The sequence below is a fragment of the Ambystoma mexicanum genome, chromosome 9 (assembly GCF_040938575.1).
Source record: "Ambystoma mexicanum isolate Mex_15411 chromosome 9, UKY_AmexF1_1, whole genome shotgun sequence".
NCBI lineage: Eukaryota > Metazoa > Chordata > Amphibia > Caudata > Ambystomatidae > Ambystoma > Ambystoma mexicanum.
Window position 1 is genome coordinate 465,168,092 of NC_090931.1, and position 288,358 is coordinate 465,456,449.

A 288,358-nucleotide genomic window follows, 5' to 3' on the forward strand; every position below is an offset into this window, starting at 1 on the left:
GTAGGTCAGAGGGCAGATACTAGTTCCCATCCGAGAAACGGACCGTCGGTTGCTAGGGCAATTTCTCAGATGGGAAATAACTGCTTCAGTGTGAGTGGGCTAGTTCCCATTAGAGAAATGGTCCTTTTGTGCCCTAGTGGCCAGGTCCTGCATAATAATGGGAACTAGCCTACTCAAACTGAGAAGGCTCGTTCCCATTAGAGAAATGGCCTTTTTTGCTCCCCTAGTGGCCAAGTCCTGCATAATAATGGGAACTAGCATACTCACACTGAGAAGGCTAGTTCCCATTAGAGAAATGGCCCTGTTTGCCCCTAGTGTACAAGTCCCGCATAATAATGGGAACTAGCCTAATCACACTGAGAAGGCTAGTTCCCATTAGAGAAATTGTCCTTTTTGCCCCTAGTGGCTAAGTCCTGCATAATAATGGGAACTAGCCTACTCACACTGAGAAGGCTAGTTCCCATTAGAGAAATTGTCCTTTTTGCCCCTAGTGGCTAAGTCCTGCATAATAATGGGAACTAGCCTACTCACACTGAAAATGCTAGTTCCATTAGACGAGGGGACCTTCATGCCTCTGCAGGTCAGAGGGCAGTTTTCCTAATGGGAAATAGGTCAGAGGGCAGATATAAGTTCCCATCCGAGAAACGGACCGTCGGTTGCTAGGGCAATTTCTCAGATGGGAAATAGCTGCTTCAGTGTGAGTGGGCTAGTTCCCATTAGAGAAATGGCCCTTTTTCTCCCCTAGTGACCAAGTCTTGCATAATAATGGGAACTAGCATAATCACACTGAGAAGGCTAGTTCCCATTAGAGAAATGGCCCTGTTTGCCCCTAGTGGACAAGTCCTGCATAATAATGGGAACTAGCCTAATCACACTGAGAAGGCTAGTTCCCATTAAAGAAATTGCCCTTTTCGCTCCCCTAGTGGCCAATTCCTGCATAATAATGAGAACTAGCCTACTCACACTGAGAAGGCTAGTTCCCATTAGAGAAATGGCCCTGTTTGCCCCTCGTGGCCAAGTCCTGCATAATAATGGTAACTAGCCTACTCACACTAAGAAGGCTAGTTCCTGTTAGAGAAATTGCCCTTTTTGCTCCCCTAGTGGCCAATTCCTCCATAATAATGGGAAATAGCCTACTCACACTGAGAAGGCAAGTTCCCATTAGAGAAATTGTCCTTTTTGCCCCTAGTGGCCAAGTCCTGCATAATAATGGGAACTAGCCTACTCACACTGAGAAGGCTAGTTCCCATTAGAGAAATGGCCCCTTTTTGCCCCTAGTGGCCAAGTCCTGCATAATAATGGGAACTAGCTTACTCACACTGAAAATGCTAGTTCCATTAGACGAGGGGACCTTTATGCCTCTGCAGGTCAGAGGGCAGTTTCTCTAATGGGAAATAGGTCAGAGGGCAGATACTAGTTCCCATCCGAGAAACGGACCGTCGGTTGCTAGGGCAATTTCTCAGATGGGAAATAGCTGCTTCAGTGTGAGTGGGCTAGTTCCCATTAGAGAAATGGCCCTTTTGTGCCCTAGTGGCCAAGTCCTGCATAATAATGGGAACTAGCCTACTCAAACTGAGAAGGCTAGTTCCCATTAGAGAAATGGCCTTTTTTGCTCCCCTAGTGGCCAAGTCCTGCATAATAATGGGAACTAGCATACTCACACTGAGAAGGCTAGTTCCCATTGGAGAAATGGCCCTCTTTGCCCCTAGTGTACAAGTGCCGCATAATAATGGGAATTAGCCTAATCACACTGAGAAGGCTAGTTCCCATTAGAGAAATTGTCCTTTTTGCCCCTAGTGGCTAAATCCTGCATAATAATGGGAACTAGCCTACTCACACTGAGAAGGCGAGTTCCGATTAGAGAAATGGCCCTTTTTTGCCTCTAGTGACCAAGTCCTGCATAATAATGGGAACTAGCCTACTCACACTGAAAATGCTAGTTCCATTAGACAAGGGGACCTTTATGCCTCTGCAGGTCAGAGGGCAGTTTTCCTAATGGGAAATATGTGAGAGGGCAAATACTAGTTCCCATCCGAGAAACGGACCGTCGGTTGCTAGGGCAATTTCTCAGATGGGAAATAGCTGCTTCAGTGTGAGTGGGCTAATTCCCATTAGAGAAATTGCATTTTTGTGCCCTAGTGGCCAAGTCCTGCATAATAATGGGAACTAGCCTACTCACACTGAGATGGCTAGTTCCCATTAGAGAAATTGTCCTTTTTTCTCCCCTAGTGACCAAGTCTTGCATAATAATGGGAACTAGCATACTCAAACTGAGAAGGCTAGTTCCCATTGGAGAAATGGCCCTGTTTGCCCCTAGCGGAGAAGTCCTGCATAATAATGGGAACTAGCATAATCACACTGAGAAGGCTTGTTCCCATTAGATAAATTGCCCTTTTCGCTCCCCTAGTGGCCAATTCCTGCATAATAATGAGAACTAGCCTACTCACACTGAGAAGGCTAGTTCCCATTAGAGAAATGTCCCTTTTTGCTCCCCTAGTGGCAAAGTCCTGCATAATAATGGGAACTAGCCTACTCACACTGAGAAGGCTAGTTCCCATTAGAGAAATGGCCCCTTTTTGCCCCTAGTGGCCAAGTCCTGCATAACAATGGCAACTAGCTTACTCACACTGAAAATGCTAGTTCCATTAGACGAGGGGACCTTTATGCCTCTGCAGGTCAGAAGGCAGTTTCTCTAATGGGAAATAGGTCAGAGGGCAGATACTCGTTCCCATCCGAGAAACGGACCGTCGGTTGCTAGGGCAATTTCTCAGATGGGAAATAGCTGCTTCAGTGTGAGTGGGCTAGTTCCCATTAGAGAAATGGCCCTTTTGTGCCCTAGTGGCCAAGTCCTGCATAATAATGGGAACTAGCCTACTCAAACTGAGAAGGCTAGTTCCCATTAGAGAAATGGCCTTTTTTGCTCCCCTAGTGGCCAAGTCCTGCATAATAATGGGAACTAGCATACTCACACTGAGAAGGCTAGTTCCCATTGGAGAAATGGCCCTCTTTTCCCCTAGTGTACAAGTGCCGCATAATAATGGGAATTAGCCTAATCACACTGAGAAGGCTAGTTCCCATTAGAGAAATTGTCCTTTTTGCCCCTAGTGGCTAAGTCCTGCATAATAATGGGAACTAGCCTACTCACACTGAGAAGGCGAGTTCCGATTAGAGAAATGGCCCTTTTTTGCCTCTAGTGACCAAGTCCTGCATAATAATGGGAACTAGCCTACTCACACTGAAAATGCTAGTTCCATTAGACAAGGGGACCTTTATGCCTCTGCAGGTCAGAGGGCAGTTTTCCTAATGGGAAATAGGTGAGAGGGCAAATACTAGTTCCCATCCGAGAAACGGACCGTCGGTTGCTAGGGCAATTTCTCAGATGGTAAATAGCTGCTTCAGTGTGAGTGGGCTAATTCCCATTAGAGAAATTGCATTGTTGTGCCCTAGTGGCCAAGTCCTGCATAATAATGGGAACTAGCCTACTCACACTTAGATGGCTAGTTCCCATTAGAGAAATTGTCCTTTTTTCTCCCCTAGTGACCAAGTCTTGCATAATAATGGGAACTAGCATACTCAAACTGAGAAGGCTAGTTCCCATTAGAGAAATGGCCCTGTTTGCCCCTAGTGGAGAAGTCCTGCATAATAATGGGAACTAGCATAATCACACTGAGAAGGCTAGTTCCCATTAGATAAATTGCCCTTTTCGCTCCCCTAGTGGCCAATTCCTGCATAATAATGAGAACTAGCCTACTCACACTGAGAAGGCTAGTTCCCATTAGAGAAATGTCCCTTTTTGCTCCCCTAGTGGCAAAGTCCTGCATAATAATGGGAACTAGCCTACTCACACTGAGAAGGCTAGTTCCCATTAGAGAAATGACAATTTTTTGCCCCTAGTGGCCAAGTCCTGCATAATAATGAGAACTAGCCTACTCACACTAAGAAGGTTAGTTCCCATTAGAGAAATTGCCCTTTTTGCTCGCCTGGTGGCCAAGTCCTCCATTAAAATGGGAAATAGACTACTCACACTGAAAAGGCTAGTTCCATTAGACAAGGGGACCCTTCTGCCTCTGCAGGTCAGAGGGCTGTTTCTCTAATGGGAAAGAGGTTGTAGGGCTGATACTAGTTCCCATCCGAGGAACGGACCGTCAGTTGCTAGGGCAATTTCTCAGATGGGAAATAGTTGCTTCAGTGTGAGTGAGCTAGTTCATATTAGAGAAATGGCCCTGTTTGCTCCCCTAGTGGCCAAGTCCTGCATAATAATGGGAACTAGCCTACTCACATTGAGAATGCTACTTCCCATTAGAGAAATGGCCCTTTTTGCCCCTATTGGCCAAGTCCTGCATAATAATGGGAACTAGCCTACTCACACTGAGAATGCTAGTTACCATTAGAGAAATGGCCCTGTTTGCCCCCCTAGTGGCCAAGTCCTGCACAATAATGGTAACTAACCTACTCACACTGAAAATGCTAGTGCCCATTAGACGAGGGGACCCCTCTGTCTCTGCAGGTCGGGAGATCGTTTCTCTAATGGGAAATAGCTGCTTCAGTGCGAATGGGCTAGTTAACATCAGAAAAGAGGACCTTTCTACCTCTGCAGGTCAGTGGGCCGCTTCTCTAATGGGAAATAGCTGCTCCAGTGTGAGTGGGCTAGTTCCCATTAGATAAATTGCCATTTTTTGCCCCAGTGGCCAAGTCCTGCATAATAATGGGAACTAGCCTACTCACACTGAGAAGGCTAGTTCCCATTAGAGAAATTGCCTTTTTTGCTCCCCTAGTGGCCAAGTCCTGCATAATAATGGGAACTATCCTACTCACACTGAGAAGGCCTGTTCCCATTAGAGAAATGGCCCTTTTGTTCCCTAGTGGCCAAGTCCTGCATAATAATGGGAAAAGCCTACTCAAACTGAGAAGGCTAGTTCCCATTAGAGAAATGGCCCTTTTTTGCCCCTAGTGGACAAGTCCTGCATAATAATGGGAACTAGCCTAATCACAATGAGAAGACTAGTTCCCATTAGATAAATTGCCCTTTTCGCTCCCCTAGTGGCCTATTCCTGCATAATAATGAGAACTAGCCTACTCACACTGAGAAGGCTAGTTCCCATTAGAGAAATGGCCCTTTTTGCTCCCCTAGTGGCCATGTCCTGCATAATAATGTGAACTAGCCTACTCACACTAAGAAGGTTAGTTCCCATTAGAGAAATTGCCCTTTATGCTCGCCTAGTGGCCAAGTCCTCCATTAAAATGGGAAATAGACTACTCACTCTGAAAAGGCTAGTTCCATTAGACGAGGGGACCCTTCTGCCTCTGCAGGTCAGAGGGCTGTTTCTCTAATGGGAAAGAGGTTGTAGGGCTGATACTAGTTCCCATCCGAGGAACGGACCGTCGGTTGCTAGGGCAATTTCTCAGATGGGAAATAGTTGCTTCAGTGTGAGTGGGCTAGTTCATATTAGAGAAATGGCCCTGTTTGCTCCCATAGTGGCCAAGTCCTGCATAATAATGGGAACTAGCCTACTCACACTGAGAAGGGTAGTTCCCATTTGAGAAATGGCCCTTTTTGCTCCCCTAGTGGCCAAGTCCTGCATAATAATGGAAACTAGTCTACTCAAACTGAGAATGCTAGTTACCATTAGAGAAATGGCCCTGTTTGCCCCCCTAGTGGCCAAGTCCTGCACAATAATGGTAACTAACCTACTCACACTGAAAATGCTAGTGCCCATTAGACGAGGGGACCCTTCAGTCTCTGCAGGTCGGGAGATCGTTTCTCTAATGGGAAATAGCTGCTTCAGTGCGAATGGGCTAGTTAACATCAGAAAAGAGGACCTTTCTACCTCTGCAGGTCAGTGGGCCGTTTCTCTAATGGGAAATAGCTGCTCCAGTGTGAGTGGGCTAGTTCCCATTAGATAAATTGCCATTTTTTGCCCCAGTGGCCAAGTCCTGCATAATAATGGGAACTAGCCTACTCACACTGAGAAGGCTAGTTCCCATTAGAGAAATTGCCTTTTTTGCTCCCCTAGTGGCCAAGTCCTGCATAATAATGGGAACTATCCTACTCACACTGAGAAGGCCTGTTCCCATTAGAGAAATGGCCCTTTTGTTCCCTAGTGGCCAAGTCCTGCATAATAATGGGAAAAGCCTACTCAAACTGAGAAGGCTAGTTCCCATTAGAGAAATGGCCCTTTTTTGCCCCTAGTGGACAAGTCCTGCATAATAATGGGAACTAGCCTAATCACAATGAGAAGACTAGTTCCCATTAGAGAAATTGCCCTTTTCGCTCCCCTAGTGGCCTATTCCTGCATAATAATGAGAACTAGCCTACTCACACTGAGAAGGCTAGTTCCCATTAGAGAAATGGCCCTTTTTGCTCCCCTAGTGGCCAAGTCCTGCATAATAATGAGAACTAGCCTACTCACACTAAGAAGGTTAGTTCCCATTAGAGAAATTGCCCTTTATGCTCGCCTAGTGGCCAAGTCCTCCATTAAATGGGAAATAGACTACTCACACTGAAAAGGCTAGTTCCATTAGACGAGGGGACCCTTCTGCCTCTGCAGGTCAGAGGGCTGTTTCTCTAATGGGAAAGAGGTTGTAGGGCTGATACTAGTTCCCATCCGAGGAACGGACCGTCGGTTGCTAGGGCAATTTCTCAGATGGGAAATAGTTGCTTCAGTGTGAGTGGGCTAGTTCATATTAGAGAAATGGCCCTGTTTGCTCCCCTAGTGGCCAAGTCCTGCATAATAATGGGAACTAGCCTACTCACATTGAGAAGGCTAGTTCCCATTAGAGAAATGGCCCTTTTTGCCCCTATTGGCCAAGTCCTGCATAATAATGGGAACTAGCCTACTCACACTGAGAAGGGTAGTTCCCATTTGAGAAATGGCCCTTTTTGCTCCCCTAGTGGCCAAGTCCTGCATAATAATGGAAACGAGTCTACTCACACTGAGAATGCTAGTTACCATTAGAGAAATGGCCCTGTTTGCCCCCCTAGTGGCCAAGTCCTGCACAATAATGGTAACTAACCTACTCACACTGAAAATGCTAGTCCCCATTAGACGAGGGGACCCTTCTGTCTCTGCAGGTCGGGAGATCGTTTCTCTAATGGGAAATAGCTGCTTCAGTGCGAATGGGCTAGTTAACATCAGAAAAGAGGACCTTTCTACCTCTGCAGGTCAGTGGGCCGTTTCTCTAATGGGAAATAGCTGCTCCAGCGTGAGTGGGCTAGTTCCCATTAGATAAATTGCCCTTTTTTGCCCCAGTGGCCAAGTCCTGCATAATAATGGGAACTGGCCTACTCACACTGAGAAGGCTAGTTCCCAATAGAGAAAGTGCCCTTTTTGCTCCCCTAGTGGCCAAGTCCTGCATAATAATGGGAACTATCCTACTCACACTGAGAAGGCTAGTTCCCATTAGAGAAATTGCCCTTTTTGCTCCCCTAGTGGCCAAGTCCTGCATAATAATGGTAACTAGCCAACTCACACTGAGAAGGCTAATTCCCATTAGAGAAATGACCCTTGTTGCCACCCTAGTGGCCAAGTCCTGCATAATAATGGGAACTAGCCTACTCACACTGAGAAGGCTAGTTCCCATTAGAGAAATTGCCCTTTTTTGCCCCTAGTGGCAATGTCCTGCATAATAATGGGAACTAGCCTACTCACACTGAGAAGGCTAGTTGAGAAGGCTAGTTCCCATTAGAGAACTGGCTCTTCTTGCTCCCCTAGTGGCCACATCCTGCATAATAATGGGAACTAGTCTTCTCACACTGAGAAGGTTAGTTTCCATTAGAGAAATTTCCCTGTTGCTCCCCTAGTGGCCAAGTCCTGCAAAATAATGGGACCTAGCCTACTCACACTGAGAAGGCTAGTTCCCATTAGACTAGGGGACCCTTCTGTCCCTGCAGGTTGGAGGGCCGTTTCTCTAATAGGAAATAGCTGCTTCAGTGTGAGTGGGCTGATTCCCATTGGACGAGGGGACCTTTCTGCCTCTGCAGGTCAGAGGGCAGTTTCTCTAATGGGAAATAGGTCAGAGGGCAGATACTAATTCCCATCCGAGAAATGGACCGTCGGTTGCTAGGGCAATTTCTCAGATGGGAAATAGCTGCTTCAGTGTGAGTGGGCTAGTTCCCATTAGAGAAATGGCCCTTTTGTGCCCTAGTGGCCAAGTCCTGCATAATAATGGGAACTAGCCTACTCACACTGAGAAGGCAAGTTCGCATTAGAGAAATTGCCCTTTTTTGCCCCTAGAGGGCAAGCCCTGCATAATAATCGGAACTAGCCTACTCACACTGAGAAGGCTTGTTCCCATTAGAGAAATGGCCCTTTTTTGCCAATAGTGGCCAAGTCCTGCATAATAATGGGAACTAGCCTACACACACTGAAAGGGCTAGTTCCCATTAGAAGAGAGGACCATTCTGCCTCTGCAGGTCGGAGGGCCATTTCTCTTTGTGAAATAGCTGCTTCGTGTGAGTAGGCTTGTTCCCATTAGACGAGAGGACCTTTCTGCCTGTCCAGGTCATAGGGCCGTTTCTCTAATGGGAAATAGCTGCTTCAGTGTGAGTGGGCTAGTTCCCATTAGACGAGAGACCTTTCTGCCTCTGCAGGTCGGAGGGCCGTTTCTCTAATGGGAAATACGTCGGAGGGCTGATACTAGTTCCCATCCGACAAATGGACCTTTGGTTACTAGGGCAATTTCTCAGATGGGAAATAGCTGCTTCAGTGTGAGTGAGCTAGTTCCCATTGGAGAAATGGCCCTTTTTTGCCCTAGTGGCCAAGTCCTGCATAATCATGGGAAGTAGCCTACTCACACTGAGAAGGCTAGTTCCCATTAGAGAAATGGCCCTTTTTGCTCCCCTAGTGGCCAAGTCCTGTATAATAATGGGAACTAGCCTATTCACACTGAGAAGGCAAGTTCCCATTAGAGAAATGGCCCTTTTTTGCCCCTAGTGGGCAAGTCCTGTATAATAATGGGAACTAGCCTACTCACACTGAAAAGGCTAGTTCCATTAGATGAGGAAACCTTTCTGCCTCTGCAGGTCACAGGGCAGTTTCTCTAATGGGAAATAGGTCGGAGGGCTGATACTAGTTCCCATCCGAGAAACGGACCGTCGGTTGCAAGGGCAATTTCTCCGATGGGAAATAGCTGCTTCATTGTGAGTGGGCTAGTTCCCCATTAGAGAAATGGCCCTTTTTTGCACTAGTGGCCAAGTCCTGCATAATCATGGGAACTAGCCTACTCACACTGAGAAGGCTAGTTCCCATTAGAGAAATTACCCTTTTTTCTCCCCTAGTGGCCAAGTCCTGCATAATAATGGGAACTACTATACTCACACTGAGAAGGCTAGTTCCCATTAGAGAAATGGCCCTGTTTGCCCCTAGTGGCCAAGTCCTGCATAGGAATGGGAACTAGCCTACTCACACTGAGAAGTCTAGTTCCCATTACAAATTAACAAGGGGGGTCCTGGGAGTCCCTCTGCCAGACATTAGTCCTGGTTACGAGAGACTTACCCAGAGTCTTTAGCTCACTATCTTTCACAGAGAAGAAATATCCCAAACATATCAGTCTTTGTCCTGCCCTGGGGCAGTCCAGCACCGAAATGCTCGGCAATTCTCCTCTGAACAAGAGTACCAACAGAAACCCCAGACACATGTTTCGTTCTGGTTGAACCTCATCAGTAGGATGGATCTGTGCCTCTCTAAGAATAGTGAGCAAGGGGTCCACGTCTGGATTCCCCTAGTAACTTAGGGTGAGACCCAAAGTTACTTAAATATGCAAATTAACAAGGGGGGTCCTGGGAGTCCCTCTGCCAGACATTAGTCCTGTTACAAGAGACTTACCCAGAGTCTTTAGCTCACTATCTTTCACAGAGAAGAAATATCCCAAACATATCAGTCTTTGTCCTGCCCTGGGGCAGTCCAGCACCGTTGGCAATTCTCATCTGAACAAGAGTACCAACAGAAACCCCAGACACATGTTTCGGTCTGGTTGGACCTCATCAGTAGGGTGGATCTGTGCCTCTCTAAGAATAGTGAGCAAGGGGTCCACGTCTGGATTCCCCTAGTAACTTAGGGTGAGACCCAAAGTTACTTAAATATGCAAATTAACAAGGGGGGTCCTGGGAGTCCCTCTGCGAGACATTAGTCCTGGTTACGAGAGACTTACCCAGAGTCTTTAGCTCAATATCTTTCACAGAGAAGAAATATCACAAACATATCAGTCTTTGTCCTGCCCTGGGGCAGTCCAGCACCGAAATGCTCGGCAATTCTCCTCTGAACAAGAGTACCAACAGAAACCCCAGACACATGTTTCGGTCTGGTTGGACCTCATCAGTAGGGTGGATCTGTGCCTCTCTAAGAATAGTGAGCAAGGGGGTCCACGTCTGGATTCCCCTAGTAACTTAGGGTGAGACCGAAAGTTACTTAAATATGCAAATTAACAAGGGGGGTCCTGGGAGTCACTCTGCCAGACATTAGTCCTGGTTACGAGAGACTTACCCAGAGTCTTTAGCTCACTATCTTGCACAGAGAAGAAATATCCCAAACATATCAGTCTTTGTCCTGCCCTGGGGCAGTCCAGCACCGAAATGCTCGGCAATTCTCCTCTGAACAAGAGTACCAACAGAAACCCCAGACACATGTTTCGGTCTGGTTGGACCTCATCAGTAGGGTGGATCTGTGCCTCTCTAAGAATAGTGAGCAAGGGGGTCCACGTCTGGATTCCCCTAGTAACTTAGGGTGAGACCGAAAGTTACTTAAATATGCAAATTAACAAGGGGGGTCCTGGGAGTCACTCTGCCAGACATTAGTCCTGGTTACGAGAGACTTACCCAGAGTCTTTAGCTCACTATCTTGCACAGAGAAGAAATATCCCAAACATATCAGTCTTTGTCCTGCCCTGGGGCAGTCCAGCACCGAAATGCTCGGCAATTCTCCTCTGAACAAGAGTACCAACAGAAACCCCAGACACATGTTTCGGTCTGGTTGGACCTCATCAGTAGGGTGGATCTGTGCCTCTCTAAGAATAGTGAGCAAGGGGTCCACGTCTGGATTCCCCTACTAATTTAGGGTGAGACCCAAAGTTACTTAAATATGCAAATTAACAAGGGGGGTCCTGGGAGTCCCTCTGCCAGTCATTAGTCCTGGTTACGAGAGACTTACCCAGAGTCTTTAGCTCACTATCTTTCACAGAGAAGAAATATACCAAACATATCAGTCTTTGTCCTGCCCTGGGGCAGTACAGCACCGAAATGCTCGGCAATTCTCCTCTGAACAAGAGTACCAACAGAAACCCCAGACACATGTTTCGGTCTGGTTGGACCTCATCAGTAGGGTGGATCTGTGCCTCTCTAAGAATAGTGAGCAAGGGGTCCACGTCTGGGTTCCCCTAGTAAATTAGGGTGAGACCGAAAGTTACTTAAATATGCAAATTAACAAGGGGGGTCCTGGGAGTCACTCTGCCAGACATTAGTCCTGGTTACGAGAGACTTACCCAGAGTCACTATCTTTCACAGAGAAGAAATATCCCAAACATATCAGTCTTTGTCCTGCCCTGGGGCAGTCCAGCACCGAAATGCTCGGCAATTCTCCTCTGAACAAGAGTACCAACAGAAACCCCAGACACATGTTTCGGTCTGGTTGGACCTCATCAGTAGGGTGGATCTGTGCCTCTCTAAGAATAGTGAGCAAGGGGTCCACGTCTGGAAAATAGCTGCTTCAGTGTTAGTGGGCTAGTTCTCTTAGATGAGAGGACCTTTCTACCTTTGCAGGTCGGAGTGCCGTTTCTGAACGTGCCCACAGAACGTGTGTTCCGAACTGCTGGAGAAACATGCTTGGTGGAGGAGGGGCTGCATTGTGGCTTGCGGAGGAACCCCGTTAACTCTGATCTGACCACTGGGGAGCTGCCGGTCTGCTTGGCATTCGCTCTGCTCGGAGGGGAGGGCCACCCACAAGAGGGGGCCCTTCCCGGGGGGAGCATACCCTTGACACGGTCCCAAGGGGGGTGGAAGCTAATTGCTTGAAACAGCAGCCGTGGCTGGCCAAGCAGTCCAACCCTAGACGGACCAAGTGCGCCAAATGGATCCCATGGGGTGCTCGGAAGAGCGCCCTCAGCAGGCCAGTTTCTGCTGTGGCATCGCATGGGGCACGCCCCCTCACCATGTCTATAGTAATCTGGAGGAAGGTGACTAAGCTTTCTTGTAATCTTTATACCCAGAGTGACAGAGTAGGACCTCCTGGCAAAAGCGTCCAGGCTCCTTATAGACCCAACTGGAGAAAAATGTCAAATTGACACCCATCGGGACTTCCAGAGCAGTCCGGCCATCTGGTCCTTGCAGTCATTACTATGGCCAACGACAATGCTCGGAGAGCGGCTATCTGGTAGGGCAATGAATTCCAATGGGCCTGGACAGGAAGGGCCTTTGGCCCCCTACCTGGCAAAGGACAGAGGACTGGCAGGTGCCCAAGGTCATGGGCCAGCACTAATGATCATCCTCGAGCTCTGGCCAGGCCACCTTAGAGCTCCCCCCCTCCACATAAGAGGTTTGTCGCCCGCTTTCGGGCTTATCAGCACCCCCCCTCTACCACCCTCCCAGCCAGCCTGGAGCTTTAGCAGGGCCCCTTTAGCGGGATGAGGACCCCACTGGGGCTCCCCGCGTCTGCCACTGAGATTGGGGACTCTCGACCCAGAAACACGAGGCTCATGCCCAAGGCAGGGGCCAGCACCCCCCCACCCCAGCCACCCTGGAGCTTCAGCAGGACCCCTTTAGAGCTGTTCCCTGTGGGGAGCGATTGGGATCGACCACCACTTGGCTCGCGGACTTCAAAACCAGGCACGAGACAGGCGCCCGAGGTTGGGGGCAGCAGCCCGGCCATCTCCCTGGAGCTCTGGCCCCCCCTTAGAGCTTCTCCCACCACATCAGAGCCTTTTCCTCTGGGACTACCCCCCACACTCTGAGGTGAGGGCTTAAGCTGCTGCCTCTCTTCCCCGCCCTGCCCTTAAGGCACCAGGTCCACGCACACGAGCAGGGGCCTAGGAGACACTTCCACGCCGACTATTAAGCTCCACAAGGGCAGGGCTTACAGAACCCAACCGGAGACAAATGCAGGAGTCACCCGCAACTCGAGCCATTTGATCTGCCAGCCGCAACTCAAGCCATCTGGTCCGCCAGCCGCAACTCAAGTCATCTGGTTCGTCAGCCGCAATTCAGGCCATCTAGTCCACCAGCTGCAATTCGGCCCAGCGGCTGTGCCTGCCCCAACCCGTCCAGTGGCACAGGCTTAAGGTACCACCCCCTGCACTCTGGGGTGGCTTGCAGCCTCTCTTCCCCAGCCGTGGCCAGGGGCTTAAGGCACCACCTCAAAGGACCAGGCCGAGGCCATCTGTTCCACCAGGCTGATCGGGAAAGGTGAGAAGAGCGCTCCCTGCTCAGCCTGCACACCCCGAGTTTCGCGTGCACCCAGCTGCATTTTACTGTGCACCCCGCAGCACAGCAGGAGGAAGGATGGAGACCCTTGGCTGCGCCTTGCGATGAAAGGTTGGCTCAGAGGACAACTTTGATTAGATCGCAGCGTGGTAGCTGTTCTGCTACCTACGAAACCATGAACCAGAATCAGAATCAGATTGTCTACGAATGATTTAGCACCAGGTTCCCCACAAACATGCGGTACACTTCGATCGAGAGAGGTGGCCCCCTTCTGCCCACACTCGAATCCCGAGGCGAACGGCTCTATGCACTGGCCCAGAGACCAGCTATCCCCGGCCAACTGAAGCTCGACAGCGATGCAGTATCGTTACGGTTTAGGGGGGATTCTGACTTAGAGGCGTTCAGTCATAATCCCACAGATGGTAGCTTTGTCCCATTGACGCCTCAGCCAAGCACATACACCAAATGGCTGAACTTGTGGTTCCTTTTGCACTGAGCAGGATTACTATTGAAACAACACATCATCAGTAGAGTAAAACTAACCTGTCCCACAACGGTCTAAACCCACCTCATGTTCCCTATTAGTGGGTGCCCAATCCAACGCTTGGTGAATTCTGCTACACAATGATAGGAAAAGCTGACATTGATCAAAAAGCTACGTCACTATGAACGCTTGGCCGCCACAAGCCAGCTATCCCTGTGGTAACATTTCTGACACCTCCTGCTTGAAACCCAAAAGGTCAGAAGGATCATGAGACCCCACTTTCAAGGTCTGTATTCATACTGAAAAATTGAGATGAAGTGAGCTTTTGCCCTTCTGCTCCGCGTGCAGTTTCTGTCCTCCCTTAGTTCGCCTTAGGACACCTGCATTATTGTTTGACAGGTGTACCGCCGCAGTCAAACTCCCCAACTGCCACTGTCCCCGGAGAGGGTCACGGAGGGTGGGCGCCAGTCGCCAGAAGTGAGAGCCCCATGGGGCTTGGCCCCCACCTCACTGGGTAAGTGAAAAAATGTTAAGAGTAGTGGTATGTCACCGGCGGCCCAAGGGCCTCCCACTTATCCTACACCTTGCATGTCCCTTCACAGTGCCAGACTAGAGACAAGCTCAACTGGGTCTTATTTCCCTGCAGATTCTGCCAAGCCCGTTCCTTTGGCTGTGGTTTCGCTAGATATTAGGTAGGAACAGTGGGAATCTCGTTCATCCATTCATGCACATCACTAATTAGATGACGAGGCATTTGACTACCTTAAGAGCCATAATTACTCCTGTCGTTTACCCGCACTTCATTGAATTTCTTCACTTTGACATTCAGAGCACTGGGCAGAAATCACATTGCGTCAACACCCACCGCAGGCCTTCGCAATGCTGTTTTAATTAAACAGTCAAATTCCCCTGGTCCGCACCAGTACCAAGTCAGCTGCAAGGCGTCGGCAGAGGCAGAACGCCGGCTCCGAACCCTGTGAGGAAAATGGATAGAGGCGACCACTGCAGCTGGGGCGATCCACAGGCAGGGCCCGGCTCGCATCCAGATTCGGCACCACCCCCGGGGGGAGGCAGGGTGAGACGCCTCGTCCAGCCGCAGCGCACGCCCAGCCCTGCTTTGCACCCCAGCCCTTAGAGCCAATCCTTATCCCGAAGTTACGGATCTGACTTGTCGACTTCCCTTTCCTACATTCCAACATGCCAGAGACTGTTCACCTTGGAGACCTGCTGCGGATATAGGTACTCCCTGGCATGCCAGAGGCTGTTCACCTTGGAGACCTGCTGCGGATATGGATACAGCCCGGCATGCCAGAGGCTGTTCACCTTGGAGACCTGCTGCATATATGGGTACGGCCCGGCGCGAGATTACACCATCTCCCCCGGATTGTCAAGGACCAGCGAGAGCTCACTGCCGTAACCGCAACGCTTTCCAAGTCTTGGGACGCTCTCTCAGGGTGAACCCATTCCAGGGTGCCCTGCCCTTCACAAAGAAAAGAGAACTCTCCCCGGGGCTCCTTAGCATATTATTATTATTATTATTATTCTGACTTCCATGGCCACCGTAGGGTTTCATTTGGCCCTTCGACTCGCGCATGTATTAAGACTCCTTAGCCCGTGTTTCAAGACAGGCCGGGTGGTTAACCAACATCACCTCAGACCTATGGTGCCCTTTGTGGGCCTGCCCACCCAGCCGCACGACGTGGTCGGGGCGTACTGAGGGCAGTCCGCCACAGTCGCATTGGGAGCCCTGTCTCCCGTCGCTGCCCCGGCGAACCCCAAGAGGGGCCAGGACGGTTGCTGGAGAAGGGCACGGCAGCGGTCAATCTCCCTCGGCTCTGCAGACACAGCAAAACTGCTGTCAGGGGGCTGTAACACTCTCTGCTGTAGCAGAGAGCCACCTCCCCCCTGGGGCCTTGCCAGCCAGTCGCAGTGCACTGTCACAGAGGAAATGTGCCTACAGGGTCTGGGTCTGCCCGGGCCGCAGTCCCGCAAGGGCATTCACCGTTCCAGGCGACCCATCTACCTGCCGTGTTGAATCCTGCAGGTGGACTGCATGGACCCCACCAATTTAACTCTCAATGGTTTCACGCCCTCTTGAAAACTCCTCCTTCAAAGTTCTTTTCAACTTTCCTTTATGGTACTTGTTAGCAATCTGTCTTGTGCCCGTATTTAGCCTTAGATCGAGTTTACCACCTGCTTTTTGCTGCATTCCCAAGCAACCTGACTACAAGAAGACCTGATCCCAGCAGGCCAGAGGCCGCTACCGGCCTAACACTGTCAGCGAGGTGTGACTCGATCAGAAGGACTTGAGCCCCATGAGCGATGCCGGGGAATCAGTCTTCTGCACGCCAGTTTTCCCATGCCTGGGCTCTTCCCTATTCACTGGCTGTTACTGAGGGAATCCTGGTTAGTTTCTTTTCCTCCACTTAGTAATATGCTTAAATTCAGCGGGTCGCCACGTCTGATCTGAGGCAGTAGTCAGGGGAGCACAAAGCTCGGGCAGCTGGCCTCATGCTCGTACGGGGGTGGAGGGTTGCCCCAGCCCTGTGCGTCTGGAGCAGCAGAATGTGCGCTGTCCTGATCTGCGGCCGAAGCCCACATGGTAACAAGTCCCATGTTCCATGGTCATCCTGCGGCGGCAGCCACGGGACACCACATACAGCCACACACAGCATGGCCAGGTGCCCCAGGGTAGGGTGAAGGTGTGCCAGGCTTTTTTAAGCCCCGCCTCCACCACCATATCTGGGGCACGCTGGCCACCCAGCCCTCCCGAAACCCGCATGAGGATGGGAATAAGCCTGCGCGACAGATCCAGGGATCCTGCGACGGTGCTGATCGGAGCCTGACCTTAGGGGGACGAAGGGAACGGGGTCCCTGCAACAGTCCCAGCCATGCCCCTGGGAGGGAACCCCGGGGTGATTGATGTACAAGCAACCCTCAGACAGGCATAACCCCGGGAAGAACCCGGGGCTGCATGGTGCGTTCGAAGTGTTGATCAATGTGTCCTGCAATTCACACTAATTCTCGCAGCTAGCTGCGTTTCATCGACACACGTGCCGAGTGATCCACCGCCAAGAGTAACAGGCAACTTTATTTTGTTCCAGACGTCAGCCTGACCCTGCCAGTGCAGGAGAGGACGAGGGGAGGTAGAGCTGTCTGTGGCTAGACAGCCCAGCACCCTGTCTAGCTCGGCCGAGACCATTGTGGTTTATAAAAATAAATAAATATTCCAGGCGCTCAGCCCAGGAAACCTGCCCACCGCTGCAGCAGCACTGCGCTTCCCAGGGGGGTGGAGGAAGGCCGCTCCACCACCAGCTCACCCGGCCCGATCCACTCATGCTTCCCCGACCCCCTCTGCTCCCATTTTGGGGGGGTGCTGGGGGACAGATGGCGTGGAGGACCAGAGACAGTAAAGGCAGGGGGTCGGGTGGGACCGCTAGAGTCTTCAAAGCCCACCCTGGCGGCACAGGGACCTAGTCCAGGTACCTGGGCAAGAGGGGAGGTCACCCGCTGTGCCAGTGGACCTGGCCATCGCTCGCCCACAGATGTGGGCGGCTGGAACCTCGACGCCCGCCTGTTGAGTAAGCCTCCTGCTCCATGGCTCAGGGCTTGCGTCTGTTGTGCCCGGCTCCTGTCTGCCTGGAGAGCAGTCAGGTTTCCCTCAGTTCCTGGCTGCCACCACTCAGGGATTCCCTGCTGACCGGGGTGCGCCCACCAATGCCCACCCACTGGCGGGTCAGAGAGATGAGTGCACGCCCCTGTGCAGTGCACCGGCGGCTCGGTGAGGAGAAGGGGCCGCGCGGGGCTCCCTTTTATCCCCTGCAGGTTAATCCAACACTACCTGGCGTCCCCGTCCATCTGCTTGGTCGTGGAGCCCCTACACTGAACGGGAATTCCCACTACCCAAAGACTGGTTGCCCACACACACCGGACCACTCTGCGAGAGGTGCCCCGGGCTGTGCGTGTGCACACCTGGGATGCAACCGAGGTCGGGTCTGCGGCTCCCCCTCCGGCAACTCCGCTGTTAGTGATCCTTCATGCCCCCACTCACAAGCAGATATCCCAGCTCTACATGTCCCCATTCACACTCAAATGCCCCATTTCTGCTTCCGAACACATGTTCCAGATTCAAATGCCACCATCCCTCCCTCCGAACCCACACAAAGACACCAACATCTGTCCCTCCATACCTACACCAAGAAGCTCCACCTCTCAGAGCCGCACCCATGCTTCACCTCTACCTCCGGACTCACGCTCAGATGGCGTCATCCGCCCTCTCTCTATACCCACACCTGATTACCCCATCCATTTGACAACATGCTCCCACCGCTCCCATAAACCAACATCCTTCTCTAGACATATATACTCCGTCCCTCCATTCACACCCAGATGCCCTCCCTTCCTTCCCAACAAAGTGCTCCAGCCCTCACTCAGACCCACATGCTCCATTCCCTGACATGCCCCATCATATGCCCTGTCCCTCCATTCCAGGTCAACAATGCCCCTCTCTGATCCAGACTCCACCAAGGTGCCCAATCCCTTCCTAAAGACCCATACCATGATGCCCCATCCTCCCCCCACACAGCAAGATGCCCCTATCCCTCCCCCGACCAATGAGTGCTCACCCCTCCCTCCAGACCCACACCAATGTGTCCTATGCTTCCCTTCACACCCACAACAATGTTCCCATCCCTCCCGACCCACACCCATGTGCCCCATCCCTCCCTCTCAAACCCACACCAATATGGCCCATCCCACCCTCCAGATGCACAGATATCCCCATCCCACCCACACCGGGATGCCCCAATTCACCCTCCAGACCAACAGATGCCCCATACCTGTTCCAGACTGACACCAATGTGCCACCATCCATTGCAGACCCCAACAAGATCCCACCATCCCTCTATCCACACAGCAAGATGCCACCATCCGCCCTCAAGATCCACACCAATATGCCCTCATCCCTCCCCTGACCTACACAAATGTGCCCCATACCTCACCCAGACCAATGTGCTTGTCCCTCCCATCAAACCCACACCAATGTGCCCCATCCCCTCCCTCCAGTCCCACACTGATGTCCCCATCCGAACCAAACCAGGATGCCCCATCCCTCCTTGCAGCCCAACACCAATGTGCCCCCATCCACTGCAGACCCCACCAATATGCCACCATCCCTCCATCCACAAAGCAAGATGCCCCCATCCTGCCCTCCAGACCCATACCTGGATGAACCATCCCTCCCCAGACAAGACCAATGTCCCCATCCCTCCCATCAAACCCACACCAATGTGCCCCCATCTCTCCCTCAGACCCACACCACTGTGTCCCCAACCCTCCCTCCAGACGCACACCACTGTGCCCCTAATAACTCCAAACCCACACCACTGTGTCCCTATCCCTCCCTCCAGACCCACACCACTGTGTCCCTATAACTTCCTCCAGACCCACACCAAAATGCTCCAACCCTCCCAACACACCCACAGCAATGTGCCTCAACCCTGCCTCCACACCCACACCAATGTGCCCCAATCCTCCCTCCAGACCCACACCACTGTGTCCCTATCCATCCCTCCAGACCCACAACACTATGTCCCTATCCCTCCCTCCAGGGCCCAGGTCTCCTCCCCACCAGTTGCACACTGCACTGCCCCCCTGGCAACTCCATGCACTCTGGGATTGTTTCTGTATCCTTGTAGCCCCTACTAGCACTTGACCCCTGAGGTCTGCATTTACCCTTGCACTTGCCACCAGCTGTCCGCACTTTTATTTATGGTCTCTATTTATTTCACTGTTATCCTATCTACTGCACTGCCCCCTGCCCTTTCCTGCTGCACTTTCTTCCCCTTCCCCCTCCCCTTCACTTGCGCGATCTCAATGTCACCTGGCCTAGTAGGATCGTTGTGTCTTCCCTGTTTTCCCTCCCTGGCCTCGTCGCGCCTTGAAACACTTGTGTATAGGAGCGTTATAAATGCCATATCAAATCCAGATCCACACCACTGTGTCCATATGCCTCCCTCCAGACCTACACCACTGCACCCTATCCCTCCCTCCAGACCCACGACAGTGTCCCTATCCCTCCCTCCCCCCAGACACACACCACTGTACCCTATCCCTTCCTCCAGACCCACACCACTGTGTACCCATCCCTTCCATCAAACCCACACAAATGTGTCCCCATCCCTCCCGACCCACACCACTAAACCCTATCCCTCCCTCCTGACCAACACCACTGTGTTCCTATTCCTGCCTCCAGACCTACACCACTGCACCCTATCCATCCCTCCTGACCCACACCACTGTGTTCCTATTCCTCCCTCCAGACCTACACCACTGCACCCTAGCCCTCCCTCCAGACCCACACCAGTGTCCCTATTCCTCCGTCCAGACCCACACCACTGTGTACCTATCCCTCCCTCTAGATGCACACCACTGTGTCCCTATCCCTCCCCCCAGACCCACACCACTGTACACTATCCCTCCCTCCAGACCCACACCAGTGTCCCTATCCCTCCCTCCAGACCAACACCACTGTTCCCTATCCCTCCTCCGGACCCACACCACTGTGTCCCCAACCCTCCTTCTGGACCAACAGCACTGTGTCCCTATCCCTCCCTCCAGACCCACACCACTATGTCCCTATCCCTCCCTCCAGACCCACACCACTGTGGCCCTATCCCTTTCTCTAGACGCACACCACTGTCTCCCTATGCCTCGCTCCAGACACACACCACTGTACTCCAACCATCCCTCCAGACCCAAACCTCTTTGTCCCTATCCCTCCCTCTAGACCCACACCAGTGTCCTATCCCTCACTCTAGACCCACACCACTGTGTCCCCATCCCTCCCATCAAACCCACACCAATGTGCCCCATCCCTCCTTCCAGACCCACACCTCTGTACCCCAACCCTCCCTCTAGACGCACACCACTGTGTTCCTATCCCTCCCTCTAGACGCACACCACTGTGTGCCTCTCCCTCCCTCCAGACCCACACCACTGTACGCCAACCCTCCCTCCAGACCACACCAGTGTGTCCCTATCCCTCCCTCCAGACCCACACTACTGTACCCCAACCCTCCCTCCAGACCCACACCAGTGTCCCTATCCCTCCAGACCCACACCACTGTGTCCCTATCCCTCCAGACCCACACCACTGGACCCTATCCCTCCCTCCAGACACAAGCTGAACATGTTTTTTTTAAGTAAATGTAATTTTCAGTTTCCCGACTCAACCAGGTGTCTTGCAGGAACGTTCACGGTATCCCGAAGAAAATGCAAATTGTATTCTCAGCCAGACATGAGTATACAGGTTGCTGCTGCTCTTGCAGCCTTGCAGCCAGTGCCGTGTCGGTTCCCTCTCAGAAAAATGACGAGGGACAAGACGAAGTTGGACGCTCCAGGGTTTATGTAGAAACGTTCCCGGTATCCGAGGAAAATGCCCACTTGCACCAGCAGCCACAGCCTTCCTGCTCAGCGCTCACTGAAAATGCTCCGGAACGCTTCATTGCTCTGGAAAAAGCACATGATAATGTAGAAAGTCACGTGAAGAAGAGTGGGCGGCCGTTGCTATGGTCCATTTCTTGGATGGGAACTAGTTGCTACCCATTACAAAGGGGCAAATGAGCAACCCCCTCCCCGGGAATGCCAAATCGCCCCCCCATGCAGGAGAAAAAACAACTGTTATGCTGGAAATTCGTACCCAAATGTGTCTGCATAAAACACATATCCCATCTGCTACACATATATATCCCAATCTGCTGCACATAACAAATCCTCCAACTCCCCACCCCTCTCCAGCTCAGAGGATAACCAACTACTCGCTGTACTGTTCACTGGTACAGTGGAAGTCCCATTACGAACGGTGGAAGCACTGTGCCCAGCCCCACGCCATAAAACACATCTCCCCCCAGGCAAATTGCCCATCTGCATGAGAAAACCCCCAAAAGAACTGAATCCACCTGTACTTTAAGCATGGCCGTAATTTTAGGGGGGGAAAGGGGTGTTTGTCCTCCTAACTTTCATGGCACACCATTTTGTCCCCATTCATTTGGCTGGGGCACCTTTTCTTCAGCTGTCATGCCCCCTCCCAACATTTTCAGCAAAATGACTCCACTGACTTTAAGGAAGTCTTACCCTGATGCACATTACAAACCCCCAAAATACACAGAAAACCCTCTCCCGAATATTGCCGCTCTGCATTAAATTAACAATTAACATGGAATAATTTATCATAAAGTTTCAAACACCAAATAATCAACTATAAGAAATGTGCTTTGTAAAGGAGGCATCTCTCCCGCTGAGTCCTCTAATGCAATGCCTTGCCTTCCCGCTCGTGCAGAAAAAGATAACGAAGTGAACGTTGCAGAACACGTGACGCAGAGCAGCCCACGTGATAAAGCGGAGGCGGAGGGTTGCTGTGGTCCGTTACACGAATGGAAACTAGACATTACCCTTTACGAAACGATCATTTCCTGATTCCAGGCAGCATCAGGTGAGTGCATGTGATCCAGCTCGTGTAGTGAATTTAAATGCATTTCTTTTAGCATCCATTAACTTGGTCGTTCTCACACCTTTGTTATATTGTTAAGAGAAGCCGTTTTGCAACCTTTGGAATCGCACGTTGAAGCTGTAATTCGTTGTATTGTTTGTATTTGTCACATGTTGAAATTAAAAATTGCAAGTACGTGACTTTCCAAACATATGGTTTTGAAATTACACAAGGCAGCCTGTTATTGTTGGTATAGTAGACACAGCAGCTGCGCCGAAGCTCATTTACGGTACGGTTCAGTCTCTGGAATGCTCGTAGACGCAGTAACTGCTGTGCATCTACTACACAGACCCTGCTCTGGTGTAAGTGACTACATGTATAATAATCAGGCGTGTTTCTTGACCCGGACAAAGTGCGCCGGCTGCCGGGTTGCAATTGCCCCTGGAGGCGCAATTGCATACATGCCAACATTCAGACGCACCTGGGAGCAGCGATTTCATTATAGAAATCGGGAGTTGGAATGATGGGAATGCATTGGGGCTAGAAGTATTTTAGGTGGTAGAACGTGAACAATTGAAATATTTTTAACAGAAAAGTCGGGAGTCTCCCGCCTAAATCGGGAGGGTTGGCATGTATGCAACTGCCCTGGTCCCTTCAGGGGCGACATTTCCCTGAGTGTGGGGCACGTTTGCCGTGGGGAGAGTAGCCGCAGCGCAGTAGCAGCAGCTGCTGACTGGCTGTCGCTTAGTACTTGCTTAACGTGCAGAACTACTCAGAAAGAAGGTAGGTACAGCCTGATGCTTCTGTTGACATTTTAGAAAATGTTCCTTTAAACTGTGTACGTGTACATAGTGTTTGGCTGGTGCTCGAACAGTAGTTCGCCTAGTTCGGAGTGGGTTCTGGACAAGAACGGGTAAATTGGAATATTTTAGCACAGATTTTTTTTTTTTTTTTCCCCAACGTCTAGACACCTGTTTCGGTTGGATCGAGTGCATGAGTTGAATCGCTTTGCTGTGTTCCTGCTTCCCCTTTAGAATGTGTCCCACGTCTGAAAGGGTAAATGGCAGAATGTAGCTTCACTCTGTTCTGTCCCCAAAAAAGTCTAAACGGCAGAAACATTTCTCAGTTAAAGTGGGAGCGTATATTGGAAGTTGCTGCTGTTCTGGGCACTTTCAGCCGCAACCTTTTTTTCTTTGTTGATTTTAATTGGACAGATTTGAAACTTGGTACTGTTTTCTGCTGTACGGAGAACTTCATTTGTTTAGAGTTAGGATTCAGGGGCAGGAACATTTGGAACTCATTACACTTCTTTTCATAGTTCCATTGAAGTTTAATCCTGATGCTAATTGTTCTTCGTCCTGGCAGGAGACCTTTCTCTTACTGAGTTGGCTGCAGTGGTGCAGCTAGGATTTCGCAAAACAGGGTGAACCTGTGCTGTGTACACGTGGGCCAATGGTAAAGTTCCCCATAAACTTACAGGAATATATTTGATGAGACGGTTTGTTTTCTTTTGCTCGGTCCCGCTGACAAGATCCAAGTTTGAGTTTTGCTGGTATATCTTTATTTCATTGTTTAGAACAACAAAATGGTACTCCTTTCATTGGCAGGGCATTGATGGGCAGAAAGGTTCTGGCCAGAATTCGAAAACGTAGGCTGTGCAAAGATGAGAATTTTGCATTTTGTGGCTCTTCAAACTAGTTACTCCAAACAATGGACATTTCTTATGCCTTGTACTACTAGGGAAATGTGTTCTGATAACAATGGTTCATTTGCATCGAGTGACCTCACAAGAGATCCACAGTCACTATTGTGTAAATGTCATTCAGAATGAGCTAGTTAGTTTAACAGGGTCTCAAGTAAAGAATGCAAATTTACAAAGAGTGAAGGCTGCAAAATATTTGTTATTTTGGATTGTACTCCAAATATCAGCCACACTGAGCAACTGTCTTGCACTGTAAGAATTGTGGATCTTACAGCAAAGCCATTTCTATGAACAGGCTTTCTCCCCACCGACGACACATCTGGTGAAGGACTTGCAAACATTCTGTATTTTGAAATGTCAGAATGTGGTCTAAAGGTGGACAACTGCTGTGGTCTGGAGTATAATGGTGCAAACATGATTGGGATAAACAAAGGAGTCCAAGCGCGAGTTCTCGAGGAATACCCCCGTGCATTTTTTAACCCACGTGGCTGCCACAGTGTAAATTTGGTGTTTGGCGATGCTTCCGAATCCGTTGTGAAATCTGTTCCTCTTTTTGGTGTACTTCAGAGACTCTATATAATTTGTTTTGCAGGTTCAACCAAATGCTGGAGCATTTTCAGTGAGCATGTAAAATATCTTTCCTTGAAAAAGGTCTGTGAAACATGATGGGAATATAGAATTGAAAGCTTGAGAGCTGTGCGGTATCAATTTGTTGAGATACACACAGCGCTCGTGAGCATTGAAGAAAAAGTCAATGACCCAACATTGTCCTCGGAGGCTAAGTCCCTTGCTTTACACTTGGAAGATTTCAGTTTTTTTTTTGTACTTTGGTTGTGAGGTATGACCTTCTATTTCAGGTGAAGATTTTAAGCAAATCCATGCAGTCCAAACAAATTGATTTGCCGGCCTGAAATGACGTGCTTAAGAACTGCACTGCCTTTGTCAATAGGAGTGTTGGTTTTGAGTCTGCTGTAACAGCAAAAGAGAGAGCTTTACTTTTAGATGTTGATCCTACCTTTAAAACAACTAAACGGCATAGGAAAAACTTAGCACGAGACCCCTGAGAATGAATAAGAACTTTTTAAAGTAACCGTATTTTATACCCTGATTGACGCCATAACTACTTATCTTGAAAGGCGCTTTTCCCAGTTGTCTGCGCACAATACAAGCTGGGGTTTCATGTACAAGATAAAGCTCTTGCCTGAAAAAAAAAAGAACTGATACAACTGTGCAAGCACCTTCCGCAATTGTTAGCAAAGGGTGGTGATAGTGCACCATAATCTGATATAGATGGTTCACACTTGGCTGAGGAACTGAGACATAGCCAGCCATCACTTCAGAAGAGTGCTATTATTTATTTATTTTAGATTTTTAGAGCGCACTGCAGCCCTTGGGCATCGAGGCGCTAATTATGCCCCTTGAAGTTTTGCAGCACATTCAATCACATTGGTTGTTTCCAAATGTGTGGGTTGCCATGAGGCTCTTACTAATAATACCAATTACAGCGGCAAGTGGTGAGGGGAGCTTTAGTAAATTGAAACTGATAAAGACGTACTTGCGCTCCACGATGGCTGAGGAAAGGCCATCCGCCCTTGCAATACTTTCAATTGAGGGTGAACTTGTTGAAAATATTGATTATGCAGCAGCAATAAATGCTTTCACAGCAGCAAAGTCCAGGAGAGTGCCCTAAACATAGACAACAAATTGACACAAAACTTGAAAAGTATATACTGTTTGTGTACTCTGCTTTGTCTGAGGAATTACTGGAAAGTTCTTGAATCATGATGTAATAAAACAGATTTCATTTGTTTAGCAGTGATCTATTGACCTTGGGTAGGAGTTACTTAACAGTGTAGTTTAGGATTGGTGCACAGTGTGGGGGGGGACTCTTTGTAGTGTTTCGCCCTGGGCACCAAATGGACTAGAAACTGCCCTGATAATACTTGCGTAGGCTAATGATTGCAGATGTGTACTGTCTCCAGCTCCTCTAGTTTCGTTATGTTCCCCCTTCACCTCTTGCAACGATTGGGACAGTCCCGCTCGCATCATGCTCAAGTGCGACTGTATGGTATTTGCTATCTTGTCCCCAAAATCCTGAAAGCATTGGCAAAGGACCTCCTGGGTGACCACTTAATCTTTTGCAGTGCCTGCCTGTGCCCCCAGATCCTCTCCTGCCCCGGGCCCCTGATCTCCCCTAGCCGGTACATCGCTGTCTCTGCGCCAGAGTCTCTGCAGATTGCCCTCCTATGGTTTCTTCAGACTTGGGGGCAGCTTGCATGTCCTTCCCCTTGTTTTTGGAGACAGTGCGTAGGCAGGTCTGATGGAGGGAGCCCTGCCCCCTCCTCTTCTCCCAGATATTGTTTTGCATCCTTCTGACCTCTTCTGGCCATTTTTTCAGGGCGCAGGCACCCCCTCCCTCCACCGCTTTGTGGGTTCGCCATTGACTGTTCAGGGGGGCTGGAACTCCCCTCCAACTGTGCGCAGTTGAACCGCTATATGTCCTCCTCCTGGCCTGGGTGCCAGGATCACTGTACCCTGAGCCCGACCAAATAGTCTCTCCCTTATTCTTCCTTGCCCACCACATATGTAGATCTTTAGCCCTTTATTTGCCTCAGGACTGGCCTGGGAGGCCAGAGCCCCATTGGTCACTGTCTCCTATGCGTGGTGCGCCTCTTGCTCCCTTGTCTCACTTGCTGTGCTTCTGGATGGGGGTGCTCTGGCTGTGGAACTATATGCAGTTCCAAAATCCCAAATTTACCTCAAATGGGCCTCCAGCCGCCCCTGAATAACACTACAGGGCCTCCCCATGTCTACGCTGCAAGGTGCCAGCGTCAAAGCTTGAGCAGGAGCCCCCCGCCATGCTGCCTCACTCCTCAACGTCACTCGGCTCAAAGCTGGTGATCTCTGCCTGCTGAGCACTGGCCAGCCTCTCCCTTTCTTTGGGCCAGTGCACATGCTGACTACTGATGGTTCTCCCCCCAAGGGGGGGGGCAAGGGGAAGTTGAGTTGCTCAGGGTCCGGGTGCTCTTCTCCGCTCCGGAGCTCTCAGCAGTGGGCTACGGGTATGGCCCCGCCGGATCCTCCTGATCTCGCTGAGATGCTGCTTTGCCGGCGCAGGGGCGGCTCGGTCCTGCCTCGGTTTTCCTGCTGGTGCTCGCCAGCAGGGGAGCAACTGCTGCACAAATCCAGCCCCGGTGGGCCTCCAATATCGCAGGCAGCTCCTTCCTGATGGGCCCCTCCGCTGCCCGACAGTGGCTGCTTTCTGCCATCCTGCTTCGCAGCTGCATAGGATCCTCGGCCGCCCTGGGTGTCCCTGAGTGGTTCTTCTTTCTCGCGGTCTGCGAGCGTGTCTCTCAACTTGGCCTGCACTGGCCACGGGTGCAGTGCCCCCACACCTCCGACACCGCGGAGACGAAGGCCCCACACCCGCCTCTGCCGAAGTTCCTCAGCGATCCTGGCTGTTCACCACCACGGCCTGCATTGATGAATCCTCACCTGGGGAAGGCTCCTTTTTTAAAAATTGTATTTATTTATTTTTTACTAAGGCTGCTATGTGCTTGCTGCACTGGCATTTTGGCCAAAACAAAACTGCAAATATCCTCAGATAAGTGCACATCCTCCTAATATTACTTAATACAATTCATGTATAACAATGCCGCATAATTCCTTCCAAAAAACAACCTTGTTTGGAAGATCTATATTGTGGACACAAGACAGCATGTCAAAAATCATTTGATTTGTTTATTTAATCATATTCTAGAAAAATATTTACAAAAATAGCATATCAATAATATAAATGACACATCTATTAAAAACCAATTGTCAACATACTCATTTTGTCACACCAACAACAAAAAAGCTCACATCACAACTCAATCCTCATATACTCATTCATCCCCATACATTTAGAAAAACATCACTCGTACTTGTGCAAGAAACGCAATCCTGATATTTTTGTTCTATCACTCAGAACGTCCCATCTATTGGGTAAATGTCTTGGTTACTCAAAAAGTACCAAGTTCACAATGTTTTTAAAGGTAAAATACTGAGTAAGTGTTCCAATGTGGTTGCTCATAAACACATATCAATTCCCGCATTTTGTATATCTAAACCCAAGTTAGAGCCAACTCTGGGGGCAGTAGGCACTAAGGTGTTGTCGACTCGAGTTTCGGTTATCCAGCGCAGTCTATACAATATCCGTCTGGTGCACCTCATCAGGACATATACATTACAGATAGAAAAGAACAATTCTTAAAAGGGAATTCAAATTGGTGTGCGTTAGCTATTATCCTATTTTCAAAGACTGGTTTCTTTCACTTGATATAGTTGCCTTGTTATACCCATTTATCACATAGCCCATGCTCCAAGAGCAACTGATCATGATTTACCTTACGGTTATTTCCCATTTTCCAACAAGATGTTGTTTTCTCCTCGCCGTATAAACTACAAGTCAGGTGGTTCAGGGATAGAGACCATAAATGCATGCTCCCTGTATTCTCCGACAGGGGGCTACATTTATGTAGTCAGTGTCTCCCGCTCGAGGTTTCTGTAACCACTAAAGATTGTGGAGAAAGGGATAGAGGGGAAGCCAATTAACACTAGAAACTGGCAACGCAGAACAATTCAAAGAGGTGGGACGTTACTAAAGGGTACTAAGGACACATCGGGAAAGCAAAAAAGAGAAGGGCAAAAGCGCAGAGAAAACCCCAGTTCAAAACCCACCAACTATCAGTCTGTCCAAATTGTTGGGCTGTATGGGAGGGGAGGGGGAAAAAAACCAACCGCTCCGGTTGTCACAGCATCAAACGGGGCTGTGACTCATCTGGCATTTTGGTGCACCCAGTGTAGCCATCATTTGCTGTGGCATGACTTTTACTGGGATTCTATGACAAAGCAAGCATGGTGAGTGTTATTATGTGTCTAGACTGGCATTTAGGACAGTCCAGCCCAGCCATTTCTTACTGTGGCGTGGCTTTTCTCACTGGGCATCGAGGGTAAAGCAAACATGATCAGCATTATTACGCATCTAGACTGGACATGTTTTCTTGTTGTGACAAGACATTTTTAAAGGCAAAGCCAACAGGAGTCTGAGGCAGAGCCATTATAGGCATGTTTTCTTATAGTATCATTACTGGCATTATGTTATTTGCAGTTATGATATGATAGTTAATTTATATAGTGCCTATACACAATGTGTTTCAAAGCGCTTCAAGGCAAGGGAGGGAACAAGGGAAAAAAACAAAACAATGACATTCTTACAAAGAATGTGAAATTAACTATCGTACTCGGCCTGGCGAAATTTCAGATCGCTCAAGAGCTAAAACACAGATGGGAAGGAAATGGGAAACAGACAGGCGACTACCGTACTAGGCCTGACGAGATTTCTGGTAGAGTGGGAATTTACAGGAGGTGAGGGAGAGGGGAGGAGAAAGGAGGGCGTGGAACAAAACAAGCGACTATCGTACTAGGCCTGACGATATTTCAGATAGTGCTGGAGGGGGGGGGGCGGCAAGTATGAGATGGGGGAGGAGACAAACAATTGTTGCTATCATACTAGGTCCAGGGACAATTCTGATAGAATAAGTGCATAGAAAAAAAAAGTAAGGGAGGGCGTGAGGAGAGAGGGCGAGAACAGAGAAACAATGAAATGAGCAGAGAAACGGGGGAGAGCGAATACAGTTGCAGAGGTCAGTAAAACACGTAATGTTGCAAGGAGCAGAATGTAGGCAAGGAATCCAGAAGATGGGCACAGCATGATTCAGGGCCAACCTGAGTACGAGATCCAGGGGAGGTCCTGAATGAGAGTTGAAGTTAGTGTCCATAAATCAATCCAAACATTGGCAACAGGTCGGTGATGTTGAAACCATAGTGAATCAAGACAACTTGTGCAGTGAATGGTGTAGAGGGGATGGAAGAAGGGATAAGGGGGAATGGTAAGTGGGAAGAAGAAGCTGGCAAAGCTGGGGTTGGAGAGAGGACAAAGAGGGCTCAGAGGGATGAGGGGGAAGTGGGAAGTTGATTTGTTCCGTACCGCTGCCACCCAAGGGCAGTCTCCAGGCGCTCGCGTGGATATGCAAAAAAGTGGGGTAGGGGGATTAGTGGGGAAAAGGGTGAGAGGATGGGTTCAAAACCAGGGGGAACTGGCATCTATGAGTGTTTAGCATGTGGTCACTTGTGAGCGGCCTCGCGCATTGTAACCGTATGGGTAAGATTCCATGCCTCGGGTGTGTGGTAGTGTTTTGCGTTGGTGTTAGTGTTGTGTGGTTATGATGGGTTGGCTGTGTGTGCTGGTTAGTGTCCATAAGGGATTCAGAGTCACAGGTGGTTGTAGCCGTAAGGTAGTCTGGCATCTTGGTGTGTTGTTGAATTTTAGATGGTATTGGGCTATGTGGGTGGTTCACTCTGGATGTCTGCATATTAATGGTTCTCTGTTTTTTTATGAGTGTGGCTAGTCCCAGATCTTGTTTAGCGGCGTCAGTTATGTAGGAGGAGCAGGAAGGGAATAGGGTTAGTAAAGTCGATCAGTTCGTTGTGGTCTCTCTGGAGTGGCCCTTTGGATGCTGCTTGATGGTATATAGCCAGGTTCTTGTTGGCAGTTCTTTGGCCTCTCTTGTCTCATCTCTAGTTGTTTGTCTGCGGTGTTGTTATTGCTGGTGTCCCTTCTAGGTTGTCATTGTCTGCTGAATAGCCAGGTTTTGAGCAGTTTCCTGAAGGTGATGTGGTCTTCTGTGGTTCTAATTACTTTTGGCATGTTGTTCCAGGTGTTAGCAATTAGAATTGAGAACGCTGTTCCGATGAATTTCCTTTTTTTTGTGGGGTTTTGCCTCTATTTGTAGGTCGTTGCTGCATCTAAGTTCCCTTCCTGGGCGATACTGGCTAATCTTGTCTTGTAGGAATTCCACTCGTTGTCTGTGCAATGCTTTGTGGGCGATGCAGAGTGCTTTGAATTTGATTAGCTTTTTTACTGTTAACCAGTGTAGGGCTTTCAGTGCTGGAGTTACGTGGTCTCTTATCTTCAGTCTTATTAGGATCCTGGCTGCTGTATTTTACACCCTTTAGGGTTTCTTGGTGAGTCTTTCTGGCATTCCTTGGTAGAGGCTCTTTGCGTAGCTAATTCTTATGAGTATCAGGGATCTGAGTAGTTGTAGGAGGAAGAAGCATTTTTTTGGCGATTGCGTTGGCTTGTGGTTCCTTTGATAGTCCGTTGTCCATGAGGATTCCTAGGTTGTTTACTACATTGGTAGTCTCTGGTTGCGTTCCCATGCCGATTGGCCAGACCAATTGTGGGTTCCCTCCGCCGAGAGCATTATTTCTGTTTTTGCCGGTTTCAGTTTGGGGTTGTTCGTTGTCATCCAGTTGTATATGACTGTGAGTCAGTTGTTGAGGTTTGTTATTTTGTTTGTGTGTGCTGTTTTGTTTTCACAATTTGTTGTGTCGTCTGCGTAGTTGTAGGCGGTAAGTCCATAGGATCGAATGATTTTCATCAGTGGGCACATGTAGGTGTTGAAAAGTAGAGGGGAGAGGCTGGACCCCTGTGGGACTCTTCAGGATATATTTTTGCTGTTTGAGGTGAACGGTGTTAGGTAGGTAGGTTCTTTTGGTTCGGTTTGTTAGAAATAAGGTAATCTGCTTTAGTGCAGATTCCTGCATGCCACATTCCAATAATCTTTTTATTAGTGTTACGTGGCTGATTGTGTCAAAAGCCACTGAAATGTCCAATAGAAGGAGGGCCGATTTGGTGTCGTCTGTGTTAATTTTCAGGTCGTCCCATATCGATATAAGTGCTGATTCTGTTCCTCTCATCAGTCTGAAGCCATCTTGTGATTGGTAGAGTATTCCATGTGTTTCAAGGTGGATTTTGTAGACTTGGTTCTCCAGGATCTTCGCTGGGTAAGGCAGGTTTGCTATCGGTCTGTAGTTACTTGGGTCTTCTGCACTTTCTGACCTTTTTTATATCGGTGGTTTGATGTATGCTGATTTGGAGGAGGAGACTACTATTCCTCTTTTGAGTGATAAATTCATTAGGTTCCGGAAGCGTGTCACTGTGGTTCTGTGATTGTGGATTCCTTTGAAGATGTCCGGGGGGCAGGGGTCCCTTAGAGATCCTGCAAGGTTAGTGTCTTTGATCAGTGTGGCGATTCCTTTGTGATTGGTTCTAGCAGTGGCGGCTGCTGTCACAGGGCGGCAGGGCACCACCCCCCCACTCACTTTGCCCAGAAAGCAGAAGCAACATAAAGATCATTCAGAAGAAATTCTTTCTTCTTTGCATTTGCCAACAGCACGGGGGCGCTGTGGCAAATTGTGTCCAATTATAAAACTACTAAGGCCCGGCAACCGCAGCGGGGCGCGTCCCATTTTACTCTGAATTTCACTATATTAGAGTGCGTGGTTTAATTAGGAGGCTGACGGGGCGCTTGGGTGGTGGCCCCGCCAGTATAATATGTGCGCAAACAGTGCACCAAAGAAGATTCCCTCCCTGCTGCTTAGATACAGTAATGTCATTGGCTGGCAAAAAGCCAATGACATTACTGTATCTGCAGGTGATGGCGCAGGAACGGTCGGTGCGTGCGCCTGGCTGCGCACAGTTCACCCTTCAGAGTCTTTTGTTTTCGATTCTTTCCGTGAGCTGATGGTGGTCCCATCGACAAGACTGCCGTCAGCCCAGCAGAGACGGACATTGCGGCTTGCTGGTGGTAAGTAGTAGCACCCCCCCTCCCGACCTCCCTGAGTGACTGTTGGGGCCGACCGTGTAACACGGCCCAACAGTCAGCACTGAAAGACGTGTAGGGCCTACATGTCTTTCAGTGCACTGCTGACTGTTGGGCCGTGTACGTGTAGCATTGGTGCAATTTGGGGCCTTGCGGGAGCCTCAAGGCCCGGCCCGCTACCTGGCACGTCATGGTTCCTTAGGCGCAGGCTTCCCCCGCGGCTAAGGCAGGTAACTGGATGCCGTTATTGTTATTTTACGGGGCATTTCCCTTTCTCATTAGATTTATTTAATCGTGCGTCTCTCGCACACATCCGAATTAGTCATATAAACTTTGGTTAAAAAAAAAAGTAAACAAATTGTGTCTGCGTGCTGTCCGTACGGCACCGTTCTTGAATTTGTACGGAAGTGTCTGCTTTGAGTTAAGAAAAGTCAAGAGAATGTTTTCCAATTCGGCGCAACTTATCACAAGGGGTGGAAACGGTGGCGGACGCAGGCATGTCCAATTCGTTAAACTAGGATGGGAGGTGCCCACTTTCATTTTAGCCTTTTTTTGTGCACCTTGTGAGTGAGTGGTGTCCTCCATGTAAGACACGCAATAACTGATTAGGAGTGGCAATGGCTATGGGTGGCGTTCCCTGTATGCCCTTTCAGTGCTTGATCTCTGAGTGACTTCTCAGTTACAACCATGGCAGCTCGGTGGGTTCATGTAAATGCTGCAGGGATCTGCATGCCACAGGTCTTGATAAAGCCTATATGAGCTCTCAACTTTTTCAATGTTGTGCAGACGCTGGGCACCTTTCAGTGCATTTAAAAGTTGTCTGAATAGAATTGTTTTAGAAACGTGTTGCATAGTTCCCCACAAAATGCAATGTGTGAATTTGTTCGCGGTGTTGGGTTTAGCGCTCTCGCTTTCTCACTTCTCTCTCCCTCGCACTGCTTTCCTCCAGTCTCTACTGGCACCATAGTGCCCTGCAGGGTTCTTCCTCCATTTCCACTTCTGGTAGCAGTGATTTACGTAATAGTGGTATTTGTTACTGTCGATCCTTGTCATGTGCAACTGTTTGCACCTACCCCTCGTTTGACCGTGGTACTAAATGAGATTCTTTGCTTTGGAGCTCTCCCGGGTGTCTTTTTATGTTTTAAAAAGCTATCTGGAAAATGGCAGCTAGCTCAGCGTGCTGAGTGCCTGCTATGCAGATCTGCGTTTAACCGGTAGGTTACAGTTTTCAATCAAAAGTGTGCTCAACCTCTCATATTTCGGCTGTCGCTGAAATGAGTACCATCGCAATGTGCACCACGTCCGCTCTACGCAGGGCCTGTGTCATTAAAATCGATGAACATCAATGCCGCACATTTAAGATGCAGAGGAAACGCGTGTGCACATGCATTTGTATGTCACGTGTTGTAAAATCCATACTCTTAAATGGCGCGCACACCCGAATCCGTCGGATTGACACCTATGCCACATAAGGCAATTCACCCAGTGCTCAAATTACTATGAGTACATTGAGGCTGATGGGGGGGGGGGGGTGGGAAAGGGAGAGAAAGAGTGTGTGTGTGTGTGTAAGAGAGAGAGACAGCGAAAGAGTGAGGTTGTGAGTCAGGGAGACACAGAGATAAAGAGCAAGAGAGACCGAGAGAGACAGAGCGAAAGAAAGGTAGAGAAAAAGTGTTTGTGTCAGAAGGACAGAGAGAGAGAGGGACAGAGAGAGAGAGAGAAAGAAAGTGTGTGAGAGTGAGAAAAAGTGAGAGACTCAGATAGTGAGATAGAGAGAGACTGGAGTGTATGTGAGAGAGAAAGAGACACAGGAAGAGAGAGACAGAGTGGGAATGAGACAGAGAGAGGGTCACAGAGAAAGCAAGAGTGATTCAGAGTGAGAGAGAGAGCGCAAGAGACATAGGGAGAGAGAGTGAGATTTCGAAACTGTCTAAAGTCACTCAGCATCCAATGGCAGAGCTGGGATTTGATTTCACAATAGCTAGTCCAAGCAAAAGGCCATTTACCCGTCATTGAACCGGGTAATTTATCTGTTTTGCAGCAAATGCGGATGCAGAAATCCACATTGCAGAACTACACAATTTTCACAAAAACTCTAAAGTTGTGGAGGATGGTGAATCTTTCATGCTAAGACTCGGGGAGATTAGGGAGAGACTGGCTGGGCGCAACCAGTTGTGTATCTGTCAAACTTCAGTCCACGAAGGATGGAGACCTTGTAGTATACAAACTGCACAAAACGCATCCACACAAAAGCAGACCCTGGGGTGCACCGCTTCTGGGGAGCAGTGTTCTGGGGCGTTGTGTCACACACCGATGCAATGACGCTGGACAAAGCTCTGACTGTCCTTGTATCTGTTCTGGACACAGAGGATTCGACAGGATGTGAGGTATACTGCCAGCTTGCCACTTGGTTTTAACTTTCAGAAAATGTCTAAAATACCACCTTGTTAAGGGGATGAACGCATGTGAATGCCAGTAACAGCATGACAAACATATGTTCCATTATTACTGACTATATAATGAATTTCTTTATGCATACACCATAGTTACAGCTATTCTCAATACAAGCTGCTGTAAAATCCACCATCACACTTGTACACGTAAGAATAATGTACCACCATTAGTATGTAAAACCTAATGCTTTTTTCATATTTCGGTGGGTTTTTTGGACAGTAAATTGCACGTTTTTGTAGGCCATTTTTCCTTGGGGGCTGCACACGCTCGTTCAAAAATTCACCCTGGGGAAATGTACGCCCCACCAGCTTTCAAACTCACCAGCCGCCACTGGGTTCTAGGCAGATTAGTTTTGCTTTGATCTGTTTCGTCTGGTGTCTGTGGTCCAGTGGTTGTATTTGCCCCAGCTAGGTTGATGGTCACCTGTATTGTGTCTATTTTTGCTCGCAAGTGGTTGGTGATTTTGTCACAAAGTGTTGGTGCAAGGGTGATGGAATTTTTGCAGTAAATTATTATTTTTTTTATTATTTTTTTTTAAATCTGATTTTAAAGAGTTCTTTCTGTGAATTGTTTGCTAATTCTATTCTTGTGCAGTAGTAGGTTTTTTCTTGTTTCTTTGAGGACTGTTGCTTTGTACAGTTTGAGTTGTCTTTGGTATTTTATTTTGTCATGTCTGGTGTATTGTTCTCTCCATTTTGTTTCCATTGTTTTTTTGGAGTTTTTTTCAGTTCTTCTGTGGACCATTTTGCTGCCTGTTTTTGTTGGTGTTTTCAATGTTTTAGCTGGTGCTAATTGGTCAAGGTCCTTGGTGATCCAATTGTTGAGTGTCTTCTGTTGTATCGGTTTGTATTGGTGGGATCTCTTTCACCTAGGTTGTCGTGGTGGGTTGATCGCATGGCGGCCTTGTCTGCTGGTTTCGTTGCAAAGTTGGGGTTGTAAGAAGGTGCTCTGTAGATCAGGAGGAATCTTATGTTAGATTGGTCGTTGAGTTCTATCTTGATTAGGAGGGATTTATAGTCTTCCACGTTGGTTGTGGTGATTTGAGATGCTAAGGAGTGTTTTTTTGTGTATAGTTGCGATTCCGCCTCCTCTTTGGTTTTCTCTATTGGCGTGTATTAATTCATAATTGTCAGGTGTTGCTTCGTTCGCTGTGGCTTTATACTTGTCTGATAGCCAGGTTTCTATAAGGAAGAGCACATCTGTGCCTCCTTCGCTTAGGCATTCATTTAGTTCTGTTGAGTGTTTTGCCATGGATCTAACGTTGAGGATACTGCAGTGTAGTTTGCTTGATTTCCCTTTCGTGTTGTTGTTAGTATTGTTTGTTCTGACTAGTGTGTTTTTGGTTGGATTTCCGTTCCATGTGGGTTTTTCCCGGTTGAGCCTTTTGGGTGGGGTGGTTCTTTGTTGGTCAGTCTCTTTGTCGAGTAGACTGATGAGGTTTATGGCAGGGTTGGTTTGTTCCGGGTGGTAAATAGGATAGCTACCCCTCTGTTCCAGTCTTTGTGATACAGGGTGTGTAGAGTGTGATGGATTCCAATGTGTTCCTTGTTCTGTTTGGGGTATTGTCCATGGTGGAGACCGGGTTGGGATGGTTTATTAGTAGTTGTGTTCCGTTTGGTGTCCTGGTTGGGTTTGTATTTGTAACGCTTGTTGGCTGCCGGTTCATTGGCCCTCATTATAACTTTGCCAGCCCGGAAACAACTGTGCCAGTAAGATGCTGTATCCGGACCGGCAAAGTACAAGTTTGCGAGGCGGATGCCCTCCTGCCCACCAGGTCTGACTTGGTGGGTGGAATGGCACCTGCCCACAGACTTTTATGGAAACACTGGCACATTGTTAACGGTGCCGGTGTTTCCATGATCCTCATTCCCATTGAGTCCTATGGGAATGGGGATTTACAATTGCTGCCGTCTGACTTACTGGAGCGCCGGGGTTGTGATGCCCTGGTGTTTCTGGGAAATCGGGCAGCAGTCATTCATTACAGGTCCAGCGGCTATCTGCCGGTTTTACCTGCACAGTTACCGCCGGACCCGTAATGAGGGCCTTTGTTGCTCTGCTGCTTTTGTTTACCATGTTGTCGTATGTGGACAGGTAGGGAGCATTTTAGTCTCTTTGCTCTTTTATTTGTATGTCTCCTTGGGCCAACTTGGATGTTTGTGTTTTGGGGTTGTGCCAGTCGAACGGGTTTTGTTGAAAAGAAAATTGCTCTTTATTCAGACTTACAACTGGTTAAATAAAAAAGTATGTAAAGGCAGGTATCTTCACTGAAAGTATTCTTTTCTCTTTTCCCGCTGTGCTTTTTCAGTGTTCTTTTTCTGATTCTTTGCAGGGAATGTAGTAAGGTCCTCTGGCAAGTCTTCTCTTCCTAGTCCTCATACGCCCACAAGCCTTCTGCAGCTCCTGCCGGTCCGTCTGGGTTGTTCTGTAACGAAACCAAGAGTGAACAATACTCCTCCTCCTCAACTGTGGCTTTATATATACAGGGCTTAACAGGCCAATCAGGACTTACTTCCTTTATCACGTTATAAAAACCCTCCCAAGCCCCGCCCCTTTTCCCCTTCAAGCCTGGCGTTCTGCAGCTTTCCCCGGCTCCCACCGCCCTGTTCAGGTCTTCATTGACCAGGTAAGCGCTTTGTTGAATTTGTTTATTGGTTTTTGGTTGGGTTGTTCGTGGGTTTCGGGACGTGTATTTTGTTAACGGAACTTCTGCAATGTGGCATCTTGTTGAATGCGGGTCTGCGGCTTAGGTCCCTAGGACGGCTGCAACAACCATACGCTCGCGTCTCTGCTAACGTGCAGCAACATGGCGTTTCGGCTCTCGCATACCCGTCTCTCAACTCCACATGTCTATTGTGAACTAAGGCCGGCACGGACTTTCCACTCTTGGTTCGGTCGACCTCCCCTTATCCGCCTTCTGTTCCTTTTTACCGGCCCCTCCTTCCCTGTAGGGTAGCACCTTTGATGGGTCTGTGTTTCTCCCTTCATTTCGTTCCGTATCTGCACATGAATACGGTGTACTCTCCAGTCCCCACCACTCCCCAAGCAGGTGTGGTTCGTGCTGCACTGGGACGCGTTTCATTTTCCTGACCGTTACAGACCCCCAGCTCTTTTGCTGGACTGCAGGACTTTTTAAAGTTTTAACCCTGGATTGATTGAGACCTTTTTCCCACTCCCTCATGTGTTTTGACCTGAATTGGATTGTGTTTTCACTGTTTTGGGAATCTGACAATCTCCATAGGCATCTACTTTTTGTATGGTTACCCACAGCACCTTCAGGGCAGTGTCACTGAGAAATCATTTAGATTTCTCATAAGGTTTGAAATACCTTTTCTGGTTGTGAACTACTGTTCCCAAGAATAGTAAAGTGAAATTGACTTTGACTTTACTTACCTTTTTCTCTTTGTGGGTCCAGCACACACTATCTTATATGGATTTCTGAGGGTTACCTAGTAGCGCCTTATCCTACATTCTCATGTAACATTTTTATGTTCCCCTCCCTATTTTGAATGGTTGGTGGCAGTGGTTTACCTTTTTTGTGCCTTTCTACCGCAGGCTGAACCCTCAGCTGTAGTATAGCACCCATGGGTGACCATTTTATCAAAATGGCCCCCATATTTTTTTTGCCATTTTCTGTTTGTGAGGTCTTTCTTGGGTTTTACTCTGTGCATTGAAACAGATTGGAGCCCTTTGTCTTGCCTTTGGCGGGGCTTCAGCCCTGAAGCCTGCCTCTGGCTCCAGTGTGTCTGGAAGGACAGGATGTGAGGGAGGGCCCTGAAACTCCCCTGTCTTTTTTATTTTTATTTTTTTCCTCTAGGAATGCCTGAATGCAACCAGTCCTGATTGGCTGGCTGGCTCGCTATCCTTTCCTTGCTGTGTGATTGACGGGCTAGGCTGTTCATGAATGGGGGAAACCTGTTTAAAAGGCTAGGGTTTTGGGACTAGAGGCAGCGTCGACAACTGGGAGAAACCTCCGACGAAGAAACCGTGAATGAAGCTTGTTGCATCCTCCTGGACCTTTGAGTTGCCAGGTATAGCCCTGCTGCTGTGCTGAAACTCCTTTTTCAATTCAACAGAGAAGCTCCGGAACGGACAATTTCTCCCCTTGGGTTAGGGAGATCAACTAACCCAGAGACGAACTCAAATGGACCATATTCCTTGTCTGGCTGTACTACTTCATTGCTGCAAGAACCGAGTGCCAGAAGTCAAGTAATCCATAGTCAAGTGAAAGTCTGAAATCCGGCTACAAACTCCAGGAGTCTCCTAAGGACCCTCCAGAAGCAGGACGACCAAAGCTCGAGTCCCCTCACCAGAGTGCAGGACCCAAGGAGCGAAGGAAGCCCAACCTTTATCGGAGATCTGCAACGGTGCTGTCTACTAAGTGCTGAAACGTGAAGTGCTGCTGAACCGAAAAGAGCCCATAGCTGCCGACGACCTCCCAAGTACCGCTTCAGGAGCCCTACAGATGTCCTCCCTCTTGTCCCCGCGACTGAGGCTCAGGAACACTGGGTCTGCATTGTTGTAGCAGGACAAAAGCCAGCTGGACAACTCTTCTTCAAACCAGAGGTACTGTTTAGACTTTGGGTATTTACCTCACTTTCTTGTAGCCGTGCTTTTCTCATTTGGGAATTGCAGTGGCCTACTTTTAGATTTGAGTTGATTCCAACTCTGTTTTCACAGGCTTAACAACGTGTGACCCTACAAGTGATTTTCTAACAACCTCTAACTTTGTGCAAGACCTTTGATTCTAAGAAGTGCCTCAGCTCCATAGACTGTTTCAAATTTACTTTGGCTGTCCTGGCTCCCTGCAGACTCTTCTAGCCCATTGCCTTTGATATTGTTTGTCCCTCATAGGTGGTAACTTGTTTGCTGGGAAAGGCGTGTCTAGATTTCATTGGAAGATTTAGTTGTCCTCACATATACTGAGAACCTGTAAACCCTTTTTTTTCCCTTCCATAAACCTTTCCTTTCTGCAACCTCAGAATCTAAGTATAACAAGTGTGGTATATAAAAGCCATTACTGTCCTTGTGATTGAAGTCACCCCAGGGTGTAGGAATTGTGTAGAGGCAAATCCAAAGATTATCCACTAACTTGTTCTGATTCTGAAATGTAATTTTAAATATATTTACATTGTTACATGAGTTGCCTTTCTAAAGAACGCTTATTTAAAGATGTATGTTAAATAAATAACTATTTATAACTGAAACCTTGAGTGTAAGTTTTGTTTGGCTACTTTCTATTTAAGGATTTCATTTGTACAGCTCACATTTATCCCTCTTTAGATAGGCCTGGCTGCTCAGTCACACTAACAACCTGTGTAGTACAGACCTACACCAAAATGTGCGTTACCTAATGCCAAGCAGATAAGTGTTGTGTAGTCTCGCACAGTGGGACTGCACCAATTCTTATCTAACAAGTCGGCATGGAAATGTATTGATAGTGAGGGTGCTGGGTTCCTGCTTTTGACTGGATGGCAAAGGATTCTCACCCAGGGGATGCATGCTATGTTTAGGCCTCTGGCTTCCACTTTGGCCCAACATAGTCTCCAAGATTTACACTTGCCACAGTGGGGTGTCATTCAGCGTATGTGCAACTAAGCAAAAGCGGAATGACAATCTGTATTGGTCCGCATATCCTCCTACAAACTCTGATGTTGGGAAGTAATCGGGGAAGTCATCCCCAAATCATCAAGAACAAACATATTTCATGGCAATGCTCTTGAAGTAATCAGCAGGTCATCCCAGAATCAGCCCCAAATCATCAGGGACAAGTGTGCAATCTCTTGAAGTGATCAGCAAGTCATTCTACACGCATCAGGAACGAAGTTTTTTTTAAAATAGGGATGATGTTGGCATAATCAAGTCATCCTAAGCTCATCCCCCAAATCACCCACCATTCTGAGATATTTGCTGTGGGATGTTTTAACCCACTCTGCTCTGCCCTGCGGCATCACTGCGTGCTGGTGGCACCAGAATCCTCAAAATGGCAGCGAAAACCCCATGCACGCCAAAACCTAGGGAAATTGCGCTCTACCAAGCACAACAAGATGGCTGCCAAATCTACCATGTATGTTGTCAGTGGTGGAATGGAGACCGCATTTCGGAAACATGTAATTGGGCTGTCCAACATGTAAAAATGAAGCACAGATGAAAAGCAGTGCTTGATGAATGAAATCCGAAATCTTGCAGTTAAATCTTTTCTTGGTTGCTGAAAATACAAAATGCAGGTCCTAAAAACCCACAAACATCCAATCTTCTTGCGGGATGTCATATGTTACTGAAGTCAAGAAAGCATTGTGGAATTGCAATATCCTGGAAAGCTGAATTGGTCACAAAAACATCCACAGCCAGTTTGCCTGCCTGTGAAAGCTGTCAAAAATCTGGGCGCAGTAGCAGCGGCTGCCAGAAGGACTATTTCAAAAGCCTGTTTTAAGTAAACTTGTACCATTCCAGATCTAATGTCTAAAATCTAAGTGACCTGTTATCAAGAGTAACCTAGGTTGCAACCATTTAAACGTCATGGTTTAGAGCCTGGAATCGGTGTTCTAGATGTTTGTTTTAAAATTGCAGGTTTATTTTCAACAAAAAAAATGTAACAAAGTGACTTTTAAAGTAAGCCTGATTCAAGCCAAAACTACAAAACAACTCCCCCCCCCCCCTAATGGGCAAGGCACCTCCCTTCTGCTCTCTGGGCCAGGAACTCACATTCAAGTGTTAAGAGGGGAGGGGAGGGGCGCTGGGCCTGCTCTGGGAAGAGCACAATGGGCTTCCTCCCAGGCATGGAGATGCTAATCAGGAAGGATTGTGAAGGGCCTCTGCCAGAAGAAAGTGGGCGGAGATTGCTGCTGAAGCTGCAAGAAGGAAAAGGAGGCAGGTACAGACAATTTTGTTGATTGACAATGGACAAAAAGCAGATTTCTAATAAGACTGATAATTTACTGTGGACAATTGTAAAAAATAAATACATCCCGGACTTCTGAACCTAAATTTTTGCTGCACATTTTAAGAGGAGCCAGAACTCTGTGCTATGTTCTGGGATATAACTGTAGACATTGTGGTTTTATAGCAAATGTATTTATGTCAGAAGCATGAAACTTCACACGCTTATGCCCATATACAATGCGCACATGTGTACCCATTTTGGTAAAGTGTGAAATTCTGTCAAATCCAGACCCACGATCCTACAATTACGGGGCTTGGAAGTATATTTGCTCCACAAAGATGTGATATAGATATGCTATTGTTATCAAGTTTGTAAAATTGTAAATATGCATTATATGAAAAGTAGATTTCATGTTCAAAAACCAAGAGGCCCCATCAAACTACATCATCATGGTGACCCACTGTTTTCTGCTCCACAAGGGAGAGGGCGGATTCTAGCCAATGGACTACCTAGGGGGTGCGCCTAGGATAATTCAGCATACACACCCCTTTATCAAATGCATACATGGAGACAGCTGAGGACTTGGAGACACACATTCACCCACCAACCGATTGCTGGCGGAGCACTTTGCAAGAGAACTATCCATATTCCAGACTCCAGATACTTGGCAAGCAGAAAGGCCCATTTCCATAGCTGAACCAGTCTCAGCTAGGCCTTGAAAATTCCAGAAACCAGAATTTACCCCAGACCTCTAAGGGGAACCAAAGAACAGCCTGGCTGTGCTGTACTGCTATCCTTCTAAGAATTATTGCCAGAATCCAAATACCCAACCCAGTAGAGCCGTGCTGCGACCAGATAGCTGTGAACCAGAGCCATTGCAGATCCAGTCCAGTCCCACCATGCAGTGACCAGACGCCTTGCTGTCCAATCCGGTGTGCCCAGCAGAATTCCTGTCCAGAAACCTTGACTGACCTGAATCCCTGACGGTTCTGTTCAAACCTATGTAGTGAGTATCCTTAGTATAGGACTGTCACTAGTTTATGTACTGTCCATAGTCCTCCCTATCCAAACCCATCCTCTATCATACTCAGAACTGCATTGAACTGCCTGAACTCTCTATCACATACCTATTATCTCCTCCTGTACTGGTAGTGTTAAACCGATCTTTGTGCTGGTATATATTTTTCTGAAGAAGGCGAGCGTCTCGGCAGGCAAAAATCTGATCCAGAGACGTCCTGGGCTGGTGGCTGTGCTGTCGTGTAGTTTGCTTCTTCATAGTCCATCCCTAGTGTAAAGAAATCCTGTTTGTCTTTTAAAAGCGCATCTTTGTTTTACAATTTGCCTCTATCTGGAAAAAAAACGACTTCCACGAGAACGTCCATAACTTCAATTTTCATGCTAGAAACGAAATTTAAGTGTGCTTGTGGCTAACAACCTACGCTTTCCAGAGAACCCAAAACCGCATCGCAAATCCTTAGTTATTTGGCAAAATCTATAACGTGTAAAATAGCTTTTCATTGCACCCGACCTCAAAATTAAGTTTTCTCATTGCTTGTTGCCATCAAATCATTGCTAGTGTTTGTCTACAACCAGATAGAGCGGCTCCCATTAGAATTTCAACAATTTCAGTGATTTAGCCCATTTTTAGTGTTTTACCTATTCCATTCAAAGCCAACTTTAAAACAAATTGTGAGTTTGCCTATTAGTTCTGTTTCTCTCTTGTGAAAGAAACCTGGCCTACCCATAATCTTTATTATTCTCAACTTCTGAATATATGTGCGTTTCTTGGAAACGGGCTAAATCAATTTTACCCCCCCCCAAAATGACACCATACTCTTTGTTTCTAAAGAAAAATGTCAAAGGAAATGTCCGCCAAGGAAGGCCCTTTCCATGGCGGCCTTCGGGAGCGGACGCACTGGGAACAGAAGTGTTCCCAGCGCATTTGTTCCAGAAAAAAAAGGAGAAATAAGAAGGTATGTGGGGTTGGGAGGGCGGGAGTGGAGGGGACGGTTTGCAGGGGATGGGGAGGAGGAAAAAAAAACACTCCTGAATCCCCGGAGGGGAGGATGGCAGCCTCCAGCTGTGTGGTGTCTCGAGCGGGGATGGCCCCGTTTCAAGCCTCCTCATTGGCTGAGGGGCTGCCACACCCACTCCCCGACAGGAACAATGGCAAGGAATCCCAGCCGGTCGGGTAATGCCCTGGCAAGGGCAAATCAGAATGTCTGTTACATTCTGGTTGACCCTCGCCGGGTACTAATATATGATGGCAATAACCACGTTGAGTAAACCATATCAATAATCCTAAACAAAGGCCCCCCCCTTTGATTTGCATATCAATAATGATGGCAATAACCGAGAGCACACTTGTAAACAGAGTAATAATGGATTAAGTGCCCATAGCCAATGATTCAAGGAATTTAATAAGTCTACAAAGATCATCGGGTCAGAATATTCTTTGGTAGAGCCATGTGGTGGAGTAATTAACATTCTAGCAGGGTCTAACTGGCTATATTTAATGCCAAGACTTCTCAATGCTGGTCTCATCGCAATCTGGTTGAAATATAGATTTTATCGCCATGAAGTGATAAAGGAGATTGTTTCTTAGCCGCTGTTGTCATTTGACGAGCCTTAGGTTTTATCCTATCTGCTCTTTGAAATTCAAGGGGTGGTGCAAAAGAAATGTCTAAAGCCTTAGGTAGCCAGTCGGATAACAATTTATTGGCATCATCCTGCTCTGTATTTTCCGGATTTCTTTAAATTCAAATGTTCTCCATTTCGAATGTTCTCTTCTATTTCGATCTTCCAAATTAATAATTTCCATTTCCATCTGAAATACTTTTTGATGCATATGTTCCAAACCTTCGAACCTGTCGTCTGTAAAAGAAATGCGCTCTTCTGCTTCATTCATCCTTCGTTATCACTTTAATTTCATTCTTGAATGAGCGAAGGTCATCTTGAAACCGTTGGAGTACGAGTATCTAACATTGAAATGGGGGGGTTTGAATATTGGATAGTTTGGTCAGAATCTTTTCCATGCCTTTTATTAAATGTAGATATTTCAATTGATGGTATAGGTACACTCTGCTCACCTTTAGCTGTGGCCATGACTTAATGTTAAAGCACTCCTTAAAACATGTGTAGAACAAATGATTAAGAAAAGATCACGTAGAAATATGGTATAAAACAAATGTACATTAGATGTCAATCATGAGTATGCCATAAAGTGCGATATTCAATCCACGTCCTCGCGCAACGCCGCTTAATTACCTCAGAGAGGCAGATATGCACTGAGTGTCCTCCACGTGGTGACCCCCACCCTCCTGAATTCATCCTCTGCACAATCAAACCCAGATAGCGCCTCAGTCTCTATCGAAATCAGCTCAGTGAATGAAATCGCAGCACATAGCGCCCCACCTTTTGTGTCACCAAGGCAGGTGAAAACACTTTTGGTGGGTGAGAGCCCATTGAAGTGAATGGGCGTATGAGGGACTTGTCGGGTGATTCAGCTGCTTGCAAGGCGGGTGAAACCCCCCCCAAAAGCGGGTGATTGGAGAGCTATGGCGGCATCCAATTGCTCCGCAACACTTGCCTCAGACAACCTGACGCGCAGGAAAAAGGGTTCCATGTGTTAAAACCGCGGCAAAAAATGGCCGTGAACACAAAATAGCGCGGCAAAAAGGCTGTGGTTTTGCCACCACAATCCCTGTAAAGGATGCAGCGGACAGCCCTGCAACCCCCGCTCTCCTTAAATGGTGTAATGGGGTAGACCTTTAACGGGTCAAACCGCAGCATTTTTGCCGCAATTATTTTGTTCTGCCGACATTTTTGCTGCCATTTTATCACTGCATACCGGAAAAAGGTGGCCAAACTGTAGCAGAGCACAAACACCACCACCAAAGGACAAACTGGTGAGTAGACATAACGCCTACTTTATTTTAAGGCATACATTTCAAAACAGACAGGTCCAAAAAAAATAAATGTGCTCGTCATGTCGGGGTGGGGGGGGGAACCAAAGAAACTATGCAGCCATCTTGCCGGTAGCTAGCAAGGACCTAACCCGCTTAGAAGCATTATGAACGCATTTCAAAGAGGTGCACATGTACTTTAAACGATGCTGTGAAAAAGAAATGACTCACAACTAGAGGGTAAATGATAGTTTGCAACCTGACCCCTTTTTATAGAAGGCACATTTTAATGTCTTGCACACCACATCCAAAGGCCTTGTTCAAGTGAACGAAGCCTGTGAGAAGCCCATGTTTATTTTAGTTAACTGATAACGTGGCTCATTTGATCATTATTCAAATTTCGTAGGCTAAAATTAGTTGTTGCTTTGTATGTAGGCATACTAGAGGACCTGTGGCTTGGAGAAAATTCAATCAATTCAATTAACACAAAATCCCAATCTGATTCAAAATGCTGATCTCAACATTTTTAAAACCATACGGCCATGTCCACTCTCCTGAGCATAGCACCAACTTTTGTGTCCTTTTTGTGAATTTAGTTTGCTTCATTTAAGGGAGGATGAAACTAATATTTTGATCCATTGACAAATATTAAGTTCTGCAACAGGACCTATATGTTTTGAGCTTTTAAATTACACAGAGTTGGCGTTTAGGTGCACACTGTTTTGCAAGTAAGACAAAACATGGGTATGCATATGGCTCTGCAGGATGGAGGCAGAGAGAATCGAGCTACTCACGAAGGAGCAAGCCAGACTGACACGAGACAGGGCAGACCAGGCAGGATGTGACACTGCTTGAAGGCCAGACAGTTGAAATGTGCATGATCAAAGTGTAGCAGAGTATGGGTATGAGGTGAGAATAAAGCTATTGTATGCGCTTGGGTATATGTATAAAGCTCAACCATTTGCAAAATCTAAAGTTTTATGCAATTTTTGTTATTTGCATTTATAGCGAAAACGGACCAGACAAGTGCCTACCTTTTTAAATAAATTACTTGGGGTGGGGGGGGGGGGGGGAGGAGGGGAAATGTCGCCTGAGCTACAAAAATTAAAAATTCCACAAAGCGAACATAAGGTGCAGACCTTGGCACAAATCCACATGGAGGGGCAGGATGGGCTCTTACCCACTGAACCCGATATATAACATCCCCATCACCGACATTTCACTACTGGGTGTGGCAAATGACGAACATAGCATGCCCACTGTAGATATCTTATTGGTTGCTCCGGTTGTCCTTGCTGAGCTTCACAGTAGAACACGGCTTTCAAATTGGCCGTCAACACCTGCCGCAAGCTCATGGGGCTTCAGGGAGCAAGTACATTTTCACGCAGCGATCGCGGCAAATCTGGATCAACTAAAAGAAACAAAAAAAAATGACATGCGCTACATTCCATCTGATAAAACCTATCCGCATTCACCGGTTTTGGGCTTTGACCCATTTCTACCTAAACAAAGTCTAGAAATACCACGCCAACCCAACTCTTCACCTCCTATTCCCTCTAGAAGAGACCCTGGTAGATCTAAACCAACAAGAACTACAGAATTTCCCGGTCCTGACAAGGATCCTGAACTTGCTGGATAAGGGACACGAATATACACATGGGGCTATTGGCGTCAGAATGTCAGAAATCAACTCTAGACTGAGCAGAATAGAGGGATTTTTGATGGCACAGGAAAAATGCCACACATTCTGGGCTGACCAACATCTAAGTGGCAAACGTACCCAAGAACAAAAGCTGGTAGAGACTGTAGATGCAGTAAAAGATGACCATATGCACAAGGTAAACTCAAGCCACCCAAACTATCAACTTGGAAAAAGTTGACATAATAGATGTAAGCATAACGAGTGGTTCTAAAGATGATCAAATAAATCAGATTCCACCGTATGAGGAGATTGCCAAATTGCAACATGAAAGAATATTTGCCCTAGAAAAGATAGTTCTAGCTGCAAACTTAATATCTGTGGAGAAGATGGCTGAAGTACTCGCCAGATGAGGAGAGAAATTTCATTCTTTCAAAATCTATCCCTGACAGCCCCTCTGCCCTTAACAGATTTGATTGATCTAAATGAAGACTCTGACCAGAAGGGACTTGTTTCTAGTGAATTCTTGGCTGAGGCAAGTAACGGAAAACAGAGTACCTTTTTCATGTCTCGCAAAGCAAAAAAACTACACGCGAGAGCATTGAAAAGGCAGAACAAACAACTCTGTTACACAAAATCCATCCACTCAACTGGGGTTCAATATAACATGTAGCAAGAAGGGAAAAAAATAAAGTCAATGTTGATGGCCCAACAGACAGACAAAAAGCAAAAAAAATAAAATAACAGCATAATAAAGGATGAAATCACCATCTATATAACTCAACACCGAAAGTCAAGCTGTATTGGGAATAACTGACGCTACTGTTAATATTGCCCCATCAAGTGTATCGAAGGATACAAATAAGAACCATGAACATGGGGGTCAGTCAACAAAATGTAGAACTTATAAAAGAGGAGGGCGGTATATCGCCCCCCCTCCTTCTGATACAAACGCAGTTACAGGGTTTCTTTGAAAAAATGGATAAAAAAATAACTTCGTTATCCCAAAATTCAGCGAACATCCTCGCCACCTCAATCGTCCCGACTAATACATTGGATGAAAGTAACCATAAACAAGCACGCCTGGATGATAATGAACACGCAATCTCACAGGCGCCTGAGCTTGTCAATTCGCAGGCCATGCATGGTGGATCAGATGTGCAGCAAAAAGGGCAATCTATGGCGCCCACCTCTACTTTGGATGGACAGGGTGTTGATAGATTGACATATTACAAAGCACTGTTACCTGAAATGAAATTGGTAATGGGATGGATGTTGGATCCAACGAAAGTAGATAAACCCAATTTAAATCGAGCAACGATGCTCGATCAAATACGGGCACTTCGCAATTTGGTCTCTAATGACATTGACTGCATTAGACTACCGTATGTGCCCAATTGTCGGATGCTATGTAAATATCAAAACACAATTATTGCCTCATTAATATGGAAACATGAAAAAGATTTTCAAATGCTTGGTTATGAGTTATCAATGTATAACTCGTTGGAACATGCTACATATTTTGTGGAATATCAGCCCTCAGCATTACAAAGCAATACTACCGCAGAAGACCGTGATCTTCAGTTTGCAACTATGCAGGAAAAAATTAGAGTACAATCCGAATCAGTTGCGCAAATTGTCACAAGCCTTGCATGGCTTGAACCACTCATGAAAACACTAATTGGTGATCTCCCAATTAAAGAATATCCATAAAATAATGTAGTAGTTATAAATTCTTGGAATTACTGTGGATTTAAGAATCTCGAGCAATGGTTTCAGAATATTCCATACATGGAATTACCAGCAATAATTATACAACAGGAAACCATGGCAACCCAAGATATTTACCTGGAAGGTTATGTGGCCTTTTGTGCTCATGCTGTAAGAGGTATACTGGGGCGCCCATCTGGCGTTCTTGCTATTTTTGTGAGACACATATATTGTGTTAAGGCATGTCAAGTTTATACATCCACAGATATATTGGTTGTAGAAGTAACATCAAACACTCGAATGTATTCATATGATATTAATTGCTCTTTATTGGAATCCAGCTGTAACATCTGTAGATACATTATTGAAAAAGTGAATTTTGTAATATTACAGGTTGTAACAGACTTTCCAAATGCACAAATCATCATAGGAGGTGATTTCAATTCGAACCGTAATACAAAACTAGGGGGGACAGCTCCAAATGCACAAATCATCATAGGAGGTGATTTCAATTCAAACCTTAATACAAAACTAGTGGGGACAGATACAGCGAGCAATCTGTATGAAATGCCAGCCTTTGAAAGAGGTCAATTATGGATAAATTATTTCAATGAATGGGATATGCATGTAATACCTTTCGTTCAAAAAGAACATCCATACACTTGGTCTCGTGGGACGAAATTTTCCACGATTGATTATCTTATGATTTCGGGGCCATTAGCTGCATCAACAACAAGTTACAATATCACACAATCACACCTAAGTGATCACTGCATTTTGGAGTGTCGGTTAGACTGTAACTTTCCTATGTATGACACCATTCCGGCCTTATTAATGGTGATAGATCGGAAAGCACTTTCCATCAGGTGTAATACAAGCTTATACAGGCATCTAAATTATATGGTCAATAGGGACACTGAAAAAATAAACGCAGAAATGATGTCTACGGATGAGCTTATGGCTTGGGAAAGGAAGAATGAGATTGTGATCCGTGGCCATATTGATAACTTGGCAAAGCAGAAACTAACGGTTAAGCAGAATAACTATAAGGCCAGATACAATGTGGCAATTGCCTTGAGGAAAAAACAAAAAAATAACGAAATGCACAATCTGCTCAAACTATCCAATGAGACAAGTTGTTATGCGATTCTGAAAAAAAAAATTCTGACAAGCTATAAAAATGATGTTAAACAAATAAAGCTTGCTAAATTTATGGAATCTAATCAAAAAATTATTCTGAATCTAATCGAAAAAAATACCAGAGAAATTTGGGCGATATTGAAAGATCCACTCTTAAAAGGAAAGCCGTCTTTATGCTCTGCAGTAAGCGGCGGAACCTGGAGTGAATTCTATAAGAACAAGTATGCTTTGCCACTGAAATTCAGTGGGTTACAAACCTTAGATATGAAATGTCCCTCGGACTTGAATGATATCATTCACATAATAGTGAAATTGAAATTCTCCAAGGCTGCTGGGCCAGAGGGCATTCCACCTTGGGTTATAAAGGATGATCCAAAGCTATGGTCAAAAATCATGCTAAGGCGTATGGAATGCGTATTTCAATCAAAAAAAGTGCCCCTTTCGTGGGTAACGGCGATTGTAATACCTCTACATAAAAAAGGTCCGTTGAATGATCCCATCAACTTTAGACCTATAGCTTCAATTGATGTCTCTGCAAAGATCTTTGCTGCTCTAATATTAAAAGATTTAAATTATTTCATTCTGAAACAGAAAATCATCTCACAGTACCAAACTGGATTTCGTAAAAGCATGGGTACACAATTTAATGCCACCTTGTTGGCACATCTACTAAAAACAACTAAGAAGAAAGAATATGGCACAATATATATGGCACTAGTAGATATATCTGGGGCGTTGATTCTGTAATCAGACAATTATTATGGCAAAGGATGCAAGATTTATTAATTCCTCCTCACCTCATATCAATGATTATATTGCTACACACCAACACAAATTACAGGATAAAAATTGATGGTAGGTTCTTTAACCTCTCCCATTAACACCTATATAGGAGTAAAACAAGGTTGTAACCTTGCCGCCACTCTTTTTAACCTGTACCTATCTGATATTGATACACTTTGGTCAACTTGTAATTCGTTTGCGATTAAATTGGGTGATAACCGTCTGGATTGGTTAGCGTTTGCGGATGACCTGATATTATTCGACCGTACTCCTTTTGGTCTCCAAAATAAATTGGAACATCTAGTCGAATTTTGTGAGAATCGCAATTTGAAGTTAAACCCAAAGAAATCGCACATCTTGGTGTTTACAAATAAGAGGAAGATAATTAGATATCAATGGAACATTAATGGGTTGCCTATTCCTCGTGCACTAGGCATGATTTATTTGGGGTATAACTTGAAACATTTGGATTCAATTGCCAAATGGCAGGTAGAAATTACTACCAAAGCTATACCTCTGATTGCCCAAATGAAATTAATATACCTAAAAGTCTGCCAATTTTCCCTGATTCCTCTGATCGATTTCTATACTCTTAAAGTTGAAGCAATTATTATCTATGGTTTAGACCTGTGTTCTTTGGCAATTGGACCAATTCTCAATAAAATCCAAGGAAAAGTATGGAAAAAAGTCCTTCATTTACCTACATCGCTACCGAACACCATAATTATACATGAATTGGGACTTACATCTTTGGCCACCAAACACCTATGGCGTAAGCTCTCTTCCCATGCTAAAATGTTGGACCCACTACCAAATTCTCTGTATGAGGACTTTGGAAAAATGTTAAAGAAGGGTGTCCCAATATCGGTTTGAGATAGGGAAAAGCTGCGAAAAAAATCTAGCAATGGACAGCTGTGATTTAACACAACGTTCTCAAATCGTCAAGTTGAAGTTAATGCAATATGACTGGGCAGTGACATCTGACAAAATTGGGTCCCATACTTCATACAAAGAGTATGCAAAATTCCGGCACAAACAGAAACCCTTACTTCCATATCTTAGGCAGTTTCCCGGACATAAAATTCGTACTCTATACATGCGGTTTAAATTAAATCTTTTTCCAACACTAGAGCGTATTAAGAAACTGGTTTAACAGTTCATCATTAGCCCTAGACGGTTGCAGATTCTGTAAAAATTTAGAAAAAAACATTGAAACATCTTGTGGTATACTGTGTTTATTTCGCAAAAGAACGGCAAAGCATTTTGACGAAATATCTGAATGAAACATCAGGTTATAAAAGTGAATTGTTCTGGATACAGTGTATGTGGGGTTTTGGAATACCTTTGATGATTGATCTGTTTCATCTTTTATCTATTATTGAGGAAAACCTAAGTTGTAAGGAAGAATGTTTAGATGGGTTGGTGGCGGAGGTGTTATTGCACCAAGTAAAATAACGAAAGTGTAATCATTGTTTTTTTCACACATGTTGGGGAACTAAAACGACTTCAATTTCCTCATAAAAAACGCATATTGTAATGAAATTATCTGTAATCCGCTGATATGTGGCGACGAGTGCTTCTTATAGTATTTTGTTTGAAAGGAGAGATGTGTAGATCATTGCGTCTAGTATATCATTTATTGGTTAGTATTTGTTTTTGCAGTTTCCTTTTGTGTTTTTGTTTATATTATATATTTTTTTTTTATTTGTTGGTCTGTCTGTTTTTAAAGTAAGCAACATAATTGTATAAAGTGTTTTTAACGAATGTTGTAAATATATTTTGTATCGAAAAACAACAATAAAAAGAGAAGAAAAACATGAAAGGAGGGGAAAGTGAGCATCTGCTTCTACAAGTTGTTTACATTTAAAAATGTTTTGAGGATTAGAAATATGTCCTAGATTTTAGATTGAATGCCTGTTAATTAGCTTGTTTGGAACAGAAAAAGCAGGAAATAAACACATTAAAGTTGTTGTAAAACAGTTCTCTTGAAGCTATGTTTAATATTTGTCTAAAAGCCAATTGTTTTTAGTGTTTGGACAAGGATCAAAACCAGTATAGACGCTTTTTGGCCGCAGAATGGTTTTGCCACATTTTTCTTTCGTTTTTAACACAATGTGAGAATAAGAACAGTTGCCATACTCTGCACGATATTTTATTGAAAATTAATCCAACACTGTATATTGCACAGTAGACCTTTTTTAGATTAACAAGATATGCTTTTAATATATATATTTTAAATGTAAAATCAAGAAGTGGTTTGAGCCTTTGAATGATTGTTGTCAATTTTAATGTATGATTTTGTTTCATGTGAATTTAAATACGATATGCTACAGATCAATGGGAGCAAAAGGAAAGTAGACTTGTGCCCTTTCATTTGATCCAGTTACCAACAGAAGTTTAAATGGACGTCATTTCAAACTAGGCGGAGTATGAATGCATGATTACGTTTATAACAGTTGTTTCCCTTCTTTAATGTTTGGTATGCAGCTGGAATTTGTTATTGCATGGGTTTGTAATGACTTTTTTTTTTTAGAAAAAATAACTTGAAATCCTACTCTGCCACAGATTTGAGTTCTAGTCAACTATGTCCTTTGCTGAATCGGATACATCTTGGTATCTGGTGAAAATCTGCCTTACCCCTATAAAGACTGTAAAGGTTACCAGGTGAATCCATGAATTGGATTATTGCTCAACTCTCTTGTTTTATCCTTGTTATAGGCTCTGCATTTAATATTCTAATCGCTTGTTCAAATCCATGGAAATTGCAGCAGAAATGGTGCTTTATCATAATGCAGGCCACGTGGGAAGAGATTAGGATGTTCTGCTATGAGAAATCACAAGCTTTGTGATAAGAAATACATGGAGTATAATGGTTCTGTAGGTAAAAATTAAACATTACAAGTGGTTGAGGTTAGAAAAATAAAATCCAGAACAATGATGTTGCCTTACTTGATCAGGGTAATATCGTTGGAGGGTTTGGCAATTTCTTTAGGACATTACCACTAAATACATTTGATTGTAACATGCAGTGGATGAAAGACAACAGCAGCACTGCGAAAGACGAAGGAAAACGATGGAACAAGGTTGAATGGCCAAGTGGTGCAATAAAAAGAATCAAAAAGAGATTATAGTAAGCAAAGTTTCTAATATGACTCTTGACTACTGCAGAACAAATGGCAACAGTGGCAAAGCACAGATAACAGAGGTTTGATGAAGGAAGCGTTTTACCTAAGATTTTATACAATTGAGTGTTTTTTCTTTTTGGGAAGATAATTTTTGGCATAATGTTTTCAATATTCAGAAATAAATTCTTAGTATCTTTGTCATGTAGAATGAAGTGGCGACCATTTTCTGAAATGTTATTTGCCCGGTTTGTGGTTTCCTATATTGTGATTTGGAGAATATGGTGAGTCCCCAAAAATAAAAATGCCTGAGAGAATTGGCTAATTATTGTACATGCATATTAAATGAATTGGAAATGACAAATGAGGATCTGATTGTAAATCCACTGAAGGTGCAAAAAGCACTGTACACATGTGATTTGATTGATATTGAAAAATGCATAGGCCACCTATCATGTGAACATAAGTTGAGCTATTTTAGCACCTTATCGATTGATTTATCCTAAACATTTCAGTGGGATTTTTTTTTATACCAAAAATTCTTTTGAGTTGTGGCCTATGCACGTCAGACTCAGTGTCTTGTAGATTTTATGTTGCTGCATATGTAGAACATTTGAAACCTCTAGTTATTGATTGTACTGCATTCTGTCTCTGCAGCCACCAATAACATGGCTGAACTTCTTAAAATCTGCGAGGAACTTGCCAATCCTAGTGCATTCTAGTGCATTCTCTCGGGCCTTCTGCACTGGCCGCCCACTTCTCCTCAAATTCTGAACACCCTGTCCTCCTTGTCATCTGCTCCTCTCTCTTGCCTCCCTTGCACCCCTTCCGCACATTCTCCTCCTTATTTCCCATTGCACCAGACAAGATCTCTATACTCCTACTTTCCCATTGCACCAGACGAGATCTCTAGAGTTGTTCGCTCTATGATGTCTCCTCTAAACACGTGCTGCCCTGCTCTTCCAGAACCATCAAGGAATACATCGCGTTCTCGCCCCAGTCTTGGATGACTCTGCAACCATTCCTTTGCCACCCGCTCCTTCCCACGGCCCCTAAACCACTCTCTTGTGCACCCTCTCCTAAAGAAGCCATCTGCTGACCTTTCTTGCCTCGTCCTATCTCTCGCTCCTTTCTTGGGCAAACCTGTAATGCAAAACCATATGCCAAGGGAAGTTAAAACAGCTTTATTGTCTTTGGTTCAGGTAGCATATTAAGAGGCCCCCAACCCAGGCAACATCCAGGGTCCAACTGACAGAAATCAAGTAACAACATTCTTATGCAATAGCACTCCAGAACATATGACATAGGAAGGTTCTATTATGGAATAGCACAGTAACATTCCTGGCCTGTGTAACACTGACATAAACTGCATTGGTTATTAAATCAGTATTGATAACATCTGAACATACAACCTATATACAACACACCTCTCTCCTCTAAATAAATAAAACTTCTTTATAATCAAAATAACACATTAGCAAGAATAAGTTTAGCTTTTTACCTTTGCAACTCTAGATAAACTCCAAATTTGGCCATTTTCCACACACACAGCATTCTTGTAAATTCGTGCAACCCTTACAGGTTCTGTGTAGAGAGGCTCTCCTTTCCTGGAAACAACCGCTCTCCTTATTCTCACCAAATCTCCAACCTCAACCACGGTTTTCCTTTTGGGATATTTCTTATTGACACTTTCCACCCACTTATCCTTGCGGGCATCCATCTTTTTCCTCACGGCATCCACAATTACATCCTTTGCTCTTGCCCTGCCCAACCAGGCTGGTGCCACACAAGTGTTAGCTTTCCGTCCTCTCATTAATTCAAAAGCACTAATTCCTGTCTCAATCCGTGGAGCCATTTTTAATGCATACAGCCTATCTCTCACAGCCACCCTTCTGTCAAGTCCACTTGCGTTCGCTCCACGAATAGCCTCCATAATACATCTGTTCACCCTTTCAACCATACCGATATAGAGGTGTCTTGTGCTTGACTCCACATCTATCAAGATACTCCAAAAACATTTTCCCCATGAATTGTGGGCCATTATCAGTGAGGATACTTTTGGGTAAACCCTCCCTTTCAAAAACATCTTCCAGGAATTCTATTATGCATCGACAGGTAACTTCCCTCAAGACCTTAAATTCAGTCCATCTTGAAAAATTATCAACCAGTACGAGAATGAACCTTCCTTTACCCACGCCCATATCAAGTGGGCCCAAAACATCCATAGATAAGTCTTGCCATACACCTGCTGGGGTGGTAGTTTTGCCCATTGGTTGGGACATAGCAACTAGGTTTTTTCCAGACTTGATATAGTCAGTGCATGCACCCACAACCTTCTCAATTTCACGATCCATCCCTGGCCACCAGTAATCAACCTTAATTACTTCTTTTGTCTTACACACACCTATATGTCCTTGGTGGGAACGACTTATTAGTTTTCCTCTCAAACACCCCGGAACGACTAACTTGTCCCACCGGTATGACAATTCATTCCTCACCTCCCACATTGACCTTTCCTCACCTGATAATAATCTTTTCTCTGGCCATTCACCTTCTACAAATCTGTGATCCGCCTCCACATTTCACTTAACTTTAAGGCCTGAATACACTCTTGTTTCTGTATAATACCCTCCACAGTTGCAAATACCATATCATTTTCACCACACACACTTTTGTCTCCATCACTCACACTATCCTCAAGTTTCACCCTTGAGGCATGATCAGCCTTAACATTCACTTTCCCAGCAACTACCTCAATCACATATTTATGACATTGTAGTCTGGTTACCCATCCAGCTACTCTCCTCGATACTTTGTTGAGTCCCTTGTTTTCAAAAAATGACTTAAGCGGCCTATGATTGGTTCTTAGAACAAATTCCTGTCCCCAGACAAAATTCTTCATTTTTTCTATGCCCCAATGGCACGCCAAAGCCTCTTTTTCCAAACAGAATAATTTAATTCTGCACCCCTCAACATGCGGGTCGCATGCATCACCACCAATTCATTACCATCAACATCTGGTTGTAGCATGACCACACCTATGCCAGTGTCACTGGCATCCACAGATAAAATTGTTTTCTTCCTAGTATCGAACATTTACAAGGGTCTTGCCATATGAATTTTTCTCTTCATTCCTTCTCACATTCCTTGCTCCATACAAATTCAACACCTTTCCTTAGTAGTGCCCTCAAACTCGTTATGCAATCTGCATAATTCTCAACAAATCGATGATAAAATTCAATGGTTCCCAAAAATGATCTTAACTCAGCCTTTATTCTTTGGTGCCTGCGTTTTCACAATAGACTCCACTAAATTTCTTTTTGGTCTGAGACCATGTTCAGATATCTCATGACCCAAATATTCTACTACCTGAGTCATGAAAACACATTTCTCACCCCTCAGAGTTATTCCTCTCGACTTAAATATTTTCAGAACCACATCAAGCCTACTTCTCAATTCTTACTCATCTTTCCCACAAATCAGGACATCGTCCTGAAAACACCAGACTCCACTGACCTCCTTTAGTAATTTGTCCATCACCTTCTGGAACACCGAGGAAGCGGATACCAATCCAAATTGCATGCGTTTAAATTGATATATGCCTTCATAGGTAATAAAAGCAGTCAATTTGCGGGACTCAGCATCCATACTTATCTGATGATAAGCACTTGCCATGTCGAGCTTTGCAAAATATTTAGCACTCCCAATCCTGCTTAATGGCTCACCCATATTTGGTAGGGGATGGCGATCCGCCACAACACAGCGATTGAGTTCTCTCAAATCAATGCACACCCACAAATCTCCGTTTCCCTTCTTCACTACCACCACAGGAGATATCCATTCTACAGCCTTGGCCGGCTCAATAATTCCTTCCTTCTCCAATTTTTACCAATTCATCACGTACAGCTTTCCGCATTGACAACGTTAACGGCCTAAGTTTTGACGCGATAGGCTTACTACCTTTTATCACAATCTTGTGAACCATTCCCTTAAGACATCCTACTTTTTCACAAAATACTTCAGGGTATTTCGTTACCATTTCACATTTGGCTCTCTTACCACTGGATTCTGGAGAGTGGACCACATTGAAAACTTGTTCTTCACCATTGGGATCCAACTTAATTTTTAAACCTCTCTGTTCCCTCCAACCCAACAATGTTTCTCCTCTCTTAGTAACATAGATTCTCCCATTAGTTAGCCTCCCTTTAAATTTGAATTCTGCATCACATCACCCCAAAATCTCTATTTTGTCTCCGTTATAACCCCCACGGGTTTTAGCAGATGGAAGTAAATGTTCAATAGCACCTCCAACCACATTCTCAAAAACCATTTTGGACATTAAAGTGGTTTTGGAACATGAATCAGCAAGCGTTTTAACAAAATGGCCATTCACTTCTATCCATGCTGAAGGATGCTCACACTCTTCAGATCCTATACATTTCACCATATGCACCGTAACAATTTCATTTTCAGAATTATCAGCTTCTTCAGAGGAGGGACCATCATATTCTTCAATAAGAAGTGTTCCTTTACCACCTGCTCCTATCTGATAATTTTGACAGCAATTTTCAAAATGACCCCATTTCTTACATATATTGCAATTGGCACGCCTCCCAGGACATATGGGGGACGTAGATGGGTGGCGTGCACTCTCACAACGAAAACATAATCTATCTTCCCTTTTTGTATTAAACTGGGAATTATCCTTCTGAGTGTGTTTATTAGCTTGTTCAGATCCCCCACCTTTCGTTTGAGCATTTTCATAACGCCTATTGGGCCTGATTTTCTGTTTCTTCTTTTCTTTGGGATAAGATCCCTTTTTATCGCCCACCCTTAACACCTCAGTTCCTGCCACCGACTTACTTTCCTTCACAGACAGTTTTGCTACACACTGCAGTGTATGTTCAATTCTCTTTGCAATGCTAATAACCTCCTCTAAATTGGGGTCATCTTTTAACCAAATCTCCTCACCTATTTTATCATTCAAACAATGTATCATAAATTGATCCCTTATGTTCTTCCAACCCACCACCAAATTTACAAAGCAAAGACAAATGTCTCAAAGCAGTTATATAATCTTCAACAGATTCTCCTTCATGTTGGCATCTCATGCCAAAATGATATCTTTCCAACACCGCACTGGTTTTAGCTTGAAAATGCTTATCAAGTTTTATCAGAGCAAGGTCAAAATCATTTGCACCCTCTTCAATATCTAATTCCGAAACATCAGGTAGTGTGTCATATATCCTCTGACCTTCATAACCCATAAAATGCATTAACATAGCTACTTTACGCTCAACAGACATGCCATTTCCACATGTAGCTTTAACATAATGTAGAAAACCCTTTTTCCAGGGTGCCCATTTAATTCTTGCTGGACCCGGTGAGGGCATGAACACTTGTGGACCCAGAACTCCAGACGGTGCCATATTCTCTGTTCCCGATATGGTGTCACAATAGTAACCTTCTCTCGAAATGGGTATGCAGTACTGTCAGGTTCTATAAATGACCAGGTATGTTACTTCCAAAATGCTATCAAAAGTTGCCGTGTGGAAGATTAACATGGGCTCACTGTAATATATACCTGCTAGTTTATTATCCAGTTTATTTTACAACCATTCCAAAATCAACAAACCATGACAACCGGAAGATGGAGCGGTTAGAGCACCCTTCCTCACCTGTGCCCTGTGGTGCTCCTAACCTAATTTGCCTTCCCACAAGGGCACTGGGCAAATCTTAGAATCCCTCGCCTTTATTCCGGGTTACAGGAGTGCTGCAATCACGCCGGACAAAAATGTGGCGCCACAGCCGTATTCAAGCTGGCATGGCACCTCCAGTTTCTCGCTGCTCGATACCTGCATTCCACATGATATCCTACGTGATGGGGGGGCGTGGCGCGTCACGCACACAGCCCAATTAGCGGCCTTGACAACTATACGCTTATCCTCACGGCAGGCAGCCCCGCTTCCACGTGATAGGGGGGCGTGGCGAGTCTCTCGCACAGCCCGCTTGGACAGCCTCGGGGTTGTAGGCCCACCAACGAGGGGTTCCGCCGCCTCCCAAAGGCTTTCACGGACCGGCACTGCGCAGTACCGCCTGCGCAGCAGTCCAGCCTGCCGTTGCGCCGAAGATTCTCCCACGGCCTCCAATGTCGCTCGCAGGCGGTCCCGCTCCCGGGAAGCTTGCGACGCTCCGGCCCAAATGCATCCGTGCCCGCTTGCAGCACAGTCCACTCCAGCGCCGCCAAGCGAGACAAAGAGTGTGTCTCGCGGCAACGGCCCTGCAGAGCCAAAGCTGGGTAACCGCCAGCTAGGCCGCCTCCTAGATGTTCGTTCCTTCCCTCGGCTCCGTGGCACCACGAATCCCAGCCTCTTCATGCTCTGTGATGGTCGGGGGTCTCAGCTCAGGGTTGCCTTCAACAGGAATGCCACCAGCATCCCATCCTCGTCGCCATTGTAATGAAAAACCATATGCCAAGGTAAGTTAAGACAGCTTTATTGTCTTTGGTTCAGGTAGCATATTAAGAGACCCCTTATGCAATAGCACTCCAGAACATATGACATAGGAAGGCTCTATTATGGAATAGCACAGTAACATTCCTGGCCTGTGTAACACTGACATAAGCTGCATTGGTTATTAAATCAGTATTTATAACATCTGAACATACAACCTATGTACAACAAAACACTTGGTGAAGCTGGTCGTCCCCCAACTGACCCTCCACTCAGAAATGGATGGCTGCCTCCATGACCACGAGTCCGGTTTCAGGGCATCTAGAAGCACCGAAACTGCTCTCCCTAAATACCTCCCAGCTAGAATCCTTTGGTCCTCCTGCTCCAACTCTTTGCAGCTCAAACGTTTCTCCAAGCAGAATGAGAGGTAGATCCCATTCCCCGGCTGGCTCCATCCTCTGAAACAGCCTCCCTGCTCCCCTCAGATTTTAGCCTGATCTTCATGGGGAAACTCCTGAAGGCTTTCCTCTTCCTTCACTCTTCCCCCTCCCGTGCTACCATTCCCTTTGCCACTGGTCCCTTCAGAGTCTCACAGGGGCCGGACCGCCCCCACTACTCCTTCCAGCACTTGCCCCTTCTCCAGATTAGCCCCAACCTGGTCCACTCTGTCCACCGCACTTATCCTCCCTCCCCCTGGCGCATGCCTTCTTGGCCCCCCCGCCCCCAGCACTTTCTCACCCCTTCCCTTAAGCACCCCACTCGTCCCCCTCCCCCCTACTCCCCCTTGCACTTACCACATTCTCTTGCACTTGCACGGTAGGATTGTCACAAGGCCAATATAACCGTTCTGTTCTACTTCTTTCCTATATTCAATCCACACCCCCTCCATTTGTCTTGTGGCGCCTGGAAACACTTGTGTATAGGCGTCATACAAATGTCCAATTAATAAATGCGAAAGCGTACTAGCTATTATAAACGATTTTAAGAATGCATCACCAACAACAAATGAACAATTTTGGACTGCTAGTCTGGCTGGATGGGCCTCTTCAATGGTTTCAGCTGTGCTTGGCTTCGTTAAAAGCCTGGATTGAACTGAATGTATTGTTGTATAAATTGTATTTTGATTACTTCATTGTGATTTTATTGTTCCTTTGCCAAATATGTAACCACATATGTAACAATTCTTGTATGTTTAATCTTTAGCCTTTAATAAACGCCTCATATAACAAGGAAAAAAAGACTAATTTGATGTATAACAATAACTTTAAAAAAAAGATAACCTACAAAAACTATTGGTGGTAATAAAAGTTAAAAAAGGGTGATCTCCATAATATTTGGTGCAGACAGTGGGTATTGTGAGAGGTCAGAAATGTGAGATGGACAACTTTGTAAAGAGTTTTTAACTTCTGCCATTAAAACGGGTTGAATACAGCCTCACTATCCCTACCCAAATGTGTATTTCCTTGCCTACCATAAACTAAAAAAGGGAACACTCTAACCAAGGGATCTCAAACCTATGCAACAATAAAAACAAAAAGGTGTAATATGGCACCTCACTTCAACTAATCTATACAACATATAACCTGGTTTACAGTATAATTAATGTCTCTTGTCATAGACTGGGCAAACTCCCATTTTCTTCACAATGCAAAGGAAAACCAAGGAAGTCTGACTTTAACACAAAGTTCTGTTGTTTCTCTGAAGTAAATTTTCAGTCAAAAGCTCTCAATCCTCCTGGAATAAGAGTATCTTGAAAGAAAGTCACAAGCTCTCAGACCTCCTAGAATGAGAACTCATTCACACCTTTGGCAGCAACAAATAGTTTGGTCAGAATGGTCTGCTTCAAGAATTACTGCAGGAAGAAGTATCCCTTTTACTTGATCAGCTTTCATAATTCTTCCCTGAATTTCACAACTTTAATATGTTGCTTTCCAATAGTACCACTCCTCAGCACTTGCTCCTTCTACTACCTGGTGTAATCTTTCACCAGGTTACTTCTGCGCAATCACCTCTTTTTCCTAGAGGTCTTCTCACCTGCCAGTCCACTTTGTCAGAACCAAAACGGATAAGTGCTTCAATGGTAACTGTCCTAGTAGAATAACAACTTCAATGGCCTTCTTTAGCATAAACATGTTTACAGCTTTCAGGGAATAGAACATTCACATCTATCCTTCTCAGGACCTCGCCACAAACAAAGCTCATCTCCCGCTGGATAACCACCTCCAGAAGGGCAGCCTGTTTGCCACCTTTCTTTCCCTTCTGCATTAATACAGAAAATAAGGTTCTGGATCAAGTCTCTTCCTGCTTTGATCTTGGCTGTAGCAATGTGAATCTACATCAACAATGATGGGTATCCCCGAACCTAAATGACCATCTTGAGGCTCCTCACCATTTCCCCTCTTGTGATTGGCAACCATTATTGGACTGATATTGCCAGTTTCTCAGGGACTCTTAGCCTGGGGATTGGTGGTATGCCTGGGTGTGGTGCTGGAAATGCATTGGAGGGACAGGGCCTCCATGTCTTTGTCCTGTTCTCCTTTTATCATGTCTGTTCTGTGTTATTTTCTGCACAGGAGTCCATGTGGGACTCCTGGCAATGCCGCTATTTCTCTTTATCGTTCGGTGTACAGACCCTTTGGATAACCTTATGGCACCCATCGGTGGGGGTACAACCCTTTACCCCTATTCTATGTTTTTGGGCACCTGTGTGTGGACCACAGAGCAGGTTATGGGCTGGTGGCAGCTCCATGCAGAATTTGACAGGTGCTCTGAGTATCCTCCCTTTTGGGATACCCAGCACCCTACCATTGGAGTCGGGGTGATTCCTGACAGGAGACAAGATGGCCCCTGTGACCTCTTGCTTTCTGTTGCCTGTTACCTTGTTTTCCCAAAGTCCTGGGAAGCCCTGCCTCTGTCCCTTCCCCCTGACTGGCTGTTTGGTGGAAGTTCCATATATAATATTGTGGGGAAGTCCAGGCCAGACTGGCTGGAGCCTTCCCAGGGACTGTTGTGGGTACACCCTTGGGATGGAACCTGAGTGAATGGACTGTGTGACCAATATGCACTTCATGTTATGGGTGTCTGGTTTCTAGTATGTGGCACAAAGACGGAGGCAGCCCTGCCCAAAACCGGTACGAATGCAGTGTGGAGTGCTGAATGGCAGAGTGCTTGTCCCAATACACATTCCTTGTTGCGAGTGTCTGGAGGGAGAATAATGGCCTGAATGCACTGTGAACCTGATTGGCTGCCTGCCTGCATTAATGCCCTTCTGAGTGATTGGTTGCATGAGTATGACCCAGCAGAGTGAATGAGAGACCAAACAGTATATCTGGGGACCTCTCACTGATGGAAATCGTCGAGAAGCTGAAGTTGAAACTTATTGCTTATACTTGAAGCCCAGCTGGAAGAAGAAGACTTGCTGCTGCATTTGCTTCGACCCGATCCGAAAGCTGTCGAGTTTGTCGAGGACTGATCTGAGAGAGGAACTGGCTAGGAGACCTGTTCCCGAGCTACGAGGGAACATCATGCAGACTGCTAACCTTCGCCAAAGCGCCCTGCAAGCCAGCCTTCGAGAGACCGTCGACCGGAGACTGGGACCGCCGACGAATCTCGAAGTAAAGCACCCGGAGATCGAGGCCTTCTAAGTCCATTGCCATCGACCAGGATTCAGAGGATTTGCCTTAAAGGCTGGAAGCCCATTGAAGCCGGGTTGCCCAGAAGCATGGACTGCTTGACGCCGTGCTGCCGACGACCAGAGCTGCAGTGCTCCATCTTTGCCTAAGAATACTTTGAATCAAGGACTCCCTTGCTCATCACCGTTGACCGCTTTGTCCCGCCGGAGAGTCCAGGTCGCTGAAGAACGGAGGACAATCCGCTGGTGGGTTTCCCGCCACCCGAAGACCACAACGACAACGGTGACCCAACGCCCTTGCTGGGCCAAAGTTCTTCATTGACTATTTGTGGCAACAAACTCATCGTTGAGGTGCACCGCACGCCTCATCTTTGCAGCATGTCCATGACCGATCGTCGACTAGCACCGCCAGGACCGAAGCTGCTCCCTCTACGTCATCGAACCTTTTCATCGAGGACTCTGGACGCCAAGGTTCACCTTCCTCTAGGACGATGGACGATCCGTGGCTCCTGCCTTCAAGGGGGTCACTGTCGATGACCCATCGAAGAAATCTGCTATACCAGGTACATTGGGGTGGTAGAACAATTATAGAAGGAAATAAGACTGCTAAGACAATATATGGACTGGGGTTGTTTTATTGCATTATTTACAGGGTGCCCGGGGGGGGATCCTCACACAGAACTGTCCTAGTTGGTAGGCACCCAGTGTTCTGCCAATTGTTTAACTGCTTGTTTATTGGTAGTTCACTTTATTAATGCCGGTCGGATAGCACAGTGAGTAGAACGCTCGCTTTGACATACGTGCAGAGACTGCTGATGCAGGTTTTGAATCCCGGCTGTGCCAAACTCAGCCTTTCATCCTTTCATGGTCGATAAATGAGCACCACACACAGTGGGTAATAATAAGCAGCGCTCAGATGCCGGAGGGTTTGTAGCACTATATAAATGCATAGTATTATTATTTGAATTGTATGCCATTTGAAACTGTCTGCAGTTGATGTATTTTAATCGAATCTAAAAAGTAATTGTGGCACCACATAGACTATATATATTTATCATTTTCGGATTGCCTGAGCACAAAGTGTGTTGTTCTATGTGTACATAATCAAAGCCTTATTTATATAAAGAACTGTGTTTTCACTAAACTAGTGTGTGGACATTCATTTGTGGCTGCTTGGGGACTACACTGTACTTAAGAACCAGTCTGCATCACCTCCTGAGAGCTTAAGCCTTGAATGCTCGACCTTCGCTACCCTATAGATAATCTTGGCTGGTGTGCTGTCTGCTTCTACTCTGCCATATGGAGGGCAGGAGTATAGATACACCCTCCAGTCTTAACACTGGGTTTTATACAACCACCCCACCAGGTTGTTGGCATTTGTCCAAACTCCCACTTTGCTACTTGGACCTTGCTTGGTTAACTATCAGCCACTTTTGCAAGTCTGCAATGGTTCGGTATTCGTAAGATTTATTAGCTTGCCTTTGTAAGTTTGTGAAAGTTCGGTATTCGTGATGATTCTGCCTTTCGCTCGCGAGTTGTCCTGCGTACTCTGAACAAGCGGCCTGCACCGGAGCGTCCCAGAGTCACTTGCATGGCTTAGACTCACCAGGTAAGTCGCTTCCAGGAGCTGCTCTCTGAGCTAGCAGAACTGCTAAAACGGTGACTTCTCCCGACCAGGCACACCTTCACTCTTTGGTCACTGCTGCCTCCGCCAAGTTGATTTGGAGTTGCCCTGACTCCTGAGTCTCCGGTGCAACCTTGCCAAGTTAGACCTCTCGACTGCTTACACTATGCCTGCTTCCCGCTGCGAAAGCTCAGCATGACGTAGTCTTCCTGGAAAAGCGTTTCTTCCTACTGTGCCACCACTGCAATTTGGGATGATGGGGGGGGGGGGGGCACAGACCCTCTCGGGACTTGCAAAGGTTCCGTGTCTTCCAGCTCCTCTACTCCTGGCTCCTGCAGTATACACGGCCAGCATTACTTCTGCTTCTCTGCTACCTGCACCTGAGGGGGGGGGGGCCCTTTATGCCTCCTAATATCCCTTGGGTGTAGGTCATTCATGTTAATTAGCTAACATCTTTGCTCCTCCGTATCCCATGTCCCAGTACTGGGGGAAATATGGGACTTGAAGTCCCGAATGAAGAGTTTGTTTTCTTTAACTTTTTCTACATTGCGAATTTGATTTCGACTTTCTACAAAATTTAACAGAGGGATATTACAAGAGCCAGCCATAAGGCAGGTTTGAGAAGAGGAACGTGGTTCTTTGCTCTTAAGACTTCCATTATTATACTACTTCCTCTTATTAGGCTTTTGGGAACTAGGGAATGTATAACTGCATGCATTTCCTGGGTTATTACAGGATGATACTTTTACCACCACAATGTTCATGGCTGAATTTGTTCCGTCTCGGATGGTCTCCTAGTGGAACACTAGAATTATGATGGCAACATGCCATTACAAACTGGTGTTGGTGGCATGTCCTTGAAAAGGGTTTACATTGTTTTCCCTTGGGCATCGCAGCGATGTTACTTGTGCAGAACTTAGTTACAAGGGAATGGTATTGCATATTAGTCGTATACATAGCATACATTTATACATTCTTATCTTGCATGCATAGATCCCAGGTTCGCTGGGGAGCGATATGTGGTGTTTATGAGTAGTGCAGCGTTTTCACTGCTTTGCGGAATGCCAGATGAGTTTTCTCCTCGTGTGGGTAGTGGCAGAGCATTCCATTGCAGGGCTGCTAGGTAGGGGAAGCTAGCGTCTCCTGCTCTCTTGATTTTAGGTTCTGTGAGCATGTTTGTGTAGGGTGTTCTGGTCGGTCTTGTGGAAGAACTAAGGTGAATTTCTTTCAGAGAGTTAGAGGGGCAGTTAGTTGGATACACTTATGGGTCAGGGCAAGGGCTTTAAGGATTACTCACTCTTTGACTGGGAGCCAGTGCGTCTGTTTCCTGGCAGCAGTGATGTGCTTCCTTTTGGGGATGCTGATGGCTGCGCGCAGAGCGTTGTTTTGGATGACTTGTAGTTTTACCATGTTTTTTGCAGACATACCCAAGGAGAGGGCATCACAGTAATCCGATCCTGTAATAGTTCTTACAATGGTAATGCAGTTATCCTCAGAGGAAATGTTTGGCGTGGTATGCCGCCGCAGAGGCAATGGCGTTGACTTGCCTCGTCATTGATAAGTTAGAGTCAAGATCAACTCCCAGTGTGTTCGCTGTGTCGGCAACTAGGATTTTAATGCCATCAATGATGAAGTGGCTGAATTCTGAGTCAAGGTTTGTGAACGTTTCCGTAGAACCTACCAGAAGCAGTTCAGTCTTGTCAGAGTTCAAACAGTCCATTCACCACCATCCATTATTGGATGGTGGTGTAGATGTCACTGAGGGTCCTGGAGTCAGTGTCGTAGTCTCCTGTCAATGTGAGAAGTATCTCTGTATTGTCTGCGTAATGTACAAGATACCCAGCGAGTTGAGAATATGGAAGAGGTGGCGTGTAAAGCTATTGTAGAGGGTGGGCGAGATGCATAAGATGATAGTAGGCGAAGGCAATGTTGGAGAAGACTTGCATGGTCCAAAGATGAGATCCAGACAGTGGCTCTTAGTGAGAACTTATCTGTGATGGCATAGGAAATTGTGATCAACAAGATCGAATGCTGGAGAGGGATCAAGGAGAAGGAGAAGAGCAGGTTTACCTGAGTCTCTTGCATCATCCATCTGATTTTTTCAAATCAAGTAGGGCTGTCTCAGTCCCATGCCCTTGGTGGAAACCTGATTGACCTAGCCCAAAAAGTTTGTTTCCTCAATAAATTGTTGCACCTGTAAGTAGGTAGCTTTGTCCAATATTTTCAGCAGGAAGGGGACTAGTAATGGGCCTGTAGTTATTGGGTGAGGTGGGGCCCAGGGTGGGTTTTTTGATAAGAGGGTGGACCCATGCTTACTTGAGTCAGGAGGGAAACTTCCCGGTGGCAAAGGATGCGTTCACAAATGCTGTAAGAAATGGGGTGAGAGTGCTGGCACAGTCCTTGATTGCGGCAGGGCAAGTGTCCCCTTTGCAATTGGATGGCTAAATGGATTTCATGATATTGATCATGTCTTCTTCCTCAATTTCCTTGAAGAAGGAGGTGAAGGTGTCTGTGGGTGATGGTAGGGCAGAGACTGGGAGCAGAGTATTCGTCATGGTCTGTCGGGTTGTCTCGATTTTAGTTTGGAGGGTGTTGAGTTTATCATGGCTACTTGGATTCCGTCGCACCAGGACTCATCTTTGGTGACGTTCTGTGGGGAGGAGGGGGCATGGGACTCTCTAGGTCCCTAGATGGAGAAGATCTCTTTGGAGTTAGATTGTGCTTCACGGATCCTGGTTTAAAAAAAGATGGCTTTAGCACGGATGATTTTTTAAAAAAAAAAAAAAAATTATATACTCTTTGGAGCAGATTTTGAAATCTAGTTTTGCTGCATCCATGTGGGTTGTTTGCCATAAGGATAATGCTGCATGTTTCTTAGACCGGAGGTCAGTGGTGAACCAGGCATTGGTGTGGCTGGTAGGTTTAGCTTTCCAGGGTTTTAGTAGTGCGAGGCTTCAACTGCTGATTTGATGGCCTTGTCATGTGTAAGTGCGAGAATCTCTGGGTCGGCTGAAAAAGGGGGCCCGAAGGCTGGTCCTAATGGGTATGGAAATAGTCTTTCCTTAGTGAGCTGCCGGGAGCTTCTAGAGTACTCGAGGCAGGGATGAGGTAGGGAGTTGTTTGTTCCTAGCAGTAGAGATATTGAAGTGAATAACGTGGTGGTCAGACCATGGGGTGCTTGCGTTACCAGTGATAGTAAGGGGGCAGTTGTGCTGGGCTATCCAGTCAAGGGTGCGGACTTGAATGTGGGTAGGGCCAGAGGTAGAGTTGCTGAACCCTAGGGTCTCAAGCGCAGCGTTAAGTGACTTGGCTGCTGTGTCTTTTGCGTCATTGAGGCCCAGGTTGAGGTCACCCAGTAAGATGGCTTTAGTAGATTTCTTTCAGATTGTCGGAGAGGAGGTGGATGAAGGCTGTCTGGACGTCCCCTACTGGTCCTGGGGGCGGTGAACAAGTTATATGGCGATAGTATGGTAGTGGGAGAGGTTGATTTTAACAAGGTGGTTGGTAGTTGCTATTGTTTGTCTTCGTCAGCCTTTCCGATAGAGAGGGAGTCTTTAGCTATTGGAGCTACGCCTCCACCTTTAGTGGTGCGGTCCTGTATAGTGATTGGTAACCTGGAGGTAGGGCTAGGGATAAAGCAGGACCTGAAGCTTCTTGTAGCCATGATTCTGTTATCATGAGGATGTCAAGGTTATGGGTAATAAGGTCCTGTATATTCAAGGCATGGGCATTGATGGATTGGGCATTGATCAGTGTATATCTCAGGTGTGATTTGACCCCATTGCTGGTGGTAGTTATCCACAGCGGCATTGACCTGTTTACGGAAGTCCTGGCATGAGCAAAGTGTTGCATACATGCAGCATCAGTAGCGGTATTCACATTATTAGTGGTATTCAAGTCATAGGCACTGTGGGGCATAAAGGTAGCATCAATGGCAGGATTCACATTATTAGTGGTATTCAAGTCATAGGCACTGTGAGGCTTATGGGTAGCATCAATAGCAGTATCCACGTTATTAGTGGGAGTGAGTGCATTAGCAGAGGGGGCGGGGGTTTACGGACAGTGTCAACATGGCTGATTACAGTTGTGGCCTTCGCGGGAGGGCGAGTAGTAGTCACTGCATCCATGACACAGGTAAGCGAGGGCAGATCAATGTTAGTGACAATATTTTTATTGGGTGAGGCATTGGTAGAGGCAGTATTGAGGCCGACCTTTGTAGTACAATGGTTGGTGAGTATGGCATTGTGTTTTGGCAGTCTTTTTGCAATTTGATCAGAAGGTCGAGCTTCAGGCAAAGGGTTACTTCCTACATTACATGGGCTGAAGTGTTCAGAGTGGGCACATTGTGATGATTACTCTGTATAAGGTTGGGCTTGGCGGTCGTTTTTTGTGACAGAGTTGAGGTCGGTCTGTCTGTCTCATGCTTTGGATGCGAGCCATGGGTTTTGCGCAAAGCAAGGGCTGACGCACAGTGGGCAGGTGGGGACAGCCTGTAGCCGATATGCATATTCCGGTATGATAGTGGGGTAGGGCAAACTGGGTGTGGAACAGAAATGGCTCGGAAGCGTGCACGCCTGATGCAGAGGGACAGGGGGGTTAGTATAAGAATCATGATGAAGGGCTATGGTTGGTGGGATGAGATTAGTGATATTTAGTGTGGACTGTCGGTCACCTTGTGCTTGCGTGACGGCTGGAGGCCTGGTAGCCGCATAGGGCCGCTGGCGTGGCACCAGCATCGTGGAGCAGGAGAGAGCTCCAGAGAAGGCCTTTTCCTCGGGCCTTCACCGAACGGCTGCGCCTGCTGGCGCTCTCCCAGTCCCTTTAAGGCAGGCAGGAAGGCGCTGGCAGGGTGGGCCAACGAATCCGGACACGGGCCGGCGGCGGCAAAGTCTTCCTGGCAAATTATGCTGCTGTGAGTCTCCATGGCAACCCATGTGTCTCATCCCATAGGTAGCTCTCACCCTCCTGATGCTTTTCTCCTCACGGGTGATCCTCCCGCAGTACACCACCCTAAGGTCAGGGTCCGGAAGAGTCTCCCTTTACCTGGCCACGCGGGAGGATACTGTAAGGTAGGGCTTCAGTGAGGGATCGGTAGGATGCATTACAGCATCAATAAGGATAAGATAAGGAGAGTGATCCCTCCTGAAGAACATGGTGTGCTTGAGACTTGACTTAAAGGAGTCTTTATGGGCAGGAAATTACCTATCGAAGTCAGAGTACAGTCATAATTCAAGATGATCATCAAAGCGAGTCAGCATTCCGGACCCAATGCAATTAAACTCTGAAATGATGTCGGAAGTTAGATTACAGGCTAAAATACAGGAGGCCCCAGTTTGAAGGAGACTAGGGGCACAGCCAATCCCCACTTTAGAAGCAATTATGAAAATGATGATTATTGATGACTGCAGCAAGACTTGTGTAGCATAACGAGTAATCTAAATGCACTCAATTGGGGGAATAAATTCCCTTTACATATGTATGGAAGCACGGAACAAATTCCTGAAAAAATTCCTGAAATAATATCTAGACAATATGTAAAAAAAGAAAATGACGTCACAGTAATTCCTCAGTGATTCCAAACTGAACATTTTTAGTTAAAAATAAAAGTTTTTATATAATTTATTTTTGTACGTTTTATTAGGTGCACGAAAACTCTCGGCATGAAGGCGCCGTTACAACCAGTCACTTATATATATATATATATATATAGTGTCAAAGGTGTAATAGTCCAGTTTAAACATATTTTTTCCACAAAGGAGATTTTGAACAAGGAAATCTCAATACCCAATTGGCTATACACAATGGGCCTCATTACGACCCAGGCGGTAAGTTACCGCCTGGGTCGTACCTTTACCACCATGGCGTAAACTATGTTTACGCCATGGTGGTTGGCGGACTTACCGCCCCATTCCGAGGTCGGCGGGGCGGTAAGTCCCCAATCCCCATTTACCCTTCCCCATTCCCATTTTTGCCCCATAGGGCATAATGGGAGTGGGGAAGGCGTTAATTACGCCATCGTAAATTACGGTGGCGTAATTAACAACATGGTCCCTTAGCGCCATGGATTTTAACACCTGCTAAAAGCAGGTGTTAAATCCGCCATGGCGCTAAGGGACCTCGGAATCAGGCGGTAAGGGTCGGCGCTGTTTACGCTGCCGTAAACCCCTTACCGCCTGAGTCGTAATGAGGCCCAATATATATATTCTTAAGTGTGTAACCTAGGTTTCTCCTACATTCACTTTAGTGATTCACATTCTATGAGATAATGATAGTAATCCAATAATGTGGAATCTCAAACACCCGACACGTTTCGGATAGTGACCTATCCTTTTTCAAGGGAACTCCAACATCCAATCGTAGATTTATTTACATGTAACGCGTCAGGTGTTTGAGATTCTGCATCATTAAATGGATAACTGCCATTATCTCATGCTATGTTTAGTAGAATGTGAATCACTAAAGTGAATGTAGGAGAAACCCGTGTTACATATTCAATTGGGTATTGAGGCCTTGTTCAAAATCTCCTTTGTGAAAAAATTACATTTCTGTATATTATACAAAAACCTTTTTTATTTCTAAATAAAAACTCCGGTTTCAATCACGTTTTTGAGTGCTGAAGAATTATTGAATTACTGTGTATACTTCATATTTGTCTAGATATTATTTCAGGAATTTGTTCTGAGCTTACATGCATATGTAAAAGGTATTTATTCCCCCAATTGAGTACACCCGGATTACTCGTTAAACTGAACGAGTCTTGCTGCTGTGATTTTTGATGCGTTTTCCCATTGGACCAAGGGAAACATCCTTTTGCACCAGCAGTATCATTAAAACAACTTAAACAAAGATTCTTGAGGAATACATTGCTGTGTGCGCCCATTTCGTGGTGATTATTGATGATCATATTGGTCTAAAGTGAAATAAGGTGGAAGGTTGGGGCATAGTTTCACAAAATTGCATTATCTACCTAATATTTGTACTCACAATGTTTAACAAACAGATCTTATTACTGTTTTTTAATGCCTGCGACTTGAGGAGTTTCTTGGAGAATAAAGCAATGCTTAAGAAATTAACAGGATTATTTGTATTGCAGGGGATATGGCTTACTGCACCAGAGATAATGTGTATTAAAAAACCAAGCCATTACAAATAAGGGATCCGCGAGGGGATGCTTACTAATTATTCAAAATAATGTGCATGTGCAGTTAGAGACTTGAAATCATAGTAGTGATTAGTTGCTAGCAACACATCTTATATGGCAACATGACTCTTTTAAAGAAAATAAAACATTGTCTTTTTTCAACTAAATACAAGTGCAGTTAGAAAATGCTCTTGCAAATTGGTCTGATGATTGCAACTTTTTGAATGTTAAAATAATGGGCGATTTCAACACGAGATGTTTGATAGCTGTGCTTGACATGGTTATCTAGAAATGGTGCATTACGAAGAGCTGCTTGAAGTCAATATGCCTGGGCATCACTCTAACAAAATAGGCTGCAAGTGTGCAGAGTTTCTGCATGATTGTAGGATTATTATGCCCACATGGACGAATGGCAGGGTTACTTATTATTTTTGTCTCGGCTACCTTATGCAAAAGAATGGAGTTTACATGTCATGTCTACTATTCTGAGTGATCATTACCTAAGCACCCCTTCCTTCTGCCCCCTTCTCCCCTAATCTTACACCCTTCTACTCTAACACTCCTCTGTACTGCCTGCTTTCCTTATATCCCATTACTACTCTCTCAGCCCCTTTAAACTACTACTTTCACCTCTACACTGTCACTCCTTTCACGTCCACGATTTTACTACTCCATCACCCATGTGGACACTCACTCCACCCACTTTCATGCTGCTACTAATGTAACTCCACACTTCTACTACTCCCACCTTCTCTACCCCTATCCACACTTTCTCCACATTCCCCACCCTTTTACTCCCGCCCGTCCCTTCTTCAGCATCGGATCTTTTATGCTTGCAGATGCTTTGAATATTCCCCGTAGTCGGGCTGGTAATCCTCAGTAACCTGATTACATTTCCTTTACTAAACACTTTCTTCACTTTAGTAGCCCCTATCATTGCTCCCCTCACCCCTCATGCCCCACAATGCTCGTTAGCAACTCCCAGAATATGCATTGCCTAACCTACGGCCTTTAATCAATAACATCCCGCACACAGCCAACTATAAAAACCTAGATCCAAATAATCTAGTTGACCTTTATAACAATACCTTTAGAGTGGGCCCTGAACAACATTGCACTGCTCAAACCAAAAAAAGGCCAAACCAATTGCCCACCAGAACAAAAGGTTCAAGCCGAAACTAAAAACGTCGAGAAACGCAAAACGAATGGCTGTAACTACATGGTGAAAATCACCTACTAGTCATAATAAGGCTCTGCTCACCACAGCGGCGGCCTCGTACAAAGATGCCATTCTTGCCACCAAAAAAAGAAACTTGCAACAATAGAATCCTTAATGCCAAATCGAGGACTAAGGAGCTCTAAAGTATCCTAAGGGAATTGGAATACCCAGCCCCACCAACAGAGGATTGTATAAAGGATGCAGCCTGGTGTGCCAAAATCCAACAAGCCTTAGCTGACAAAATAGCCTCTCTTCAAATCAAAATAGAAGCCAAAAAGAACAACTTCACGAGCAGCTCCTCTACAAAACACTCTCCTAGGCAACAAACAGCTCAGCACCTGCCATTCGCATTCTCCCCAGTCACTCCTAAAGTAGTGGAAGACCTTATCAGAGGCTTAAAACCCTCAAGATGTCAAGAAGATATCTGCCTGGCCCCCATCATTAAAGAAGGTGCCAAAGATTTGTCCCCCTTCATTGCCACGATGATACTCTTCATTCAAGGCTAGCCTAGTCCCTAAAAACCTCAAGGAGGCTTGGGTCATGCCACTCCTTAAATTAAAAAAAAAAAACAATCTAGACCTGACCATACCAGCGAACTATAGGCCCATCGCAACCGTCCCCTTCCTCTTACAAATTCTGGACAGAGTTGCATACCTGCAAATACAGAAACACTTGGAGGATAATAACCTACTTGGCCTCCGACATCTGGCCTTCGGCCCAGGCAGGGAACGGAGACAGCCATCCTAGACCTGAAAATGCAGATGGACGAGGCTAAAGACAAAGGTAATTTGGGCATCCTTCTGTTGTTGGACCTCTCGGCTGATTTTGATTTGGTCGATCATCAGATCCTCACCAAACATCTAACCACAGCAGCCGCCTTTTCCACCAACACAACCAACTGGATCAAATCCTTCTTATCCAACCAAACCACCAGTCCTCTCACCCTCAGCCGACCCGATCCCCATCCATTGTGGAGTGCCCAGGGCGCATGTGTCTCACCAAAGCTGTACAATATATTTACGAAGCTCCTCTTCGATCGTCTTGACAACATGGGTGTCATCTATACGAATTACGCAGATGACATCAGGTTCTCATCACAATTACAGGTTGCCACGAAGAGGACTTCAAGATAATCAACAAAATCTACTTGGAAATACAGGCATGGATGACTGCCCATAGCCTGTGCCTCAATGACCGAAAAATGGAGCTCCTGATTGTCGGCACCCAGGCACGCCTAAACAAGCTCGACCTGCGGTACATGTCCTTCAATATTGATGGGAACTTGATTAAAGTTGCTAAGGAAATTTTAAAAATTAGGAGTTTATATTGACTCTACATTGACCCTAAAGAAACAAGTTTGCATCATCCAGAGGTACACAACAAAAGTAATTGACATGCCTTTCAAAGATGACCAAATCTTCGGGCCTAAGATTGACAAAGCGGTCTTAAAGTGGAGACAGATATGGCAAAATCGCTTGCTTCATTGCAAATTAAATGCCCTTTTTAGCCCTTTTGAGGGGCTTCAGGGCGTTACTCGTCCAGGACCAGAGGAGGGCGAAAATATCAGCGAGAGTTGTTCTATACACAGGTATTGAGGACTGCAAACCATAGTCCAGGATGCGCACAGGCACCCCCTCACAAAGGGGTAGACAACAAAAACAGGCTGGACTCTGAACATCCGCAACAAGTGGGATGCATTCTAAGGCACTACCTGAATCAGTGGAATGCAGTAACCTCAGACAGATGGGTGTTGGACATCTACAAAAGGACATACCATGGACTTTAAGGAGATTCCGCCTCCATCCCCACCAGAGGAGCTTCTGCAGGCATACCCCTGTATCCTCGGACAAGAATGCTCATAAAGCAAGCCGTTCAGAGGGTACCAACAAAAGAAAAGGTGAAGGGGACCTATTCACGTTTCTTCGTGGTAAGAAAACGCGACAACACATGGTGACCCATTTTAGACCATCAAGGTCTCAAATCGATAAACGGAATTTAAAAACAGTAACACTGGCAGACGTCATCAAAGAAGTGCAAAAAGGTAACATCCTGGTTTCTCTTGACCTCAAGGACACCTACTTTGATGTGCCAATCCACCTGATGTCTGCACTTACCCTTGCAATTGCCACCAGCTGGCCGCACTTGTATTGTCTTTATTTATTTTACTGTTATCCTATGTACTGCACTGCTCCCTCCCCTTTCCCATTCACCTCTCCCCTGCACTTGTGCAATCTCAATGTCACCTGATTGTTTGTCTTCCCTCTGTTCCCCCTGCCTTGCCTTGTCGCACCTTAAAACACTTCTGTATAGGCACGCTATAAATATCATATATCAAAGCGCTCAGGCGGTTTCTCAGGTTCAAAGTGGGAAAAGAGCATTACCCCATCCCCACTTTGAACTGAGATTGGCACCAATGACATTCACAAAGTGGCTGGCCCCAGTAGCCATGAAGGAGGAAAGGATTGCATTTTCTTCTTTTTTTAAATGTATGGATTGGTTTATTACAAACCTTTCATAAGATTAAAAATCCATCCATTTCATTACAACAAAAAAATAACTTCCTTTTTACAACATTAAGTCATCCTCCATAAATTTCAAAGCCGCAAACCTGATAGATGGATTTTCCCCTATTAAAATCTTATCCCACCATTCATTTGTGTGCATGTTTTAAACCGGGTACCAAAGTCAGACCAGTATTTCATTTGCAATGGCATCAGCACTGTACATTCTCCCAACAAATGCTTTGATGGTTCAATTGCATCTTTCACCTTACAATACATACACATTGGGCCCATTTCATCACATTGTCTTCTATTGTTAGGCACATCTCTTATCGGCAGAACGTTCAGTCTCAATCTCATGAATGGGTCACGATATTTGGAACTTCGGAATTTAGGGAGGTAGGCTGGAACTTCATTAATGGCTCTTTTCCAATTCCAATTTGAGAGCAGTTTTATGAGAGTCTTTTGGCCTGTGTCCATATCCATTCTAGCCTCATAGTCTGGGTCTTTACCTTTCCTGGGTTTACCAATGAGATGTCACATGTTAGATCCAGTTTACTAAGCCCCTCTATACATTCCTGTTTCCATTTATCAATGAGACCATCTCTACTCCTGGTACCTCTGTCCTTCAAAATCTCAGACGGCGGAAGGATATCCGTCTCTATGCATTTCCAGAAAAGCGACTTCCAATGGATGATCGAGTGGATGGGCTGCAGACCCAGCTCATATCTAATTAATCCAATCGTAAACCATTCGGGAGATTGAGGACCCTTTTCCAGTAGTATCCCTCCACCACCTCCCAAAAGCTGGTGGAAAAATCCATGGCCGCTTCCACTACATATGTAAGGATTGGAACCACCTTCTGTTTATAGAAGATTATACTTGGTATTATTGAAAATGTCCCATACCTTTTTTGAAAAATTACCGCTGGTGTGGTCAGCCTTTTAGACTTCAGTCTTACCACCTCCATCCATTGAAAAACAATTGTACTAGAGTTAATGGACACTGTGTGATACTGGAAATGCATTGGAGGAACAGGGCCTCCATGTCCTTGTCCTCCTTTTATCATGTGTGTTCTGTGTCATTTTCTGCACAGGAGTCCATGTGGGACTCCTGGCAGTGCGGCTCTTCTTTTTTTGGCTTGGTGAACAGACACTTAGGATACCCTTATGGCACCCATGGGTGGGGGTACAACCCTGTACCCCTAGTGTGTGTTTTTGGGTACCTGTGTGTGGCCCAGAGAGCAGGGCATGGGCTGGTGACACCTCCATTCAGAATTTGACAGGTGCTCTTGAGTATCCTCCATTTTGGGATACCCAGGCCCTACCATTGTAATCTATTGATTCCTGATAGAAGACAAGATGGCCCCTGTGGCCTCTTGCTTTCTATTGCCTGTTACCTTGTTTTCCCAAAGTCCCGGGAAGCCCCGACTGTCCCTTCCCCCTGACTGGCTGTTGGGTGGAAGTTCCATATATGGTATTGTGGGGAAGTCCAGGTCAGACTGTCTGGATCCTTCCCAATGACTGTATGTTGCAGGTACGACCTAGGGATGGGACCTGGGTGAATGGGGCATGTGACCAATATGCACTTCATGCTATGGGTTTCTGGTATGTAACACAATGAATGAGACGGCCCTGCCCGAAACTGGTATGAATGCAGTGTGGAGTGCTGCACGGCTGGGTACTTGTCCCAATACACATTCCTTGTGAGTGTCTGGAGGGAGGTGAATGGCCTCAATGCACTGTGAGTGTGATTGGCTGGCTGCCTGCATGAATGCACTTCCGAATGATTGCTTGACTGAGTGTGACCCAGCAGAGTGAATGAGACCAAACCGTATACCTGCGGACCTCTCACTGATGGAAACCCTTCAGAAGCTGAAGTCTAAACTTGATGCTTTCTCTCGAAGCCGGGCCGGAAGAAGGGTAACTGCTGTTTCCCTTCAACGCAACCTGAAAGCTGCTGTGCCTAAAAGAAACTGATCCAAGAGAGGACCTGGCTAGGAGACCTCTTCCCGAGCAATGAGGGACCATCGTGCACCAGCTAACCTACACCGAAGCACCCTGGAAGTCAACCTTCGAAAGACTGTCGACCGGAGATGTGGACCACCGAGGAAACTGAAGGGACGTGCCCGGACTTTCTGTCCGTTGACCAGGGTTTGGAGGATTTGCCGTAACCGCTGGAAGCCCGTCGAAGCCGTGTTGCCCAGAAGTGGGGACAGTTTGATGCTGTGCTGCTGACGACTAGAGCCGCAATGCTCAATTGCCTAAGAACACTTTGAATCAATGTCTCCCTTGCTCATCACTGTCGACCGCTTGTCCTGCCGGAGAAAGTCAAGGTAGTCGACAAACCAAGGAGAATCCGCTGGTGGGTTTCCCGCCACCCGAAGACCACAAAGACACAGGCGACCTGGCGCCCTTGCTGGACCAAAGTTCTTCAGTGACTCTTTGCGGCAACAAACTATTGCTGTCGAGGTGCACCGCACGCCTCGTCCTCGCAGGACGGCCACAACCGATCGTCGACAAGCACCGCCAGGACCGAAGCTGCTGGCTTGCCGCCTTTGTTCACCCTTTTCTTTGTGGGATCTCGCCGATCCATGGCTCCTGCCTTAAAGGGAGTTCACTCAAGGATCAGTCGACGACCAGACGTCGAACTCTGCTAAACCAGGTACCTTGGGGTAGTAGAACCTTTTTAGAGGGAACCAAGAATATATTGAACAATATATGGACTGGGCTTGTTAAATTGCATTTATTTACAGGTTGCCCATGTGGGGGTTCCTCACACAAAACTGTGTCTAGGTAACATGGCTAGTACTCTGCCAAATTGTTTAACCAACTTGTTTTCCTCCTGAAGTCTATTGTTGGTTCACTTTATTAATTGATTGATTGTATGCCATTTGAAACTGTTTGCAGTTGATGCATTTTAATGGAATCTAAGAAGTAATTGTGGTACCACGTAGAGACTGTGTATATATTTATCATTATAGAATTGCCTGAGCACAGTGTGTTATTGCATGTATATAAATAAGGCTTTGATTATGTACAAAGAACTGTATTTTCACTAACAGTGTGTGGACATTCCTTTTGTGGGTGCTTGGGGACTACACTGTACTTAAGAACCAGTCCGCATCACCTCCTGAGCGCTTACGTCTTGATTTGCTTGTCCATGGCTACCGTAATAGAGAATCTTTGCTTGGGTGCTCTGTGCTTCTACTCTGCCATATATAGGGAAGGAGTACAGATAACCCCCCTCCAGTCTTTACACACTCCCGAGTATGTCATTGACTCTACACAGTCCAACCTCTTGTTTCCTTCACACCACCTATAACTGGGCCTCCTTTTTCTGCAGGCATTCGATAGGACCATTATTATAATATTTTTTTTACATGTATCCCAAGGCCATTTCTTTCCAGATAGGTTACAAGTTGGGTTAATCGACCTTGTAGACCAATTGGCGTCTGATCAATCATGACCAGATCATCTGCATACATGATCCATGGAAGTTGTTGTGCATATTTCTTTGGAGAAAATGCTTAGCCCCTACCGTCTAACAAGTAAAGATGAAATAACGCTGGGGCCAGGGAGCAGCATTTTTTAAGTCCCCTGGAAGTGGCCATTTTCTCTGAGAGGGCACCCTCCATAGATAATCGGACCAGTATTGCAGTTGACGTGTACACCGTTTGATCGCTTCCAGGAGGTCCGTAGGACAGTCTCACAATGTTAATTTGTCCCAAAGACACTCTCTGGGACTACTATCAAATACCTGTTCAAGGTCTATGAAGGCAAGATACTTTTTCGTTTTGGTCTTCATGGCCCTCATTTTAGGTATGTTTAACAAAAAAAGTAGTGCCTACTCCCTTAACAAATTCAGATTGTCTATCGTCCATGTGACCAGATAATTTAGTCCAATAATTCAGATGTTGCAACAAAATTGATGCAAAGATATTACCCAATGAGTCCAGGAGGGTGATCGGTCTATAGTTATTAGGGTCGCCTCGATCGCCCTTCTTGAATATTTGGATGATCATTGTAGATGTCCATGAAGCTGGGACCTCTTTTGACAAAAGAATTTGATTAAAGAGCGTGAGACAGATCTGCCCATGCTTCTGGATTTTGTTTCAGAACATTATTAAGACCATTGGGGCTAGCTGCCGTTGATGCATTCAGTTTTTTAATTAAGAGTATGTCATCTCTATCAAAAGCAATGGACAATTTTTCACCCACGCAAGGGGCCTTTGCCTTGACTATTTTCTCTGGACCCGCAAACAGCGTAGAGAAATTGGACACCCACGTATCCTGTCACCGTCTGATACAAGGTCTCGGGAGGATAGCTCAGCGGCAACTCGCTCGCCTTGGAAGCAAGACGACACAGAGCAACATAGGTTTCGCTACCCAGGTCCGTGCCTAGAAACCTCTGGGTATTAAGCGTGTTCTAAATGACCAATCCTATCATTGTTAAGTAGTGCCCAAAGGTCTCACATAATTCTTTTGGCAATCATTTTTAATATTTCTTCAGCATCTAATTGGTGCTTCAGTGCCTTTGTTGAAAGGAGAGTTTTTGTATTGTTTTGTTGTTTTTTTTTTTTTGGTTTTTTTTTCATGGCGATTTGGTCACCCAACTGTTAGCAGTTGATTTTCCTTCAATCCACTCGATAGATTCTCTCCTCAAATCTTTATTATAAAAATGCTATTTTTTTCACCTTTTTCTTTTTTTTTTAGGGACCCCCCCCCCCCACCTCTTTTGTGTATCTGAAATTTCATTAGCAGCCCAAAGTATTCCAGGCCAGGCTCTTCACTTGTCAGGCAATGGCTATAGTCTTCCATTATTTTGGAGACTGCTCTCAGGGGTTGGTGGGGGAAATTCCCAGACAAATTCTCCCTTGGTTTACCTTGACCTGTTCCTTCATTGCCTTCTGTTTCAAGGAGAACCCCACAACCAATTTAAAGTTAAGAGGTGGTGGTCACTGTTTACTATTGGTTTATCATCATAGAGATGCATAAATCCCAGAGTGTTCCATGAACCATTGCTAAAGGGGTGGTCATCTAGATATTTTGGCTGTTAATTAATGCTGGTATGTGCTCCTGCCAGCCACAACCAGTCCTGATTTGAGTTTATTGGTACCATACTTTCTGATTTCCTTCATGGCCTTTCTCGAAACACCTTTGGTCTGCTCAACTGATTTTTTTTTTTGATTTTTTTTTTATTATTATTTTTTTCATAGTGGCAATTGGATATCCACTCGGGATTGCGGCTGATAAATTGCCAGTGATTTTCAGGTACGGAACTTTGCCAACAATAGCGAATGCTTGCTCTTCAGAACCCATATGATGGTTGTGAGGCTGTTTTTCTTGTGGAGTTCCTTGGTATCCTTTTGCTTCATTTTGTGGCGTATCGGGCTTTTCTGTGATTTCAAACCCCAAAGGCAGAAGATCTAACGTTGCATCCAGAAGTGTGTTTTTTCAGTGTGGAAGATGAGTGCAAAGTCGCCCAATCCAAGTAAGTTTCATTCACAAATTGAGCTATCTTTGTCATCCGAGTTGATATTGCACAATTAAGGTGCGCAATGTAAACCTTTCAGGATCTTCTTCCGATTGAGAATGAACCTGTCCCTGGATGGAATTATCCTTTTGATTGTTACTGAAGCTTCATGAGTTAACCATAGTGAGTTCCTAGAGTTTGCAGAGTTATTTGAACCAACCATTTTCCCTTCTAGTAACAGTGTTAATTCTATCACTTGTTGATATTTCTCTGGATATTCAGGTCTCTTCATCCCTCTTTTGAGCGAATGCTGGTACATATTTGTTCTTCCCCCATATCCCGATGTTTTTATTTACAGCAGTTGCTTTTGTGACAAAGGCGCGTCTCTTCTCTTCCATCGCTTGAAACGGAGGCATTGAGCCTCATTACGACTGTGGGGGCCACGGTATGAACGGTGCCGGCCAGACCAGACGTGCAGAGCAGCACCCGCTAGTAGAACAGGATGCTAACAGACCTGTCATTAACGGGTCCGTTGTTAGCATCCTCCCCAGTCCCTTTGAGCCATATGGGGGCTCAATGAGAATGGGGACGTACCAGATCCGTGTCCCGTGAATGGGAATTACTGGGCCTGCAAAGGTCTGAATGGCCCGGTAATTCCCATTTTGCCAGACCCGGACCTGAGTTTGGGGGTATCTATGCCTCTAAAAACAGCATGGTTACCTCCAAAACTCGTAATGAGGCCCATTGTGTCTTCTTTTTTATAATCTATCACAATATTCCGATTCTCCGCCATCGTAATTCCTTGGAGTTCATGTTGAAAGGGGTAGATATCAGCATTGTCGTCCACCCAAGTATGTTTGATTTTGGGGATTCAGAACCCTATCGTCCTGATATTCCGAGTAGGTAAACGGATCCAGTAGGAGTGTCTCCCCATTTTCCTTTTCTTTTTGCTGCAAGGCCTTGTGGTCCATTGGGGATAAACTGATTTGTAAAACAGAATCCGACGGTCCAGTCATCATTCAGTTTCTGTAGGATCATATGACACTTTGAGGCTGAGGGGTTGTCCAATTTAGAAGAAAGCTCTTGATCCATTAGATTTTGCTTTGACCATCAATTGCATATTTGTAGATTTATTATTTTTTTTTCCCTTGTCACCCCCCCCCCCCCCCCCTCTCCCCCTCTATCTTGCGTAATTGGTCTTTCAAATATCGAGAAGGGCTTCCCATTGGTCTTTGGGGAGAGAATATCCGGGTCGGCCATCATGTTTGCGTTGCCAGTTTGTGTCCTTTGTACCCATGTATTGGAGTAAAGCATCCTCTTCATTGGGCCAATGGGCCCCTTGTAGATCTATCACCCTAGCCTTCCAATTGCAGATTATCCAATGGCCTCCAAATGAGTCTCCCCAATTTGGCAGGCCTTAGGAGCATAAGAGCAGGACAACGTCACTGACATTCTGGACAAAGGTCCACAATCTGATCCTATGTTGCATTTTCATATGGCATTGCAAAAAAGGGTGGCTAGGAACTGGGAGACTCTGGAGTCCAATCCGGCAGTTGATAAGAACTAGATTAAAAAATATGGCCCTTCCAGCATTGACCCCAACTACCTGTCAAAACACCCCACTCTGGAGAGTCTGGTGGTGCAGGCAGCTACTGCTACTTCCAAACAAGCAGTGTACCCTACCATCCCTCCTGATGGGGATGACAAACACGTAGATGGATGGGCGAGGAAGATATTGTCTGCAGGGAGCATGGCACTAAAGTCTATGGGATTGTATTTCCATGGCGGCAGAGCACATTCCCGAAGGGGATCAAAGACTGCTTCTTAGCTATTAAGGTCTGGAAAGGGGCCATGTTTGAGTCTCTTCAATCAAGTTTGTTTTCTGCGGATAGCATCAGCAGAACCATGGCTACAAGCACCGTTCTGTGCAGATTTGCGTGGTTGAGAAAGTCAGGGTTTGTACCTGATGTGCAATCTAGACTGCTCAACATGCCTTTTGACGGGTCTCACCTTTTTGGCAACAAGGCTGATGAGAGCCTTGAGAAGTTTCAGACCTCAAAGGCGGCAGCAAAATGTTTCAGCATCGCTATTAGGCATCCTCAGCCTTTTCGCTCTAGTGCACAACCTGGGAGGGGTAGATCTTTTCGCTACTACTCTTCAGTTGGAGGGGCGAGAGAAATGGGCAGACAAAGTGGCCAGAGAAGATTTCCTCATGGTGGATGAGGTAGAGGTGCAAAGCGAGCTCAAGCAGCAGCCTCCTTACCATCGGCCACTGCATCAGCCGCCTCAAAACAACTCTGAGGTCTTGAGTCACAGTTCACCAGTGGAGGGCAGACTGTCTCAGCATCTAGAAGAATGGCGAGAAATTACTTCAGATGCTTGTGTTCTGAAAACAGTAGCCCACGGTTACTGCCTTCTATTCAAAAGGAGACCTCAGAACAATCCACCGGGGAACCACTGTTTGAGGATTCCAGATCCACTCCTTCTGAAGGGAATTTTAACCATGCTAGAGAGAGGTGCTATAGAACCAGTGCCTGTAGCGGAGAGGAACAAGAGATGGTACTCCCGTTTTTTTTTGATACCCAAGAAGGATGGAGGACTGAGCCGCATCTTGGACTTGAGATACTTGAACAAGTTCCTCAGGAAGGATAAGTTCAAGATGGGCACACTTTCTCAGATCCTTCAGGGCCTCCAGCTCCAGGATTGGTTGGTGTCATTGGACCTTCAGGATGCTTATTTTCATGTGCCAATTCATCGCAAGCACAGAATATACCTGAGATTCGCTGTTGGCAGCTCTCGTGATCAATTCCGAATTCTGCCATTCGGGATGATCTCCGCCCAAGGATTTTCACCAAACTGATGGCGGTGGTGGCAGCGCATTTCAGGGGGGGGTATTCATGGCTACCCCAATATGGACAACTGGCTGATAACGGCGCGTTCTCCCGAACAAGCCCTGCATCATCACGTCACCTGCCACTGGCTTCAAAGACTGGACTTCTCTCTAAGTTACAAGAAGTCCCATTTGACACCTTCTCAAAGGCTCCAGTAGATCGGAGCAGTAGTAGATACATCCTTGGGAAAGAGCTCGCCACCCGAGGTGAGGGCACAAGATATTCTTTAGGTGGTTACCAAATTTCAGAGTTCCTAGAATCTTCTGGCCTTTGTTTTTATTTAGGTTGCTCGGCCTCATGGCATTCTGCATTTTTCTGGTGCCAGAGGACCACCTGAGAATGAGATCCCTTCAATGGGCTCTAAGAACACAATGCTCCCAATTCTCAGGAAAGATGTCGGACCAGCTTCAGATTCCAACCAGAGTCTCTCAGGATCTTCTGTGGTGGGCCTGCAAAAATATTCTGAAGGGAGAACCTTTTTGGCAACCAAGGCCGGAGAATACAGTAGTGACGGACGCCTCCCTCACGGGGTGGGGAGCCCATGCCAATGATCTGATTATCAGCGGTCGATGGTCTCCATCGGAGTTCACTACACATCAATCTTTTGGAGCTCAGAGCAATCCGACTAGTGCTGAAGACTTTTCTGCCCTCTGTACGGGGAAAAGAATGTCCTGATAATGACAGGCAATACTGTGGCCCTGTACTACCTCAACAAAAGAGGAGGTGTAGGGTCACTACCAAAGTGCAGAGAGGCAATGCAGCTCTGCTACTGGGCAATTGAAGAAGGAATCTCCCTATCAGCATTTGACCTAGCCGGTGAGGAGAACACAGCGGCGGACACTCTGAGCTGGCAGATCACTATATCCCACAAGTGGGAACTAGTCCAGGTAGTCCTTCAAGAGATCTTCACCCATTGGGGAACCCCTCAAGTGGATCTGTTTACGACCGGTGTCAACCGGAAGTACAAACTGTACTGCCCCTGGGAATTTCCTCCAAGAGGAGCTCTAGGAGACTCGTTCATGGTGGGATTGGGAATTTCCACTCGTGTACGCCTTTCCTCCAGTCACCATCATTCCTCACGTGATTAGGAGGTTGAGAAAGTTCAGGAAACACATGATCCTAATTGCCCCGGATTGGGCCCGCAGGATGTGGTACCTGGACCTTCTGGACATGTCCATCTGTCCTCCAATATTTCTTCCACAAAGAGATGACCTTCTCTCGCGAGAGTAGGGTCAAGTTCTCCATCCAGAGGTCAAGACTCTCAACCTTCATGCTTGGTTTCTGAAAGGTTGAGATACAAGGATTGGGACCTCCTGTATGACGTAAGGGAGATTTCTCGGTCAGAAGGCCAGCAACAAAGTCTTTGTACCATTGCCGTTGGAATAAATTCTGCAACTGGTGCAAGGAAAAGAATGTAGATTTTTTTTTAATTTTTTTTTTTATGTAAAACACCAGATGTTTATCCTTTCTTCTATCCTTGGCGAATCTAGTACTCAAGATTGGTATCATTAAGGGCTGCTTGGCGGAGCTGTCCATTTTTACGCGCTTGTCAGAGGAATGTTCCTATTTCAAAATTCCACTGGTGACTCAATTTCCGAAAGTGATCACTCATTTCCTTTCTAGGTTCCGGTTTGGGTCCTTAATCTGTTTTTTAAATTCCTAATGTGTTCACCGTTTGAACCTCTGCACACATGTCCTTTAAGGTTATTAACCTTTAAAGCAATCCTATTGGTAGCTCTACCATCAGCCCGTACAGTGAGCGAATTGCAGGCACTTTTCATCCAAGCCATCCTTTACCATCTTCCACAAAGATAAGTTTGTCTTGAAGGTGCCCAAAATCATTTCTGATTTTAGGTCAGAAAATGGTTCTACCTTCTTTCTATCTCCACCTCACCCTGGTAAAGAGGAGGAAAGACTACATAGGTTAGACCCTAGAAGAGCGCTAAGCTTTTACATTTCAAGAATGTTGAGGTCACAAATTGATCAACTCTTCATCGGATATACAGGACACAAACGGTCAGGCTGTTCCCAAACAGACCTTATCTAGGTAGGTAATTCTGGATTTATAGGAATGTTACAGGCTGGCAGGAAAAGACCCTCCTGAAGATTTAAGAGCTCATTCCACCAGGGGCTTACAAATTGGATACATTTGTGAAGTGACAACGTGGTCTTCCATCCACACGTTCACTAAATATTATTGACTGGATTCTTCCCTTGGTCAGGATGGTACTTTTGGCAAGGCAGTCCTTCACTCTGTCCATGAAAATGTATACATTGGAATTATACGCCCTCCTCCAAACCTAATATTGCTTTTAGGAGTCTGTCAAAGATGAGGGACATCGACTCAATGCCATCGACAAACTGCGCCCTCTGCCGGATTGTTTTTACGAAGCAGCTGAAGCTGGACAACAAGTGTCAAAGATGAGGAATACATGGGAGGAACATCCAGTCGATAGAACGTTACCAGGGGTAATTAACTTGTTATTCTGTGGACTTGGGCCTAATAAAATCATCGTCCCTGAAAGCATAATCCTCTTCTGGGTTTTTTTTAGTCATTTTCATAGACTACACCCCTTTCACTCCCTCTTTATAGCCGTCCAGATACTCTGACTATTATTGAGTCGTTATTGGGATTGGGGTAGTTAATTCCAACACTCCATTTTGATCTTTGTTTGATTATTTTTCGGTGGTCTTTGAGTCGATTTCATCAAGGTGGACATTAGGACATTATCAATGCACCTTGTCTGCTGTTGTCAGGGGTTGGAATGTCAGGCATTTTTTTCTGGACTCAAGCATAGGACTTCAGCCCGCTCCACATTATCTGTAAGCCCACCCTATCTATCCACTCTTCCAGCACCCCTGTTGTAGGGTATCTGGAAGGTGGAGACTACCTCTCCTACCCCCTCTCTCCGACCTTCAACTCTTTACCGTAGTACTCGCCTGCAATAGGCGTGACTAGCTTGTTCGTATCATATTCTGATATTTGCTAGCCCGATTAGTTTCAAATTCGGCGATTGTTGGGAACCGATAGATGAAGGATCCACGTTAATCAAAGCATTATTTGATGCAGCCTCTTCCCGTCTCTTTACTTGATGGTGAGTGTCGCAGCGGAGGTACATCGCCAGATCTCCAAATCGCTGTCTAAATCAATTTATTATGTCAGGGAAGTGTGGATATTCGGCCATTATGGAGGGGTGGAATCCCAGAAGTACAAGGCATATCTTACTAGTTTATAACTTCTCTCAAGTCCTTCTAACGCTCTCTCAGATCCTCGAGTCTGCATAGACTTCAGTGACTGCAAAACTCTGTGGCATGCTCTGCGCGGCAGCAAGTTTTTTTTTGTGGGTTGCTCCTCCTTCAACAGCAGCAAGTGACAGCAGACTCTGGCAGTGACTGCAAAACTCTGCTGCACAACTCTGTGGTGTTCTCCGTGCGGTGGCAGGGTTTGTGTGGGTTGCACCTCCTTCAACAGCAGCAAGTGAAAGCGGACTCGGACACACTCTGCAGTGACTGAAAAACTCTGCTGCACAACTTTGCAGCAACTTGCCTATTTATCCATAGCCCAATGACTGGCTGGTAAGAGCAGGCACAGAACAAGGGGAATGGCATTTCAACAAACAGCCACTCTCAGGTGGCTGTGCTTCACCATTGACTACAACAAGTCATGCTTGAAGCTCTCAAGCAACTTGGTTTTCCTAGGGCACAGTTCAACACCAGTGAAGGCTGGGTTTGCCTGTTACAAGACCGAGTGGGGTCCATTCCGCGTCTGCTTACGTTGTTCAAATAAGGAAGATCTCTTTCAATCAGACAATACATGAAGCTACTCGGCACAATGTCATTGTGCATTCCCCTCACCCCTTGCTGCCACCTCCACATGAGGCCATTGCAAGAATTTCTAGTGGCCCAGTGGGCACGAACCACCGCTACTTGGAACAAGCTAGAGGTCACGAACAGCTGATGGCCCAGTTGCAATGGTGAAACAAAGCACATTATGTTTTGAAGGGGATGCTGTTACAAGACAGCAGTTCCAGCTGACCCTGATGAGACACATCACTAAAAGTATGGGCAGCGCATGTCGGAAACCTGTCTGTCAAGAGCTCTATGGAGCAGGAAGAAAGAACAAACCCATATAAACGTGCTGGAGCTCAGGGCAGTATTCCAGGCATTACCCTCTTTCCAGATGGTACTCAAAGTCAAGGAGGTGCAGGTGTTGACTGACAACGCCACCACTGTGTATTGCATACGAAAACAAGGAGGAACTCTTTCTTGAACGCTCTCGAAGGAAAACGGGCTCTGTGGCACTTGTATCCAAAATCGAATATCACTACATCCCTTTCACCTGCCAGGCAAATAGGGAGACGGCAGACAGGCTCAGCAGAGCGACAAGCCAATGCCACAAATGAGTTGGCAGACAAACCAGTAACAAGAGTATTCAAACAGTGGGGATCCCTCCCATAGACCCATTTGCCAGCGAGCGGAAAAAAAAGTGTCCAAAGTTTGCCAGATGATGCTCCCAAGCAAACTCCTGGGAGATGCCTTCACGCTAACGTGGGACAACATGTTTGTGTACGTGTTGTCTCCGTTCCTATCTGGAGATGGTTGCAGTGTACCACTGCAAGATCATCCTCATTGCCCCAAATAAATCCTTTGAGTACAAGTGGATACATTTCTGTGCTTGATGGGCATAGAAGTGTCACAACCCAGTGGGAATTGAACGTATTCAAGTTGGCAAAGGAAGGTCTTTCAGCATTCATCTACAAATGTGCACCTAGCTACGTTTTCTTGATGTAACGGAGCTAAACCAAGCCTACACTGTACAGAGCAAGGATAGTTAAACACTTTATGAAGGGGATGTTTCGCACATATACACCCAAAGCGAAAAGTGCACCTCTATGGAGCCTTAACTTTGTGTTGGCAGCTCTTCTGAGACTGCTGTTTGAGCCTATGGGTGCTGCCCACATCCGACATGTATCCCAGAAGACTGCATTCCTATGAGCTGTCCTGTCGTTCAGGAAAACCTCCAAGCTACAAGCTCTGTCTGTGAAGGAACCATACCTGCGCTTCACGAAGGACAGAGTCTTGTTAATAACTAAACCGTACATTATGCCACTGCCATATGCATTCAACCATAGTCCAGCCGGCATACTTATCTAAGCCTTCAACGCCACCAGTGAGCACTGTACACAGACCGTTTGTGGGTCATCAAGTTTTAAAATAACAGAACTAAATCCTTCAGGAGGCTGTCGCAGCTGCTGGTAGCATTTGCCCCACCCATAAGGGGCCATTTCCAATTGAGGAATCACCAGATGGATAACGGCTACCATTGCAAAGATGCTCTGAAATTGCTACAGGGAGCAATAAAAGCCCACTCGAGGAGAGCGGGGTTACACAGCCATTTGGGTAGGCATCCTGATACTGGACATTTGCAGGGCAGCTACCTAGGCAGCAATGCACACCTTTGTCAAGCAAGAGTGGGTAGAGCAGTGCTACAACACCTGTTTAGTAAGGTGAGAATTCCTGGAGTAGGCTCTACTTCTCTATAGATTAGATTTCTCCTGTGCTCCTCCTGTTAATGTTTGCTACTGCTATTTATTCTATTAAAAGCATGTGAATCCATGAAGGATTCAATGCTGCAGAAGGAGTATGTTGCTTACCTCTAACTCCTGTTCTCCAGCATTGGTATCTTTTATGAATTCACATGCGCCCACCTTCCACCCCAAGGGTAGAACAACTAATATACAACCGACTACTCCGAGGTTAGAATCTGAAGAGGGCCTCAAGGGTGGAGACTGATACTCGTTGTCCTATTGGTTGGTCTGAATGCACCCAAAAGGAAACTGACAGGCTACTAAAATGAAGAAATATTTTCATAAAGGAAATGTAATAATAATGTTAGAGGATTCCCAGCCTGATAACATGGAATATTCAAAGCATGTGAATCCATGAAGGATACCAATGCTGGAGTATAGCAATTGCAGGTAAGCAACATACTCCTTCACTCACACCCTACTCTTCAACTACCGCTTTCTCACACAAACCTTACATTCACAACACAGTACCACTTTCTATCAACATCCAGTACCTCATCTTCTCTATATACCACCTTCATGCTCCCTTCCACCATCCTTCCTCTTGATCTCTTGGTCCTCTACCCCCCTCCAGCCCTCCTTCTCTGACCACACATGAACTGCACCTACCTGTTCACTGTTGTCCCTTATAGCCTCCCCCTGCTTGTCCCCATAGTCTTTACTCTTCTGGTTCCCTGGGCCAACCTTGTGCTTGCCCTGTCCGGGAGGTGTGCTAGCATTGGTATATATATATATATATATATATAATCTCCCTTGTGGAGGCTATTCATGAAACCTAAAGGCACATGTGATGGCATCAGTGATGTCATCAATGACATTTGTGGTGTCATCTTTGAGGTCATGGATGGTAGTCCTTGCAGAGCACAGTGGTAGCGCAAGTTATGCTTGAGTACCTTACCATAACTGGTGAATTTCTGAGGTTTTTTGGTTTTACCTGTCACCATAACGTCCCTGTAACAACATTTTCCACTTGCATTTTATAGGTTTTTACTAGTGCAACTTAACAATAACGTCCCTTTTTAACAACATTTTTTGTCAGTTCACTGACAAAAAGTATTGTTACAGGGATGTTATGGTTACAGGTAAAACCTCAAATTCGCCAGTTATGGTAAACTAAGCAACCATTGTGCGCCACCACTGTGCACTGCTAAGACTAACCCCATTGGTATGCACAGTGCTGTGAACCGTAAAAAATGTAATATATATTGCTGCATGTACATCAAACACATTTTCTCTTTGGTAAGGCAACATATTGGAAAGGAAAGCAAGGCAGTACAAGCGGCAACCCTTGCGCAGCAGCATGCGGGCATTGGAAAGGAATTAAACATTTTGCATAGGGAAATGGACAGCGTGCAAGTAAAAGTGGCAAAGTTGGTGAGCAATTGTGCCGCTTTAGAGGTTGCGTACAAAGATATCATTTGGACAAAATAACACAACACTGGCACACCTGCATATGTACTCCTTCCCCACGTCGGAGCCCCCCCCCCATTCCCTAAAAAACCTTTTCATCGGAGACGTTACGGTAATACAACAATCTCTTCCTCCCCTCACAACCAAATTGTGCAAATAATCCCCATTTCCCCACAATAAGTACTTCTGCTACGCCTTCCTTTACAAATGGGTGTATTCATGTGTACAAGGAAACGATCGTAATTAGAATGATGCTGACTGAGTGGTATTTATTTTGTGCTTGAAATGGGGTTCTGACTCAGCAGCACACAGTCCTCGTTGCAATGACCGCAAGTAAGAAAAAATGTGTACTACGTACACTGCAGCTGTCCGGCCTATCCGCAATAACAATGAACGTATCCGTACGCCGCAAGCATGCTCCGCACGTCCACATGTTGTCCACCACCAATCAATGCGAGTACACCCGACGCTTATGCGTAGTGCAAGTACACGCATGTGTGTCTGTTCCTTTGTGTCCTGCGGACATTGCCAGTGTGCAGCATATGCTGAGGAACGTTAATTAGTTTGGGGCGTCCACCCATAACCTACAGGTAGCTATGCAGAATCCCACCCGCACAACCTTATAAATACCCAGCTTCTCCCTAAATTGTTGCCGTACGTGTGGTGCAGTTTTAGTCAGTAGAGAAAAGGCAACGGTGTGCATAGGACACCCATGCATGTGGGCACCGTATTGCACCCTGAACGCGTGCAGTGGGTAGCCGTCCCAAAGGAGAACAGTGGCGACGTCACCAAGCGACCGCACCCACTCTGGCCGTGAGCCCTTATTTTGGGGACAGGAGCCAGACCCTCGAACAGCAAGTACAGAGTTCAGCAAACTACGGAGTGTGTTTCGGAAAGTACACGCTTACAGACACACCACAATGTGCAGTTGCACATTTATGTATGGTGTGGAACAATGTAGGCCTGCTTTCCGGGTGAAAGTTGTCCCCAGCAACCCTACAAAAGGGCACACCCCAGAGTTGTTGAGCAATCACTTTGTTCAGCAAAGCTACAAACTAACAGTCCACATAGGTTTGCTCTGTAAGTAATGCTGCACCAAATCTGATGTGCTACAGTGCGTCTGCAACTAATAGCAACCATGTTAGTCCGGCTGAGTATGCACAGTAATGGACAAAATTATGAACAGACCTTGCTGTGCCACACGCAACCGCAGCTGCGATATTCCCCATTGTTCCAATCGCATGGGTAGCTAGCGGCAAAGGGGAGTAAGCGCATGTGTGGTTCCCCAAGGACGGCGAGGGCTGTGTCCCAATGAAGTGGAAACATTCCTTCTTCCCTTTCCAGTTTCTTCTTTGCAGCACGCCCTCATTGCGTACTGTTAAATAGTTCCACACGCTTCCACCAATGACATTGAAGAGCTCTCCATGAAACAGTACCAGTTCTGTACAACACTCCTCGGAGTACACACTCCGCTCAGAAACGTTATTGCGCAATCCCTGTGGCTCCACAGTTCCATTTCCATCTCTGCCATTCTGAAAATCCACGGATGTGGCTTTTGTGCTGCATGCGAGCATGGGGGCACAACGTGCAAGCAGGGTAGGGGGAGTTTGTTATAAGGGGCGGCTCTTAAAAGAGCTTTTTAGTTTTTTTTTTTTTTTTTTTTTTCCATTTGATTTTGTTTTCTTGTGTGGACATTGTTACAGTAAACTCTTCACTGCATCTTGTAGACGGGCAAACAAAACATCATTACCAATGGGCGACAAAGAAATGCCATCTGTTTGGAAAAATTCTGCATTTCCACAACTAATGAGGTAATTGTTGCAGAAGAACATCCCACCAGCGGCCACAAGTATTCATGCTTTTGTTGATGAGACACCTTCCTGTGTCTGGCTCGAAACAACATCCATGAGCAGTGGCCTACACTCTTCGTGGTGTGATTGATGAGAAAAGCCCCTTGGCAGTGGGAAAAAGCCTCTTCACTAGCTTTAGCAACCTCTTTAGTCGACGGAACAAGTCTAAGCAAGACATGTAACCTAAATGCATACCGCCGTAGTGGATGACGATAACATTGCCCCTACCGCAAGTGGCCAGGTCTTTGCAAAGTGCATCCATGTAGATGAAACTGCGCTTGTACACATCATTCCACAATGCGACCACTTCTTCCAACCCGAAATTGCCATCAAAGTTTCTTTCCAGGGCATACTTGTGAAGATCGAGTAGAAAGGCATCACCTATCGGCAACACAATGGGTTTCGCTATGTCAGCCAGCCTCACTATGCAGAGTATATTGTACAGTAGATCAACGCCCCTTCCTGTAAACCACACCCACAGTGCCTGATTGGATAATCCCGAAAGTCCCATGTGCATTGGACAACAACGTAAAAAGTGTAGATTGTGGCACGTGCAATGCCCAAAGTACCACGAGGGCCTCGCCCCAATAAAGCAGGAGCAGTCCTTCTTCCCTTTCCACTACCTTTTGTCTAGCACCGCCTCATTGGGTATGGGTAAATGGGCACACAATTCACCAAGACGTTACCATCTAACACTGTCTGTGCTGCACAACACTTCATAGGTACCGTTAGAAAATCAGCCTGTTAGTGTACGGTCACTTGCCAGCATGTCCACTACAAATTTCAGTAATAGATTGCAAAATGTGTGCCTTCACATTCATCCACTTCCACTTCCGCACCCACTACCACAAATGCAAGGTACCAAAACTTCTTCTGTACTATGCGGATTACTGTTATAAGTGCCTCTGCGCACAGTATCTGCCACTGAGCGGTCATTAAGTTCTTTAAAACTATACTGTTCCCCCCCCCCCACCCCCCCATCCCCTACCATGAAGTGGCACGTTGGTGATATGTGCTTGCAATGTTCTCATTGCCCCATATCATACAGTGTAATATCGACATAGGAACTCCCTGCTTTCCTTTCCGACAATGCTACAAAAGGTTTCCCCACTAACCCACCTCCTACATAAATCATAGAAAAATGGCATCAATAGCAGCATTGAATGGATCGTACCAAGGGAAAGCGACTTTAAAGATCATTCTCTTCACAGCTGTACTTCTGTGTAGGCTGCACTATTACTGCAGGCTCTTTTTAAATCTGCCCTCTTCTACTCTCCGCCCTCTGCAACACATCCACAAGAGGAGTGTGCGACTTGAGATGGTAGCTCTCCTGCACTAAAATGTTGCTAATAGCTCCCAGTGGCTGCGAGGAATAAATTGAGAAGACTCTGCATTATGCAGAAGGCCTTCGGACCCCTGGGACCACAATACCTTCAAATGTAACTACCTATATATCTGCGGGCACAAGCTCTTCCCTCATCCGTCTCCAATTCCCTCAGGGTCACGCGCTTCTGCAAAAAACATTTGTTGGTACATGTGCTTTTTCGCCTGCGACCTCCTGCTGCAAGAGGCTCCCTGCCTCCCTGACACTTGAGGGGATTCATTGCCGGTTCTGGAAGCTCCTCAAAGTCTTTCACTTTGCGTCTTCTGTTTCTGCTCATCTCCCCGGCTAACTGCATGACTAACTTAATCTGCACTGCTTACCTGACGACAACTCTGTGATGTTGGACCCTTGTCACCTCCCCACTGCCAGGTCGAACCCCTACACTGGCTTTCTAGCAAACCTGACACTTGAGGACAGTGCATCCACCACCTCGTGTAAACACTTATCCATGCACTTGGCACATTTGGCCTGTATTTTTACTTATTGTCATTGTTCTTCTTCCCATGTACTGTACCTACCCCTTCCCTCCCCCCCCCCCTCCACCCATGCACTTGGGCGATCAAAGTCACACTTGTCCTACTAGGTTCTTTGTCTCTGCCTCCCCTCTGTTTGCCCTCCTTTGCCGCGTTGTGCTTTGCTAGACGTGTGTAGGCGCATTACGAATGCCGGAGCGTACAATTGCACATCATATGATATCATACACACACTGCATGCACAACAGTAGGCTGCCTGCCACTTACCGTGTCCACTTTTTGTTTTCTACACTACCCCACTTACTGCACACTTTTCAATAAATATTGAGCACACCTTGCATGTTACTAACTGCAAAGAAATGCATACAGTTGGTGCATACACCCAGGGTGCCTACTCCTTACATTGCTCACTTCCACCATACCCTCTGCACTTCTTTGTGCAAATAGACCTTCTGGCACACTGTTCCATTACACACCTGACCCACCGGCCTTATAAACAGTGTATTTCGCTCCAGTTTTCTTTCCATGGCTCCCATCCAGAAAATGGCTGCATGTGGCATGTGGAAGTGAGAAAATACAGCGTAAATCATGGCGTGTTCGTCTTAGGGAGGGTGGGGGCTGGGGGAGTGGGTTCAGGGTGGTAAAGTAATACAGGATAAGGAGTTTGGTCTGTAGTACTGTCTCGGTAGTACTGTCTCGGAAATTAAACATTTTTTTGGGGGGGTTGTCCTCTTTTGGTTATGTGCATGCTTGCTTACACTTTTGTTTTTTGTCTTTCGATGTGTTTCTTTTCCCTTCTCCTCCTCACATTTGTACGGACTGAACGTCAACGCTTCTCTTACAGTTCTACAGGATTGTATTCAATGCTCTGTGCAGAGTGGCAAAAAAAAACGCATTGCCACTGGAGGTCCAACAAATTCCATTTCTTTGGACCCACTGCAAATCTTGCGCCTTAATCCTGTCATAGTCTGTGCTGAACATCCCAGCACTGCACATAAAGGCACACATGCTTCTGTTTTATAAAACACCTCCCGACTTCTAGCTGTGGACAAATTACACCCTAATGTGCAACACGTGCAATTACCTACACCACCATGTGCTGGCAAATGCATAGCACCTCACTTTGGTTGTCCCCCCCCACCCCCCTCCACCACCAAGTGTAAATATTGCAACTTTTTAATGTTGATGACTTCCTTTCATGGCGCAATGTGGTAAAACACTTCCTCAAGCAAGGGTCTTATAAGGGCCTACCCATAGCAAATGCACAAGGTGACATGTGGCTCCCTATTGTGCTGTAGGGGCAATGAGGCACATATGGTAATGTACGCATAGCGGCTCACTTCTGCTGTTCCACCAGATGCACAAGGTCCTCTGCAACCATTGTGTGCTACTCACCAACTCTAAATGCATGCACAGTAACAACTGCATTGCTGCATTATATTGTAGAGGCTGTGTTGAAGGCCTAGGCTGTTGGGTGCTTGGCCATGCACCCAATAGTCTAGGCGTAGGCCACACTCTGCACACCATAACGGAGCCATGCAGACGACCAAGTACGCATGTGCCAGAAATGACAAAGGCAACATACGCACCAGCACTTCAGTGTGCGTTGCAAGTTTCATGTGGTCTTCATTGTACTCCCCTTCTGCCATTGCTCTACCATCACTGGCCGCTGGCATGATACCACACACAGCACACCCTAGTACAACCCATGTTTTACTTCTCATGTCATGTGTAATTCAGGCCCCATCTGCAAGTGTGCCTGCCAACTTTCACCCTGGCCACATCTTTGCATACAAGGCTCAACAACGTTGCGTTGCCTGTGCTGAACGGCATGAGTGGCTGTGTACATTGTCCATATTGCAACTTTCTGATGCTGAACACTTCCTTTCATGGCGCAATGTGGTAAAACACTTCTCAAGCAAGGGTCTTAAAAGGGCCAAACCATACCAAACGCACATGGTGACATGTGGCTCCCTGTTGTACAACAGGGGCAATTATGTGCACCATATGGTAACGAACGCAAAGGAGCTCACTTCTGCTGTTCCACCAAGTGCACAAAGTCCTCTGCAACTATTGTGTGCTACTCAACAACTCCAAATGCATACACATTAACAACTGCATTATATAGTGGAGGCTATGATGAAGGCCTAGGCTGTTGGGTGCACGGCTGAAGGCCGTAGGCCATGCACCCAACAGTCTAGGTCTAGTCCACACTCACCACAACATAGCATGCAGGCTACCAGGTATGCATGTGCCATGAATCACAAAGTCAACGTACACACCAGCACTTCCAACCAACCCACCATAAAGCAGGGGCACAAGAACACATGTTCCACTTACCGAAATGCAGAAACATCTCGCTCTGTTTGGCACAGCTACCCGCTTCCAATTATAAAGCATTATAAGCATGCCAACCAAACCAGGCCATCTATTCAGCCTGCTCCCACCACTCTAGTACGTGCATTGAACCAATGGTGCCTACTGCAATGCAACACTTACTAATCTGCGCAGTGGACACTACGCAAGCACATAGAACAAACATTTGCACCGGGACCTCTTCCATATGTACACTATTCCGTTAATATATCCATTGGACGTCCGTTAATATATCCATTGGACGTACTGCACGACTGTCACTGCACCATCTCCACCGACAACAGTAGATTGCTCAACCAATCGCCACACACATGCAACCACAGTTGTGTGCCCTGCAGCCAGATCGTACACAATAAGCAACAATGTGACACCTACTTTCAACCAGTGGACATACCTTTTCAACCAATGCACATAATTATCTGTGCTAGGGCTGCAGCCATGCATCCAAGGGGCTATGTTATTACCTCACACAGCATGCCATAGTACACACTATGTTTAAATCCTCATGTGTCGTGGAATGCACTCCACTTTCTGCAACTGTGCTTGCCACCACTCATGACAGACGGACCTTGCTGCTGTAGCTTGCATGCCATAACGCAGGCTACCTACAATGACCACACAAGATTGTTGCCTGTTGAGGTATCTGCGCATTGGCGGAGCATGCACGGATAGCGCTGACAGACCGGTCTTCTTGTATAATGATATATATCATGTGAAGCTCTTCTCACTCCTGCTTGCTTTCCATCCCTTCTTTCCACCACCAGGTGCCGTTCACTATGGTTTTCAGATCCTTCAGCTGCTGCATTGTCCTCCGATACATACTGCTGTCATGGAACACTTTTCACACATCCTGTCACTGCACACTGCAGTTAAATCAAAGTTTTGACCGCACAGAGAACAGGGAAATGGAACGCCCGAGCCGAGACAGATATGACAAATTTTAGTATGCACACAGCTATATAAAAGAGGCTCAGCCATGCACACAATAGCTTAGAGCCTTGCCACACACCTCAACACTATCCTTCGATACACCATGGCAGCGTTTCCCAAAACCATTGACGCACAGCACACTTCCCTCCAGCCAACCACTGGCCGCATCCACTGTTTGTCGACAGCATGGCGTACTGCAGGCCACTGAGGCTTCTGTCTGCGGAGCGGACCCAAATATCACTAACTTTGCAAAGAAATTACTGGTCAGATTACCACCAAACACACAAAAGCATGCTTTCTGACCCAAGCCCCCGCTCCTGCCGGAAACTTGGTGAAAATCCGTCCAGCCATTACATTCAATCTATGGAGAAAAAAAAATGTGGGACCACCCTTATAACTTTGCCGCCCCTCCCCCGCATGAAACCTCACCCAACTTGGCGAAAAAATTCAGGGCCGGCCATATACTTTTTTTTTTTTCCAAAGTTTGGTGATTCCTCCAGTTGGAGTGAAGTTTAAGCCGCCGAATAAGTGGTCTTCCTATGGGTTTAGCAACTTAACCATAACTACAAGGCCGCTACCGTGGGGCGTGTAAAATGGTAAACTAAGCAACCATAACTCGCGCCACCACCGTACACTGCTAAGACTAAACACCCAGGACATCAACGATGCCATCACAAATGTCATTGATGACATCACTGCTGACATCACATATCTGGTCCACTTGCTTTTGTTCACAGAGTATTAATATTGAAAAGGTGTTATAGATTTAGACGTTAACCTTTTCATATGTTGTTAAAGTACTTTCCTTAGGGTTTCCTCTGCGCTCATGGTGCACATACATGGGCCAATAAGCAGGCCTTAAAACACCCTAATCATTTGTATACATGAGGATAAACTTTAATGTTATTAACATGTTCTGATGATGCGGTTTCTTTCTTCGTTACTTTAGTTTCCCTGTAAGTGCCACTAATTGTATGCATTGTGGGTGTTCATATGTATTGTTTGTACAAGCGCACATGTGTAGTAAATCTTGAATTGTTACATAGTTATTACATATTTAACATTAGGCTGATAAGGTAGCATTCATTATTGTACTATCCAAAATTACAAGATTATAAATGTTGTACTTCTATGGTGCATGCTGCAGCCATTGCCTATTTTTCCTGTATGGTTAGTTTCCTGTATTAACAACAATACTCCAATACTATGTTGTTTAGATGAGTACATTCTTTAATAGATGAAGTAGTTCATGAATGAATATATATATATATATATATTATATATTAGCTGGACCTCTATGGTGCATGCAGCAGACAATGCCTATGTTTCTGCACAAGTTGGTTACTATACTGGAAAGAACTCTGTAGTGCAATGGTATTCAAAGCATTGTATTGTGTATGTCATGATAGTTCTCCCAGTGACCTCTGATATTTTTGTGGCAACATTCAATCCCTTGTGGAGGCTGTTCATGAAAACTAAAGGCACATGTAATGGCATCAGTGATCTCATCAATTTGTGATGTCATCTTTGAGGTCATGGGTGGTAGTCCTTGCAGAGCAGAGCACAGTGGTAGCGCAAGTAATGCTTGCGTACCTTACCATAACTGGTGAATTTCTTGGGTTTTTCGGTTTTAGCTGTAACCATGATGTCCCTGTAGCGTTTTTCCATTGAATTTCATAGGTTTTTTTAGTAGTGCAACTTAACCATAACGTCCCTTTTTAACAATGTTTTTGTTAGTGAATTTCTTAGGTTTTTAGTTGGGCACTTTAACCATAACGTTGGCTTATCATATTTGTTTCAGTAAAGGTGTTAGTAGCGCAACTTAAAAATTAATGTACTTCAGTGAAACAAACAAAGGGACGTTATGATTAACTGGATAGTCTTAGTTGGTATAGAAGTACTGTACAGCATACTGCAGCCGGTGGCTCCATAGCAATAGCCATAGTGGTTGGGAACATTGCGTGTGTTCACGGACACTGGGTGCAGTTCAACATGCCGAGAAAGGGAGGGGTGTCATAAAAAGTGGTAAAATGCAGCAAAGAGAAGAAACATATAGAAACAGCAGCACGTGTGTGAATAGGAAGGGAAAATGCAGCATCTGTACAGTATGTACTGTTGCAACAAACACAGCAAATACAAACGGTATCCACTGTAACGGAAAGCACCAAAAAGAGAAGTAACGTTTCCCTTCATCAATCTTAACGCACACTTGCTTCACAATCAAAGAAAGGACGAAGAGGCAGAGTTACAGACGCCAACTACCGAGAACAGAACGGCACTGCAACAAGGTAAGCACACGAAAGTTTGTTATAATTGAACAGGTCCGGTAGTGTGCAATATTGTTAGACTCCGTTAGCTCATTGACCGGTAGTGTAGCAGAAGAATTCTTCTAGGCAATGTCACTCTGTGGATGATATACAGAGACACAACCACAGAGAGCAATTCACTGGAAGAGGAGCACCAGGAGACACCCTCAGGAGACAGTGACTGTGTGTAGGAATCCAAGTTACACAGGTAATAGTTGGACGTCTTCCTGTAAGGAACAACGTACGTTATCAGGCCAATTTACATGAAGAAATTAATTCTGCTGGGAAAAGACTAAAAAATACTAACCTGCATGAGTAGGCAGACAGAATGGAAGGGACATATGGGGACTCGCAATCCTAGTATTGGATGTTCCCTACAAGGAAAAACATATAGAAATGATAAGGAGAGTGAAGAAGAGAAGACTAGACACAAATAAGCCAGAGTAGAGAATGAGATTACCGTCCACACAAATCGTGAGCCTGGAAGATGAAACCTTTTAACTCGGAATGCAGTGTTCGGTATCCACAGGTGGTATTAGGAGCAACTACCCCAACGGCACGGGGACGCCTACAACCTGGGGTGGCCAGTCTCTAGTCCCAAGTAGCCACCAAACCCAACGGCACGCAGACGCCTAAACAATTTGTCCGAGTACCTGTGGCACAGTCTTGGACTGATGAGTTAAGCTGGAGGCAAGGTGCAATGAGTACAGAATTCCTTTAGAAATGAAAACCGGCAAGAGGGCACATCAAAGAAGTCCGTTGAGAAATCCAAGTTCAGTCACCAGACGAGTAGAGCAGTAACAGGGGTCAAGCAGAAGCAGTCCTCGAGGCAAAATCTGTGGTCGGTATCGGCGTGTAATTAATTAGGCAAGGGTAGGTAACAAGATCTTAGAAGACGTAGCAAGAGGTCAGAACACCAGAGCAAGACATGAACAAGGGCAAAAGCAGGCAGTACAAACAGGCAAAGGTCATAAACAGGAAACAAACCGAACACGAGAGAAAACTGCACTTCCAAACGAGAGCTCAATCAGAAGCGGCATTCGTTTGTTTCGGGCCGCTTAAGAAGCCTGAATCACGTGAATCGGGACGCCACATCACGTGACCAAACGGGAAAAGAGGCCTCCACCGTTTCCACGACAACCGCCATCGACCTGGAACTGGAGACCGTGCCGGTGTGGAGAACCAATGCGACGCGGGCCACTGTAGACGCCGGATGAGCCTGGAGGAATTTACGCGACACTGAGCCTGAACATGCGGCGCTCCTGTCGAACGTAAGTTTTTCATGGCATGTTTGTTACAGCCAAACCTTGGTTTCCTGACAAATATTAGGAAAGCATGATGTTTTCTGTTTGTGCGCAGTAATGGCTACCACCCTGGAATGACTGGAAAAGAATTTCCCACAGGAAGAAATGAGTGAGGACGAGAGGCCCATTGCTACCTGCCGCACTGTGAAAAGGGAAAGAGTTGCTGCAAGAGCAAGCACCGTAGAATGGCTGGAGGAAAATTTCCCGCATGACGAAATGAGTGAGCATAGTAACCCCATAGGTATGAAACGCAGTCTTAATAAATGCAATATATTGCTTCATGTTAATTAAACACATTTGTTATTCTTTCACAGAACATATGGAAATACAGAGGAGTACACCAGAAGGGGCACCTTTTGCACAGCAACATACGGTCACCGAAACGGAAGGAAACGCTGTACATACAAAAGTAGACCACCTGGATGCCAAAATGGATGAGTTGATGCACAAATTCTACGACTTGAAAACTTTTGTAGAAGAACATATGGGAAAAATAAGATATCACTGCGCGACTTGCACATGCCCTTGTTTCCCAGCATCCCCCACCCCCCATGCCCGGAAAATGCGTGTCATGAGAGACGCTTCGATGAGACCTCAATCCCTTCTTCCCCTCAGCACCAACTTCTAAACATGCCGAAATCCCCAATATGTGTGTCTGTTTCTGGTCCCCCTTTAATTTCTGAATAGTAGCTATAAATGTGTGCTAAAGATTCATATGTTAAGTTGTACTGATTGTATATGTGCCTTTTCCTTTCTTTTAAGAAGGCATTTGTAAGAGTGAAGGGAGCAGCACTGGTGTGCATGATTGGCAGGTAGGAAAATGGATGAGTCATACGACTGCGGCACCTGGCTGCCGTATGCGCACTCACAATGGAAGAATCTGTAGGACCCCACTACGAGCCGCATGTTTGAATGCAGAAAAACGCCAGTAAGTAGTTGTTGAACCGTACGTTTGTCCTTCGCACATGCGTATGTCGTCCTGTGATGCCTGGTAACACCGTCCCTGGTCAAGCTATGCAAAAAAAGTACAATATAGTTGTAGTAGGTGGAAGCACGCACGTCTTGCGAGTACCTTTCCATGTAAACCTTCCACCTACTGTATCGTGCTCACACTAAACGTTATATACGAATGTTCAATGCACGTGTGCCGTACATTTAAGTAGTCCAGGGATGGCAAGAGAATGCATTGGAGAACTGTGCACATGGCCACAAAGTATTACGGCTAATATATGTCCCGCAGACAGGCGTCCAAATGGACAACCATGGTGACGTCACCATGGTAACAGAACAGTGCTGCGCGTGGTCCCTTATTTGGTGGATACGAGCCAGATCCATGCACATCGAAAGAGGACAATTTTCTGCACTTTATCCAGTGTTACAGTGAGAGTGCGCCCTTGCAGACATTCTACACTCTTCCTTCTGCATGTAGGTATTGTAGAGAAAGAGTTAGGCCCACTTTGCAGTGGCACATGCTCCACAACAGTGCTATAAAAGGGCACACCCACAAGTGTACTGCAATCCCTGTTTGCTTTCCAGAGAAGAGCATCAGTGCACATTGGTTCGTGCAGAAATTGCTTTCTCACCAATTGTGTGCCTGCAAAGTACTTGTAGAAGTAATGGCCACCAGAGCTTCTGCTAGTACCTCTGACTCAGGAGCACCCACACCATAAACCCCTCCTTCTGAAGGTCCTGAGCAAGGCAACAGGAGTCATAATGTAGAGGGACATCGAAAAGGAAACAAGAATAAAGTAGAAGGAATCCCCATTGCCTGCAGCCAGCATGAGTCGTGGGTGTGGAAACTATTTAGGACCGTTGGCGATGTGCCAAAATGTCGTGCAAACCAAGTATAATGCATGGCGTGCAACATTGTTTCGGAAAACCTGGCTTGTACAGCTACAGCACAACCTCCATGCGGCAGCACCTGAAAGCGAACCACCTAGCAGCTGTTCGGAGGGTTGTCCCTTTCCAAGCAGGCAGTAACTTATTTTCCTGTACAGCATCCTCCACATCTGCTCCTGCCACCACTAGGGACACTCCAGTGGGTCAGCGTGTCCCGCAAGCAGCCTTGGAGGACATACGCACTGCAACAGACCCGGACCTTTCAAAGGCCACTGTATTGTGCATCTACTGCGACGCGGTACTGTGTAGGGGGGGACAATTTTCAAATGGGGATTTGGTGCGGGAGCATGACAAAGAGTGCACCTAACCCAAGTGAGGTGCACCCCACATTTTCTGCTCTCCACTTAGGCTTTCTTATCCCCGTGGTTGGTACCGTTTGCTAAATATCCCTTCCGTTGCTGGCTTTTGTAGCGTGTCTTATAACTGGACAAATGCTACACAACCAGAAGGGGGGGTGGGGAAACTAAAAGGCTCTTTCAGAGCCACATTGCACTGTTGAAAAATAGAAGTTGAATTAAAGCATGCAGGCGGTGGCTCAGCCTATGTGCTCCTCATACAGAAATGCCAACAATGGGTGGCGGGGACTCTGTCAAAAGGTGTGTACGCATTTGCAAGTTGAAGTGGTGGCCCTGTAAAGAGCCTTTTTGTGCTGTTTGTGTTTGCAACAATGGAAGTGGTGAACAACTACAGAGAAAATGCTTGCTAGACTTGCAGGAAGCGCTGCACTGCATTCTGGATATTACACAGAAACAGCTCATTGCCAGCATCAGTTGGATGAACTCCATCTGAGCGAAAAATGTTGCTATTACGAAACGTAATGTTTTCATTGTGGAAAGAGAACATGGCAACATTGCGCAAAAAAGCACAAACAGCTTTGTTCACATTCCGCCGCGCTTTCTCCATTTGTGGCCCACACAAGGAAGAACGCAGCCACATCTGTCTCCGAAATGTCTCCTTCATTGCAAACTGTTCCCTCCACAATGAACAATAATAATGTCAGGATGAGGGAGCATCGCCAAACTAGCACAAAGAGGACCCACATGGAGCTACTTCATCACCCCAGGCCCAGCCAACGGACCCACTGGGCTGAGGCTGCCAACAGCACATCACTGCTCTCTTGCAATTTTCCTGCTTCCTCCCACTAACTCAACCTCCCCTCTTTCAGAGCCGCCAGAGCGCCAAGGGACCACTACGGTGGTGATAGTGTGCGGTGCAAATGTCCTTTAACATTAACATCCCATGTGTGGCGTACCAGTGCACATTGACATTAGGGAACCCAAGGTGAGCTGCCATTGCACGGCGTTGTGTGTAAAACTTGTACCCAATGTATCCACGAGTCGCCCAAAAGCCATATAGTCCGCCTACTGAACGGCACACCCATCGGTGTAGCCATCTCCACTGCTATTCACAAGCAGACGTTCCGGCACAATCTGTTCCTACACACCACACCCCCGAAATCATATTGTCCAATCCCAACTCCTGCACAGTCCCATTTCCATTGCAGCCACCCCGAAAAGACCCAGATGTAGCACGTGCGCACCGCCAAATGACGCAACTTTCTCTAACATATTGCCTTGTGCAGGGGGCTGCACGAACACATTTTAAGCGTCCTAGAAAATGATGGTCTTGGTGGAAGTTCTGAAAAGTTTTTATTTTTGCTAAAGCGACGTTTAAAGGAAGACCTTTTTGTGTGCTCCTTTGTAGGGTGTGCTCTGTGCTTTTCCTCCTTACATTAGTACACAAGTGTCTGCAGCGTACATTGTACATAGTGCAACAGATAAGGAAGTTCAATAGGGGGAAAATAAATTATCATCGCCACTAGCAAACGTCTCACTAAAAGCAATAAAATTCTCATGGGCACAGAAGGAACATCGCAAAATGGCACAGAAAAGCAGAAAAACACCTGAATCGATAATCCGAATTTTCATTTCCATGGCAAGCACATTAAGAAGGACAGCATGTAGCACGTGCGATTTCCTCAACTACTGCGAGGACTGCGCCTCAAGAAATCAGGGCCAATCCTTCTTGCCTTTCCAGTATTTTTACCAGCGCTCCCTGATTGGCTACTGTTAAACAATTACAGATGCATCCACCAATTACATCCAAGATTTGTGCATCTATTGAACAATCCATAACAACTGTTAAACACGCAGAGGTCAAATGTCCTGTAAATCAAAAACACCTGAACAGGAAAGTACTGTAAACCGATCTACCAGTTCTGCACCCACCCACATCGGCATTGCTACCCATCACCACGCCTAGTAGGTATTACTATTTTTTTTTTTTGTACAGTACAGTGCCAACTGTGTTTTAGGTACCCCGTTGCTACAAACTTATCAGTGAATCTCCATAATGTATTCTTAATTCGTACTGTTATGTCTCCCATCACCTACTATTAAATGGATCCTACAGAAGTAGGTGATGGCAAAGTTGCCATTTGCCCATAACAGCCATTGGTATATGGAAACGGTTACTGTGTTCTTTTGTTCTGTCAATTTTACAATGTTTTCCCCCCCATTAACGCACCTATCAAATTTGTAAAAATCGCACCCAAAATCATCAGGCACCCTTTCCCGCCAAAGTAAGCCAAGTACATACATTGCAAACATAACAACAGTTTCCTGCCGCACGTCATATATAACAGTAGTTGAGCAAGAAAAAAATTAATGTGTGCATTTACAACAGTAACATTCATAAATGTGCATAAGGAAAGTAAAGGCTAAAAGCAGTGCCTGCAGTCATGTAGCAAGCATACATATTCAAAGAAGTACATGCAAACGCACGCACACAAATATTCTGCTTTGCAATCTGTACATCTTTCAGCACCTTGTTGTCACACTTCCACAATGCGAAGTACTGCATTTTGAAAGTAAATAGGCCTACACTAATACACACACATGTTTCATAACAAGTCATACAATACACTCCCAAATAGACCACCTACCCCCTTACCAAACCTGCTTATGCTCCCAAGTGTGCATTCCGTAATCCTTCCATTTATACACATGCAATTCTTCTTCCTGCTAAAACATCCCCATATAGTTTTCAAGAATGTATTGCACAAATGTAATCACTAACCCATTATCCAACATATTTTCTTACCATCTTCTTATACAGGTGCAGTACCTCCCTCTCTCCGGAAAGCCACTTGAGTGTGCACTTGAAAATACAGCCTGCAATAAACATACTGCCAGCAAGCAACAAAGTAAGTACAATACCATCATACTATTCTGTCTTACTAGAAAAGTGCACTGTTGTTGTATTGTAGCATATAGATGTGCGACCATCCACCACTATGGACTTCATTGTTACTTATGACACCTCTACTGGTGCTCAGTGTTTTTTATGTCACCACCATTAGACTTATCCCCACATAGTACGATACTGTCCCAAACCGAAAGTTAGAGTTCCAGTTAAAATGCGTACCCTCCTATTAACCCACATATGCACACTGGACACATATACATTTGAAAATGTGCACACCCACACTTCCCTTTCTTCGCCAACAGCTACTACACAATGCCTACCAAATGTAACGCTCACCTGATTCCCACGGAGGCGCCGGTCTTGGCAGGATGGTGTCTGTGACTCAAAGTGAAGTGCAGGACTCGATTGGCTTCCGGGGCTGAGCCTCTTCGCACTGTGTGTCTAACTCGAAGAGTGAGATATCTGCAGGTGAAAGAATATGGGGTTAATGATCTGGGGTTGTCGGGTATCGCTCTCCCTTTCCCTTCCTCGCTTTTCCGTGGAGCCCCAAGGTCAACGTGCTCACCTTAGATAGGTGAATGCTGCACTCTCCATCTGCGTCTGGTGCAGGGTGCCGTTGCCAGTTCCTTCATTGGGTGAAACGTAGGCCTCTTGACATCAGAGGATTGCTACCGTCGTTAATTGCACGAACGGTGAGTTTCCGGACACCTTTTAAGTCCTTACAGTCTTTAGGTGCGTGGGCACGTTAATGTGGAACAGGGCTCTGTATAATACTTTTTCTATTTGTCTTGCAGGGCTCTTGAGGTAGAAGATGGTGTGAAGAAAGCCGAAGTTCGAGCCAGAGTCTTGGAATGACGCGCTTGGAAATGCGTAAGTAAATGCCGGTTGCCTGTTTTTCAAAAGCTCTCTAACTGTCTCTTTTCCCTTGCAGTTGTGAGTTCGGGTGTTGAAGAGACGCTGGAAACGCCGGAGTATTTGCAGGCGCCGTATTGTGGCGGGCGCGTAAGTAAAATACCTGTCTAATGTCTCTTCTTTTGTCTTTCAGGTGCAGGATTGCAGCGTTGAAGAAAACCGGAATTCCCGGAGTGCCGATAAGTAATTCCACACAGGAATAACTATGCCTTTGTCTTCACAGGCGGAGAAGCACCGTGAAGAGATGGTAGCTGCCGATGGATCAGGTGAGGAAAGCACTGCGCGTGAAGGTTGCCGTGCTAACCTGTTGTTTCTTGTCTTTGCAGGTACTAATGAAGGCTGGATACAGGAATGGTAAGCGTTTGTTCTTGCAGGTTCAGGATCGGAAAGAAGAAAACTGGAACAGACACGGTGAGCGTTCTGCTGCAGATGCAGAATAACGCGAAGAACGTTTCATCAATCGGGTGTGGTTTAAATAGCCTTGGAGTGATGAGGCGTCTTCCTCCACGGCCTCGCCTAGGTAAGAAAAGAGTTCCTGTTCCAGAAGAGTTCCAATGTTGTATCCAGGGAGTGGAGCTTGCCCCACCCAGGTAAGAAAGTAGTCCCGGCTCACAGAGGATTCCTATGTGGCTGGTAAGTAAGCAGCATGGTCTGCTGCAGGTAAGTCCACCCAAGCATCTTCATACAAATTATGAGCCCGGCGCTTCCAGTGCCGGAACCAGTGACTTTGATGAGCCTGGTGCCACTTGCGCCAGGACGAGGTCCAAAAGGTCCCAGTGGGGACAGGCTGGTGCCTAGGATGAAGGTTAGGGGCCTGCTTCCAAGGACGTTGGGCTGGTCCTAGTTCCTTGGAAGCAGTGATCATGACAGCACCTCCTAAGCGTGTCTTCTCCGGGGGTTTTGGCTTGTCGGGGTGATTCAGATGGAATTTCTTGACCAGACGAGGTGCGTGGACATGTTCTGAGGGTTCCCAAGACCTTTCCTGGGGGCCGTATCCTTTCCAATCAACCAGGTAATATAATTTAGATTTGGAGATTTTGGAGTCTAGGATGTTCTTTACTTCGAACTCAAGTTCTCCATCCACTAGAACAGGTTCTGGGAGTTCGGTCAATCGGGTTTCTGGTTGTACTGGTTTTAGTAAGGAGACATGGAATACTGGATGTATTTTCATATGCGAAGGCAATTCCAATTTGACAGCCACCGGATTAATTATGGCAGAGATGAGAAAGGGTCCTAAGTATCTCGGGATGAAGGTGCGGGGTCCTTTTAGAGGCAGGTGCTTGGTGGATAACCAGACCTGATCTCCCACTGCGTAGTGAGGGGCCTCTTTGCGGTGTTGATCCGCTCCTTTCTTGTATAGAGCTTTAGCTCTTTGCAGATGGGCAGTGGCTTCTTTAAAAGTATGAGTGATCACCGAGTGCAAGTGATCCACAGCAGGTGTTTCGAATTCTTGGGGAGGATCCAGGTTAGAGGTCCTAGGATGGTTTCCATATAATAGGAAGAAGGGAGTCTTCCCGGTTCCAGAATGGGTCGAATTGTTATAAGCGTATTCAGCGATCCAAAGGATATCCTTCCAAGGGTTTTCAGTTTGTTGGAGCATGCAACGTAAATATTGCTCCAGAGTTTGATTTGTCCTCTCGGTTTGTCCGTCAGTTTGGGGATGGTGACTGGTTGAAAGTCTCACATCAATTTGGGCTAAGCGACAGCAACTTCGCCAAAAGTGGGAGATAAATTGACTTCCCCTATCGGAGACCAAAACCGAGGGAAAACTGTGTAACCGAACAATGTTTTCTAAGAATTCTCGGGCTAATACTGAAGCTGAAGGTAGGCCCTTCAGGGGAATGAAGTGAGCCATCTTGGAGAATAGATCCACGACTACTAAAATGGTATTATACCCTGAGCATGGAGGTAAGGCCGTGATGAAATCCATGGACAGGGTATGCCATGGACAGGGCGGGATGTCCAGTGGGTGTAAGAGGCTGGCTGGTTTCTCCTTCTGACTTTTATTCTGAGCACACACACCGCAGGAGATTACAAAGTCTCTAATATCCTTCTTCCATGATGGCCACCAGAAATGTCTTTTGACCTTTTCCATGGTTTTGGTAATGCCAGGGTGACCCTCCATTAATGAGTCGTGATAACAGGAGATTACCTGTTTTTGTATTTTCTCACAGGGCAAGTACAATCGTCCTCGGAAATATGGTAGGTCTTGGTCCACTGAGAAATCCTTCCCCTTGAATTGCCAGTCCTGTAATTCTGCCGGAGTTAGGAGTGATTTGACTGTAGTCTCGGTGTCTTCAAAGGATTGAGCGCTGACCAAGCCCAAAATCCTTTGTTCTGGGATTATGGGTATTGGTTCAGGATTGGTCAAGTGTTCATCTATTCCCATCCGGGAGAGGGCATCTGCTTTTCCGTTTTTACTGCCTGGTCGATAAGTAATTATAAAGTCAAACTCAGCCAAAAACAGAGCCCAGCGGTGCTGCCTGGAAGACTGAGCTTTGGCCGTCTTCAGATATTGTAAATTGCGGTGATCTGTCATTACGGCAACTGTGTGTCTTGCTCCCAAAAGATAATGCCGCCAGGCTTTAAAGGCTGATCTGATAGCTAAAAGTTCCTTGTCTGTAAATGAATAGTTGATCTCGGGAGCCGAGAATTTGCGGGTCCAAAAGGCTACAGGATGTAATTGGTGTGTGACTGGATCTCTTTGTGATAAAACTGCCCCCATAGCAAGACTAGAAGCATCTGTTTCTACGATGTAGGGGAGTTCTGGGCGAGGGTGTTTTAGAACAGGTGCAGAGATGAATTTAGCTTTTAAGTCCTGAAAAGCTTGTTCCGCCTCGGTAGACCACTCAAAACGTTTGTTTTTCTTTAATAGAGCGGTGATGGGCTGGACTATTCGAGAGAATTCAGGAATGAACCTGCGGTAAAAGTAAGCGAAGCGTAACATGCTTTGAACTCCTTTTACAGAGGTTGGTGAAGGCCACTTGATGATTGCATCGACTTTCTTTGAATCCATATGGACTCCGTTTGGTGACAATATGAATCCCAGGAACTCAACTTCAGTTACGTTGAAAACGCATTTTTCAAGCTTAGCAAAAAGGTTATGTTGATGTAATCTCTCGAGGACCTCTTTAACGTGTTTCTGATGTTCCTCTTCAGATGATGAATAGACGAGGATGTCATCAATGTAGACAACAACACACACATCTATGAGTTCTCTAAGGACATCATTCATAAAATACTGGAAGGCGGCAGGAGCGTTGCATAGTCCAAAGGGCATAACTTGATATTCAAACAGCCCATACTTGGTGCGGAAGGCCGTCTTCCATTCATCGCCCTCTTTTATTCGTACCAAGTGGTAGGCTCCTCTGAGATCCAACTTTGTATATATACATGCGTCTTTGACTTGGTCCAGGAGTTCAGGGATCAAAGGTAACGGGTATCTGTTTTTAACAGTGATTTTATTCAGGGCACGGTAATCTATACAAGTCCTAAGGTCTCCTTCCTTTTTCGGAACGAAGAACAAAGCCGAGGAAGCTGGAGATTTTGAAGGACGGATAAATCTGTTAGACAATATCTGGACCAATACCTAGCTGAGGTGAAGATTCTCTGGCTCGGTGAGGGCATAAATCCTACTGCAAGGACGAGTTGTTCCGGGTATCAGATCTATTTGACAGTCGTAAGACTTATGAGGAGGCAGGGTGTTAGCTTGGTCCTTCCGAAAGACGTCTTGGAATTTCTGGTATTCGGGAGGTAGTTTGGGAACCTCAGAAGAGATTGCCGCCAGTGAAACATCAGGCCGAGGATAACAAGTGGAAATACATTCTGGAAACTGAACCGTCTTTGCTCGCCAATCGATCTGAGGATTGTGCTTCTCTAACCAAGGAATTCCCAGAATGATCTGGAACTGAGGGGCCTTGATCACATCGAACACGATTTTCTCCCGGTGTCCCTCTTGGCTCACTAACGTCACTGCTTGGGTGGCGAGAGTTACTGGTCCGGAGGCTATCTCCGTGCCATCCACTGTAGTAATGACGTCTTTTACTGCCTTGGGGACAAGAGGTAGATTCATCCTTGATACCATTTCACGGTCCACATAATTACCGATTGCTCCGCTGTCGATGTAAGCTTCAATTGCATGCAAACGATCCGGACGTTCAGGGCTAATGAGGACCATAGGCACCACGAAATGCGAGGTCATGGAACAGATTTTAACGCTCGGCAAGAGGACCTCTACGCTTGTCGGGCTAGGTCGTTTCCCTGCTCAGAATTTGTGGTACAGGTATCTGCGGCTCCTACAGCCTTCTTAGCTGGTTTCACTGGACAGTCTCGAAGAAAGTGCCCCGAGTTTCCGCAATAGAGGCATAATTGCAGCTGTCTTCTCCTTTCTCGCTCTTTTTGGGTTAAAGGTCCTTTCATGCTCCCTATTGGCATGGGTTCCACGGTGTCAACTCCCCTAGTAGAGGTCTGCGGTTTAGAAAACACTCGGGTATCAAATTTGGAACGATCAGCCTTTCTGTTCTGTAATCTGTGGTCCAATTGAACAATAAGTCAATATAGTCTGAGCATTCTTGTGGAGGATTCACAACTTGAGCTAACACATCCTTGAGCTCTCCACGCAGGCCTCTGTAGAAAAGCGTTATTCTTTTATCCTCAGGCCATTGAGTTTCCACTATAAGTCTGTTGAATGAGGCAATGTAAGTCAAGAGGTCTTGATTACCCTGTCGTAACGAAAGGAGTTTATTGTCCAAGGCCAGCCCTTGTGCATGTCTTGCGAACAGTTTCTCCATGCTGGACTGGAAGGCCTGGAAATCATGAAGAACCGGATCATCCTGAGTGATTAAAGGGATCGACCAATCTGCGGCACTGCCAGTGAGATAAGAAAGCACAAAAGCCACCTTGGCCTGATCTGTTGGGAAGGCAGCTGGTCTACATAAGAAGTGTAGGCGCCACTGGTTAATGAACACTGCAAATCTCTTTGGGTCACCAGAAAAGCGTTCGGGTGGAGCCAAGGGCACATTACCGGGTAGATTAATTTGCACTGGATTTGAGGAAGATGCTGAAGGATAATTTCCTCCTGGAGCGGGCAAAGGTGTTTGTCCTGCCTGCGTTTGTAGCAATTGCCTAGCGAGGTCCTCTGTTCGCTCCTTGGATATTATTAGCTCTCTTCTTAGAGCGTTTGTTTCCTGACGAGCTGCATGTACTTCTGCTCTTAGTTCCCCAAGCAACTGGGCCAATTGATCAGTATCCGAGGTTTCCATTGCGCCTGGGTAGGAGTTTCGCGGTGGGCTTCGCGTTCTGTAACGCTCACCTGATTCCCACGGAGGCGCCGGTCTTGGCAGGATGGTGTCTGTGACTCGAAAGTGAACTGCAGGACTCGATTGGCTTCCGGGGCCGAGCCTCTTCGCACTGTGTGTGTCTAACTCGAAGAGTGAGATATCTGCAGGTGAAAGAATATGGGGTTAATGATCTGGGGTTGTCGGGTATCTCTCTCCCTTTCCCTTCCTCGCTTTTCCGTGGAGCCCCAAGGTCAACGTGCTCACCTTAGATAGGTGAATGCTGGACTCTCCATCTGCGTCTGGTGCGGGGTGCCGTTGCCAGTTCCTTCATTGGGTGAAACGTAGGCCTCTTGACATCAGAGGATTGCTACCGTCGTTAACTGCACGAACGGTGAGTTTCCGGACACCTTTTAAGTCCTTACAGTCTTTAGGTGCGTGGGCACGTTAATGTGGAACAGGGATCTGTATAATGCTTTTTCTATTTGTCTTGCAGGGCTATTGAGGTAGAAGATGGTGTGAAGAAAGCCGAAGTTCGAGCCAGAGTCTTGGAATGACGCGCTTGGAAATGCGTAAGTAAATGCCGGTTGCCTGCTTTTCGAAAGCTCTCTAACTGTCTCTTTTCCCTTGCAGTTGTGAGTTCGGGTGTTGAAGAGACGCTGGAAACGCCAGAGTATTTGCAGGCGCCCTATTGTGGCGGGCGCGATGGCGCGTAAGTAAAATACCTGTCTAATGTCTCTTCTTTTGTCTTTCAGGTGCAGGATTGAAACCGGAATTCCCGGAGTGCCGATAAGTAATTCCACACAGGAATAACTATGCCTTTGTCTTCACAGGCGGAGAAGCAGCGTGAAGAGATGGTAGCTGCCGATGGATCAGGTGAGGAAAGCGCTGCACGTGAAGGTTGCCGTGCTAACCTGTTGTTTCTTGTCTTTGCAGGTGCTACTGAAGGCTGGATACAGGAATGGTAAGCGTTTGTTCTTGCAGGTTCAGGATCGGAAAGAAGAAAACTGGAACAGACACGGTGAGCGTTCTGCTGCAGATGCAGAATAACGCGATGCACGTTTCATCAATCGGGTGTGGTTTAAATGGCCTTGGAGTGATGAGGCGTCTTCTTCCACGGCCTCGCCTAGGTAAGAAAAGAGTTCCTGTTCCAGAAGAGTTCCAGTGTTGTATCCAGGGAGTGGAGCTTGCCCCACCCAGGTAAGAAAGTAGTCCCGGCTCACAGAGGATTCCTATGTGGCTGGTAAGTAAGCAGCATGGTCTGCTGCAGGTAAGTCCACCCAAGCATCTTCATACAAATTATGAGCCCGGCGCTTCCAGTGCTGGGACCAGTGACTTTGATGAGCCTGGTGCCACCGGCGCCAGGACGAGGTCCAAAAGGTCCCAGTGGGGACCGGCTGGTGCCTAGGATGAAGGTTAGGGGCCTGCTTCCAAGGACGTTGGGCTGGTCCTAGCTCCTTGGAAGCAGTGATCATGACACCAAACTGCAACTCTGCAGAAAGAGAGGCACGCAACCTAAAAACACCGAAAGTAGCCATCCACTGCAAGAACAGAAAGTTGAAGAAGAGGTAATTCGGTCATTAAGGAAAACAAATGCATCTACCAGTAAAGACCGTGTAGTTGATTTCTCAAAATATGAGAATGAAAACAAAAGCATGAATTACAGTGCAACGCACACAACCAGGTGCAAATGGTAATGTACACACAAGCAAGCATTCTAAAGTAATTTTACAAAAAATGTTCCACCACAGAGTCCTTCAGAACCTCATAAATAGACGGCACACATCATGCTCCACCCTCAAAACCTACTGCAGAAAAGTCATCATAGAAGCTCTTGTAGACAGTGCAATGAGCGTGAAACGGAAATTGTTTATACTAATTTTGAACAGAATGAAACTACTAACAAGATTAATTGGTAAATTTCGAGCACTTCTTCGAAACAAACGCAATGTCAGCATAGATGCCTTTGGCCACATCAGTACATGTGAGTGGAGTCACACCACCAACACAGAGCTATACTTAAATGAAGAATCATACAAGCAAGAAAAAATTAACCAAATTGCCATACATCTGAGTTGACGAGGGTAAGAAAAGCTGCACAAAACCATAATGGAAGAGGAAACGCTGCTTTTAGAAATATCCCCATCAAACTTAGATGTCACTCCATTCCACCAAAGCAACACACCTCACCTACTAATGGCCTTGCACATCAATGTGTAATGTTCGCCAATGCTTTATCAAATCTTTACAGCAATTCCTCAACCAGTATGTCAAAGGCAACGACAAAAGAAAAATACTACAAACTCCTGTACAGAGCACAACTACACTGGAACACGAGGACCTGCCTTAGCCTGTATTTCTGGACCAACTTGCGAAAGCACCTTCCAACGTATCAAAATGTTAGCAACCCACCATTCAACAGTCAGAAATCTAGTGTGCAAACTGTACTATGCAAAAAGTCCAGCTTTAGCACTCCAACATTTTAATAATATTCTCCTACACGGTACAGCCAAACAAGTGCTTGATGAAATAGAGCACATCCAAAGGAAGTATTTTGGAACTGAAGAGCACTTAGCTCCACTGTTGTCTGAAAATGCTGGAGTTTCTATCAACTTTTTATATCACACATACAGAAAAGAAATACAAAAGTTCAAAAGCACATCTGCTGAAATGCCAAACCTAGTATGCGTGTGCTGTCATAGAATTTTCTATAGAAAAAGCACCAAAACTGTAGATATAATGCAGAAAATAGAAGGCAATGAAGAGTCTCAATGGCCTCAATGAGCTCTGTACCTTATAGCTAAAAACAAATACTAAATTACGAATACCTCCATGCTGAGCACATACTGCACTGCAACACTTGACAATAACCAAAGGCTTCACGGGCAATTGGTAATAATTTGGAACTATTTCCACTGCCAAACGGACTGCAGGAGCTTAATTTGTATGAGAGCACTATAATCCAAACAGTGCACCAATTTCAAGCAATAATACTTCAACCGAAAACTGCAAAATTGTCTCCCACTGATACTGCGAGGCATTTGTGGTAAAGTAGTTTATTTACCATTAGATCTGAAAGAAAATTTAGACCCTCTACGAGTGCAAAGGCCAATATAAGAATATTTGATTATCCTGGTAAATGTTGTACCTACAAAAGACAAACATTGTAGGCAGCATTTTTGGCAGCAACTAGTGGACTTAACCAAAGTGAGGGAAGCGTTGCCATACCTTAAAGAAAACTATGAATACTACAAGGAAATAAATGTTCAAGAAAACCTGAGAGAAACAACTGAAATAATTCTGGACTCCTCAACAACTGTCCAATTTGGACATCTAGATCCTAGTGCAGCCTCCAATATTTTAGACCACTATACAATTCACCCACTGCACTCCAAAGATACCATAGACGATTCACTAGAAACATATCAAATGTGGCAAGCCAAAGGAGCGCCATCAGCATATGGGAAAAAACTGTGGAAGCACGAGCCTTTCCTCTACTCTTCCTGACCGGGAAAGGTGGAAGATATGATTAAAGATGCACACAAATACCAGCATCAGAATACCGCTGTATACGAACGTATTCTGAAGACCCTAGATTTAGACAGAACGTGGAGTACATATTCGACCTGTTCTTAGAACGTGAACTGGCAACGCTATGTTATGGAGTTTTCTACACATTAAAAACAGGTTCATATTTTCAAAATATCTCTGCTACCTAACTACTTCAAAAGGTGCAAGAGAAAGACAAAGTCTTACAGTCAAGCATTACAAATCTCTTGGCAAACGTGTGGTACGAAAGAGTGCTGGTTCCGATGCACGCAGAGGTATGGTGTATGCTACGCAACCTTGGCCCACCCACATGGCACTGCAGTTGCACAATATGTCACCGCCTACTGAACCAAAGCGCAGAGAATAGGGCTCGAAGACCTGTGGGATGACATATCCTTTGACAAAACACTGGCACAGAAATTGTACAGCTTTGCCATTAAAATGCTGTCCCATAGAGCATGTGGGTGCTCCGAAGCCGCAGACTGTTTAACCAGCACCGCTTTATATGGGAAATCTGAGAACAGAGTGTGGCTAAGCCTTGGGCCTTCTGCATGCAGAAAAAAAGTACTTAAATCATACGAAGACATACAAACAATTGCCAAAAGCAATCCCAACAGCCAGGACATTTTGAAGAACAACTTATTGGACACATACTACCTGAACAGGAGTATTACTTCAGAAGCCTTGTACCTGTACCAGATAGCCCAAAACTTTGAATACAAAATCATTAAACCAAATGTGGAAAAAGGTAGATACAGAGTGGAAAGTTATGAAGGCATCCTGGTGAAAATGACCAAACACAGCCTAATTAATCATATGAAGTTGTCATTAAAAACTCCTCAATATAAAGAACTGTACTATTTGGCTCTACTACAACTTTTCAAACCATGGAGAAAAGAAGATTCATTAGCCACCTACACCTCCTATGAAGATGCTTTCAATGCCAGTGAAAGTACAATTACAGATAAACTTTACACGGTGCAAAACCATATTGGACAATGAACGCCAACAAGAAGAACTTCAAGCACAACTAAACGTAGACACTGAGAGCAGTGAACCTTCTCAAACAGGCAGCCAAGAACCAGTTGGACAACCACTCCTAGCAAATGAGGCAGAATTGGTCATGACGGAAGTAACCAACACTATGCTTCAGTATGAGCAATCTGCAGAAGTTAGCAGTACTCCAATCCCAACTAAACGATGAACAGCGTACCATTTTTCTAGAAGTAAGTGAAACCATACAACATTGAAAGTAAAGCGTGCACCTGTGACATCTACAAACCTGTACTGCTCTGTCATGATGCCTACCCCCGGGCATCCGGATCGTGTCCATCAGCCCCGGGAGCAGGCATCCAGATACTCATTAAAACCGGCTGTTTGGATTCAGTCCTGGCGCCTTAGACTCATCATGGAAAACAGTCCTGGCGCCATAGGCGCCAGGCTCATAGACTTTACTTACCTTATGCAGACCATGCTGCAAATGAGTCCAAGCCAACGTGAGGCCTGGATGGGACTATTTGATTACAGGGACTATTTTTCACTCGGTGTGGTTCTGGGGAACTTCTTACCTGGGACTACTTTGCAGGCTATTTAAACCACGCCCGAACAGCAGCCCATGCTTCGCGTTATTCTGCATCTAGCAGCGTGATGCTCACTGTGTCTGCAAGTCAGCATCCAGTCTTCTGCCGCACCCGCCTCGAATCCGGAGCTCCTAGACAAAAGGAAAAGAAAGGAGAAGAGGTTAGATCACGGACATTATTTGATTCCTTGCCTGATTCCGGACCCAGCACATCTCCGAGCCTGGAAAGGACATTATTTCAGCACGCATTGCTTCGCCAGCAGCAGCGCCGCGTTATACTCACCAGTCCACCGCATCTTTCGACTCGGCGCTGCCTCCATCATTTTCTTTGTCGAAATCGAGCACCTGGGGGAAAACAAAAGGAATAACAAGGTGAGCCGAGAAAACCGACAAAGACAATCTCTTTGCCAACATAGGCTTACCTGCTTTACCACTGGAGGTATTCTTCTTTAATTTGCCGCATCTTCCTATGCTGCACGTATAAAGGGAGAGAAAACAGCAAGTTAAACTCATGCAACTTTTACCGGACAGTGTTTGGTAATACAGACTCTTACCTGAACGCCATCAGCTGCCTCCAGGCAATATTTTTTTGGACCCAGCTGCAACCTAACGAGGGAATGGAACAAGAGTGTACATCAGACATATTGAACTCTTTGAACTTTATAGACAATGGAGTTAATATTCCTCCGGAACTCCTCCGGTACCTTCAACCCAGTGAAGTAACTGGTATCTACGAGCCCCTGCATGCCATGCAGGATGGAGAGCTCATCATTTAAAAACATAAGGTGAGATTACCAAAAGGGGATATCGGAGGTGATTAGTGGGGAGAACGAGAACTGTTGGGGGGCCATCACTAAAGTCCACAGGTGGCTAAATCCCTTTCTCCACTTGCAGGAGAATACTTCTACGAGTCCAGCAGACAAAATTAGGCAGGCCAGTCCAGACTGTCATCTCTTCACTATGCATCACATTGGTGGAGACCACAGCTGTCCGGGTCCGATAGACGCCCCTGTGGGATCCAGGTGAGCGTAACAGCTCTATGTAAGTGGTAAAGCTGGGTCAGGTAAAACATTCTTAATAAAAATGATCAGTAAATACCTCCAACAATTAACAACCTTGCTGCTGTTTTAACCACCCCTACAGGTTTGGCTGCCTAAAACATAGGTGGAGACACTCTACAACGATTGCTACTTCTTCCAGTAGAACATCAAAACAAATTAGAGTACTATAAACTTTCACCAGAATCTGATATGGAGCTATACAGAGTTTTGAAAGGAATGAAAATGCTCCTAATGGATGAGGTGAGCATGGTCTCCAACCTAATGTTGGCTTTGATTCACCTCAGATTGCAAGAGGTCCTCAAAACAGACTACGAAGAACTCTTTGGAGGAAAACATGTAATTGTTTTTGGAGATCTCCTTCAATTAACACCAGTCAAAGGTGAACCTATTTTCAAGACCTTGGGACACAAACGTTGCTGTAAAAGTCTTTGAAGCATCGGCAATGTAAATCTCTGGCAACATTTCCAATACAGAGAACTAACGCAAAACATGCGTCAGTCTGCAGACCTCGCCTACGCCAGTGTTTTAAAAAACATACGGTTGGTGTACTATCAAAGGAGGCGCAGACTACCCTGATTACTAGACACATCCATGAGCTATACGAGCGTAACACATGTGCTACTGATGTTATGGAAAAATCAGCTCAGAAAAGTGTCAGCTTTATGTGCTTAATGTCAACTCTAGCAAGCTGTGCACAATTTAATGCAACAATGCTGAAAAAAGAAAAACAACCACTAGTGGAAATTCATGCCACTGACAAACTGGACGTACACAGTATGACGATAGCTATGTGTCAACAAGGCATAGTACGACTAAAAACCTTAGAGAACTCTATCTCCAACAGCTGGTTTGGAGAAAATGTTAACTTTATGTGTGAAAGATATGCTAAAGCATAACAATGACGTAGAGCTAGGTTTAGTTAATGGAGCACTTGGTACAGTTGTTGGCTTCCAGACATACCCACGGGACAACAGCATTCAGTTTGTAAACATCAAGTTAGACAAACTTTCAGATGCTAAAAATATAGGATGCACAACGGCGCAATTTCTTTTCAAAGATATGTATTTATGCAGAGAACAGTTTTCTCTGTCGGTAGCTTATGCAGTTACTATTCATAAATCCCAAGGTCTAACCTTAGATCAAGCATTGCTTGATATTGGCAGCACAGTCTTCAAAGAAGGTGTAAATTACATAGCACTGTCACAGCTCCGTACACTGGAAGGACTGTATCTAGTACATTTTGATACAACTGCAGTCCGTGCAGACATTTCTTGCATCATAGAGTACAATAGATTATGTGCACTGTACACACCCCATCTGAAAATGTACCCTATTCCTCAAAGGTAAAGGTTTGAAAAAAGGTTAATTGAATCAGAAGTTGTAAAAGATTTGACAATACCATCAAAGAGATTGTAAGCAACTAATAGTACATCAACTACCAAAAGCACATGCAAAAAAAGGAAAAAAGACAAAACCTACCCAACTCCACCCACAAAACAAATTTCCTCTTCAAAGAAACCACTTACTGTTCCATCCACGTGCTCAGACATAGAACTACCTGGTCCATTCAAATTTTCTAATACAACAGGTGTGAATTGCTATGCAAATATGCCAATTAATGGTCTATTCGAAATGCCAGCAAATGTTGAAAACATTTATTTAAATGATGCAGACCAGTTGTGTTTGCAAATGCTAGTCCTTCACAGAAATGCAGTACGTAATCCTGACACCATTTATAGTGTCTCAGGAATAAGGGAAGAATTGGACTACATCTCATAAATGAAATGTTTCACATTTCTACATGTGGAAACATACATGCAGTCTGTGCAACCATGTCATTTAGGAACAAGTCCCCAACAAATTCTTTGTGTAGGTATCCGTACCTAACTATGAGTCCATTCCATTTCAGCAACTGGTGCAAAATGCAAATCATAGCATGTGGTGTATGTCGTGCAATTCTGATAATCGGTCAACGCTACATATACACTCACATAGTCCATATGTAATATTAATACTTCTTAGATACAATGCCGATGGAACAAAAAACAACTGCAAACATACTGCCTTCATACACAGACAGGTATCACTTGGCAAGAAAACTTTCACAACAGTAGCCATAATCTACCACACAGGCAACTGAACCAATGCAGGCCACTATACTGTATACAACGGTCATGGTTGGAATGTAATGATACTTCCATCATTCCGAAACGGAGGTTACCTGCAAATCTTGCAAATGCCTACTTCATATTCTTGAAGCTAAAATGTACTCCTTGATGTACAAACCTACTATACCTTACTCCCCAGTACCTTCGTAAGTGGACAAATAACAAATGACCTTCCACACTGTCGGCCTAAAGGAACTTACCATACTGCAAGCATTGACGAAATGCACTAAAGTGTGTGTTGGACAATTTTATCCTCCATGAATACACTCACACAAACAATATGTGTAAACGATTCACAATACCAGTATTGTCCACAGGATACGTGGAATGGAAACTACTAAGTATGAGGGTTCAAAACTATTCTCCGTAACCTCTAAAACCAGCAAGTACGCAAACCAGTCAGCAGGTCTATATGTGTTGCAGTTGTATGACTATCACCATGTACATACATAATGGTACACTAGCACTTCAGAATGTACACATGTGGAAATGGCAACAGGAATGCATACGCTTCTAAACGTACCCTGCACGAATGGGACATTGTTAACTGTTAGAATACGCCACCTGGCATCTAACTGCAACCACAATACACCAATGTTCTTTCCAGCATTAAAACAACCCAACGCAATCTTCAACAACTACTGTGCTACAAATATATCATTAAACACTTCCAAAGTATGAGCAGTTACAGTACGCCAGCAGGTACATCACTACCAACACAATTCTGCCGTAGCACACTACAATGGCACAATGTTTGCAAACCACCAGCATCAAATAAACGCTTCAACAAACAGTGGTACAAAAAGGAAGCAGGTAAACATGTATAAAACTCCACCTGCTATACAAAGCCACCCATCCTACAACATGTGCAGGGCTGAAATCGTAAGCCATTACATTTCCTCCTCCTTCAACAGTACATCTTAACCACATAAGTGCCAAGGGCGAGGTATTTCGTCCTTGGAATTCCCTCTGGGTTGCCAAGGACGAAATGGCTCTTCCTTTTAGGCACCGCTCAAAACTGTAATCCAACCCACGGGCTATGTGACGGGGAGGTCCCTCTTCATGTGCTGGGGGTTGGATTACCTTCAGTTTCACGTCGGCGTGTGTACTGCACGCGGACATGAAACTGAAAGTAAATTCACTATGGCAGCCATTTTCGGCTGCCAAAGTGAATCAAGAAGGTAAGAGAGTCTCTCTGTCTCTGTCTGTCTCTCTCTCTCTCTCTCTCTCTCTCTCTCTCTCTCTCTCTCTCTCTCTCTCTCTCTCTCTCTCTCTCTCTCTCTCTCTCTCTCTCTCTCTCTCTCTCTCTCTCTCTCTCTCTCTCTCTCTCTCTCTCTCTCTCTCTCTCTCTCTCTCTCTCTCTCTCTCTCTCTCTCTCTCTCTCTCTCTCTCTCTCTCTCTCTCTCTCTCTCTCTCTCTCTCTCTCCCCTCCCCCCCCCCCCTAAAATGCCTTCCATTTTCAATTTTCTTTTTTGTTTACCCAACTACCCTTGGCGCAGATGGGCACATTACTGTGCCAATCTTATCCCAGGGTGCCCAAACTCTACTGCCCCATCCGTTGAGGGGCCTGTCTGATGTTTTGTGGTGGACCTCTCCGCCCCACTCCGAATGGAGGGGGGGCATCTCATGCACGTTCCTAGGAGCCCCGGGGAGTGGTGCATGAGATGCCCCCCCCCTCCATTTGGGTGTGGGGGGGAGAGGGCCACCACACTTTACATTACAACATTCCCTGGCGGTTTAGGGTGCCGCACAGCCCCCCTCCCACTCCACCTAAAATGCAGACTACCATTTTCAATTTTTGTCTTCATTTACCCAACTTCCCTTGGGGCAGATGGGCACATTAGTGTGACAATCTGCCCCCAGGGTGCCCAAACCCTACTGCCCCATCCATTGGGGGGGCCTGTCCGATGTTTTGTGGTGGCCCTCTCCCACCCAACCCCAAATGGGGGGTCATCTCATGCAGCACTCCATGGGGGCAGATTTCTGCCCCTAGGAAGGGGCAAATGTGTTTTCACTGGGGGAGGTGGTGAGGTTCAGTAGACAACCAGGGATGGCTTGAAAGTGGGGCTGTGATCAGAGAGTATTAGTGATTTGTTTTTGCTGGTGTGACTGTAGGTAACAAAAGTTTTTTGTTTCGTTTACAGCTTTTCTACCCGAGCAGCTGCAATGTTACTGTTTCTTATTATTGTATGGTTAGGGCCCACTGTCAGTGGGGTGGGTCAGACTGGGGCTGGATTCTTAGTGGTTTGGGTGGGAATGGGCCATCTGGGGAGATATTTTGGTGGGCTGGGACACGATTGCAGGGGCAGGCCACAAATTGCCCCCCATGCCAGCAGAACATTGGTGTTTCACTGGGAGCGGATGTCTCCCATGTGGGTTGACCGTCTGCAAGCCCAGGCTGCACTTCTGGCTGTGCTACATTACAGATGTCACCTCCGGGGAGGAATGGGGATCCCTGCCAGGGGATGGTGAACACACATGGGAGACGGGTGCCCAAGGCCAGGTACCTGATCCCCAACCATCCTGGTATTCTGCTTGGCCTGCGTTACAGCTTCTCCCTCTGGGAAAGGATGGGGAATCTCCCGGGAACCACCCCTGGGTTTGGGGACATTCGACCCACACTGGGAGTCAGCTGCCCAGGCCAGCGACATCAGCTCAGACAATCCTGGAGCACGAGCAGGGCTGCGATACAGAATTTAACTTTGGGGAGGGAAGGGGACCCTGCCGGGGCTCCCTGAAGCTGCTGCTGTGCTTGGGAATGGTACACCCACATGGTAAATGGATGTCCAAGGCCGGGGATATCACCTCCAACTGTCCTGGAGTTCTGGCTGTACTGCATTACAGCTTTTCCCTTCGGGGAGGTATTGGCACACTGCCGGGACTTCCTGGTGGTGGAAAAGCTGTAACACAGGCCAGCAAGAACTCCAGGACGTTTGGAGGTGATGTCACTGGCCTTTGGCACCCGTCTCCCATGTGGGTCTTTAGCGGGGATTGTGGGTAATACATTCTGGGGAGATTTGCGCAAGTCAGACCTCTCTGGATTCCCATAGGTGTCCTCTTTTCAGAAATGCACGGGGTTCCTAGTTTTCCTTGGTGGCTTGGACACCCTAGACCCAAATCTGTATGGTGTGCACATGAGCCAAATTCCTGAAAATGGGCTGTGCGAAAATACATTTGGTTACCCATGTTTTTAGGCATTTCCCTTTGTGCCCAGGTAGGTGCACCCACACATGTGAGGTACCGTTTTCGTCGGAACACCTGTGGGATGGTATGACATCTGTTGTGTTTACATGGTTTTCTTAACATTTTGACCCATTTGCTGCTGCCTTTTGTCACACAACCCATTCATTTCCCATAAGTGACCTACATTTAGTGGCTGCTTTAGGCACTATACACTTTTGTAACTTGCACAAGTCACCTACCCTTCAAAAGGTCTGCCTGTGCTCTTTCAGAAAATGTATGCTTGCCCTTCCTCCCCACATTTGTTTTCCTTATTTACACATGCTAAGTACATCTGTTCAGTCCGTAAGCATAAAACTCCTGTGTACCATGGCTCAGTTTTTGACTTGTGGTATTTCTTGTTTTGTGAAACATTACAAAAAATGTGTGATTTCCTAACCACAAGAGTCGGGGTGGGGGGGGTGGGGCGGGGCTGAATGTAGCAGACCATTTTTTTTCTCAAGATTCATAGAAGCCATTGCCGTACCAGGCCAACCATGTCCACCACTTACTTTTTTTGGTCATTTTCCTGCTTTTTCCCCAAACTATGGAATTTATCCCTACATAGTTGTTGCCTGACCTGCGCAAATCGCCCCTTCCTAAACTTGGAATTCTGTCTACTTTTCAGAAATGTATGCCTTTCTGTCCTCCCATTCAGCTTTTCTTCCATTCCGTCCACGCATGTCCTATTGGAAAAAAAAAAGGCCAAAATCACCTACCTCTCACAAAATGGTTGATAACATATCAAAACATTTTTTTTTCGTTTCCACTCAACCTGTTCTTGAAAGCCAGGAAAATGGGGAATTCAGCACAGCAAACCATTTGTTCCTAGCTCTTACAAGGAAAAAAACCACAGGCTTCTTTGTACATCATTTTTAGAAAAAACCCAACATTTTTCTTCTTTTTGGTTATTTTCTCACCCCCCACAACCCTCCCTGAACATATTCTGTTCTCTTTTCCCACAGATGCAGCAACCAGAACTACAACATTTCACATTCCATACATAAAACACAATACAGCCCCTCCTCATTCCAAACAGTAAGTATGCACCTATTGGTATTCTACTCTTCTACATTGTGCACAGTGCAATGTGTGCACTTTGGTCTGCAATACGCATAGCAATGCCACCATTTGCAATGCACACGTACATTACAGTACACACCTTTCACCTGCGCCCTACATGCTTCACTACACCCAGTACAGTGTAGGGGCTCCAGCCATGCACTCAATATTGTACACCCTACCCAACAATTGCCCCTACACTATGCATACAAACATCTATGCATGTACCACTAACCCCACATACAACACAGCCACCTTCCCCTTACCCTCTGCAGCTCACTCTGGCTGCCATTTATTCCACACAATACATAAACAGTTTCTTACGTACTGTTCGCCTAAGCATATAATAAGTGGACACAATCGATGCACTACACTACAGTAACGTCCCCAAAAAATGTGCACAATCACAAGAATGCAAATTTATAAATGCATCCCAACATTTTACCTAACTATCCTAAGTTTTGCAACATTTCGCTCCTTCCTGTCCACTGTCACTGTGTACACCATTCCGTCATTTTTATTGTTAAGCATACCATTTTCAAAAAAAGTGTCCACCACATATTTCACTGCAGCACATAGTCCGTAGCTCAGCGGCCATATTGCAAACACTGTGTTAATGCGTATGTTTTTCAACTTCTGTTTCCCTTTCTTATTGTATAAAAAACATGTCAACACCATAAGCCCCTTACAGTGTTTCATGCCGGTACGATGTAATTCGTTTTCTTTGCTGAACGGCAGCCCCAAACAGGTTCATGGTGCCCAACACCAAACTGTGCACGATGGCCCACCCACCCGCTTATGCTGAGGCAGCGAACACACAGTCCGCCATCGTCCACTGTTTCCTCATAACGCGCTGCACTTATGAATGTTCCCTATATGGTGCATGAGCACATTTTATGTATGTTGCCATGTCTGCATTCAGGACAGCATATGTACGGCACCATCATCTCTACTTATACGTCGAAGTAACTTCACCGTAATGACACTACCATCATTCGGAAATGCATGCTACAATCGAAACACGTTGCCGGGGGATTCCTTTCTTTTTTTTTTTCCAGTATCATCTCCGGAAAACGAGACCTAACATAACTGTCCTTGAAGACGACTAACGCTCATTGTAAAACAGCCTGAGGTGGAACCGTGTTTAGCTGCAAGGTAACACATTGTATAGAAGAGTAGCAAAAAAAGATTCATAGCTTTCGCTGCAGTTGGTATTTCCATATGCCCCATAGGTAGTCTGCAACTGTTCCATACGCCGTACACTAAAATTTCTCGCCGACCCACTACAAGCATATAATTTGACAAAGTTATGTAAGTACACCTTTACATCACATGTGTATTACGAGTAAAATATATTAAAGTGCAGTTTTGTATGCATATTTATTAATTTACTGTACCGCACACTTTATCTCTGTACATTTTGTATTTAGCTTTCTGACGGCAGTAATAACGCACCGTTACGTTGCCATGTCTTCACCATTCCCCTTACATTGCAACTGTACTTCCTTTGTTGCCATTCTTCCCCACCCCTTGCATATCCAGACATAAAGAAGAAGATGAAAAGGGAACGCAATTGGTACACTAAAACAGCACAAATTCTGCTCACTTGTGCAGTGCTACATTCCCTGTTTTGCCCGTACTATGCCCTTGCACACACTTCCCATTTCTACGCACCCTCAGTGTATTTAACATTATAACCGCCACTGCTGCATATTGAGCAGTCAACCGTCACATAACATTTCATCAATCATTTGTTAGCAAACCAGCTCCTGCATGCTCCACCAATCCTAGGTGACTGCCATGAGGGTTCTTGATGTATTAATTTCTTTGCCCACACAGACACATTGTGCCGTGTGTCCACCAACGCTTGCTACCACTGTAATGTTTTGTAAAAAGGAAACGCATAAAAACAGCATCTGCTGACGTTTCAAAGACATTTTGCTTCTGTGGTGCTGTACAATCACAGTATCTCCTACAAAACAGACAGCACGGCAGTGAGTTACATTTGACACTACTCACTAACACGCAGTGCATACTCCATGAGGCAGCCACCTATTACGCCATCCTTCCCGCAAACTGTTGTCCTGTATGCTGCCACTAATACCAACTACTTACATGGACTCTTGTTCCTCTTTCCGCTCAGATATCTTGCACCTCACTGCGCTTGCCATGCCTTCCACATTCCAATAGACCGGTGGTGGACCAAGCATTGGAAGATAATCATAAGTGATTTAGTTTCCGTCGTTATTATCTGGCCCGACTCATATGGACCTCTGTCCATTTGCGGTTCTGGCTGTACGAACCAACCTGCAAACCTTCATGCTATAAGGCATCCCAGAGTCACCAGCTGCTACCTACCTTGTGTACCTTGCAAAGAAAATGTGATGTTCCACACGGCCCACCAAGGCCCACCAAGCACCACTAAGTACTCCTTTTCCCACTTTGCTAGACGAGCACAGAAGTGCATAGATGTCATTCCTCACTGAATTGTGTTTGCAAAATAAAGGAGCGGTGAAAGGAGCCCACTTGCACATTCTCGTTAACATTCTGTAGCAAAATAAAGTACTTCAAAGAAATCACTGTGTTCTTAGTAAACTATGCAAATGTTCTAGAACCGTACGCTCTGTGCGCATGTCTGCTTTTGCTTTTATTTATGTTCCTTTCCGGGGGTTGGTCCTCACATGACCGAGTGCGCTACGCTTGGCACACACATAACAAAATACCTCCAGTGTACGCCGTGAGCAACTACTCTCCACAAGTAAAGTCACTGACGCCAATAACTGTTGCAATGGTATATGCCGCACACTTGTATAGACAATGGAAGCGATGCACACTGCAAAATGTCCTCCACAACCATTTTGTAATGATGAACACCCACAGGAGACATACATATTTCCAAAAGTGTATGCTGTACATATCCGTATATAAACAGACCGAAACAAGGCAACATTGGCAAACCTACTTCCAACCAGTTTCTAGACTGTTAAGTGAAGGGCCCTAGCCATGCATAGAAGGCAGTAAGGGCTTTCCATGCACAACGCAATATAGTACACCTAATACCCTCATATTGGCTCCAATGCACTCCGCTTCCCCTATAGACTGTCCCTGCGCTCAGCAAAATAGTCGCCTGTGCACCTAACCAACAATGAAGTATATCTCAATAGCTGCGTCAATGGTCCATACCACAAGAGTTTGCTCCAAAAAATTCCTTCCTTGTGGCAATGTCTTAATAGCCTTCCTTTCAGTACGGTTGTGATCAAGCCCTAGGCTCTTGGGTGCATGCGGAGGCCTAAGGCCTCCGCCCATACACCCAAAAGCCTAGTCCTTGCACACCCACTACAAGGCAATAGAGGCATGTACCTTTCCTATCTGCAGGTACATACAAGTACACAAATGGACCCACACATGACAACTTTCTGACACCTACTTTCAACCAATGGCCACATTGTTAGGGCCTACAATCCTTACATGTGCCAGTGTCTTACTGCCCTCCCTCAAGCAAGGCTGTACAATCCTTTCATATGCCAATGTCTTAATGCCCTCCCTCGAGCAAGTCTTTGGCCGAGCCCTAGCGCTTGGTTACATGCAGAGGCCTACAGCCTCTGCCCATGCCCCCAAAAGCCTACTCCTTGTACGCACCCACTAGAAGCCAATACAGGCATGCATGGGAGCATGTGGTCACAAAGCTTTCCTCACTACAGGTACATATAGGTACACTAATGGACCCAACCAAGGCAACATTCTCACACCTACATCCCACCAGTGGCTACACTGTTGAGGCCTACAGCCTCCGCCCTTGCCCCCAAAAGCCTACTCCTTGTACACACCCACTAGAAGCCAATACAGGCATGCATGTGGCCACAAAGCTTTCCTCACTACAGGTACGTATAGGTACACTAATGGACCCAACCAAGGCAACTATTGCACACCTACTTTCAACCAATCGGCACACCGTTAGGGCCAAGTGCCCTAGCCATACACACTAAACAGTAAGGCTTTTACAGGCACAACAAAACATGGTACCATGACTCGGTGTCACCAATGCACTCCCCATTCCCACTGCAGTCTGCCTACATTTACCTACATATCATAGTCATACCCACCAATGAAGTATATGCAAGTGAATGCGTGCAATTGCCTCACTGCTCTCCCATACATGGAGGCATTGCATAGTGGGGGTGGTGCTCAAACCCTAGCCTCTTGCGTACAAGGGGAGGCCTACATCCTCGGCCCATACACTCAAAAGCCTACGCCTTACCCACAACCACTACACGGCAAGACAGGCAAGCATCTGAACATTTCTGCCATTAAACTATGCAAACGCACAAAGTAAACGTACCCTGCAGCAGCCCAACACTATGTCGATGTGTTTGCTACCCCCTCTTTCACCCACCCGATCCTGCAAACCATGTTTTACAACCCCTTCCTGCACGTCCCTATCCTCCGATGCAACATGGCAACGTTTCCCAAAAACAACTCACAGCAGGCTTCCCTCCAGCCAACCACCGGCCGTGTCCAATGTTCGCCGCCATCACGCCGTACTGGAAGCCAATTAGACTTTGGTCCGCGGAGCGAACAGGGAAATGAGTCCCCAGAGCGGACACAGATATCACAATTTATTTTTAGACATACTTTTCAGTTATTTGCAACAAAAGTACTGGTCACATTTCCACCAAACACAAAAAGCACGCTTTCTAACTCAAGCCCACGCTCCTGCCGCAAATATGGTGAAGATCCATCCAGCTGTTCTCTCTATGGGGGAAAAAATGTGGGAGCCCCTATAACTTTGACACCCCCCAAACCCCCACGCAACCTCTCCCAACTTGGCTTAAAAATTCAGAGCCGCCCATATACCTTTTTTTGCAAAGTTTGGTGAAGATTCGTCCAGGGGTAGCGAAGTTATAAACTGCTGAAAAAGTGCTCTTCCTATGAGTTTAGCAACTTAACCATAACTACACGCCCGCTACCGTGGGCCTTGTGATATATGGTCTAGGTCTGCCCTTTACCCCCATGCGGGACTGCTGCAGACCGTCGGTGGTAGCCCATTATCAAAGGTCCGGTTTGTGTGAGGGTCCAAGTACTTTACAAGCTAGTCTTTGTGAAAGAGCCGCTCCCTGGCTCCGTTGTCTGCAGGTGGTTGCTCTTCAGTGAGTGCCAGATAGTCTGTGTTATGAAGCTCTACTACCGGTGAGTGTTGTACAGCGTGAATTTCAGCATGCCACACACAGGCTGACACTTGGCCTGGTCTGGTCTTTTCTGTGTCACGCACGTTTTCAGGCTGTAGTGCTTCCTGTTGGGGTGCTCTGACACTGGATATCCCTGCAGAGGCTTTTGTGAGCGATTGGTTGGTTCTTTGTTCCATCTCTGGGGCAGATGGTATTTGTAGTTTTCTGAAACAAGCCAGCTTTTGGACATTAAGGTATGGGGTGATTTAAGAATGTACCATATTCAGTCACACAGGAACATGGCAAGGGGATGGGGAATGGGGCCATCCCAACTGCCATCTTCCCTCTCAGGAGCAAGGGCTTCCACCCTGGTAGGTCTCCCACCCCTGGTTGAGAGTGGTCCCCATCATTCTTGGCAGGGTCAGGCTACTGACCCTGGCACACATCTTAAATAATGTTTTAGTTCATCAATAGGAATGTGCCTTATTAAAAGTTTTGATTCGACCATCAGAAATGAAGATAAATGAGACCTAAGCTGAGGGCGTTGACATTCAGGTCTGACTGTTTGGAACAGGTAAACCAACTTGAGAAAGCAAAAGTAAGCAAAGCTATAAACATTAGCTTTCTGGGTTACATTCATGATGGCGCAAAATTCTGGAGTCTTGAACAATTTTGGAATCTGCTTTTATAAACCAATTATAAACTGGTGAAACATATTTGACGGTTACAGGTAAAATATTTCAATTATAGCATGTACCCCAATATAGATGAGAAACAACCCCTTAACTGCCAAGGGCCCCCCCGCCCAGTGCCAATGCCTTTTTTGGTGATTTTGTTATGTTGCCATTCAGTCCCTTGTAACTTTTTCATTACATGAGATATCTCAGCCAAATTCCCACCAAGGAATCCTAGTTTGCTGTATGGGGATAAGAGAAAATAACCAAAAAGGGAGCACATGTTGTGTTTTTTCAGAAAATGCCAATAAAATGATGTACAAAGAAGCCTGCGAGGTTTTTTCCTCTTAGAGCTAGGAATAAATGGTTTGTTGTGCTGAATTGGCCATTTTTCAGGCTTTCAAGAACTGACTGAGTAGAAACCAAAAAAAACATTTTTATATGGTTACCATCCGTTTTGTGAGAGGTAGACGTTTTTTGCCCTTGTTTTCCCCAATAAGACATGCTTGGATGGAATGGAAGAGGAGGGTAGGAAAGCTGAGTGGAAAGGCAGAAAGGCATACATTTCCGAAAAGTAGACAATAATCCAAGTTTAGGAAGGGGTGATTTGCGCAGGTCAGGCAACAAATATGTCGATAAAATTCCCATAGTTTTGGAAAAAATTGGAATAATGACAGATAAAGTATGTGGTGGACATGGTTGGCCCTGTAAGGCAATGGCTTCTGTCAATTTTGAGAAAAGCAATGCCCCGCTACATTCCCCCGACTCTCCCAGTTAGGAAAGCACACATTTTTCATAATGTTTCACAAAACAAGTAATACCACAAGCCAAACACTGAGCCATGGTTCACAGGATTTGTATGCTTGCGGCTTAAATAAGTGTTTGGCATGTGTAAATAAGGAAAACAAATGTGGTGAAGAATGGCAAGCATACATTTTTTGAAAGAGCAAAGGTAGACCTTTTGAAGGGTAGGTGACATGTGCAGGTTACAAAAGCGTATTTGCCTAAAGCAGCGACTAAATGTAGGTCACATTTGGGAAATGAAAGGGTTGTGTGACAAAGTACATTAACAAATGTATGAAAACGTTATTAAAACCAAGAGAACACCACAAATGTCCTACCTTCCCGCGTTCCACAGGTGTCCTGACAAAAATGGTACCTCATGTGTGGGTGCACCTACCTGGGTCCTAAAGGAAAAAGGCTAAACCACTGGTAACCCCAAGTGTTTCGTCAGAGCAGATTTTGTGGGATCTTGCTGTTGTGGACAACTTGCAGATTTGGGCCTGGGGTGTCTCGGCCACCAAGGAACAGGGAACCCCATGCATTTCCGAAAAGAAGACACCCGTGGGAATCCAAAGAGGTCTGACTTGTGCGAATCGCCCCATAATTTATTACCCACAAGCCCCGCAAAGTCCCAGATTTCGGGAACAAAAACACAATTTTCAGACATTTCCCACCTGGAAACTGCTGAAACGCGCTGCAAACAACACATCCGACCTTCCCACAGGTGTCCGGATGAAAACAGTACCTCACCTACCTGGGTGGAAAAGAGACCGTCCACAGTACAAAGGCAGTCCCAGGAAGCCCCGGCAGGGTCCCTGTCCGTTCCCGAAGGAAATTCTGTAATGCTGCCTAGCCAGAGCTCCAGGGTGGTCGGGGGTGATGTCCCTCCTGTGGGTCGACCATCCCCAAGCCCACCCTGGAGCGGTGGCTCGGCTGCATTACAGAATTTACCTCCGGGAAGGGAGGGGGACCCTGCCTGGGCTCCATGGGACTGCTGCTGCACTTGGGATGGTCAACCCACATAGTAGATGGGTGCCCAATGCCAGGGATATGACCCCTCTACCACCCTGTAGCTCTGACTGGGTTGCTTTACAGCTTCTCCCTCTAGGAAAGGATGGGGACCCTGCCGAGGCTCCCTGGAGCCACTACTGGGTTTGTGGATGGTCAACCCACATGAGGGACAGCCGCCGAAGGCCAGGGACATCACTGCTGACCATCCTGGAGCACTGGCTGGCCTGCGTTACAGAATTTCCCTCAGGAAAGGTTGAGACCCTGCTGGGGCTCCCTGGGACTGCCGATGTGCTTCGGGATGGTCTCCCACATGGGAGACTGCTGTCCAAGGCTGGGGACATCACCCCCGACTATCCTGGAGCTCTGGCTGACCTGTATTACAGCTTCTCCCACCAGGTAGCCCTGGTAGTGTGCCAATAACTCCCTGGAGGAAAAGCTGTAATGCAGGCCAGCCACAGCTCCAGGATGGTGGGGGATGGGAGGGTGATGTCCATGGCCTTGTCTCCCATGTGGGTTGACTGTCCCCAAGCCCAGCAGCGTTTCCAGGAAGCCCCGGCAGGGTCCCCATCTTTTCCCAGAGGGAGAAGCTGTAACGCAGCCCAGCCAGAGGTGCAGCCTGGGCATGCAGCCGGTTGACCCACAGGGGAGACAGATGCCCAAGTCCGGAGACGATCACCTCTGACCATTCTGGAATCTGGCTGGCCTGCATTACAGCTTTTCCCTTGAGGAAAGGACAGCGACCCTGCTGCTACTCTATAGGACTGCCGCTGCACTTGGGGATGGTCCTTCCACATGGGAGACAACCGCCCAAGGCCAGGGACATTACCCCCGACTTTCCTGGAGCTCTGGCTGGCCTGTTTTTACAGCTTCTCCCTCCAGGAAAGGTTGTGGAACCTACCGGGTCACCCTGGGACTGCCACTACACATGGGGATTATCAACCTACATGGGAGACAGCCGCCCAAGGCCAGGGACATTACCCCCAACTTTCTTGGAGCTCTGGCTGGCCTGCATTACATCTTCTCCCTATGGGAACGGTCGGGGACCCTGCCGGGGCTCCCTGGAATGGCTGCTGGGCTAGGGGGAGGGACACACCACATGGGAAACAGCCGCCCAAGGCCAGGGACATCACCCCCGACCATCCTGGAGCACTGGCTGTGTTGCCTTACAGCTTTTCCCTTTGGCACACTGCCGGGGCTCCCTGGTGGAGAAAAGCTGTAACACAGGCAAACAAGAACTCCAGGATGGTTGGAGGTGATGTCCCCGGCTGTGGGCATCAGTTCCCATGTGGGTATACCGTCCCCAAGCACAGCAGCAGCGCCGGGGAGCCCCTGGCAGGGTCCCCTTGCCTCCCCAGAAGGAAATTCTGTAGCGCAGCCCAGCCAGCACTCCAGGCTGGGCAGGGGTGATGTTCCTGGCATCGGTGGGTTGTCTCCCATATGAGGTGGCCATCCCCAGTGCAGCGGCTGTCCCAGGAAGTGCCGGCAGGGTCCCCATCCCTTCCCCGAGGGAAATTTTGTAACGCAGCTGACTCAGAGCTCCAGGATTTGTTGGTGGTGATGTCCCTGGCCTTGGGTGGCTGTCTCCCATGTGGGTCGACCGTCCCCAAGTCCAGTGGCAAGTCAGGCAGGGTCCCTATTTTTGTCCAGAGGGAAAGGCTGTAATGCAGCCCAGCCAGAGCTCCAGGCTGGGCTATGGGATGGTCAACCCACATGGGAGACGGGTGCCCAAGGTCATGGACATGACCCCCCCCCCCCCCAACCATCCTGGTATTCTGGCTGTCCTGCATTACAGCTTCTCCCTCCAGGAAAGGACGAGGAATGTCCCGGGCCTCTCTGGAACCACCGCTGAGCTTGGGGATGTTCAACCCACATGGGAGTTAGCCGCCCAAGGCCAGGGATATGACCCCCCTTCCACCCTGGAGCACTGGCTAGGTTGTGTTACAGCTTCACCCTCTGGGAAAGGACAGGGACCCTGCCTAGACTCCCTGGAGCCGCTGCTGGGTTTGGGATGGTTAAACCACATGGTAGACACCCGCCCAAGGGCAGGGACATCACTCGACCATCCTGGAGCGCTGGCTGGACTGCGTTACTAAATTTCCCTGGGGGGGGGGGGGGAGATAGTGTGGGAATAAAGGGGACCCTGCCAGGGCTCCCTGCAGCTGCTGCTGTGCTTGGGGATGGTACAACCACATGATAAACGGATGTCCAAGGCCGGGGACATCACCTCCAACAATCCTGGAGTTCTGGCTGGCCTGTGTTACAGCTTTGGTGTTAACAATCTTTACAGCACAGAGGATTGCAATCACATTTCAAAAGTAATTGGAAGCAGAAGAGCTAAGGTGTAACTCCAATACCACAATCACCAATGCAAATGAGAAAATTAGAGAAATTGGAAGACTATTCGAGGATTTCAGATCAGCTACATTGGCTAAGAAAACCAAAAACTCAATAAGGACATAAAAGAATTCAGAACGGAAAAGATTTATCCATACTGAGTGCTGAATTCTTGGAACAAAAATACTGATTGTTTGCAACAAATACCTAACCGGAGCGGATCCCGAAGATGGGTTACCTGCTCTGATACTATTAGCGATTCAGCTGAAGACGACCCTTACTACTACGGATACCAACAAACCCATAGGAAAAGACCCCTGAACTAGAAAACCAGCAATACTCTACACACACACACCCCCCAACTGGTTTCCTTTACATAGGGTATACAGTGTTTATTTTAAATTTTATTTTATTGAATGCGTATATATTGAATTTTTTATATTGAAAACCTTTATAGTGAATGCAATTAGGGGTGGGGCAAAGGGTTCAATATTTTTGGGAAATGGTCGGGGTGGGTTTTTAGGTGTTGGAAACAGGGGTTTAGGGGGGGACCCTGCCCCCCCACCGTAATAAAAACAAAAAAAGTGCATTCGCTATACACATTTTCAATACAAAATATTTGCGACATGTGCATTAAATATACAATATTTCGATATGAAGACATGTAACCTTTACATAGTTCTCAAAGAAAGAGGAGTACTACGTCTCAGCCATGATGGGCAATTGGTTGTGTGTTTTCTGGAACTTTTCTGATCTGACCGTTTGATTCATGCCCTACTTGTGCATGGTTACAGTTGTCGTGTTGCTCATAGGATGCGTTGACAATTCTCTCCATGTTCAATACTCAAATTTGGATATTGATAAGTTTCTTTTGACACATACAGCTGGCATAACTTTTTTCTTTGTGTGCAACAATTCTGGATATGTTTCTTCGATTGTTTCGAATTTTATTCAATAAATGTGAAGTCTATACGCCTCTTTGAGGATCTAGCGCAGTGTGTTTTGCTCTAACCAAATTTAGAACAAATATATGAACTTGCAATATGTGTAAAATACCTAATGCCCAGGTTTTTACACGCACACACGCACACGTTAGTCATCTCATGGTTTTCCTGCCGGGACTCTTTTTGTTGTATTTAGCTAGCCGTACCCCAGTCCATTACAGAGTAGGGTTAGACCCTCCTGTCTTTTAGTTTTATGTCATATCCCTTCTGCACGAGACCTCAGGCATTCCCAGACATGTTTCAACCTCATTGGGCATCATCAGTAAGGAGTAGCTTGAGTCTCTAGGCCTACCAGGCCCTGTCTCAACCTTGCATTTATCTTTGTGATACTGCATTCATCTGGCAAGATTATCCCCTATGTGTGGTGCATTAATCCGAGTGAAGGGAATCCTCCCGCTGTGTGGGATGTCACATGTGAGCTAATTAAAATTGATTCTGGCCCATGGCGTTGATTGCGGGTGTAGGGCCTGTGGAGCCAAGCAGTCTTTTATCGTAGATTTTCGATGCAAGCCAATTCTCCACTATTTCGTGGCAGAAGAGCTCTGACTCTTGTCTCCAGTACCAGGTGTGTTCCCTTCAACCCCCAGACTTATAAATACTAGACTCTTACATTTTAGGGATTGTGACCTACTTTGCTTGCCAGAAAGGGCTGCAATAGAGAAGATATAACAAAGCAGATCTTATTTGGTTTTTCTGCACTCCATAATATTTCCAGCCAAACTGCATCTCCTATAATGGCAAAAACATTTTTTTTTTACATTACCTGAGTCCGTGCAGAACTTTATTTCAACGCTTCGTCGGGAGCAAGGGAACACTAATTCATTGGATCATCATATGAGGAGGAAAATCACTAGAAACCTTACATTGGACCTGGATCTGTGGAATGGAATATGTATGTTCTGGGATTACATAATTGGTAAGTTACGATGACACCCATTCTGATGGCTGGGTTGTCCTGAATGTGCTCTGGGCATTGCTACGTTGGTTGAATAGATCAGGTAGGGCACTTGATAAGAATTTACATCTCTGCATGGTTATTTTTAGAGCACTGAGCTAAATTAATCGAAGCAATTAAGGGCTGGGTACAAAGTTTTAAACTATATCCCGGAGAGGGATAAAAGGTGAAATTCTAAAATGTGAGTTACTGTGATGGCACCAGAGAAGATTGAAACATTTTTGTTCGTGGCTAAATATTTTCTGTATGGTCACATTGCAATTTACCCTTTGAACTGTGCAGAGCGTATTTAGTGGATTGAACAGCTCCCCTATGTATTCTGCCTTGCTCATATGTCCCGTCCCCTTTCCTCCATATGTGTGGGACATTCCATACAAACACCATCCAAAAAATGTTAGTCATTTCGAGTTTACACAGGCCTGGTGCATGCACGGCTGCAGGCCTCACCGCCTCTGGGCCTCGTTCTTCAGCCCTTTTCTCTGCGTGGTCAGGCCGGGTGCATCTGCACCAGCGGGATATTTCTTTTTCCAGTCAGAATTGTGTTCCTGTCTTCAGGCGGGACAAAAAGGATTTGCTTCCTGTTCCTCGTGTGGTAGGAACTACTCGGCTTCAGATCCTCACATGCTCGGGTTGGAGTGCCTTGCATTGCCTGTGACACACTTTCTACCTGGGCCCTCACTCGACAGCTCCAGCGTTGGGGAGGAAGCTCCATCGGTCAGCTCCTGGGCACATTTGACGCTTCGTGTCAAGTAAGAAGCGGCCTCCAGTAAGTGACTTTGTTTGTAGGTTAGCCCGGACCAGAAGTTTCTCTTCGGAGGCCTCCAGCCATGGGAGGAATCTCTCAGAACCTAGAACTAGCAGGTATTGCCCCAAAGCCTTTATTGGATACCAGAGCGTGCTCCGCGGATCCTCGTTTAGGGGATGAGAGCTAGCAGGGGTTTCACTAAGGTTTCCCTGCTTTGGGGCCAATTATTTTACCGGTAAAGCGGAGGTTGCCCTGTTGGGGCTAATACTATTGAAGTTCTCTCCGATGTTCCTTCAGGAAGGGCTAATCCAGTTACCGGCTTGGTCGAGGCTCCCCTGCCAGATGCTAAATTGACCACATCGAATCCCTCTGAGCCATCGTTGAGGGATAGATTCAGAACCGGCAATGCCGGCATTCCCTGCATCAGTGTCTAGTCCTCCAGTCTCTGGTTCTGGGGCTGACACAGTTCCTAAGGCCTAAAATGTCTAGGGGATCGGATGCCCTCCCTCATAAAACGGAGCAAGCCGTTTCCAGATCCATCTCTTTGGCGGTTACAATGGTTGGAGATCAGCCAAATCCCACACCTGCTGCTTCTTTAGACCACAATCTGTTTGCAACTCCTCATTGTCCCTTTTGAACGCAATCTCTTTGCTCCCAGAGCATAGTGGTCGGCTCCTACTCGTTGCTGCCTCCTACTCTATCCCTGTCTGTCTTCTTCTTCTCTTCATTATGTGGATCCATGGTTGTCGAGACCAACTTGCCAGCCAATCCTTTCTTCAATAGATTTCAGGCATTAATGTTCCTGATCCTGTTGAGGACTAGGGCCTGTTCTTTGAGTTTATTCCTAATCCTCAGGAACCTCCAGACCGATTCACCCAGTGCCTCCTCTTCCGTGTTCTGGGCTGCCTTTGACGCCACAGTCCCAGGATTTAGTTCCACCACTAATGGATGACCGCAAGGACCTGATGGTCCGCCAGAGGAAAAGAATGAAATCCCCTCATCAGTGAGAGCCTTCCATGACGGGGTCACAGATTTAATGGCTTTCCTGGATATTCCTGTCCCGGCGCCTTCTCCATCTGAGGAGCATTTTGTCTGGGCCTCAATCCATCAAAACATTAGAATGGGTGTGGGTCTGCAGAGCGATGCTCTGGCAGAGGCAAAAAAGTTTGGATGAAGCCTCGCATGGTGACCCCAACAAACAGGAAAATCGATTTTGAGGTACAGGTTTTTCCAATCAGAGGAGGATACCCTGTCATCTTGCCCTCAACCGTCTTCCTTGATAGTGGAGGTGGCTACTATGTTTTCAAGGCCGTCTTCTGCTTCTTCCTCCTCCCAGATCTTGTGCAAGGAGGATAGAGCTCTGGAAGCCCTGGGGGGAAAAGGTGTTCTCAAATTCAGCACTGTAAATGAGGCAAGTGAATGCGATAGCAGTTTTAGCAAATTAGAGACTATGGAAGAATATGGTGGAATTGGAATGTCCCCAGAGCATTTGGATCATTTTAAGTGGGGGTCTGACTGATGCCCGAAATATCAGTCAGGATCTTCTGGAAGCAGCTGCCCTTCATGTTGACGCTGCCCTTCATGTTGATGCTTCTTCCAGAGGAGTGGCTACCGGGGCGGATACGTGCATACAGGCATGGCTTCATGCCACAAAGTTTATGGAGGAGGTCCAGGAGAAGGTGTTGGGCCTCCCATTTGATGGTTTAGATCTTTTCGATTACTCCACAGATTAGGAGCTGGCCAGGAAGAAGGCAAGCACCCTTACAGCCAAATCATGATTGGTTTTAACCAAGCCATCAACAGCCAAGCCATCGATGGCCTCCCGAGTGGATTCTTGGGCCAGGTCTTTCTCAGGTTTCCGAGGCTTCCAAGAGCTTAAAGTGAGGCGGCAGGAGAGGTCACCCAACAAAGGAAACTGAAGACCTTGGCCAGGTTTTTTAAATGTATTTATTTATTGTTTCCCTCCCTCTCTGCTTCATCATCTCTGCCTGCTGATAAGTCCTCAAAGTGATGGGGTCGCCCGGTCCCACAGGACTCCGGTGGGCAAAATCTCCCTTCACTTGGAGAGTTGGAGTACGTTAACCTTGGATTCTTGGATGCTGTTGATAGCCAGCAGCGGGGATACAGGCCTCCCTTTCCTGATTCCCACCGTTCTTTTAACCAGGTTGGGGTTTTCGCTCTGTCTAGAAATCCTGAAAGCCATAAAGGAAGTGTCATCTGAGGTTTCTCTGGTTTTTGGTGGGTCAGTCCTAGTACTGGGTCATCCCCTTTGGCTTAATCGCTTTACCCAGCGTCTTTACGAAAATTATGACATCTGTCACCTCCTTTCTCCATTTTTAAGGCATCCATATTTATCTGTACTTGAATGACTGGCTGTGAGGGCTCACTCCCCGTATACTGCTTTTCGACCTTAGCCTGCAGTAACCTTGAAGAAGTCTCAGTTGACAGCATCCGAACGGCTGATCTACATATGCTGCTTGTGGAACACCCAGCAGGCCAAGGTTTTTCCGACCCCTGGAAGAGTGACGGATGTCCAGAAACCTGCTTGCTGTTCCTTTCCACAAACCGTATCGGTGCTTGGTGGTTCCAGAGAATTCTGGGTCTCATGGTTTCATGCGTTCAAGCAATTCCTCCAGCCAGATTGAAAATGCAAAGAGCTCAGTTAACGCTCCATAGTTCATAATCTCTACACGGAACCCGGATTCACATCTTATACCGATCCTTCAAGAATTGGTTCAAGAGTTGGTATGGTGGTCTGATCCTCCAGAATGTGTTGCATGGGTTCCCTTCCAAGACCCTTCACTGCAGGTGATTCCTAGTGGGCATAGGAGAAACAATGAGCCATCTTCGAAATTTCAAACAGTGGTGGGGGAAGACCGAGCTAAGTACATCAACTATCTGAAGTTGAAAGCCATCTTCCTAGCATTGAGAACATTTCTCATCAATATCCAGGGCAAGAAGGTGGCGTTCAGAATAGGCAATTCCATCTCCATGTTTTACATTAATGGGGGTGGGACACAAAATCCCTCCACTGGTACTTTTGGCCCTGAAGATATGGGAATGGGCTGTCTGTCCATGGGATTTGGCTTCAAGCCAGGAGCAATGAATGTGGAAGTGGATAAGCTGAACTGCCTGGAAGAGGCCAACCCAGAGTGGCAGCTTCACCCACAGGTAGTCGAGAACCTTTTCTCATGGTGGGGTTCTCCTGTGGTGGTACTTTTCGCCACCAGTCTCAACAAGCATTAGCCCATGTATGAGTCTGGAGGGGGACTTGGGAGTGGATTCCTTCAGGGATGCACTGGAACTTCCGTGGGATGGCATGAATGTATATGCTTTCCCTCCCACCCCCTGTTCCTTTATTGCATTGGGCTCTCCAAGTTTCATGAACCAACATTCTGCTCTCTGATCTTAATTGCTTCGTGGTGGCCAGACAGATTCTGTTCTCTGATCTGGTGATCCTGGTCAAAGGAACCTCTATTTCCCTTCCGGTTAGTCCGGACCTCCTGTCTTTGGAGGAGGGTAAGTTTCTCCACCCCTCCCCACAATAGTTGAGGTTGGCAGCATGGTTCCTGAGGTCAGGGCTCTAGGTCATCTAGGCCTCTCAGAAGAGAACATGAGGATTCTTCAGGCAGCCTGAAAATGCACTACAAGGTTGCAGTACAAAGGAAAGTGGCTCAGATTTTGCTACTGGTGTCTTAATGGGCAAAATAATCAGTTGCCGGCATCTTTGAATTATGTCCTTTAGTTTAACTTTGGCTTTGGGCTCTAAAGGGGACACCTGTAGGACCTATATGTTGGCAATGCTTACCTTGGTTCAGTGTTTTTCCATCTCATCCAGTGATCCGGCGACATCTTGCTGTTGAAGAGCATTTTCCATTGTGATATTGGTTCTCCACACTCACTCCACACTCACTCTTACTTCCTCCATAAAGTAGTGAGTTCCACATCAACCAAGAGATCTCACTCCCTGTATTTTTTCCAAAACAGACTCTTAACTGGAAGTGTCCTTCACGCTTTGGACGGTGGGTGGGCTCAGGAATTCAGGAAATCATCTAAAGTATTTGTGACATTTGGAGGCGCAAATGGGGGTTCTTCAGCCTCTAAAGATACGATATCCAGATGGGTAGTGGCAGCTATTTTGGAAAGCTACTCCCTACAAAATCTTCATCCGCCTAAGGGGCTTCATTCTCACCTAGCCGGAGCCAGAGCAGCTTCAGTGGCCTTCCAATGGCACGTCCTTTGAGACACCACAGCAAAGCAGCAACTTGGGCCTCCCCGCTGCTTTTTTGCAAGCACTAATGTCTTGACATGAGCTAGAGGGCAGACTCTCAGTTCGGTCAGGCAGCCATCCAGAACCACGTAAAATAAATTGGAAATAGGACCTTCCATCCATTGGGAGAGAAGTGCTTCTTAATCTCCCACAAGTATGAAGGAAAGGGGACAGGACGTTGGAGTAGGGGAAAATGGCTCACCGTAGTGAGTACTGTACTTTATTTTATTTATGTATTGGGTATTTATAATGCACCTATACCACAAATGGTGTTTCAGGGCGCCACAAGACAAAGGCGGGTGTGGGGGGGAGATGGGGAAGAATCACGGTCCTACTATACCTTGTGTCATTCGGATTGTGCAAGTGCAGTATCAAGAAGTGCTGGGGGGAGAGGAGTGGGGATGGGGGAATGCAGGAGGTTGAGGCGGAAGGAATAATGATGGGGTGGGAGGGAAGTGCGCGACAGAGTGGAGGTATACAGGGCAGGGGTTTGGGAGGAGGGGCAGAATGGGGTGCCCCTTGGGCTAGGAGAGTGCTAAGGGGAGACCAGGAGGGCACGTGCCACGGGATGCAGGAAGTGAGGACCACATGCTGAGGACCAGGCCTGTTGGGATGCACGCACTGCCAGGCTAGTCACGGTAAAGGGGCGCAGAAGGGCAAGTGCAGATTGGGGGGCATTGGGGGTGTCTGGGTAGGCTGGGCAAGCAGGGCCTGGTGCTCTGTAGGACCAGGGAGCAAGTCAATGCGGCAGAGGGAGACATTAGCAGGGGTGGGGGAGAAGGAAGAAAGAAGAAAAAGGAGGGTCTTGAGCTTCCGGAAATTACAGTGATCCGGCTCAAGCCTGAGAGGCACAGGGAGGCCATTCCAGATAGAGGCTCCAGCTGAAGAGAGATCTAACCCTCACTCTCTGCTTGGAAAGCCTTGTGGATGTTGCAGAGGATCTTGACCTTGATCCTCACGGCCGCCGGGAGCCAGTGGAGAGATCTTGGAGAGATGTGGTCCCTGAGCTTGAGAGGCCAAGGATAAATCTTGCAGTCCTATTCTGGATTCGTTGAAGGGGGCGAAGGGAGGATAGAGGCACATTGAGGAAGAGGCTCTTGCAGTAGTCCAGCCTAGAGCGGACCAGAGATCTGGAGACATTGAGTTTCTGGGGGAAGGTGAGGAAAGGGAGAATGCCTCTGAGGAGGTGAAGCTGAAAGTGAAAGCCTATTGGGGTCTGTATTCTACAAGCGCAGACCCAGTCCCCCAATTACTAGCAACACCACAGCTAATCCTGTCTGGCTGAGGGTCACTATCAAAAGAAGGTGTTCTACCTTTTGCATTTGAGCCAGAGCAATGTGTTTAAATTGTGTAAATCAACAAATAGATATTAAACATGTATGTAATGCGTGCTAGAGGGGAGGGTAGATGGGCAGTGAGTATATTATGTTTTGGGTGGATTGCGTTGACACAGTGCCAGTTATGGGTTTTAGGCTGTGGTGTGTGTGAAGGCAGGAAGGAATAGAACGTTTGTTTTTTTTTTTATGTTCCTGCACATGTTGGACCCTTTCATCGAAGGTACCCTCCCACCCCCTATTACACTCTTATCAATCAATTCTATAGCTTTTCTGCCTCTTTCCATTGGTCTATTATCAAAGATGTAATGATATGGAGCTAGATGGAAGGACATGCAGCCTGCTGTGAAATGGCAAAATGGGACAGAAGGACACATCCTGTATCAGCTTTGAAACCTGTATCTTATTTTAAAAATAAAATACACCCATGCACGTTTCATTTTAACCATCACTATACTCTATAAAGAGTGTGGCCGAGAAGTACATGCATGTGTTTTCCTTCACATTTTTTTCTTGCAAATTAAAAAAGTATTTGAGGAAAAATATGTAAACACTCATTCAAAGGAACATTGACTAAGAGAAATACTCACATTTATTTGACAAAACAAATATATATATTTTTTGTTTAACCAGATCTTTATTCATTCAACAATGTTCACATATATAGTCAACGTACTTCTCCAGACAAGAATCCTCATAACACATTACTTATCCTCATTATACAACAATCAACTGTAACTCTCATGTGCCCCCCACCAGTTCTTACATGCGGTTCTAAATCTCTTTAATAGCTGCTCAGTCCTCTCCTTCCTCTAAGATTCCTAGTGCCTGCAATCTCTTTGGAATGTACAAATGAACAGTATCATTAATTGCATAATTTAGGAAGGGTGACCAAATCTTCCTGAACTTCCTCAGAGAGCCTCGTATTGTCATCTTTTCCACATCCATTGTGTCCCATAGTGCTTAATACCATTGTATGACAGACAGTGGTTCCTTCTGTTTCCATTGTCTAACTATGCACCTTTTTGCAGCCATCATTGGGTTGACCCATAACCTTCCAGTCCCCACCCCCCAATAGACTGTGTGGTTCCGTTAGCTTTCTGCCTAGCAGCACCTCTGTTGCTGTGAACTCCCTATCCACTCCAAGTATATCAAGTAACTTTTTGTTTTCACCTCTTGCCAGAAATGGCGAAGTCGCTGACATCCTCACCAGACATGTTCCATCGTTCCCACTTCCCCACACCCCCTCCAACACTCTGCCGACAGGGAGGGAAACATTCTATATACCCTTTCCGGGTTGTAATGCCATTGGTGCAGGATCTTGTATTGTAGTTCTCGGTGCTGTACTGAGGTGTGCGATTTGTGCCAGCTCATTAATGCTGCTTGCCATTACTTATCAGTGAACCCTCTGCCCCTCACCTTCCCCCATTTATCCCTCATTGCCATTCCATCTTCCTCCTCTCCCCTTAGTTGTATCTTGTAGATCGCTGAGATTAATCCCCTGTTATCCTCTGCAGTCTATCAATTTTTCCCACTCCTTGTATTCCCTTCCATCTTTATGGGGGTACCCGCCCAGTGTCTTATTTGTTGATGGGCAAATAAGTCCCCCTGTTTTAGACCCAGTTCCTTTCTAAGTTCTAATAATTAATGACTTAAAATGTGATCCGTCATATAAATCTCCTATCTCCCTCATCACCAGCGCGAAAAGGAGCGAAGATAGGGGACACGCCTGTTTTGTTCCTCTCCTAATTGAGAACGGATTGGTCAGCCTCCTGTTCACCTTGACCTTAGCTCAAGGGTGCCGATACTTAGCTTGCACCATCCTCATGAAATTCGGTCCTAGCCCCAATTTCCTCAGGGTTCGTTCCATGAATGCCCAATTGACGCGGTCGAATGCCTTCTCCGCATCTAGCATCATCAGACAGGTGACACCCCTCCTCCTCTCCCAGCCTTGTCTATGATGTATATTATCAAATGTATTCCGCCCTTTGATGAACCCTGATTGTTCCTGCTTCACCAAGCCTGGAAGCAACCCGTCTACCAATTCCGCCAGTACCATTGTGTACAATTTAATGTCCACAATGATGAGCCCAATAGGGTAGTATGAAGAACATGGGTGTGGGTCCTTACCCTGCTTCGGAATGAGAGTAATATGTGCCATATGCATAGATCTGGTTATCTCCCCCTTCTCCCGAAAGTAATTGAACACCTCAGTGAGGGCCTTGGCTAGCAGTTCTCTGAATGTCGTATAAAACACTGTGTTAGCCCGTTCTCCCTGGAACTTTTATTCCCCCGCAGCCGCGCGATCACTCTCTGCACGTTATGGGTTCCTCCAACTGGTCTATTTGCTCAGGAGTTAGTCGTGGCCCGTCCCAGCCTGCCAGGTATTCCCCCTGTTCCCCAGAAGCCGGCTCCTCCCGGTATAGATCCTCATAGAACTCTCGCACCACCCTGCGCTTTGCACCCTCTGTCCCCACTTGCCTGCCCTCCCTGTCTTCCAGGGTATCCATGAACTCCTTCTGTTCCTTAGCCCTGATCTGCCGCGCCAGTGCTGTCCCCACCTTGTTTCCATGCTCATAGAACCTCTGTCTGTTCCCTAACAGAGCGCTCTCCACCGTCCTATTGGTCATCTGTTGGTTTGAGTTGCCCCCTAGCATGGGCTAGTCTCCTGGCTACTTTGTCCCCTTCTCCTTATGCATCTTCTCTAGCTCCTGTATCACCCTCTCTAGTCTACCCTCTGCTTCCCTCCTTGCCTCGCGTTTCTCTTTTCCCACCCTTATAAAGTGCCCTTTTAATGTGATTCTTGAACATGTCCGATCTTTCCCCTGGGTCCTTGCATGCACCCTCCCCATCCTCCATGAACTTGCGTATATAGTTGTCTATTTGTTGCCTCACCTCCCAGTCTCTAATAATGTATCTTCTAGCCGCCATCCCCTGGTTCCTCTCCGCTCCCGCTCTTCCTCCCATTCTAGTGAGACCAGCGCGTGGTCAGATATTGTCATAATTCCTATCTGAGTTCTACTCCTTGTTTGGACTACCCCTCGCGTTGCCATAATATAATCTATCTGAGAGTATGTCTTCTGAACATGCGAGTAGAAAGAGTAATCCCTTTCTTGCGGGTGCGTGTCCTCCATACATTTAACCCTTCTTGAAATCGACTTAACAAATGGTCGGACATTGTCCCCGTTGCATGCCCCCTCAATCCCCCCTGACCTATCCCACACGGCGTCCGCTGCTAAATTAACGTCCCCTGCTACAATTATTTCCCCCCTCCCCAAACCTGCTCAGCTCTCACAGGAATTTGTCAAAGAACCCCTCCTGCCTCTGGTTTGGGGTGTATATTGACGCCAACGTATATAGCTTGCCCCTCATTTTCCTTTTGATCAACACATATCTCCCCTCTGAATCTCGTTTTACCTTGATCCCTTCCATTCGCACATTTTTCATGGAGAAGGATTGCCACCCCTGCCCGCATTGTCCCTACCATGGCATGATATTGCAATGGGTACTTCCTATTAGGCAGGCGCCCGCATCTCCTTTTGCATCTCCTTTTGTCAAGTGCATTTCCTGTAGGCAGACTATTTCCGGCACCCATCTTTGTCAATCTCCCTCAGGATATTGGCCCTCTTGTTAGGGCTATTTAGTCACCCTACATTCCATGAAATTAGTTCATACATTCTGTTCGACGATCATTACCCCTTTGATGCACCGCACCCCCTGGATCTTCTGAGCGGCTGAGCCTTCTTCCTGTAACATCCTGCCACCTTCCGAACTAGTTATTCCGCCCACAACTTGTAACTATCTCTGGATTCGTTGTCCAGGTTCATGACGTTTCCCCCCCCCCCCTTCGTGAACCGTAGAAAGTCGCTCCCCCACCCACATGAATTCCCCCCCCCCCATCATATCCCAGCCAGGCTATTTTCTAGTCCTCTATGTTCTTTGTAGTGAGCGTTTCCCTGCTTCAGTGCTCGCTTTCACGTCGTCTTGGCTTTCTTCATGGTCCACCCTTGAGGCCTGGCTCGTGCCTCGACTGACTTCTCATCCAAATGACTGTTTGCACTGTCCCCTTTTGTCCCTCCCTGCACCATCCCTAGAGCTCTTGGACTGTCCTCCACCTGGGATACTGTATTTTTTTTTCTCCTTGTTGCCCATGCGAAATTGCAGCCTCGTCGGGAAGAGCCACTGATATCTCATTTTCCTCCTGTTCAGTTCCTCCGTGAGCGGTATGAATGGCCGCCTCCTTGCCAGTGTAGCTTGCAATGGCTCATCAAACAGCTGGACTTTACATCCCTGCACAGAGACCTTCCCCCTCCCTCTTCCTGGCCGACCCCACTAGTTGTGCTTTGTTCTTGTAATTATGCATTTTCACTAATGTGTCCCACAGCCTGGCTCCGGGGTCCATCCGACGGCTGCCCACTCTGTGCACTCTTTCTATTTCTATGCATCGGGCCTGCACACCCTCCACTAGATTTGCAAAGAGCTCTCAAATGCAGACTTCAAGTCCGAACCCTCCACTCCTTCCCCCAGATCTTTAATTCGAACATTGTCTCTCCGTGATCTGTTTTCTCAATCCTCACATTTCTCCTGGTGTGGCCTTATTCTCTCTCCTGTCTCTTGCGTCTGCTGTGACCATTCATGTCTCTTTGTGTCCAACTCCATCACGTGTTCCTCCATTTCCATCATCCCCTCCCCTAAGGAGTCGATGTCTTTCCGGTTGCTTGTGATGGCCTGCAACAGGTCTTGACGAATACTCGCTGCTTCTGCCGTGACCATTTCGATGAGTTTGCCTTTGAATTGGGCCAGTGCTGCCAGAAGGTCCTCCTTGGTGAGTTCCATTCCCCCATCACGATGATTTGTCATATTCCCAAAGGGGAGTTTAGTTTGGATATGCGATTGTGAGGCCCTTCTCCTTCTCACTCTCTTGTGTTAGTGTTCTTCTTTAGTCCCATCGACTTCCCCCTATTCCATTCCGGGAATCACCCCTCTGCTGACACCCCAGTGCTCCTCTTCTTTGTCTTTCTTCAGCTTGCTCGCCTTCCCTTTTCTGCCCCGTCATGCCCAGCCCTCACGACTTGCCACTGTCCGTCCTCTTCTGGGGGCCCCCCTGTGTGCCTTCTCTGCTGTTGCACTCCTGGTGCCCCCAGGCTCTCCTTTGTTCCACTGTTAGCTCCGGTTGGTATTGTGGCCTGGGTCCCTTTGCTGCCCCTGCAACTCTTCACTGGTGTCTATGGGGGTCCTTTACCCTCCTCTGCTCGTGATTTCGCTGCGCCAGGCACCTTTATTCCTCCTGGGTTCCCCTGGGCTGGGCCGAGTCAGTGGTCGGGCAGTCCTCCCTTCCAGCCTCCCCTGGGCCTTCTGGGATGCACGTTATTGCCGGTCTCTGGCGTGTGTTATGCTCCCTTTAAATGTCCAGTAGCTTTCTGGCTTGTCACTAGCTTCTGTGGTTTCCAATGGTATATGTATGGAGGCCCCTTCCCCCCGATTATGTAAGCTGTTTCCAAATGCCCTCCACCCTCTTCCCTCTTCATGCACTCTGTCTGTGGGCTCTCGCTCCCTCATACAGTCTTTCACCCTTTCCGGCCTGGGCTCCTCCTCACCTGGTCTTCCACTGATCTTCCCGTGTATGTATATATATATATTTCTGATGTCTGTTAATCTGCTTAGAATCACATGCTGTGCATAGTCCGACATCCAGTGGTCACTGCGGAGTATTGCATTTTGTTTTTCGGAGTCGAAAAGGGGACGTCGACAAGGCGTGTCTGTAACACTATCCCTATAGTGACGTGCGGTGTAACCACAATCCCTCGCGCCTCGAGGTCCCTCAGATTGTTTTTTTCCGCCCAGATATTGGTCGCCTTTACGCCTAGCTCCTCGAGAGACATTGCAAATTCATTTACTTGACCTTTGGTCGTTATTTATTAATATAGATTTACATAAGATCCCCCCCTCGACGTAGCTGCGAAGCCTTTTCTCCGCTGAGTAAGAACTTCGACGGCGGGGACGAGACGGAGGAGATCCTTCGGCGCTGCCGAACACATGGCCTGGCCTCGCCGGCCATAAGACAGTAGGGAGAGTGGGGTCGTGGGACATTTCTTGATTCTCTCTGAGAATGGCTTTCCTTTTCCCCTCCCTTTCCGTCGGGGTTGTTATCTTAGTGAAAGATTTCCTCAGCTATGGAGAGGACACCCTTTAGGTTTTGCCCGCGTTGCAAGGGCAAGTTTACCTGGAAAGACAAGCATAAACGGTGTAACCGTTGCTTGCCCCTCGACCACAAGGAAGATGGCTGCACGGCTTGTCAGCTTCTTAAGCCTAAGACTTTAAAGGACCGCAAGGTCAAAAGGTGGGCGGCCTACGTCATGTTGAGGTCCGATTCCTCACCCGCCACCGCAGAAAGTGACGAGGAATGTGATAACCTGACATCCGTTACGGAAGTCGTAGACCTCTCTAAGGAGCGCTCGCGCTCCTCGTCGTCTGTCCCCGACCCCGACAAGTTCGGCTCACGCCCTGCTTATGGGGGATGAACACCCCGGCGACACTGACGCACACAAAAAACACTCCCATAAACACATAACACACGGCTCTTCTTCGTCGAAGACGAAGAAACCATCAGCGCCAACGGAGACGCAGGTTCCACCGGCGTCCTCCTTAGACCGTAAGAGTCTTAAGTCCCCCTCGCAAACGCAGTCGCAACCAGCGACTGGGCTTTCCCCAGATAAGGGCGCTACCCCCAAACCGCCAGACGAAGTCCTCCATCAGAGAGCGCCCATCGCCATAGAACGCGCGACGCCCGTAACGTCAATACCAGAGCTCTCCACAGACAGATTAGTCGTCGAGAGCCTGGCGAGGATTGTTTCCGCCGATAGCCAGAAGCGGACAGAGAATGATACGCCGAATACCGCTCAGAAGGCTAGAGAAACGCCGAAAAGGCCTGAAGGAAGACAGGGACTGCCCCCTTCATCTAAAGGGACTCCTAGCCTACCAGAAGGCTTTTCAGACGGCGACGGAGACCTTTCTTCGACGTTATGGGAGAGGTCAAAGCGTTTTCAAGCCAAAGACCCTCCCTCCCCCCCACCCCCCCGGACCTCATGAGACCCTGGAGAGACTCCAGTTCTGTATGGAGAAGATGGAGAGGTTTATGGAGACCCAAAACCTACCACCACCCAAGAGGGCAAGAGAGGGACCTCAGATGGACCCCAGGGCTAAATTCCCTAGGCTGTTTAATCCCTCCCAAGAGGATGTAGATTTATATGACCTCACTGAAGAGGACCCCCACTTTCAGGAGGAGGATGAATTTTTAGGCAACGAAGAGGAACAAAACCTAGAGGAGGAGGGTTTTGAAGATGATCCAGATATAGGGGGGGGGTTTCTTCGGAGAAGACCCAGAGGAAGGTGCCTCACAGCCCTGGCAGTCCCCATCAGTGTTTTCGGACCCTGATGCCCTAAACCTGTCCCCTCCCAAGGACTCACCTAATAGGAACACGTCACCTATAGACGATCAACCTACATTTAATGCACTACTACGCAAGGCAGCAGCACATTTCGAAAATGGACACTGGGGAGATTTCTCCTGAGATTGACTTTGTGGAGAAGGTAATCAAGGAGAAACCCCCTGTCAGCCAAACCATTCCCCTCCTCGCCTCAGTAAGGAGACGAATTATCCCTTCACTATCTACACCCGCGTTGGTCAGAGATGTCAACCCGAGGATAGAAAAACTATTCAGTCCCTCCTCTTCAGACCCGGTGTACGTCAGGGGCCACTCTGTAGCAGACTCCCTAGTGGTGACAAATACAAGGAAAAGAGCAGGGGTCCCGCTGTCTACCAGCGAAGCACCACCAGATAAGGAGGGCAAACAATTGTATGCCCTGGGGAAGAGGATCACAGCCTCTCTGCTTTTTCCGCAAGGATTGCAAACAATTCCTTGCTAGCAAGTTACGCAGATGCACAATGGAGGAAGCTACGTAAGGACGCCGAGGAGGTACCAGAACCCCTACGTACACGCCTTCTGGCGATGATTACTGAAGGGACCCTAGTCAACCAAAACATTGTGAAAAACACTCTGGATGCTGCAGAAATGGCTGGCCGTTCCCTAGTCCAAGGAATACTCCTCAAACGCCATGTCTGGCTGCGTAATTCGGGGTTTAAACCTGAAACACAAGCATCTCTAATCAACAAACCTGTAGAAGATGCAAATCTCTTTGGAAAGGCGGTTGATGAGGCACTAGAAACGGCAAAGAAAGAGTTTGACACCATCAAAACCCTAGACTAGATTTCTAGGCCTCCTAACAAACGCGGCTATGGCAATAGGTGTTTTTTTCGAGGTCCACGCCAGCAGCAAAATCAGCAGCAGCAATACTCTGCTACAACAACTGGTCCTCTAACCAAGGCACCAGTGGCCAACAGAGAGGACAACGCTGTGGCAAAGGGAGAGGTCGGGGTTCTACCCCTAGAGGTTCCCAAGCCACCAACACCAAATGACTCGAAGATCCGGGTCCCGAGGGAATAACTTCAGACTGCTGGGTATTATCAACCATAGCCCGCGGCTACTGTATAGAATTCAACAGTTCCCCAACGTACAGACCCCCAAGGGGATGACGCATGACACCAGAACACCTCGCCATCCTTCTACAAGAAGTGGACCAGCTACTGGAAAAAGGTGCTATAGAGGTCGTGCCTCTATCGCAGGTAACGGAAGGTATTTATTCAGTGTACTTCCGTGTACCCAAAAATGACTTAACCATGCGCCCTGTATTAGATCTGCGCCCAGCGAACAAATTTGTCAAACCTCAAAAGTTTTGTATTGTGACCTTACAGGAAGTGATCCCCCTGCTATCACAAGGAGATTACATGACAACACTGGACAGGAAAGATGCATACTTTCATATTTTAATGTTGCCAGCGCACAGAAAATACCTCGGGTTCATGATAGAGGGCAAACACTACCAGTTCAGAGTGCTACCCTTCGGGATAGCATCAGCACCGAGGGTATTCACGAAAGTACTGGCAGTGGTAGCGGCCCACCTGCTCAGGTTGTCCATCCCTGTATACCCTTACCTCGATGATTGGCTCAGAACAGGGGATTATTACGAAACATGCTTCTCAAATACCCAAAAGACCTTTTGTTCCAACTGGGCTTCTCCATCAACAAGAAGTCCAGCCTAGACCCCAGCCAAGTCAAACAATTCCTAGCGGCTCTAATTCGAACAAAGGACGGCCTAGTCTTCCCCTCCAATGAGAGGGTCCAAAACATGCTGTTTCAGATCCCTCAATATGTAGCAGGTCGAGAGGCGACGGTACGCAAAGCAATGCGATTGCTAGGAATTATGGCATCATGTATTTATTTGGTACCCCACGCGCGCCTGCGGCCAATGCAAGAGTGGCTCAACAGCCAGTGGTGTCAGGCCAGCGGACAATGGGATGATCTAGTGGTGGTCTTGCAGGCCTTGGTTCTCTCGCTACGGTGGTCGAAGGAAAACCTGGTAATAGGGAAACCATTTGCCACCCCCGCAGTAGTAGCCACTCTAACCACAGACGCATCCCTCACAGGATGGGGGGGCTCACCTATCCCTTCAGACTGCTCACGGAGTTTGGACTCCGAGCGTAGCTTCAAGCACATAAACTTACTGGAGCTACTTGCTGTGTTCAAGGCACTAAAAGCCTTCCAGGCACACCTACAAGGGAAGACAGTGATGGTCCTCACAGACCGCACCACAGCCATGTACTACCTCAACAAACGAGGGGGCACTCACTCTCCGGGTCTGTCCAAGCTGTCCCAGAACATCTGGAAGTGGGCTCTCAAACACATGTTCCTACTGTCACAACATGTACCAGGGGAACTCAATCTGCTAGCAGATGAACTAAGCAGAGACTTCCCTCTGCCTCAGAGTACGAATGGCGTTTGCACGAAGACATCGTCTTTGACGTTTTCACAAAATGGGGATTCCCGGAAATAGACCTGTTCGCAACCCTGGAGAACTCGCAATGCCTAGATTACGCCTCCAGGTACCCCCAGAACCAATCCAAGGGGAACGGTCTATCGATTCCATGGTCAGGGAAATTTGTTTACGCTTTCCCCCCCGACTCCCCTTCTCAACAAGATTGTGCACAAGATGCACCAGGAACAAGTTACCATGATACTAGTGGCCCCTATGTGTGCCCGGCAGCCATGGTTCGCTCACCTGATGGAGATGTCTCTATCTCCTCCAGTGAAACTTCCCTGCCCATACAACATGCTGTCACAGGACAAGGGCAGGACACTGCATCCATGCCCTCAGACCATGAACTTAGCAGCCTGTCTCCTGAGATCATAGAATTTGGACATTTACAACTCCCGCAGAGATGCATGGACATCCTCAGGGAGGCTAGAAAGCCTAACACTCGTCACTGTTATTCTAGCAAATGGAAGAGATTTGTCATCTGGTGTAGAGGAAGAAGCCTCAACCCTGTTGACTGCTCTCCCACACAAATTGTTCTGTACCTGACCCGTTTACTGGACTCTGGTCTAGAATTCAATTCAATTAAAGTCCACCTAGCGGCACTTTCTGCATACACCACTTCCCAACTTAAAGTGTCATGGTGGAAAGTCCCAGTTATTAAAGCCTTTATGGAGGGGGTAAAGAGAATACACCCTCCGATAGCAAACCCAGCTCCCGGCTGGGACCTAAATGTGGTACTTACCAGGCTCATGGGCTCACCATTTGAACCCATGCACAAGGCAACTCTTAAAGACCTCACTCTTAAGACCGCATTCCTAATAGCGATCACCTCCACTAGGAGAATAAGTGAACTACAGGCTCTTTCTGTTCTAGACCCCTTTGTAACGGTTCACAAAGATAAGGTGGTTCTACGCACACACCCAAGGTTTGCACCGAAATTCATCTCGAAATTCCATGTCAACCAGTCTATAGAACTACCAACGTTCTTTCAAAACCCTTCAAATTTGGGAGAAAAAAGCCTGCATACACTTGATGTGCGCAGAGCTGTCATGTTTTATATGGAAAGAACTAGACCACTGAGAAAAACGAATCAGTTCTTTGTCTCGGTGGCAGCAGGAAGAGAAGGAGATGCAGTCTCAAAGTCCACTATATCTAGATGGATTGTTCAATGCATCACTCTCTGTTACACTCTTGCTAAGAGAGAACTACCCTTCAAGCCAAGAGCACACTCTACTCGAGGCACTGGGGCATCCATAGAATTCATTGCTAATGTTCCCCTTGAGTCAATTTGCAAAGCGGCAACCTGGAGTTCTGTACACACCTTTTACAAAACAATACTGTCTAGATGCCCACTCTAGATCTGATTCCCAGGTGGGACAAGCAGTATTAAGACATCTTTTCTCTACTGTTCCTTCTCACAACCCACCTCCAACTCCGGGTACTGCTCGCTAGTCTATGCACAGCATGTGATTCTAAGTAGATTAACAAACCTCAGAAGACCATGCATTACTTACCGTAAAAGCATTTCTGATGGTTGTATCTGCTTAGATTCACATGCGCCCACCCTTCCTCCCTGCTCGGATGGAAGGAACATAGACATCTTTTATATCTCTCTTCTGTACTCACTCACGTCTCTAGAAGGTTCCCTCAGGGCAGAATAAATACAAACAGAGGGACCTCGACGTGTGAGGGATTGTGGGTACACACCACACGTCACTATAGGGATAGTGTTACAGACACGCCTTGTCGACGTCCCCTTTTCGACTACGAAAAACAAAATGCAATACTCCGCAGTGACCACTGGATGTCGGACTATGCACAGCATGTGAATCTAAGCAGATACAACCATCAGAAATGATTTTACGGTAAGTAATGCTTTGTCATATTTTCTCTCTCTCTCTCTCGACCAGGTTTTCCCTTCTTCCCCGCTGTCCGGATCATGGCGCCATAGGTGGGTGAGTCCTCCCCAGCCCGAGAGCCTTCTCCCTCACTTCATGTCGTCCCTCTTTTACCTGCAGCAGTCTGCTCCCTAGCTTGTCCTCAGCTCCACCGCTCCCGTGTACCTCTCGCAGCGCTCCCAGGAAACCTTCTTTACCACTCTGCCTCATTCGTTGATCCGCTCCTCGATAGCTGTTAGCCTCTCCCGGTGCTGCAGTTCTCCTGCCTCGCTCTGGTCCCCGCGGGTTGATGCCTTCACTGTGATCTCCAGATCGGCCTGCTTTATTCCTGTGGGATTGCTTCCTTTTCAATTGGGATCCTTCAACGCTGGGTCACTTCTCGCCTGGGTCGCCTTACTCTCTGGACCAACTGAGGGCCATGGTATAAAGAAGCACACCAGAAGCACAAGCTATTCTTGCTTGTTCCCTACCAACATTCTAATTGTGAGCAAGTACAGCCAGTCTTGTTCTGGCCTCCATAGCGTCTTTGCCGTAAATCAACCTTTTAGGCATGTACTTTAGGCACATATTATGCAAAAACCCCCAAATCTCCAGTGTGGCAAAATTCACTGAGGCTCTTGTTAAGCATTTTGTTGCATACTTTATTATGAAGTGCTATGTGAGGATGGGAGCTGTGCACCAACCTCTTGTTCTTACGATCATGCCCTTCACTCATAGGTCCATGTAAACACTTGTGATAATGCTCGGTATCCACTCATGAGTGTATGTTGTTAGATCTCTCTGCCGTGTTCGACATGGTGCATCCCCTCACCCTGATCTGCCGTCGATCCACCGCTGGCCTGTGTGAACAGGTTCTGAGTTGGTTCACCGCATTTCTCACTGACCGCTCTCAGTCTGTTTCTCTTGCTCCTTTTCGCTCCAAACATATACTGTTGCAGTGCCAGGGGTCTGCTCTCTACCCGATATTGTTCAATATCTATATCCGGCCTCTCCTCCTTGTTCTTTCTCACAGTTTCCGCTACTATTCCTATGCCGACGACACACAGATCCTGGTTTGCCTGGATCTTACCCACCCTGACACGGCAGCTCCGTTTAAAGGTTAATTGGTTAAAGCTGAACGGTAACAAAACTGAGGTTCTGGTTGGGGGTACCAACTCCTCCCTGATGTTGTGAACAGCTGATTTTTGGCCGGCCTCTTTGGGGCCTTTCTGCCAGCCAGCCCCCACCGTGAGGCATTTGGGGGGTATTACTGCTTCTTTCGATGCATGAACAGGTGGCGGTGGTCTGTTGGGCTGGTCATTTTAAATTGCGCGTTCTTCGGAAGGTGCTTCCTTTTATCCCGGACAAATTCCAGGCTTGTGTGGTGGCGGCTCTTGTGCTGAGCGCAGTTGATTACTGCAACTCACTATTTTTGGCTCAGCCACGCTTTCTCATAAATTGTCTGCAACGTTTGCAAAATGCAGCTGCCAGGGCCATTCTTCGCTCCACTGGCTGCCAGATGAAAAGCAGATCTTTTTAAGTCCCTGTGCATCGTCCACTGTGCATTTCATGGCCTAGGGGCTGAATATCTTCAAGTGAAATTCCCATGCTATGTTCCATCTTACTGTCTCCGATCAGTCAGTCCTTGTGGTGTCTGCCTCTTGTGTTAGACTTTCTCATGTCGGTGGATTCGATTTCTTGGTGGCCGCTGCCAGGGCGTGGAATGCCCTTCCTTTCGTTCTGCGCGCTACCGTTGGCCATCGCCTTCTGTCGTTTTCTGAAGACCTATCTATTCTTAGCCCTCTTAAATGATTACCTACCTGCTTCCAGCGCCATGATGCCCATTGGCAAACATGCGCTCTATAAATGCTGATAACCTATGTTTCAGCTGTGATGGAGCAGTCAATGCCACTTTTGAATCAGAATCTGAACTGTATCCTCCAGGTTTTTGACCACCACCAGAAATGGTGAAAGATGGACTGTGTGGTCATTTTAAAATTTCTCCTGGGCCGTTTTTTAAAAAAAAAATTAAATTTTGACTTTTGTTGTTATTGGTTTGGTGACCTTACATACATCAAATTGATGCTTCATATCCGGGTACTGTTCTTGCATGACCTTTGCTATTACTACATGCCTGGCCCAGGCTATCAATTCTATTTCCAATCCCCTTGATTGCAGTAGTTTTTATTGATTTAATGAATGCATCTTTCTCCATGGCAACAGAGGATGTACATTCCGACATTTGCACCACAACAGAACTCACTATTTTTTTCTGTGTCCTGGAAGTGGTAAGTGCAGTAATTTGCCAAAACATCCAGGGCGGTCCGTTGATCAACAGCAAGCCTGAGCATGGTCAATGACTATCTGTTTGAGGTTCCAGGTCTTACTAATAGTGCAACCAAATATTGTCTCTATTTGTAGTATCCGGGTTAAGCAATGAAAAATGTACAGAAACTTGAGATCTTACAAAAAGTTGATCCACTGAATAACCGACCACAAGAACTAAGTACATTTCCAGCTGGTTCTTTTCCAAGAATGGCTTGAGGACCACAAAAATGTTGAATGGTTGTGCACATAGCTCCCCTTGATCTTCAGGTTGTTGCCTTTGACTGCTCGAGTAAACTTCACCTATGTCTCCCCACAGATCCTCCCATGTGTTCCATAGCATTTTTATAATCTATATCGGGCAGCTGTTAAAAGCCATGTATTTTGGTTCTTTCAATAGCCAGTCATCCTGTGATACAGTGGTTTCCGATTCTCTGGTGATGAATAATTCATCTGCAATACAAAAGGTGTGTTCAGGGTTGTGCACATCTTATCTTTAAAAGCATTTGTAAAGCACAGCGTAAGCCCGAAGATATCTTGGCACTGAGGCAAGTGAGGTAAGATCAGACCTGATGGGAGTACAAAAAGTTAAAAAAGGAAAGTCTTCAAAGCCTGACGAAACGGAAGGTGAGCCTCGATATTGCGCAGGGCAAAAGGAAGAACATTCCAAGCTCTAGCAGCCATTATAGAAAAGGCCTGACCACCTAGGTGGGCAAACCTAGCCCTACGGGGCTGAATAGTCCTCAAGGTCTGGGAGCGTAGTGGCCTGGCGGGTTTATAAAAACCAAAGTTGGCCTGAAGAAATTCTGCACCCACACCGTGAAGAGCCTTGTGGACCAGGCACAAAGACTTGAATCTGACCCGTTGCTCCACTGGGAGCTATTAAAGTTGACGCAAGAGTGGTGACATATGGGCTCCAAAAGGGGGACGGAGAACAGCCCTTGCTGCCGAGTTCTGCAATAGCTAGAGGCGCTGAAGCAAATGCCTAGGAAGGGCAAGTTAAAGAGCATTGCAGTAGTCCATGTTAGAAATGACTAATGAAGAGACCACTGGAGCATGGAACTTCTGGGGGATAAAGGGCAAGACTTTCCGAAGTGTCCAAAATTTGTAATGGGCTTTTTGACAAACAGAAGAAATTTGATCAGCCACAGATTATGAGTCTGAAGTTTTTACCCCACAGTCTTTGACCCAAGACACTGGGAGGGGAAACAGGCCAAGACTCTGTGGCCAACACTCTGGGGTCCAAAACCGTACATGTTTCACCATTGAGCTTCAGCCAGTTAGAAGCCATCCAGTCACCAATGGCCTGAACACAGTTTCTCAGACGAACCGCAGTTTTGGGTTGACTAAGATCCAATTGTACAATTAACTGTGTATCATCGGCATAATAGTAGCACAAAAAGCTGAAAGCATGCATGATACACGATACGATTAAACAGAGTGGGGGACAGTGAAGAACCCTGGGGGACACCACAGAGCAAAGAAATCAACTGAAAACAAAAAGGAGGAAGAGAAACCGATTCAGAACGCCCTGTCAAGAAGGAAACAAACCAGGCTAACACTTGGCTAACAGGCTAACAGATGCCAGTTGAGGTGAACCGGGTGATCAGGGTAGGGTGGTCGATGTCAAAAGCCGCTGAAAGATCTAACAGAATCAGGGCCCCCACCCTGATCAACCAATCGAGTCAGATCATCCATAACAGAGACCAAAGCTGACTCAGCGATCCGGCCCGGGCGGATGCCGGTTTGAAAAGGATCCAGAGAGCCAGAAGATTCCAGAAAGGTACTGAACAGAGAGGGGACATCCTAGTCTATAATTTCAGTAGATACATCTGTCATATTTCTAGATTTTCAGATTGTATTGTTGAATTGGGAAAGAGTTTCTTTCTTTGACATTTTTTTTAAGGCGTAGATTAGGTGACCGGATCAGCAAGTAATGATGAAGCATCTTCTGTGTAATCTGTCAGCTCCACTGGACGATGTGTGCTGTAAGAATGATCCATCATTCCTTTCCATGGCTTGCTGGTGATCTTTAAAATTCAGGCCACTGCACATGGCCATCCCGATTCTGAACCTTGGTACAGGTATCCTCAACCTCAAACCATCGTTGCTCCCAAGTGACGTCAGTTTGACAGGCTACATCATTTGTTAGTGGTGTGGTCTGAGTCATCCTGTTCTTCTTCCTAGGTCTCTAATGGAGTAAAGAAATTAGCATTATTTATTTCCCACTTAAAAATATATGAATATCAACCTAACAATATCATACCAATGAACACCTTTCCAAATAAGAATTTCGAACATCCTGTTTCGTCTTTACCATGATTTTTCTTGTGCATTTTGAAACAGTCAACCTTGATGTCCCAAGTTCATCCACCATCTGTTACAGAACATTAAGACATTAAGTTGTAAACAAATGTAAATTGAATTTTCTGAACATTTCCTTTTTTTGTTGTTTGACAATATAATAGAAAAGTATTTAAATCCATGTAGATTCCAATGCATGAAAAAATGAATGGCAAAGTTTGATTAGTATTTCACACATTTATGTTTAATATACCACTTGTGATCATTTGTTACATTATGATGAAGATTGGCCATATTCTGCATCTAAATATCATAGCTACAGACACCTCCGTAATTTCCTGTTTATCCTTTTAATCAAGTGGATTATAAATGGATCTGTAAAATGTAATTAAGTGGTTAAAGGATGGAACGGATACCACTTAATGGATCCTCCAGCGAATGATAAAGAAAAAGATTTGAGTTGAACACCAATAGGAAATATAAATATTTGTTATTGTGCTTCAATTAATCGATACTATAAAAAGTAATCTCATTGGTGGCAAGAAACATAAATATATTTCACTTTGAACATTTAGCAAAATGAAAGGATCCCAATCGAATGATCAATGGTGACTGTCACTATTATTTTTGTACCTCTGGTCCTTGTCTCTTCCATCTCCACCGCTTCAGAATTACACTCCTTGTTCACATAAATGCATGCAAAAAACATTGTACTTAGTTCTTGATAAGTGACATTTTATGTATGACGAATTCGCAAAGACATGGTAATGATACTGAAAAAGTCACCTTTTTATAATTGAAAAACATTTCATTTTTATACAGTCGATCGCATAATAATTCATTATGAAATATACCTGTTGAACTTCACTGGGAATTGGTGTTGGAGTTAGCACAATACTCTCCTCCTTTAAAATAAAATGAGAAATAATTATTTGTACCAAAAATATGTAGTTATAAATTTACTTTTCATTAATTGCTCTGCAGTTCTACAGTTTTTAAGAACATTCATAGAGCATTTAGAGAATAACTGAAGCGAAGAAATTGATCTAAAATCATATGTTTCGGTACGGGTTAGTGTCAGTTTTGCATGTTGGAAGGTGTATGATACTACATTGACGACTGCATGCATTCATATTTTTCAAAACTGTTATTCATTGTGAACAAGTATCACATTGAATTAATTCCATAATCCAATAGAACCTTGATTAATTTCTCATACATTTGGAATAAAATAATTCAAATATAACTGAAATGTAATTAATGATGATTTTATCATGTCCTACCTTCTCAGTCAGATCGGTTCGAAATTAAGAGTGTTGCTGTTGTACCAGCATCCTCCTGTACATAAAATTTGGTTATATCCAATTATCCTTTTTGATGAAAAGTATAGCCATAGAAAAATAACTTAAAACACAAGAAAGAAATGAGGAAATATTCTACATTCTAAATATTGACAAGAATGACCAAAATCTTTAATAGTGATGAATGAGTTAAAAGTTGAACTTGACCATATATATATATATATATATATAATTTCTGAGGCTTGTGGAATCTGCTTAGATCACATGCTGTGCATAGGCCGACATCTAGTGGAAGCTGCGGAGTATTAGTTTGTTTTTCGAAACTCGAAAATGGGTGTCCACACAGGGCGTGCCAGTAATACTATCCCTAGTGTGATGTCCACTGTACCCAAGATCTGTCACGCGTCTAGGATCCTCAGATTGTTTTTTTCCGCCCTACTGGTTGGAAGCATTGTGCGGAGTCCCCTGGCCTTAGCCATACTTTTGCTAAAATATTTCAAATATTAATCTATTGACATCCTTCCCCACCCCAACGTCGAACTTCGACACTCGACGCCGGCTGGAGAAGAAATCGACCGTCGGCTGCTGCACGACGGATTTGGGCCTCGGAAGGCCTCTGGCCTCGGCCCGGGCCTTGGAAGGCCTCTGGCCTCGGCCCTGCAAGTAGGGAGAGTGGGGGGTTGTACATACTCTACACTCGTGGTATATAGGTACACCTTATACATTTCCTACACTTAACAGCCCACTGCCTCAAGGTGTGTATGGAGGGTACCCCTTTTCAATTCTGCCCCAAGTGCAATCGCAAATACCCTTGGGTCGACAGGCACGCCACGTGCAATCTCTGCTTGCCGAGGGACCTCCCCGAAGCGAACTGCAGAGCGTGTAGTAGGTTTAAACCTAAGACACTTAAGGACCGTTCGAAGCGTTGGGCCCACCACGCCAAGCAGGCGGCCATGGCAGCGGAGGGCACCTTCAGCGACGGCAGCGACGCCGTACTTTCGGACGGCGAGGGCATTACGGCGTCGAAAGACTGCCGAGCGCAGGTCCCCGAACTCGGAAGGTCGTCCGGCAGGGCGGCTATGGGGAAGACCCCCGGCGACACAAGCGCTTCACACACTACACACACTAAACACACAAAGTCCAACCGAGACTCGACGACGTTGAGTTCTCGGAAAGAGGCACAAACAGAACGGTCTGATTCGGTATCCTCTGGGCGCTCGTGATCCAGATCGCCGCATGACTCCAGGCAATCATCCACTCTTGCCAAGAGTGCCTCGCTCCCTAGGCTAACAGAAGTTCGATCGTCGGAAGACGAAGACAACTTCCACCCCCAGGCCGCGCTCCAGGAGTCGGAGCCCGCAGTCAAAATCAGCGAGGCCCCACGCTCGAAGGACAGGGACCCCTCCCCCGATCCTCGACGCCAGGCGTCGAAAACCTCCGGAGCCACTAAAGGACAGGGAAAACATTTTTCCACTCACGGGGAGGGGGGAAAACAGCAGAAGAAGCAGCCTTTGCTCTCTTCCAGACCTGTGAAACGCACCACTCCCCCTAAACAGACAGACAAAACCAGGTCTGCTGATATGTCTAAAACCAGTAAATCTACTCAAGATAAATCCCATAGACTTGCTGAGAGTCATTCCCAGTTCCAGAAAATGGTCGAGTGAAGACATAGATAGGGTCATGTCAAGGATGTCTTCTTTGGCTGATTTTTATGATAAAAATCCAGAACTTTTCCTCTCCTAAGATCCACAAGGGGCGATACCCTCAGGCTCTAATGATCTTATCCCCCCCGAGTAAAAAGCCCCGGTTTGAAACACTGATGAGGTCAGACCCCTTCGAGGTACAACCTTACTCAAGACCATACTCACTGTATCAAGGAGAGGCTTCCTTTGGTGAGGACCAAGAATTTGGCATGGTAGAAGAATAAACCGGGACGGGCTACTATGGGGATGATGAGGACCAGGAATAGGAAGACCCGGAAACATACAGAGTAGATTCCCCGGTAGAGAACGAAGCCCCGGTTACTGACTCCCCGGTCGATAACCAACCCCTCCTAAACGAGGTTCTCGCACGCGCAGCAGAACATTTCCATATTGACACCCACGGTGTCCAGGAGGAGAGGGACTTCGCAGAAGAGTTAGTGGGAGAAAGGAGGCCTGTTTCCCAGACCATCCCTATCCTTAAGTCCATTCAGCGAAGAATAGACCCTTCCCTGGTGAACCCGAACCTCACCAGAGCAGTCAATCCCAGGGTTGAAAAACTTTTCAGGGCGGCCCAGTCTGACCCTCTCTATATAAGAGGACATCTGAAGCCAGACTCCCTAGTTGTCACCAACACTCGTAAGAGGGCAGGAACACCCTTATCATCGTCCGAAGCTCCTCCCGACAAGGAGAGCAAAAAACTATACGGTTTCGGCAGGAAAGTAGCCTCAACGTCCGCCTATCAAGCAAGTATTGCAAACTCCACCACCCTGTTGGCCAGCTACAACTGCCATCAGTGGCAAGAAGTCGCGGCACTCATACCTCTTTAAAGGGCCAGTTAGCTCGGATTTCCGCAGAGGGTAGAGCCGTGTCTGGTTGCATTTTGAAAGCAACTTTCGACGCCGCGGACAACGCAGGCAGATTGATAGCAGAAGGCACTGTTATCAAAATACATGCGTGGTTACGGCAGTCTGGTTTTAAGGCAGAAACCCAGGCATCATTGTTGGACAAACCGGTGGAAACCGATCTGTTGTTTGGTAAGGCGGTCGAAGATGCACTGAAGAATGCCAAGGACGAATACGAAACACTAAAGTCCCTTGGCCAGTTAACCAATAAAAACCCCTAACCAGAGAGGGAATAGTAATTTTCGTTGCCCACGCGGCCAAAATTCCCAGAGAGGATCCAACTATTCCCAGGGGCAGGGTACACAGTGGAACAACAACCAACAGTCTACCCAGGGTTACGGCAGGGGTAATAGGAGAGGTCGTGGTAAAGGCAGAGGCAGTCCCAGCAAGGGAGGCGGCACGCCTCCACCAAAGCAGTGACGCTCAGTTCAGGGTCCATTCTCACGCAACACCAGTAGGGGGACGCATTTCCAACTTCACCCAGGCTTGGGAAGGGATCACATCAGACAGATGGGTGCTGTCAACAGTATCCACAGGATATTGTATAGAGCTACTGCAGCGTCCCCGGAACCATCCTCCATGACAAAGAGTACACTCTTTAGAACATCAGAAGATTCTCCTTGAGGAGATCGCCATTCTGCTAGAAAAGGACGCGATAGAACTCATCCCGGGACACCAGGTAAACCAGGGTATTTATTCAACTTACTTCCTTGTGCCAAAGAAAGATTTGACAATGCGCCCAGTATTGGATTTAAGGCCTGCCAACAAGTATGTAAAGTCCCAAAAGTTTCGTATGACCACGCTTCAAGAGGTAATCCCCCTCCTAAAAAAGGGGGATTACATGGCAACCTTGGATATGAAAGATGCTTATTTTCATATTTCCATGTTCCCAGCGCACAGAAAGTATTTGCGCTTCAAGGTGGACATTCGACACTACCAATTCAAGGTACTGCCCTTCGGGATAGCTTCGGCACCAAGGGTATTCACCAAGGTACTGGCGGTGGCAGCTGCACACCTACGCAGGGAGGCAATCCCAGTGTACCCTTATCTGGACGACTGGCTCATAACGGGGGAAACCCCAGGAATTTGCAGGGCAAACATTCAAAGGACTATCGACCTCCTCCACGAGTTAGGCTTCTCAATCAACGAGAAAAAGTCAAGCCTGGTGCCAAGCACCTCCAAACAATTCCTAGGAGCAATCCTAGATACTCAAGAGGGGTTGACCTTTCCTTCAGAAGAAAGAATTCGGAATATACTACTGCAAATTCCGCATTATCAGTCCGGTCAACAAATAACGGTACGCAAAGCAATGCGTCTACTGGGCATGATGGCATCAGAGTATCCAGGGAAGTAAAAACCCTTGGCTTTTATCTGGATGCCACTATGTCATTCACTAAACAGGTCAACTCACTAGCATCTACCACTGCGTACACGTGCAAATTAATAAGGGCAGGCAGACCATTCCTATCCAATGACAGCTGCCTGATCCTGGCAAGAGCACTCATACTATCTAGGCTTGATTATTGTAATGCCCTCTATAGCGGTGCTAACAAAGCCATTATCCACATGCTTCAAATCTTACAAAACAATGCCTTGAGAGCTGCCCTCGGCATTAATAAGAGAGATCATATCTCAACCACCAGACGCCAACAGAAATGGCTCTCCACAGACAACAAAATCAAACTAAAGTTGGCCTCCCTAACCCATAAAGCCCTCAACAATGCCGCCCCCAGTTATCTGATGGACAAGGTAAAGAGAAAGTCCTCCATCCGACAAACAAGAACTACCAATTCCAACCGTCTGATAATTCCCAGATTCAAACTCTCCACCATTGGTGGGAACAGTTTCCCGGTGAAAGCTGCCACGCTCTGGAATTCTCTGCCACACAACCTAAGAGCTGACCAACCATATTTGCACTTTATAAGACACCTCATCAGTCACCTTAACTCCAATAACCCTTGTATTTAGCTGCACTTTCTACACCTATGTATAGATAGTGATACTTTTGTTTGTGATTCTGCCCTCGCCTCTAACAGCCCTGCACACATCTGTACACTTACCTCCTGTATAGATATTGACTTTTTATGTTTGAAGATGTGTATACCTCTTATTCCTGTAATCCTGAATATTTTTTCAGGATTACCCGCCTCTAACAGCCCTGTACATATCTGTATATTTACCCCTGCATAGATATTGACTTTGTATGCATGAAGATTTGTATATTTCTTATTCCTGTAATTCTGATTATTTTTATTACTACTTCAAAGTGTATATTTCTGCAACATTGTAAGCTTCGAATTATCTTTTGCCTGCGCCCTTTTGCCCCTGGGTAAGGTGCGCCATACAAATAAATAAATAAACAAACAAACATTTACCTGGTCCCCCACGCGCGCCTGCGCATGCGTCCCATGCAGGAATGGTTGGCGAAACAGTGGTCTCAGGCAAGTGGTCAGTGGGACGATCTAGTGGTCGTTTCGCCAACACTGGTACAAAGCCTTCACTGGTGGACAAGAGAGAATCTTGCACAGGGGAAACCCTTTTACGATCCCGAAGTACAGGCAGTAGTCACTACAGATGCATGTCTGACGGGGTGGGGAGCTCACCATCTCCACCACACAGCTCAGGGTCTCTGGTCTCACTCAGTGGCCAAGAACCACATCAACCTGCTAGAGCTTCTGGCAGTATTCAGAGCGCTTCAGGCGTTCGAGCCCCACCTACTAAACCTGTCAGTGCAAATCCAGACGGACAGCACAACAGCCATGTTCTATCTGAACAAGCAAGGAGGGACTCGATCGCCAAATCTGTCCAAGCTTGCCCAGAAAATCTGGATATGGGCACTCAGACGGAACATCTTCCTGTCATCACAACATGTTGCAGGGGAGCTCAATTCCCTAGCGGATGCTCTGAGCAGAGACTCCCTCCCAGAGGAACACGAATGGGTTCTACACAGAGCGGTCGTAGAAGATATCTTCTCTCAGTGGGGTTTCCCCACTATAGACTTATTCGCCACAAGCGAAAACGGACAATGCACAGGATTTGCATCCAGGTTCCCCCAACCAGACTCCCAGGGGAACGCCCTGTGGATGAACTGGTCAGGGATGTTTGCATACGTTTTTCCACCAACTCCTCTCATCAGGAAAGTGGTGAACATGATGAACGGAGATCGATGACGCTTGTCCTAGTTGCTCCCATGTGGGCAAGACAACCGTGGTTCCTACGCCGGATGGCGGTGTGCGAGCCCATCAAACTTCCAGCCTGGTACAACCTACTGTCCCAGCACCAAGGTCAAACAGTGCACCAGCAACCCAACTCAATGAACCTGGCAGAATGGCTCCTGAGGTCATAGAGTTTGGACATCTCAATTTGCCACAGAGGTGTATGGACATCCTAAAGGAATCTAGGAAACCAAACACAAGGCACTGTTACTTTGACAAGTGGAAGAGGTTCGTTATCTGGTGCCAGAGTAGACAAATCAACCCGATTGATTGCACTCCTTCCACTATTGTTACATACATGCTCCACCTGCTAGATGCAGGATTGGTTTTTAACTCACTCAAAGTACACCTGGCAGCCCTGTCGGCTTACACCACTTCCCATAGCAAGGTTTCGTGGTGGAAAGTACCAGTAGTTAAAGCCTTCATGGAAGGAGTAAAGAGACTTCACCTTCCTATTTCAAACCCACCACCAGGGTGGGACCTTAATGTGGTGCTAGCCAAGCTCATGGGTCCCCCTTTCGAACCCATGCATAAAAGCAGTCTCAAACACCTGACTTATAAAACGGCCTTCTTAGTAGCTTTTACTTCTATAAGAAGGGTCAGTGAAATTCAGGCTCTGTCAGTGCAGGATCCCTTCTTTACTGTCCATAAAGACAAACTGGTTTTACGCACACACCCTAGGTTCTCACCTAAATTTATATCAAAATTCCATGTAAACCAGTCCATCGAGCTTCTGGCTTTCTTCCAGGACCCGCAAAGCTCGGCTGAGGTGAAACTACACACCCTAGATGTGCGTAGGGCGGTCCTCTACTATGTAAATAAAACCGGACCGCTAAGAAAACAGATCAACTGTTTGTCTCCGTAGCTACAGACAGAGAGGGGGATCGCGTCTCTAAAGGTGCCATCTCGAAGTGGATTATTAACTGTATCCAGCTGTGTTACTCACGCTCTGAAAGAACTGTGCCTTTCACGCCAAGAGCCCACTCTACTAGAGGCATTGGGGCCACTCTGGCTTTCATTGCAAATGTACCCCTTGACACCATTTGCAAAGCAGCTACTTGGAGCTCTATTCACACTTTTACTCTGCATTACTGCATTAACACCCATTCCAAGGCAGATACACAAGTGGGACAAGCGGTTCTAAGACACTTATTTGCTCATGACCTTTCTCACATCCCACCTCCTTCTTCAGGTACTGCTCGCTAATCTATGCACAGCATGTGATCTAAGCAGATTCCACAAGCCTCAGAAGGGATACATTACTCACCGTAATCGTATTTCTGATGCTTGTATCTGCTTAGATTCACATGTGACCCACCCTTCCTCCCCTCTGAGAGAAGGCGCATGATTGCTTGTAGTCTTACCTTTCTGTCTATCTGCTTGGATTATCTGTACTCACGCTACTCCTCATGCTACCTCATGTCAGAAAAAATACAATCTGAGGATCCTAGACACGTGAGGGATCTTGGGTACAGTGGACGTCACACTAGGGATAGTATTACTGGCACGCCCTGTGTCGAAGCTCATTTTTGAGTTTCGAAAAACAAACTGTAATACTCTGCAGCTTCCACTAGTTGTCGGCCTATGCACAGCATGTGAATCTAAGCAGATACAAGCATCAGAAATACGATTATGGTGAGTAATGTATCCCATATATGTATATATGAAAAACATTGTTAAAGGGATGTTACAGTTAAAAGTAAAACTAAAGAAACTCCAGAAATTTGCCAGTTATGGTAAGCTAAGCAACCATAACTCACACCACCACCGTGCACTGCTAAGACTTACACTCAGGACATCAAAGATGACATTAGCAATGTCATTGATGACATCACATGTGAAATACATTTTGATGAAAAGTCCCTACAGGGGGTTGGGTTTATATTGGTGGTAACATGTCAGTGGTGATCGGGAGACCTATCATGAACTACTTAATCTATTAAAGAATGTACTCATCTAAAATCATTGTATTGGAGTGTTGTTAATACAAAAACCTAATCGTATATAAACATAGGCAATGACTGCAGTATGCACCATAGAAGTACAATATTTATAATCTTGTAATTTTGGATAGTACAATAACGAATGCTACCTTATCAGAGTTTTGAGGAGTAATGTTAAACATGTAATAACTAGCTAACCATTCAAGACTTACAACACTTGTGCTAGTACAAACAATACATATGAAGAACCACAATGCATACAAATCAGAGGCACATGGAATGAAACTCAAGTAAGGAAGAAATAAACCGCATCATCAGAATATGTTAATAACATAAAAGTTTATCTTCATGTATACAAATGAATTGTGCGTTTGTGTGGTAATTTCCACATTTATGTGCACCATGAGCTGAGACCAAACCCTAAGGAAAGTAATTTAAGAACATATGACAAGGTTAACGTCTAGATATATAGCACCTTTTCAATTTTAATACTCGGACTGTCAGTGAACAAAACCACTTGGCCTATATATGTAGGTGAACAAAAAAATCAGTGATGTATCTTTGATGTCCTGGGTCTTAGTCTTAGCAGTGCACAGTGGTGGCGCGAGTTATGGTTGCTTAGTTTACCATAACTGGTGAATTTCTGGGCGTTTTCGGTTTTACTGGTAACCATAACGTCCCTTTAACAACGTTTTTTCAGTGAATGTCATGGGTTTATACCACGCATGCTATTTTCCTTCAACTTACTAATATCATACTTACCCAATATAGCAATATTTGTGTCCAATTTACAAAGTGGAACCTTAAAGCTCTGCCATTTCCCACCTTCTAGAATCATCTTTAACACTTCCATACACTGTTTGCAACTATTTCAACTGGTTTTGCATCCGTAGAAGTCTAGGAACATCTGACTTCATTGCGAACCTTCTCGACAGTACCATATGACCATACGCTTACCCGGCATGATGACGTGTCCGTGAACCCATCCGCACTTCGTGATAAGATTTGTTCTTCGCGGACAGTTCGGAACTGCATTTTCTACTGGTCTTGGAACTTTCAACTTCAACATTCCCCTTGCACAGCTCCTATACCACTTCCTACTCATTGTCCATTAACAATCTAGTACACAGTACATACTTTTAGCAAAACCGCTATTTATCTTAAAATAGCATCAGCTAATGCCATCCCTCCTCCGCAAGAGCCACCACCACTGCTGTAATCAAGGAGCATGAGAAACACTGCCCTTACCATAGAAATAACACACATGCAACATTTTCCCGTCCACCTGACCCTCCATATTAGTGTTTAGTGCCACTTCCCTCCCCATTTTCGTTTTTAAGCTCTCCTGCCAAAAATAAAATACATGCGAAAACAACAAAAGAAGTGTCCCTTTAGGATCTACCTTTCACAGGTAAAAAAATTGAACTAAAAAAAAACTGACTCCATCTACTTTATATTTCTCAGTAAAGTACATACTCAATAAGGGTTTCCAACATTCCCATTTGCATTTTGTGTTATGCTAATGGGAATATTGTGGCATTCATCCCCCGTTCCAGGGACTGGAACGGTGGATACCGGCCCGGCAGCCCAAGTGAAGCAAGGGTGTATAACGCGGTCTCCGGACCATTATCCCCTCCATTCCAGCCCCTGTAATGGGGGATGAAGACCATTAGCACCCTAGGTTCCTAAAGTGTAAACCTGGGGTGCTAAAAAAAAAGGATTGTTCTTCTTACACCGGGTTGCCGCAGGAAAGAAAATACTTTTCCAAGATGGCCACCATGGAAAGGGGCGGTAGGGTTCCATACATGACCCCTCTTCCCCTTCCATGGCAGCCTGCAGAATGCGAAAAGAGAACCCTATGACTATATTACCACAAGCAAATGTTTCTTCCCTTTCAAACCTAACTTTACCACAAAGCCAGTCCCAGGTGGACATGGCCACTTTAACCCCATGTGTTGTCCCTCGTGGTCATGGCCAGTAGCCAGATTGTCCGGATCATTACCTTATTCCATGACCCAGACAATGTGGCCACTGCCCATGGCCACAGGCTACACCTCAGTCACCAAAGGTCTATCACTATTTTCTGTACCTACATTATGACACTTGTTAAAAAATAAAACGGACACATTTGCAAAACCATGCTTTAAGATCCTTGCCAATGCTCCTTACACAGGTTTTCTGGAAATCCAGCCATGTTTTATTTTTTCAAAAGTGTCAAATGTGTGCACATACAATAGTCATATAACTTAGCCCCCACTTGACAAAATCCATTCAAACTTTACAAAACATTTATATCTAGATTTAAAATCTTTTTGCAAACTTGTGTAGATTCGTCAAATTGTACCATATTTATAAGCCTTTACAATATTTTCGGATCCCCCTCTAATTGTGCCCCCTCTTGACAGAATCCCACCAGACTTTGCAAAAACAACAATTATATGTGAATCTATAATCGTTTTGCAAACCTTTGTGTAGATTCGTCAAATGGCACCACATTTATAATCTTTTACATTATTTTGGGACCCACCTCTAATTTTGCCCCCCTTGACCGAATCCCACCAAACTCTGCAAACTCATTCCGAATCAGGTCAAGAATATAATTGCACAATTTCATGCAGTTTCATTATAGCCATCCAAGAACTGCTTTTCACCAACCCTGCAATGCAAAGGTGGCCGTGAACTTCACAGGACTGTTTGCGAACATCGGGACTGTTCGCAGACTTTTACAGTGAAAAACACCCTTTTTTTGCTTCAGGCAGCCATATCCCATCCCATCCTCATCACCCCTAACCTCCACAGAGATTATTTGATAAGTTTGACAAGTGCAATGTTGTGTTTTTTTATGTTTTTACTGCGATGTCCGCGGACACCGGCTGCTGTCCGCGAATCCAAGATGGTGGGCATTTCCAAAAATCTGAGGCACTTCATGTTTTTCACCATCCGATCAGTGGGCGTGTCCGATGTCCGCGGACACCATGTTGCCTTCTAAGCCAATCCAAGTCCTGTCCATGGACCGAACCTAGATATCGCACATTTTTTTTGGACCTACTTTTTGGTCGTTCAAAAAAAAAAAACTACTGGATGGATTTCCACCAAATTTACAAAAGCATGCTTTTGGGACCAATCCACTGCTCCTGCCGCAAATTTGGTGAAAATATGTTCAGCAGTTTGGGCTGTAGGCGTGAGCAAAGCTTTTCTGCATTCAGTCTATGGGGGAAAAAAAATATTTTGGACCCCCTATAACTTTGCCCCCCCAGACACCCACCCTCCCCCCCCCAGACGAAACCTCACCAGACTTTGCAAAAGAATTTACGAGCGGCCCATATACTTTTTTTGCAAAGTTTAGTGAGGATTCGTCCAGGGGGAGCGAAGTTATAACTCACCCAAAAAGTGCTCTTCCTATGGGTTTAGCAACTTAACTATAACTACATGGCTGCTACTGCGGGCCATGTAATATATATCTTGCAGACACATTTATAATTTCAAAAATATTACTTGAAAATTAAGTGAGGTTTCTGTTGAATCCGGAATAGTTGTCAATGATGAAGCTTGATCCTTTATTGAAGTGATACTTTCATGACCACTATTATTTATAAAACAGACCATGTAATACACTATATAGCAATTTATGAGCATGTTAGTAGGGCTTACCGTTTGGTTAGAGCAAGTTCTGTCGTTTCTTAAAGAGTTAACGATCTGCACTTCCATCATTGTGGTCTACATAATTGTAGATCTTTTAATCGACACATTATTAAAATAAGCCAATGTACAGATACTACAATTAAATGTTTGACAAAAAGGGGAAAGAGGTCACATTGCAGCGAACTTTCTATATCCACAAATTAGGAATATATTCAAGCTGAAGCTCCAAGTGTACAATTTAAAGACTTGTAAATTCAAATATAATTAAAACATTGGCAAAAAATATAATACAGTATTTTGTAAACCAATTAGATGCTATCATTTCATAGAAATTGGCCCAGACGTTGAAGAGATTGTGTGATGAAACGCAGCTGGAACAGCATTGGGAGTGAGACTAGGGCAACCTTTTTAGTGAACTGTGATGTTTCATTCACATCTTTCGAAAAGTGCATTCTGCAGATGCGGAATCTATTGCCCACTAACGTCATCCAAGACATCTTTTGCTCTGCTTTCAATCTCAGATAATGGAAAACCACAGTTGAGCAACCTTGTTCGTATCAACGACGTATCCCTAGGAAAATGTGCATCGCTGTCCCAGGAGTATGGCCGATATTGGGGCACCCCAAAATTATAGGAAGGCATGGTTTTATTCTAAGGAAGATCTAGTTTTAAAGTATGGCAATAAAACCTCCCTAATACAAAATGCTTTAGAGTTTGCTAACTGCCCTGTAAGCAAGTCTGCCCCGCCAGGCTACCGACCCACTTATGGCAATGGTCTGTCACGCAGGGAAAATCATTCCTGGTACTTTGATCATCCATAGTGCCACAAAAAGATAAGTGATGACAAAAAAAATAATCATAAAAAGACCTGATCCTGTAATGTAGTACTTCAAGATATGACACATTGAACAGTGAATATGGATAAACAATTGAGAAATATGAAAAGAACATGTGGATGTAAATTGGTTAAAACACCCTATACATGTACAAAGTTGAAAATGCGAAAACTGTAATAACCAAGAGTTCAATGACCTCTAGTTTGGCAAATCGATTCAGAGATTCAGCAACAAAGATAACAAGCTGTGCAATGATAATATTCATAGTAGACTGTAAACAACTTAAAATCCTAAAAAAAACATCTGTGCAAACGCTTTGAAAAGTGGGTGTGTTTGTAAATGTGTGGCCTGGAAGGACTGCTCCTCAAATTTTGTTGGTTGGATTTTTTTAGGGGCGTGAGGGACATGGCCATATTCGGATATGTATAACGATTGATGAAGATGAGTGATTGATGATGTCAAATTTAATAAAAGAACGTGGGCACATACCAACAACCTTTGCGAGCGCTTGGCCCAAGTGAGGACTGCTCTTGATGAGGGAGGTGGGTGGATAAGTAGGAAACTAGCAGAATAGGCGTGGGCCCTTGTCAAATGACGGATATGTTGATTCCATGGACATGATCTTGAAAGGGGAGTATAGAGAAACCAGGTCTGGGGTGGCCATCTGGCCAATGGTCCGCAGGCGAGTTCGACATGGCGTTCGCCACCTTGTGTGTGCACACCAACCCATGCCCACTGTGAGTGCGTGGCCCAAGGGAGAACTGCCTTTGATAAAGGAGGAGGGTGGATAAGTAGGAAGCAAGCGCAAAAGACCTGGCACCTTGCCAATGGACGCACAGATCTGTTAATTGCAGGGACGGGTTCATCAAAGAGGAGAATGGAGATGCAGGGTCTTAGGTGGATAACTGTCCATAGACGAAATAACACGTTGAGTTTTACATTCACTTGCACTCTGGTGTACCTGCTGGCCCAAAACCCAACCCAAACGAAAAGACATGGACAAAGTGATAACTGTGCATTGATAAGGGGCCTAGGGGGGCGTGGTGAGTGCTTGGATAGATGATTATTTAGTGTGAATATTGGTAAAGTATTCAAGACGGTCCCAGTAACATTTGTGGATCTTGCTGGTATAGCATGCCATTTTTATTAGTAGACTTGGGGATTTGGACAAACACTTTAATTTACTTATCAATTACTTAATTGCTTTTATTTCCTGAAAGTGTAAGGATTGTTAACATTTAATAAAAAAGTTCTGTATTCCTAAATACAATCGAATGAAATGTAGAGTACTCAAAACAAAGATAGCACGTCAAGAAATAATAATAAAACGTGCTCCTGGAGTGCTGACCGCATAACAGGAGCGTGTTCACCTGAAGTCATGGCTGCCTGACGTCACTCGTTGATGGCTGGGACAGGACAACAGGAAGTTAGGTGGCCGGGGTGGACACGAAGTCAGGCGAGCATTCTCCTGTTATGCAGTGGCTAATTCAAAGGTAAGTGATTTATTTATGTTTGCTTCCAGCCCCCGGCCCCTTGTGCCACCTTTCTCGGCCCCCTTGTGCCACTTTTCTCGGCCCCCTCATGCCACTTTTCTCGTCCCCCCTTTTCCCGCACAACAGGAGCGTGTTCACCTGAAGTCATGGCTGCCTGAAGTCACTCATAAATTAACTAACTGGTACAGGGCAACAGGAAGTCAGGTGGCCGGGATGAACAGTAAGTCAGGTGAGCATGCTCCTGTTGTGCATTGGCGAATTCAAAGGTAAGTGATCGTTTTTTTTGCTTCCAGCCCCCTCGCACTCTGTTTCTCAGCCCCTGGCCCCCTCGTGCCACTTTTCTCGGCCCCCTCGTGCCACTTTTCTCGGCCCCCTCGTGCCACTTTTCTCGGCCCCTTTGTGCCACTTTTCTCAGCCCCTTTGTACCACTTTGCATGGACCCCGTCCCCCTTGTGCCGCTTTGCATGGACCCCGGCCCCCTTTTATCACTTTTCCCGACCCCCTGCCCCTCCCCTCCCCGCGCTATTTTTCTCTGGGCCCCGACCCTCTCGCACCATTTTTCTCTGGGCCCTCGTCCCTCTCGTGCCATTTTTCTCTGGGCCACCGACACTCTCCACCACCTTTCTCGGCCTCCCGGCCCTCTTGCGCACTCCTTTTCTGCAACCCCAGCTTCTTTTCTACACCCCCAAGATCCTGACACAGAGGTCTCCTGTTTCGCTCGTTATTTCCCTGACTCAGTTTGCTTTTGGCTCCAAGAGCCAGACCAGATCCCCTGGCTTGGCCCTAAACAAAAAGTCCCTGCCTCTCCCAGCTCTACGCAACCGACACCAACTCTGTTATAGGTTTAGTCTGCCACCCAATGCATACCTTATTTAAGTTGTTTCTCAACTTTACTTAAGAACCTGGTGACAATGGAATTGGCTATGGATTCCCGTGCAATATCATCTTGTTTGATAATGCCTGAATGTTGTGTAAATAGTCATCCAGAGAGTCTCATTTATTCTATTTGACGTTCCATATCTTGGTCCAATCCGTTTTTCGTGGGCAGATCTCTGGGATCGAGGTAACTATTTTCACTGGCTTGGACCAACAGCTCCCCTGTTCCATGATCTAGGGCTGGTAAATTGGCAAATTGTTCCAACTCGGGTGCCATGATTATCCTCATGACCTGATTCCTAACTGCCTAGTCATGGTTATTGCATTGGAGGACCATCTGCCGCACCTCCACAAAGCGCTGCAGTTCATGTCTAATGTTTCGGAATTCCTTTGCCAGATTTCTCAAATCACCTGTCGCTCATGGAACACACATGGTAACTAGGTTTGGCTGCTGGTGTAATTCCTCTTCATTACCTGCCAGCGTTTGCCTAAGAGGAGTTGGGTGGACTCTGTGGTCTCTCTTGTACACTGGTCCTCCCGTCATTGACGGAATATAGAATGGAGGTGCGTTGATCAGCATGTTCCACCTCGCAGCCCACCCCTCCTCTTCCCTCCCCCAGATGCTCGGACCAGGTCGTTTGGACGCAGAACGCATAACTTGCTGAGGTGCTTGCAATTGGGCATCTCGCTGCACCTGTGCTTCCTGTTGAGATTGTCGCTTCCCCGCCCTTATGGCTGCTTGCATGCTAGTTAAAAAAAAAAAAAAAAAAAACTCCACAATATCATTGGCAGATTCCCTGTCCTGTTCTTCCTTTTTGTCTCAGCTTTTTCTTCCATCTGGCAGCAGAGGTGCAGGCTTCTGATGCCCCTTTACCAGTCCCCACAATCTCTTCCAGTCTTTACGCTGTGCAGTCGCCTCCTCTAACCACTTCGCAATTGCTCCCCAGTGCTTTGGAGTAATCCTTTTCTTTTAAGGCTTGTCGGAGCACTCACAATTTGTCTAAGTGAAAGGTTACTTCAATCAGAAACTGAGTATGTTTGTTCTATCGCTTAAGGTAATGCCAATAGTCCAAACATCACACTTAGCATTCTTAAAATGGGTAAACCTATAGTGGGCGGGCAGACCCTTTGTGGTGGTTCCCCTGCCTGTTTTGACCATTCCTTGCCTACTTCTGTTCCTAGTTCTATCACTCTGCAAGTTAGCAATTGCTCTATTAACCTGCCACCCACCCCCTGTTCCATTGATTCTTTGACGATAACCAGAGACACCGCGGAGTGGTCCTGACGTCTGTACCTATTTAATTAGGCTCTAGTACTTCAAATCACCGTCACCTTTTATCAAATACATATTCTAACTCAAATACAAATACAGAGAGGGTGTCTACAGATACCTTCTGTTTCCAGAACCTGAATGCATTTGGCCAACAATATCAGACAGTCTACCTAATTCATAAAAACCAATATTTTGCCAGATTTATTCCAGGGCAGAAATAATAAATTGCTAAAACCACTGCTATAAAAAAGGCAAATGTAATAACCAATATAATGTAACCAACCCAGACCACCATCCCATTTTGGTGTAACCACTAAATAACACCTCCCCTCTCAGCATCTTCCGGGGCACGAATGTCCATGTCTTACGGTCTCGCATTGAAAACAGTAAATGGAATGGGAAAACCCTCAACAAAGTCTGCTGTGATTTAAAAAAAAATAAAAATAAATCACTGGGATATGGCGGCGGCAACTGAAAAGAAAACAGAACTTCCATACATGGAAAACTTAAGTCATCCCAGTCAGTTTCATCACCCTTCCCTATGCTGACCTCATTATATTTAATTATAATTTCCCAAGATCCGGGTCCAGGCTCGCAGTCCCCTTTTTAGCCATCTTGCACAGCTAACGAACAACATTAAAAGCATTGTAATTTCCGTTCTGATTCATCATTTTCCCCACAAGGGTTGTGCTTTTCTTAAAAAGGACCACCATTTTTTGGCCTTCATTTACCTGTATTCTAATGAGGTACAAACTTTATTATGTGCCATTTTCTTCATTTTCTCATAAGTAAGTCGAAGTGCAAAGCATGTGCCTTGTTGTGTACTTCCAAGAGGCATTCCTATCTGGAGTTGCGTCAGGAGGAGCAGAGCGGAGGGGTGCTGTTTATTATTGCAGATCATTTCCTGTCACATCATCTACAGCAGCAGGAGACGATGCCTGCCAAAAGTAAGAAAAGGATTGTTATAAACGCGGTGTTGGAAATAGCAAGGAAGCATCTGATCAATCTTCTAACTGCACATACTAGATCTCCTGTAGTGCACTGAGTGGCAAATAACGTTTTCTGCTCGCCAGCGCTGCGCTACTAGAGTGAGAGTTGTGTGTATCATTAAACTGCAGGATTTATAGTGGGGGGGAGGGGGGGAAATAATCCTGTAATCTACTACAGGGCTCGAAATTGAGGAGAGTCGTTTAGCTCCGCTAGTAGCCGAGAAGATCCTTGTTGGCTTGACACTAACAGCTACATGAGCTACCTTTTGGCTCCCCTAGACCAGCTTTTTTTCTTTTTTTCTCTCTCTCTCTCTCTCTCTCTCTCTCTTTCTCTCTCTCTCTCTCTCTCTCTCTCTCACACACACACCCCCCCACACACCCCCCTGCCCCAACTGGCCCTAACTCTAGAGGGATTGTTCCCTCAACTGATGCTTTCTAAGGGCCATCGATGTCTGTAAGTCCAAAACCAAAGGTTTTCTGTGTCAACACCTATGCTTGCCCCCAATCATAAACCAAATGTGATATGGGGTCTTCTTAAAGGAAAATGGTGGCTCAAAAAGAAATGTAAAACCAAGCTGGTTTCAGGTAGCCTTACCCTCAGGTGTAGTTCTGCCAGTCTCAAAATTAGTTTAACTCAGGGTTGTGTTCGGAACCTTCCACGCAGGGCTTTTGCAGCAAGTCAATAAAGTTCACAATGTCTCTGGGTCTCTTGGGGTTCTCTTCCCTGAGGTCTAGGCCTCTAAAGTTCACAATCTATTTGGGCCTCTCGAGGTTCCCATCCCCAAGCTTAGGCCCCTCTGGTCTCAAATAAAAGTTCACCTTGTCAGGATGTACCTTTCAGTGCACAGTTCTTTCATGGGCCGTATCGGAGACCTTCGAGAACGCCAGGCTTTTGCTCCTCTGATGCGCCACCTCTCGGACTTCTGACCCCTCTCCTTATTCTCTGTACCTTTCTTCTGGCACCTTTCTCCTCCTGTGCCTCTTTCACTCTGTCCTTGTTTCTTTTTCACCTTTTTTCTCTCTGTGCCTCTTGCACATTTTCCACTGCGCTGTGCTTCTTGCACACTTTCTACTTTGCGTGCACCCTTGCACCTTCTTTCCACTTTACTGTGCCTCTTGCACACATTGTTCCCGCTTTTGGGTTGCTTGCACCGTCTTTGCTTTCCGTTCTCTTTAAATTCACTCTTTCTATCCTTTTTCTGTTTTTGCACCCCTAGCGCACTTTCTCTTGCTTTTCCTTTGTTTTTCTGCATCGTTTGCATCTTTCATTCCTTCTGCTCCTGCTCTAGCCACCCGCACGCTACTGAGTCTCTCTCTCTCACTCTCTCAAGTAGTGCAGCACTGGCGAGCAGTACCTTGGGATATGTGGGTTGTGATCAGGGTCTTACCACCTGCCCCTCAGATACCCCTGGGACTGGCACACGTCCCAGAGGAACAAACACTGGCCTGGATACGGGCAGCAGGTTGCAGTCCATCCCACTCAGACTCCTTGGTGACATGGCTACCTCGCCATGCTGCAACCACTCTGACACATTGGGTTGGCGTCCTACTCTTCTGCGGATCTTCCGGGCTGCTCCTGCTCTCTGGCTTCCACGTTCCATCCAGCAACCCCAGCTCGCTCATCTCCTTTGGCAGAAACCCATCTTTTATACCCCGAGTGTCAAGCGGAGTCAGTTGTGCATGGTTAAGGTGAAGTGCGTGACTATTTTGCCTTTTCCACCAGGCGCTGCAGGTGAGCTGATCCAACAGAGGACCCTCCTGGGCCTCTGTTTGGACTAATTTCGTGTGTGTTTTGGGCCCCCTACCCCAGCCTGCATCCCTCTTTCCCCACGGCTTCCAGGCTTGGCCTTCCTCCCTCCTCCTGCCTCCCAGCCTGCCCCTGTTCCCTGATAGGTTGGCTCACTGCTCATTACTGACCACCCAGGGGCAGCCCACTGCCTGGCAGCTCATGTGGCTAAGAGCCCTAAGGCAAAGGGCAGCTACAACAGAGACGGCTCCAGAGAGTGTCTGCAGGTGTCCACAGGGGAAGCCAGTGGAGCCAGCAGCTAATGGACACCAACAAAAGAACTGTAAGTGTGGCATGGGTGGGGTGTAGGGGTGCCTAGATAGAATTGTGAACATTAGCCTGCGCCACATCTAGATAGGATTGTGAATGCTAGCAGGTGCCACATATAGATGGAATTGTGAAGGTTAGCAAGTGCCACACTTGGAATTGTGAACATTAGCCTGCGCCGCATCTGGACAGGATTTTGAATGTTAGCACATGCCACTTATAGATGGAATTGTGAATGTTAGCATGTGCCACATATAGATGGAATTGTGAAGGTTAGGATGTGCCACACTTACAATTGTGAGCATTGGCCTGCGCTGGATCTAGACAGGATTGTGAATGTTAGCCCATGCCATGTATAGATGGAATTGTTAAGGTTAGCAAGTGCCACACTTACAATTGTGAGCATTGGCCTGCGCTGGATCTAGACAGGATTGTGAATGTTAGCCCATGCCATGTATAGATGGAATTGTTAAGGTTAGCAAGGGCCACACTTAGAATTGTGAACATTAGCTTGAACCGCATCTGGACAGGATTGTGAATGTTAGCATGTGCCACACTTAGATGGAATTGTGAAGGTTAACAAGTGCCACACTTAGAACTGTGAACATCAGGCTGCATTGCATCTAGACAGGATCTTCAATGTTAACACGTCCCACACTTCAGTGGAACTGTGAACACTGGCCTGCGCTGCGTCTAGACAGAACTGTGAATATCATATAACCCACTAACCAAAAATGCTTAACATCTCTGCATACTTATCACATTAAAAAAACTCCCGCAATCCTCTCTCGCACAACAACCCGCACGCACTTCACAACACTGCAACAGCACATAAGCCGCACCAACAGCACATGAGGACTGACATCGATCCGATACTCGCACCAAAGCTCAGCATCCGGTGTATACCGAGTTGAAGCTGCCAACAGAACACCACTCCTCTCACTATCCTACTTTCTCTTCACCTCACTAACCCATCCCACCTTCTCGTTTGCAGATCTCCCAGAGCGCCTGGGGACCAACTCCGTTGGTGACGGTGCATGGTACAAATACTTTTAACATTTAACTATTAGTGGGACAGCCTAGTGGTCAAATGTAGTAGGCCTCTCCCTGCATCTCAGTGTTATTTCTATGGGTAATCTTTGACTCTCGATCGCCTCGCCCCAGTACTTGTTGGGGAGGCGAGATGGGATGAGATTGAAAATAGCCCATAGAATCTGTGGGAGACTGTTTTGATGTACAGTGGGGAAAGGGGAATACCATGTCTCACCTTTAGGCAGTCTCCTCCCAATCCCACACGACCCTCCACTCGGGTAATCCTCCCTCGCTTGTCCACCCCCAGGTTTGGGATCCAAAAGCGATGGCCCTTCCCTGGCCACTTGAATGGAAGATCCTGGGGGAGTAGGTAGGAGAATACCGTAGGAGGTAGTTTCTCACACTACCTACACACACACACGCCTACCTATGCACACACGCATGCCCACCTATACACACACGCCCACCGATGTGCGCGCACAGACGCCCACCTATGTGCGCACGACTACATACCTATGCAAACAACTGGGCATTTCAGACCTATATAAACATGAGGACACATCTTTGACATTTGAAAGCATAAGGGGCCATATATAATAGACAACATTAAGTTTGCGTTTCATGTGGAAGTTATATTTGCACAATGCTATGTACTGGCTCCTCATTTCCCAGTGGTAGTTCCTTGACACTGGTTAATGCTGGATTGGCAGGATCTGCTTTTAGCTCCTGCTTATCCAATTTCAATTCAAATTCATACTTCTTAGTACGAACTTGGGACATTGCCAAAACACATTCAACTATCTGGTTTATGTATACACTCCAAAATATGCATCTGACTGAGGCACTGAAATTCACTCTGTGGTCTTATATTTCGCTCGAAACGATCATCTACCGGCTAGTGTCAACCCAGATGCTTCTCTCTCCCATCAGATTTGATTCCCCTCTGAGAGCACCTGCCCTGTACTTCATTGTAGTGTAGGCTTGCATTGTATAAAGCAATGCAAGCCATGGAATGTTGGTCAGGTTTCCATCAGGGTTCCAGGGACTACAGTTGTGGATTCAGGATGGGCAATGCTGCTAGAAGGATGCCTATAGATGAGCTCTCCACATTACTTCTAGCCTATACCCTGTTACTATAATCAAGAACTGTACTCCCTGGAACCCTGAGGGAACACAGGGTTCCAACCTGACCAACATTCCATGTCAAGGCAATGCAAGTCATGGAATGTTGGTCATGTTGGAACCTTGTGTTCCCTCAGGGTTCCAGGGGCTACAGTTGTGGATTCAGGATGGGAGATGCTGTTAGCATGATGCTTATACTTTAGCTCTCCCCATTACTGGAACGTCATTGCCCATTCACCGCACAGAGAGCCTCCATTCCTGCTTTCTCCGAATGCCGAGGGAGGGCCTCTGTGTGGTGAATGCGCAATGACGTTCCAGTAATAGGGGCTGACCAGGAAATGCGGGCCGACTGAACAGTAAGCGGTATCAGTAAGCCGGTACTACAAAGATGCAGTGCTGGTTGTGGTGAAAGGGTGAAGAATGATTTATTAAAGTGTTGCCGCAGCAGCTGCCCAGCAGTGTTGAAGTGCAAGAGTGAATTCCTTTGATGCCGCGAGTGAGAACAACGAGAGCCATGAGGAAATGCAAGCAGTGGCGGTGTGATGAACAAATCACTTCGCTTTAAATGTACTGCTTTATCTCTTCCGAAAATGACGTTTTTTTTCAATGGCTGGTTTGAATGGGCAGCCTTTCAAAGTCGGCAACGTATCCTTCTGTGATGCGGTGCAGCAGTGTCTGTTTGGGAATATAAGCAAGGTACTGTTTTATAAGCGGCGCCGATGAGTTGAAGTTAATGCAATGCTGCCAGTTTGGCTGAAGTGAATTCACGTGTGGGGCTGCTAGAAAGTTTGGAATTCTTCTGCCTTGTTCATTTTCTGCATCGCAGCTTGTCCGTCTCCGCCGTGCGCCTTGCTGGGCAGGCGCAGGCTGTCATGGACAACGTTGCAGGAGGTACAGTTCCATGATTATCGAATATTCAGCTGTACATGCCATTTTGTTGTTCCCGCTCATTAAAGCGTTTAATGATTTATTGGGTTTTGTTTGATCAGTCTACACGTTTGCAGGGGTATGGCTAGGCCTCCATGGGCCTCATTAGGACCCTGGCGGAGAGGGTATTACGCCAGCGTAGTGCATGGCGTACCTCTCCGCCATACTACGAGTTCCCATAGCGCCATGGAGGTTTTCTCCGCCTGGTTTTACCAGCCGGAGAAAACCATGGCGCTACGGGACCTCGTTGTTAATTACGACACCGTATTTTACGGTGGCGTAATTAACTCCTTCCCCACTCCCATTATACCCTATGGGGCAAAAATGGGAATGGGGAAGGGCAGAATGGGAATTGGGGATTTACCGCTCCGCCGAGGTCGGAATGGGGCGGTAAATCCGCCAACCCCCATGGCGCTATCGGCGGCTTTCCGCCATGCTTCGCGGTGCATTTAGCACCGCGAAATCCGCCTGGGTCGTAATGAGGCCCCATGTGTTGCTGTGAGTTTGTGTTGAAGTAATTTCAAGTGATGGCTATTTTTTGTTTTGTTTCAGATGGGCATTTATTGTAAATTCTCACTGTGAGATAAGTGTAGCATGTGTAGGTGAAAAGCACATGGATCATGGATATGTGTGTATATGTATGTGTGTGTATATGTATGTGTGTATATATATATATGTATATATATATATATTTGGAGGGTGAGTTGGTTCCTGGCTACTTGAATTGACTACAGCAACCAGAATTCCCTGAGGCCATAATTGGTACTAACCATTAACACCTGAACAGACTGCCCCTCTGAAGATTGTAAGAGGCATGAAACGTCTTGGAGGAGAGATCTACTGGACTGTGGAAAGGTACACCAAGCTGGGAACCAGAGTGCGCCCCTCAGTCCCTTTTCTGTTATATATAGAAACATTTTTTAACAAGTGGAGTGGGGCACTTAAAAGAAGTGATATTTTACAGGAATGAAGCACAACATGCTTATTTTCTGCTATGTTACATTGTGATGATTTGAAATATAAGTGAAACATGGGGCACAGGTTTGTGGTGGAGTGCTGGAAAACTGTGTTAAGAGTATGTTAGCCAATCTAAAAGCATGCTTAATTGAGCCATAGCGTGCCATTTTATGTGAGTGGTTCCTTAGCAACGGTCAATCTGAGTATTTCTTCTATTTTCATTTTTCCGAATTAAGTTCATTTTTATTTTTTTTGACCCTTCCACAATTTTTGATAATTCTCCAGATGTCCTCTAAATGTATTACTTTAGCTTGTTCCTATCTGCTTTAGCCTCCAGCAGTGTTCTGCCTCTGCATCGTGCTACTTTTCGGGCGCATTGCGGTCACGTGTTATTTATAAGCAGCGTTGCCTTGGCAGCGGTTTAAACACTACAGCCCCTTGCCGCGTTCACGCGCCCGTGAGGAGTTGTCTCTCAGACCTCTGTGTATTACCAGATACACTTTGTTCATTGCTCCCATTACCTGACACTACCTCCTCATTCTATCATTGATCCTATATTCCTTATTTTTCTCACAGAACGGCACGATCGTTCTGCCGTGTAGTACACCAGGCAGCCATTTGGAACGCTGTACATTATTTCGGTACGGATATTACTCTGCATCACTTTTTGTCTGGGCTGCTCACATCACAGATGTGATTTTGGTATTTTGTTTTTACCGATACCATTTATAATATTGCCCCTCTCAACTTGGCTTTTCTTTTTCTTTCTTTTTTTGTGTGCTCCCATTCACCTTTTGAAACCATCCACAAACGGTATGTTGTATTTTATTGTATTTGTGTTATTATGTCTGTATACTTTACCCATCATGTTTTTTTTTTTTTTTTTTTTTTTTTTTTTTTTTTCCTCCTCTTGGTCAGGCCCGCAAAATGTGCACACACCACTAGTGGTAGTATGTTGGCGAGTAAGAAAGAAATGGTGTGCTCTGTGCATTGAAGAACATAGGTGTCGAGTACATTTTTATGCTTTTCTTGATATATTTTATTTGTGTCGCGCTGCTACACAAGTGTTTTCTTGTAGCTTTCGACTTGAATTTTTGACTCCTGGTTTTAGTGTTGGAGAACTTTTTTAGAGAAAGTTCAGGTTCTTACTTTTGATCTGGTTTATGAGTCCTGTTTCAAAGAATATTGGTTGATTTTAGCTTTAAAGGGCTGTGCGTGAGTGATGTGCTGGTCCAAAAGTGTTTTTGCATTCGTTCCATTTGAGTGTTCCTGCAGGCTTGTTCCTAGTACTCAGTTCCGTCTGTTCTTCCTGCTGATGTTCCATTGTTGGGTGGGCATCAGATTTTCCAATGTTGGTAATGCTTGATGAGTGTGCCTGTATGGCATGTTCTAAGGTGAATGACTTAATTGAGTTTGCGTTTTAAATGTGCAGGTGTTGGTTAATTTTTTCCATTCTGGTATGTCTTTGTGGGGTGGGTGCCGGGTCATCTCATGGTGATGCTTTATGGTAGTGTGCTTTAATTTTGTTTCTCTTTTGGTTGCATGTTGTCCATCATCCAGGCCTCTGTGGGCTATACCAGTCCGAAGCTTTTAAGGGGCAGCTTTTTGTGTTTTCCTGTCATTTGGCTCATGTTGTCTATTAGATTCACAAGTATTTCCTGCGTTATCTGGTGCTGATGGCATAAGATCGCTGCACCTGTATGGCATGCTAGCCTGGCTTAGTTGGGTTGCAATATGGTTTTTGGTTGGGTCGTACCTAATTGAGCATTCAGTTGTTCCGTTCATTCTGGTGCAACGCTTGTTGGGTACAACGTTTGTTGTTAGCATGACAAAACATAACGGACAGGTTAAGCTTCTACTTTGATGTACATGTATACTCCATAAACTCATATATTTTGCTGATTGTGCAGGCTGGATCAATAGTGGAAGTTTGATAATCACAGTATACTCCCATGTTGGCATTGTCAGTGTTTTTCCATTTTGACAAGCTCAGTAGATTCCTTGTTTGAGTGAGACTGTTTGCTGCCAGTTGGACAACTCTAGTATGCTTCTTGTTTTTGCATTTGCATGATGTTCCCAGTTTTTCATTCCAACTATACACCGCATTTGCATAATCAGTTTGACAATCCCAGTTTACCCTCTATCTGGCCAATCCAAATTTGTAACTTTGTAGTCCCAATTTGACAGTTTTTGGAATTCAAGTGTTACAATCCAAGTTTACTCCAGTTTGTGAAATGCCAGGTCATTAGAGTTTGCACAAATCCAGTAAGGTCCATGTTTACACACCAGTTTGCAGAATCCAAGTATACCCTCAGTTTTCAAAATCCGAATACAGACTTTACCCAGTTTGGACAGTCCTGTGGGGTACAAGGCCTAAGGAAGACCCCCCCACCCCACTCCCCCACACAACTAAACTGCATTTCAGCAGTTATCTGAAAATGGCTGTGCCTATCTTTCCCTGGCGCATGCGTGGCAAAGCATGGAACACAAGAAGGCCACCCAAAAGAGGTGCTCTGTAATGCCTCCATTTGAAATCTGAAAAGGGCCAACATGCAGACCGGCACCATATTTGCTGTTCTGTTTTGCTGAATACTAAAGTTGCACACATGACATCCAAGACGGCATTTAAATTATCCTGCTTTAATTTTAAAACATCCTTAAGCTGTGCCCTTCATTGAAACCCACTCTGGCACTTGTGGGGCAAGCATTCTCAACACTGCAACCAAAAATGGGCTTGTATAGACTCATTCCCCTCTGAATGACAACAAGTTAAGTGCTGCATTGAAAAATGACCTGCATTCCAGATGACATCGTCCTGGTGACTTTTTTGTTTTAAAACGGCACAAAATTAATTTGATTGAATCGAGCCTTGCCTGTGTCTTGCATCTGAATGCCATGAAATCAGACAACCCCTGTAGGACAGCACTGTTTTCATCTGATCAAGTCTGTGAAAAGCAGGAATTACATTTCAGCCCACACGGCTAATCATCACTTTGAAAAAGATTAATCCACGCAGAGCACTTCAAAAGAAAGCTCTTTCTCCCTGGCTATGTGTCAATTACAAAGCATCTTTCTGTACTCTGACACTGATCCGATCTCTTAAGGCTTTTCAGGAAATACATGCCAAAGAAACCGCATCTTGTGAAATCCCTATGTAAAATAAACAGGTGTAAATTCGTTTTTGCAACAGCAGTGAAATAACACTTTGAAAGTTAAAATGTGAACTCATCCCAAATACTCACACAGAAATAGTATTTTAGGTGGGGATGGGGTTTGGTAAATGTATAATATATTTATTTACAAAAAGACTGGCTTTTTTGAAAGAAAGAGGACAAAATAATGTTTGAAAGCAACAGAAGCTGTTTTGCCTGGGCAGGCACTTCAGAGATGTCCAGCCCTTTGTGCAAGGAAGTTCCTTTACAAACCTGAAAGACTTGGAGGTGTGGAAAGTAGCGACCTCGTCAGACTGGCTGGCATTTTTGCAGCCCGGGACGATGGACACTTGGGACTAGCCCTGTCACAAGGAAGTGTGAAGTACTTTGACACCTCTCCTCAGCTGCCTAAGATCAAAGGGCACCATGGCAACCCCTGTGCAAGCCTACAGAGTGGGCAGGCTGGCTGTGGCAATTTGAGGGACTTCCCACTTTTGGTAACAAAGCCAGCCCATTTGAATCAAGACTTTTTACATTAAGACATTTCATTCAAGAATCAGAAGTAGTAGTAATGTGAAGTTATGAAGGTTTTAAATGTAATTTTTGCAGAATCAGAATGAAATTATGGGTCTTATTAACATGTGTGGGAAGGCAATGGCATTAAAGTGACATTACTGGGGAAATCGTACATGACACAGATGTTAAGTTTGAGGAAAATGTCCAATATTATTCTGCATATCTGGAACCATTTGTAGAATTTTAGGTGAAATAGTTTCCATCCAATTTGGGAAAAAGTGCCAGAAGGGCAAAGCAGCATCGTACAGACTTGGCTTTTGAACCAGTATACTCCATGTGAAATATTGTATTTGCTTTCTATGATAACTGTACATATAAGGCTTTTGTTTAATAACCAATTTTGGCAAAAGTAACGGTGGGGGAACAAAGCACCTGATGATAAAAACACCCACACTAAAACTGATGTCACTACCCGGGGTCCAATTAACCTGCAGGGGGGTGGCAATGTCCTCAGCCTGACCTATCCTGTCATAGAGGTATGTCCAGGTGACTTCCACCCACATAGTAAAACATTCTCTGTTATCCTCCTTGTATAAGGGGGATGCATAGGGAGCTCTAGACTTACTTTTTCCACCTCCAAGAGATTCAACATTCAGGACATCCAGTATCCAGACATTCTACATTCACCCTGCAAGAAGCCTGATCCAGAACCACCATCCAGAACCTCCTATCCAGGCAGAACCACCTATCCAGAACTAAACCCTACAAAATCCCAATAATTCAGCGAGCAAGGGGGAAAGGCTGCTGATCCCTTTGGGAAAATCCAGTGACCACACCTTTTTACCCAGCTGCCTCATCTCGCTGTTCACAGTGACCAGACGAGGTCCAGCTGTCCCCCTCCAGGAGAGCCGCCGCTGCGCAGTGACCAGATCTTGCCTCGCTGTCCAGAGACCCGGTTAGCGGCCCAAACTACTCCACTCAAGTACAATTCATAAGTATCACCTTCCCCAGAACCAAAAAGCTGCATACAGCACTCTTGTTTCCTTGCATTCTGTCCACTCCTATAAAAAAATCCTATAAATACCCCAGTTAATTCTTAATTTGTTAACAATCCTCTTTGTATCCTGTCCTTAGAAAAATCTGTGTTAGTCTCCATGTGTAGTGTAATTCTTTCCAAATCATTTCAGTCCTTTGTGTAAGTCCTTTGTACTATTTGAATAATGTAATACATTTCCCATAGAGATGAACAAAGTGTGAATAGGTTAACCTTGCAAATTAACCTGCAAGCGTAATGTGTCTGTCTTTAACAATCTAGCCACTAAAATATAGTTGCAGTAGAACAAATCACTTTGCTAACAAAACCGAGTTTGCCTGTGAAAATTGTTTCCCATTTAAAAACCCGTTTTCCTTTCCTACAAAGAATCCCATACTGTCACCCATCAAGATTCACCCTTTCACTTTAGTATCATACCTGTTCTGTGCATTTGTACCCTAGCATTAAAACCGATTTCCGAATTTAACTGTTTAGCTCATTTTCTAAGCTGTCTGCTTGTTTTAAAACCGTAAAAATAAGAAATTGCAATTCTGCCACGTGTGATTTTTGCTGCAATGTTTTCCTTCCCCAAAGTCGCTTTTCTCACCTGAATGCCTGTTTAGTATCTTGCCTTATAGCCTGAAATGTCCTTGCCTCGTTAGTACAGCCACACCAATTCCTGTCTTATCCATTGAACCGCACATGTAAAATAACCATTCAGTGAATTCCGAGTGCCTAATTTTCAAGGTTTTCAATCTGATTTTTGCCTACGTTATCGGACTACTTGCTACTCCTCTCCACCGACACAAAACTTGGTTACCAGGGGTTTGGGTGAGTGTTGCGGGGGAAAGCTTAACAGTTGTGCTATTTCAAAGTAGTACCAAAAGTAATCTTGCTTTCATTCAATTCTGCATTGATGTGTCTGGTGATATTCAAGTAAATTAAGTGTTCCTTATCATTTTGCTGTGTAAATTATCACCACATTGGTGATTGCTGCCTGAAATTTGATTTGTTTGATTTTGCCTTTGAATTTTAAAATAAATATTTCCTTTTACACACCGGGCTGGTTCATGATTCATTGCGACATGTGGTGTACGTTAAGGGGGTGTGAGACTGGTTGGCTGCCTTCTCAAATTAAGAATCCAAAGTAAATAAATCAAAGCGTTTTTAGTGTGTGCCACATCCCTGGCTAGTGGAAAGAGTCCTGGTGTGGAGTGTGCCGTGTCTTTAAATCCGTGACACAGTGGGGGGCTTGTTGCCGGTATTGAGATAAGTGTTTCCACCTGCGACAGCTTAACGCAGCAGGCTAACCCTGAAAAGGTAGTGATCGTGTTTGTGGTTAGAAAACTGTGTTACACTGTAAAAGTGTCATCCCAAATGTTAGACCCTAAGTATCAGGCCTAAGTGTAAAAAAAAAAAAAATTTAACCCTGAACTAGACAAAAGCAGAGTACAGATTGCTCCTTCTATGAATAATTTAATAAAGAAAGAACACTCTTCATAATGACAGTGGAGATGAATATGGCTAGGCAGCACCTTCGGCACAAACTATTCATTGGAGGGGAATGGGCAGAGCAAGATGAGGAAGCCTGGATGGCCAGCATGATGCAACAGGTCACCTCCATGAACATGGGTGTGTGGCAGGACATTGTACTGTTATTTCAAGACATTGTACTGTTATTTCAAGGCTTAACTGAGTTGCATATGGCTCCAAACATTAAAGAAGAACAGATTAAAATGGACCGACTCACAGCCTACATATACCTCCACATGGGGGTTATAGAGGAAACATATGTAGAAAATAGAACCCTGCGCAAAACCAATCTGAGATCTTAACCCAAATCCAGACTAAATTAAAGCTAGGAGAAGAGAAATTGCAAGAGAGCCAAGATTCTGAGGTAGAACTTGGAAACTACATCAAACGGCTAAAAGAGGACGTGGCTCTACAACAAAAAAATAATTCAGAGCCAGAGGCCCAATTAGATGCATTAAAAGTGAAGTATCAGGAAAAGGTTGACTCTCTGAACAGAACCTGAATCAACAACTAAAATATAACCAAGCCTGTTCAGAGAAGATAACCACTTTGCTAAAACAGGTTGAGAAATTGGAAGAGGAGAATAATGACTGAATCATTAAAGAACTCCACTTCCAAACAGAATTTAACCAAGAACGCCAGACATGAAGTGCTATCAAACAGCAGGGTGTCCTGGCTGAACATAGAGGCACCCTGCATCAGGAAAAAGATGCCCTATGTCAGGAAGTGGGTAACTTAAAAACAGACCTACAGAAAAGACAGTTAGACCTCCAGGAACTGAATGAACTAAAAGTAGAATATGAAAGATTATTGAGGCACACAAGACGAGTAGAAGGTGCTCTAGAAGAGGACACCAAGCTAAAAATGTGCAAAATCAGGAGATGAGTCTCCTGCAACAAAAATGGTCAGTGTTCCCAGGCTAAAACACAAAGGATGGGTAACCCCTGCGTTGCAGGCAGAGGGGAAACGGACAATATTCACACAGTGGTCATGTCAGTGGAATGAAACGATGCTTAGTAAGCAAGGCAAAACCGACAACAAATGAAAATAAGAAACCCAGACCCTACACCACAGATCAGCCCAAAAAGGGACCAAAATTAATTCTTGAAAAATTATACATATTTAATTATCATAACATCATTAAAAATACATATTAAATCTTCATGAGCTTGTATGTAATATAAGCCTGTATTTATAAAGGTAAAGTGCATCACAATAAAGTGCTTGTATAAAAAGGAGAAAAAGGCAGTCTAATCGGTCCGTGCCGCTAGTCCACAGCTGAGTCGCCTGGGGCCCTGAGTGAGTGAAGGGGATCACTCAAAGGGGGTGCCGGCAATCGCAGGTGCTTCTGCAGAATATTGACTGGAGGATCGAAATTATACAGTCACACAATAATAAAACGCACAACAACTGACAATAGGGTGCGGTATGTCTACTACTAAAGTGTCAAGGTAACAAAATACACAAAATAAGCCTGCCACTGATTGTTAATAGTAGTTTCGATGGTATAAAGCAGCTAGCTGTATAACAGTTGATGCCCATCTTCTTCAGGACGGCACACTCCCTCGCAAGTAGTTGCCACTTGATGTTTCATTTATGTAATTTGTGAAGCAATGCTAAAAACAAACAATACATGCTTGTACGTCGAAACCAATAATCGCACCTAAACCAAATATATCAAAAAAACCAAAAAAAGAATAAAAACAAGTTAAAAGGGGAGATCTGTGGGTAGTAGTAATGAGTCATTATCGAAGTTTGGAAAAACCTTGAAACATCAACGGGAGAAATGCTAATTACCATTTTATCAACCGAAAAAGGCTTGTCCCAGCATCCTGTGGATAAGTCCAGGAATATATGTATGGGCCATGCCAAAGGCAAATCACAATGACATAAATCTGTGAAGGCAAGGACAAAAGCATTTGTTATGAAAACGGGGACAACAGTATCCCTAGTTTTCAAAATTGTGAAGCAAGAGAAAAGCAGAGGCTGCCAGTCCCCAAAATCCAGTTAACAAACAATGGCGCATTTACCAGTCCACCCAGGACGAAACGGGTTGCTAGTAGAACACAACTCGCCTGTGCAAAAAGTTGCTGAAAAGTCCCAACGGTAGAAACCTCCCATCAATAGGATAAGACCAATAAACTGTATTTGGTAACCGATGTAGTGGTGACAGATGGTTAAAGCTGGCCAGTAAGCGTCAACCACATTTTCATCTAACACTTGTGGAAGATTGGAACAGCTACATAGAATAAAGTGCAAGAGAGAGAAAAAGGGAAAATGCAAAGTAAATAGATAAAGTGAATAAAAAAAATGCCATGTAACGTATCTGTGTCTGAAAACAGCATTTGTTTTACCAAGGAAGTATCTAGTAATGTCACAATGCCCTTGGATGCGTCTACCTAGTAAATAGATGCGAGCACATAGCCAGCCTGCATTACTGAATGCTGCATTGAGCTTAAAGGCCCTGAAATGGTGGTATGGTCGTGCATGCAGTATTTCAAGTGAAAGGGGGGTGGGGGGAAGACCTATATCCTTCATGAAACAGAAACGCGGCACTCAGGCCACCATGAACAGCTAGTTCAAAGCCTGCAATATTGTAGTCCATTCTCATTAAAATGCCACGCCGAGCACCGTGGCCAAACCTTACCAGCTACACGTTCATTAGTATAAGTACTACAATGGCAAGTCCAAGCATTGAAAACACGTGCAATGCATAGCCTTCAATATACACCGAAAGATTGGGAAGCTAAATAGTATGGATAATACTTACTTTCTATTGAAGCAGCCTTCCGACGTAGGGAAAACCCGAAAATGCCTGACCTGGCGCCGGCGTGGCTGGCATTAATATATACACCCGACGTAATGCGTGTGACGCCACTCACCCAACCTGAGGGCTGGAATGCTCAACTTGCATACCGAGTCCGAAGCAATAATGCAGACATCTTAATCATACATAAGCTGCAAGGCAGTCACATATACTCTGTTGCGTGTAGCGACTGTCTACACAATTCGAGCGTGGCTTTCACAAAAGGCATCAGTCAAAAAAACAAAACCAAACAACAGTTGGTAAGTTTTTATTTATATTAGTGCCCATCCACATATCGAGGAAAATGTATGTACCCAGTAGCTAATGACTTTCTTTTAGAATTTTTTGGACCTTGGAAAGTACAATCAATGTTCTATAGTACATGCCGACCAGAAAGGTCAAAAGGTAGGACAAGGCATACAAAAGGTCATATACAATGACCAATCATGGATCTATCAAGGTAGAAAGCCAGAAGTCAAAATGGCATAGATCGAGATCACAATGGATGTAACAGATGTTTAATAAAGCAAGGAATCGGAAAGATATGTATAATTTTTCAAGAATGAATTTTGGTCCCTTTTTTGGGCTGATCTGTGGTGTAGGGTCTCGGTTTATTTTCATTTTTTTGTTGGTCTTGCCTTGCTTATTAAGCACTGTTTCATTCCGCTGATATGACCACTGTGTGAATATGGTCTGTGTTCCCAGGCTATACAGGCAGCACACAGTCAATGATGTCCTCTGTGATGAGAACACGGGTCTCCAGAGCCAGGTAGAGGCTCAAGAAAAGGTACTAGAGGTAAGTTAAGATCTGATAGCCAAACAAAAGGCTAAGGCCTTAGCCTACCACCAGGAAATGGGGGTTGAGAGGGAGAAACTGGAGCTGTTAGAAAAAGAGTATGCTAGCCTGAATCCCCAGTTGAGGGACCCCGAACAAGTAGAGGGGGGATAGGGCCACCCCTGATCTCAGTGTAATGCCCTCTGTACCAAAGGCCTCAAACTCAATTACCACCTTGTATACACCAGGTAGTGCTAACTTCATGTCCACCGGTTCACATGAGCCAGAAATCATGAGGCGACTAAAATGTAGCGGGTCCAGTAGGATTGAACAGGCAGGCCACCACCCAGAGATTGATAGACGGGCGTCCCCGTACAGATTCCAAAATGTTAAGGCCATTTATCTGCTCAGGAAGACTTCCATGAGGAGAAACTCGGGGAGTTAGATCTGCAGAAGCATCATCTACAAAGGGACCATTTTTTGCTTTGCAGAACAAAGAGTGTGAATTGAGGCCCCAGAAGAGCATTCTAAAAACCTCCACCGAATCCAGGCAGTGGAGGGGATCCTCCACTAACCCTGGGAGTAGGGAGGAGTCAGAAGACCACTCGCCTGTGCGAACAATTGAGTCCAAGGGGAGTGACCCAAGGCACAACCGGGGAGAAGAAACTAGGCCCCACCATTCTGAGAGCCACTTACAAGCTCAAAGAATTAGGGAGTGCCTAGAAGGTAATGAGGGGACCTCAAATAGTAGCAGCGCTGGGTCTGAGGGTGAATGGACTCTGGTGAAGCGGCAAAAGAAGACTAATGAACAAAAGAAAGCTCTGGTGAAAGACCCCATTAGGCAAATTAAAGCTATTGGGGGTTTCATTACCTTATATCACAAAAATGCCAAATATTCTGCTTGGGAGCATCTGGAGCTATATGAACAGATGATGGACTCTTTTAACATCAAAAATAGCCAGAATTGCATATACTATGCCAAATGGACGTTCTCTCCGGAGTACGCCAGCTTCTTTGCTCGGCTGGTAGCCAAAACCATTCAAGGTGGTCCACCTATAAGGTGGCCATCTTGAAGCACTTTTCCACACACAGAAACCCCCATGAGGCCCGCAAGGTGGCCTACAATCTGCAGTGTGGAGAGGATCAGGCCCCAAGAGAATTTGTGCAGGAGCTAAAACGCGCCTTTGCACAAACTACCAGGCGGGTGCGCACGGAAAGTAGGAGATTTATCACCACCTATTTTCATGCTCTTCCAAAATATATAATGACACAGCTGGTAAGAGATTTTCATGACAACAGGACCCCGGACTGGGTAATAGAGCAGGCTACCCGAATCTACGAGGTCCAAAAACCCCAAACCAGCCAACGACCGTGCTGCTGCTAAGGTGGCGGAAGTCAAAGTTTCCCTACATTTTGGACCTAGAAATGGGGGGGCTAAAAATGCACCTTCCCAAAACCAGCCAAATCAGAGGCAAAGAAGGCCTTCTGATCAATCAGCAGCAGGTGGTGGTCAGGTAGAAAACTCCACCAATGTGACCTCTAACTTTTACATAAAGGCAATTGACCTATCTTGGGGTACGTGTTGACTCCCCTGGCCCAAGGGGGAAGATCCAACCAGGTGAGTACTGCCTCAGGAAACTTCCCTCCTAACTTCCCTCAGGAGGGCACTAATCCTCCAAATCCTGGGTTAAGTTTCTTCCCCCGGTACCTTCCAAACCCCAATATGCAGGACAACCTTCCTTTCTCTCCCCGCTCTCAGGAGTCCAGACCACCCAACCCGGGAGATGGGAGGCCAAGGGTGGAGTATTACCAAGGGAATTCCCAGTACCCAGGGTACCTCGGGAGAAGGGATAGTTACCCTTCCCGAGAACCACCAAGATTTGATCAAAGACCCCCGTACCAGCCAGAGCGGGTGTCCCAATTGAAGCGCCAGGTCCAGAATCTCACTCAGGATCTAAGTCTCATGTTGAGGGCTCAGCAGAACCCTCAGATGAACATGGCGGCTCACAACACCTCAAACCAAGGGTCTGGCACCCTGGAACAATGACTTGGAGAGAACCCCAACACCCCACCGGTTCCAGAGGAGGAGGCATGGGAGGAAGGGGGGTGCAAATCCATGGAGGAGGCTTCCTTCCTCACCTGTGAAAAGCCCCTTGACACACCGGAACTAAAATCTCTTGCCCCTGAAAATCTGCAACCCAGGGAACAGAGGGTGGGTAGGAGAAATAAAGAAAGCAAAAAGACCCATTTTGTCCGTGTCCTCCAGTTTGAAGTGGAAGAATCCTTGGAGGATTCTGGGAAGAAAATCTTCTTCTTCAGGGACGTGGGAACTCCTCCCAAAGAAAATGGGTCCCAAGAGAGCAGAGCTCAGACTGGGTAGGTGTGGGGACTGATTCAGAATCGCCCATCCCTGAACCCCGGAATAGTCATCCACAGAACAAAATATTGATGGAGGGATCCTCCCAACAAACTGGTTCTAGTTACTGCCACCAGGTGAAGGGCGGCAGCACGGAGCTAAGGGAAAAAGGGGATTTCGAAATCCCACTGACATTTCTGGATGCCAAATTTTTGTTCCAGATTGGCAGCCTCCGGCACTGAAAACTGTTCAAAACTCCACCGTGTCGGAGTCCAAAATAAAGAAATAGACAGCCCAGCTTGCCAAAAATGCCCATTAGCTTTGCCTATTGAAGGAGAAAGAAGGTAGATTCTATAGCCATGTCCGAGTTCAATGCCAATGTACATTTTCAGCACTTGTGGACACTGGATCCCAAGCCACTCTTCTGTCCAAAAGGGCCTTTGAGCAGCTAAATTCAGGAAGGGGCGAGAGACCAGATCCCTCTCACCCCACTTCCTGGACAACTCCAGAACTCCGACGGGAATGCAATTCCCATCGAGGGAACTGCGGATCTGGAAATTAAAATTGGGTGACATAAGGTGAAGCACCCGGTTATTGTCTTGACTCCAGAGGGGACCCCATATCTATTAGGTAATGACCTCCTCCGGAGGTTGTCTTCCCTGATAGACTGTGTGAATAAGGTCCTCAGACTAAACGGCCATTAAAATTAAAACAAAGTGGCAACCAGGTTAGTTTAAATGGCACATGCCACATAGGTTGAACAAACATCTGATCAAATTGAGTTTCATTTTCAAGATAATCATATACCTGGCATTAGTTATTGCTGTAGAACAACAAACTGGTGATGGGAATTCCTCTCTATTCTTGAAGATCAACCTTCCTTCCAGTTTCAAATGGCATTCCACACTGGAAGGAAATGCCTTTTAAATTTTAAACCAATCTTCAATCTGCAAATCCTGTATTCAAAAGTGATGAAAAACCAGCTCAGAGTTTAGCTGACATTCAGAAGAAAAGAGAACAGCTGTTCCTCCCTATTCAGTTAAATGAGGGGGAGGGGAGAGTCTGTTCTCGCCAGAGTTTTGCCTGAACAACGGAAAAAAGCTTAATCGGCGTACACACTGTTCAGGAAACTTCCAAAAGATCCAACCATTCCCACCTTTAAATGGGCCTGGAAACTCCCAATTCCAAACACCTTTTGCCTAGCAGGTGTATGCTCAAAATTTCCGTAGGTGACAAAAGCATAGAGCACAATTGTTGGATTGCGCAAGATGTCCCTGCTGCATTTTATTTAGGCAGTGACATTCTCAATCGGTTGGCAATTCATTTGGACCTTATAAATTACAAGGCCTTGTCCCGACTTGTTGAGTCTGAAAAGGCATTCCGGTCAGCCCAATTGCTGCCGTTTGCGGTTGAAGTTCAAATTGGAGAGGAGGTCACCATCCTAGGACGGACCCAACAATTCCCACTTGACTTAAAAATTAAAAGAAGACAGAAACTTAAAAATCCAGATGCCTATGTACACCTCAATGACAATCTCCAACAGCAGTGGTTGGGGTTAAACGCAACACCATTAGTCAATGTAGAACACAACACCATTCCAATAGTGGTGGATAACAGCGACCTTCGGAATAGGTACCATTATTGGAATGGTGGTTGATGATGAGCATTTTTCCATGGATTTAGGAAATTAATTTATAGGACCAATCCCGATTTACTACTATGACAATGACTTAGCGCCAGAAAGGATCTTCACCCAGCAAGAGGGGAATTTCCTGGTGTACTCTTTCTGCCCTTATTGGTTTGGGGGGGGGGGGAGAGGTGACCTGTGACATCAGGAAGGATGAGGTGATCTGCCAGGTCCACAAGGACGGTCTCTCCTACCTGAAACCCTCTGTCCAGGTCAACACCCTCACCAGAGATCTCTCCACACAGCTGGAGGAGGCTGCTGAAATTGCAAAACCCGAAGTCTTTCCAGCCTTCAGGCAAATGGTTGAAGAGCGGGTCAACCGCGCTGATTACTGTGTGACTGAGGAACAAAAGTAAAAGTTGAAACGGGTGTTCTTAGATTTCCAAGATATCTTTGCTGTGGACTCATACGACTGTGGTCGCACCGAGATACATACTACCTAAATTCCCACGTACCCTGGGATGACTCCTGTAGTCGTGAAGCAATATCGCTTGCCTCTCGCGTCGATGGCGTCCCTGACAGAAATGATCAAAAACCTAGAGTCCTGTGGGATAATTCGTCCAGTCCACAGCACCTTTTAATAATTCGGTGCTGGGGATTTTAAAACCAAATGGCCAATGAAGACTTTGCACAGACCTTAGGGAGCTGAACAAACGGGTCCACATGTCCCGATGGCCTCTTCCCTACATTGACCAGGGGCTGGCCCAGATCCAGGAGTCAAAGGTGTTCACCACCATTGACCTGACCAATGCATACTGGACCGTGCCCGTCGGTAGGGAGGACCAGTACTAGCTGGCCTTTTACCTTCGGGGGGCAGCAGTAGACATGACCCGGACTCCCTTTGGGTACATAAACTCTGGCAACTAATTGAACATCTTCCTACACAAGGCCATGCCCGACTTGGGTGAGAGGGGTCACTTGGCCTATGTGGATGATGTCCTGATTAAAACCGCATCTGTGGAGGAACACATAGCGGAAAACTGTTATGTTCTCACCCAGTTTAGGGTTGCCGGATTAAAACTGTCCTTCTAGAAGGTACAGTGGTGTAGGACCCGTGTCAACTTCTTGGGACATGAAATAACCCTTGAGGGTCTCTGTCACCAGGCGAAGAAAGTGGAAGCACTACTAAAACTAAAACACCCCACAACTGTGTGTGAGCTAAGAAACCTTCTTGGACTGACTAAATACAGTAGGAAGTTCATTGAGGATTACGCAGAGGTCATGAGACCCCCTGGTCCATCTGTTGAGGGGGGGGTCAAGTGGCAGTGGGGTCCAGAACAAGCCGAGGCCTTTGAAACGAGTCTTTCACAAGCGCCTTGTCTAGCTTACCCTGTCAAAAACAAGGAGTTCTTCTTGGAGACGGGGTGGGTTCTCGAATACATGCTTGACAGCAGTATTATATCAAAAGCACGACAAAGTCAATAAAGTCATCTCCTATGCAAGCAAGACTTTATCTTCTGTGGAGGAAAAATTCTACAATTGTGAGAAGGCACTCCTGGCAACGGTGTGGGCATTGAAAAATTACCGCCCGTTGATCCAGGAGGAGCACATCATAGTGGAGACTCCACACCAGCCTTTGCAATACCTCCAAAGCGACAGAATCCGGGCAGGAAATTTAAGTAATTCCCGAATTACCTGCTGGATTCTGTACATGCAAGGCTTTCCTGTGGAGGTCACATATGGCTAAAACAAGAAAAGTCCCCTCACTCAAGGTCTGGCTGACTTGCATGATTGTGCCAGAGAAAACTGTCTTGAGGACGAAAGTCTTAAAACCCAAGACAACATGGAGGCGTACCTGAATTCCCCACACAAAGTGTATGAAGAAGACCAGTGCGAGGGAATGCCCACCATTTATGTGAACGGGTGCTCCTACCATGTTGACAACTGGGAAAAAGAAACTGGTGGCCGGCGTTGGGAATGCCTGGGTGAATGATGCCCCAGAACCCTCTGCTGGGTACAAAATCGGTCCCCGCAATAGTCAGCTGGTGGAGTTGATGGCCGTTCACCAGGCCCTCCTCACTGCCGTGCAACACCGACTCCACAAACTGGTCATAATCACAGATTCAGATTATGTCCGGAACGGGTTGGTGGAGCACCTAACCAATTGGAGAACCAGAGGCATGCTATGTGCAAATAACAAACCACTTAAAACATGGCAAGCTCATACAAAATAGTGATGATCTTGTCACCTCTTATTTGATGACCATCTATTGTAAAAAGATTAAGGGTTATTTCAGAATAGAGGCGCCATACAAAACTGGAAACGACCTAGCTGATCAGCTGGCCAAAACCAGAGCCATCCAGGGGGATCTTCTTGAAATGGAGTCCCTGTTGGGGGAAACCCAGGTCAGTGCTGTCACCAGGTCCCAGACAGATTCTCACAATGAACTCTCAACTGCCCAGTGGAGTAAGGAGACCCCAGATGCTGACTTAATCATGGCACAAAAAGGGGATCCAATTATTGGGAAATTTTACCAACACATTGAGGATCCTGAGAACTTTGCTCTGACAGAAACCGATTACATTGGGAAAGGGGACCTGGGGGTGATTAAGTGTCCCAAAATGTTCTGAATCAAAGACGGTTTGTTGGTAAGGAGATCCATCTCTGGATGTGACCAGTGGGTGGTACCTCAAAGCCTGATGCTAAGTCACGCCCATGACACGGCCACAGCTGGTCATCAGGGGTTTCATACTACTCTAGAAATCTTGAGGGATGTTGCATACTTGCCACAAATGGGGCAGGACCTCGACCAATATTTGAAGGGGTGTCTTGTGTGTGCACAATTTCAGCCAAGTTCACTCATGCACCGAGCTCCCCTCCAGAAGAGGGGGATGACACTGTCTTGGTCAGATTTACAAGTAGATTTCATCTGGGCCCATGATTTGCTCCTCTAGGGGGAACAAGTGCGTGTTAACAGTAACATGCTTGTTCACCAAATGGGTGGAACTATATCTTCTTGCGTTTTGGCCTTCCCCCAAAAGGATTGAGTCAGACCGAGGAAGTCACTTCACCAGCAAAGTGATGACAAAGATGTGGGAGATACTTGGGGTAAAAAGGAAACTTCATATTGCATACCACCATCCTCTAGTGGGGGAGTTGGGAGGTACAATAAAACAATTGTGAACATTCTAAAAAAAATGTATGGCAGATTCTAGGCCAAGTTGGTTCATCCGATTACCGCTTGTCCTGATGGCCATCAGATCTACACCATCTTCTGCGACCAAGATGTCGCAGTTCCAGCTAATGACTGGACGAACAATTGTGCTACTTCAGCATTTGCTCTACAGAACACAAGGGCCGACACTGATAAATGCCTCCACAACACGTGAATATGTTGAAAATGTTAGAAAACACCTTCAGCATGCTTTTGCGTATGCTCAGCGGAATCTGGAGAAATCGGCAGAGGGGATGAAGACTCACTATGACTTAAAAACAACCAAAAAAGAATACCAAGTAGGAGACAGGGTCTACTTGTACAATTTTCAGAGGAACCAGGCAAAGGAGCAGACATTTCTCCCCTCCTGGTGCGGTCCCTTTGAAATTGTTGAAAATATTTCACCTTCGCCTAGAGAATCCGCATCCCCAAAGGAGAGCTGTCAGAAGAGGAATGGGTCCACATTAATCAGTTAAAAAGTTGTCACCTCAGACATAACGGAGGAGACATCTGGAGAATAAGAAAGAAAAGCAAAAAGCTGAAGGGAATAAGTAAGTCCATCGGTATATCTATCTAACAGGGAGTACTTTTCTTCATTGTTATTGCAAAGATGAATGACGAAACCATGTTCTATCATGTCATTGGGCCACACTACGACCCTGGCGGTAGCAATGCCTGTCTTACAGGCACGGCTGCCGCCTGAGTCGCTTTTTTCCTGGCGCCCTGGAATGGGCAATTACCAGGGTATTACAACCCCAGTGGACCCGGTAATTGCCCATTCCAGGGCATCGGAAAAAATGATTTCCCATTCGAGCCCCATAGAGCCCGATGGGCATGGGGAAGCTGGATGCACCGGCAACATCCGTGAATGGTGCCAGTGCGTCTGAAGTGTTGTGCTCGTGGGTGCCTGTGTGCCTGCCAGGTTTGACCTGGCGGGCACACAGGCACCTGCAAGCACAACTTGTAGTCTGCCGGTCTGGGAACTACAGTACCTGCAAGCTTACCAATACCATTGCTCTCAGACCGGCAGACTCGTAATGAGGTCCATTGCCTTGTTAAGTAATTTGTCTGCTGCAAACTGTAAATGTATGCCTTGTTCCACTGATTTCAACCATCCGGGAAGACTCAGTGAAAGGGATAAAAAGCAGGTATTACCTACTACGCCGTGATACCCCCGGGTCTGGGCATATAACAAATGTAATAAATAAAGTATTAGAATATCTCTTATCAGATTATTAATTCCATTCCCTCATTGACCGATGAGGACCTCCCCGGGGACCTGGGAAGGAATTAAAGGGGGTGTGTCGCTCCACACACTCCAACCGAAGAAGGAAGGAGATCTTGGCGTACCACTCCCTGATGAAAGAAGAACTATACCAGATTAACCCCACTTTGCCCTACTCTCCCTCAACAAGAAATCACCCATTCTGGCACTTGTGGGGCAAGCATTTTCAACACTGCAACCAAAAATGTGCCTGCATTGCCTCATTCCCCCTGAATGACAAAAAGTTATGTCCTGCTTTGAAAAATGACCTGCAATCCAGATGACATCGCCCTGGTGACTTTCATTTTAAAACAGCACAAAATTTGTTATATTCAACCTAGCCTTGCCTGTGTCTTGCATCTGAATGCCATGAAATGCCATGAAATCAGACACACCCTGTAGGACAGCATTGTTTTCATCTGATCAAGTCAGTGAAAAGCAGGAATTACATTACCTTCTGTACTCAAACTGATCCGATCTGTCAAGGCTTTTCGGGAAATGCAGGGCAAAGAAACCACATCTTGTGAAATCCCCATGTAAAGTAAACGCATGTAAATTTGTTTTTGCAATAGCAGTGAAATAACACTTTTAAAGCTAAAATGTTAAATCATCCCAAATACTCGCACAGAAATAGTATTTTAGGTGGGGTTGGGGTGTGGTAAATGTATAATATATTTGTTTACAAAAAGTCTGGCTTTTGTGAAATAAAGAAAACAAAAATGTTTGAAAGAAGCAGAACCAGTTTTGCCTGGGCAAGCACTTCAGAGGTTGCGCAGTGGCTGATGTAGTGTCTTCTTCGTGGTCCACACAGCGGACCCCTAGAGTTTGTTTGGGATCTGTATCCCTTAAGAGTGCATTGGGGGGGGCCACCATACAGTAACACATGGTTTTGGTTTGATCTCGGCACTTCAGGGATCCAGCCCCTTGTGAAAGGAAGTTCCTTTACAAACCTGAGACTCGGAAGTGTGGAAAGTAGCTACCTCGTCAGACTGGCCAGCATTTTTGCAGCCCGGGACAAAGGACACTGGGGACTAGCCCTGTCATAAGGAAGTGTGAAGTTCTTTGACACCTCTCCTCCGCTTCAGCTGCCAAAGGGCACCATGGCAACCCCTGTGCAAGCCGACACGGGGCAGGCTGGCTGTGGAGATTTGAAGTACTGCCCACTTTTGGGAACAAAGCCAGCCCATTTGTATCAAAAGACTTTTTACATTAAGCCATTTAATTCAAGAATCGGAAGAAGCAGTGATGTGAAATTATGAAGGTTTTAAATGTCGTTTTTTCAGAATCAGAATGAAACTATGGGTATTAACATGTACGGGAGGGGAATGACATTAACGTTCCATTGCTGGGGAAATCATACATGACACCGATGTTAAATTTGAGGAAAATATGCCTGATATTATTCTGCATATCCGGAACTTTTTGTAGAATTTTAGGTGAAATAGTTTCCATCCAAATTGGGGAAAAAAGTACCAGAAGAGCAAAGAAGCATCATACAGACTTGGCTTTTGAACCAGTATACTCCAGGTGAAATATGCTATTTGCCTATCTGCTTTCTATGATAACTGAACATATAAGGGTTTTTCCATAACTGATTTTGGCAAAAGTAACTGTGGGGGAACAAAGCACCTCATAAAAACAGCCACACTAAAACTGATGTCACTACCCGGGGTCCAATTAACCTGCAGGGGGGTGGTGATGTCCTCAGCCTGACCTATCCTGTCGTAGAGGTATGTCCAGGTCACTTCGGCCACATAGTAAAAAATGCTCTGATGTCATCCTCCTTATGAGGCAGAGGCTTGGGGAGCTCTAGTCTTACTTTTTCCACCTCCAAGAGATTTAACATTCTTCCAATATCCAGATCTAGAAATTCTACATTCACCCTGCAAGAATCCTGATCCAGAACCGCCATACAGAACCTCCTATCCAGGCAGAACCACCTATCCAGAACTAAACCCTACAAAATCCCAATAATTCAGGGAGCAAGAGGGAAAGGCTGCTGATGTAACGCTCACCTGATTCTCGCAGAGGCGCCGGTCTTGACTGGGCGACTACCGTATCTTCAAAGGTGGTGTGTAGCACCCGGTTGGCTCTTTGGGCTGGACCTCTGTGCACTGTATGCCTGACGTGTAGAGTAAGATGTCTGCAGATAGAAAATATGGGGTTAATGAACTGGGGTTATTGGGGTGTCCCTATCTCTTTCCTCTTCTCCTCTCCTGTAGACCCCCAAAGGTTAACGCTCTCACCTTAGGTAAGTGAATGCCGAGCTCTCCATCTGCCTCGGGGCAGGGTGCTGTAACCAGTTTCTTCACTGGATAGGTAGCGCAGGCCTCTTGACTTCAGAGGACTGCTGTCCGTCGTTTACTGCACGAACGGTAAGTTTCGAGTCATTCAAATGTCTTTAAAGTCTTTAGTAATGATGTCTCTTGATTTGCAGGGTTCCGGCGATGGCGGATGACGGGCTGAAGTGAGTTGAAGATGGAGCCCGTGTGATGAATAGAAGCGCCTGGAAGCACGTAAGTAAGTTCTTGTTGCCTGCTTCACTATGCGCTCTAACTGTCTTTTTATTTTGCAGGTACGAGTTCGGAGCGGCTGCAGGGTGCCGGAATACCCACTGGATTAGATGTGGAAAGGAGTAATGGCACGTGAGTATTAAAGTTCCCCAATGTCTTTAAACGCACCTTGTTTTGTCTTTCAGATGCGGGATGCAGCGCCGAAGGCCTCCGGAGCGTGCGAAGAGTAGGTAAGCCTTTGCCTTTCAGATGCCGGAATGCTAACCTGTTCTTTCTTGTCTTTATAGGTGTTGCTGAAGACTGGATTCAGGATGGTAAGCCTTTGCCTTTCAGATGCCGGAATGCTAACCTGTTCTTTCTTGTCTTTATAGGTGTTGCTGAAGACTGGATTCAGGATGGTAAGCCTTTTTCCTTAGGCCCAGGACCGGATGCAGAAGACACGATGAGCGTTCTGCTGCAGAGGTTGCAGAATAACGCAAAGCAAGATTCATCCACCGGGTGTGGTTTAAATAGCCTCCTGTAGTGCTTAGGTGTCTCCTTCCACAGCCAAGTAAGAAAAGAGTTCCTGGTAAGAAAAGAGTTCCTGCCTTCCAGAAGAGTTCCAGTGTTCTGAATCTAGGGAGTGGCTCCAGCCCCACCCAACAGGAAAAGTAGTTCCAAACAGAAGAGGATCAGAGGCTCAACTGGCAGGCAAGTAAGCAGCATGGTCTGCTGAAGGTAAGTCCACCCAAGCATTATGAGCCCGGCGCTTCCAGCGCTGGGACTGGGCATATTTATGAGCCTGGTGCCTCTGGCGCCAGGACTGGGTCCAAAAGGTCCCAAGTGGGACTGGTTGGCACTCGGAACCTGGGTTATGGATCTGCTTCCAAGGGAGTTGGGAAAACTCTGACCTTTTGGAAGCAGAGAGATCATGACAGTACCCCCCCTCAAGGCCCCTCCCAAACCGGGCTTCTCCGGGGGTTTTGGCTTGTCAGGAAATGTTTGGTGAAATCTTTTGATTAGGCGAGGAGCGTGGACATATTCAGCAGGTTCCCAGGATCTCTCTTGGGGGCCGTAGCCTTTCCAGTCAATTAGGTAGAATAGTTTAGATTTGGAGATCTTGGAGTCCAGAATGCTTTTGACTTCAAACTCGAGTTCTCCATCCACTAGGATAGGTTTTGGAGATTTGGTTAGTCGGGTTTGAGGTTGCACGGGTTTTAATAGAGAGACGTGGAAGACCGGATGTATCTTCATGTGCGGGGGCAAGTCCAACTTGACCGCTACTGGGTTTACTATGGTAGTGATGGAATAGGGACCAAGGTATCTTGGTTTGAATGTGCGTGGCCCTTTTAGAGAGAGATATTTGGTGGATAACCAGACTTGATCCCCTACTTGATAGTGAGGGGCTTCCTTCCGATGTTGATCTGCTCCTTTCTTGTATTGTTCTTTAGCCCTTTGAAGGTGAGAAACAGCTTCCTTAAAGGCTTGGGTGATTGTAGAATGCAGGTAGTCTACTGCTGGTGTTTCAAGATCTTGGAGGGGATCCAACTCCGAGGTTCGAGGGTGACTGCCGTACAAAAGAAAAAAAACGGGGTTTTCCCAGTTCCCGAATGGACAGAGTTATTGTAGGCATACTCGGCTATCCAAAGGATATCTTTCCAAGTTTTTTAAGTTTGTTGCAGCATGCAGCGTAAATACTGTTCCAGAGTTTGATTGGTCCTCTCGGTTTGTCCGTCGGTCTGAGGGTGGTGACTGGTCGATAGTCTCACATCAATTTGAGCCGACCGACAGCAACTTCGCCAAAAATGAGAAATAAATTGACTACCTCGATCCGAAATTAGAACCGAAGGAAAACCGTGCAGTCGGACGATGTTTTCGAGAAATTCTCGGGCCAGAGTTGCTGCTGTTGGCAAGCCTTTGAGCGGAATGAAATGCGCCATCTTGGAGAATAAGTCCACGATTACTAGAATCGTATTGTATCCGGAGCATGGAGGTAGATCGGTGATGAAGTCCATAGAAAGCGTATGCCAAGGGCGAGGTGGGATGTCAATAGGGCGTAAGAGGCCTGCTGGTCTTTCCTTTTGACTCTTGTTTTGGGCGCATACTCCACAGGACATTATAAAGTCTCTGATATCTTTTTTCCAAGACGGCCACCAGAAGTAGCGCTTGATCTTTTCTGAGGTCTTGGCTATACCGGGATGACCTTCCATTAAAGAGTCGTGATAACAAGAGATTACTTTTTTCTGTAAATCTGTGCTGGGTAGGTATAATCGTTCTTGGAAATACAATAAGTTGTCCTTTACTGCAAAGTCCTTTCCCTGCAGATGCCAATTCTGTATGTCTGCTGGAGTTACAAGTTGCCTGGCTTTATCCTTAACTTCCTCTATGGATTCTGTGGCGATTACACCCAGAATTCTTTGTTCGGGAATGATTGGTACAGGTTTAGGGTTGACCAAGTGTTCTTCCACTCCCATCCGAGAAAGGGCATCGGCTTTACCGTTCTTTGTACCAGGTCGATAGGTAATTATGAAGTCAAACTCGGCAAAGAATAATGCCCAACTGAGTTGTCTAGAGGATTGGGCTTTTGCGGTCTTCAAATATTGCAGGTTTCGGTGATCCGTAATCACAGTAACGGTGTGTCGGGCCCCCAGCAGATAATGCCGCCAAGCCTTAAAGGCAGACTTGATAGCCAGAAGTTCCTTGTCAGTAATCGTGTAATTGATTTCAGGAGGCGAGAATTTGCGGGACCAAAATGCCACGGGATGCAACTGATTGGTTACCGGGTCCTTTTGTGATAGAACTGCCCCCATGGCAAGGCTTGAAGCATCAGTTTCCACGATGTAGGGGAGTTCGGGGCGAGGGTGTTTTAAGATTGGTGCAGAGATAAATTTAGTCTTCAAATCCTGGAAAGCTTGTTCCGCCTCGGTAGACCATTCAAAACGTTTGTTTTTCTTTAACAAGGCAGTGATGGGCTGGACTATTCGAGAGAATTCGGGGATAAACCTGCGGTAAAAGTTAGCGAAGCCTAACATGCTTTGCACACCTTTTACGGAGGATGGTGATGGCCATTTGAGAACTGCATCGACCTTCTTTGAATCCATACGCACTCCGCCGGGTGATAATATGAATCCCAAGAATTCAACTTCAGTCACGTTGAAAACACATTTTTCCAACTTAGCGAAAAGTTTGTGTTGACGCAATCTTTCGAGGACCATTTTCACGTGTTTCCGATGTTAAGATTCCAATGAAGAATAAACGAGGATGTCGTCAATGTAAACAACAACACATACATCTATGAGCTCTCTGAGGACATCGTTCATAAAATATTGAAAGGCGGCCGGGGCATTGCAAAGTCCGAAGGGCATGACCTGATATTCAAATAGCCCATACTTGGTGCGGAAGGCCGTCTTCCATTCATCGCCCTCTTTTACTCGTACCAAGTGGTAAGCTCCTCTAAGATCCAGCTTTGTATATATGCATGCTTTTCTGACTTGGTCCAGGAGTTCAGGGATCAAAGGTAACGATATCTATTCTTAACGGTGATCTGGTTCAGGGAGCGATAATCGATACAAGTTCTAAGGTCTCCTTCCTTTTTTGGAACGAAGAACAAAGCTGAAGAAGCAGGGGACTTGGAAGGACGAATAAACCCATTTGCCAGGTATTGATCCAGGTATTGTCGAAGGTGAAGGTTCTCAGGCTCGGTGAGGGCATAAATTCTACTACAAGGAGGAGTAGATCCAGGTATCAGGTCTATCTGGCAGTCATAAGACCTATGAGGAGGTAGAGAGTTAGCCTGATCCTTCCGGAAAACATCTTGGTATTCTAGGTATTCGGGAGGTAACTGGGGAGTCTCTGAAGAAATTGCGGCCAGTGCAACACCAGGTGGAGGGTGACAAGTAGAGACACATTCTGGAAACTGGACCGTTCTTGCTCGCCAATCGATCAGAGGATTGTGTTTCTCTAACCAAGGTATTCCTAGAATAATCTGAAACTGAGGGGCCTTGATCACATCAAACACGATCTTCTCATGGTGTCCTTCTTGACTTACTAGCGTCACCTCTTGAGTGGTATGCGTTACTGGCCCGGAGGCTATCTCCGTACCATCCACCGTAGTAATGACGTCCTTTACAGCCTTGGGACAAAGAGTTAGATTCATCCTCAAAACCATTTCATGATCCACATAATTGCCGATGGCACCGCTGTCGACGTAAGCTTCAATTGCATGTAATCGATCCGGATTATCAGGGCTAATGAGGACCATAGGTATCACGAAATGCGAGGTCACGGAACTGGTTTTCACGCTCGGCAAGAGGACCTCTATTCTTGTCGGGCGAGGTCGTTTCCCTGCTCAGAGTTTGTAACTTTGGTAACTGCAGCTCCTACTGCCTTCTTGGCAGGTTTCACCGGACAGTCTCGAAGAAAGTGCCCTGAGTTTCCGCAATATAGGCATAATTGCAACTGTTTCCTCCTTTCCCGCTCCCTTTGTGTTAGAGGACCTTTCAGACCCCCTATTTGCATGGGTTGCCCGGAGTCTACTCCTTTGGAAGGAGTTAGCGGTTTGGAAAATACTCGAGCATCAAACTTGGAACGATCGGCCTTCCTGTTCTGCAGCCTGTGATCTATTTGAACGACCAAGTCTATATAATCCGAACAGTCTTGTGGGGGATTCACTACTTGGGCTAAAATGTCTTTGAGCTCTCCACGTAGACCTCTATAAAACAGCGTAATCCTTTTGTCCTCAGGCCATTGAGTTTCCACTATTAGTCTATTGAAAGATGCAATATAAGCCAAAAGGTCTTGATTACCCTGTCGCAACGAAAGAAGCTCATTGTCCAAGGCCTGCCCCTGTGAATGTCTTGCGAACAGTTTTTCCATACTAAGCTGAAAGGCTTGAAAATCATGGAGAACCGGATCATCTTGATTAACTAGAGGGATCGACCAGTCTGCCGCATTGCCACTAAGGTACGAAAGTACAAAAGCTACTTTTGCTTGATCAGTTGGAAAGGCTGCTGGCCGGCATAAGAAGTGCAACCGGCACTGATTGATAAATACTGCAAACCTCTTTGGGTCACCAGAAAATCGTTCGGGCGGAGCCAGAGGTACGTTCCCAGGTAGGTTGATGTGCACTGGATTCATAGAGGATGTTGAAGGAAGATTTGCCCCTGATGCGGGTAACGGGGTCTGTCCGGCTTGTGACTGTAGCACTTGTCTAGCAAGATTGTCTGTTCTCTCCTTGGAAATAATTAGTTCCCTTCTTAGAGCATTCGTTTCCTGACGAGCTGCATGCACTTCTGCCCTTAGTTCCCCAAGTAACCGGGCTAGGGGGTCAGTATCCGAGGTTTCCATAGCGCCTGGGCGAGAGTTTTGCGGTAGGCTTTGCGTTCTGTAACGCTCACCTGATTCTCGCAGAGGCGCCGGTCTTGACTGGGCGACTACCGTATCTTCAAAGGTGATGTGTAGCACCCGGTTGGCTCTTTGGGCTGGACCTCTGTGCACTGTATGCCTGACGTGTAGAGTAAGATGTCTGCAGATAGAAAATATGGGGTTAATGAACTGGGGTTATTGGGGTGTCCCTATCTCTTTCCTCTTCTCCTCTCCTGTAGACCCCCAAAGGTTAACGCTCTCACCTTAGGTAAGTGAATGCCGAGCTCTCCATCTGCCTCGGGGCAGGGTGCTGTAACCAGTTTCTTCACTGGATAGGTAGCGCAGGCCTCTTGACTTCAGAGGACTGCTGTCCGTCGTTTACTGCACGAACGGTAAGTTTCGAGTCATTCAAATGTCTTTAAAGTCTTTAGTAATGATGTCTCTTGATTTGCAGGGTTCCGGCGATGGCGGATGACGGGCTGAATTGAGTTGAAGATGGAGCCCGTGTGATGAATAGAAGCGCCTGGAAGCACGTAAGTAAGCGCTTGTTGCCTGCTTCACTATGCGCTCTAACTGTCTTTTTATTTTGCAGGTACGAGTTCGGAGCGGCTGCAGGGTGCCGGAATACCCACTGGATTAGATGTGGAAAGGAGTAATGGCTCGTGAGTATTAAAGTTCCCCAATGTCTTTAAACGCACCTTGTTTTGTCTTTCAGATGCGGGATGCAGCGCCGAAGGCCTCCGGAGCGTGCGAAGAGTTGGTAAACTTTTGTCTTTCAGATGCCGGAATGCAGTGTGAAGACCTCCGGAGCGCACGAAGAGTAGGTAAGCCTTTGCCTTTCAGATGCCGGAATGCTAACCTGTTCTTTCTTGTCTTTATAGGTGTTGCTGAAGACTGGATTCAGGATGGTAAGCCTTTGCCTTTCAGATGCCGGAATGCTAACCTGTTCTTTCTTGTCTTTATAGGTGTTGCTGAAGACTGGATTCAGGATGGTAAGCCTTTTTCCTTAGGCCCAGGACCGGATGCAGAAGACACGATGAGCGTTCTGCTGCAGAGGTTGCAGAATAACGCAAAGCAAGATTCATCCACCGGGTGTGGTTTAAATAGCCTCCTGTAGTGCTTAGGTGTCTCCTTCCACAGCCAAGTAAGAAAAGAGTTCCTGGTAAGAAAAGAGTTCCTGCCTTCCAGAAGAGTTCCAGTGTTCTGAATCTAGGGAGTGGCTCCAGCCCCACCCAACAGGAAAAGTAGTTCCAAACAGAAGAGGATCAGAGGCTCAACTGGCAGGCAAGTAAGCAGCATGGTCTGCTGAAGGTAAGTCCACCCAAGCATTATGAGCCCGGCGCTTCCAGCGCTGGGACTGGGCATATTTATGAGCCTGGTGCCTCTGGCGCCAGGACTGGGTCCAAAAGGTCCCAAGTGGGACTGGTTGGCACTTGGAACCTGGGTTATGGATCTGCTTCCAAGGGAGTTGGGAAAACCCTGACCTTTTGGAAGCAGAGATCATGACAGCTGATCCCTTTGGGAAAATCCAGTGACCAGGCCTTTTTGCCCAGCTGACTCATCCCGCTGACCACAGTGACCAGACTAGGCCCAGCTGTCCCACTCCAGCAGAGCCCACCGCTGCGCAGTGACCAGATCTTGCCTTGCTGTCTAGAGACCCGGGTTAGCGGCCCAAACTACCACACTCAAGTACAATTTGTAAGTATCATCTTCCCCAGAACCAAAAAGCTGCATACACCGCTCTGTTTCCTTGCATTCTGTCCAATCCTATAAAGAAAATCCTATAAGTACCCGAGTTAATTCTTAATTTGTTAGAATCCTCTGTGTAACTTGTCCTTAGAAAAATCTGTGTTCGTCTCCATGTGTACCGTAATTCTTGCCAAATCATTTCAGTCCTTTGTGTAAGTACTATTTTGAATAATTTAATACATTTCCCATAGAGATGAACGCAGCGTGAATAGGTTAACCTTGCAAATTAACCTCCGAGCGTACCTTGTCTTGCAATCTAGCCACTAAAATATAATTTCAGTAGAACAAATCACTTTGCTAACAAAACCAAGTTTGCCTGTGAAAATTGGTTCCCTTTTAAAAACCGACTTTCCTTTCCTACAAAGAATCCCATCCTGTCACCATCAAGAGTCACACTTTCACTTTAGTATCATACCTGTTCTTTGCCTGTCCGCTTGTTTTAAACCCGTAAAAACTAAGAAATTGCAGTTTTGCCAGGTGCCTTTTTTGCTGCACTGTTTTCCTTCCTCAAAGTCGATTTTCTCTCCTGAATGCCTGTTTAGTATCTTGCCTTGTACCCTGTAAGTTTCCTTGCCTCATTAGTACAGCCACACCAATTCCTGTCTTATCCATTCAACCGCACATGTAAAATAACCATTCAGTGAATTCCGAGTGCCATTTCGTTCATTTTCAGGGTTTTCAATCCGATTTTTGCGTCCCATTCAGTGGTGGTAGGTCGGATTTTCAATCCGATTGTTTGACTATGAAACCTGACTCCTTGGTACTCCTCTCCACCCACACACAACTTGGTTAACAGGGGCTTGGGGGTGTGTTGCAGGGGGAATGCTTAACAGTTGTGCTATTTCAAGGTATTACCAAAAGTAATCTTGCTTCTATTCAATTCTGCATCGATGTGTCTGATGATATTTAAGTAAATTAAGTCTACCCTATCATTTTGCTGTGTAAATTATCACCACATTGGTGCTTGCTGCCCGAAATTTGATTTGTGTGATTTTGCCTTTGAATTTTAAAATAAATATTTCCTTTTACACACCAACCTGGTTCATTGTCCATTGGACACAGGGTGTACGTTAAGGGCGGTATGAGATGGGTTGGCTGCCTTCTCAAATTAAGAATCCAAGGTAGATAAAATCAAAGCTTTTTTATTGTGCACCACAGCCCTGGCCAGTGGAAAGAGTCCTGGTCTGGAGTGTGTCTTTAAATCTGTGACAGTCCCCATAAAAATGTGTAAAATCCCAGCATCCTATATTCAGTTATTGCTGTGCTGATATATTTACCTGTTTTACAATCCAAGTATATCCCATTATGCTCCCACTTTACATATGCACAATAGCCTTGGTTTTCACTATCCCAGGCCATGTATTGCCGTTTATAAAATCTCAATATTATATTCACAGTTAAACACACTAGTATACTCCCAATTTGGCAACACCAGCAGGGGAGGGGAGGCTGGTGAATTTGTGCACTCGAGGGGTGTAAATAATTCCCACTCCTTGCAAGCAACAAAGTGTAGAAAGGAAGGCAAAACCAACCATTGAGGATGTAGGAGGATTCTTAACTTCCCTTTTTTTTTATTGGTGCATTTTGCAGGAAATTTGGTGAATTGGGTAACGCCATACAATTTACACTTGGCTTTGTAGGGGTAACACATTAAATAATTCAGAGATGTCAGGACACAACAGTACACAGCAGCATTTGCATTATGCCTTTGATGATGACACTGCTGGCATATTGGTACAAAGTTTATTTCGTAATTTCCATAAAAACACAAGTGCACACACAACTTTGCACACAATTCTCAGATAAAATATACCAGATTAAAAAGGATTACAAGAGCTTGCGCACACATACAATAACCCAATAATAGAATCTAGAACCCTAATACGGTTAACTATAAATTAATTAGTAATTTGCTCTTGTGCAGGGGTTGCCTTAAAAATGATAAAAGAAAATAAATACATAAAAAGCCATTACTGTGTGAACCGAAGTTCACACAGTAATGGCCTCAAGGTCCTGGCGGCTCTTAACTTCAAATATGCAGGGAAAAACAAGAACAAATGGGTAAGGTCCTCCAAGGCGGCATTCACAATAGGCAAGATTGATTCACAATATCACACCCCCATACACCCGTAGTGGCTCTGAGTGGGGAGGCCGTTAAAACGAATTCTGGTAATTGAGTTTCTCTGAGATGTATTCTAAGCCCATAATAGATACTTTTGGATATCAGGAGCAGTTATGATATACCTCCTGTTAAATGGAGTGTAATATTTCCTTTGCTTCCGCCTATGAGATATAGCTAGTATTTAAATCCTTTACCACTCTCAATGCTATAATCTCTAATAGATTAAAATTTGAGGCAGCATTAATTACACCCAGCTCAGATTTTCTGAATGACAGCCAAGGTATCCTAACATTAGGGTCTCTCAAAATGATAAACCTGAAAAGGTTGTGCATCATTCCAGCCGTATCATTGCTCCATAGACTGAGCTAATGACATAAAGGCTGTACAGACAAGATATCGCTAATTCATTTGCAAATTAATTCTAAATGTACTCAATTAGTGGTTTAATGGCATGAGCCAATACCTGTTTTAAAAAAATCGTTTTCGACAATCTGAAGCAAGCTTATATTCCTCTAGCGCCACAGCTCCATACCATACCTTGCAGCCGTAACGGTCTTCTGGTTATAGACCCATATCTACCAGTTTTGCTTTAAACTGTGCCAGGGATCGAACTATACCCCACAAAGCTTGCCTGAACTTCATAGTTTTTCCTGACACATATGATCCCCAGATATGCAAATTCATTGATTTTAGGGATAATGATGCATTACTGCACATAGGCGGCAATTCTGACATGGGCTTCCCTTTATAACAGAACATAACTGCTGATTTCTGGGTGTTTACCTTCAAGTCCATCTTGTCCATAAACCCAGTGTAATCAAGGATGAGTTTTTGGAGCGCTCTTGGCATCTGTGCGATCAAAACGGTGTCATTGCTTACACCAACAACGGCAGCACGCTTGTCCACATCCTTGGAACATCAGGTGTTGAATTTAACAATCGTAGAGGCGTTTATGTACAGACTGAAGAGCAGGGGCGCTAGGACACCGCCCTGATGCACACCGACTACTGAAAACAAAATCCATACAACGCCGTTTTTCCAAGACCTTATACAGATTTGATTCGACTGGTGAAGCCTGATAAAAAAAATTGACTAACCCTACTGGCCAATTCATAGACCGAAGCACCCGCCACAACTTGCCACAATTAACTTTATAGAAGGCGGTGCTCGGGTCCAGTAAGGCCATTTATATTGGCTCCTCTTTGATATACAAGCAGTGGGCCACTATTAATAGAGGTTTAGGATTGCTCAGAGGTAAATCCCAACTCGCTGGGGCACAGGGTATTGGTCTGAGCCGCCCAGGTTTCCAAACTAGCAAGCGCAGCACGTCCAAAGATTTTAAAAGGAGAACCCAGAAGGGAAATTACTGTAAAACACAATGCGACAGATCGTTGGTAACCTGCGCTAAATCTTATAATTAATGCTGCCACGACAAAGGAACTCAACATAACTGCGTGCTGATTGGTAATTAAGCAGTCAAAACTTATTCTACCTTGGTACATGCATGTTACCCAAAAATCTTTTTTAAAATGCTCAAGAGTTCACAATAACCCAGATGTATGTTAAAAAATATATAGATCAATGAACGATATGTGTTTTGCATGACAAACTTTATTTCTCATGGTCAATTAGCAATCTTGGGGAATAATTTTGAATTGGTGCATGTGATCGACATTCATGTGAAAAATTGACGGAAAAGATAAAACAAAACTTGAAGTACTAGGAAGATTGCCCAAACGTACAGCACAGGGATTCTATTAAAGACACGGTGGCGAGCATTATGCTTCACTCCCTTTTTTGGCTACTCTCCAGCAGCCCTTCAAAACTTTTAAACATTTACTTTTTTTTTTTTAAAACATCAGTACCAATTGCAGGAAAAACAAGAAAAATTATAAAGGGAACTAATTTGCCCCATAGTTCCTTTCTTTCTGGTAGTCCTGAGTGCTCTGCTCCTGTCCAATCAGTGTGCATTCCACCTCCACATGCCATGCTCTGCCTTCTGTCCTTTCCTCTTCTTTTTGGGTGCCTTGAAACTGACACTTCTTCTGAACAATGAGTTCAACAAACCAAACCATCCCATCAATTTAGAACGCTGTTAGGAGTCCCACTCCTGATGTGCACCAACATGAAACGTTGCTGAGATGCAAACTCCACCGCTGGCATCAACCTCTAGCCCCTTTCTCGCTCAGCCGTATGTCTGCTCCTCACCTGTAACCAGAGAGAATCGACAGTAGGGAGGGGGGAGATACGCTTAGCATCCGCAAATAAACAAACATACAATTCACTGTGCAACGCGTATTCAACGGGAGGGATAATGCTTGCCTCTGTGTCTTTAATAGAATTAAGACTCCCTCTGCTGTAAGCATGGGTAATCTTCATTCTATGTCGAGACTGGAGGCGAGCATTATGCTTGTTCAAAGCTCTTCACTACTTCCGCTACAATGGCCGATACCAGTTCAAAATAAGTCCTGCAATGGCCGATAGCAGTTTAAAATAGGTCTTAAATGTGGAGTTGATAGACCAATTTGCAGCTCTCATAAAATCCTCCAAAGATATGTTTGCTGCAAAAGCCTCGGAAGCCATGGCACGCCAGACAGAATGTGCTCCAAAAACTGACACATCAATTCCCACTAGTGCCATCACTTCTCTCACCCACCTCGCTATGGTGGTGGACGCTACGGAATGACAAGGCTTCCTGCGTGCAATTAAAAGCTGCAATACTCCGTTCAGTCTATCTTCTACACGAGTGGCCTCGTGTCTCTTAATACACTGCTGCGCATAGCTTTGGGATTCTGGGGGAAGTATGGGTACCAAATTACTGCAGAATTGCTCTTTATACATTGTAACTTCCTCTCCACCTCTAGAGCCTTTACGTCTGACAGGCATCTACAAGAAACTAAGCATAGCAAGGTGGCTAATTTCTCAGATAGCTGCCACACTAACAGAAACTCATTACACGGCCACTGATTGAATAGGTAGAGTACCACGTTGACGTCCCACAAGGAGGAATATTTCGGTAAAGGGGCTTGCTAACCTTGAACCCCCTATGATCAACCTAACAACCGCTTGATGCTCGCCTAACGGCGCGCTGTCCACCAGCATGTACCCTGCTGAAATGGTAGATATGTACACTCCCACCATCCTAAAAGGTCTTCCCTGTCTGGGTAAACCCGCCAAGAAATTAAACACCTACACTACAGGGGGCAGAAACGGAATTAATTCTCTGATGCACACATACAAAAAATGCTAAATAAATAAATAAACACAGTATCTCCCAGGTATGGCATAATAGCTCCTAGCAGAGGATGGAGCCCAATATACTTTGATGAACTCGGCAGCTTTTCCGAAAGTACTGGCATATTCCATCTGTGCCTGAAACCCTGCACGCTATCAGATCGAGGCTCTGGTCTTGTACTAGGATGTGGTATTCCTGCAGGATCGGTCAGCAGGTCCTCCTGATGAGGAATCCTCTGCTGGGCAAATCCAAGGAAAGTTCCATCAGAACTGGAAACCATGCTTGCAACCTACATTCTGGCGCCACTATCACTACCTCCGCTCTGTCTTGTGAACTAGTGCCCTCGCCAACATAGCAAAGGGTGGAAACGCGTAATTAACACTTCCCTGCCCAATGATGCACAAAGGCGTCCATCCCTAGTGCCTCCGGATCTAGCGTCCAGCTGAAGTATTTCTGGAGTTGGGTGTTCAGTACAGACCTCTTCACTTCCAGACTGAATGGCCCCCATTCGTTTTGCAGTTTCTGGAACACTGCTCTGTGTAACCTCCAGTCGCTCGAATCCCTTAAGTAGTGGAAGTTCCAATCTGCTATTGTATTCTGAGCCCCCGGCAGGCACTCTGTCAGGATCTTCCGGTCCAGACAAAAGTGCAAGAAATCTTTTGCTAACTCCACTTGCATCATGGACTTGGTTCCTCCTAGCTTGTTGATATAGCGTACTGCAGATATATTGTCCATCCTCGGCAGAACACAACAGTGCGCCTTCCCCTTGGTGAATGCTGTTAGGAAAGATTTCTTAATTGTGGGTAATTTTTCTTCCATATGGCAACCCCTAAACTTTTTGCTGTTGTTTTCACTAGGATCTAGACTTTGCCAGAGAAGTGCAGCCTTCTGCCGCACTCCTCTGGGCTTTCGCTCTATTCTTACGGGAAACTGACATGCCCTTAAGATGGTCAGTACCGGGAAACGTTGTTTTCCGTAGTTTCTTTATCATGTTGCAGCTTGCGCAACATGACACAAGAGGGCACTGTAAGCTAAGTTACTGCTCTCTTGGGTCTCTAGTCTTCTACAGTCCCTAGATACTCTCTTTGGATTGATAATGAACGGTGCAAGTGAATCACGTACGGGACTGGTGGCAGCGATCGTTTCTTGTGTTTTTGAGCTCCTTTTGGCGTTTTAAGCGGTTTCTCGCGCTTAGCCCAAAATGGTGGCCTGGCTCCCAAAATGGCCAGACCACGCGGCTCTTTGTCCTGTCCGATGACCGTCTTACCCCCTTCACCTTCCCCAGGTCGAGCCGACCCGGGGCCTTCCTTATTTGGGCATGTACTTTCCCGCGAAACACAGATGCTTTTGCGGGCTTCTACAGGCCTTGTGTGTGCCTCCAGGATGTGGGCTAGGATGTCTGGTCCCAATACACATCCTGGGTGCCAGAGAGTATAGGGTGGTGTGAATGCCTGGGACCTCCGTGGTCCGTGATAGGTCCACGTATGGTGTGAGTGTTTTGTGAGCAGATCTCCTATTGGGTCCCCTCCGTTTTGGCGCAAAGGGAACCGTGGATAAGAGGGGGCTGGAAACACCACTACCATGTCGATCTCCTGAGTTCTCACGAACAAAGGAATACAGGAGCCAAGTATCCTGCAACCACGAGGCTGAACCGAGGAATCGCTGGTGACCCGCTGAAGGGCTGCTCCTCTGCACTGCTGTCACTTTGTGAAACCCTTTCTACCTCGGATCGAACGAGAAGGCCTGTACTGGTACTTTGACCCTTGGAATAGTGGGAACAACTATTCTTGGCATCTTCAACATCTCCTGCACGTAAGCCTTCGGAAGTGTCTCTGGGCGATCCAGCAGACTGACCAGCCTACCCAGGAGTCTTGCTCTGTAACCGCTGTCAGGTTGTGTTGTATTACGAGTCCTTGTCACTCTCACACGATTCGTACACTTGGCATTCCCAGTTCTGAAGTGAGTAGTGTACATTTGGCTGAAATGCACACGACCGCTCCGTTGCCCTGCTGTGGTAACAAACTGTGCGGGTTCACTGCGTTTGGGACGTCCTCCACTCAACTTCTGCTGCTACGGAATCTACACGATGCCGAGTAGTCCCCTGCTCATATCTGAACCTGCCAGCGACTGAAACTGACGCGGAGAAGCCTGGGTCTGCTTGCATCGGGGACCGGTGAGTAGCATCGCTAGGAACTGGTCACCCTCCTGCAGGAGCCCATAGCTTTTCCCCGCTGTGTCTAACGGCACGCCTTTCCGTACTCGCGCTCTGCTTCTGCCCACAGTGGAGGCTGTGCTTGAGTCGCGGAGCTCCGTTCATCTTCATTTGTTCAACGAACTAAACTGCCTGATTCCCTCGAAGAGACTCCCCTTTTTGCCCATTGGCACCAGCGTGTGCAGGTACTTTTGAGCACAAGGCTCCACTCTTCGTAGGGCTTGGACTTCCTTTTAGTTAGGTGCCTCTGAAGGCGGACTGGGTCTAATTATTATTCGCACTGCCTGTTTTCCTCCACATCCAGGTGGTCTACACATTTCATGCATCTAACTCGTTAGACTCGTTTGTATTTGTATATATATTGTATTGGTTTGGTATGTGTTGGTTTACTTGAGTTTTATTGTGATTTCTCGCTACGGTCAATGTTACAAAGGCCTTGTAATAAATGTGTATATATTTTTAATATAAAACCTGCTTGGAGTAATTTGTAAGTGTCCTTGCTTTGTGTGCTCATTGCGTGCTTTCAGTCACCTTCACCCCTCTTGAGACCTAGTCTTGACCGCCGCGATCGCTACCCTGATTGGTCTGGCTTGTCCAGAGGTTACCCTGTTCCAAGAAACTAGGCTGGCCTTCTGAACCTCTGCCCCTCCAGGACAGAGTTCAGAAATCCATCTTAACAAATGCTTTAATTGCAAATTAGCCCGCTAGCAGCTCTAGACAGTTGATGTGTAATTCTAGCTCTGCCAGAGACCATTTTCCTCATGTTTGCATTTGCCCACATCTGGCACCCTGACCTGCTGATGTCGGATTCTATGATGAGCTCTGCAATATCTCCAAATATATCCTGACCGTTCCATGCCTCTATATTGTGGAGCCACCACCAAAGCTCAGCTCTGCTTGCATCGTATAGCAGGACTTAACTGGTGGTAACGCATGCCCCTCCTTAAGGTGCCTGATCTTTAGCCTCTGCAGGGCCCTGTCGTGCACTGGGCGAGGGGAAAATTGCTTGGAAGATGCTAGCAGACCCACTACTCTAGCTAGACTCCGAAGCTATTTAACCGATCTCTTGAGGACTACTCTACTCTCTTTATTGCCCTCATTTTATGAGTTCCAAAGGCACTTTCCTGGTGTCCACCACAAAGCCCAGAAACTCTGTTCTCTTGCTGGGGATGAGTGCCGATTTTCTCCTTTTTCACTAGGAACCCTAAGTCTGTCAAGGCAGAGGTTGCCCACTGCACTTGAGCATGCAGTCAGGCCCTGTTTTCCACCATGAACAGAATATCGTCCAGATATATGATCCTCCTTACTCCGCTACCATCCTCATTAATTTGGGAAAAGCCATGGAGGCCGAATGGCAGGCTTCTGAACTGCCAGGACTGCCATCTCCAAGTAAAAGGCAAAAAGGGACAATGATCTACTGCTACAGGCACGGTGAGGTACGCGTCTATCAGGTCTAGCCTTGCTAACTAGTCGTGATGATATACAAGTGCCAACCCTGTGAGCCTAAGTCTGTGATGTCAAGTAAATGTATAGTCATGGCTAGCCTGGCTGTCTCCACTGTTCTAAGTAAAATGATGGCATTGGCCAGGCTTCTTCCTTTAATTCCCCTGGAGGAAGGATAATGCCTCCCCTCCTTGGAACAGTGATACAAAAGGGTACTCTCATAGCAAAGGCCAGCGTTTTGCCAGTGTGCTGGACTATAAAGGGCCTTTGAAGTCTTCATGCATGGAAAAAGGCGTAGAGTTAAGAGTAGCCAAAGGGGGAAAGGTGGGCCTGAGAAGGGTTTGCACAATCTTGCTTTTCTGAAAGCACTCTGAGTGTGATGTAATAAAACAATGGTCACTTGTTCAATCGACTGGGATTGGACTTCTAACTACAAGCTTGCTATTATCCAATCCCCAGTAACAATTTGCCTTTCATAAGGAAGGGATCTCCCACTCATTCTTTGATTCCTTTCTGAACAACAAGAAAATACATATCTATCTATGTGGGGAGTGAGGTCCCTTACGATTTCTTTTACCATAGAGGTCAAGACATGTGTAATCCAAGACTGGGAAAAGCCCTTCTCCGTAACCATCCTCCAGGGCATATTGGGGTGAACTACTGTGGATCCAGGCCTCACTGCTTGCTTCACTGGAACTAGGATCCCTGGCCCGTCTCGAACTGCACAGATTACAATCTCTATGTTGACTTGACACCTAGATCAATGCCACTCACTTTGTCTTGAACCTGGTGCAACCACAAGAAAAGCATAGAGAAGCCCAGTTTGACACAGTTGAATCACCCAAGACCAAGAATAAGTACCCTCAAGAGGCCCTGTAGCCGGATCTATGTTTGTGACAGTAGTGATGTATACGATTAGTTTTTCAATCCTTTCTTAAGACATATGGTTTGAACAGTCACATTGCTGCAGTTGCTTGCCTGATAAACCCTGCTCAAGTACCCAGAGTGATTTTCTATACCAGTTTAACATGTTCATTGTTCTCTTATCAGGGCGTGGGTGTTTGTGTTTTCTAGTTAGTTACTTGCATTTTGTATTGTTTGCTGGAAGTCTAACTTTGTTTGCAGGATGGGCCAGGGAGCGATAGCGCATGTCTTTGGTGCCCAGTAGGGGGTTGTGTGTCTGAGTGAAGGTGCCTTCTGTTATTTTTTCAACTTCTCTGTGAAAAAGTAGTAGTCTTGCACAGCATTCTGTGGTTTAAGGGCTAGAGTAATCTGGGGGTCATATAGGAGCGCATTTTTATTTAGCTGCAACTGACCTCGTAGTAGGTTGTGGTTGTTGCTTTTAGAAAAGCTTTAATAATAATAATAATAATAATAATTAGGCTTTTATATAGCGCTACAAACCCTCAGGTATCTGAGCGCTGCTTATTATTACCCACGGTGTGTGGTGCTCATTTATCGACCTCGGAAGGATGAAAGGCTGAGATTGGCCCCGCCGGGATTCGAACCTGCGTTAGCAGGCTCTGCACGGATGTCAAAGCGAGCGCTCTACTCGCTGTGCCACTTTGGTGCTGGTATTCACAGAAAAGATCGTAAATAAAAAAAAAAAAACGAATGGTTGAAATGTTCGGATTTCAGCTGTACATGATTAACATTTCAACCATTCGGTTTCATTATAGCGACAAGGGAAGCGGGGGTTGCCCGGTTGTCCTGCGCACCCTTGTTCGCTATAATGGAATCGAGAGGGGCGGTGGTGTTCCCTGCATCCCCCAAAACGTTTTTGAGAAAGAAACAAAGAGGACCCTGTTCCCATCCACGAAAGTGAAGGGAACTGGCGCTGCACGGACTCTGTGGCACACACACAGCGAGGTTTGCCACCGAAAGGTAAGTAAGGATTGGGGGAGGCGGGGTGTAGAAAGGGCATTTAGTAGTGGGGTGCTTATTTCGAATAAGAACATTTAGAATACGAGAGTCTCGTCTTCGAAATGTTCGTATTCTAAATAATCACGTACAACGTTTGGTGTTGGGGTCTCTGCATTTCTGCCAGGCGGCTTATAGTTTTTTGCAATGTGTTTTTTAGGGTGGGTTGTGGGAATCGGTGTACCAACTTTGAGCAAACTGTCGTTTTTTGGAAAGGTGCACACAAATGCCCTTCTTGGGTGAATGTATTGTCCAAGCAAGGAGAATTCTTAAACATGTGTAATTCCATTATTGTCTAGCAAATATCTTCACGGTGTGGTAATAAACTGAATATGCATGAATTTGTTATTGATTGCCCTGACGGGCTGCATCAGAACTAACACTGATACTTAAAAAAAAGTTGAGAAAGGTTAATCAGAACACTGATGGAGATTTGCACAATAACACTGTGTTTATTTGTTTTCTTTTGTGTTGTTTTTCCTGTGTGCGTTTCATGAGATGTTCTGGTGTGTTGGTATTGTCCATATGCATGGAGTGGTGTACAGATAGCTTGTTTGTGGAGGTCTTTTTGGTGTATGTAGAATGTCTCTTGTGTGTATAAATTGCCCTAGTTTTATTTGTGTTGTACGTGACTTTCAAGAGTAAAAGCAGTGCAACTCTTATTATGATTCAAATCTTGATGTGAATGTAGATTGTTAACAAGTGCAGATTTTCAATCTGTTTGCTTCTGTACCCTAGGACACCTGTGCTGGACCACTGAGGATGCACGAATGAAGTTCTGACTGGTGTTGAGGTATTCCCGAACAGCAGCCTATTGGGATACAATGTCCCTGTGTGTTTTACGTACCTGCCATAGAGGGAAATACTGGTCCACTACCATCCTTCATTTCCTTGGTCTCACAGTCCTCACATTCCTTGTTTTTGGCCCCATGGCATGTCACCGTCTCCTCCACTCCTACTTTTACCTTCGCACGTGGCACTTAGACCGCATGAGTCAAGAGTTCTTGGACCGAAACCTGGAAGAAGCACAAGAAGCGGTCAAATACTTTGCTGATTTACCTCAGTTTCTCAACGCCTCCTCAACAGCAAGAAAGGACACCTCCGGGCATGCAAAAGCCAAGCCTTGGTTGGTGATCACCATCATCACAATTGGGCGAAAGCAGGAATTCCATTACTTGCTGCAGGTGATGTCACGCTTCCATCAACTTATAGAAGAGTGTGGCTACTCTTGCAAACGTCACCAGCTATTCCTCTGCAATGTCGACTCTGATCCAAAGACCCATAAAGATGCCAGATTCCTTTCCAGGCTTATCCCCACTGTCGAGCATTATAGCACAGTCTCTGGTGATATGGGTATCAATATATTCGAGAAGGAGAAGCGAGATTATGCCTTCTGCCTGGAGCAGGCACTTTTGACTTTTGATCCAGAGTATGTGCTTCTGGTGGAGGACGATGCTGTGCCTGAAGTGGAGATATTTCAGGTGTTAAACCAACTGCTGCTGGTGCGCTTCCCTGATATTCCTCTTGGAGGTGCCCTTTATTTTAAACTCTTCCACCCCGAGCGGCTCCAGCGCTATGTTAATCCAGAGCCCATGAGAATCCTGGAGTGGGTTGGACTGGGAATGTTTGCCGGAACAGTTTTCAGTTGGATCTATGGAAAGGTGGTTTGGAATTCTGGAGCCAGTTGGCCGACATTTATCTTCTTTGCTCTGTACAGCATGGCACTAGTAGAATTAGTTGGGCGGCACTACGTGCTTGAACTGCGGCGGCTGTCTCCATCTCTCTACAATGTAGTGCCCGCCACAGAGTGCTGTACACCTGCCATGTTGTACTCTGCCGATTCAGCTCGCCGTGCATTGACTTACTTTGCTAAAATAGAGTGCCGCAGAGGCTTCGCCAAAGACACAGCACTCTACTACAACTTGCATCAGACTGGGGAATGGGCCTACGTGGTGGAGCCCAACCTTGTGCAACACGTGGGCATGTATTCTAGCCTCCGGTTGAGTTTTGATGATCCTAAATTGCTCTGAAGCGATTTGTCATCACTGAGATTAAATCTGCACCTCACCCTGTAGCACAATACTAGTAAAATATAGCCCTGCTAGTTGTATCCTTACACAAGCAATACAAATAGCGACTGCTCTAAAGTAATAGTTGCACATCTCAAAAATGAAATCGGGTAATGAGAATCCCATCTCATAGACGTGGGCCTGGACCCGGTTTCCATAAGATGTACTGAATCTAGGCAAGAAAAGGGGTTGGGGTTATATGGGGGAGATGAACGTGGCCCAACTCCCATTCAGAGCTAGTGAATCAGATATTGGGTGCCGAAACACGGTATTGTTTTTCAACACACATATCCATGCACACTCGCCAGCCATTAGGCACCCAACTTCTGAAAACGTAATGCGTTCAGAAGTATCCTTTATACTTGTGTGCATTACAAAACAAACAATAATGAAATAAATTGCCATCTGTGTTTGCAACTGCTCCTGCCTGCTCCTGCTCTTTATAACAATAACAACATATACTACAAAAAAGATTATATAGATGCGCGGGGACTCGAAAAAGGGACAACGGTCTGGGTATAACCCATCTTTATTTTATTCCAAAAGTACAACCAGGGAGTTTCCAAGCATTTCGTGGCCACTAAATGATGCAAGGGAGACCTCCAACTTGCACATCATCGCAGGCTGAACTTATTTTACTCTGTGATCCATCCTAGTGATACCCAGAGAGATTCCCTTTCGAATATGAATAAGTTGGTGAGATTGCATGCGTATTTGCAGCAAGCTGAGATCTAAAAGAAAAAAGCATTGCTGCTTATTGCAAGTGAATTGGGCATGGAAGTAAAATGGGTTGAAGAATCGTGAAAGATGTTGGCGTATGAGGCTAAGGAAGATGCAGCAACAGGTCGTTTTGGCTTCTGAGCAATCATTTAGTTGTGGCTCATTTAGGTGGCAATTTAGTGTTACCTATATGCAATCCAAAGTATTGCTACAGATGTGCAGAGGGAAGAGTTGGGATGTTGGAGGCAGCTGCAATTCTTCTGTATTTTTAAATAGTTATATTGCACATTGTCGCTAGCCTTCTTTGGGTCAGGCAGCCCCTTTGCTGTGGTAGCTGGAAGTCTTCTTTTTTTTTCCTCTCTCTTGTGGGCAATCATTAACTTGCACACATTGTTGGTCTTTTAACATATATTTATTTGGGCACGTTTCCATTTAACGGAGTACAGTGACTTTACAGTGCCCTGTGAGATCGTGAGGTCACCATAGTTACTTATCTATGGGTCCTACATGCTTTAATTATGAGCAAAAATGCGAGCAGGTTTGTGTTTGCAACAATTTACATTACTAATCTGGTTAAATGGCTTCCTTACGATTTCTAGTACAGCCACAATTGTTGCCTTTGCCAATACTTGGTTTTCTTGAGTACACGGTTTCTGATGAGCCGGTTCAAAGACTCCAGTATAAATTGCTTGTTGACCTCACGATCAACACTCATGTCTTGCTGTTAGAATCTGACCCATTAGAGCTTTTGCGGTGAGATGGATTTAGCACTGCTCTAGTATTCTGAGCGGCCATTGTGGCATCATTGACAGTCACACTGTCATAAGGAGGAAAGAAGATCCTTTGAAAGTTACGTTTTAATTTATAAAAATGCAGCCAGTGGGACTGGAAGTAATTGCAGCATTGAACATTTCAAATTTCTGACGCTGTGGATAACTCGGGAGATTGACAGACTAAATACATAACGTGAATGGATGGTTTTAACACTAGTAGCATATTTTTTTGTTTGTTGACATTATTCTTAATTAATTTTTGTCCATACAGTTAGTGATGTCCAGTTGGCATGGGACAAGTGTGAATTCATTGCACCATGTTCTCCTTTCTGGGCAATTGTTTATCCAATCACTATAATGACACCTCAAAAAAACCATCTCTGGCATATAGCGGTAGGATCCTGCAAGTAAAGCTTGTTTGTCCTTCAACTTGTCTTAAATAGTAAATGTTGGCTGACCTTTCACGTTATGTGAAGACCGCGTTCAAAAACTCCCTGTTCGATTCTACTAATCTCCCCTTCCTGAAGAAAGTAAATGGCCATATATACATTAATGATTATCTCAAATGCGTGTTAAATAAAAGTTACTTGAAAAATTGTCTGAGTTTCGATGTTAATTTCTACAACAAAAATGACCCAAGTATGACACTACACTGATCCAAGACCTCCTGGTGCATAAGAGAATGTGGCTAAGAGGAAGGGTGTTATGTCGTCAAAAATGACTCTCAAAAAGACTTTCTCCCTTTTGTTTGTAGTGGAATGCTTAATTAATATACACCACATCATAGAAACGTAATTTAATATATGAAAATGGCATGCCTGTCCAAACCACCATGCGCCTTTGCCTGTATGCTCATAATGCACATACATACGTTTTCGCCAGGCATACCCTTGCTCTTTCAGGGGTTTTTATATCCCTGTTTCTGTTAATGTTAATATTAAAGGTATTTATATAGCGCATCGTCACCAACAGAGTTTGTCTCCAGGCGCTCAGGTGGATCTGTAAAGAAAGGTGGACGGGGTGGGTTAGTGGGTGAAGAGGGCGTAGGAAAGCGAGAGATGGTGTACTGTTGGCAGTTTCAGTTCGGTTTTCACTGTGCGCTGAGCTTGGGTGTGCAAATAGGATCGAAGCAGGACCTTGCATGCTGTTGTTGCGATCTATGTGTTGGTAGTTTGTTGTTGCAGTGTGGTGAAGTCCGTGCGGTTTGCTATGAGAGAGGTGGTTGTGTTGCTTTTGTGTGAATTAAGTAAGCAGAAATTGGAGGTTATGGTTAGTGGGTTGTATGTCTCATAATCCTTGTAGTTTAGTTTATGTATCAGGTAGTCAGTGGGTTGCATTATTCTCTTTCTAGGTTTGATTGTCTAGTTTTGTGGTAATACTGTAGCTATTTCAGCAGATAAATTGGCATAGTACCCCTCGTTCGGTGAGCATTGTCCCTAGAATGACATTGTGGTTTTATTATCATTACCCACGTTCTTTCTATTAATCTACTGTCGGTAGTCCAAGGGTAGAATAAAACTCCTCTTCCCTTTCCTGACTGAAGTTCCATGGCCGGGGAAGATGTTGGCCCCCAGCTAAGCTGTTGAGATCGGTACACCCAGGGTGCAGGCATAAATCCTGCTTAGGAGGTGGAGTTATATTCTCTCTCCCCATTTTCCGATGCATTACTGTCTATGTTCCATTGCTTCCTGGGACCCCGAGGATGCCAGGTACCATTGCCGGGTGATACCTTCCTCGCACTTCCAATTGAAACGGTGGGTGTTCTAGTTATAATTTGTGAGGATTGTCATCTTGGACTATTTCTGGAGTTGTCGTTTTATGCTTTCCCATATCGGGGGGTGGGGAGGGCTAGTTGTGCCCAAACATGTCGTCATGCTTTGGTGTGATAAATATCCCCAGGTATTTTATGCTGGTGGTGTGTGTCTTTAAGCCCCGCGCCTTGAGAGTCCCTACCGTATGGGGGACAAGTTTGTTAATGGAAACACTATTGTCTTCAAAAGGGTAAGCTGCATATGATGTTATTGCCCTTAGGAAGGCGGGGACTGACGTGCCTGGGGTGTGTAATGTATGCCAGGACATTGTCTGCATGTAGGGCTAGTTTGAATTCCGTCGGATCCCCCTGATCTGTCCATTGGCGTGGATGGATGCCGCCAAGGGGTCTAATGTCAAGGCAAAAATGAGTGCTCAAAGCTGGCCGTTCCATTCACTACCACTTTGGCACTTGTGTTTTGGTATAGGGCCAGTTCTCCGGCGAGCCACCTGGGTTTTTTCCATGAACTGCCACTGAACCCTCTCGAAGGTTTTCTCTGCATCTGCCGATAAAATGGGGTCCCTGGACACTCTCCTTCTATAATGTGAACCGTCTTGCGTATGTTGTCCGCACCCTGCTTGCCCCTTTATAAATCCCACCTTGTCTTTGTGAATTAGTTTAGGGAGGAACTGACTCAACCTCTCTGCCAATACACCTGCATAGATCTTTGTGTCCACGTTTACTAGTGATAGTGGCCTATATGAACCACAGCACATGTCCCTTGCCTCTTTTGGTAGTACTTTGATCCGTGCTTGCGTGAAAAAGTCTGGAGGACCCCCGACAGTCTAACATGCTGTTAATTAATGTTGCCAGGATCGGGGCCAATGGGGTACCATGCTGTTTGTAGAAGACCAGACTATATTCGTCTTGCCCCAAGGCTGAGCCCGGTTTCAGCATGGCGATTACCCTCATAATTTCTTCGGTATTAACTGGGAGCTCGAGTGCTGCCCTGTCTTCTGCGTTAAGTGTGGGGATGGTCAAGCTTTCGAGGAATTCCCTGGCCTGTCCCCGTGGCCTCTGTCGTGTATAATCGTGCATAGTATTCCCCAAAATGTGGGACAATGTCTTCTGGTTGGTTGTGTACCCGTACCCCTTTCATCCCTTATTTTGTAAACCGTCCTTTCCTCCCTTATTTTGTAAACTGTCAGTTGCTCCTTTTGAAACCTAAGACGAGCAGCCAAAATCGTATGTGCCTTGCCGCCTTTATCGTAGTATTTTTGTTTCACGTATCGTAATTGCGAGATGGCCTTTCCCCTCCATATGTCCCCTAACTCCTTTCTAAATCCCCTGATTTCCGCTATCTCCTTTTCTGACCCCCTCCTCCCGTCCCTGTTACATTAAGGGAACTTTCTTCTGGATTGCCTGCTTTAACTTGGTCTCTTTTTAGCTGCTCCCTCTGAGATCCGGAGGCCACGGAAGGTGGCCTTTGCTGCTTCCCAAATAATCTGTAGTGGGTTGTCCTCTTCGACATTGTGTTGGAAAAACTCACTAATCTCTTCTTTGTCTCTTTGAAGAGCGGGTACCTGTAAAGAGTGTCGTTGCAGACCCATTGCGCATCGAGTGGTGTCCTAGGCCCCATCTCGAGGGGGTTACTGCACATGCCATGATATGACAACGCCACGACTTGGATGCCCGCCTTCATCATGGTATGTTCCTGTGACGCTTCTAATAGAATGTAGTGAATTCTCGCGACCATCCAATGTGGGAGGGGAGAAGAACATGAACGCCTGAGTGTGAGGGTGTAGTGTTCTCCATGTGTCAACCAGTAAGTCTTGGGTGGTTGGTGGGGGGTTGCTCAGGGCCTACTTGAAGACCAGTCTGCTAGTGGGTTGATGATCTGGTTAAGGTCGCCCCACAGATGAGTCAACCTGTTTTCCATTAGCTAATTGAGGCCAGTGCCGCCTCACAGAACGGCATCTGCTGCTGGTTGTGGGCATATAGTGAGCAGACCGTGACTGCCGTGGTGCCTATGTTCCCGTTCAGTGAAACGGTCTCCCTTCCATGCCCCTTTTTACTTGCTGCACCTCGAATCCGAGTGATACTCGTACGTCCCGTCCCCTTTCCTCCATATGATACAGGCGTCCCTCAACAGGGACCGGAGACGGAACGTCCCCCACCAGAAAAATCACCCTCCCTTAGAGGCGCGTGGGGGTGGGGCCCCGCGAGGACGCACTCCCCTGACTCTGACCATCGGCGCCACTCCCCAGTCCCCCTTTCCACATTGACTGGAATGGACTGCTTTCACAGGTGCTCTTGGTTTAGGCCTCCGGTCTAGTAATTCCATGCGCTCTCCCACAGACAAGTACTTTTGTCTTCTTGTTTTCTTTTTCAATCGGGTACTGCTCGCTTCTCTGGCGCCACGCTCCACTCTGGCGCCAGTCAACACTGATGGGCTTCAGCAGGTTTCCAGCATGTGAGGGTCCCTACCCTATGTCCGACCCCCCCCCACACCCTCTACCTCCGCTGCCTTGGCCCCGACCATGGCTGGGACGGCTGTACCTTATGCAAAACGCTTACACCTCACGCTCTCAGGAACAGGTTAGCAAGGTGGAGGCAGCTCTTCGGGAAGTCGCCTCCAGAGAACTTAAAGGAGTTTGTCAAGTAGAAGACCAGGCACAAGGGAGGTGCACTGTTCTCATCCACACCCTGCAAAGGCGACTCCTGTCTGAGTTCTTGTTTCAATATATTTCTGCTCCATCACTTTTGCTGAAAGATTGTTCCAAGCATTGACTATACTATGGGTAAACAAATAAATAAATAAAATAATAATAAATAATAAGTGGTTCGACCTTTTTTTCCGGTCCAAAATTTCGACCAATGGCCTCATAAGGTTAATGGATTTTGACAGTTACATACCGCAGACTATAATAACTGGTCTCAGCCTCATTAGGAGTCGTCGTCCAGTACGTTGGCAAGATGTTTATTTTTGTGTGGTTTCTTTTGTGTACTTCATGCAATATTTCTAATCCGCATGCATTATTCTTTAATTTTATTTTTACCAATTGCCCTCGTTTTTGATGCTGAAAATGGATTCCGCACAGTTGCGGATTGTAAAGCTACTGATATTTTAATAAAGCACAATAAGGTCTTTTTTGGCACTTTCATGCATTACATTGCAGAGAGGGTGAGTATATGGTAATATTAGATTACAAGTTTTTAACCCTCCTTTGGGGTCTGGCGAAATCATTTTTTCCATGAAGTGAAAAGGGTGCACTTGTGCACACCATCACTTCGTGTAAAAGAGTTCTTGGGGTGGTTAAAATGTTCCCTTCACTTGCCCTCATAAAATGGCAGTATTACACATGTGGTATTCCTAGGATTATTGCATGCACTAAATGGCCTATAATTGTGAAGATTGGGCCAAACAGGCAGGTAGTATTTGCATTAACCGTTCATTTTTAGTATTACTACCAAATATATAGTGAGGGGTCATCCCTCGTGTGGTGACATGTAGTTCTAGCAGTGCTCATCTGCTTAATACAAGACTCTTGTTCTTCGTTTGCAACCATTTCATTTCCCCCAGAATGTGGTTGGTTATACGACTGAGCTTCCTTAGGGTAGTTCGGAGCCAATACCTAGATTGCCACAAATGTCTCTGTATCCGTCTGTCAGTCTCCATAGTGATGTGATGTTTAAATGTGCAACACTGTATCCCTATTTTCTGCTGGCTATTTCGCACCCTATAAAACTAAATGTTCTTTTGGCCCTCTATGTGGTTAGTTAAGCAACCGATCTTGCAAAGCCCAAATCCCACTCTTTCCTTGCCTTGTTTCGTGTCTCTTATTGGAACTACATACGATCTGCGCCTGTTTTTAAGTCATGCTGGAGTGTCTTGTCTGCCACAGCTCTTGCAGGTACATACTTGGAGGGGTAAAAATGGCACTTCATCTGCTATGTCATGCAGAAACAGTTCAAACCGTTTTCTCACATGATTTTTATTTCCCTTCCTCCTCCCTCCCCTGGTCTTGATTGGGCACTGGCCCGTAGCACTAAGCTGCCTCCTTATGTCCGTGGCTACAGCCCAGCATTTCCCATCAGCTAGCCGAAGCACACAGTGAGGTTTGCTCGAGTGTTCTGCTCGTGAGTGATTGGGGTTATATTTCTGCTTGTTGGGCTCTATCTGCTTTGAAATTGATTAAACTGGTAAATCCATCTTAAAGTGAAGGTGTATTTTGATTGTTGTAACTCTTGGCCACCTCGCAGCCTCGTTGCCTTCCTTCCACTCCTCCCTCCCCTGGTCCTGATTGGGCAATAGGCCCTTTTTGTTTCTTGTCCACAGGGCAGTGCCCGTTGCAGTCCCACTTCAAGGCTAAGGACAGCTCCAGATGGTGTCTGCCGGTGTCCACCATGGAAGCACAAAGCTTGCAGCCACCAACCTTCTGTGACAAATCGGGAAAGTTGAATCTGGGTGTTTTACATTGTGGTAACTGTGGTACTGTTAACAATGTCCCATTAGGATTTCTCCCACTGTCTAGGTCCCACACCCCGCAGGGGGTGCCTTTGTACGGTTGTGAGTCACTTGTTTTCTCCTTCTGTGTCTTTCCCCTTTTGTTGTAACCCCAGCACACCCCCCTCTGTGCACCCTGCGTTGTGTGGCACTGGACTGTGCGTCTCCCTTCTCTCGCACCCTTCCTCACACCTTCTATGGTGCTTGCCGGCTCTCCCATCTTCTCTAACTACTACTCTATCTTCTATCCCTCTAAGTCTGGAAGGAAGTACAAGAGGGATATCTTGGTCTCCAACCCATGCCTCCCTATCTCTGATACCTACATCAGTGCTTCCTCCAGACAGACTCTCACCAACATCCTCTTTGTCGTTCCTTCACCAGACCTATGAACCATTCATATGGTCTTGGCTCGCTCTCCTATCTATTCCTCCCTCATTAATGGTGGCACTTGGTGGGAGGCCCTCTTGGCCCCCTTCCACTCCTCCAAGGTCCTCATGTATATCTATCTGAATCGCAACGTCTCGGTCCAGAGCCCTGAGCCCAATCTCCTCCTGTTTGATAAGACACAGGAGTCGTCTATCAACTTCCTTCTTTCTCCCGCTACCCCTACTAGCACCCCGATGGCTCCTCTGCCATCTGCCGATTACACCCCGCCCACTTCTGGGCTCCTCTTCCACTAGGTGCACTTCAAGCCTGTACCCGTCCCTGGAAGTCTTTGAATGTGGCAACCTGCTCCACGTCGCTACTCTCAACTCTCGATCTGCTGTCAAACATTCCTAAGGCATCTGCCACCTACACAAAGTACTCGACCTTGATGCCCTCGCTTTTACAGAGACATGGTTCACTGCCAGCTCTGTCACGTGTTTTGACACTCTCCTCCATGATGGCTACAAGATTTTCTTAGAGCCCAAAACCAACCGACCCAGAGGTGGAGTAGTTGTGATCTTTCTTGAGTGGCTCCCTGCTTTTGTCATTCCTACGCAGGCCTACTCCTCCTTTGAATGCCTGGTCTGCAGGCTTTCTATCTCTGCTGGGCTCTCTCTGGCTGTAGCCACCATGTACAGGCCACCTGGCCAGGTTGCCCTCTTCCTCTGAGTGTGCTGACCGCTCCTCCTCTCTCCTTGCCCCTACCTCTCAACTTCTCCTCTGAGACCAAAACATCCACTTGGATGCTTCTAATCCCTCCTCTTGGCTTTTCCTCAACCTCTGCTACATGATTTCTCTCTCCATTCTGCCCTCTGGTCCGACACACTATGCCAGACATACTTTGGATGTTCCCATCTCCTCAGACAACCCCTCTCTAACCCTCTTACCACTCATCTCTCTTGGGCTGACCACTTTCTACTTTCCTCTTGCCTGAAACGCTCTATCCCTCTGGCAAAGCCCACCCCAGCACTGTCACCTACCTTTGCGGTCATTCGGCCCATGACGCGTGTCAGTGGATGCCTTTGCCTCTACATTCTCTGCTCCTTCTACTCCTACGGCTGACGCACTCTGACACAGCCCTCTAAATTCTGCATCTTTCTATCTCCAACACTCTGGACATACTTGCCCCTCTCATGAAAATCCAGCTAAAGCCTACCTCCAAGTGCAACTCTTGGAATGACTCTGACCTCGTGAAAGACAAGTGCAGAGTGGCTAAGAGGAAGTGGGGGGCTTCAGGCGCATCCTCTGACAAAGTGGCCTGCCGCCTGCTCCAGAGGCAATACAGACTCTGTCCTGTTCAGGAAGAGAGCCCACATTCAAGCCAGCGTCTCGGCAGCCTCTAAAAACATGTCAAAATTCTTTAAAATCTGCAAGGAACTGGCCAATCCTGCTGCAGTCTCTACCGCTCCTGTTACCTCCCAGGCCCTCTGTATGTCTCTGGCCTCTCACTTTACCACTAAAACTCAGGACATCCTGTCTCTCGTCTTCCTCTCCATCTCTCGGCCCCCTTTGGCCAATGCTCCCTCTTCTCCTCTTTCTCTCGGACTACACCTGATGACGGTCCAATCTATGAAAGTGTTGTTCAAAATGGTGCTCCCCTGTTCTCAGAACCATCAAGGACCATATCGAGACCCTTGGCTGATTTCTATAATCACTTTTCCCCCACTGGAACTTTCCCCTTTCTCCGCAAGCAACCCCTCCTCAATAAGTCGTCTGCCAATCCTACCTGTCCCGCAAGCTACCACCTGATTTCATCACCCCTTTTCTGGGCCAACTCCTGGAAAAGCTGGCCAGCTCCCAGCTTACCCTACACACTGAATCTGTTGGTTGTCTCCCTGACCATTAGTCTGGCTTCAGAGCTGCCAAAGGCACGGAAACTGCTCGCCTGAACACCTGTGAAGATCTGCTCTTTTACCTTGATTCAAGCACTCCTTCGGTCTTCATCCTACTTGATCTTTCCTCTGCCTTTGACACGGTCAACCATGCCATCCTGATCAATCATCTCAGTGAGAACATGGACACCTTGCCCCTCCCAGGTCCAACTTTGTTCCTTTCTCTGTGCTAGCTCTCTCTCCACCTGTGGCGTTCCGCAGGGCTTCATCCTCTCACCCTGGTTTTGCATCCTCTACTTTGCCCACCTAATCTCTACCTTTTCCTCTAACTTTCAGTGTTATACTGGTGACACTCGGCTCTCCTTCAGGCTCCCCTCAGCCTCCTCTCCTCTCTAGATCATTCCTCACTGTATATCCGCAATTTAGGACTGGTGCACCTCCAACAAGCTCTCCCTTAATGCCAGCAAGATGGAGATCCTTCTCATTGGGACAACTGCTCCCGCTTTCCCCTTCACACTATGGCCGCCCTCCTTGGGCCCTCTTCCTTCGCCTTCCTGTGAGGCAAAAAATCTTGCTCATCTTCGACTCAACCCTTTCTCTCCTCACATCGCTGATGTCGTCAAGAAGTCCCACTACCAGCTGCACCACAAAGGTACTCTTCCCTTTCTCACCTTCCCCCAGAAGCTCACTGTCTCCAGAGCTCTGGTTCTCTCTAGGCTGGAGTACTGCAACAGCCTCTTTCTCAATCTGCCTTCCGCGACTCTCTGCCCTCTGCAACTAATCCAGAACAGGACTGCAAGACTTATCCTTGACCTCAAGCCCAAGGACTGTATCTCTCCAGCCCTGAAATCTCTCTATTGGCTCTCTGTGGCTGCAAGGATCAAGTTGCATTGTCCACAAGGCTTTCTGGCCCTTGATGCCTGCACTACATCCAACACTCTCTTCCTAAATACCTTCTTTAAATACCTTCCTTCTCGAGCCCGCTGCTCAGCTACCCCAAACTCTCTAAGGGTCAGATGCTTCTCAAGGCAGAGAGTGGGGGGGTAGATCTCTCTCCTTTGCAGTTGCCTCCCTCTCAAATGGCCTCCCTGGCCCTCTCAAACTTGAGCCGGACCACCTGAAGTTCCGGAAGCAGCTCAATACTTTCCTCTTCTCCTATGCTTTCTATCTCTCTCCCTCCCCTGCTGACCTACCTGTCTGCTGCACTGACTGGTTGATTGGTTACCCTCGGAGTCTCACTGGGTACCAGGCTCTCTTGATCAGTCACCACTACACTGCACCCATCCTTCCGTGCAGTTAGACTGTAACCCCTACAGTCCCTGCCTCCTATTGCTTATCCAGAGACACGCTGCCCTGTGCTGCATTTACTCAGAGCATCGCTGCCCTGTTTCCCCATCCCTCTCCATTGCACCTCTCCCCCTTGACCCTGGCACTTTCTGGCTCTCGCACGGCCCGAATGGCCAAAAGGCCTAGTAAGATCCTTGTCTTGTCCTCCCTCCCTTGTCTTGTGGCACCTAGAAACACTCGTGTGCAAGCGCGTTATAAATGACCTATCCTATCATTCATGAACACTGCTTATAAAAGCTTCATTTGTTTCCCTTCTGCTTTGTACGCTTGTTTTTTTAAATTCTTTTAAACTCGTTTCAGTGATGTTTGCTCTGAGGCCTTCTACTCGCTATGCTAAAGATGTTCACATCTGATACAACATGATATAAATGTGACCATGTCATTACGCTAGACATTTTTTTTTTCTTTTTTTCTATTGACCCATCAGCCGCCTGCTTTCCACAAAAAAAGGATGGAAGGCTTTGAAGCGATCAGAACTATTTGATTGCTCTGGGTATCCATCAATGGTGGTGTACTGCGAGACCACATGGCTGTGGTTGCTTCTCTTCTCCTGCAGAGGTCACATGGCTTTGCAGCTCACACTGGACTGTTCCTTTTGGTGCCATGACAAAATATAATTTGTTTGACTTTTTCCTTATTGAATGTTACATGCAGGATAAATAATTATGGCATAGAAAGCTCTGTGTGTGTGTGTGTGTGTGTAAATGTCATCTTTCTGAGGCTGATGAAGTCATTAACCTGGAGTTCACTCCTGCTCTCCTCATTGGGGACGAGAGGGGGAGAGCCGCAAACTGCTGTTGGTAGTCTTAAGTGTAGCCCTTTTTCCCGGCTCTGGTCGGTGCAAGGAGGATGCACCACCCACCCCGAACCAGGGACAGTCCCCATGGGAACTGTTAGGAAAGATTCCCATTTATGTGAAGTTTTCCCTCCAGTTGTGTACCTCTGCCCCCTCCCACCCCACCCCAACATGTTGCTTCTGTTTAAGCACCACAGTATGACTTTGCCAGTGAAGCACAGCCTTCAGCTGCACTCCACTGGGCTTTCGCTCACTTTATCATCGGGAAACTGACATGCCCTTAAAGGCAACTTTTCTGTAACAAGTGCACAATGTACCTCACAGTATGCTGCGCTTGGGTCTTCCTTTTGTTTTCAAAGGCCCTCGACTCCCTCAAAGGATTTCTTAGGAAAAGTGGAGATGTGCCTTGGACAGGAATGGTGGTAGCTTATCTTTTCACATTATTTTAACCTTTGTTTTCCGCAGTTGGCACCAGAAGGTGGCCTGGCTCCAAAATGGCCATGCCAATAGGTTCTTTGTCCTTGTCATTTGGCCATCTTGCCCCTTTGCCTTCCCTAGGTCGAGCCGACCCTGGGCAGTCATTATTTGAGCATGTACTCTCCTGCGAGAGAGTGTGTGTGTGTGTGTGTGTGTGTGTGTGTGTGTGTGTGTGTGTGTGTCTGTGTCTGTGTGTCTGTGTGTGTGTGTGTGTGTCCGTGTCCGTCCCCTTATGGGGACTTGGGTGTGTAAACATGCACACGCTGTGGGGACCTAAACCCAAGTCCCCACATGGTAATGCCTTCCAAATGACTTAAAACAACTTAAAAGACATCTGTGCCAATTTTTAGAACTTTTTAAAAAATGGCTTTGTGGGGACCTGTGTTTATTTTGGTGTGTTGATTTTTTACTCAGCTCTGCCCCCGCAGGGTGGGTGTGGTATTGCAGTCATCAACACACGGACAGGAATTTAAACACACTTGATAAATCAGATGCCCTACATGCTTAGGCAGCAGACAGCAGATTCATGGGAACCATTTATACACAAATACAATTGTGTTTTAAATGGCCTGAACTCTGCGTTTCAATGTAAAATAATGAAATTAAGCTGTATTTTGTATGTTTACAGAATTAGATATAATTGATATGCAATGTAAATTTTCCCTCATTGATTGCACAACACACTTCCAGATTCATTTCAAGCATTGACTACTTTTGTAATAAACGAATCACAATATGACTTACTTTACTTTCTTATTTTTCTGTGATTTTGTTGAAGTCCCCATAGGGGTGGTGTGTGATGAAATTGAATTCTACACTGTCAAGACAACACATTATGTGCACGGATGTCATCTTGTCTATAGTCTGATATGTGAATTAATTGAATGTTGGCATCACATTTTGTCTGATTATTCAAAAAATATTCACAAAGTTGATGTTTAATTGATACTCATTTGGTTTCCTTACAAGTTGATCTCTAAGGGAAAAAAGTGGCAGTAATGGAATTAGCGCCACTTTGATCAATCTGCTGATATAAGGGTTATTGAAAATGGACACTAATTCCTCTGGTGAAATTAACCCAGAAGAAATGAGCGCTGGAGGAATAAGTAATGAAAACCAGTGATAATTCCCCCGGGGCTAAATCCTCCAGTGGAATTAGAGCTGGAAATAAAAATGCTAATTCCATCCTATCTTCAGGTAAAAATACCGAACGAAACACTGCCAAAAATAGTGGCCAATTCAACCAAAAATACCCAAATGGTGAAGGAAAATGCATTCAGGTGATGCAAATGAAGCCACAGATGCACCCAATTGGCCATACAAGGGTATGTGAATACGAATAGTATGTAATGATGCTGAAATCCCAATAGAGCTGATATGATGGTACTGAGTCCACCAAAAGGATGGTGTGTGGTCATGTTGAGGTCTCCGTTGGGATGTTGTTTGATGACATAGAGGTCCTCACAGGGATGGTGTGTCATTGTATAGAAGGCCATATAAGAATAGTGTGTATTTATGCTCAAGGTCCCATAGAAATGGAATGCAATGATATTGAATCCTCCAACTGAATGGTGTGTGCTGATGTTGAGGTCCCCACAGGGTTGATATGTGATGATATTGAAGTCCTCACATGGATGGTGTGTGCTGATGGTGAGGTCCCCACGGGGATGATATGTGATGATATTGGAGTCCTCACATAGATGGTGTGTGCTGATGGTGAGGTCCCCACAGGCATGATATGTGATGATATTTAAGTCCTCAAATGGACAATGTGTGCTGATGTTGAGTTCCCCACAGGGTTGATATTGAAGTCCTCACATGGATGGTGTGTGCTGATGGTGAGGTCCCCAAAGGTATGATATGTGATGATATTGAAGTCCTCACATGGATGGTGTGTGTTGATGTTGAGGTACCCACAGGGTTGATATGTGATGATATTGAAGTCCTCACATGGATGGTGTGTGTTGATGTTGAGGTACCCACAGGGTTGATATGTGGTGATATTGACGTCCTCACGTGGATGGTGTGTGCTGATAGTGAGGTCCCCACAGGGATGATATGTGATGATATTGAAGTCCTCACATGGATGGTGTGTGCTGATGGTGAGGTCCCCAAAGGTATGATATGTGATGATATTGAAGTCCTCACATGGATGGTGTGTGATGATGTTGAAGTCTCCTTAATGAAGATGTATTATGATATTAAACATTTTGTATGTGGGCTCTTTGACATTAAATGCCTTACAGATATGTAATGCTTCAAGGAAGTAAAAGAGAGGTTTTGTGAAGATGTTGAAATCATTTAAGAAAGTATTTATAGGCCTGAGTGTGTTTTATGTTAACATGAACTCATGTAATGGTAATGTTACATCATGCTCTGCTTAGTACATGGCCAAATCAGAAATTGAACGAAATCTCACCTGACAATGGGGGTGATTACGAGTTGGGCAGTATTCTGTCTGTAAATCCACTGGACTTACCGTTGCCACCACTTAGTTTGGCAGATTTACAGGTGGATTACACGTGGTGGTGGCGGAGTATGATCCATTTTTTTCATTGGACTCTATGGGGCATTTTTGGCAGAATTACTGCCTAAGGGAGCAAGGGCTAAAGGTCAGTGTGAACAAGTGCCAGTTTTGCTGGACAAGCAGCAAATACAGCGGAAACATCATCTCTGCAGACATCATTCCTGTAGATCCCGCAAAGACGGAAGCCTTCCTCACCTGGTCAAGACCTCAGAACTTGAAGGAGTTACAGAGTTTCCTTTCTTTAACAGCTACTGGAGATTTGTTGTGGGATATGCCAACATCGTGCAACCGCTTGTGGACCTCATCAAAGGATACCTGCCTAACTAGAGGAGCGGCAGGACTACTCTGCAGACCATTTACACCATCCACATGAGCCCTTTGATGATAGGTGGACCGACTAATGCCAGGAGGCATTCAAGGAGCTGAGGCAGATCCTCACTACTTGAGCTCCTCGAATACTCAAACCAATTCTGGGCTACACAGATCCTCAGTTGCCTTGCATCTTGCACATTGATGCACGTCTTCCACCTGGTGATTGTGTGTTGATCCACAGCCTGGAAAAAGAGTGGACTGAACAAGCTGAGTAACAAGTGGGAGTCTCAACCATTCAACATTGAGCATCAATTAGTAGTGCTGCCTGTCTACTGACTATGGGTATGAGGACAGCCAAGAAACATCAAGACCTTGCAATGGAACCATCTGCTCCAAGTCCAGGATGAGTTTGAGCTGACACTGGCAGTGAGAGAAGAGGACGTGAACCCAACTCTGAGAGTGTTCTTTCGAGACTAATCCTGATCCCATTGCTCCTGGTAAATTGGATGTGGCAGGTTAACCTTACCCATTCCTCCACTGGAATATAGGGAGCCTGACTTGGTACAGGGTTGATCGCTGGGTCAGGAATAAACCCTAGATGAGGCCCCGGCTGATCTTCATCCTGCAACCAGGGAGAGCACGACTGTCATGAAACTAACATAGGATTCACCTGGGGTCCAATGTGAGTTTCCCATTGCCTGATCCTAAGTTTTCCATTCTTTCTTCTTTAGTGCAGGTGCCTGCGAGTTCAGGGATACTTTGGCAGGGCGCAGAGCATGAGAGGGGGTTGGGGGGGTAACAGGAGAGAGACACGGGGCATGAGCGAGGGGTGGGGGGCAACAGCAGGGAGACACGGGGCATGACCGGGGGTGCGGGGCAACAGGAGAGAGACACGGGGCATGAGCAGGGGGTGGGGGGTAACCGGAGAGAGACATGGGGCATGAGTGGGAGGTTGGGGGTAACAGGAGAGAGACACGGGGCATGAGAGGGGGGTGAGGGGTAACAGGAGAAAGACACGGAGCATGAGCGGGGGTGGGGGGCAACAGGAGAGAGACACGGGGCATGAGAGGGGGGTGGGGGTAACAGGAGAGAGACACGTGGCCTGAGCGGGGGTGGGGGTAACATCAGGGAGACACGGGGCATGACCGGGGATGGGGGGCAACAGGAGAGAGATACGGGGCATGAGAGGGGGTGGGGGTAACAGGAGAGAGACATGTGGCATGAGCGGGGGATGGGGGTAACATCAGGGAGACACGGGGCATGACCGGGGGTGGGGGGCAACAGGAGAGAGATACGGGGCATGAGAAGGGGGTGGGGGGTAACAGGAGAGAGACACGGGGCATGAGCGGGGTGTGGGGGGTAACAGGAGAGAGACGGGGCATGAGCGGGGTGTGGGGGTAACATGAGAGAGACATGGGGCATGAGCTGGGGGTGGGGGGGGCAAAATCAGGGAGACACGGGGCATGAGCGGGCGGTGGGGGGAACACGAGGGAGACACGGGGCATGAGAGGGGGTGGGGGTAACAGGAGAGAGACACAGGGCATGAGCGGGGGTTGGAGGCAACAGCAGGGAGACACGGGGCATGACTGGGGGGTGGGGGGCAACAGAAGGGAGACACGGGGCATGACTCAGGGGTGGGGGCAACAGGAGAGAGACAAGGGGCATGAGGGGGTTGGGGGGGTAACAGGAGAGACATGGGGCATGAGCGGGGGTCGGGGGCAACAGCAGGGAGACACGGGGCATGACCGGGGTGTGAGGGGCAACAGGTGAGAGACACGGCATGAGAGGGGGTGGGGGTAACAGGAGAGAGACACGGAGCATGAGCGGGGGGTGGGGGGTAACAGGAGAGAGACACGGAGCATGAGCGGGGGTGGGGGTTAACAGGAGACAGACACGGGGCATGAGTGGGGGTGGGGGCAACAGCAGGGAGACACGGGGCATGAGCGGGGGGAAAACGAGGGAGACACGGGGCATGTGGGGGCAACAGCAGGGAGACACGGGGCATGAGCGGGGGGAAAACGAGGGAGACACGGGGCATGTGAGGGGGTGGGGGTAACAGAAGAGAGACACGGGACATGGGTGGGGGGCAACGGGAGGGAGACGCAGGGCTTGACGGGGGGTGGGGAGCAACAGGAGAGAGACACACGGGGCAAGAGAAGGGGGTGGGGGCAAACAGGAGAGAGACATGGGGCATGAGCGGGAGTGGGGGGCAACATGAGAGAGACACGGGTCATGAGCGGGGGGTGGGGGGTAACAGCAGGGAGACACAGGGCTTGAGCGGAGGATGGGGGAACACGAGGGAGTCACGGGGCATGAGAGGGGGGTGGGGGGTAACAGGAGAGAGAGACACGGGGCATGAGCGGGGTGGGGGGCAAGAGCAGAGAGACATGAGGCATAAGCCAGGGGTGGGGGAACAGGAGAGAGACACGGGGCATGAACGGGGGGTGGGGGTGAACAGCAGGGAGACACGGGGCATGACCAGGGTGGTGGGGGGCAACAGGAGAGAGACACGGGGCATGAGAGGGGGGTGGGGGGTAACAGGAGAGAGACACGGGGCATGAGAGGGGGGTGGTGGGGTAACAGGAGAGAGACACAGGGCATGAGCGGGGGTGGGGGGCAACAGCAGGGAGACACGGGGCATGAGCAGAGGGTGGGGGGCAACAGCAGGGAGACACGGGGCATGAGCGGGGGGTGGGGGGAACACGAGGGAGACACGGGGCATGAGCGGGGGGTCGGGGTTAACAGGAGAGAGACACGGGGCATGACCGGGGGGTGGGGGGTAACAGGAGAGAGACATGGGGCATGAGCGGGGGGTAGGGGTAAGAGGAGAGAGACTCGGGGCATGAGCGGGGGGTGGGGGGCAACAGCAGGGAGACACGGGGCATGACCGGGGGTGGGGGTCAACAGGAGAGAGACACGGGGCATGAGGGGGGTGGGGGTAACAGGAGAGAGAAAAGGGGCATGAGCGAGGGTGGGGGGCAACATGAGAGAGACACAGGGCATGAGCGGGGGTGGGGGGCAACAGCAGGGAGACACGGGGCACGAGCGGGGGTGGGGGGCAACAGGAGAGAGATACGGGGCATGAGAGGGGGGTGGGGGGTAACAGGAGAGAGACATGGGGCATGAGCAGGGTGTGGGGGTAACATGAGAGAGACATGGGGCATGAGCTGGGGGTGGGGGGGCAAAATCAGGGAGACACGGGGCATGAGCGGAGGGTGGGGGGAACACGAGGGAGACACGGGGCATGAGAGGGGGGTGGGGGTAACAGGAGAGAGACACAGGGCATGAGCGGGGGTTGGGGGCAACAGCAGGGAGACACAGGGCTTGACTGGGGGGTGGGGGGCAACAGAAGGGAGACACGGGGCATGACTCAGGGGTGGGGGGCAACAGGAGAGAGACAAGGGGCATGAGAGGGGGGTGGGGGGTAACAGGAGAGACATGGGGCATGAGCGGGGGTTGGGGGCAACAGCAGGGGACACGGGGCATGACCGGGGTGTGAGGGACAACAGGTGAGAGACACAGGGCATGAGAGGGGGTGGGGGTAACAGGAGAGAGACACGGAGCATGAGCGGGGGGTGGGGGGGTAACAGGAGAGAGACACGGAGCATGACCGGGGGGTGGGGGGTAACAGGAGACAGACACGGGGCATGAGTGGGGGTGGGGGCAACAGCAGGGAGACACGGGGCATGAGCGGGGGAAAACGAGGGAGACACGGGGCATGAGAGGGGGGTGGGGGTAACAGAAGAGAGACACGGGACATGAGTGGGGGGTGGGGGGCAACGGGAGGGAGACGCAGGGCTTGACGGGGGGTAGGGGGCAACAGGAGAGAGACACGGGGCAAGAGAGGGGGGTGGGGGTAACAGAAGAGAGACACGGGACATGAGTGGGGGGTGGGGGGTAACAGCAGGGAGACACAGGGCTTGAGCAGAGGATGGGGGAACACGAGGGAGACACGGGGCATGAGAGGGGGGTGGGGGGTAACAGGAGAGAGACACGGGGCATGAGCGGGGTGGGGGGCAAGAGCAGAGACACGGGGCATGAGCGGGGGGTGGGGGGTAACAGGAGAGACATGAGGCATAAGCGAGGGGTGGGGGAACAGGAGAGAGACACGGGGCATGAACGGGGGGTGGGGGTCAACAGCAGGGAGACACGGGGCATGACCAGGGTGGTGGGGGGCCACAGGAGAGAGACACGGGGGGTGGGGGGTAACAGGAGAGAGACACGGGGCATGAGAGGGGGGTGGTCGGGTAACAGGAGAGAGACACAGGGCATGAGCGGGGGTGGGGGGCAACAGCAGGGAGACACGGGGCATGAGCAGAGTGTGGGGGGCAACAGCAGGGAGACACGGGGCATGAACGGGGGGTGGGGGGAACACGAGGGAGACACGGGGCATGAGCGGGGGGTTGGGGTTAACAGGAGAGAGACACGGGGCATGACCGGGGGGTGGGGGGTAACAGGAGAGAGACATGGGGCATGAGCGAGGGTGGGGGGCAACATGAGAGAGAAACAGGGCATGAGCGGGGGTGGGGGGCAACAGCAGGGAGACACGGGGCACGAGCGGTGGTGGGGGGCAACAGGAGAGAGATACGGGGCATGAGAGGGGGGTGGGGGGTAACAGGAGAGAGACACGGGGCATGAGCGGGGTGTGGGGGTAACATGAGAGAGACATGGGGCATGAGCTGGGGGTGAGGGGGCAAAATCAGGGAGACACGGGGCATGAGCGGGGGGTGGGGGGAACACGAGGGAGACACGGGGCATGAGAGGAGGGTGGGGGTAACAGGAGAGAGACACAGGGCATGAGCGGGGGTTGGGGGCAACAGCAGGGAGACACGGGGCTTGACTGGGGGGTGGGGGGCAACAGAAGGGAGACACGGTGCATGACTCAGGGGTGGGGGGCAACAGGAGAGAGACAAGGGGCATGAGAGGGGGGTGGAGGGGTAACTGGAGAGACATGGGGCATGAGCGGGGGTTGGGGGCAACAGTAGGGGACACGGGGCATGACCGGGGTGTGAGGGGCAACAGGTGAGAGACACAGGGCATGAGAGGGGGTGGGGGTAACAGGAGGGAGACACGGAGCATGAGCGGGGGGTGGGGGGGTAACAGGAGAGAGACACGGAGCATGAGCGGGGGGTGGGGGGTAACAGGAGACAGACACGGGGCATGAGTGGGGGTGGGGGCAACAGCAGGGAGACATGGGGCATGAGCGGGGGGAAAACGAGGGAGACACGGGGCATGAGAGGGGGGTGGGGGTAACAGAAGAGAGACACGGGACATGAGTGGGGGGTGGGGGGCAACGGGAGGGAGACGCAGGGCTTGACGGGGGGTGGGGGGCAACAGGAGAGAGACACGGGGCAAGAGAGGGGGGTGGGGGGCAAACAGGAGAGAGACACGGGGCATGAGCGGGAGTGGGGGGGCAACATGAGAGAGACGGGTCATGAGCGGGGGGTGGGGGGTAACAGCAGGGAGACAGAGGGCTTGAGCAGAGGATGGGGGGAACACGAGGGAGACACGGGGCATGAGAGTGGGGTGGGGGGTAACAGGAGAGAGACACGGGGCATGAGCGGGGTGGGGGGCAAGAGCAGAGACACGGGGCATGAGCGGGGGGTGGGGGGTAACAGGAGAGAGACACGGAGCATGAGTGGGGGTGGGGGCAACAGCAGGGAGACACGGGGCATGAGCGGGGGGAAAACGAGGGAGACACGGGGCATGAGAGGGGGGTGGGGGTAACAGAAGAGAGACACGGGACATGAGTGGGGGGTGGGGGGCAACGGGAGGGAGACGCAGGGCTTGACGGGGGGTGGGGGGCAACAGGAGAGAGACACGGGGCAAGAGAGGGGGGTGGGGGGCAAACAGGAGAGAGACACGGGGCATGAGCGGGAGTGGGGGGGCAACATGAGAGAGACGGGTCATGAGCGGGGGGTGGGGGGTAACAGCAGGGAGACAGAGGGCTTGAGCAGAGGATGGGGGGAACACGAGGGAGACACGGGGCATGAGAGTGGGGTGGGGGGTAACAGGAGAGAGACACGGGGCATGAGCGGGGTGGGGGGCAAGAGCAGAGACACGGGGCATTAGCGAGGGGTGGGGGAACAGGAGAGAGACACGGGGCATGAACCGGGGGTGGGGGTCAACAGCAGGGAGACACGGGGCATGACCAGGGTGGTGGGGGGCAACAGGAGAGAGACACGGGGCATGAGAGGGGGGTGGGGGGTAACAGGAGAGAGACACGGGGCATGAGAGGGAGGTGGTGGGGTAACAGGAGAGAGACACAGGGCATGAGCGGGGTGGAGGGCAACAGCAGGGAGACACGGGGCATGAGCAGAGGGTGGGGGGCAACAGCAGGGAGACACGGGGCATGAGCGGGGGTGGGGGGAACACGAGGGAGACACGGGGCATGAGCGGGGGGTCGGGGTTAACAGGAGAGAGACACGGGGCATGACCGGGGGGTGGGGGGTAACAGGAGAGAGACATGGGGCATGAGAGGGGGGTGGGGGGTAACAGGAGAGAGACACGGGGCATGACCGGGGGTGGGGGTAACAGGAGAGAGAAAAGGGGCATGAGCGAGGGTGGGGGGCAACATGAGAGAGACACAGGGCATGAGCGGGGGTGGGGGGCAACAGCAGGGAGACACGGGGCACGAGCGGGGGTGGGGGGAACACGAGGGAGACACGGGGCATGAGAGGGGGTGGGAGGTAACGGGAGAGATTCGGGGCATGAGCGGGGGGTTGGGGGCAACAGCAGGGAGACACGGGGCATGACTGGGGGGTGGGGGGCAACAGGAGAGAGACACGGGGCATGAGCGGGGGGGTGGAGTAACAGGAGAGACATGAGGCATAAGCGAGGGGTGGGGAACAGGAGAGCGACACGGGGCATGAGCGGGGTGTTGGGGCAACAGCAGGGAGACACGGGGCATGACCGGGGTGGTGGGGGGCAACAGGAGAGAGACACGGGGCATGAGAGGGGGGTGGGGGGTAACAGGAGAGAGACACGGGGCATGAGCGGGGGTGGGGGGCAACAGCAGGGAGACACGGGGCATGAGCAGAAGGTGGGGGGCAACAGCAGGGAGATACGGGGCATGAGCGGGGGGTGGGGGAACACGAGGGAGACACGGGGCATGAGCGGGGGGTCGGAGTTAACAGGAGAGAGACACGGGGCATGAGCGGGCAGTGGGGACAACAGCAGGGAGACACGGGGCATGACCAGAGGGTGGGGGCCACAGGAGAGAGACACGGGGCATGAGGGGGTGTGGGGGGTAACAGGAGAGAGATACGGGGCATGAGCGGGGGTATGGGTAACAGGAGAGAGACTCGGGTCATGAGCGGGGGCGAGGGGGCAACAGCAGGGAGACACGGAGCATGACCGGGGGTGGGGGTCAACAGGAGAGACACGTGGCATGAGAGGGGGGTGGGGGTAACAGGAGAGAGACACAGGGCATGAGCGAGGGTGGGGGGCAACATGAGAGAGACACAGGGCATGAGCGGGGGTGGGGGGCAACAGCAGGGAGACACGGGTCATGAGCGGGGGTGGGGGGAACACGAGGGAGACACGGGGCATGAGAGGGGGGTGGGAGGTAACAGGAGACAGACACGGGGCTTGAGCGGGGGGTTGGGAGCAACAGCAGGGAGACATGGGGCATGACTGGGGGTGGGGGGCAACAGAAGGGAGACACGGGGCATGACCGGGGGGTGGCAGGTAACATGAGAGAGACACGGGGCATGAGAGGGGGATGAGGGGTAACAGGAGAGAGACACGGGGCACGAGAGGGGGGTGGGGGTAACAGCAGAGAGACACGGGGCATGAGCGGGGGTTGGGGGGCAACAGGAGGGAGAAACGGGGCATGACCGGGGGGTGGGGGCGACACGAGAGAGACACGGGACATGAGTGAGGGGTGGGAGGTAACAGGAGACAGACGCGGGGGGTTGGGAGCAACAGCAGGGAGACACGGGGCATGAGCAGAGGGTGGGGGGCAACAGCAGGGAGACACGGGGCATGAACGGAGGGTGGGAGGAACACGAGGGAGACACGGGGCATGAGCGGGGGGTCGGGGTTAACAGGAGAGAGACACGGGGCATGACCGGGGGGTGGGGGGTAACAGGAGAGAGACATGGGGCATGAGCGAGGGTGGGGGGCAACATGAGAGAGACACAGGGCATGAGCGGGGGTGGGGGGCAACAGCAGGGAGACACGGGGCACGAGCTGGGGTGGGGGGCAACAGGAGAGAGATACGGGGCATGAGAGGGGGGTGGGGGGTAACAGGAGAGAGACACGGGGCATGAGCGGGGTGTGGGGGTAACATGAGAGAGACATGGGGCATGAGCTGGGGGTGAGGGGGCAAAATCAGGGAGACACGGGGCATGAGCGGGGGGGTGGGGGGAACACGAGGGAGACACGGGGCATGAGAGGGGGGTGGGGGTAACAGGAGAGAGACACAGGGCATGAGCAGGGGTTGGGGGCAACAGCAGGGAGACACGGGGCTTGACTGGGGGGTGGGGGGCAACAGAAGGGAGACACGGTGCATGACTCAGGGGTGGGGGGCAACAGGAGAGAGACAAGGGGCATGAGAGGGGGGTGGGGGGGTAACTGGAGAGACATGGGGCATGAGCGGGGGTTGGGGGCACCAGTAGGGGACACGGGGCATGACCGGGGTGTGAGGGGCAACAGGTGAGAGACACAGGGCATGAGAGGGGGTGGGGGTAACAGGAGGGAGACACGAAGCATGAGCGGGGGGTGGGGGGGTAACAGGAGAGAGACACGGAGCATGAGCGGGGGGTGGGGGGTAACAGGAGACAGACACGGGGCATGAGTGGGGGTGGGGGCAACAGCAGGGAGACATGGGGCATGAGCGGGGGGAAAACGAGGGAGACACGGGGCATGAGAGGGGGGTGGGGGTAACAGAAGAGAGACACGGGACATGAGTGGGGGGTGGGGGGCAACGGGAGGGAGACGCAGGGCTTGACGGGGGGTGGGGGGCAACAGGAGAGAGACACGGGGCAAGAGAGGGGGGTGGGGGGCAAACAGGAGAGAGACACGGGGCATGAGCGGGAGTGGGGGGGCAACATGAGAGAGACGGGTCATGAGCGGGGGGTGGGGGGTAACAGCAGGGAGACAGAGGGCTTGAGCAGAGGATGGGGGGAACACGAGGGAGACACGGGGCATGAGAGTGGGGTGGGGGGTAACAGGAGAGAGACACGGGGCATGAGCGGGCTGGGGGGCAAGAGCAGAGACATGGGGCATGAGCGGGGGGTGGGGGGTAACAGGAGAGAGACACGGAGCATGAGCGGGGGGTGGGGGGTAACAGGAGACAGACACGGGGCATGAGTGGGGGTGGGGGCAACAGCAGGGAGACACGGGGCATGAGCGGGGGGAAAACGAGGGAGACACGGGGCATGAGAGGGGGGTGGGGGTAACAGAAGAGAGACACGGGACATGAGTGGGGGGTGGGGGGCAACGGGAGCGAGACGCAGGGCTTGACGGGGGGTGGGGGGCAACAGGAGAGAGACACGGGGCAAGAGAGGGGGGTGGGGGGCAAACAGGAGAGAGACACGGGGCATGAGCGGGAGTGGGGGGGCAACATGAGAGAGACGGGTCATGAGCGGGGGGTGGGGGGTAACAGCAGGGAGACAGAGGGCTTGAGCAGAGGATGGGGGGAACACGAGGGAGACACGGGGCATGAGAGTGGGGTGGGGGGTAACAGGAGAGAGACACGGGGCATGAGCGGGGTGGGGGGCAAGAGCAGAGACACGGGGCATGAGCGGGGGGTGGGGGGTAACAGGAGAGACATGAGGCATTAGCGAGGGGTGGGGGAACAGGAGAGAGACACGGGGCATGAACGGGGGGTGGGGGTCAACAGCAGGGAGACACGGGGCATGACCAGGGTGGTGGGGGGCAACAGGAGAGAGACACGGGGCATGAGAGGGGGGTGGGGGGTAACAGGAGAGAGACACGGGGCATGAGAGGGAGGTGGTGGGGTAACAGGAGAGAGACACAGGGCATGAGCGGGGTGGAGGGCAACAGCAGGGAGACACGGGGCATGAGCGGGGGTGGGGGGAACACGAGGGAGACACGGGGCATGAGCGGGGGGTCGGGGTTAACAGGAGAGAGACACGGGGCATGACCGGGGGGTGGGGGGTAACAGGAGAGAGACATGGGGCATGAGAGGGGGGTGGGGGGTAACAGGAGAGAGACACGGGGCATGACCGGGGGTGGGGGTCAACAGGAGAGAGACACAGGGCATGAGAGGGGGGTGGGGTTAACAGGAGAGAGAAAAGGGGCATGAGCGAGGGTGGGGGGCAACATGAGAGAGACACAGGGCATGAGCGGGGGTGGGGGGCAACAGCAGGGAGACACGGGGCACGAGCGGGGGTGGGGGGAACACGAGGGAGACACGGGGCATGAGAGGGGGTGGGAGGTAACGGGAGAGATTCGGGGCATGAGCGGGGGGTTGGGGGCAACAGCAGGGAGACACGGGGCATGACTGGGGGGTGGGGGGCAACAGGAGAGAGACACGGGGCATGAGCGGGGGGGTGGAGTAACAGGAGAGACATGAGGCATAAGCGAGGGGTGGGGGAACAGGAGAGCGACACGGGGCATGAGCGGGGTGTTGGGGCAACAGCAGGGAGACACGGGGCATGACCGGGGTGGTGGGGGGCAACAGGAGAGAGACACGGGGCATGAGAGGGGGGTGGGGGGTAACAGGAGAGAGACACGGGGCATGAGCGGGGGTGGGGGGCAACAGCAGGGAGACACGGGGCATGAGCAGAAGGTGGGGGGCAACAGCAGGGAGATACGGGGCATGAGCGGGGGGTGGGGGAACACGAGGGAGACACGGGGCATGAGCGGGGGGTCGGAGTTAACAGGAGAGAGACACGGGGCATGAGCGGGCAGTGGGGACAACAGCAGGGAGACACGGGGCATGACCAGAGGGTGGGGGCCACAGGAGAGAGACACGGGGCATGAGGGGGTGTGGGGGGTAACAGGAGAGAGACACGGGGCATGAGCGGGGGTATGGGTAACAGGAGAGAGACTCGGGGCATGAGCGGGGGGTGGGGGGGCAACAGCAGGGCGACACGGAGCATGACCGGGGGTGGGGGTCAACAGGAGAGACACGTGGCATGAGAGGGGGGTGGGGGTAACAGGAGAGAGACACAGGGCATGAGCGAGGGTGGGGGCCAACATGAGAGAGACACAGAGCATGAGCGGGGGTGGGGGGCAACAGCAGGGAGACACGGGTCATGAGCGGGGGTGGGGGAACACGAGGGAGACACGGGGCATGAGAGGGGGGTGGGAGGTAACAGGAGACAGACACGGGGCTTGAGCGGGGGGTTGGGAGCAACAGCAGGGAGACATGGGGCATGACTGGGGGTGGGGGGCAACAGAAGGGAGACACGGGGCATGAGCGGGGGGTGGCAGGTAACATGAGAGAGACACGGGGCATGAGAGGGGGATGAGGGGTAACAGGAGAGAGACACGGGGCACGAGAGGGGGGTGGGGGTAACAGCAGAGAGACACGGGGCATGAGCGGGGGTTGGGGGGCAACAGGAGGGAGAAACGGGGCATGACCGGGGGGTGGGGGCGACACGAGAGAGACACGGGACATGAGTGAGGGGTGGGAGGTAACAGGAGACAGACGCGGGGGGTTGGGAGCAACAGCAGGGAGACATGGGGCATGACTGGGGGTGGGGGGCAACAGAAGGGAGACACGGGGCATGACCGGGGGGTGGGAGGTAACGTGTGAGAGACACGCGGCATGAGAGGGGGGTGAGGGGTAACAGGAGAGAGACACGGGGCACGAGAGGGGGGTGGGGGTAACAGCAGAGAGACACGGGGCATGAGCGGGGGTTGGGGGGCAACAGGAGGGAGACACAGGGCATGACCGGGGGGTGGGGCGACACGAGAGAGACACGGGGCATGAGTGAGGGGTGGGGGGTAACAGGAGACAGACACGGGGCATGAGCGGGGGTGGGAGGCAACAGCAGGGAGACACGGGGCATGAGTGGGGGGAAAACGAGGGAGACACGGGGCATGAGCGGGGGGTGGGGGGTAACAGAAGAGAGACACGGGACATGAGCGGGGGCAAAAGGAGGGAGACACAGGGCATGACCAGGGGGTGGGGGGCAACAGGGAGACACAGGGCATGGCTGGGGGGTCGGGGCAACAGGAGAGGGACTCAGGGCTTGACCTTGGGGTGGGGGGCAACAGGAGAGAGACACAGGGCATGAGAGGGGTGGGGGGTAACAGGAGAGAGACAGGGGGCATGAGCCGGGGTCGGGGGCAACAGCAGGGAGACACGGGGCATGAGCGGGGGGTGGGGGAACACAAGGGAGACACGGGGCATGAGCAGGGGTGTGGGGGTAACAGGAGAGAGACACGGGGCATGAGCGGGTTGTGAGGGGCAACAGCAGGGAGACACGGGGCATGAATGGGGGTGGGGGGTAACAGGAGAGACACGAGGCATGAACAGGGGGTGGGGGGCAACAGCAGGGAGACACGGGGCATGACTGGGGGGTGGGGGGTAAAAGGAAAGAGACACAGGGCATGAGAGGGGGGCGGGGGGGTAACGAGAGCGACACGGGGCATGAGTGGGGGGTGGGGGGGCAACAGCAGGGAGACGCGGGCATGAGTGGGGGGTGGGAGGCAACAGCAGGGAGACACGGGGCATGAGCAGGGGGTGGGGGTTAACAGGAGAGAGACACGGGGCCTGAGCGGGGGTGGGAGGCAACAGGAGGGAGACACAGGGCATGACCGGGGGGTGGGGGGCAACAGGGAGACACAGGGCATGGCTGGGGGGTCGGGGCAACAGGAGAGGGACTCAGGGCTTGACCTTGGGGTGGGGGGCAATAGGAGAGAGACACGGGGCATGAGAGGGGGGTGGGGGGCAACAGGAGAGAGACAGGGGGCATGAGCGGGGGTCGGGGGCAACAGCAGGGATACACGGGGCATGAGCGGGGGGTGGGGGGAACACAAGGGAGACACGGGGCATGAGCAGGGGTGTGGGGGTAACAGGAGAGAGACACGGGGCATGAGCGGGTTGTGAGGGGCAACAGCAGGGAGACACGGGGCATGAGTGGGGGTGGGGGGTAACAGGAGAGACATGAGGCATGAACGGGGGGTGGGGGACAACAGCAGGGAGACACGGGGCATGACTGGGGGGTGGGGGGTAAAACGAAAGAGACACGGCATGAGAGGGGGGTGGGGGGGTAACTAGAGAGAGACACGGGGCATGAGTGGGGGGTGGGGGGGCAACAGCAGGGAGACACGGGCATGAGTGGGGGGTGGGAGGCAACAGCAGGGAGACACGGGGCATGAGCAGGGGGTGGGGGTTAACAGGAGAGAGACACGGGGCATGAGCGGGGTTGGGGGGCAACAGCAGGAAGACACGGGGCATGAGCGGGGTTGAGGGTAACAGGAGAGAGACTCGGGGCATGAGCCGGGGGTGGGGGGCAACATGAGAGAGACACGGGGCATGAGCGGGGGATGGGGGGCAACAGCAGGGAGACACGGGGTATGAGCGGGGGTGGGGGGAACACGAGGGAGACACGGGGCATGAGCGGGGGGTCAGAGTTAACAGGAGAGAGACATGGGGCATGAGCGGGGGTAGGGGGCAACAGGAGAGAGACACGGGGCATGAGCGGGCAGTGGGGGGCAACAGCAGGGAGACACGGGGCATGACCAGGGGGTGGGGGGCAACAGGAGAGAGACATGGGGCATGAGCGGGGGTATGGGTAACAGGAGAGAGACTCTGGGCATGAGCGGGGGGTGGGGGGCAACAGCAGGGAGACACGGAGCATGACCGGGGGTGGGGGTCAACAGGAGAGAGACACGGGGCATGAGAGGGGGGTGGGGGTAACAGGAGAGAGACACGGGGCATGAGCGAGGGTGGGGGCAACATGAGAGAGACACAGGGCATGAGCGGGGGTGGGGGGCAACAGCAGGGAGACACGGGGCATGAGCGGGGGGAACACGAGGGAGACACGGGGCATGAGATTGGGGTGGGAGGTAACAGGAGACAGACGCGGGGGGTTGGGAGCAACAGCAGGGAGACATGGGGCATGACGGGGTGGGGGGCAACAGAAGGGAGACACGGGGCATGACCGGGGGGTGGGAGGTAACGTGAGAGAGACACGGGGCATGAGAGGGGGGTGAGGGGTAACAGGAGAGAGACACGGGGCACGAGAGGGGGGTGGGGGTAACAGGAGAGAGACTCGGGCATGAGCAGGGGGTGGGGGGCAACAGCAGGGAGAGACGGGGCATGACCGGGGGTGGGGGGCAACATGAGAGAGACACTGGGCATGAGAGGGGGGTGAGGGTAACAGGAGAGAGACACGGGGCATGGGGTGGGGGGTAACAGGAGAGAGACAGGGGGCATGAGCGGGGGTCGGGGGCAACAGCAGGGAGACACGGGGCATGAGCGGGGGGTGGGGGAACACAAGGGAGACACGGGGCATGAGCAGGGGTGTGGGGGTAACAGGAGAGAGACACGGGGCATGAGCGGGTTGTGAGGGGCAACAGCAGGGAGACACCGGGCATGAGTGGGGGTGGGGGGTAACAGGAGAGACACGAGGCATGAACGGGGTGGGGGGCAACAGCAGGGAGACACGGGGCATGACTGGGGGGTGGGGGATAAAAGGAAAGAGACACCGGGCATGAGAGGGGGGTGGGGGGGTAACAAGAGAGAGACACGGGGCATGAGTGGGGGGTTGGGGGCAACAGCAGGGAGACACGGGCATGAGTGGGGGGTGGGAGGCAACAGCAGGGAGACACGGGGCATGAGCAGGGGGTGGGGGTTAACAGGAGAGAGACACGGGACATGAGTGGGGGTGGGGGGCAACAGCAGGAAGACACGGGCATGAGCGGGGGTGGTGGGCAACAGGAGAGAGACACAGGGCATGAGCGGGGGTGGGGGGTAACAGGAGAGAGACACGGGGAATGAAAGGGGGGTGGGGGTTAACAGGAGAGAGACACGGGGCATGAGCGGGGTTGAGGATAACAGGAGAGAGACTCGGGCATGAGCAGGGGGTGGGGGGCAACAGCAGGGAGAGACGGGGCATGACCGGGGGTGGGGGGCAACATGAGAGAGACACTGGGCATGAGAGGGGGGTGAGGGTAACAGGAGAGAGACACGGGGCATGAGCCGGGGGTGGGGGGCAACATGAGAGAGACACGGGGCATGAGCGGGGGGTCGGGTCAACACCAGGGAGACACGGGGCATGAGCGGGGGTGGGGGGAACGCGAGGGAGACACGGGGCATGAGAGGGGGGTGGGGGGTAACAGGAGAGAGACATGGGGCATGAGCGGAGGGTGGGGGGTGACAGGATAGAGACACGGGGCATAAGAGGGGGTGGGTGGAAACTGCAGGGAGACACGGGGCATGAGCGGGGGCTGGGGGCAACAGCAGTGAGATACGGGGCATGAGCGGGGGGGTGGAGTAACAGGAGAGACATGAGGCATAAGCGAGGGGTGGGGAACAGGAGAGCGACACGGGGCATGAGCGGGGTGTTGGGGCAACAGCAGGGAGACACGGGGCATGACCGGGGTGGTGGGGGGCAACAGGAGAGAGACACGGGGCATGAGAGGGGGGTGGGGGGTAACAGGAGAGAGACACGGGGCATGAGCGGGGGTGGGGGGCAACAGCAGGGAGACACGGGGCATGAGCAGAAGGTGGGGGGCAACAGCAGGGAGATACGGGGCATGAGCGGGGGGTGGGGGAACACGAGGGAGACACGGGGCATGAGCGGGGGGGTCGGAGTTAACAGGAGAGAGACACGGGGCATGAGCGGGCAGTGGGGACAACAGCAGGGAGACACGGGGCATGACCAGAGGGTGGGGGCCACAGGAGAGAGACACGGGGCATGAGGGGGTGTGGGGGGTAACAGGAGAGAGACACGGGGCATGAGCGGGGGTATGGGTAACAGGAGAGAGACTCGGGTCATGAGCGGGGGCGAGGGGGCAACAGCAGGGAGACACGGAGCATGACCGGGGGTGGGGGTCAACAGGAGAGACACGTGGCATGAGAGGGGGGTGGGGGTAACAGGAGAGAGACACAGGGCATGAGCGAGGGTGGGGGGCAACATGAGAGAGACACAGGGCATGAGCGGGGGTGGGGGGCAACAGCAGGGAGACACGGGTCATGAGCGGGGGTGGGGGGAACACGAGGGAGACACGGGGCATGAGAGGGGGGTGGGAGGTAACAGGAGACAGACACGGGGCTTGAGCGGGGGGTTGGGAGCAACAGCAGGGAGACATGGGGCATGACTGGGGGTGGGGGGCAACAGAAGGGAGACACGGGGCATGACCGGGGGGTGGCAGGTAACATGAGAGAGACACGGGGCATGAGAGGGGGATGAGGGGTAACAGGAGAGAGACACGGGGCACGAGAGGGGGGTGGGGGTAACAGCAGAGAGACACGGGGCATGAGCGGGGGTTGGGGGGCAACAGGAGGGAGAAACGGGGCATGACCGGGGGGTGGGGGCGACACGAGAGAGACACGGGACATGAGTGAGGGGTGGGAGGTAACAGGAGACAGACGCGGGGGGTTGGGAGCAACAGCAGGGAGACACGGGGCATGAGCAGAGGGTGGGGGGCAACAGCAGGGAGACACGGGGCATGAACGGAGGGTGGGAGGAACACGAGGGAGACACGGGGCATGAGCGGGGGGTCGGGGTTAACAGGAGAGAGACACGGGGCATGACCGGGGGGTGGGGGGTAACAGGAGAGAGACATGGGGCATGAGCGAGGGTGGGGGGCAACATGAGAGAGACACAGGGCATGAGCGGGGGTGGGGGGCAACAGCAGGGAGACACGGGGCACGAGCTGGGGTGGGGGGCAACAGGAGAGAGATACGGGGCATGAGAGGGGGGTGGGGGGTAACAGGAGAGAGACACGGGGCATGAGCGGGGTGTGGGGGTAACATGAGAGAGACATGGGGCATGAGCTGGGGGTGAGGGGGCAAAATCAGGGAGACACGGGGCATGAGCGGGGGGGTGGGGGGAACACGAGGGAGACACGGGGCATGAGAGGGGGGTGGGGGTAACAGGAGAGAGACACAGGGCATGAGCAGGGGTTGGGGGCAACAGCAGGGAGACACGGGGCTTGACTGGGGGGTGGGGGGCAACAGAAGGGAGACACGGTGCATGACTCAGGGGTGGGGGGCAACAGGAGAGAGACAAGGGGCATGAGAGGGGGGTGGGGGGGTAACTGGAGAGACATGGGGCATGAGCGGGGGTTGGGGGCAACAGTAGGGGACACGGGGCATGACCGGGGTGTGAGGGGCAACAGGTGAGAGACACAGGGCATGAGAGGGGGTGGGGGTAACAGGAGGGAGACACGAAGCATGAGCGGGGGGTGGGGGGGTAACAGGAGAGAGACACGGAGCATGAGCGGGGGGTGGGGGGTAACAGGAGACAGACACGGGGCATGAGTGGGGGTGGGGGCAACAGCAGGGAGACATGGGGCATGAGCGGGGGGGAAACGAGGGAGACACGGGGCATGAGAGGGGGGTGGGGGTAACAGAAGAGAGACACGGGACATGAGTGGGGGGTGGGGGGCAACGGGAGGGAGACGCAGGGCTTGACGGGGGGTGGGGGGCAACAGGAGAGAGACACGGGGCAAGAGAGGGGGGTGGGGGGCAAACAGGAGAGAGACACGGGGCATGAGCGGGAGTGGGGGGGCAACATGAGAGAGACGGGTCATGAGCGGGGGGTGGGGGGTAACAGCAGGGAGACAGAGGGCTTGAGCAGAGGATGGGGGGAACACGAGGGAGACACGGGGCATGAGAGTGGGGTGGGGGGTAACAGGAGAGAGACACGGGGCATGAGCGGGCTGGGGGGCAAGAGCAGAGACATGGGGCATGAGCGGGGGGTGGGGGGTAACAGGAGAGAGACACGGAGCATGAGCGGGGGGTGGGGGGTAACAGGAGACAGACACGGGGCATGAGTGGGGGTGGGGGCAACAGCAGGGAGACACGGGGCATGAGCGGGGGGAAAACGAGGGAGACACGGGGCATGAGAGGGGGGTGGGGGTAACAGAAGAGAGACACGGGACATGAGTGGGGGGTGGGGGGCAACGGGAGCGAGACGCAGGGCTTGACGGGGGGTGGGGGGCAACAGGAGAGAGACACGGGGCAAGAGAGGGGGGTGGGGGGCAAACAGGAGAGAGACACGGGGCATGAGCGGGAGTGGGGGGGCAACATGAGAGAGACGGGTCATGAGCGGGGGGTGGGGGGTAACAGCAGGGAGACAGAGGGCTTGAGCAGAGGATGGGGGGAACACGAGGGAGACACGGGGCATGAGAGTGGGGTGGGGGGTAACAGGAGAGAGACACGGGGCATGAGCGGGGTGGGGGGCAAGAGCAGAGACACGGGGCATGAGCGGGGGGTGGGGGGTAACAGGAGAGACATGAGGCATTAGCGAGGGGTGGGGGAACAGGAGAGAGACACGGGGCATGAACGGGGGGTGGGGGTCAACAGCAGGGAGACACGGGGCATGACCAGGGTGGTGGGGGGCAACAGGAGAGAGACACGGGGCATGAGAGGGGGGTGGGGGGTAACAGGAGAGAGACACGGGGCATGAGAGGGAGGTGGTGGGGTAACAGGAGAGAGACACAGGGCATGAGCGGGGTGGAGGGCAACAGCAGGGAGACACGGGGCATGAGCGGGGGTGGGGGGAACACGAGGGAGACACGGGGCATGAGCGGGGGGTCGGGGTTAACAGGAGAGAGACACGGGGCATGACCGGGGGGTGGGGGGTAACAGGAGAGAGACATGGGGCATGAGAGGGGGGTGGGGGGTAACAGGAGAGAGACACGGGGCATGACCGGGGGTGGGGGTCAACAGGAGAGAGACACAGGGCATGAGAGGGGGGTGGGGTTAACAGGAGAGAGAAAAGGGGCATGAGCGAGGGTGGGGGGCAACATGAGAGAGACACAGGGCATGAGCGGGGGTGGGGGGCAACAGCAGGGAGACACGGGGCACGAGCGGGGGTGGGGGGAACACGAGGGAGACACGGGGCATGAGAGGGGGTGGGAGGTAACGGGAGAGATTCGGGGCATGAGCGGGGGGTTGGGGGCAACAGCAGGGAGACACGGGGCATGACTGGGGGGTGGGGGGCAACAGGAGAGAGACACGGGGCATGAGCGGGGGGGTGGAGTAACAGGAGAGACATGAGGCATAAGCGAGGGGTGGGGGAACAGGAGAGCGACACGGGGCATGAGCGGGGTGTTGGGGCAACAGCAGGGAGACACGGGGCATGACCGGGGTGGTGGGGGGCAACAGGAGAGAGACACGGGGCATGAGAGGGGGGTGGGGGGTAACAGGAGAGAGACACGGGGCATGAGCGGGGGTGGGGGGCAACAGCAGGGAGACACGGGGCATGAGCAGAAGGTGGGGGGCAACAGCAGGGAGATACGGGGCATGAGCGGGGGGTGGGGGAACACGAGGGAGACACGGGGCATGAGCGGGGGGTCGGAGTTAACAGGAGAGAGACACGGGGCATGAGCGGGCAGTGGGGACAACAGCAGGGAGACACGGGGCATGACCAGAGGGTGGGGGCCACAGGAGAGAGACACGGGGCATGAGGGGGTGTGGGGGGTAACAGGAGAGAGACACGGGGCATGAGCGGGGGTATGGGTAACAGGAGAGAGACTCGGGGCATGAGCGGGGGGTGGGGGGGCAACAGCAGGGCGACACGGAGCATGACCGGGGGTGGGGGTCAACAGGAGAGACACGTGGCATGAGAGGGGGGTGGGGGTAACAGGAGAGAGACACAGGGCATGAGCGAGGGTGGGGGGCAACATGAGAGAGACACAGAGCATGAGCGGGGGTGGGGGGCAACAGCAGGGAGACACGGGTCATGAGCGGGGGTGGGGGAACACGAGGGAGACACGGGGCATGAGAGGGGGGTGGGAGGTAACAGGAGACAGACACGGGGCTTGAGCGGGGGGTTGGGAGCAACAGCAGGGAGACATGGGGCATGACTGGGGGTGGGGGGCAACAGAAGGGAGACACGGGGCATGAGCGGGGGGTGGCAGGTAACATGAGAGAGACACGGGGCATGAGAGGGGGATGAGGGGTAACAGGAGAGAGACACGGGGCACGAGAGGGGGGTGGGGGTAACAGCAGAGAGACACGGGGCATGAGCGGGGGTTGGGGGGCAACAGGAGGGAGAAACGGGGCATGACCGGGGGGTGGGGGCGACACGAGAGAGACACGGGACATGAGTGAGGGGTGGGAGGTAACAGGAGACAGACGCGGGGGGTTGGGAGCAACAGCAGGGAGACATGGGGCATGACTGGGGGTGGGGGGCAACAGAAGGGAGACACGGGGCATGACCGGGGGGTGGGAGGTAACGTGTGAGAGACACGCGGCATGAGAGAGGGGTGAGGGGTAACAGGAGAGAGACACGGGGCACGAGAGGGGGGGTGGGGGTAACAGCAGAGAGACACGGGGCATGAGCGGGGGTTGGGGGGCAACAGGAGGGAGACACAGGGCATGACCGGGGGGTGGGGCGACACGAGAGAGACACGGGGCATGAGTGAGGGGTGGGGGGTAACAGGAGACAGACACGGGGCATGAGCGGGGGTGGGAGGCAACAGCAGGGAGACACGGGGCATGAGTGGGGGGAAAACGAGGGAGACACGGGGCATGAGCGGGGGGTGGGGGGTAACAGAAGAGAGACACGGGACATGAGCGGGGGCAAAAGGAGGGAGACACAGGGCATGACCAGGGGGTGGGGGGCAACAGGGAGACACAGGGCATGGCTGGGGGGTCGGGGCAACAGGAGAGGGACTCAGGGCTTGACCTTGGGGTGGGGGGCAACAGGAGAGAGACACAGGGCATGAGAGGGGTGGGGGGTAACAGGAGAGAGACAGGGGGCATGAGCCGGGGTCGGGGGCAACAGCAGGGAGACACGGGGCATGAGCGGGGGGTGGGGGAACACAAGGGAGACACGGGGCATGAGCAGGGGTGTGGGGGTAACAGGAGAGAGACACGGGGCATGAGCGGGTTGTGAGGGGCAACAGCAGGGAGACACGGGGCATGAATGGGGGTGGGGGGTAACAGGAGAGACACGAGGCATGAACAGGGGGTGGGGGGCAACAGCAGGGAGACACCGGGCATGACTGGGGGGTGGGGGGTAAAAGGAAAGAGACACAGGGCATGAGAGGGGGGCGGGGGGGTAACGAGAGCGACACGGGGCATGAGTGGGGGGTGGGGGGGCAACAGCAGGGAGACGCGGGCATGAGTGGGGGGTGGGAGGCAACAGCAGGGAGACACGGGGCATGAGCAGGGGGTGGGGGTTAACAGGAGAGAGACACGGGGCCTGAGCGGGGGTGGGAGGCAACAGGAGGGAGACACAGGGCATGACCGGGGGGTGGGGGGCAACAGGGAGACACAGGGCATGGCTGGGGGGTCGGGGCAACAGGAGAGGGACTCAGGGCTTGACCTTGGGGTGGGGGGCAATAGGAGAGAGACACGGGGCATGAGAGGGGGGTGGGGGGCAACAGGAGAGAGACAGGGGGCATGAGCGGGGGTCGGGGGCAACAGCAGGGATACACGGGGCATGAGCGGGGGGTGGGGGGAACACAAGGGAGACACGGGGCATGAGCAGGGGTGTGGGGGTAACAGGAGAGAGACACGGGGCATGAGCGGGTTGTGAGGGGCAACAGCAGGGAGACACGGGGCATGAGTGGGGGTGGGGGGTAACAGGAGAGACATGAGGCATGAACGGGGGGTGGGGGACAACAGCAGGGAGACACGGGGCATGACTGGGGGGTGGGGGGTAAAACGAAAGAGACACGGCATGAGAGGGGGGTGGGGGGGTAACTAGAGAGAGACACGGGGCATGAGTGGGGGGTGGGGGGGCAACAGCAGGGAGACACGGGCATGAGTGGGGGGTGGGAGGCAACAGCAGGGAGACACGGGGCATGAGCAGGGGGTGGGGGTTAACAGGAGAGAGACACGGGGCATGAGCGGGGTTGGGGGGCAACAGCAGGAAGACACGGGGCATGAGCGGGGTTGAGGGTAACAGGAGAGAGACTCGGGGCATGAGCCGGGGGTGGGGGGCAACATGAGAGAGACACGGGGCATGAGCGGGGGATGGGGGGCAACAGCAGGGAGACACGGGGTATGAGCGGGGGTGGGGGGAACACGAGGGAGACACGGGGCATGAGCGGGGGGTCAGAGTTAACAGGAGAGAGACATGGGGCATGAGCGGGGGGTAGGGGGCAACAGGAGAGAGACACGGGGCATGAGCGGGCAGTGGGGGGCAACAGCAGGGAGACACGGAGCATGACCGGGGGTGGGGGTCAACAGGAGAGAGACACGGGGCATGAGAGGGGGGTGGGGGTAACAGGAGAGAGACACGGGGCATGAGCGAGGGTGGGGGCAACATGAGAGAGACACAGGGCATGAGCGGGGGTGGGGGGCAACAGCAGGGAGACACGGGGCATGAGCGGGGGGAACACGAGGGAGACACGGGGCATGAGATTGGGGTGGGAGGTAACAGGAGACAGACGCGGGGGGTTGGGAGCAACAGCAGGGAGACATGGGGCATGACGGGGTGGGGGGCAACAGAAGGGAGACACGGGGCATGACCGGGGGGTGGGAGGTAACGTGAGAGAGACACGGGGCATGAGAGGGGGGTGAGGGGTAACAGGAGAGAGACACGGGGCACGAGAGGGGGGTGGGGGTAACAGGAGAGAGACTCGGGCATGAGCAGGGGGTGGGGGGCAACAGCAGGGAGAGACGGGGCATGACCGGGGGTGGGGGGCAACATGAGAGAGACACTGGGCATGAGAGGGGGGTGAGGGTAACAGGAGAGAGACACGGGGCATGGGGTGGGGGGTAACAGGAGAGAGACAGGGGGCATGAGCGGGGGTCGGGGGCAACAGCAGGGAGACACGGGGCATGAGCGGGGGGTGGGGGAACACAAGGGAGACACGGGGCATGAGCAGGGGTGTGGGGGTAACAGGAGAGAGACACGGGGCATGAGCGGGTTGTGAGGGGCAACAGCAGGGAGACACCGGGCATGAGTGGGGGTGGGGGGTAACAGGAGAGACACGAGGCATGAACGGGGTGGGGGGCAACAGCAGGGAGACACGGGGCATGACTGGGGGGTGGGGGATAAAAGGAAAGAGACACCGGGCATGAGAGGGGGGTGGGGGGTAACAAGAGAGAGACACGGGGCATGAGTGGGGGGTTGGGGGCAACAGCAGGGAGACACGGGCATGAGTGGGGGGTGGGAGGCAACAGCAGGGAGACACGGGGCATGAGCAGGGGGTGGGGGTTAACAGGAGAGAGACACGGGACATGAGTGGGGGTGGGGGGCAACAGCAGGAAGACACGGGCATGAGCGGGGGTGGTGGGCAACAGGAGAGAGACACAGGGCATGAGCGGGGGTGGGGGGTAACAGGAGAGAGACACGGGGAATGAAAGGGGGGTGGGGGTTAACAGGAGAGAGACACGGGGCATGAGCGGGGTTGAGGATAACAGGAGAGAGACTCGGGCATGAGCAGGGGGTGGGGGGCAACAGCAGGGAGAGACGGGGCATGACCGGGGGTGGGGGGCAACATGAGAGAGACACTGGGCATGAGAGGGGGGTGAGGGTAACAGGAGAGAGACACGGGGCATGAGCCGGGGGTGGGGGGCAACATGAGAGAGACACGGGGCATGAGCGGGGGGTCGGGTCAACACCAGGGAGACACGGGGCATGAGCGGGGGTGGGGGGAACGCGAGGGAGACACGGGGCATGAGAGGGGGGTGGGGGGTAACAGGAGAGAGACATGGGGCATGAGCGGAGGGTGGGGGGTGACAGGATAGAGACACGGGGCATAAGAGGGGGTGGGTGGAAACTGCAGGGAGACACGGGGCATGAGCGGGGGCTGGGGGCAACAGCAGTGAGACACGGGGCATGAGAGTGGGGTGGGGGGTAACAGGAGAGAGACACGGGGCATGAGCGGGCTGGGGGGCAAGAGCAGAGACATGGGGCATGACTGGGGGTGGGGGGCAACAGAAGGGAGACACGGGGCATGACCGGGGGGTGGGAGGTAACGTGTGAGAGACACGCGGCATGAGAGGGGGGTGAGGGGTAACAGGAGAGAGACACGGGGCACGAGAGGGGGGTGGGGGTAACAGCAGAGAGACACGGGGCATGAGCGGGGGTTGGGGGGCAACAGGAGGGAGACACAGGGCATGACCGGGGGGTGGGGCGACACGAGAGAGACACGGGGCATGAGTGAGGGGTGGGGGGTAACAGGAGACAGACACGGGGCATGAGCGGGGGTGGGAGGCAACAGCAGGGAGACACGGGGCATGAGTGGGGGGAAAACGAGGGAGACACGGGGCATGAGCGGGGGGTGGGGGGTAACAGAAGAGAGACACGGGACATGAGCGGGGGCAAAAGGAGGGAGACACAGGGCATGACCAGGGGGTGGGGGGCAACAGGGAGACACAGGGCATGGCTGGGGGGTCGGGGCAACAGGAGAGGGACTCAGGGCTTGACCTTGGGGTGGGGGGCAACAGGAGAGAGACACAGGGCATGAGAGGGGTGGGGGGTAACAGGAGAGAGACAGGGGGCATGAGCCGGGGTCGGGGGCAACAGCAGGGAGACACGGGGCATGAGCGGGGGGTGGGGGAACACAAGGGAGACACGGGGCATGAGCAGGGGTGTGGGGGTAACAGGAGAGAGACACGGGGCATGAGCGGGTTGTGAGGGGCAACAGCAGGGAGACACGGGGCATGAATGGGGGTGGGGGGTAACAGGAGAGACACGAGGCATGAACAGGGGGTGGGGGGCAACAGCAGGGAGACACGGGGCATGACTGGGGGGTGGGGGGTAAAAGGAAAGAGACACAGGGCATGAGAGGGGGGCGGGGGGGTAACGAGAGCGACACGGGGCATGAGTGGGGGGTGGGGGGGCAACAGCAGGGAGACGCGGGCATGAGTGGGGGGTGGGAGGCAACAGCAGGGAGACACGGGGCATGAGCAGGGGGTGGGGGTTAACAGGAGAGAGACACGGGGCCTGAGCGGGGGTGGGAGGCAACAGGAGGGAGACACAGGGCATGACCGGGGGGTGGGGGGCAACAGGGAGACACAGGGCATGGCTGGGGGGTCGGGGCAACAGGAGAGGGACTCAGGGCTTGACCTTGGGGTGGGGGGCAATAGGAGAGAGACACGGGGCATGAGAGGGGGGTGGGGGGCAACAGGAGAGAGACAGGGGGCATGAGCGGGGGTCGGGGGCAACAGCAGGGATACACGGGGCATGAGCGGGGGGTGGGGGGAACACAAGGGAGACACGGGGCATGAGCAGGGGTGTGGGGGTAACAGGAGAGAGACACGGGGCATGAGCGGGTTGTGAGGGGCAACAGCAGGGAGACACGGGGCATGAGTGGGGGTGGGGGGTAACAGGAGAGACATGAGGCATGAACGGGGGGTGGGGGACAACAGCAGGGAGACACGGGGCATGACTGGGGGGTGGGGGGTAAAACGAAAGAGACACGGCATGAGAGGGGGGTGGGGGGGTAACTAGAGAGAGACACGGGGCATGAGTGGGGGGTGGGGGGGCAACAGCAGGGAGACACGGGCATGAGTGGGGGGTGGGAGGCAACAGCAGGGAGACACGGGGCATGAGCAGGGGGTGGGGGTTAACAGGAGAGAGACACGGGGCATGAGCGGGGTTGGGGGGCAACAGCAGGAAGACACGGGGCATGAGCGGGGTTGAGGGTAACAGGAGAGAGACTCGGGGCATGAGCCGGGGGTGGGGGGCAACATGAGAGAGACACGGGGCATGAGCGGGGGATGGGGGGCAACAGCAGGGAGACACGGGGTATGAGCGGGGGTGGGGGGAACACGAGGGAGACACGGGGCATGAGCGGGGGGTCAGAGTTAACAGGAGAGAGACATGGGGCATGAGCGGGGGGTAGGGGGCAACAGGAGAGAGACACGGGGCATGAGCGGGCAGTGGGGGGCAACAGCAGGGAGACACGGGGCATGACCAGGGGGTGGGGGGCAACAGGAGAGAGACATGGGGCATGAGCGGGGGTATGGGTAACAGGAGAGAGACTCTGGGCATGAGCGGGGGGTGGGGGGCAACAGCAGGGAGACACGGAGCATGACCGGGGGTGGGGGTCAACAGGAGAGAGACACGGGGCATGAGAGGGGGGTGGGGGTAACAGGAGAGAGACACGGGGCATGAGCGAGGGTGGGGGCAACATGAGAGAGACACAGGGCATGAGCGGGGGTGGGGGGCAACAGCAGGGAGACACGGGGCATGAGCGGGGGGAACACGAGGGAGACACGGGGCATGAGATTGGGGTCGGAGGTAACAGGAGACAGACGCGGGGGGTTGGGAGCAACAGCAGGGAGACATGGGGCATGACGGGGTGGGGGGCAACAGAAGGGAGACACGGGGCATGACCGGGGGGTGGGAGGTAACGTGAGAGAGACACGGGGCATGAGAGGGGGGTGAGGGGTAACAGGAGAGAGACACGGGGCACGAGAGGGGGGTGGGGGTAACAGGAGAGAGACTCGGGCATGAGCAGGGGGTGGGGGGCAACAGCAGGGAGAGACGGGGCATGACCGGGGGTGGGGGGCAACATGAGAGAGACACTGGGCATGAGAGGGGGGTGAGGGTAACAGGAGAGAGACACGGGGCATGGGGTGGGGGGTAACAGGAGAGAGACAGGGGGCATGAGCGGGGGTCGGGGGCAACAGCAGGGAGACACGGGGCATGAGCGGGGGGTGGGGGAACACAAGGGAGACACGGGGCATGAGCAGGGGTGTGGGGGTAACAGGAGAGAGACACGGGGCATGAGCGGGTTGTGAGGGGCAACAGCAGGGAGACACCGGGCATGAGTGGGGGTGGGGGGTAACAGGAGAGACACGAGGCATGAACGGGGTGGGGGGCAACAGCAGGGAGACACGGGGCATGACTGGGGGGTGGGGGATAAAAGGAAAGAGACACCGGGCATGAGAGGGGGGTGGGGGGGTAACAAGAGAGAGACACGGGGCATGAGTGGGGGGTTGGGGGCAACAGCAGGGAGACACGGGCATGAGTGGGGGGTGGGAGGCAACAGCAGGGAGACACGGGGCATGAGCAGGGGGTGGGGGTTAACAGGAGAGAGACACGGGACATGAGTGGGGGTGGGGGGCAACAGCAGGAAGACACGGGCATGAGCGGGGGTGGTGGGCAACAGGAGAGAGACACAGGGCATGAGCGGGGGTGGGGGGTAACAGGAGAGAGACACGGGGAATGAAAGGGGGGTGGGGGTTAACAGGAGAGAGACACGGGGCATGAGCGGGGTTGAGGATAACAGGAGAGAGACTCGGGCATGAGCAGGGGGTGGGGGGCAACAGCAGGGAGAGACGGGGCATGACCGGGGGTGGGGGGCAACATGAGAGAGACACTGGGCATGAGAGGGGGGTGAGGGTAACAGGAGAGAGACACGGGGCATGAGCCGGGGGTGGGGGGCAACATGAGAGAGACACGGGGCATGAGCGGGGGGTCGGGTCAACACCAGGGAGACACGGGGCATGAGCGGGGGTGGGGGGAACGCGAGGGAGACACGGGGCATGAGAGGGGGGTGGGGGGTAACAGGAGAGAGACATGGGGCATGAGCGGAGGGTGGGGGGTGACAGGATAGAGACACGGGGCATAAGAGGGGGTGGGTGGAAACTGCAGGGAGACACGGGGCATGAGCGGGGGCTGGGGGCAACAGCAGTGAGATACGGGGCATGAGCGGGGGGGTGGAGTAACAGGAGAGACATGAGGCATAAGCGAGGGGTGGGGAACAGGAGAGCGACACGGGGCATGAGCGGGGTGTTGGGGCAACAGCAGGGAGACACGGGGCATGACCGGGGTGGTGGGGGGCAACAGGAGAGAGACACGGGGCATGAGAGGGGGGTGGGGGGTAACAGGAGAGAGACACGGGGCATGAGCGGGGGTGGGGGGAAACAGCAGGGAGACACGGGGCATGAGCAGAAGGTGGGGGGCAACAGCAGGGAGATACGGGGCATGAGCGGGGGGTGGGGGAACACGAGGGAGACACGGGGCATGAGCGGGGGGGTCGGAGTTAACAGGAGAGAGACACGGGGCATGAGCGGGCAGTGGGGACAACAGCAGGGAGACACGGGGCATGACCAGAGGGTGGGGGCCACAGGAGAGAGACACGGGGCATGAGGGGGTGTGGGGGGTAACAGGAGAGAGACACGGGGCATGAGCGGGGGTATGGGTAACAGGAGAGAGACTCGGGTCATGAGCGGGGGCGAGGGGGCAACAGCAGGGAGACACGGAGCATGACCGGGGGTGGGGGTCAACAGGAGAGACACGTGGCATGAGAGGGGGGTGGGGGTAACAGGAGAGAGACACAGGGCATGAGCGAGGGTGGGGGGCAACATGAGAGAGACACAGGGCATGAGCGGGGGTGGGGGGCAACAGCAGGGAGACACGGGTCATGAGCGGGGGTGGGGGGAACACGAGGGAGACACGGGGCATGAGAGGGGGGTGGGAGGTAACAGGAGACAGACACGGGGCTTGAGCGGGGGGTTGGGAGCAACAGCAGGGAGACATGGGGCATGACTGGGGGTGGGGGGCAACAGAAGGGAGACACGGGGCATGACCGGGGGGTGGCAGGTAACATGAGAGAGACACGGGGCATGAGAGGGGGATGAGGGGTAACAGGAGAGAGACACGGGGCACGAGAGGGGGGTGGGGGTAACAGCAGAGAGACACGGGGCATGAGCGGGGGTTGGGGGGCAACAGGAGGGAGAAACGGGGCATGACCGGGGGGTGGGGGCGACACGAGAGAGACACGGGACATGAGTGAGGGGTGGGAGGTAACAGGAGACAGACGCGGGGGGTTGGGAGCAACAGCAGGGAGACACGGGGCATGAGCAGAGGGTGGGGGGCAACAGCAGGGAGACACGGGGCATGAACGGAGGGTGGGAGGAACACGAGGGAGACACGGGGCATGAGCGGGGGGTCGGGGTTAACAGGAGAGAGACACGGGGCATGACCGGGGGGTGGGGGGTAACAGGAGAGAGACATGGGGCATGAGCGAGGGTGGGGGGCAACATGAGAGAGACACAGGGCATGAGCGGGGGTGGGGGGCAACAGCAGGGAGACACGGGGCACGAGCTGGGGTGGGGGGCAACAGGAGAGAGATACGGGGCATGAGAGGGGGGTGGGGGGTAACAGGAGAGAGACACGGGGCATGAGCGGGGTGTGGGGGTAACATGAGAGAGACATGGGGCATGAGCTGGGGGTGAGGGGGCAAAATCAGGGAGACACGGGGCATGAGCGGGGGGGTGGGGGGAACACGAGGGAGACACGGGGCATGAGAGGGGGGTGGGGGTAACAGGAGAGAGACACAGGGCATGAGCAGGGGTTGGGGGCAACAGCAGGGAGACACGGGGCTTGACTGGGGGGTGGGGGGCAACAGAAGGGAGACACGGTGCATGACTCAGGGGTGGGGGGCAACAGGAGAGAGACAAGGGGCATGAGAGGGGGGTGGGGGGGTAACTGGAGAGACATGGGGCATGAGCGGGGGTTGGGGGCAACAGTAGGGGACACGGGGCATGACCGGGGTGTGAGGGGCAACAGGTGAGAGACACAGGGCATGAGAGGGGGTGGGGGTAACAGGAGGGAGACACGAAGCATGAGCGGGGGGTGGGGGGGTAACAGGAGAGAGACACGGAGCATGAGCGGGGGGTGGGGGGTAACAGGAGACAGACACGGGGCATGAGTGGGGGTGGGGGCAACAGCAGGGAGACATGGGGCATGAGCGGGGGGAAAACGAGGGAGACACGGGGCATGAGAGGGGGGTGGGGGTAACAGAAGAGAGACACGGGACATGAGTGGGGGGTGGGGGGCAACGGGAGGGAGACGCAGGGCTTGACGGGGGGTGGGGGGCAACAGGAGAGAGACACGGGGCAAGAGAGGGGGGTGGGGGGCAAACAGGAGAGAGACACGGGGCATGAGCGGGAGTGGGGGGGCAACATGAGAGAGACGGGTCATGAGCGGGGGGTGGGGGGTAACAGCAGGGAGACAGAGGGCTTGAGCAGAGGATGGGGGGAACACGAGGGAGACACGGGGCATGAGAGTGGGGTGGGGGGTAACAGGAGAGAGACACGGGGCATGAGCGGGCTGGGGGGCAAGAGCAGAGACATGGGGCATGAGCGGGGGGTGGGGGGTAACAGGAGAGAGACACGGAGCATGAGCGGGGGGTGGGGGGTAACAGGAGACAGACACGGGGCATGAGTGGGGGTGGGGGCAACAGCAGGGAGACACGGGGCATGAGCGGGGGGAAAACGAGGGAGACACGGGGCATGAGAGGGGGGTGGGGGTAACAGAAGAGAGACACGGGACATGAGTGGGGGGTGGGGGGCAACGGGAGCGAGACGCAGGGCTTGACGGGGGGTGGGGGGCAACAGGAGAGAGACACGGGGCAAGAGAGGGGGGTGGGGGGCAAACAGGAGAGAGACACGGGGCATGAGCGGGAGTGGGGGGGCAACATGAGAGAGACGGGTCATGAGCGGGGGGTGGGGGGTAACAGCAGGGAGACAGAGGGCTTGAGCAGAGGATGGGGGGAACACGAGGGAGACACGGGGCATGAGAGTGGGGTGGGGGGTAACAGGAGAGAGACACGGGGCATGAGCGGGGTGGGGGGCAAGAGCAGAGACACGGGGCATGAGCGGGGGGTGGGGGGTAACAGGAGAGACATGAGGCATTAGCGAGGGGTGGGGGAACAGGAGAGAGACACGGGGCATGAACGGGGGGTGGGGGTCAACAGCAGGGAGACACGGGGCATGACCAGGGTGGTGGGGGGCAACAGGAGAGAGACACGGGGCATGAGAGGGGGGTGGGGGGTAACAGGAGAGAGACACGGGGCATGAGAGGGAGGTGGTGGGGTAACAGGAGAGAGACACAGGGCATGAGCGGGGTGGAGGGCAACAGCAGGGAGACACGGGGCATGAGCGGGGGTGGGGGGAACACGAGGGAGACACGGGGCATGAGCGGGGGGTCGGGGTTAACAGGAGAGAGACACGGGGCATGACCGGGGGGTGGGGGGTAACAGGAGAGAGACATGGGGCATGAGAGGGGGGTGGGGGGTAACAGGAGAGAGACACGGGGCATGACCGGGGGTGGGGGTCAACAGGAGAGAGACACAGGGCATGAGAGGGGGGTGGGGTTAACAGGAGAGAGAAAAGGGGCATGAGCGAGGGTGGGGGGCAACATGAGAGAGACACAGGGCATGAGCGGGGGTGGGGGGCAACAGCAGGGAGACACGGGGCACGAGCGGGGGTGGGGGGAACACGAGGGAGACACGGGGCATGAGAGGGGGTGGGAGGTAACGGGAGAGATTCGGGGCATGAGCGGGGGGTTGGGGGCAACAGCAGGGAGACACGGGGCATGACTGGGGGGTGGGGGGCAACAGGAGAGAGACACGGGGCATGAGCGGGGGGGTGGAGTAACAGGAGAGACATGAGGCATAAGCGAGGGGTGGGGGAACAGGAGAGCGACACGGGGCATGAGCGGGGTGTTGGGGCAACAGCAGGGAGACACGGGGCATGACCGGGGTGGTGGGGGGCAACAGGAGAGAGACACGGGGCATGAGAGGGGGGTGGGGGGTAACAGGAGAGAGACACGGGGCATGAGCGGGGGTGGGGGGCAACAGCAGGGAGACACGGGGCATGAGCAGAAGGTGGGGGGCAACAGCAGGGAGATACGGGGCATGAGCGGGGGGTGGGGGAACACGAGGGATACACGGGGCATGAGCGGGGGGTCGGAGTTAACAGGAGAGAGACACGGGGCATGAGCGGGCAGTGGGGACAACAGCAGGGAGACACGGGGCATGACCAGAGGGTGGGGGCCACAGGAGAGAGACACGGGGCATGAGGGGGTGTGGGGGGTAACAGGAGAGAGACACGGGGCATGAGCGGGGGTATGGGTAACAGGAGAGAGACTCGGGGCATGAGCGGGGGGTGGGGGGGCAACAGCAGGGCGACACGGAGCATGACCGGGGGTGGGGGTCAACAGGAGAGACACGTGGCATGAGAGGGGGGTGGGGGTAACAGGAGAGAGACACAGGGCATGAGCGAGGGTGGGGGGCAACATGAGAGAGACACAGAGCATGAGCGGGGGTGGGGGGCAACAGCAGGGAGACACGGGTCATGAGCGGGGGTGGGGGAACACGAGGGAGACACGGGGCATGAGAGGGGGGTGGGAGGTAACAGGAGACAGACACGGGGCTTGAGCGGGGGGTTGGGAGCAACAGCAGGGAGACATGGGGCATGACTGGGGGTGGGGGGCAACAGAAGGGAGACACGGGGCATGAGCGGGGGGTGGCAGGTAACATGAGAGAGACACGGGGCATGAGAGGGGGATGAGGGGTAACAGGAGAGAGACACGGGGCACGAGAGGGGGGTGGGGGTAACAGCAGAGAGACACGGGGCATGAGCGGGGGTTGGGGGGCAACAGGAGGGAGAAACGGGGCATGACCGGGGGGTGGGGGCGACACGAGAGAGACACGGGACATGAGTGAGGGGTGGGAGGTAACAGGAGACAGACGCGGGGGGTTGGGAGCAACAGCAGGGAGACATGGGGCATGACTGGGGGTGGGGGGCAACAGAAGGGAGACACGGGGCATGACCGGGGGGTGGGAGGTAACGTGTGAGAGACACGCGGCATGAGAGGGGGGTGAGGGGTAACAGGAGAGAGACACGGGGCACGAGAGGGGGGTGGGGGTAACAGCAGAGAGACACGGGGCATGAGCGGGGGTTGGGGGGCAACAGGAGGGAGACACAGGGCATGACCGGGGGGTGGGGCGACACGAGAGAGACACGGGGCATGAGTGAGGGGTGGGGGGTAACAGGAGACAGACACGGGGCATGAGCGGGGGTGGGAGGCAACAGCAGGGAGACACGGGGCATGAGTGGGGGGAAAACGAGGGAGACACGGGGCATGAGCGGGGGGTGGGGGGTAACAGAAGAGAGACACGGGACATGAGCCGGGGCAAAAGGAGGGAGACACAGGGCATGACCAGGGGGTGGGGGGCAACAGGGAGACACAGGGCATGGCTGGGGGGTCGGGGCAACAGGAGAGGGACTCAGGGCTTGACCTTGGGGTGGGGGGCAACAGGAGAGAGACACAGGGCATGAGAGGGGTGGGGGGTAACAGGAGAGAGACAGGGGGCATGAGCCGGGGTCGGGGGCAACAGCAGGGAGACACGGGGCATGAGCGGGGGGTGGGGGAACACAAGGGAGACACGGGGCATGAGCAGGGGTGTGGGGGTAACAGGAGAGAGACACGGGGCATGAGCGGGTTGTGAGGGGCAACAGCAGGGAGACACGGGGCATGAATGGGGGTGGGGGGTAACAGGAGAGACACGAGGCATGAACAGGGGGTGGGGGGCAACAGCAGGGAGACACGGGGCATGACTGGGGGGTGGGGGGTAAAAGGAAAGAGACACAGGGCATGAGAGGGGGGCGGGGGGGTAACGAGAGCGACACGGGGCATGAGTGGGGGGTGGGGGGGCAACAGCAGGGAGACGCGGGCATGAGTGGGGGGTGGGAGGCAACAGCAGGGAGACACGGGGCATGAGCAGGGGGTGGGGGTTAACAGGAGAGAGACACGGGGCCTGAGCGGGGGTGGGAGGCAACAGGAGGGAGACACAGGGCATGACCGGGGGGTGGGGGGCAACAGGGAGACACAGGGCATGGCTGGGGGGTCGGGGCAACAGGAGAGGGACTCAGGGCTTGACCTTGGGGTGGGGGGCAATAGGAGAGAGACACGGGGCATGAGAGGGGGGTGGGGGGCAACAGGAGAGAGACAGGGGGCATGAGCGGGGGTCGGGGGCAACAGCAGGGATACACGGGGCATGAGCGGGGGGTGGGGGGAACACAAGGGAGACACGGGGCATGAGCAGGGGTGTGGGGGTAACAGGAGAGAGACACGGGGCATGAGCGGGTTGTGAGGGGCAACAGCAGGGAGACACGGGGCATGAGTGGGGGTGGGGGGTAACAGGAGAGACATGAGGCATGAACGGGGGGTGGGGGACAACAGCAGGGAGACACGGGGCATGACTGGGGGGTGGGGGGTAAAACGAAAGAGACACGGCATGAGAGGGGGGTGGGGGGGTAACTAGAGAGAGACACGGGGCATGAGTGGGGGGTGGGGGGGCAACAGCAGGGAGACACGGGCATGAGTGGGGGGTGGGAGGCAACAGCAGGGAGACACGGGGCATGAGCAGGGGGTGGGGGTTAACAGGAGAGAGACACGGGGCATGAGCGGGGTTGGGGGGCAACAGCAGGAAGACACGGGGCATGAGCGGGGTTGAGGGTAACAGGAGAGAGACTCGGGGCATGAGCCGGGGGTGGGGGGCAACATGAGAGAGACACGGGGCATGAGCGGGGGATGGGGGGCAACAGCAGGGAGACACGGGGTATGAGCGGGGGTGGGGGGAACACGAGGGAGACACGGGGCATGAGCGGGGGGTCAGAGTTAACAGGAGAGAGACATGGGGCATGAGCGGGGGGTAGGGGGCAACAGGAGAGAGACACGGGGCATGAGCGGGCAGTGGGGGGCAACAGCAGGGAGACACGGGGCATGACCAGGGGGTGGGGGGCAACAGGAGAGAGACATGGGGCATGAGCGGGGGTATGGGTAACAGGAGAGAGACACGGGGCATGAGAGGGGGGGCATGAGCGAGGGTGGGGGCAACATGAGAGAGACACAGGGCATGAGCGGGGGTGGGGGGCAACAGCAGGGAGACACGGGGCATGAGCGGGGGGAACACGAGGGAGACACGGGGCATGAGATTGGGGTGGGAGGTAACAGGAGACAGACGCGGGGGGTTGGGAGCAACAGCAGGGAGACATGGGGCATGACGGGGTGGGGGGCAACAGAAGGGAGACACGGGGCATGACCGGGGGGTGGGAGGTAACGTGAGAGAGACACGGGGCATGAGAGGGGGGTGAGGGGTAACAGGAGAGAGACACGGGGCACGAGAGGGGGGTGGGGGTAACAGGAGAGAGACTCGGGCATGAGCAGGGGGTGGGGGGCAACAGCAGGGAGAGACGGGGCATGACCGGGGGTGGGGGGCAACATGAGAGAGACACTGGGCATGAGAGGGGGGTGAGGGTAACAGGAGAGAGACACGGGGCATGGGGTGGGGGGTAACAGGAGAGAGACAGGGGGCATGAGCGGGGGTCGGGGGCAACAGCAGGGAGACACGGGGCATGAGCGGGGGGTGGGGGAACACAAGGGAGACACGGGGCATGAGCAGGGGTGTGGGGGTAACAGGAGAGAGACACGGGGCATGAGCGGGTTGTGAGGGGCAACAGCAGGGAGACACCGGGCATGAGTGGGGGTGGGGGGTAACAGGAGAGACACGAGGCATGAACGGGGTGGGGGGCAACAGCAGGGAGACACGGGGCATGACTGGGGGGTGGGGGATAAAAGGAAAGAGACACCGGGCATGAGAGGGGGGTGGGGGGGTAACAAGAGAGAGACACGGGGCATGAGTGGGGGGTTGGGGGCAACAGCAGGGAGACACGGGCATGAGTGGGGGGTGGGAGGCAACAGCAGGGAGACACGGGGCATGAGCAGGGGGTGGGGGTTAACAGGAGAGAGACACGGGACATGAGTGGGGGTGGGGGGCAACAGCAGGAAGACACGGGCATGAGCGGGGGTGGTGGGCAACAGGAGAGAGACACAGGGCATGAGCGGGGGTGGGGGGTAACAGGAGAGAGACACGGGGAATGAAAGGGGGGTGGGGGTTAACAGGAGAGAGACACGGGGCATGAGCGGGGTTGAGGATAACAGGAGAGAGACTCGGGCATGAGCAGGGGGTGGGGGGCAACAGCAGGGAGAGACGGGGCATGACCGGGGGTGGGGGGCAACATGAGAGAGACACTGGGCATGAGAGGGGGGTGAGGGTAACAGGAGAGAGACACGGGGCATGAGCCGGGGGTGGGGGGCAACATGAGAGAGACACGGGGCATGAGCGGGGGGTCGGGTCAACACCAGGGAGACACGGGGCATGAGCGGGGGTGGGGGGAACGCGAGGGAGACACGGGGCATGAGAGGGGGGTGGGGGGTAACAGGAGAGAGACATGGGGCATGAGCGGAGGGTGGGGGGTGACAGGATAGAGACACGGGGCATAAGAGGGGGTGGGTGGAAACTGCAGGGAGACACGGGGCATGAGCGGGGGCTGGGGGCAACAGCAGTGAGATACGGGGCATGAGCGGAGGGTGAGGGCAACAGCAGGGAGACACGGGGCATGAGCGGGGTGGGGGAACACGAGGGAGATGCGGGGCATGAGCGGGGGTGGGGGTTAACAGGAGAGAGACACGGGGCATGAGCAGGGGGTGGGGGGCAACAGGAGAGAGACACGGGGCATGAGCAGGGGGTAACAGGAGAGAGACACGGGGCATGAGCGGGGGCTGGGGGGGTAACAGGAGAGAGACACGGGGCATGACTGGGAGATGGGGGCAACAGGAGAGAGACACGGGGCTTGACCGGGGGGTGGGGGGCAACAGGAGAGAGACACGGGGCAAGAGAGGGGGGTGGGGGGTAACAGGAGAGAGACATGGGGCATGAGCAGGGGGGTAACAGGAGAGAGACACGGGGTGGGGGGGTAACAGGAGAGAGACACGGGGCATGAGCGGGGGTGGGGAGCAACAGCAGGGAGACATGTGGCATGAGCGGAGGGTGGGGGGCAACAGCAGGGAGACACGGGGCATGAGCGGGGGTGGGGGGAACAAGAGGGAGACACGGGGCATGAGCGGGGGTGGGGGTTAACAGGAGAGAGACACGGGCGTGAGCGGGGGGTGAGGGGCAACAGGAGAGAGACACGGGCATGAGCGGGGGTTGGGGAGCAACAGCAGGAAGACACGGGGCATGACCGGGGGGTGGGGGCAACAGGTGAGAGACACAGGGCATGAGAGGGGGTGGGGGTAACAGGAGAGAGACACGGAGCATGAGAGGGGGGTGGGGGGTAACAGGAGAGAGACACAGAGCATGAGCGGGGGTGGGGGGTAACAGGAGACAGACACAGGGCATGAGTGGGGGTGGGGGCAACAGCAGGGAGACACGGGGCATGAGCGGGGGGAAAACTAGGGAGACACGGGGCATGTGAGGGGGGTGGGGGTAACAAGAGAGACACGGGACATGAGTGGGGGGTGGGGGGGCAACGGGAGGGAGACGCAGGGCTTGACGGGGGGTGGGGGGCAACAGGAGAGAGACACGGGGCAAGAGAAGGGTGTGGGGGGCAAACAGGAGAGACACGGGGCATGAGCGGGAGTGGGGTGCAACATGAGAGAGACACGGGTCAGGAGCGGGGGGTGGGGGGTAACAGCAGGGAGACACAGGGCTTGAGCGGAGGATGGGGGAACACGAGGGAGACACGGGGCATGAGAGGGGGGTGGGGGGTAACAGGAGAGAGACACGGGGCATGAGCGGGGTGGGGGGCAAGAGCAGAGAGACATGAGGCATAAGCCAGGGGTGGGGGAACAGGAGAGAGACACGGGGCATGAACGGGGGGTGGGGGTGAACAGCAGGGAGACACGGGGCATGACCAGGGTGGTGGGGGGCAACAGGAGAGAGACACGGGGCATGAGAGGGGGGTGGGGGGTAACAGGAGAGAGACACAGGGCAAGAGAGGGGGGTGGTGGGGTAACAGGAGAGAGACACAGGGCATGAGCGGGGGTGGGGGGCAACAGCAGGGAGACACGGGGCATGAGCAGAGGGTGGGGGGCAACAGCAGGGAGACACGGGGCATGAGCAGGGGTGGGGGGAACACGAGGGAGACACGGGGCATGAGCGGGGGGTTGGGGTTAACAGGAGAGAGACACGGGGCATGACCGGGGGGTGGCGGGTAACAGGAGAGAGACACATGGCATGAGCGGGGGGTAGGGGTAAGAGGAGAGAGACTCGGGGCATGAGCAGGGGGTGGGGGGCAACAGCAGGGAGACACGGGGCATGACCGGGGGTGGGGGTCAACAGGAGAGAGACACGGGGCATGAGGGGGGTGGGGGTAACAGGAGAGAGAAAAGGGGCATGAGCGAGGGTGGGGGGCAACATGAGAGAGACACAGGGCATGAGCGGGGGTGGGGGGCAACAGCAGGGAGACACGGGGCACGAGCGGGGGTGGGGGTAACATGAGAGAGACATGGGGCATGAGCTGGGGGTGGGGGGGCAAAATCAGGGAGACACGGGGCATGAGCAGGGGGTGGGGGGCAACAGCAGGGAGAGACGGGGCATGACCGGGGGTGGGGGTCAACAGGAGAGAGACACGGGGCATGAGGGGGGTGGGGGTAACAGGAGAGAGAAAAGGGGCATGAGCGAGGGTGGGGGGCAACATGAGAGAGACACAGGGCATGAGCGGGGGTGGGGGGCAACAGCAGGGAGACACGGGGCACGAGCGGGGGTGGGGGTAACATGAGAGAGACATGGGGCATGAGCTGGGGGTGGGGGGGCAAAATCAGGGAGACTCGGGCATGAGCAGGGGGTGGGGGGCAACAGCAGGGAGAGACGGGGCATGACCGGGGGTGGGGGGCAACATGAGAGAGACACTGGGCATGAGAGGGGGGTGAGGGTAACAGGAGAGAGACACGGGGCATGAGCCGGGGGTGGGGGGCAACATGAGAGAGACACGGGGCATGAGCGGGGGGTCGGGTCAACACCAGGGAGACACGGGGCATGAGCGGGGGTGGGGGGAACGCGAGGGAGACACGGGGCATGAGAGGGGGGTGGGGGGTAACAGGAGAGAGACATGGGGCATGAGCGGAGGGTGGGGGGTGACAGGATAGAGACACGGGGCATAAGAGGGGGTGGGTGGAAACTGCAGGGAGACACGGGGCATGAGCGGGGGCTGGGGGCAACAGCAGTGAGATACGGGGCATGAGCGGAGGGTGAGGGCAACAGCAGGGAGACACGGGGCATGAGCGGGGTGGGGGAACACGAGGGAGATGCGGGGCATGAGCGGGGGTGGGGGTTAACAGGAGAGAGAGACGGGGCATGAGCAGGGGGTGGGGGGCAACAGGAGAGAGACACGGGGCATGAGCAGGGGGTAACAGGAGAGAGACACGGGGCATGAGCGGGGGCTGGGGGGGTAACAGGAGAGAGACACGGGGCATGACTGGGAGATGGGGGCAACAGGAGAGAGACACGGGGCTTGACCGGGGGGTGGGGGGCAACAGGAGAGAGACACGGGGCAAGAGAGGGGGGTGGGGGGTAACAGGAGAGAGACATGGGGCATGAGCAGGGGGGTAACAGGAGAGAGACACGGGGTGGGGGGGTAACAGGAGAGAGACACGGGGCATGAGCGGGGGTGGGGGGCAACAGCAGGGAGACATGTGGCATGAGCGGAGGGTGGAGGGCAACAGCAGGGAGACACGGGGCATGAGCGGGGGTGGGGGGAACAAGAGGGAGACACGGGGCATGAGCGGGGGTGGGGGTTAACAGGAGAGAGACACGGGCATGAGCGGGGGGTGAGGGGCAACAGGAGAGAGACACGGGCATGAGCGGGGGTTGGGGAGCAGCAGCAGGAAGACACGGGGCATGACCGGGGGGTGGGGGCAACAGGTGAGAGACACAGGGCATGAGAGGGGGTGGGGGTAACAGGAGAGAGACACGGAGCATGAGAGGGGGGTGGGGGGGTAACAGGAGAGAGACACAGAGCATGAGCGGGGGTGGGGGGTAACAGGAGACAGACACGGGGCATGAGTGGGGGTGGGGGCAACAGCAGGGAGACACGGGGCATGAGCGGGGGGAAAACTAGGGAGACACGGGGCATGTGAGGGGGGTGGGGGTAACAAGAGAGACACGGGACATGAGTGGGGGGTGGGGGGGCAACGGGAGGGAGACGCAGGGCTTGACGGGGGTGGGGGGCAACAGGAGAGAGACACGGGGCAAGAGAAGGGTGTGGGGGGCAAACAGGAGAGACACGGGGCATGAGCGGGAGTGGGGTGCAACATGAGAGAGACACGGGTCAGGAGCGGGGGGTGGGGGGTAACAGCAGGGAGACACAGGGCTTGAGCGGAGGATGGGGGGAACACGAGGGAGACACGGGGCATGAGAGGGTGGTGGGGGGTAACAGGAGAGAGACACGGGGCATGAGCGGGGTGGGGGGCAAGAGCAGAGAGACATGAGGCATAAGCCAGGGGTGGGGGAACAGGAGAGAGACACGGGGCATGAACGGGGGGTGGGGGTGAACAGCAGGGAGACACGGGGCATGACCAGGGTGGTGGGGGGCAACAGGAGAGAGACACGGGGCATGAGAGGGGGGTGGGGGGTAACAGGAGAGAGACACAGGGCAAGAGAGGGGGGTGGTGGGGTAACAGGAGAGAGACACAGGGCATGAGCGGGGGTGGGGGGCAACAGCAGGGAGACACGGGGCATGAGCAGAGGGTGGGGGGCAACAGCAGGGAGACACGGGGCATGAGCAGGGGTGGGGGGAACACAAGGGAGACACGGGGCATGAGCGGGGGGTCGGGGTTAACAGGAGAGAGACACGGGGCATGACCGGGGGGTGGCGGGTAACAGGAGAGAGACACATGGCATGAGCGGGGGGTAGGGGTAAGAGGAGAGAGACTCGGGGCATGAGCAGGGGGTGGGGGGCAACAGCAGGGAGACACGGGGCATGACCGGGGGTGGGGGTCAACAGGAGAGAGACACGGGGCATGAGGGGGGTGGGGGTAACAGGAGAGAGAAAAGGGGCATGAGCGAGGGTGGGGGGCAACATGAGAGAGACACAGGGCATGAGCGGGGGTGGGGGGCAACAGCAGGGAGACACGGGGCACGAGCGGGGGTGGGGGTAACATGAGAGAGACATGGGGCATGAGCTGGGGGTGGGGGGGCAAAATCAGGGAGACACGGGGCATGAGCGGGGGGTGGGGGGAACACGAGGGAGACACGGGGCATGAGAGGGGGGTGGGGGTAGCAGGAGAGGGACACAGGGCATGAGCGGGGGTTGGGTGCAACAGCAGGGAGACACGGGGCTTGACTGGGGGGTGGGGGGCAACAGAAGGGAGACACGGGGCATGACTCAGGGGTGGGGGGCAACAGGAGAGAGACAAGGGGCATGAGAGGGGGGTGGGGGGGTAACAGGAGAGACATGGGGCATGAGCGGGGGTTGGGGGCAACAGCAGGGGACACGGGGCATGACCGGGGTGTGAGGGGCAACAGGTGAGAGACACAGGGCATGAGAGGGGGTGGGGGTAACAGGAGAGAGACACGGAGCATGAGCGGGGGGTGGGGGGGTAACAGGAGAGAGACACGGAGCATGAGCAGGGGGTGGGGGGTAACAGGAGACAGACACGGGGCATGAGTGGGGGTGGGGGCAACAGCAGGGAGACACGGGGCATGAGCGGGGGGAAAACGAGGGAGACACGGGGCATGAGAGGGGGGTGGGGGTAACAGAAGAGAGACACGGGACATGAGTGGGGGGTGGGGGGCAACGGGAGGGAGACGCAGGGCTTGACGGGGGTAGGGGGCAACAGGAGAGAGACACGGGGCAGGAGAGGGGGGTGGGGGGCAAACAGGAGAGAGACACGGGGCATGAGCGGGAGTGGGGGGCAACATGAGAGAGACACGGGTCATGAGCGGGGGGTGGGGGGTAACAGCAGGGAGACACAGGGCTTGAGCAGAGGATGGGGGGAACACGAGGGAGACACGGGGCATGAGAGGGGGGTGGGGGGTAACAGGAGAGAGACACGGGGCATGAGCGGGGTGGGGGGCAAGAGCAGAGACACGGGGCATGAGCGGGGGGTGGGGGGTAACAGGAGAGACATGAGGCAAAAGCGAGGGGTGGGGGAACAGGAGAGAGGCACGGGGCATGAACGGGGGGTGGGAGTCAACAGCAGGGAGACACGGGGCATGACCAGGGTGGTGGGGGGCAACAGGAGAGAGACACGGGGCATGAGAGGGGGGTGGGGGGTAACAGGAGAGAGACACGGGGCATGAGAGGGGGGTGGTCGGGTAACAGGAGAGAGACACAGGGCATGAGCGGGGGTGGGGGGCAACAGCAGGGAGACACGGGGCATGAGCAGAGGGTGGGGGGCAACAGCAGGGAGACACGGGGCATGAGCGGGGGGTGGGGGGGAACATGAGGGAGACACGGGGCATGAGCGGGGGGTCGGGGTTAACAGGAGAGAGACACGGGGCATGACCGGGGGGTGGGGGGTAACAGGAGAGAGACATGGGGCATGAGCGAGGTTGGGGGGCAACATGAGAGAGACACAGGGCATGAGCGGGGGTGGGGGGCAACAGCAGGGAGACACAGGGCACGAGCCGGGGTGGGGGGCAACAGGAGAGAGATACGGGGCACGAGAGGGGGGTGGGGGGTAACAGGAGAGAGACACGGGGCATGAGCGGGGTGTGGGGGTAACATGAGAGAGACATGGGGCATGAGCTGGGGGTGGGGGGGCAAAATCAGGGAGACACGGGGAATGAGCGGGGGGTGGGGGGAACACGAGGGAGACACGGGGCATGAGAGGGGGGTGGGGGTAACAGGAGAGAGACACAGGGCATGAGCGGGGGTTGGGGGCAACAGCAGGGAGACACGGGGCTTGACTGGGGGGTGGGGGGCAACAGAAGGGAGACAAGGGGCATGAGAGGGGGGTGGGGGGGTAACAGGAGAGACATGGGGCATGAGCGGGGGTTGGGGGCAACAGCAGGGGACACGGGGCATGACCGGGGTGTGAGGGGCAACAGGTGAGAGACACAGGGCATGAGAGGGGGTGGGGGTAACAGGAGAGAGACACGGAGCATGAGCGGGGGGTGGGGGGGTAACAGGAGAGAGACACGGAGCATGAGCGGGGGGTGGGGGGTAACAGGAGACAGACACGGGGCATGAGTGGGGGTGGGGGCAACAGCAGGGAGACACGGGGCATGAGCGGGGGGAAAATGAGGGAGACACGGGGCATGAGAGGGGGGTGGGGGTAACAGAAGAGAGACACGGGACATGAGTGAGGAGTGGGGGGCAATGGGAGGGAGACGCAGGGCTTGACGGGGGTGGGGGGCAACAGGAGAGAGACAAGGGGCAAGAGAGGGGGGTGGGGGGCAAACAGGAGAGAGACACGGGGCATGAGCGGGAGTGGGGGGAAACATGAGAGAGACACGGGTCATGAGCGGGGGGTGGGGGGTAACAGCAGGGAGACACAGGGCTTGAGCAGAGTTTGGGGGGAACACGAGGGAGACACGGGGCATGAGAGGGGGGTGGGGGGTAACAGGAGAGAGACACGGGGCATGAGCGGGGTGGGGGGCAAGAGCAGAGACACGGGGCATGAGCGGGGGGTGGGGGGTAACAGGAGAGACATGAGGCACAAGCGAGGGGTGGGGGAACAGGAGAGAGACACGGGGCATGAACGGGGGTGGGGGTCAACAGCAGGGAGACACGGGGCATGACCAGGGTGGTGGGGGGCAACAGGAGAGAGACACGGGGCATGAGAGGGGGGTGGGGGGTAACAGGAGAGAGACACGGGGCATGAGAGTGGGTGGTGGGGTAACAGGAGAGAGACACAGGGCATGAGCGGGGGTGGGGGGCAACAGCAGGGAGACACGGGGCATGAGCAGAGGGTGGGGGGCAACAGCAGGGAGACACGGGGCATGAGCGGGGGGTGGGGGGAACACGAGGGAGACACGGAGCATGAGCGGGGGGTCGGGGTTAACAGGAGAGAGACACGGGGCATGACCGGGGGGTGGGGGGTAACAGGAGAGAGACATGGGGCATGAGAGGGGGGTGGGGGGGTAACAGGAGAGAGACACGGGGCATGAGCGGGGGGTAGGGGTAAGAGGAGAGAGACTCGGGGCATGAGCGGGGGGTGGGGGGCAACAGCAGGGAGACACGGGGCATGACCGGGGGTGGGGGTCAACAGGAGAGAGACACGGGGCATGAGAGGGGGTGGGGGTAACAGGAGAGAGAAAATGGGCATGAGCGAGGGTGGGGGGCAACATGAGAGAGACACAGGGCATGAGTGGGGGTGGGGGGCAACAGCAGGGAGACACGGGGCACGATCGGGGGTGGGGGGAACACGAGGGAGACACGGGGCATGAGAGGCGGTGGGAGGTAACAGGGGAGAGATTCGGGGCATGAGCGGGGGGTTGGGGGCAACAGCAGGGAGACACGGGGCATGACTGGGGGGTGGGGGGCAACAGGAGAGAGACACGGTGCATGAGCGGGGGGTGTGGAGTAACAGGAGAGACATGAGGCATAAGCGAGGGGTGGGGGAACAGGAGAGCGACACGGGGCATGAGCGGGGTGTTGGGGCAACAGCAGGGAGACACGGGTCATGACCGGGGTGGTGGGGGGCAACAGGAGAGAGACACGGGGCATGAGAGGGGGGTGGGGGGTAACAGGAGAGAGACACGGGGCATGAGCGGGGGTGGGGGGCAACAGCAGGGAGACACGGGGCATGAGCAGAAGGTGGGGGGCAACAGCAGGGAGATACGGGCATGAGCGGGGGTGGGGGAACACGAGGGAGACACGGGGCATGAGCGGGGGGTCGGAGTTAACAGGAGAGAGACACGGGGCATGAGCGGGCAGTGGGGGCAACAGCAGGGAGACACGGGGCATGAGCGGGGGTGGGGGGAACAAGAGGGAGACACGGGGCATGAGCGGGGGCGGGGGTTAACAGGAGAGAGACACGGGCGTGAGCGGGGGGTGAGGGGCAACAGGAGAGAGACACGGGCATGAGCGGGGGTTGGGGAGCAACAGCAGGAAGACACGGGGCATGACCGGGGGGTGGGGGCAACAGGTGAGAGACACAGGGCATGAGAGGGGGTGGGGGTAACAGGAGAGAGACACGGAGCATGAGAGGGGGGTGGGGGGGTAACAGGAGAGAGACACAGAGCATGAGCGGGGGTGGGGGGTAACAGGAGACAGACACGGGGCATGAGTGGGGGTGGGGGCAACAGCAGGGAGACACGGGGCATGAGCGGGGGAAAACTAGGGAGACACGGGGCATGTGAGGGGGGTGGGGGTAACAAGAGAGACACGGGACATGAGTGGGGGGTGGGGGGGCAACGGGAGGGAGACGCAGGGCTTGACGGGGGGTGGGGGGCAACAGGAGAGAGACACGGGGCAAGAGAAGGGTGTGGGGGGCAAACAGGAGAGACACGGGGCATGAGCGGGAGTGGGGTGCAACATGAGAGAGACACGGGTCAGGAGCGGGGGGTGAGGGTAACAGCAGGGAGACACAGGGCTTGAGCGGAGGATGGGGGGAACACGAGGGAGACACGGGGCATGAGAGGGGGGTGGGGGGTAACAGGAGAGAGACACGGGGCATGAGCGGGGTGGGGGGCAAGAGCAGAGAGACATGAGGCATAAGCCAGGGGTGGGGGAACAGGAGAGAGACACGGGGCATGAACGGGGGGTGGGGGTGAACAGCAGGGAGACACGGGGCATGACCAGGGTGGTGGGGGGCAACAGGAGAGAGACACGGGGCATGAGAGGGGGGTGGGGGGTAACAGGAGAGAGACACAGGGCAAGAGAGGGGGGTGGTGGGGTAACAGGAGAGAGACACAGGGCATGAGCGGGGGTGGGGGGCAACAGCAGGGAGACACGGGGCATGAGCAGAGGGTGGGGGGCAACAGCAGGGAGACACGGGGCATGAGCAGGGGTGGGGGGAACACGAGGGAGACACGGGGCATGAGCGGGGGGTTGGGGTTAACAGGAGAGAGACACGGGGCATGACCGGGGGGTGGCGGGTAACAGGAGAGAGACACATGGCATGAGCGGGGGGTAGGGGTAAGAGGAGAGAGACTCGGGGCATGAGCAGGGGGTGGGGGGCAACAGCAGGGAGACACGGGGCATGACCGGGGGTGGGGGTCAACAGGAGAGAGACACGGGGCATGAGGGGGGTGGGGGTAACAGGAGAGAGAAAAGGGGCATGAGCGAGGGTGGGGGGCAACATGAGAGAGACACAGGGCATGAGCGGGGGTGGGGGGCAACAGCAGGGAGACACGGGGCACGAGCGGGGGTGGGGGTAACATGAGAGAGACATGGGGCATGAGCTGGGGGTGGGGGGGCAAAATCAGGGAGACACGGGGCATGAGCGGGGGGTGGGGGGAACACGAGGGAGACACGGGGCATGAGAGGGGGGTGGGGGTAGCAGGAGAGGGACACAGGGCATGA

At 49.3% G+C, this 288,358-nt stretch overlaps 1 protein-coding gene and 1 non-coding gene across 6 annotated transcripts; one reads left to right on the forward strand and one right to left on the reverse strand.

The window, feature by feature from the left end:
• Nucleotides 1-16,823: 16,823 nt before the first annotated feature.
• Nucleotides 16,824-16,972, reverse strand: LOC138491055 (5.8S ribosomal RNA). The gene has a single exon (XR_011275928.1). It is a non-coding gene; the product is annotated as a 5.8S ribosomal RNA (ribosomal RNA).
• A 5,302-nt stretch (nt 16,973-22,274) lies between these two features.
• PGAP4 (post-GPI attachment to proteins GalNAc transferase 4) lies at nt 22,275-228,862 on the forward strand. Of its 5 annotated transcripts, none has more exons than XM_069614999.1 (3): nt 22,275-22,383; nt 37,574-37,867; nt 225,441-228,862. In XM_069614999.1, exon 3 carries the CDS (start codon nt 225,527-225,529, stop codon nt 226,730-226,732), a length of 1,206 nt encoding a protein of 401 aa, XP_069471100.1. In that variant the 5' UTR covers nt 22,275-22,383; nt 37,574-37,867; nt 225,441-225,526; the 3' UTR covers nt 226,733-228,862. The 5 variants fall into 5 exon arrangements, with proteins under 5 accessions (XP_069471100.1, XP_069471102.1, XP_069471103.1 ...); XM_069615002.1 differs by lacking the exon at nt 37,574-37,867 and adding an exon at nt 107,995-108,082 and having other exon boundaries at nt 22,276-22,383; XM_069615000.1 differs by lacking the exon at nt 22,275-22,383 and adding an exon at nt 22,996-23,163.
• The last annotated feature ends 59,496 nt before the right edge of the window (nt 228,863-288,358 follow it).

Coding starts and splice junctions, on each gene's coding strand:
- PGAP4 (XM_069614999.1), top strand. CDS start 225,527: ATGTCCCTGTGTGTTTTACGTACCTGCCATAGAGGGAAATACTGGTCC.